Genomic DNA, 288,358 nt, shown 5'->3' on the forward strand with positions numbered 1-288,358 from the left:
TCCTCTCCTGTGAAAGGAAGGGGGGGGTGGGCAGGAGCCTAGCTGTGATTGGGCAGGGCTCCACATATTCAAGATGGCCGGAGCTCGGGTTCGTGCTTCACCTCTCCCACCTGAGGGAGAGGTGGGAAGGGGGGGGGGGGGGTTGGCACAGGCTGGCACACCCCCCTTCCTGACGTAGGGTTTCCCGCCGGAGTACAGCAAGTGGCCTGGAGAAGCTCACAAATGGTGGCAGGCCTTTGAAGCTTCCCCCTGCCCAATCCCGGGGAGAGTAGACCTAGCACCTCACAGAGGATGTGAATTTTTGCAGGCACTGGAGAGCGGGGCTCTCCACCCAGGAGTCCAGCAGCATATCTGCTGTGTGGCAGACTAAACAGCAGACCAGTGCGGTCGTTTAGCAGAGGGCCGCCTGTGAAGGTCAGGAGGGTCACAAGTGGCCCCTGGGTGGTACTTTAGGTAAGACAGATTTCTGCTGTTTCCTAGCACAGGCCAATTGACTCCTGGAATATTCTCCGGACAGAAGGAGCCCCTTTCCGCCTGGGTGATTCAATGCTGTCGGACAAAGGCGGTGAGGGGGCTGAGATGAACAGTGTAGAAATAAGGGTCACGAAGAACCATGTTCTACATAGTACCAAGCCAGTGTGTTCATGCTGTACATTACTTCAATGCACTTTAAACAGCAACCAAAAAGTCCCAAATTACAGATTCAGAAATAACAGTAGAAGGGTACATTTTACACTGGTTGTTCGATTTGCCGCACAAGTCAGCCGCCTAAAGCATTATGGCTCGAGTGTTAAATTGACCATGATTGGCAGCTGAAAGAACACGCTATACATGAAGGATCCTCTTTATTGATGTCATAACGACACCTTTTTCTCAAATTTGCTTGAAAATGCAGCATTTGCCCTCTATTTTTATAAATGTCTTGGGAGAAGAACCCCCCCCTCCCCCCCCCCCCCCAATCCCCCTACCCCACTGATGCCGATCTGACTAATTTGTTACGCTCGTTCGCCAGTGGGCACTTATCCAGAACTTTCACACATGACCACTTTCAAATGTCACCAGCCACAGCTTCTGAACATTGCTCTCAGGGCCTGTAGCTACCTACAAGCTGATCATTTTGACACTATAAACAATGCTCAGTGCTTTCTACCTAGAAATTAGTCGGAAATCATTGAGAGATTGTGTCCTTCTCAGCTGATCAGGGAAATGACTTTACTCTTTCCCTCCCATTTTCCCTGCTTCATTTGTCTCTTCTGAAGTTCACCTCTAATCTGTCATTGTTGCCCCGTTTGGTCTTGCCAAATATGATTAGCAGTGTCTTCCATTGGCATTGAATTTTCTTCTGTTTATCCTGGTCCTTTGCTGGTTTAGCTAGATTGTCTCGCTAAATTTGAGTCTGGTTCCTGAACATTTGTGTTCGTCAGAAGAAAACCTAGCTCATGTGTATGGCTAGAAAGAACACAGTGCAAAAGCTGGGATTTTTTTATTGGGACTTGCCCAGGAATTTGAATCCACTCGAGGCTGCTTTGGTTGGTGTTTTACTATTCATATACATTTTAGCCTCTACCAGGATCAGAATAGATGGCTATTTCAGCATGCTTGGAAAACAAGGTGTCTTTTTATGATCCTTGAAACAGTCCGTAAGTGGATATTGTCCTGTATTATCGCTACTTTTCAAAATCTTTTCACTGTAGACCCAAGGCAAATGACACTGCAGGCAAAGCTGTCTGCTGCCTGTTTGAGAAATGTTGCAATATTTGGGATTTGCAGAGAGAACACCTGGAGATCGGTCCACAACCCTACCTTTGTTTTGATCCTGTCCCCACAGCACAATGAAGAATAAAACAGACTTTTAAGTGAAATGTATTTTCTAGTCTTTGATTTTAATTCCAATTGGCTTCATTCAAAACAGTTCAGATGTTGCATCCTGCTTGCATGTTTACTTTGTGATTTCTGTTTACTGCAGTGTGTTCCAGGGCCCTGCTCAAGGGCAAATAGCTCGAATGTGTATAAATTAAAATGTTCATGGCCAATATCTAAGATTAGAAGTATCCTTTTCTCACTTATTTTTGTGTTTATCAGAAGCATTTGTACAATGAGTATATATTGAAATATAGAAGTGTTTGATATAGGTGGTCACTGGGGACTGATATCTAAGCTGAAGTAATATGTTGTTGGCAGATGTAAGAATGTAAAACACTAACCACTGGCATCCTCCAATTTACCTTTCAGTCCATCTGGTCCAGCTCCATGATGCACCCTGGCCCTTCGGCTCTGGAGCAGCTACTAATGCAGCAAAAGGAGAAACAACAGCGAGGGCATGGTGCCCTGAACCCACCACATTGAAAGACCCGCCCGAGGTTGCAACCCTCGCTGACGAAGGCTCCATATACCATGGCATGCTGGGTTTGCAGGACTAGCTCAAGCAGTCCTCATTCTCCGGGGTGGCAGCCCTCAGTTCTCTCTCCGTTTCGCACAGAGGGCACAAGCGCTCCACCGACCTGCCGGGCGCACGAAAACAAAATCCATCTCCGCAGTGCGGCGGTGAACGATGGCAACGGCAAAGAAACCGAACGGACATAGGGACTCTCCCGACACCCTTCCTTAACCTCAAATGCCCATCCGGGCCCATTCAGAGGGAGAGAAAAACTGGTGTACGCATCACTCAGTTATCCCATCCGCCACCTCCTCTCAAATCTGCTGTGCATGCCTACTACCCCTAACCACATGGAAAAACCAAGATGGAAAGGGCAGATAGAAGCAACGGTTGGGAACTCAGTCCATGAGGCTAAGGAGAACAGTAGGGAAGCGGGTGGGGTAATTCATGAAAGCTTTGCTGATTGAAAAATGTCTTCAACATCTTTATTACCTGCTGGGGTCAGTAGTGTCCCCTTCAGCATAAAGATTGCCTCATCATCCTGCGTTTGCAGACTTACCTGTAGCCCTAATAATTCCATCCCTGCTAGAAGTCTGAACACAAGGCGCAGTTCTCCTCTGACATGGCATAGAGAAGACCAGAAGAGGAATGCCAGGCACAGAGCACACCTGCCTGCATGTCCTTAGTAATAAACTTTCCTAGGAGAACCACAGGACGTGGACTTCCTATACATGGGGGGCAGCATTTAAGCTGAGTCAATGGCTCTGTATAAGCCAGTGTCTCCTGCAGGGAACTACAAAGGGGAAGGAGGCTTGGGGTGGGTTTTAAACTCATGTACATTTTACTGTAGTGTAGGAAGCAACCTAGTCGTCAACTCACTGGGTCACTGGCTGGTTTTAATAGGTAGATTGCAGCTCAGAATTTGTGGGGAGGGTATTGGGAAGGGTTTTTTTTACACCCCCTCCTTAATTCAAGACCCTTGTGGTGTTACCCATATTTCTCCAAGGGTGGTAAGTGGTTATGCTGTCAGACAATGTAGAAAGTGCTTTTCCCTTAAGTGAAATTGTAGGGTTGATGGGGAATGTTGGCACTCAGTAGGGTAAAGAGGAGGGGGGTACTAGAGGTGGCATGGAGCAGTATGGCTCAGTATGGCAACATCCCTTAAACACACCCCTCCTAAAAGTTGGTTTTCTAGTCGGTAGGCCAACTTTGATATTCCTTGCTACAATGCTGTTTAGCCCAGTGGGTTCTTGTTCGCACTGTGTGTATGTGTGAGATACAGCCCATCCAGCCTCAATTGAAGGTGTAGCACTATGCTTCCACAATCTGAGTTTAAAAAGGGAGGCAATGAAGAAGGGAGAACTGTTTTAAGGGTTTATTTGCTCTTACAGTGAGAATGATCACCGTGGGATAAAATGAAAAACATCCGTCGCTGATTATTAAAAAAAAAGGAGAGATACATATTTAAATGTCTGACTGATAGTGATGTGAAGAGCGAAGTTGACTTTAATTTGGGGGGCTGGGGATTATTAAAGACTGTCGCCATGAAAATGGTTGAAGAAAAGTGAGACTGAAATACATCTCAAGATGAACACCTGTATAAGCTATCAAAGTGGCCATAATGTAACTGCTTTCTTTGGATATTCACATCCAATACTGCCATTAATTGTATGTCAGCAGACATTACAGAATAGCAGAGTAACTAAGTAATATTCTTGAAGGAATGAAAGCAGTTAGCCTTACAGTGGTAAGACCTTCTGCTGTAAGAATTTCTACAGGTGATAAAATCTTCTAATCGCCACAATTTTCAGGTAATTCCAGTCTGTTGTCAAGTAGCTCTTTGCCTACACAAGCAGTCAACTAATCCACAGAGAACCACTCTGCGCCTTCCTGAACCCCGAATGTGTGAGTATGGGCATGCAGACCTCTACAGGTCTCATTTGCATGCCTCTTGCCTGTGCTGACTGTTACAGCTCCTCCTGGCACTCCAGAGGTCTGTTTCTTTTTACATATCTGAAGTGTGGTGCTCCTTTGTTGCCTCTCTTGAACACACGTGTAGCGGTGGGGTTTGAAATTGAACAATCTTTTTGTGCTACCAAGGCAGGAGGGATTGAAAGCTGCTCTAAACATCCATTGCAGCAGCACCAGTAAAACATTCCTTCGTTCTTGTATTGTAATTGTCCACCAGGCCCAAAGTCACTAGCTCAGCAGGGCAGAGAACCCACCTGCACCAAACTTTCCACCAAACGACTGCTGCATAAGGGTCTTTAGTGGGCAATGGGGCCCCTCCATCCTATCCACTAGTGCTCAAGTGTTGGACAGGGGGCAGAGGTCGAACCTCAGCTGTAACTGGTTTGTGTTGTAAGCTTATTTGTGTTTGTCTGTGCAAAGACCTGCAGCTGCTGAAACCAGCTTTGCCTTTAATTAAACCGTGTTCTCTCCAACTTCACGTGTTATTTTCTGATTGGGTTGGAGGGTGGGGAAGAAAATTTGAGAAATGCTTATGAAGTGTGATGACCAAGAACATGAGCGTTAACTTACAGGTTGGGGGTAACATGGTGGTTCTCTTGTCAGTAGTCTTAAATAGAAGCCTACTTTGTGTTTTTGTGTAAGAAAAACAGTAACATTTGTAAAGTTGTTTCTTCAGTGAATCAGTTAATTTGGAACTCTTTTACTGTCAATGAATTATTAAGTTGCCCAGTTCCTAGTCTAAATTGCCTGAAATCTATAGAGGAACATTATTGTTCTGAAGGTTACAGAAATTATCACTCTCATAATATTTCTAAACATTCCAAGCTAGGTCCATTCTTTCTTTGAATTAGTTTTGCATGCAAATATTGAAAAAAAGCAACTGACTAGAATCCAGTATGATACGTGAACTCTGATCTGTCACCCCAAATAGGTGCTTCAATATTTTCTATCATAGCAATACAGGCTCCAAAATAGCTTCCCCATGCTTTATGATTGGGAAGAAGAACTCTTATTCCCTGTTCCTGGATTGTGGTGGTCTCCCATTCTCCCCCTTTTTTTTAGAAGCTCTACATAGTGGCTAGGACAAGAAACTACTAGTTGTAGCTAGGAAAGAAGTGAGTGGTCTCAGTGTACACAGATATTTGCATATGGGACGTGTGTGGTCCCAAGTGCACACAGGTGTGCGCACTAGGCACCTTTCCTTTGCTTGTATATGCACTCCCATCAATTTGATACTATTTTTGTTAGAATTCTAACCGCAGATTTCTCACCTTGTAAATTTTCCCAGGTGTCAGACTGGATCTAGAGAACTGTTCCTTCATGCATCGATAGGTGACATTTTGCTGGCTCTGCATCGGATCCATTCTGCCTAGGATGGATGTCTGGGCCCCTCTACCTACACCACCACTGCAGTCTGATGGTAGATGTGCCTTCCGACGAGGATCTGGCACTCCATCCAATCCTGTCAGGTTGAAAGGTTTTTCTTTTTCCATCAAAAAAAATTCCAGTGTGGAAAAGATATGTCAATTTAAAATTACACAGTAAGCCTTGCAAAGGCTGAAACTGACAAATGTCAGTGCCAGACACCCACAGGCATGACTTGGAGAAATGTGATTAATGCACAAAGATGAACAAGAAGGCGGTCTGCAACTGTGAAGCCAAACTTGGCGTCGCAGAACTTCAGAGGAAGTTGAAAGCTGTTCTCGTTAACGTTTTGTCTCTAAAGTCAAGGGGGTTCAGGTAAGTTGACGAAATAAAAGAAGCATAATCAGTAGAAGCACAGGTCTCTTTTGTCCTACCACTCCCAGCATAGAGAGTCACACAACGTCCAGAGTACCTCTAGGTCATGGAGTACCCCACCACCCCCAACCTGCAGTCGCAGACCATCCCCCTTCGATAGCTAGGATATTTAATATCGTCACAAATTTCGGTAAATACTCCGGCTATTAAATAAATTCGTCTAAGTCTACATGGGTGGGGGAATCATATCGCCCGATGCCCGAAACATGTGGATTTTTATGATGGCCAAGAAGATTTAATATCTATTTTGTCAGACGGACAAGTAGACATTAAATCACTAAAAATATACAAGCTGCGTGCACTCTCTGGTGATTAGACATGCTGACGGAAATCCTAAGAACTTTGGAGGCTTCTGATTAGATAAAAGCCCATGACTGGGCTCTAGCCAGTGATTGGCTGGGAGTCTTTATCCCAGCAAAACATCAGTGTCATTAGTGGGAAAAGCGTGGGTTAAACACTGGTGTAGCCCACCCACTCTCCTAATTAAGCTGCCGAACATGCAAAAAGTGGGGCGAGGCAGGAAATGCTTTCTCTGCTGCCCGGTCCAAGCGCTGTGGGACGGGGCATCCGTGTGGTCTCTCTGCCGTCGGTTGAAGAGTGTCTCGATTTCCCCCGTCCTGCAGTGTCCGTTTCGGCCTCACGCAGGCAGTTTTTCTGGAATTGTGAGTGGCAGGCGTCTCAGACAGGTGAGTCGGACCGCTGAATAAACCCATTAATAATCTGCAGAAAACCGCACCATTTACTAAGAAATGTACGTAAACTGTGATGCTGCATGCTACGGGCTGGGATTAATGACAATAGGGGCGGGGTCAAAAGTATGGCATATTAAGGTAATTTACAGCAAGGGCATGAAATTATCACGCATAACCACATCTGAAAGAGACACGTTAGTGATAGATTCCTTACCTTAGAATATCCCCAGGCGTCAGACTGGATTCGGAAATTTTTGCGTAGCAATACCCCTGTGCGTCGGTAGGCGTCGTCTGCGGCTTGGCGTCCGTCGGCGTCGTTAGCGCCGGAATGACGTCGTCGGAGTACTTCGACGCCGCCCATGCGCGCTGACGTCAGTTCTTCTTCTTTTTTCCACGCCAGCTAGCGCTGATCCGGAGAAGCTCTACCCCTAGTCATTTTTTGACTAAACTTTTGATCTTATTGATCATTCTTTTTCTTCGAGTCTTCGACTCTATCGGTGCCGGTAGTGATGCCCGGGTTCAAGCCCTGCTCGAAGTGCGACCGACTGATGTCGGTGACGGACCCCCATCACCGGTGCCTGAAGTGCTTAGGCCTCGATCACGACGACCGCACCTGCTCCGACTGCCGGGCCCTGACGTGGAAGGCTAGGCGGGAGCGGTCCCGCAAGCGGCTCGAGCTCCGGCAGTCGGCGCCGCGCTGCTCCAAGTCCCGTCCCCGTCCCACGGGAGGTCGAGGGACAGGTCGCGGGGGCGAAGTCATCGCAGCTCTGGGAGTGGACACCAGTCGTCAGGATCCAAGTCCTCATGTAAGAGGCATGAGAGGTCGGAGAGACGTCATCGTTCCTCTGACCCACCCCGACACTCGCACGATGCGGCCAGGGGCTCGGGTGACACCGCCCACGCGGCTCCGCGGCCTGCCCCACACCTTCGGGTCCCTGGGCACGGCACGACTCCGGAGGAGATCGAGCGGAACCTCATGGCCATGAGGTCCCTCCCTCCTCAGTCTGGTTCCGTGGCGCCTCTGGGCCCAACGGTCCCGACTGGAGGTCCTAGCGGGTCGGGTGCTGCGGCCTCGGCGCCGCAGGACCTCACTGAATCCGGTTCCGGATCCGGGTCGTCGCTGGTCGATCTTACGACCTCACGGGCGCCGGCCCCACGGGTGTCGCCCCCGGCACCCACTGTGGACGCCGTCCCCAATGTTTCCTGCGGTCCGACTCTGGTGCCGAAACGGCGCAGCTGGGCGCCGATTCAGTCGGCCTTTGGGGATTTTTATCTCCATGAGGAGGCCCTGTCTACTAATCCTGTTTTACAGGTGACGAGGAAGATTGGGAGGGGTCCGAGGACCCTCTGACACGGGAATGCCAGTCTCAACAGGACTGGGCATACGAGCTTGGGGAGGCCAGTGGTATTGACACATTGCCAGACACTGGATTTGTCTCCCCTCCGACTGTGGCTTAGGAAGAGGGGTCTAGATATAGCCTAGTGTTGACGAAGGCAGCCAAGGCCTTCAACCTTGAGCTCCCCGTCGCGGCCGTGAGGACTAACCTCCTGACCGAGGTCCTCAAACTGCAGTCAAGCTCCAGCGAGCCTCTGCTGCCGTTCAATTAGGCCTTGTGTGACGTTTTTGTGGGCACTTGGTCCAAGCCCGCCACAGGTCCGCCTGTGGATAGGGACGTGGCCAGACGCTACTGCCCGGCCCCGGGCGACCCATGCTTTTTGTCCACCCACTCCACCCCAGAGAGCCTGGTCATCCAGGCCTCAAATTCCCAGACTGCATTCCTGTCTGCCCCGCCCGACAGGGAATCCAAGAGATACGAACAGTTCGGGAAGAAGGTGTTCTCGTCTGTGAGCTTAGGGCTGCGGTCTGTTAATACCGCCTGTCTCTTGGGCCGCTACACCCACACTCTGTGGGACGCGGTTGGGTACGTGCTGCCACAATGTCCGGAGGAGGTCCGGGTTAAACTCGCCCAAACCCTTGCGGAGGGGCGAGATGCAGCGCGTTATTCCATCCGGTGTGGGCTGGATACAACGGACTCACTGGGGAGGGCGATGGCAACGACGGTGGCGGTTCGCCGTCACGCCTGGTTGAGGTCCGCCAACTTCTCGGCCAATGTCCAGGCCACACTCCTGGACATGCCGTTCGATGGCCGTCGCCTCTTTGGTGACAAGGCAGACCATGAGCTGGAACGTTTTAAGGACCAGGGCTACGGCCAAGTCCTTGGGCCTCTCGGCCCCACACCAGCAATCGGGTGCCTTTTGCTCCTTTCGTGGCCACGGAAGGGGCGCCCCCACACGTGCTGCCAGCCACGCGCCGCAGAGTGTTCAAAGGCGCGGTGGCGACCGTGGAAACCGCCGTGGCGGCGGTCGGGGACAACGGCGAGGCCAGTCACACACCTCCCTCCACAGCACCTGCCTCAAAACCTTCCTAGTCCGAGTTTTCAGGCCCATGTGACGCCTGTGGGAGGCAGGGTTCGTCATCCCCTCTCCCACTGGCGCACTATCACATCGAACAGGTGGGTGCTGCAGATCGTCTGAAGGGGCTACTCCCTCCCCTTCGAGGCGACCCCTCCATCCATGCCACCGCAAGGCCACCGCGTGTCGGGGGATCACTTGCAACTTCTGCATGAGGAAGTCACAGCCCTCTTGGCCAAGGGGGACATCGAGCGCGTTCCTGGGCCAGAAGTAGGGTGTGGATGTTACTCCCACTACTTTCTGGTACCCAAGAAGGGCAAAGGGGGCCTACGCCCTATCTTGGAGCTGCGGAACGTCAACGCTTCCTCCGGACGGAGAAGTTCAAGTTGCTGACTTTGGCTCAGGTCCTAGCTACCCTGGACCCAGAAGACTGGCTGGTAGCGTTGGACTTGCAGGACACTTATTTCCACATCCCCGTCCTGCCGGCCCACCGGCGTTACCTGCGGTTCATGGGTGGCCAGGAGCACTTTCTGTCTACCGTGCTCCCCTTCAGCCTTACCAGCGCCCCACGGGTGTTCATGAAGGTGATGGCGGTGGTCGCACCTCATCTGTGCAGGTTAGGGGTATCAGTCTTCCCCTACCTAGACGACTGGTTGTTGAAGGCAGGCTCGCCCCAGACAGTCGTCAGCCACCTTCAGACTACGGCCGACCTCCTGCATTTGCTGGGGTTCTCCATCAATGTGCCGAAGTCACACCTGTGTCCCTCTCAGAAGCTCCTCTTCATCGAAGCGGTTCTCGACTCGGTGCAGTTTAGGGTTTACCCACCCGAACAGCGGGTTCGGGATATACAGGCTCTGATTTCCAGCTTTCAGCCTTTATCCCGAGTCTCGGTCAGGTTGACGCTGCGGCTTCGGGGGCTGATGGCCTCCTGCATCCTTCTGGTGCATCACGCCCGGTGGCGGATGCGGGCTCTGCAGTGGGACCTGAAGTTTCAGTGGGCCCAGCATCAGGTCAACCTGTCCGACCATGTCTTGATCTCTGAGGGCACTGCGAGACAACTACAGTGGTGGCTCACGGACCGCGATTGGGTCAATGGCAGATCCCTCTCCCTACCCCACCCGGAGCACGTGGTTGTGACTGACGTGTCCCTCCAGGGCTGGGGAGGCCACATGGGAGAGGCGGAGATCAGAGGCCTCTGGTCTCCGGCAGAGTCCCGGCTCCACATCAACCTTTTGGAGCTGCAGGCGATTCGTCTAGCACTGAAGGCATTCCCCCCCTCTGTCCGGGGGAGTGTAGTCCAGGTGTTCACAGACAACACCACCGCCATGTGGTACTGCAACAAACAGGCAGGGTTGGGTCGTGGACCCTTTGCTAGGAGGCTCTGCGCCTCCGGCAGTGGCTGGAACATCAGGGCGTGACCCTGGTGGTTCAACACCTGGGAGGCTCTCTGAATGCTAGGGCGGACGAACTCTGCCGTCGGTGCATGATGGATCACGAAATGCGTCTGAACTCGGACGTGGCGCAAGGCCTCTTTCAGCAATGTTGAGAGCCTTGGTTAGATCTATTCGCCACAGAAGAGAACGCGCAATGTCATCTGTTCTGCGCGTTGGAATTTCCAAGGCGGCACTCGCTTGGAGACGCTTTTCGTCGCGAGTGGAGTTGCAGTCTATTGTACGCTTTTCCGCCTATACCACTTCTGCCCAGAGTGCTGAAGAATATCAGGCGCGAGCGGTCCCAGGTTATCCTTGTGGCTCCGGACTGGGCACGAAGATACTGGTATCCCGAGCTACTCAGCATGTCAGTCGATCCCCCGATTCGTCTGCCTCTTCGGGAGGACCTTCTGTCGCAGCAGCAGAGGACGGTCCTGCACCCGAACCTGTCCAGTCTCTACCTACAAGCTTGGAGATTGAGCGGCGGCAGTTGAGGCCATTTGACTTGCCTCCCGAAGTCTGTGATATCACTCCACAAAGTCGGTATACGCCTGCAGGTGGAACAGATTTGTGGCATGGTGCACAGCAAAGGCTGTGGACCCTCTCTGCAGCCCTTTCTGAAGTTCTACTCTTCCTTCTTTACCTTGCCCAGCAGGGCTCTGCTCTGGGCACTCTTAAAGGGTACCTTTCTGCTCTTTCCGCCTTCTTATGGCTTCCTGATCAGACTTCCTTATTCAAGATCCCCCTTTGTAAATAGATTTCCGAAGGGCATCACACACATGTTCCCTCCTGTTCCCTTCGTGATGCCCCAGTGGGACTTGAATCTTGTACTCCCTTATCTAATGTGTGCTCCCTTTGAGCCGCTCCATAACTGTCCTCTCCATCTTCTCACCATGAAGACTGCTTTCCTGGTTGCCATCACCTCTGCCAGGAGAGTGAGTGAGCTCCAGGCTCTTTCTTCTACTCCACCTTTCCTCTCTGTTCATCCGGCAAGGTGGTGTTGCGTACACGACCTTCCTTTCTGCCCAAGGTGGTCACGGCCTTCCACATCGGGCAGTCCATTACTTTGCCCACCTTTCCGCCTCCGCATCCCTCGAAAGAGGAAGAGAGGCTCCACCGTCTGGACCCAAAACGTGCGCTCTCTTATTTCCTAGATCGCACACGCCAGTTCCGGGTGGATGACCAACTCTTTGTTGGTTACGTGGGCGTGAAGAAGGGAAAGGCAGTACACAAGAGGACCATTTCTCGGTGGATCATCTTGTGTATTCAGGCTTGTTACTCCATGGCCAAAAAGGAGCCCCCTGCTGGATTACGGGCTCATTCCACTCGAGCCACGGCAACAACAACTGCCTTGGGCCGAGGAGTCCCCTTACAGGACATTTGCCAGGTAGCTACGTGGGCCTGGCTGCACACGTTCATATGACATTTCTGCCTGGACAGTCAAGTCCGGAGGGATGGCTTCTTTGACCGTTCCGTCCTCCAGGACTTTCCGGTGTGATATTGGTTCGCAGACCCACCACCGGGGTTGGTATTGCTGGGGTATCTAATCTAAGGTAAGGAATCTTTCACTAATGTGTCTCTTTCAGATGCACAAGTTACTACTTTTGTAACGCTATATCTGTAAGAGACATTAGTTAGTGATAGATTCCTTACCGACCCACCCATCCTCCCCGTTCTGCGAACCGATATCTAGGGTTAAGGTCATCCCCTTTCAGGGCACCAGTGTTGGTTCTACCATGGCTCTGCGTATCTGGCGCGGAAAACTGTGTTTCAGAACTGACGTCAGCGCGCATGGGCGGCGTCTAAGTACTCCGACGTCATTCCGGCGCTAACAACGCTGACGACGGCCGCGGAGCCGCAGACGACGCCTACTGACGCGCAGGGGTATTGCTACGCAAAAATTTCCGGATCCAGTCTGACGCCTGGGGATTTTCTAAGGTAAGGAATCTATCACTAACTAATGTCTCTTACAGATATATCGTTACACAAGTAGTAACTTGTGCGTTATGTTAAGTTAGTGCTGGGCAGCTATTTTCCCTTTGCTGAAAGGCCGCATTCCAGTGACGGTGATCAATCGATTCTATAGTCACGGGAGCCCATCAGAGTAGAGATTTGGTGTGTTTACCTTGCAGCTGGAGCGCTCTAGACTGGGTCATATTTAGTCCAACTGTGGCCTCACATCTTCCATGTTGACTACACCCATGTGTCTCATACAGAGACTGTTTGACACAGAAACCTTGTATTCTGTTTACTATGGCTGTGGTTATGTCACGCGGAAATGGCGACTTTACACATGCTCCTATATGGGCAATACAAGAGTGGGCTAAAGAACGGTGATGGATTAAACCCAGTTCTTTTGACTGGGTGTGAGTGTTTGATTGATTCAGATGCTCCGTCCATCACCACCCCCTTTTGTACCCCTATATGGGCAAGGCACTCTTCCATGTAAATTGAAACTATTTATGCAGCTCACCTCTTGATACCTAATCATAATATATTGGACACTACAATATTTGAAGAACACTGCCCCCTGTCATTTCCAAGGATTCATTAGTGACAGTATTTGAGTCTTTTACTGTAAACACAGGGTATTCTAATCCCTGCAGGAATTATACCTATACCTATGCCCAGCATTGACAGTAGTGCAAGTCATTGTGTTTAGGTTTATTAAGGAAAACATTAATAAAAAGACGGGAGTAAAAAAAAAAAAATAGGTTTATGCCTTAGCTGTTAAAAGTGTGCTAACACTATTATACATCTTCAGCATCTCAATCACTTCAAGTTCACATTTGTCAAAGACAGATTCTCGCACGTAAAACAAACTTGGACATAGTATCACCTCTTCACCAATCGGCCACAGGTGCATGAACCAGCGCTATCAAATGAAGTGAGAAACACAATGGGGACTATGGCCTCGACCCACTGCTAGGGTAAACAAAGTGACTAAGGCATGTTTAACTCAATGTGAACTCAATGCCACAACTTTCTACATCTGGGGTTTCCTTACAGGGAGATGGCCACCATCGCTTTGGGTAAGTCACACCTACTTTATGCCAAGAGTTTATATACCGGTGCCCAATACTATTTATCCTCCCCAACCTTGAGCTAATTACGAGTACAGGCATAATTCAATGTCAACACCTATGTATGCATAATCCTATCACTCACATTCTTCAAGAATGACACTGGCTGCAAGAAACAGCTCATTCATGGATCTCTGCATCGCACATAAGACCATCCATTACACAGGACCGATCTTCCTTCAACTCACACGTCACACCTACTGCTAAAGAATGTGTCTCTGGTACAGACTGGCCCTGCGAGTCATGCTCTGGAAAATCCCCCTGTCAAGAATACAGATACTTAAAAAACACACAGAATTTTTAGACCGCAGTAAAGAATTGGCACCTCCCAAACACAATATCCTTTTCCAGCAAAGGTCCAACAAAAGAATTGAAAAACATTACTTACCTGTAACTTAGTTTGAAACTTATAAATGATACAAATTACCATGCTGTTCATTTCGTGTTGAGCTTAGACCACTGCAAGGTGTCCTTCGTTGTTGTGAAAATTTTGGTTTCAAGCTTGTGACACGACTTATGATCAGCATGAGCAAATACCCTGCAACCAAAAATGCACCATTCTGTATCACGTCATGCCTACATACAACTGCAAGCTGGCTACAACAAAACTGGAGCACTTTCAAAACACCCTTGCAACATTCAAAACAGATATTTTAAACTCACTGTCTACAAAATTCATGCTTTAAAGGACATGTTGGCGTGCTATAAATCAACTAAATAAATCTACCAGTCATGCAAAACTAACGAGCTGGTAACTTTTCAGAAAATCCAGAATCCCCTTCAGGCCCTTGAAAGGAGCACACTGTGCTGTAGAAATGCAACAACATGTAAAACAAAATAGAAATATAGTGAATGTTCTTTGTCCGCTCTTATAATTGTCGGGAGTCGGTGGGACAAGTGGATTTTTCAGGACATGTAGATTTTAGTAGCATTTTGTCCCTAGGCCAAGTAGATTATTTTAAAAAATTTCACAACCCTGGTCCACAATCTTTATATCAAATGGTCTGCCTCCAGTTTTGCTGGTGGAATGTGATGCTGCAGTGGTGACCGAGAGTTTCCGATACCTCGGGATATTAATCACGGCAGACCCAGGCCTGTTTTACGTACGTAATCTGCAGGCCCCTCTGACACTCCTTTGCAGCGATGTCCGTCACTACCACTGTCCCTACTAGGACGCCAGAACTTTTCAAAATGATCGCACTTCCCAGTTTCCTCTACGCTCTGCAAAACACACAATATGCGATCCGGCATTCCTGCTTCCAGGCTGATTCCTAGGTGTGTACTATGTTCTGGGATGGGAAACCCCCACAAATAGCAATGCAGAAGTTAGTGATGCGGTACGATGGGGGAATTGCATTGCTGAACAGTCAGACATACATACTACTGGGCAGTCAAATGGTAGTTAATAATCAGTGTGTGCACGGGGCACAGGATGAGCCAGCCTATAGAATGGATAGACTCCTCCTGGGCACAGGGGGCCATGCTAAATGTTAAATGTCGTATACTTGTAAAGCGCACAGCTGCCCCAGCAAAGGGGCGTCCCGGTGCTGTATACCGCTGGGGAAACCGTCCGGGCTTTCCCTGTGGGATGGTCCCTACTGGGAATCCCCTAGGTGGAGCCAGGCATCCCCAGCGTTAATGGGGCCGTTGTGTAGATTAGGCAAGCTAATGCCCAGAGTTGCCGAGTGGGGCCCCGGGTTCGAGTAGGCACCGAGTCGAGAATTGTCGAGTCCGCTGACCCTGGTCCACGACCCTGCCGCATCGGGAATTGAACCCTGGTCCCGGGCCGACTTCTTCTCCCGGGTCTGCCGCCTCTAACCAGTGAGCCAAACCACTCCAGTATAGGCATTATACGCATACATCAGAAGCAATAAGCTCACAGGTCCCACAGCACAAACGATCAGACTCTGGAATCTAGCACACAAAAGGCTGGGATGGTATAATAAATTAGCACAAGCCACATCACTCTCGGGAACTTGAGAGATTGGGCCAGTTATCTAAGTGCCCAGGATTTGGTGAGTGGGACCTCCATAGTAATATAAAAACTGAGAGATCTATGGACTGGGGTGGGGGGGGGGTTATGGGTTTCATCCCATTTGCGGACATGCAACAGGAATATAATTTCACCACACCCAAAACTTTGATATCTACAGGTTAGGCATGCCTTAACGGCAGTCTCACCACATGCCCTCCCTAAAGAGACACCGCTGGAGGACAGACTCCTTACGGTTTTCATGAATCTCCGGGCGATCTCCCTGACATATAAACAAATAGTGCATAACTCTTCGGATCCCCTCCGACGGCTCCATGAGCACTGGCAAAGGGATTTGAGTGAGCTGGAGGATGAGGACTGACAGGAACTCTACACAGAGGATCACAAGTCACACCAACCCTTGGGGAATGGACTAGAGCTATGGACTGGTCTATGATAGCCGAGAGGGGTGTATATAAAAGCAGGGGTTGCCCGAGGAAATGGGAATGGGTCTGTGGCAAGTGGAATGCCTACAGGGGTGTGATCTGCTCTGACCCCTCTGTGTACCCTAGCGGAGCAGTCACAGGGAGGACTCTTACGGAAAACATTGATAATGTGACACTGGAGACAACTTAAGTGTAATGTTGAACAAAGCAAATTATACGGTCTCTGGATTGGTGGGAATGGGTAGTGGTTATGCGATAATGACTGCAACCAACATGTTTGTTTACTTACTAACCTATATAGAATTATTTTTAAAAAGACTGCACCCAAGTCATCCTAGTGGCCCTGGACTGGGTGAGGAGAGTGTGGTACCTAGATATCCTAGACCAAGAGCATTTGTCTTCTGCTCGGGATTCCCCTTCAGGAGAATCTCCTATCTCAGCAGCAGTGTCTGGTCTGCTACAGGCTATCCAAAAAACAGCCCCAAAAGGCTTGCATGCTCATTCTACCGGAGTGAAGGCTTCTAACACTGCGCTGATGCACAGTGTGCCAGTCTTGGACATCTGCAAGGCTGCTACATGGGTATTCCTTGGGCATTCCTTCACATGTTAAAGCACTATTGCCTGAACACTTTGCCTGATCTGTCCTTCAGGATTTCCTTGCCAGAGTGATTCCACAGACCCAATACTGGGTGAGGTACTGCTTTGCTATCTCTCCACAAGGAGAGCAAGTTACTTACATTTGGCTCCACTTTTAAGTGCAAATTCCTCACAGACCCGTCCTCATTCTCGACTAAATAAACAAGCATTTACAATGCAACTGTTTCGCCTTTGCAAAAGTTAGAGCTATTGGCATTGTAAATGACAAACTTTTTATTTATGTGTTGGTTTTGAAAACAGATAAATAAATGGCATTGTCATTTACAGGCGAGCTATCTGCAAATCAGAATGAAAAATACACCTACTCATTCAGAGGGGAGGATCTGCACATGGGCTGCAGACCCAGACAACACTATGCACTATTAGATGTAGCTGAACCGAGACTCTAACAGGCACCTCTACTATTCCGACCAGTAGGAGTCATGTTCTAGAGCTCACCCCAACTCATTCAAATACACACCATGATGTTTCGGCTTTGCGTTTGGAACTATGTTCTCCACTTTCCTAGGGCCCCAGACTCAGACCATAAATGCAGAATGAAAATTACTACTCATTCATTCATTTACCAGTTATGAGACAATCGCTGATGCCTCTTGTCTGGGATCTTTGTACAACCATGTCCTATAGTGGTTGTCTCTATCTATAGGCTAGAGCCATACCCGAGGAGCAAAATGTTAATTAGTGAGCGCATGCAGACCATAGGAAATTGATTTTGGTGACCCATGGATATCAAGTGCATGCACAAAGAGAGTGGCAGCTGACCTATTAATGGGGAGCCAACCTACTCCTGACTGTACCCTATTATCCGGTACCTGGAATCTGGGCCTTTCCCTGTGGGGTGACATTGGCAAAGAACTACAAAGGCCAAGCTGCTGACGGGACTGGCTCTTTGGGCGTGGGAGCCCCTACCTCATCTTGGGACACTAGAGAATTTGACGGGACTTGGTGAGACATGCCACCCCCTAAAACTTCTCACCTCCCACAGCCTACGTACCTCAATATTTGGTGATCCTTTCGGAACAAGCCTGCTGTAAACATGTGCTTTCAAGCAGCAGAAGTTTATAGAGATCTTGACGGGATGGGCTGCTCATGCTGTGCTGCTAGCAAACTCATTGGAACGCAATGTGGCGGCAAGGAGGCCTAATCCTGTAATTTTGATTACCTGAGTCTGCGTTTGAGCATTCCCTTTCGGACTCATTTGGCCTCTTCAGCATCACCTTTAAGAGATACTGTTGACTTTCCCGCTCTCTGGAGTACAGAGCTCACTCGCGTTGCACTGAGTTCTATCTGCACATCCTTTCTGCCACCCTTTTCTGCCTGCTCAAGCAGTGTCTTGCAGCGAGCAGGCCTACCCCTTGTGGGCCATCCTCGCCCCTAATTAGGTGATACTGTCAAACACGGCCGGTCACCACCTTCCGACCCACAATCACCCGTGAGATGACCCGCACGAAATTAGCCAAAGCTGACACTTCCTCTCCGCGATCGCAGGAGGACACAGTGCTGCCCAGTACTCCCACGTCGGAAACAGATAAACTGAGCTCTATCCTAAAGGCAACTGTCTCATTGCATACCTCTTTGGAAGCGAAGGTGGATGCTGTTGCCATTGACGTAAACTTGGTATAGGAGGGTAATAAAAGGTTAGCACAACAACTCACAAACTTTGAGAAGCTGATGGCTCACCTACAACCTCAGTTAATGGACCTCCAACTGCAAAAATGCAGTTTGAAAGGATCGGCTTTCTTGAGGGCAGAGTGGATGGTCTCTCTCACCACAGCAACATCCGCATTGTGGACCTGCCAGAGGTCTCTGAGGGAAGCAACATGGGGATTAATTTGAGACTTGGCTGAAGGAACTGTTGCTTACTCACAGCCTTACACCTTACTTTCCAATCGAGAGGGCCCACAGAGTGCTAGCATGCCGCACTCCTGATGGGTCTCCATATCCAATATAGCTTGGACTTTGTTCTGCTGCATTTGGGACTAAAAGCTAGAATTGCAGTGGGTTGTGATATGCCAAATGCTGGGTACAGCAAAAAGGTTAATTGCTAGATTTTGGAAATAGAAAGACCCGTGATTGATATGCGGAATACTAGGATTATGGAAAAGCAGTTGCATGATCTGCAGCAACCCAAAAAATTATCTTGGAGACTGGTTATCCAGCATTTCCCATCCCTGCTTTTGACTGCAAGACTTTCCACCCAAAGTAGGAGCCATGAGACTGACTGAATTCTGAACTTTGAGCTTAAAGCAGAAGTTTTGCATAATCACAATTAATGTAGGAACACCTGCAGGGGTGGATAAAGAATGGGGTTATTGACTTTCCTGGGGGAGAGAGTGGGCGGAAGGAGTAAATGGGGAGGGATGGTAGAAATACAAATGAAAGCCCTCAAAATTCAACTGTATATTACCCAGAGAGGTAACTAATCATAGCAATGAGGAGGACACTCACTGGCAATGTAACATTATCTTTGGAACTATTGTGATGTTTGTTTCCCTTGCTCTTTTAAAAACTCAAAAAAACGCTATTGAAACAAAAAAAAAAGGGCATGGTGTGCAAGGAAAAAAGTCCAGTTCAAAAGGTGAGTGTGAAATAGAGAAAGGTGGAAATGGAAAAATTACAGGACAGCCCTAACAAGAAGTGACTGATGTATGGAAGGAAGAAAGTGAGCTGGAGAAAGCAACGAATGAAGAAAGATTAAAAGTACAAGACTAAAGGAGGTCACAGGATTGAAGATAGGCATTGAAAATAATAGGCTGGAAGAAGATAAGTATGAAAGGAGACACTGAAGAAGAAATGAAACAGGAAAGCATTTTCATCTGCTTAAAGCTAACTCAATTCACTAGCCTCTGCAGGGACAGCAATGTCCCAGGGATGAGCTAAGATTGGAGGGCCCGGCAGACTCACCAGGCTCAATGCAATAGAGATGCAAATGGGCCTGCTCTACTTCCACAGAATCCAGAGGACCTCTCTGCCTCTCCCTCCTGCGCCATGTCAAGAGCTATTCTCTTCAAGCATTGTCAGTCATGAAAGGGGGGGGGGGTGGGGGGGTCCTGTGCCCGAGTTCAGAGGTGAACCCGCAACAACAGACGCGTTTAATGAGAGCACCAGTGTAACGCTCCCTATCACTCCAGCTCCTCGGCCACAGACGACTCTTGTATCATAAACCCGTGCCCCCTCCGCTTGGTGACCCCCGACACGTTAAATTTACCCCAATTTGCTCCAACACTAACACCATTGTGTTTGGAAGAAAATAAAGCAAGTGTTATGCTTGAAAGCTTCACTTGCTGCCGTTGGGGGTAATGTGGGGACAGGGAGAGACTGCAGACCGGCAGTCAGGCTGATGTTTTCTTTTACTGGCTGCCCCTGTGTTCCCTGCTTCTCAGAACATTCAACAGTGCAATTTGTTTCAGGAGAGGCAAATCACGTACAGAGAAGGTGAGAGCACTGCACTTTTTGAGAATGAGAGATGTTAGTCGATGCACTTGTCAGAGTTATGTGGTAAGGTGAAAGTCGTTAACTCGTGGCAAGAATGTACCTGCCTGGTGTTGCGCCATCCGGGTTAGGGCAGAGTCCGAGCTGCTGCTTGGCTGTTTCCTGGGCATCGAAAAACCTCAGGGGCTCTAGTGTTAGAGAGCATAGTATGTATTCAATTAAGGGACAAATAAAAGCCCTGAATTAGATCATTAAATGCCAATGCCATCGACGGAGCAGAGAAAACACAACTTAGCCATCTTGCTGGCTTGCAAATCACACATGCCAAGCAATATTTTATTTAAAAATAACAATAATAATCACCGTTCCCCTGTGTCAGGGACTACTTGCCACTCACAGTTCGCTCTCCCTCCGCTTTGAAGTACCTTTCAAGCTTTCACAACTTGCATATTAGTAAAGGGAGTCCGGTTCGACCCAAGTCGCAAACATCAAGCGTTGTAAGGAAAACAATTTTCAACCTCGAAAATGTAAGGCGTAAAAACCGTCCATATAAAATTCTCCGGCAGGTAAAATGGCACCACACACACGCATGCATTGATCTCTTACAGATGTAATCATTACTGAAATTAAAGACGTTTCTTTCCCAGAGACTGATATTTAAAGAGAGTCTCATGAGTGCAGCACAGGAAAACCAGCTGTAAAAAGGCAAGCGGGTAGGGCACTGGTTCTACAACTCAAAAGAGGAAAATGTCAGGAAAGCGATGTCACACTTCGGCATTATAAATAATTAGCGAATCAAAAGGAGAAGGCGACTTCCTGTGCAACGCCGCCAATGTCAACATATGCACGAGCAGCTGACATTCACAGGCAACCCCCACTGGATTCAAAAGTGCAACCAACTTCACACTTTTAGGTAGCGGTTCAATAGTCGCTGATTAGCATCAGATGAGGCGCTCCCAAACAGAAGACCTCGAAGAAGGATAGCGTACCGCACTGAAGTCCAGCAGGTCACTCAACTCCTTGTCCGTCCCGATGGCGGCCATCCGCTGCTGCTGGGAGTTCATGTCAGCCACTCCGCGAGGACCCTGCACACAGCAAGCGAGAGGGGGACACTTAGGGAGCTCGCGGGCACCGCCTGCGCACTGTAGCTCAACACAGACTGAGGCACCGGCGACACACCCCCATCCGGCCCCAGCGGGCTCTGCACGCGGCGGCTCAGAGGGGCACTCATCCGCGCTGCCATCCTGCGCCTCTCGTTCCTTCCGCCTATGCCCGCACAGCCACTTTAATGCATCCGCCACCCCATTCCATTCCCCAGCTGCAACCAGGCGCACGGGGAGGGGGGCACAACGCACCTCATAGCTTCCACTCACGACACAGCCATAGGGGGCGGCTGATCATTCATCCTCTTACCGGCTTCTCTCTTCTCAGGCTGGCGGCGGGGACGGAGGCTGCGACGGCGGTCTTCTTCTGGAGCCTCCAAGGCTCCCTCGCACTCCGGTCCCGAGGACCCGCCTTCAACCAGGCGAGCCGCGGGCACTTCCGGGTCGCGCTGCTGAGGGCAGCCAGTAGCAGCGCGGCCCTGAGGACGGAGAGGCGGCACTCCGGGTCGCACTAGGCAGCTGCCCGGCAACGAATTCAATGCCCCTGGGCTGCTGCGGTGATTTTCGAGGGGCAATGCCGGGTGGGCACCGGCTGATTTAAAATCACAATAAATCGAGGTGGGCACTCGATATTAGGGCGGCAATGTCCCCTGCAGGGTGGGCACCTGCTAGGGGACTTTCAGATCGGCACAAATGGGTCCAAGGGGGGCGGGGAGGCACACGGAGGGGGACGGGAATGGACAGTACATCTGAAATCACTTTCAGTGAAAGGGGAGGGAACGGGAAAAAACGAAACTCCGCCCATGGAAAAAATCTCGGGAACGCCCCCGAATCTGGTCCGGCCTTGACGGACAGATCTCTGTTCCAATGGCTAGCCTCCATTTATGGAGCTAGCCAATGGAACAGAGGGGCGTATTCAAGTCCCCCTAACTGAAAACTCGAGATTTCTCTGGGGGCGGAGCTTACGCTCCGTGCCCCAGGCGAAACCTAAAAAGGACAGGTACACAAACACCCCGATATGCCCTTTCCAAACAGGAGGCAAAAAGAGATTCTAAATCATCCATTTCTACTATGAAGCAGAGATATCACCAATAGCAGCCCTTTCTTGACATCCAGGGACCCAAGTCCTTCATCAGAGGTGGCTACAGTACCATTGGCATAGGTTAGGGCAGAAGTGGCGCCAACAAGGGTGCATCTTGGAGAGGGTGTGGCCTAACGGCTAGAGTGGTAGACTTCAACGCTGGGGAAACTGGTTTGAGTCTCTGCAGGGACGCTCAACATCCCTTGATTCTGGGTTAATCGCTTAATCTCCCTGTGCCTAACAAAATGAATGTGTCGGTCTATAACTCACCTGGTGCTCATTTACAGCACTCTGATACCTTCTGGCCAAGTTTGCGCTATATAGAACTCTTGGGGGTGGGGGAGTATGAACTCCAAGCAGTGGCTTGCATGTCATTGATCCCCTTGCTCACACATCACCTGTGGGGCAAGATTGAGGTCACTCCTAGCGGGAGGAAATACCCTCCCAACAAATGTGTGCTTTTTGTGATACTGTGGGACACTACCTGGAGTTCCACACCATGCCACCAAACATTCCACTTCGTGCCATTTACCAAGTCAAGACAATCTACAAGTGTTAAAGGAAAAAGTACAGGCACTCCTTGACAAAGGTGCCATTGAATTGATGCCCTTTCACCAGCGGGCCATGGAAAGTACTCCCTGTACTTCCAAGAAATATAGAACTCTGCGACATACTGTAGATCTCAATCAATCAATCATTTGTTAATCGCACTACATACCCACGAGGGTCTCAAGGCTTTGGGGGGGTGCTAATGATCGAACAGCATCTCAACTGCTTCCACATCGCAATAGATTGAGCAAATCACGGCTCCCTGTGTTTTCTGGTAAGTGGCCAAAAAGACCAATTCAAAGTTCTACACTTTGGGATTAAAAAAAGACCAAAGAGTGTTTACCAGTACTCTATGTAGCCCTTTGAAAGGGTTTCTGATGCGATCATTTTGGGTAGGTACTGCTTTGCAGTCTATGCAAAGCATGTGTATATACAACACATCCTACAAAGGGAAAATGATACTTACCTTCTAGCCATCTGTTGGTAGCTTGTACTGATGTTGGTTCATGTGTGCCCTGCCCCCTACCAAGCAGCGAATGATCCAATTTGTTTTCAATTTTGCCTTTTGGCATTGCACAGCACATATATTCTGTCTTATCCACTCAACTGACAGATCCCACCTGCTGGGGGAAAACAATCTGCGATGGATTCTTTTTTTATGGTGCACTGTGGGCTTGAGGAGGTGCCATGCGGGGTCATACCGGCTCATCTGTGCACAAGTGACTTAAATTTCTTTCAATTCCTTTACTAACGTAAACAACTGGAAGAAAGCGAGTAGGAGCAGGGATCGCGGCCTAAAGCACACATAGGCATCCTTGTCACTGCTACCTAGGTTGGTTTCACTGTTAATGGTAAAAATTAGCATCTTGAGCTTCGACAAATCCAGCCCCTTTATTTGGTGTTTGCTAACAGCAGTCATGAGGAAACCCAAACAAAAATAGAGAGATGGAATGGAATTCCAAAGGCTTGCCTGTTTTTTCAGACACCATGTTAGACTTGGCATCTTTTGGCATGTTTCCCCCGAGTTTTTCCTTTCTGCCCTCCCGGTTTTGACTCTGTTTTTGCTGGTATAACGTTTCTGCGTGCTTTTCGCACTGCTGATCTGTGGTAAAGCGCTGGTGCTCCTGTGGTAAATTGTGTTATGATTGGCTGCGCGACTCACTTGTCAGGCCCCAGTAACGGGCACTGCGAGTCCACCACTGCTCCTGGGCCTGCAGCACTGATTGTGCCACCCACGTACGTAGCTCGAAAAAGGTATAAGTGAATGAAGTTTGGTATGCCTGAACTCAGCGTCTAAAGACGCAGCCTTTAGCAAGGGGGGCCTTTTCATTCTGAGTTCATAAAGGCCACTGTTAGAAAGTGGGTGTTTTGCTTGGTCATCCCGTGTGCCTGTTGGAATGTGGATTGCCTGTCTGGTTTTTGGGAGGACAGATGGCTGGGGAGCGGGGTGGCTCCTGATAGTCTAGGTAGGTCAGGAAAGGGCTCAACAGACCTGGATGCGATGGAAGAAGAGGGAGGGAATCTCCTTGCACCTTAAAGGGCCTGGTCTGCCTCTGACAAAGCAGTCTCCACCTCCAGCCAGGAATTCATGCCAGAGACGGTCCAACTAGTTCTGGCTGGACACAGACACCCTCTGCCTGAAAGATCAAACAATTTTTGGATACAAATGCTGGGTCCCAGACCCCTGAATGTTAGAACTCATTTGGATCAAGATGACTGCCAAGGAGAAGCTGTGAAAGGAACGACTGCCTTGCTGGGTGCTTTGCTGGATTGACCTACAGTGGCTGCTTCTGTCTTGGGCAGTGAACGGCCTGGACTGGACTTTCTGCAACCGAAGTGGTGAGACTCTCCAAGGGCTTGAATTAGAGCTTGCCCCCTGTTCACAAAGTCTCAGGAACAACAAAGAATTCAGGTTCTATGACCTGTAGCACAGGGGACGGTGTGTTTTGTGCTGCACCCCGAAGAACGCCCATAGGCGACGTCTACGACTACTCTGCCGAACCCGTGTCCTGAAGGCACTGCAGAGGGCACAACCGTACCACGACCCTGGTCTCACCGACTATGCCTGTTGACACCATCACCGAGCCGCTGCTTGCACCAGGACCTGTGTGCACCGCACTCCGCACTGCTTTGCTTCACGACGAAGCTTTGGCACTGCAGAGAGCACCACCGCAACGCGACCCTGATCTCACCGACAACGCCTGTTGACGCCGCGGCTCTCACCACGACCTGTGGGCACCGCACTCTGCATCGCCACGCTACACGACGACGCAGTGGCTGTCCTGATGCCGCCACTTACTGCCGAAATAGACGCTGCTGGCTGCCCCGTGGTTCGGGGCACCGCTTGTGAGTTAACACGATGCACCGCCCTCATCCCACACCATAGCTTTGGCCTGCTGGTGCCATCGACTCCCGCTCGTCAGCTGACGACAGCGCTTCAGCAACGACTACGCCGCTGTCTGCACCGTGACCTGCTAGCACTGTGACGAGCACCGCCTCCATCTCGCACCGCGACCCAGGTCTCACCGACGACGCCATCTGACGCCGCCAATACGCCGCTGCTCGCACCGCAACCTGGGGACTCCGCCCACCGCACCGTAGCGCTTCACACCGCAGCCCCCGACGCCTGTCAGCGCCAGCGCTCCGAATCCCATCAGAAAGGAGCTCGACCGGCAACGCGAGTGACTTCAAGGGCCCCATCACCCTGCATCTCTGAAAGGTACTGTTTGCGGGTCTGTCCGACACTGTAGTTGGCCTGCGACCCGGCGGCCAGCCAGAACTGTTTTATGATTTGTTGTTTACATCGCCACGATAGCCCCGGACAGAGTTAACGACCTTAAGGAACTATTTTTGAAAAGCATATTTTGATAAGTGAAGATTTTGAAGTATAGTATTGTGGATTCTTTTATCGTATTCTGTCTGGTTTTAAATATATAAAAATTTGATATTTTTCTTAACTGGTGTGGTGTCAGTTTGAAGTGGGTACACTGTATTACAGTTGGTTATATGCAAATGCTTTACACACTGCCTCTAAGATAAGCCTGACTGCTTGTGCCAGGCTACCAAGGGGGTGAGCAGGGGTTATTTTAAAAGTGTAACTCCCTTATCCTGACTAGAGTGGTGGTTTCTGCCTCGCTTTGGTGCACGTCTCAGCTAGCCGGAAATCCCATTTCTAACACACCACGTCCACATATGGTAAGGATGATAATGAAACTGTTGGGTTGATTGCTTCATGAGCTGCAATGGTACCTCACGCAAGACTACATATGCGCCTGTGAGGAAATGAGGTGTATTATACAGTGTAGTTGCACAACCTCACTGTGTAATGCACTTACCAACCACTTTAGGGCACATGGGTCTGTTAAATCCTCAACTCAATCCTGAATTGCTCTGGCACTGAGCAATAAGGCTTACACAGAGGAACAAGTGTAAAGCATTTAAACAGCACCAAAACTATTAAAGGAATCGAAGCAACACTCAAGAAATCCCAAACCAATTTATAAAAATAGACTGCACTTATATAAGAATTTAGACACTAGAATGAAAAAGATTCACAGAGGATTCCAGAGATATTGATGATTTTACCAGCATTAAGAAGGCAATTTCACTCAACTGCGATCAAGCCTCGTCAAAGACAACAAATTTCACATTTTGAAACTTTTTCAAGGAAAACTAGGGTAAGTGTCATTGCGGTTGGTTAGAATTTCGGGGGCGACCCTCTCCAGCAGGTAGCTAGTCGAGGGGATCAGCAAGGTCTTCAAGTATGGCTCCCTCTACAGAAGCAGTCCTGCAGCATTTACAGGCATTTTATCCATGTTGCAATGGATTCCTGTGGAGTAGTCCTGATGCAAGGGATGAATGATGTAGAAGCTGCTTTAACGATGCTGTGGATGAGACTTCAACAGGGGTCTTCCTGTAGGAATTCCTTGGTCCACGAAGATGGTAAGGGGGTTCTCGTTGCAGGGTCCACTTCTCTCGAAGTAATCTCCCGTCTGGCCGATGCCCAGTCGCCCTTTGTCGCGGTCACAGGTCAATCCTTCCAGAGTCTGTAACTCACCTAATGTGTGTCCCAGCAACTCTGACGGCACTCCCAGGCTCGGCAAACTCTGGTGCAACTCTGTGCATGGGGTCTTGGTCCTCCGTGCTGCATGGCGGCGGTGGAAGCGGCTTGATGACTTTGGGCTACCAACTGGCCCCAGCAGGATTCCTCAGCCGTTGTATCTGTGCTGTAAACAGTAGGTCAGTCAGTTGGCCCTTGCTGTACACTTAGCTTGACTTGGCTCTAAGATGGTGCTTAATTTGTAAAAACAATTTAAAAAAAATAAGTACCAGAGCCCTTCTTAAGTGGCCACTGCAGTCTGCACCACCCACCTCCACTGCTTGCGCTGCAGTGACAGTACCATCAAATTACTACTCGTTGCACTGCTACAATTGTGATCATTCAGTCAATTACAGGCCACCCGAAGCTATAAAAATGGCATGGAATAGTCTGATTTATTTTTTTTATGTATATTGAATTATTAAACACGTGTGCTAATCTCAAAATTAGACAGAGCCACCATTTTGTGGGCTGTCATTAGGGCCGGTGCCGAGCACTAGAAGCCACTGGCTCAAATTAAGCTCTGCTCTGGAGACAGATTTCCATGAGCAGTACACAGCAGACAATGTCTCTTCCTTTGCTAGCCACCCGGTGCAGCCTCTCGCTGGTCCCTTGGTGCAGCAGGGCAGTCCTTTGGTCCGTCTTCCAAGTTCCAAGCTAGGACTGGCCAAGTTGCTCATCTCTTCTGAGCGGTCAGTCTCACTTTTTCTGTTGTGAGTGTGAGAGGGCGCCTTTAAACTAGTTTATGTGCTCCTGCTAGGTGAGCGGAATTTCAATGTCCTCATATGGACAGAATTTGTCTGGTGTTTCATCTTCAATATAAGAATGAAATGTATTTGAGCATCTGCTTGTGGGAATTTAACCCATGAATAGAAAACCTCTGTTCTGTATGATTTTGTGTGCCTCAATCATGAATGTTACTGTCCCACCCCTAGCTCTGACTCCATAGTCTGCTAGTTTTAAAGTAAGGGCAGTTCTGACATTTTCTGAAATGTTAATTTCATCTTGTTCTTCCTCCCTTGCTGCAGCTGCACGATGTGCTGATGCATCAGCGTCTTAGTCAGCCATTATTTTGAAGAAGGAAAAAGTTTCAAACTGTGAAGGTTTTATGCACAATAGGAACTGATTGTCCTTCAAGCTTGATAAACCTTCAGCCAATACATTGGATATGCCTACTCAGCGGTGGCGGATAGTTTCCTTTCCACTCAAGAAGTTTCTGGCTAAAGTGTGAGTAGGGGTCTCTGAGACTAGCACGACTGACCTGCACAGATTTGACCGTTAAATAAGTACCAAACCAACTTTGGTGGCGCCACGTCGTGTAGTTCCTATAAACCTATATAAGATCAGCGTGTTTAGACAACATAGACTAGGATTCGTGTCCAGACTGATTCCAGACAACCCCACTAGGTATATTTGCCTGCATACCAGCTAGCTCACAGTGCCACTAGAAACCCCTCTTACCAAGGAGAGTATAGTTCATGGCAACTATCGAACATTACAACTCTGTTTCATCAGGGATCGGTGAAACAGTGCGATACGTTTCGCTCAGTCACTCGTGCTCACTTTTTCTCGGAGAGATGAGCAGAATAAACTGCGATGTTTTCAATAAGCGTTTATTGAACCAGCATCATTGTAGTGTAAAATAGGTGTGCTAAAACAACCATAAGGCAGAAACAGATATAAATGATTAGAAGCACCAACAGAGTAAAAGGATGGTAGATTTATGCCGTAGTGCTAAAACAATGACTACAGGCAGGTATAAAAATACATGACGGTAATAATGCGTACTCCTACGATGCAACCCTAAAGAGATGTCCCTAAGTGGACCTAGCATATATGTAGGTGTAGAGCCAAGAATCTCTAGGATGAAGTCAACCGCCTTACCTGAAGTGAGAGACTGGGACCCCGTCTTGGTCTCGAGATAGACACCCTTCGAGGGATGTCAGACCACTGCAAGCAGGAGCGTCTGCATGCAGAAACCTCAGCCCTTTTTTTCCTCTCCCTGCCTCAGCAAAGATATGGTGTTTATATACCGAAAAGTGCTACCCTCAGGGGATCTACTGTGCTGTGTAATGTCAGACTTAGGATGATGGAAGTATACATAGTTATTATGCAGGAGATGGTAGTCCTGCTTAGTTTCCAAGAATCCTCATGCATAATGGATGAGGCTAGTTTTCAGGGAAAACCCCATGTTTTTTTTAGCAGTACCGTAACTAGGTAAAAGGTCAGTCCCAAGAACCGTTATGTAGTGTACTGGCAGGGGGAATACAGGTGAGAGGTTAGGTTGCTACCTGAACCTATATTAGGGTACCTATATGAAACATAACGCCCTAGATGAATCGGAGAACAAATAGGAGGAACTGGTGGAATCCATGGTTGGGACACCTCCATGGACACTGGCTTGGGCTCTCCTCCAACCTTGACTAAGAAGGAAGGATTCTCCTTCAGTACCCTCCGTGTCAGTCAAGACGAATGTCTTCGTAGAAGTGCTTCAGCCCACCAAAACTCTACTCCCATTCAATAAAGCAGTTACGGATGTCTTACTCTGGGTCCAGTCAAAACCTTAAACAGGGGCTCCTGTGCATAGGACAATTTCCTGCCCCCTTAGCCCCACTCATGGAGACCAGTTTCCTCACCCAGCACGCGCTTCGGAGAGCTTGGTGGTTCAAACCTCTACATCCTCAATCAACCAGGGTGCGTTCCCCACCAGTCCACCGGATAGGGGATCCAAAAGGTTGGACACCTCTAGGAAGAGGATGTTTGTTTTCTTCTACCAGCCTAGCACTGCAGTCATAAGCACTGCATGCCTTTGGACAGATGCACCCACACTTGGTGGGATTCTGTGGCACAAGTGCTGCCCAAGGTCTCTAAGGCGACCTGATCCATACCCTCCCAAGCTATTGCTGATGGTAGAGACGCAGCAAACATCACCATAAGATGTGGGCTGAACATGACTGACTCACTGGGGACAGCGATTGCGTAGTCAGTAGCACTCATATGTCATGCATGGTTGGGAACCACTGGCTTCTCAGGGGTTGCCTAATCTTCCCTCATGGACTTGGCCTTTGAGGGCTTTTGCCTTTTTGGTGGTAAGGCAGACTCTGTGCTGGAGAACTTTAAAGAAATCAAGGCTATGGCCAGATCTATGGGCCTGTCCATGGCTCCATGCCAACTCCGGTCTGCCTTTTACCTCAGTCTTCCTTTTACCCCTTCCATGGCTATGGTAGGGGCTACCAATCATGTATTTCCCCACTGAGCCACCACAGCCATCAGTGTTACCAGTCTTTATGTGCCTGCAGTTCCTGCAAACATGGACCACAAGCCAGAAGGGTCACCTAGTCCACCGTCCTCCCAGAATCTGCCATCCCGAAGCCTCTTTGGTTTGCCCGCTTACCAGTAAGGCTACATGGTGATGGTGGTAGTAGTGGTGGTGGCGGCGGTGGTGGTGTTTTGCTAAACTGTTGTGGTGTCCATTTTTAGTGTTTTCATTGTATTACTGTATGTGTACACAAATGCTTTACAGACTGCCTCTGAGATAAGCCTGTCTGCTCGTGGCAAGTTACCAAGGGGGTGAGCAGGGATTATTTTTGAACTGTATCCCCCTTACCCTGACTAGGAAGAAGCGTCTCTTATTGGACAAAGGTGCAAGCAATTGCCAACTAGTGACCTTCATTTCTAACAATGAGCATGATGATGATGAGGGAATTTCTACGAATGCTTCCAGATCCAGTCTGTTGCCTGGGGAAATTCAGGAGGTGAGGCATCTGCAAGTGGTTACCGAAGTAACTTTTAACGAAACCAGAAACCATGCAAAGACCTTGTTGACTTCATATAGTCACAGGTTTCATCTGTTTGTCACAGGCGCTAAGCCCAGCAACAATTCTGGTTTTATCTATAGAGGTTTGGTAACAGTGAGTGTAGGAGAGTAGGGTCTGCAATCCTATGATCACCCAGATTTTTTGCTTTTGTTTCACTGGTTTACGACTTTCTCTGGCTGTGGGCCTGCCAATCAGACCCACAGCCTAGCTGTTCTCTCACTAAATTGACATGTGTACCTTAGGTGCATTCTCCAATTGGTACTGGGCCACCTTATCAGACCCTGTAACTCAGGGCATAGGTGTACCCAGGGCCTACCAGGGGCTGAAGCATGTATTATGCCACCCCTGGATGGCCATCTAAATCTGACACAACTGGCTGCACAACAGCTGGGGCAAGGTGGTGTACTCACTCTTTGCTTTAGATATAGTATACCTATATCTAACCCTAAAAATGGACACACAGATTCCTATCAGTCACTCCTATGGCAGGCCTTGACAATCCTGAAGGCAGAGTGCTTGGAATCGTGTGAAATGGTGCTCTGGCATGAGCTGAGCCCGTTTGCAGCTTGCGGAACCAAGTCCTAATAGCTGTTCCATGATAACGCATACCATATACTCTTAAGTGTATTATAATCCTCGCGGTTAAATGCTATCTTTGGTATTGCTTTATCAAAACATGTCGAGTAAGGTGTCATACGAATTGGAATACTAACCCCTCGCCAATTCTGGCGACGGGGTTAGCATTCCACCCTTTTAGAGGGACACGACATGTATGTAACTGTGAACCCCGGTTAAAGTTAACTGAAGCCTCAGCTCCACAAAATGGATGCTGCCACCACAGACACGAGTCTGACCTCCTGCTGCTGGGAGTCCTTCCAGCGAGGAGAGCTTGGACAAAGGGTTTCCTGTCGGGGGCGGTGCTAGCACCATCCCAGACAGGGTTTTGTGTATCCTGGGTAGGCAGGGCTTTACAGGAAGGTGACTGCAGAGTGGCACCCCGGTGCTCACTACGCATCTGCCGGCTAGAACCAGTTCCATGGGCACACCAGCCCCTGGCCTGGAGAAAGTCCGGCATGGGAGAGGGGTGTAACCACCCCCCTTCCTGGTCCCACCCCTAGGGCAGGACCTAGTCGCGTACCCACCCCTTTCTTTAGGATAAAGGCAGGAGCGGGGACCCTTCCAAATTAGATCATCTTTGAATCCTGAAACTACTTTCTACGAAAGGAACTCTCGACTTCTTCTCAAGATTTCTCCCTTGTGACTAAGGAGTAGTCACCCTGCATCCGCAGGCACCATCTAAGAACTCTGCGGTTTGCTGCACGTCCTTCCTCAGGAATCCGACCGACCAGCACGACGAGACCCGGCTTCCCTGGCACCTCTGACCTCTACCTACCTCTACAGCTAAGCTGAGAACCGTAGGTGCGACAAGACCTCGAGGGACCGGCCATCATCAGAACTGCATGACTTCTATCCAGCACGACCGCCGAGAGATCCTCTGGTGAGTGCTTTGGGGTCCGAGAAGCCCCGACCCTGAGCAGCTCCAGCACCGAAGTCCAGCCTCCCAGCATCTCCACGATCTGCGTGGGGCCCTTCTGCTTTTTGCTGCTCACCGTGTTGTTTGGCTACTAGCCCGCTGGCTTGTGGCCTTCCTAACGACGCCCGACGACATCACTGCTGCTGGTCTGGTTGCTCCAGACTTGCCCTTGCTCCCTTCCAAAAGAGGAGCACCCCGGACCCTCCTGGTCCACTCCAGACGCCATTTTGAGTCCACCGCGTGGGCTTGAATTTGCCAAGACTTGTTGCCCCAATCCTGGGTCCAGCGACGTCGACAGCATCATCCATCGTGGGACAGCTCGCACCTCCATCCTGGTCGCCGACAACGCCTCCTGGTCTGTGAGACTGCAGAGCCCAGCGTCGCCCACTCACCTAGTCGAGGTGACTACCATCCGGTGCCCTCCTGGTGCCACCTGACTACTGGCTAGTAGTCACAAACTTGGTCCCCTCTGCTTTCAGGTGTCATCCATCTTCGATCCAGGCTTGGATCACTCAAACAATCTTCACTGGTCGCCTGCCAGCAACTTCTTTCTTCAGGCTCCTGGTTCGTCTACGAGGATTCCCGACGTCTTTTGAGACATATGCAGCTGCAGCCCCTGGGCTAGGTAACTTCGGCATTTCGGTGCCCCAGCATAGCCTCACTATCCAAGGGTCAGGATCCACTGTCGTTTTCGATCTACCTTATCGGGTTCGCCCGAGAACACTAACTTTGTCTTTACTAGCTCCCATAGACTTTGTCCCGCATCCCGTGTGAGAGTGCACACTCTGCACCCGAGTCCCCTAGGCCTCCTACTAGTAATCTGAAGGTTCAGTAACGTAGTCCTAGCGATTCCAAAGCCTATTAGTCCAGTACTTACCTGCTAGTAATTTCGCATTCCACTTCCATAGTATATGGTTTTTCGTGCCCCTCGGGCATTTGTGTAAATTGTGCAACTTGAAGTATTTTTATAAGAGTTTTGTTGTGTGCTTAGTACCCTGTCCTCATAAAGAGTACAGGGCTGTTGTGATCTAAATAAATACACTGTTTATTTTCATAACACTTGTGTGGTGTCCTTTCACTTGGTGTTCAAGGGGTATATGTGATGGTATAACAGCTGGCTTAACACGCCCTCTAGAGTTTAGACCGAAGACTGCTCGTATCCACGCTACTAGGATAGCTGGTCTATAAGGTTGACTTACAACCAATCACCATAAGGGTTGTTTGGACTGATACAAAGTGCTCACTAGAATAGTGAACATTATATATCAGGCCAACTTCTCACATTGGTGAGCAGCGGTTGGGATTTGAGCTTGCTGTTGTTTTACCACACGTATCCTAAGAATATCTTGTGAAAGATCACATAAGTACTCCAGGTACATATAACTTAGCTTAGAATACTCTGAGTTCTACTGAACCAGCTGTTGTAGCTCCTCAAGGCTTAGCACACCTTGGCTACAACTCTTAGCAAGGGATCAGTAGGCAAACAAATAGTGTAGGTAGGTGCATCACTTACACCACACTAGAATCAGCATGTCAGACAAAGGAGGAAACTGAGTGTCCCCTTGTGTCAGTGGACCTTCCACAGGTCACTTCCAGATATGCTGCTCTTAGCTTCCAGGAGATGAGACAAGTGTGTACCTCCAGGAAGCTAAAACAGGGTTCTAACCCTACAATTCCTTTTCTGATTGGTCTCTTAGAGACTTATGATACTAGGAGGGCTGGTAACACAGAACCTTCTCATCCAGATGGGAACATGCCTCCCCTAGAGGGAACCACAGGTGACCCTGACCTTATCCATCTCTCTGCAGAAGGTGAAGAGGAGGATGAGGATCTAGAGCCATCTGAGGATGAGGCAGACAAAGGTCCAGAAGTAGTTAGCCAGCTAACTAGGGACAACTTAAGCAGGCATGAGAATGGTACTAGGAGATCCCTGGGGCCCCTCTCATGCCAGCTTAACATTGGGAATGGACGAGTTAGGTCTCTATCCAGAGGCTCTAACCGATCCATTCAAACCAATGGCTCTCAGGCCTCTTCTCAAAGAGGGATGACATCCCCTCAGAGGAGAGTGTATGAAGCCAAAGTGAGGGAAGTCAATCTGAGGATTGAAAGGGAAGAACTTGCCCTGGCCAAAGAGAGACTTGCCTTTGCTAGAGAGCAAAAGTTAAGTGGGTTAGATCTCACTGGTGGCAGCATTCCCCCAAGGGAAAACAGGAGTTTAGACACTAGACACCTGAGTAAGATAGTGCGCCCCTTTAAGCAAGGGATGATATCCACAAATGGATAACTGCTTTGGAGAGGGCTTGCACTGTACAGTGTGTCCCCCAGAGTCAGTGGGCAGCTATCTTGTGGCTCTCCTTTGAAGGTAAAGGTAGAGATAAGCTCCTCACTGCTAGAGCTGAGGATGCTAACAATTACCAAGTCCTGAAGAATACACTGATTGATGGGTTTGGCCTAACCACTGAGCAGTACAGGTTGCTGTTCAGGGATACCCAGAAAACTCAGTCTCAGGATTGGTCTGATTTTGTAGATTGTGCCACTAAGGCTTTGGAGGGCTGGTTGCTGGGCAGTAAGGTTACTGATTATACAGGATTGTACAATCTGATCATGAGGGAACAGATTTTAAACAATTGTCAGATCCAGTTGTTGCATCAGCATCTTGTTGACTCAGATCTGACCTCTCCCCAAGAATTGGAAAAGAAGGCAGACAGATGGGTCAGAACAAGAGTTAAGCAAAACCAGGGCCAGAACCAGGGTGGTCAGAAGAAAGCAGACCAGAAGGGTAAAGATTCTAAAGGTGAACAAAATGACCAGAAGTCTTCGACAGGTCCCCAACAACCCAAAGAGGGTGGGGGTCAGGCTTCCCAGAAAAAGAAGAATCAAGAAGGCCAGTCAAAAAGGTGGTGCCAATACTGCAAAAGTAAAACTCACTGGTTTAGTGAGTGCACCAAGAAAGGAGGGCAGACTCCTGCTACTGCAGCCCCTAAGGCACCTGTGCCCCCTAGTACAGCCAGCAGTAGTAGTGCACCTCCCAAGGGATTAGTTGGGTGAACCTTGGGTTCTGAGGGGTATGACAACTTAGTTGGCACACTCACTCAGGCTGTCCTTGTCTGTACAGGGGATGTGGATATATCCCCTGATGTCAGTCCCAATACTTTGGGCAAATACAGACAGACACCTTTTATCAATGGAAAAATGGCTCAGGCCTATAGGGACACTTGTGCAGGGTCACAATGGTGACACCTAACTTTGTAGACCCTGGACAGATCATGCCAGGTACAGATTTCCTGGTGACCAATGCAAGCAATGTCACTACCAGTCATAGTATGGCAATTGTTGCTTTCTCCTGGGGAGGGGTAATTGGCCAAAAGAAGGTTGTAGTTAGTTCAGACCTCCCAGTGGATTGTTTGTTGGGCAATGATTTGGAGTCATCACAATGGTCAGAAGTGGAGCATAGGACTCACATGGAGATGTTAGGCTTGCCAGTACATGTGCTTGCTGTGACTAGGTCACAGGCCAGAAGATGCCCCACTGAACAGGTGCTGGATCCTGGAACAATGGACCAGGCACCTTCCAAGAAGAAGAGCAGTAGGGTTAAGGCATTGCCTTCCCCCTTCCCCCTTGCCCCAGGTTGAGGATCAAGTCTCAGAGGAGGCTGACCTACAGGAATTGAGGGAAACTGAGCCTAAAGAATTTGAACTTGATCAAGTTGAATTTCTGGGCTCAGGGGGACCCTCAAGAGAAGACCTGGGGAAGGAACAATTAGACTGCCCTTCTCTTGAACCCCTCAGACAGCAGGCTGCTGCTGAGGCTGCTGGGAACGCCACAGGTACCCACAAGGTATACTGGGAGGATGGACTCCTGTACACTGAGGCAAGAGACCCCAAGCCTGGCATGACCAGGAGGCTAGTTATCCCCTTGTCTCAGAGAGGTTTCCTTCTTACCTTGGCCCATGAGATTCCCTTAGCAGGACACTTAGGCCAGACAAAGACTTGGGACAGACTTGTCTCACACTTTCACTGGCCTCACATGAATGAGGATACCAAGGAGTTTTGTCGCTCCTGTGTCACTTGCCAAGCCAGTGTTAAGTCAGGTAGCACAACAAAGGCCCCCCTTATACCAATGCCTGTGGTGGGGGTGCCCTTTGAAAGAGTGGGGATTGACATTGTTGGTCCAATGGAACCCCAGACAGCATCAGGGCACAAGTTTATACTGGTGGTAGTGGATCATGCCACCAGGTATCCTGAAGCTATTCCACTTAGGACCACTACAGCACCTGTAGTGGCAAGAGCCCTAGTTGGAGTGTTCTCCAGAGTGGGCTTCCCTAAGGAGGTTGTCTCTGACAGAGGTGCAAACTTCATGTCAAGCTACTTAACTGCTATGTGGAAGGAATGTCAAGTCAAGTCAAGTCATAAAATTTGTATAGCGCACTACATACCCAGAGGGTTTCAAGGCGCTTAGGAAGGGGAGGAGGATTATTTGTCAAATATCCACGTTTTAAGCTGCTTTCTGAACGCTAGGTGATTCTGGGTGAGGCGAAGGTAAGCGGGGAGTGAGTTCCATGTTTTGGCAGCCAGGTATGAAAAGGATCTGCCTCCCATGGTGGTCTTGTTGATGCGAGGTACAGTGGCGAAGGCTTGGCTGGAAGAGCGAAGTTGGCGGGAGGGGGTGTAGAAGGACAGTCGAGAGTTGAGGCAATCTGGTCCGATGTCGTAGAGTGATTTGTGTGCGTGGGTAAGCAGTCGGAAAGTGATCCTCTTATTGACGGGTAGCCAGTGGAGGTCTTTAAGGTGACCAGAGATGTGTTCGTTGCGTGGGATGTCTAATATGAGCCTGGCTGAGGCGTTTTGGATTTGTTGTAGTTTCTTCTGGAGTTTAGCGGTGGTACCTGCGTAGAGGGTGTTTCCGTAGTCCAGTCGGCTCGTGACTAGAGCGTGGGTGACTGTTTTCCTTGTTTCGGAGGGGATCCAGCGAAATGTTTTTCTGAGCATGCGAAGAATGTTAAAGCAGGAAGAGGATACGGCGTTGACTTGTCTGTTCATGGAGAGTGAAGAATCCAGGATGACGCCAAGGTTCCGTGCGTGGTCTGTCGGGATGGGTGCTTTTCCGAGGGCTTCCGGCCACCAGGAGTCGTCCCATGCAGAGGGGGATGTACCTAAGATGAGGACTTCTGTTTTGTCTGAATTCAGTTTCAGACGGCTTTGTTTCATCCATTCGGCGACTTCTTTCATTCCTTCGTGTAGGTTAGTTTTGGCGGTGCTGGGGTCCTTGGTGAGAGAAAGGATCAGTTGAGTGTCGTCCGCGTAATAGATGATGTTGAGGTTGTGTTGGCGGGCGATGGCCGCGAGGGGGCTCATGTATACGTTGAAGAGGGTGGGACTGAGTGAGGATCCTTGAGGTACGCCGCAGATGATTTCAGAGGCCTCGGACTTGAATGGTGGGAGGCGGACTCTCTGGGTTCTTCCGGTGAGGAACGAGGTGATCCATTCCAGTGCTTTTCCTTGGATTCCGATGTTTCTGAGGCGTTGTAAAAGGGTGCTGTGGCAGACTGTGTCGAAGGCTGCAGAGAGGTCGAGGAGGATGAGGGCGACTGTGTCTCCATTGTCCAGTAGAGTTCGAATGTCGTCTGTTGCTGCGATGAGGGCGGTCTCAGTGCTGTGTTTGGCTCGGAAGCCAGATTGTGAGGGGTCGAGTGATTTGTTGGCTTCGAGGAAGGCGGCGAGCTGGTTGTTGACGGCTTTCTCGATGACTTTGGCCGGGAATGGAAGAAGCGAGATGGGGCGGTAGTTTTTGAGTTCGGTGGGGTCTGCTGTTGGTTTTTTCAGAAGGGCGGTGAGTTCAGCGTGTTTCCAGTCTTCTGGGAAGGTAGCGGAGTTGAAGGAGCAGTTGATGACGTCTCGGAGGTGCGGAGCTATGACGGAGTCTGCTTTGTTGAAGATGTGGTGAGGGCATGGGTCTGTGGGGGATCCAGAGTGGATGGAATTCATCAGGCGGATGGTGTCCTCAGTGGAGATTGGGTTCCAGGCGTTAAGGGTGTTTACGGGGGGAAGATGGTCAGCAGATGGTAGGGTGGGTTGGCTTCCGGGTTGGTTGTCAAAGCTGTTGTGGATGTCAGCAATCTTGTTGTGGAAAAAAGAGGCTAGGGAGTCGCAGAGGGTTTGAGAGGGGGTGATGTCGTTGGAGTTGGCCGAGGGGTTGGAAAATTCCTTGACGATGTTGAAAAGTTCCTTGCTGTTGTGGGCGTTGTTGTCAAGTCGATCCTTGAATGCTGTTTTCTTGGCTTTTCGGATCAGTTGGTGGTGAGTACGGGTGGCGCTTTTGAAGGCGTCCTTGTTGCTGGTGGATGGGTCTTTTTTCCAGGCCTTTTCAAGGGAGCGGCACAGTTTCTTGGACTTCTTGAGATCATCGTTGAACCATGAGGCCTTCTTGTTGCCAAGTTTGTGTTGACGTTTTTTCAGTGGTGCTAAGGTGTCGGCGGTGTTGGATAACCAAAGGGTGAGGTTGGAGGCGGCTTCGTTGGCGTTAGAAGAGAGGGCTGGGGAGGTTCGAAGGAGCGATGTGGAGATCTGATCCGTGGTGATTTTGTTCCAGTTTCTTTGTAGAGTTGGTTGGAGGTGGATGATGGGTTTCGGCTTGTTGTAGGTGAAGTGAACGCAGCTGTGGTCAGTCCAGATGAGATCCGTAGTGTGGCTGAAGGAGACATGGTTGCTGGAGGTGAAGATGGGGTCGAGTGTGTGACCTGCGATGTGGGTGGGGGAAGTGACCAGTTGTTTAAGTCCGAGGTTGGCGAGGTTGTCTAAGAGGGTGGCGGTGTTGCGGTCGTTGATCTTTTCAAGGTGGAAGTTGAGGTCTCCCAGAAGGGTGTAGTCTTTGGAGGGGAGCGCGTGTGGGGTGATTAAGTCCGTGATGTCTTCACTGAATTTAGCGCGGGGTCCTGGTGGTCTGTAGAGGAGGGTGCCTCTGAGAGTTGTCTTGGGGTCGATGTGGATCTGGAAGTGAAGGTGTTCGGAGTTAGCGAGGTTGGCGTCGGAGCTGGTAGAGATGCGGATGGATTTCTTATGGACGATAGCGATTCCTCCTCCTGTATGGTCGGTGCGGTCCTTGCGTGTGATCTTATAGTCATCAGGGATAGCGATGGCGATGTCGGGGGCGGAGGAAGCGTTCATCCATGTTTCCGTTAGGAAGGCGACGTCAGGAGAGATGGTGTCTAGGAGGTTCCAAAGGTCAATGGCGTGCCTGTGGACCGAGCGGGTGTTGAGAAGGATGCATTGTAGGTGGTTGGGGTCGGGAATCTGTGGTGTGGTCGTAGCGGAGATGTTGTCGGTGCCGCTAAATTTGCAGGAGAAGCAGGAGAACGGTCCATGGGTGCGTCCAGGAGCGGCTTGGACGCAGTTGGGGGCGCGACCGGGGTTAAGGGCTAGGAGGGTGTCGGCATCGTAGGTAGTGCGGGGGGGCTGGGCAGCGCGAGGGGCAGGGGGTCTGGCGCTGGGCGCGGTCCAGGCGCGGACGGGCGTAGACGGGCTTACCTTTGGCGCACCTTCGGCGCGGGTTGGGCGTGGTCGCTGCGCGTGAACGCTGCGCGCAAAAGCTTCTGTCATAAGAGGATATTGGGAGGGGAGGGGCGAGGCAGGCTCAGCTGGGAGGCGGGAGCGTGATTGGAGGGCCGGGCTTGGACGTCACAGCCAGCAAATGGCTGCAACAATAACAACAACTGTAAGCAGGGAGAGGTTCGGGCGAGCACTGGAGCGCTATTACAGAAATAATTAATCTACAAATGAAATGGCTGAGTGGTGGACGCTGTGAGGGGTCACAGAGCAGCGCAATGAACACAGCACTTGAGAGTACAAGTCGGCGCTATGAAATTAAGCACAGTGCAATCAGTAAACAAAGCAGCAAAGCAGCGCTAATGTCAGAGCCAGGATAAGAGACAATGCGGCGCAGAGATGAAATATTAGGAACAAAGCACAGAGCACAGGCAGCTTAGGAGTAGCGCTACGATACCCAGGAGGACAGAGGGGAGCAACCGGATCTGCACGAGTCAGGACGGTCACAGCTCTCGGAGGGGGATGGGTCGGCCTAAACTATCAGTGGGAGGCAGGCTCAGCTGGGAGGCGGGAGCGTGATTGGAGGGCCGGGCTTGGACGTCACAGCCAGCAAATGGCTGCAACAATAACAACAACTGTAAGCAGGGAGAGGTTGGGGCGAGCACTGGAGCGCTATTACAGAAATAATTAATCTACAAATGAAATGGCTGAGTGGTGGACGCTGTGAGGGGTCACAGAGCAGCGCAATGAACACAGCACTTGAGAGTACAAGTCGGCGCTATGAAATTAAGCACAGTGCAATCAGTAAACAAAGCACAATGCAATGGCCTTGTTGAAAGGTTCAACAGGACCCTAAAAGGGATGATTCATGGACTACCTGAAAAGCTCAGGCGTAGATGGGATGTCCTGATTCCCTGCCTTTTGTTTGCTTACAGAGAGGTCCCACAGAAAGGGGTTGGCTTCAGCCCTTTTGAACTTCTCTATGGGCATCCTGTGAGAGGACCCCTGTGTTTGGTTAAGGAAGGATGGGAGAGACCTCTCAAAAAGCCTGCAACCAGCATAGTGGACTATGTACTTTGTCTCCGCTCCAGGATGGCTGAGTATATGGAAAAGGCATCTGAAAACCTTAAGGCCAGCCAAGAACTCCAAAAAGCTTGGCATGACCAAAAGGCTGTCCTGACTGTGTATCAGCCTGGACAGAAGGTGTGGGTGTTGGAGCCAGTGGCACCAGCAGCACTCAAAGACAAATGGGCTGGGCCCCACACAATTCTTGAGCAAAAGGGAGAGGTCACCTACCTGGTGGACCTTGGAACTCCCAGGAGCCCCCACAGGGTGCTCCATGTTAACAGGCTCAAAGCATACGTCGACAGGAAGGACATGAGCTTGCTCATGGCCATAGATGAGGGACAGGAGGAAGAGAGTGACCCTCTCCCAGACCTGCTCACTCACAATCCTGATGATGGATCAGTGGATGGTGTTGTCTTTTGTGGCAGCCTCTCTGAACATCAACAGAAGGATTGCAAACAAGTTCTTCAATCCTTCAGGCATATGTTCTCTCTAACACCCAGTCAAACCAATTGGTGTACCCATGAGGTTGACACTGGTGACAGCTTGCCAGTCAAGAGTAAAATCTACAGGCAGCCTGATCATGTTAGAGACTGCATCAAAACAGAAGTGCAGAAAATGTTGGAGTTGGGAGTCATTGAACCCTCAGATAGCCCTTGGGCTAGTCCAGTAGTTCTAGTGCCAAAGCCTCACACCCAGGGTGGTAAGAGAGAGATGAGGTTTTGCGTAGACTACACGGGTCTCAATGCAGTCACTAAGACTGATGCCCACCCAATACCAAGGGCAGATGAACTTATAGATAGATTGGCTTCTGCCAACTACTTAAGTACATTTGACCTGACAGCTGGGTATTGGCAAATCAGGTTAGCCGAGGATGCCAAGCCCAAGACAGCATTTTCTACCCCTGGTGGGCATTATCAATTTGTGGTAATGCCCTTTGGTTTGAAAAATGCACCTGCCACCTTCCAAAGGTTGGTGAATCATGTTCTCACTGGGCTGGATGACTTCTGTGCAGCATATCTTGATGATATAGCTGTCTTTAGCTCCACCTGGGAGGATCACCTGGTCCACCTGAGGAAAGTGTTAGAGGCACTGCAAGCAGCAGGTCTCACTATCAAGGCCACCAAGTGCCAGATAGGGCAGACACAGGTTGTATACTTGGGCCACCTTGTAGGTGGAGGCCGAGTTCAGCCACTGGAGAGCAAAATACAGTCAATCAGGGACTGGGCTCCTCCAACCACCCAGACTCAGGTTCGAGCTTTCTTGGGCCTGACTGGTTACTACAGAAAGTTTGTCAGGAATTATGGATCAATTGTGACTCCACTTAATGAACTGACAAGTAAGAAAATGCCAAAAAAGTTCAGTGGACAGCAGGCTGTCAAAAAGCATTCGATGACCTAAAGCAGACCATGTGCACAGCACCTATCCTCAAGAGTCCAGACTACTCCAAACCATTCATTGTCCAAACAGATGCTTCTGAGTTGGGTGTGGGAGCTGTTCTATCTCAACTGAATTTTGATGGTCAAGACCAGCCCATTGCTTTTGTAAGCAGAAGGCTGACCCCCAGAGAGAAAAATTGGTCAGCTATTGAGAGGGAGGCCTTTGCTGTGGTTTGGGCCCTGAAGAAATTGAGGCCATACTTGTTTGGCACTCATTTCAAGATTCAGACCGACCATAAGCCCCTCTTATGGCTAAATCAGATGAAGGGTGAAAACCCCAAACTGCTTAGGTGGTCCATTTCCCTACAGGGGATGGATTTTACAGTGGAGCATAGACCTGGCACTGATCATGCCAATGCAGATGGGCTCTCCAGGTATTTCCACTTAGAGCAAGAAGACTCACCTGGTCAAGGTTAGTTTATTGTCCCAAAGTTGGAGGGGGGGGGGGGTCATGTAGGAGAGTAGGGTCTGCAATCCTATGATCACCCAGATTTTTTGCTTTTGTTTCACTGGTTTACGACTTTCTCTGGCTGTGGGCCTGCCAATCAGACCCACAGCCTAGCTGTTCTCTCACTAAATTGACATGTGTACCTTAGGTGCATTCTCCAATTGGTACTGGGCCACCTTATCAGACCCTGTAACTCAGGGCATAGGTGTACCCAGGGCCTACCAGGGGCTGAAGCATGTATTATGCCGCCCCTAGATGGCCATCTAAATCTGACACAACTGGCTGCACGACAGCTGGGGCAAGGTGGTGTACTCACCCTTTGCTTTAGATATAGTATACCTATATCTAACCCTAAAAATGGACACACAGATTCCTATCAGTCACTCCTATGGCAGGACTTGACAATCCTGAAGGCAGAGTGCTTGGAATCGTGTGAAATGGTGCTCTGGCATGAGCTGAGCCCGTTTGCAGCTTGCGAAACCAAGTCCTAATAGCTGTTCCATGATAACGCATACCATATACTCTTAAGTGCATTATAATCCTCGCGATTAAATGCTAGCTTTGGTATTGCTTTATCAAAACATGTCGAGTAAGGTGTCATACGAATTGGAATACTAACCCCTCGCCAATTCTGGCGACGGGGTTAGCATTCCACCCTTCTAGAGGGACACGACATGTATGTAACTGTGAACCCCGGTTAAAGTTAAACGAAGCCTCAGCTCCACAAAATGGATGCTGCCACCACAGACACGAGTCTGACCTCCTGCTGCTGGGAGTCCTTCCAGCGAGGAGAGCTTGGACAAAGGGTTTCCTGTCAGGGGCGGTGCTAGCACCATCCCAGACAGGGTTTTGTGTATCCTGGGTAGGCAGGGCTTTACAGGAAGGTGACTGCAGAGTGGCACCCCGGTGCTCACTACGCATCTGCCGGCTAGAACCAGTTCCAGGGGCACACCAGCCCCTGGCCTGGGAAAGTCCGGCATGGGAGAGGGGTGTAACCACCCCCCTTCCTGGTCCCACCCCTAGGGCAGGACCTAGTCGCGTACCCACCCCTTTCTTTAGGATAAAGGCAGGAGCGGGGACCCTTCCAAATTAGATCATCTTTGAATCCTGAAACTACTTTCTACAAAAGGAACTCTCGACTTCTTCTCAAGATTTCTCCCTTGTGACTAAGGAGTAGTCACCCTGCATCCGCAGGCATCATCTAAGAACTCTGCGGTTTGCTGCACGTCCTTCCTCAGGAATCCGACCGACCAGCACGACTAGACCCGGCTTCCCTGGTACCTCTGACCTCTACCTACCCCTACAACTAAGCTGAGAACCGTAGGTGCGACGAGACCTCGAGGGACCGGCCATCATCAGAACTGCACGACTTCTATCCAGCACGACCGCCGAGGGATCCTCTGGTGAGTGCTTTGGGGTTCGAGAAGCCCCGACCCTGAGCAGCTCCAGCACCGAAGTCCAGCCTCCCAGCATCTCCACGATCTGCGTGGGGCCCTTCTGCTTTTTGCTGCTCACCGCGTTTTTTGGCTACTAGCCCGCTGGCTTGTGGCCTTCCTAACGACGCCCGACGACATCACTGCTGCTGGCCTGGTTGCTCCAGACTGGCCCTTGCTCCCTTCCAAAAGAGGAGCACCCCGGACCCTCCTGGTCCACTCCAGATGCCATTTTGAGTCCACCGCGTGGGCTTCAATTTGCCAAGACTTGTTGCCCCAATCCTGGGTCCAGCGACGTCGACAGCATCATCCATCGTGGGACAGCTCGCACCTCCATCCTGGTCGCCGACAACGCCTCCTGGTCCGTGAGACTGCAGAGCCCAGCGTCACCCACTCACCTAGTCGAGGTGACTACCATCCGGTGCCCTCCTGGTGCCACCTGACTACTGGCTAGTAGTCACGAACTTGGTCCCCTCTGCTTTCAGGTGTCATCCATCTTCGATCCAGGCTTGGATCACTCGAACAATCTTCACTGGTCGCCTGCCAGCAACTTCTTTCTTCAGGCTCCTGTTTCGTCTACGAGGATTCCCGACGTCTTTTGAGACATATGCAGCTGCAGCCCCTGGGCTAGGTAACTTCGGCATTTCGGTGCCCCAGCATAGCCTCACTATCCAAGGGTCAGGATCCACTGTCGTTTTCGATCTACCTTATCGGGTTCGCCCGAGAACACTAACTTTGTCTTTACTAGCTCCCATAGACTTTGTCCCGCATCCCGCGTGAGAGTGCACACTCTGCACCCGAGTCCCCTAGGCCTCCTACTAGTAATCTGAAGGTTCAGTAACATAGTCCTAGCGATTCCAAAGCCTATTAGTCCAGTACTTACCTGCTAGTAATTTCGCATTCCACTTCCATAGTATATGGTTTTTCGTGCCCCTCGGGCATTTGTGTAAATTGTGCAACTTGAAGTATTTTTATAAGAGTTTTGTTGTGTGCTTAGTACCCTGCCCTCATAAAGAGTACAGGGCTGTTGTGATCTAAATAAATACACTGTTTATTTTCATAACACTTGTGTGGTGTCCTTTCACTTGGTGTTCAAGGGGTATATGTGATGGTATAACAGCTGGCTTAACACGCCCTCTAGAGTTTAGCCCGAAGACTGCTCGTATCCACGCTACTAGGATAGCTGGTCTATAAGGGTGACTTACAACCAATCACCATAAGGGTTGTTTGGACTGATACAAAGTGCTCACTAGAATAGTGAACATTATATATCAGGCCAACTTCTCACAGTGAGCAGTAGGAATTTTGTGGATCCTTACAGATTCCAGCACTTCTTTTCATAAAAAGTGAGGAAAATATGTGATTTTAGCCAAGGCTTGAGGCTCGCAGGGCATTCTCGGTAAGAAAACATAGTAAGATCCATGCAAGCCACACCATCCTGGATTTGCCTAGGTCTCTAGGTTTCAGTAATGCCCAGGGTTCATGTGGTACCCTGGTAAGCTGATCCAGTGCCTGAATAGTGCAGCTATTCACCATGACAAGTGAGAGGGAATCTGGGTTGCCTCCCTCTCTGCCAGCCCAAATGTCAAAACCTTACCCAAAAGAATCCCAATTTCCTTCTGCTTGCCATAGGTATAGAAATGGGACAAAAGACTATAGGCCTTTTGGGTGGGAGTGCAGCCTGATGTTAGGACAAGCCTGCCTCGGCCTTGTTATTGTTTTTAACAAAACTATTTGTGGCATCCTTGGGGTAAGTTCCCCAAACTGCGCACCGGGCAAAGCAGAAAAACTTGCACCCGTTCATAGTTGGGGGAATAATCCAAATGCAGCAACCCTCCCCCCCCCCCCTCCTTTTTTTAGGTCTCGCCTGGCGTTAGCGCACATGCGTTGCTTTCGCCTTGCGAGGGCTTCTTGGGATCAATACGGATTACGAAGCTTTTAGAGGCGGACTATAAGCCCTGCCCATCTTTTTCATTCACTGGTGTCATCCTCCATGTTAAACGATGGCTCACGATTGGAAAGGAGGCTTATTAGTCCCCCCTTGTTACTGCTCTGGCCACTTTTGGCCCCGCCCACCGGGACTGGATCGTGTACCTGCGAAGTTACACGATCTCCTTTAAAAGGCTGGAAGCACTCTTTCATTGTCATTTTGAGCGCAGGCCGCCTTTTTAATGTGCCTTGTTTTTCGAGTGCTTGTTCAAGGTGAATGCAAAAGAAAGAAGAGCCATTGCAGAGCTGCGCTCACCGGCAGCTAAGGAAGCCATCGCTAAAAAGATCTGTCACAGCAGATGCAGCGCTCAATGCAAAAAGCGCTGTTGTAAGCTCGAACTAGGCTTCACAAAAGGGGTGCCGAAAACACACATTACCGTGCTGCGTGCCAACCACTAGCCCACCGGTCGCTTCTCACCATCACCGACCAGCCATTGTGAAGGATCCTCTGGCAGGCGGAGGGGAAAGGCGTGTCAGCCAGGCAGGGCTGCAGCCCCTACTGCAACAGCAAGAAAGCTTCAAAATAGCAGTCCCAGTGCGAGCGGGGATGAAAAAAGCTCCGGCTCAAGCCAGCCGCCGGGTGCAGCAGCCCTCAACGCCGCCTGTGACCTGAACTTTCTGTTTGGGTGCCTTCTCCCCGGCTCACCTGCCATCACAGGGCTGGCCGCGCGCTCACACAGGGACGTTTAAAGCCATTAACAAAACACAGGCATGTGCACGCTAATCACTGTGCGCCTGTCCCCCACTGACATTCACATGCAATTAAAGTCACGTGACCAGATGCATTATTGGTTTTGTGAGGGGTTTTCTTTCTTAATTATGCAGACAATATTTATAGGTGGCGGAGCCAGAGCTGTAAACGGCCCCCTCGACTGGCCGGAGCCCAGCACTGGCCTTTAAACTGCTGTAAACAAACCCCGTCAAAGGTGACTCTGAATGCTCCTCTGTGCAGGACAAACCAGCGAGTGCAGCTTTTGACACACACAGCTCTGGACCAGCAATTGCACACAGCCGCAATAACTCTTTTGTACGGGATGCACAACAGCGGTTTTATCTCATGTCCTAGAAATAAACTGAACTATGGGGGTGCCCAGATTCTAAACACAACTGTCCAGGAATACGCTGTATCCGTTCTTAAGAGTATAAGTAACTCTTGTCTTGTTTCACTATGTTGTGCTATTAATGGCACACTTGCTAGGTAAAAGAATGTACGGTATCTTCAGTCAGTGCAGGCATCATAAATTCATAACCAACAGCGTTCTTCTTGCTGGTACCTGCAGACCCATACTGAAAATGACACAAGTCCCAGTATGCAAAGTGCATCTGGGTGAAATCAAACAGAAGAGTCGACAGTTTAATGATGCATGACATGGACCTACTTCACAATTAACACAATGTGAAATAAACTACTCTCCTCAAATTGTATATTGTATTAATGAAGTTTGACTTCCAGTGGTACATGGTTAGGAACGTGAGCAGGTGACTACAACAGCACAATAATGCAGCAAACCCTACACACCACAAATGCCTCTAAAAGTAAAGCACAAATCAGAGTTGTATGTCAGTAAACACTATTGGTCCTTTGAACCTATTTTTGTAAAACAAAACCTGATTATACTCCTATTATGGTCGGTAAGGGAATAGATTTCTGCCTGCAGTAGCTGTTCATTAAACAAGGTAGAATTCTAACAATTTTGGGGACCCTTGTGTTCTCTTCTTTTTGAATTAGTTGTTGAATGCGAATGCCCCCATCAATGTGTTTGACAAAATGTGCAGAGCTATTGGCGAAGCAGCCAATTGGCCCCGTGGGCGGCCCCTCCAGCCACTCTCATCCTGGTTAAATTAGGAGCAGCACCATAGCATCCTATGTCCTTGCGTGCCCAGAGACAATGGCAAAGAAATCAAGTGTCAAAGTCCCACATGACTTGAGGCCACTGAAATAACTGGTAAGAGTTAAACTTCCTACCCCCTTTTTTGTGTGACTCTTTATTAATTTTTCAATGAAATAAACATGCATCATTGTATGGATACCAATCATCACTTACAAGATACGAGCTCATTTTTGCAGTCTGAGTACAGTAGCGGCTGCAAGAATTGCGAACCTCCTCTCCTCCCCTTTATTAAGTCTCAGCAATGCATAGGCTGCGCTTGCGCAGTCTCGCTGGCGAGATTTTATGTTTTCCAGAGTGGGGGCTTGAACCCCACCCTCTTCTCCATTGGCTGGCTTCCTAAACGGAGGCCAGCCATTGGAGAAGAGGGGCGTCTGTCCATTTAAGCCCCGTCTTTTTCGGATTGAGAGGCATGTTTTTTCATGTTCTTTCTCTCCTCTTCCCATTGGCCGGAATTTTACATTCCAGCCAATGGGAAGAGGAGAGAAAGAAAAACACGCCCCCCCCCAGTCGGAAAATGACGGGGCGTTTCTCCTGGATCTCAGAGAAACTTGGGGGTGTGGAGCACTCCTCTCTGGTTTTCTCTTCTTCTTCCCTCTTCTACTTTCTCCCTTTCCTTTCCAGCACCTCCTTTCCCTGTCCTTCTCACCCCTTCCTTTTCCTTTCCTGGCCGCTCACTTTTCCTTACTCTTACCCTCCTTCTGCCCGCCTTTACTCCCCCCCCCCCCCTTCCGCCGCCTGGTTCCCGTCTTCTTGCTCTACTTTTCCTTTCATGCATCTCCCTTCTCTTCACTTAATTTCCTCCCTCGCCTCGCCTCCTCTTCCTCTCTGAGCACCCCCTCCCTCGCCCCCTCTATGCCCTCCCCGCCTCCTCCTTGGTGTGGTGCTGTACTTTTCAGGGTGGGGTCAACTCGCGCGGCTGTGAGTCAGGCGGGTGGGGCTGGGCTAACTTCCCTCGCACACCTCACTTCCCTCTCTCCTCCCCCCCTGCTCTCGGCCATCCCTCCCTGCCTCTCTCGGGCTCTCCCTCCGGTCGGTGCCTCCTGCCTCCACACGCTGCTCCCCGGGACCCTCAGGTGAGCCTTGCCTCCGACCCCCTGCCAGCATCCCCCTGGGGGGGAGGGGGGCTTCACTTCCGGCCACCGTGGGAGAATGCCTGGGTGGGATTGGAACTCTGGCTGGGTGTGTTGTGGGGGCCGCAGGCCTCCGTCACTGCTCTTCCGTGTCTGGTGATTTTGAGGTGGCGGTAGTGATGGGTGGGGGAGTGGTCGTTTGTTGTAGTATCTGAAAGAAACAGGTTAGTATTAGATTCCTTACCTTAGAATATCTCCAGGCGTCAGACTGGATCCGGAAACTTTTGCGTAGCAGTACCCTTGCGCGTCGGTATGTCGTCTGGGGCTCCGCGTCCGTCGCCGGAGTACTTAGACGCTGCTTTCACGCGCTGACGTCAGTTCTTCTTTTTTCCGTGCCAGCAAGCGCCGATCCGGAAAAAGTTGTACCCTAGTCAATTTTTGACTAACTTTTTCGATTCTTTTTGATAGACTTTCGAAGTCTCTCCGACGGTGCCAGTAGGGATGCCCGGGTTCAAACCCTGCGCCGAATGATGTCGGTAACCGACCCCCATCGCCGGTGCCTTCGCTGTCTGGGCCCCGACCAATACGACAAGTCCTGCTCCGACTGTCTGGCTCTGACGGCCAAAGCTAGACGGGAGCGGTCCCGCAAGCGACACGAGCTCCGGCAGTTCCGGGATTAGTCATCAGTCTTCGGGCTTGAAGTCCTCCGGTATGAGGCACAAGAAGTCAAAGAGGCGACATCCCTCTTCTCACTCCCCCCGACGATCACGCGACGCAGCCAGGGGTGCGGTTGACACAGCCCCCGCGGCAATGTCCATACCCGTCGGTCCCTGGGCAGAACGCGACGCTGGAGGAGATCGAGGCCTTCCTCATGGCCATGAGGTCGCTCACTCCTCCGTCGAGTTCCGCCGCGCCTTCGGGTCAAGCGGCCCCGACTGGGTCCCCAAGCGGGATGGGTGCTTCGGCCCCGGCACCGTCGGCGACTTCGGCCCCAGCGCCGCCGGCGACTTCGGCCCCAACGCCGCATGGCCCCTCCGGATCCGGGCCGTCGACCTCACGACCTCGCCGGCACCGGCCCCCAGGGTTTCGCCCCCGGCGACGTCCCAGGACAACGCCGTCCCCCGTCCTACCCTCGATTCCGGTCCGGCGTGGAAGCGGCGCCGCTCGGTGCCGTATTCGACGCCGCTTGGAGATTTCTACTTCTATGACCCGGCCCCATCCTTTGAATCTGAGTACCAGGTGATGGGTGGGGAGGAGGATTGGGAGGTCCCCCAACTTTTCAGCTGATGTCCAAAACACCCTTATGGACATGCCATTGGATGGCCGTCGCCACTTTGGCGACAAGGCAGACCATGCGCTTGATCGCTTTAAGGACTCCAGGGCTACGACGACGTCCTTGGATCTCTCGGCCCCGCGCCAGCAAACAGCTGCCTTTCGCTCCTTTTGTGGCCAAGGAAGGGGTGCCCCCACACGTCCTGCCAGCCACGGGCCGCAGACTACCATCCAGCGCGGTGGCGGACGTGGAAACCGCCGTGGCGGCGGTCGGGGACAACGGCGAGGCCAGTACACACCTACCCCTGCAGCATCTGCCTCAAAACCCTCCTAGTCCGAGCGTTCAGGCCCATGTGGTGCCAGTGGAGGGCAGGGTTCGCCATCACCACCTCCACTGGCGCATTGTCACATCGGACAGGTGGGTGCTGCAAATCGTCTGAAGGGGCTACTCCCTCTCCTTCGGGGCGACCCCTCCAGCCATGCCGCCGCAGTACCACTGCGTGTCGGGGGATCACTTGAAACTTCTACAAGAGGAAGTTACGGCCCTCTTGGCCAAGGGGGCCATCGAGAGCGTTCCTGGGCCAGAAGTAGAGTGTGATTGTTACTCCCACTACTTTCTGGTACCCAAGAAGGGCAAAGGGGGCATATGCCCTATCTTGGACCTGATGAACGTCAACGGCTTCCTCCGGAAGGAGAAGTTCAAGATGCTGACACTGGCTCAGGTCTTAGCTGCCCTGAACCCGGGAGACTGGATGGTAGCGTTGGACTTGCAGGACGCTTATTTTCATATCCCCGGCCCACCGGCGTTACCTGCGGTTCACGGTAGGCCACGAGCACTTTCAGTTTACGGTGCTCCCCTTCGACCTTACCAGCGCCCCCATGGGTGTTCACGAAAGTGATGGCGGTGGTCGCAGCTCATCTGCGCAGGTTAGGGGTTTGTCTTCCCCTACCTCGACGACTGGTTGTTGAAGGTGGGCTCGCCCCAGACAGTCGTCAGCCACCTCCAGACTACGGCCAACCTCCTGCACCTGCTTGGGTTCTCCATCAATGTGCCGAAGTCACACCTGTGTCCCTCTCAGAAGCTCCTCTTCATCGGAGCGTTTCTAGACTCTGCGCAGTTTCGGGTTTATCCTCCCGAACAGCGGGTTTGGGATATTCAGGTTCTGATTTCGATCTTTCAGCCGTTATCCAGAGTCTCGGTCAGGTTGACGCTGCGGCTTCTGGGGCTGATGGCCTCCTGCATCCTTCTGGTACATCACGCCAGGTGGCGGATGTGGGCTCTGCAGTGGGACCTGAAGTTTCAGTGGGCCCAGCATAAGGGCAACTTGTCCTACCATGTCTTGATCTCTAAGGGCACTGCAAGACAGTTGCAGTGGTGGCTCACGGACCGTGATTGGGTCAGCGGCAGATCCCTCTCCCTACCCCAACCGAAGCACGTAGTTGTGACGGACGCGTCCCTCCAGGGTTGGGGGGGCCACATGGGAGAGGCAGAGATCAGAGGCCTCTGGTCTCCGGCAGAGTCCCGGCTCCACATCAACCTTCTGGAGCTACGGGCGATCTGGCTTGCACTGAAGGCATTCCTCCCCTCTGTCCAGGGGAGTGTAGTGCAGGTGTTAACAGACAACACCACCGCCATGTGGTACTGTAACAAACAGGGCGGGGTGGGGTTGAGGACCCTATGCCAGGAGGCTCTGCGCCTCTGGCAGTGGCTGGAACATCAGGCCGTGACCCTGGTGGTTCAACACCTGGCAGGTTCCCTGAACGCCAGTGTGGACAAATTTAGCCGTCGGTGCATGATGGATCACGAATGGCGTCTGAACTCGGACGTGGCACAAGGCCTCTTTCAGCAGTGGGGAGAGCCTTGGTTAGATCTTTTCGCCACAGAAGAGAACGGGCAATGTCATCAGTTCTGCACTTTGGAATTTCCAAGGCGGCACTCGCTCGGAGACGCTTTTCGTCGCGAGTGGAGCTGCGGTCTGTTGTACGCCTTTCCGCCTATACCACTTCTGTGCTGAATAAGATCAGACGCGATCAGACGCGACCGGGCCCAAGTTATCCTTGTGGCTCCGGACTGGGTGCGAAGATATTGGTATCCTGAGCTACTCGGCATGTCTGTCGATCCCCCGATTCATCTGCCTCTTCAGGAGGACCTTCTGTCGCAGCAGCAGGGGACGGTCCTCCACCCGAACCTGTCCAGTCTCCACCTCCATGCTTGGAGATTGAGCGGCGACAGTTGAGACCATTTGACTTGCCTCCTGAAGTTTGTAATTTGATTCTTGCAGCCAGGAGTCCCTCCACAAAGTTGGTAAACGCCTGCAGGTGGAACAGAGTTGTTGCATGGTGCACAGCAAAAGCTGTGGATCCACTCTCTGCCCCCCTTTCTGAGGTTCTCCTCTTCCTTCTTTCTCTTGCCCAGCAGGGCTCTGCTCTGGGTACTATCAAAGGCTACCTTTCTGCCCTTTCCGCCTTCTTAAGGCTACTTGATCAGTTTTCTTTGTTTAAGTACCCGATTGTTAATAGGTTCTTGAAGGGCATCACTCATATGTTCCCCCCCTGTTCCTTTCGTGATGCCCCAGTGGGACTTGAACCTGGTTCTGACTTACCTGATGTGCACTCCTTTTGAGCCGCTTCATAACTGTCCTCTCCGTCTTTTTACACTTAAGACTGCTTGCCTGGTTGCCATCACCTCTGCCAGGAGAGTGAGTGAGCTCCAGGCTCTTTCCTCCAAGCCTCCTTTCCTTTTTGTCCATCCGGAAAAGGTTGTGTTGCGGACAAGACCTACTTTCCTGCCCAAGGTAGTCACAGCCTTCCACATCGGGCAGTCCATCACCATGCCCACCTTCTTTCCGCCTCCGCATCCCTCTAAAGAGGAAGAGCGGCTCCACCATCTGGACCCAAAACGTGCACTCTCATACTATCTGGATCGCACACGCCAGTTCCGGGTGGATGACCAACTCTTTGTTGATTACGTATGCGCTAAGAAGGGACGGGCAGTGCACAAACGGGCCATCTCTCGGTGGGTCGTGTTGTGCATCAAGGCATGCTACTCTTTGGCTAAGAAGGAGCCTCCTGTTGGGCTGAGGGCCCATGCCACTCGGGCCACGGCGGCTACTACTGCCCTGGGCCGGGGAGTCCCCTTGCAGGACATCTGTCAGGCAGCTACGTGGGCCTTGCTGCACATGTTCGCAAGACACTACTGCCTGGACAGCCAAGTCCGGAGGGGTGGCTTCTTTGGCCATTCCGTCCTCCAGGACTTTCTGGTGTGATTATTGGTTCGCAGACCCACCACCGGGGTTGGTATTGCTGGGGTATCTATTCTAAGGTAAGGAATCTAATACTAACCTGTTTCTTTCAGATGCACAAGTTACTTACCTTCGGTAACGATATTTCTGTAGTAGGGGATCTCTGTGTATAGTCATAATCTAGTGAATAGTCCCGCCCATGTGCGTGGACCCCAGCAATCAAAAATAATCTCTTAAGTTGTCAAATCATGCAGAAACTGCAAAGACACTTAAGAGAGAATTTAAAGATAAATAATGCAGCCTATATCCACAGGCTACACTGTCCAGTACTTCAACTAGAAATTCCACCAAACAACACTACACACAACACAGTCTAGGCCCTTTCCAGAACTTTCTCCCAGTATCCCTGAATGCATAGCAGGTCCCTCTTACTTTCAGTTCTTTTTCCGGCTCCTGCTAACAGGACCCTGGCATTGAGCTCTCCCTTGTTTCAAGGGTTTATTGGATTTTTGTCACTTTTTTGGATAAAAGTGTTTGAGTATATATTTCTTGGTATTTCTCTTCTCTCCTGTGTGTTGGTTCAGGCTTTTTAGGGCTCTAAAAGGCCTGGTCTTTTCGACAAATGCCCAGCATGTGGAAGGAAGAAGGCCAAGAGTGATCCACACGACGTCTGCATCGTCTGTCTCCCTGACACACATGTCCCTGAAGACTGTGACATCTGCCAGCAACTTTCAGCAAAGACCCTGAGGGACAGGCTGAAGATTAGGCTTCAAGGCCTTGAAGAGAGACGACTGCAGGCTGCAGGTGGGTCTGGGCTGACTGGGAAGGTTCCCTCTGCCTCTGCTGAGGCCTCTGGGGGGGCTCCCCAGAGGCAGGAAGGCCAGCAAACTGTCCCGGTCTCCGTCGGCATCGATTGCATCGACGACGACGTCGAGAGGGATAACGACGGTGTGTTCCCCATCTCCCCGGGGCTCCAGGTCGAGACGGCGTGAAGATTTGACGTCGAAGGGCCTGGATAGGCCGCCGTCGAAACCACCGTCGACTGCATCTTCATCGTCCTCGTCGACGTCGACCTATCGTCGTCGAAGACGGAGTGATCGGCGCTCGCCGTCGAGGCAACACCGCCGGTCGCCGTTGAGACGACGGTCGGCGTCGAGGGGCTCCTCGACGTCGAGGGCCTCGAGAAGGATGAATCGACGCTCGTCGTCGAGAATGGAACGGTCGACTTCGCGGAGGCGGCGTTCAGAGTCGAGAAAGAAGAGGTCTACGTCGCGGAGGCGGCGTTCGACGTCGAGGAAGAAGAGGTCGAGGTCGCGGAGGCGGCGTTAGACGCTAGAGTCGCAGAGGCGACGTTCGACGCCGGAAAAGCGACGCTCAGCGTCGAGAAGAGATTGGCGTCTAGGAGTCGCTCCAACTCTCCTAAACGGCGCAAGAGGAGTTCTGGTGTCAGAGGTCAGGCTGGATCTAGTGGAGGACGCAAGAGAAAGCGTTCGCCTGCTGAAGGGCCTGGGTCGCAGTCCCCTTCGCCGAAGGAGTCACCGGGCTCGGTGTACTCTGTGGTGTATACACCAACTCGGCCTAGGTCGCCCCCTCCTCCTGTACCTAAGGAGGACCCTCCCACCAACCCTCCACTTCCGCCAGGACGACCACTGCCACCGCTTCCACCGCATGGGCCTGCCCCTCGGTCGGTGATACCCCCGGTCCCTCCACCGAGGTCAACGTCCTTGCCTCCTCTGCCGACACCTCCTAAGGGGACCCCTAGACCTAGACCCCAGGAGGAACCGAGGAAGACGCCCCCACGGAAACCTGTGGAGCGTCCACGGGCCAGGAGATCACGTTCTCGCTCTAGGAGGAAGGAACAATCGCGCCAAAGGTCGTCCACGCGGTCGAGACACCGCCATAGGAGGCACAGATCTCGCTCTCGCTCGAGGTCCTCAGGGACCACGGACTACTCTCCGACCTTGTCGGGATCACCAGACACGAGGGTGTCTCCGATTGATTACCTGGTGGCGTTCCATGATGTTCTTTTGAGAGGCGCTGCCAAATTGGGCATATCTTTGACTGTGCCCACGCCTAAGACATCAGTCATTTTTGAGACACTGCACCAGAAACACCTGTCTCGTCCACTGCTGCCTCTAGTGCCGGGCCTGGAGGAACCGTCCATGGACCTTTTCCTCACCCCTGCGGTGACTAAGGCGGCCCCATCGAGATTGCTGAAAAAATACCGGGCTCCCGATTCGGACCCGGCCTTTCTAAGGGCGGAACCTCCTCCGGATTCTGTGATTGTGACAGCGGCCCGCAAACAAAATGCCACCACCCCGTCATCCACGGTTCCCCCGGATAAAGAGTCTAGATGGATGGATTCAGCTGGAAGGAAAGTATGTGGAACATCGGCGACCTCTATGAAGGCTGCGAGTGCCACGGCTTTGTTGGGACTCTACGACCGCGCCCTCTGGGACTCCCTCCAGCAGTTTGCGGAACACTTGCCTCGCGAGAAGCGGGAAGACTTCCAGGAAGTGCTGAACAAAGGGATGCTGGCAGCGAATCAGATTATCAGTGCTGCAGCAGACTCATCCCTATTAGCGGCACATGGTTTTTGCCATGGGGTTAACCAGCGACGTCACGCCTGGCTCCGCCTTACGTCACTAAAACCGGACGCACAGCAAAGGGTAGCCAACCTTCCATTCTCTGGCGAGACCCTTTTTGGGAAACATGCGGATGACGAAATGGCCCGCATGAAGGCGGAGACCGAAACGCTCACGCTGTGGGCCCGGAGAAGCCCAAAGAAGCGAAGAAATCGTACCGCCCATTCCAACGGCGGTTCGGTGGGCAGGGCAGAGGACGTGGCCAACCTTCGGGACAGTCGCAGCAACATCAACAGTTCCGTAAGCTGTTCCAGAAACGCCAGAAGGGCAGAGGAGGCACACAATCGGCTCCAGCGACCAAAGGCCCGGCCGGGTCTAGGCCCTGAGCACTTACTTCCCCCCGATCTGTTACCCACTCCGGTAGGGGGAAGCATTCAATTTTTTCTGGCAGAGTGGAGAAAAATTACTCCGGACAAGTGGGTGCTGAATATTGTTTGCAATGGATACAGTCTTCAGTTCACCAGCCCGCCTCCAGCAATTCCACCGGTCAGCTCGCAGTTTCAGCTGCGCGAGCTTCAGGCGGAGGCAGATATCCTGTTAGGCAAAAGGGCGATAGAAGACGTACTTCTGTCTCAGAGAGGAAGAGGTCTGTACTCCCGGTTCTTCCTGGTTCGCAAGAAGGACAAGAACAAGTTCAGGCAAGTTTTGCATGCTGTCGTTACATCAGATTTATCCTCAGTTGCAACAGGGAGACTGGCTATGTGCTATAGACCTACAGGATGCGTACTTCCATGTGCCCATTGCACACAAACACAGGAAGTTCCTGCGGTTCCAAGTCGGCGCCAATCATTATCAATACACAGTACTCCCATTCGGACTAAAGTCTGCGCCGAGAAAATTCTCGAAGTGCATGGCGGTGGTAGCAGCACACCTACGGAAGAACAAGGTGTTTGTCTGCCCGTACCTGGGCGATTGATTGATCAAGGCATCCTCCTTCTCGGAAGCGCGAGCACACTTCCAGAAGACGTGTGTTCTCTTGAACAAGCTGGGGTTGCACATCAACATGTCCAAGTCTGTCCCGACTCCAGTCCAATGCATACAGTACTTGGGAGCCTCCATCAATACGCTGTCAGCAAGCGTGTCTCCTTCGGAAGAGCAACGATTATCACTCCTTCGGAAGGCTCAGGCTCTTATGACCACTCCATCTACAACAGTGAGGACGGTGTCTTCTCTACTGGGATCGATGGCCTCTTGTATCTTCCTGACGCCACACGCACGGCTGCACATGAGACCGCTGCAGGAGTGCTTGGAAGACCAGTGGGATCAGAGGAAAGGATCTTGGGACAACAAGATACGGCTGTCTCTGTATGCTCTTCAGTCTCTGAAGTGGTGGTGTTCAGCGGAGAATCTTCTCAGAGGGGTTCCCTTCCCCAAGGACATACCCACGCAGACTGTCGTGACGGATGCTTCTCTCCAGGGGTGAGGAGCGCACTCCGGAAACCTACAGATTCAAGGAACGTGGTCCCCGATGGAGGCCACGTATCACATCAATTTCCTGGAACTCAGAGCTGTTCACTTGGCACTGAAGGCCTTTCTTCCGTCCTTTCAGACCAACTCTCTGCTTGTACAGACGGACAATACCACCACGATGTATTACCTCATCAAACAGGGGGGCTCGAGATCACGCACTCTGTCGCAGGAGGCGCAGACGATCTGGCACTGGCTTCTGGCCAGAGGACTGACGATAACGGCTACCCATCTGCCTGGTGTGCAGAATGTTCAGGCGGACGCACTGAGCAGACTGGTTCAGGAAAACCACGAATGGGTCATAAACGACTAAGTACTAGGAGAGGTCTTCGCAAGGTGGGGAACTCCAGACATAGATCTGTTCGCCACCGCCGAAAACAGCAAATGCCAAGACTTCGCCTCCAGGTACTACCAGCAGGGGACGCTGAGGAATGCGTTATGGATCAACTGGTCGAACAGCTTTCTGTACGCTTTTCCACCCATTCCCCTGATTCCGGCGGTGCTCATCAAGCTGGCCCAGTCCAGGGCTCGGATGATACTCATTGCCCCGGAATGGCCCAGACAGTGGTGGTTCACGGACCTGCTTCACCGGTCTCTCCTTCCTCACATTCGGCTGCCGTGCAGGCCGGACATTCTCACGAAGTTCGGGGGACAGATGTTACACCCCAACCTCTCGTCTTTGAGTTTGGCGGCATGGCTCCTGAGATAGTGCAATATGGCCATCTGAATCTGCCCGATGATTGCATGGACATACTGAAGGAGTCTGAGACCTTCCACTCGGACTTCCTATGCTTACAAGTGGAAGAGGTTCTGTATCTAGTCCCAGTCTAAGAACCATGACCCGACGACGTGCAAGGAAGATGTCATCCTTCCTTACCTTCTCCATTTGGCTCAGTCTGGCCTTAATGTTCATTCCATTAAGGTTCCTCTCGCTGCATTGACTGCCTACAGGAAATGCCCTTCACAGACTTCCTTCTTCCAGATCCCTGTGATCAAAGATTTTCTGGAAGGCTTGAAGAAAGTATTCCCTCCTGTCAGGCTTCCTTCGCCTTCATGGGAACTGAATGTGGTGCTGTCCAGGTTGATGAAGGAGCCTTTTAAACCTATTCATAAGGCTTCGTTGCAGCACCTTTCCTGGAAGGTGGCGTTCCTCGTGGCCATTACCACGGCCAGCAGGGTGAGTGGAATTCAGGCGTTGTGTTGCCAAGAACCTTTCATGCTGCTAAGGTTGTTATGCGTACTCACCCTAAATTTCTTCCCAAGGTTATTTCTGATTTTCATGTCAACCAGACCATAACTTTACCTAAGTTTTTTCAGAATCCTTAGTCTCCAGCGGAAAGGTCTCTCCATTCCCTGGATGTTAGGAGGGTGTTGAAATTTTATCTGGATAAAACCAAAGATATTCGTAGGTCTGACCAGTTGTTTATCAATTATGGATCAGTAAGGACGGGTCTTGCTACCTCTAAGCAGTCTATTTCTAGGTGGATTGTGTCCTGCATACAATTGTGTTACCAAAAAGCTAATAAGACCTTAGGAGGTAAGCCTAAGGCTCATTCCACCAGGGGCAAAGCTGCCACGACAGCCTTGCTCCGTGACGTGCCAATTGCTGAAATCTGCAAAGCAGCCACTTGGAAGTCGGTTCATACCTTTGCTAAGCATTACTGTCTGGACACTGATGCCAGGGCAGATGCTCAGGTTGGACAGGCTTCGCTGCGGAATTTGTTCGCACAATACTGGTGTTAATTTCTTTCTCCACCGCCGCTTTGGTGTGGGGATGGGCTTGCCATTCTATTCACTAGATTATGACTATACACAGAGATCCCCTACTACAGAAGGAGTAGTTTCTGTCCTGTAACTCCAGTTCTGTAGTAGGGGTATGTCTGTTATAGTCATAAGCGCCCACCCTCCTCCCCGGTGGAGACAATTCTTCATGTAAGGAATGCTACAGGTCTGGCGTGCTACGCCTTCAAAAAGAACTGAAAGTAAGAGGGACCTGCTATGCATTCTGGGATACTGGGAGAAAGTTCTGGAAAGTTCTCTTAAAGGCACAGTATCCTATTTAAGCCACATAATATCAGCCTATGGGGCTTGTCTGTCCATGCCTTCCTCTCTATCATTCCAGAGTCTTTTACTGGTGGAGGCAAGTTTCTCTATGGTAGAAACTGGGCAGGCTGTGTTGTGTGTGGTGTTGTTTGGTGGAATTTCTAGTTGAAGTACTGGACAGTGTAGCCTGTGGATATAGGCTGCATTATTTGCCTTTAAATTCTCTCTTAAGTGTCTTTGCAGTTTCTGCATGATTTGATAACTTAAGAGATTATTTTTGATTGCTGTGGTCCACGCACATGGGCGGGACTATTAACTAGATTATGACTATAACAGAGATACCCCTACTACAGAACTGGAGTTACAGGACAGAAACGACTCCATCTGTAAGAAACAGTAGTTAGTATTAGATTCCTTACCGCCACACCCATTCTCCCCGTTCTGCGAACCAATATCTAGGGTTAAGGTCATCCCCTTTCAGGGCCCTAGTTTCATGGCACCAGTGTTGGTTTTTATCATGGCTCTGCATTTCTGGTGCGGAAAAGCTGTGTATAAGAATTGACGTTAGCGTGCGAAGGCGGCGTCGAAGTACTCCGGCGACATCACGGCGCCGACGACGGATGCGGAGCCGCAGACGACGCCTACCGACGTGCAAGGGTACTGCTACGCTAAAGTTTCCGGATCCAGTCTGACGCCTGGGGATATTCTAAGGTAAGGAATCCAATACTAACTACTGTTTCTTACAGATATATCATTACCGAAGGTTAGTAACTTGTGCGTCCGTTCTTTTCCCAGTGGGATTGGAGTGCGTGAAGTTGCCATTTTTGATTGCCGTTCCCCGACGTGTGTGTGTGTGTGTAACTCTACAGGCCCGGGTGGAAACTCTTGCGGGGTCTGTGCAGTTGCAAATATGTCTTTTGGGCGTGTTTGTGCAGCGAGCGTTGCCAGGGTGTCCTTTCCCAGCGTGTGATTACTTGTGTACACAAGTCAGGGATGTTTCACGAGTTAAAAGAGTTGTGTACAGTATCTGTGGCTTGTTGCTCTTCAGCAGTGGGGAGTGTGTGGCCGGGTTGTGTTTGCAGGGTACTGTGTCCGTGTGGTTGTAATGTTTATAGGCTGTGGTGTGTGCGTGTGGCTGTAATGCTTGGAGGCTGTGGTGTGTGCGTGTGGATGCTTGGAGGCTGTGGTGTGTGTGTGTGGCTGTAATGCTTAGAGGATGTGGTGTGTGCGTGTGCTGTAATGCTTGGAGGCCATGGTGTGTGCGTGTAGCTGTAATGCTTGGAGGCTGTGGTGTGTGTGTGTGTGTGTGGCTGTACTGCATGGATTGAGTATAAGGGCTGAGTTGCAGCCATCATCATTCATAGGTTTTTTGTATGCTCACTATAAGGGACATCCATATTGCATTAAACTTTTTGTCCTGATGATGGTCTTTGGATACTACCAGTGAGACCGAAACGTCGACACACCTATCCAAGTCTTCACTCTACTTCTTGACTTTCTATTTTATTTTAAAAGAAGTCAAATTTATATATATTTGTTTAAAGACTGGATTGTTTCTTATGTACAAATGGATTGTTTTGTTGTTTCCACGTACCTAAGATTTATATGCAATCATTTTTGATTCTTGATTATGTACCCTTACATCTGAACACAAAATATAAATAATAATTTTTCCATGAAAAATATCTGTTCGTGTTGCTTTCCATTGTTTTTCCCTGATTCATTTGGTGAACAATACTATATTAATCAACTTAACTGTCAAATCTCTATGGGGCTAGTGTGGTAGCTTTCATGGAGTGTTGACATAGTGAATAATTCAAGAAGAGCAGTATCTGATTCAATCGATCCTCAAGTCTCAATAGTAAAGGCTGTGTCTTACTGCAGTAAATTTGTACTTCTAAACAAATCCCTTGTAGGCATCTTCCCTGTAACTGTACTGCATGGAGGCTGTGGTGTGTGCATGTGACTGTAATGCTTGGAGGCTGTGGTGTGTGGTTGTAATGCTTGGAGGCTGTGGTGTGCGTGTGTGGTTGTAATGCTTGGAGGCTGTGGTGTGTGCGTGTGGCTGTAATGCTTGGAGGCTGTGGTGTGTGCGTATGGCTGTAATGCTTGCACAAAGTAATGGTGTTTGCACAATTGAGCGTGTTCGTGCTCCTCCATCGGCACCGAGTGAAACACGCCTCTAGCTTGTGTTAGGTGTGATTGTTAAAGTGTATGTTCCGGAGAGGACGCGGCCCCTGGTGCCGGCTGACGGGTGTTGAGACGTGTGCGTGTGGGTGGGCCTCGGCTGTCCTAGTTTGCCCCTCAGTCTGAGGTGTTTGCTTAGAAGTGTTTGCATGAGAGCAGGACGTTGTGTCCCCAGCCTAGTGCGAGTCACGGGGCGTTGCATATCACACACTTTTTACGTGTAAAGACATCATGGTGTTCACTGTTCGTGGGGAGACGTGCGTGTGTGCAGTCTGCTGGTGTCTCGTGCGCGTGTGGTGATTGATTATGGTTTGCACACCAGGCCTTGTTCTGTGCCGTGTGCTGGCCGGGGCACTATACAACATTTCAATATCTGTGTAAAGCGTGCCCCTTTTGCGGAAAAGCATGCAGCATGTTGTCTTTCCCGAGCCCCCAGGATTCGGAACACCTCATGCCCCCCAGGGGAGAGTGCTGAGGAGGCGGAGTCACAGCCTGTGATGAAGACCGCTCGGCCCGGGGGTCAATGGGGTGCTCTGTCCCGCGCCGGCTGCCCAACGCCAGCACCAACGTGGCGCACAGCGGGCCAAGGCACCAGCAGAGGAGGAGCAGCAGCAGCGGGAAGCCGGCTGGTATTTTTCGCTTTTCTTGCCTCTGTTCCCTGTTTGTGCATGATTTTCTTGCCTCCTGTTCCCTGCTTGTGATCGTTTTTTCTTGCCTCTGTTCCCTGGGGCATTACTGGGAAGAGATGGGCGTGTGGCTGACCTAGACTGAGGGAAGCAACTGGTGAGCTCTGGGAGTTGGTGGGGGCCTCGAATAACCCATTTGTAAATAACAAGACTCATCGGGGTGAGGGTGTGGCTCGGTGGGTGTGGCTCGGTGTGTGTGGCCCTGTGTGTGTGGCCCTGTGTGTGTGTGGCTGAGTGTGTGTGTGTGGCTGAGTGTGTGTGTGTGGCTGAGTGTGTGTGTGTGGCTGAGTGTGTGTGTGTGGCTGAGTGTGTGTGGCTGAGTGTGTGTGGCTGAGTGTGTGTGTGTGGCTGAGTGTGTGTGTGTGTGGCTGAGTGTGTGTGTGTGGCTGAGTGTGTGTGTGTGGCTGAGTGTGTGTGTGTGGCTGAGTGTGTGAGTGTGTGTGGCTGAGTGTGTGTGTGTGTGGCTGAGTGTGTGTGTGTGGCTGAGTGTATGTGTGGCTGAGTGTGAGTGTGTGTGTGTGGCTGAGTGTGTGTGGCTGTGTGTGTGTGTGTGTGTGTGGCTGAGTGTGTGTGTGTGTGTGTGGCTGAGTGTGTGTGTGTGGCTGAGTGTGTGTGTGTGTGTGGCTGTGTGTGTGTGTGTGTGTGGGTGAGTGTGTGTGTGTGTGTGTGTGTGTGTGTGTGTGGCTGAGTATGTGCGTGTGGCTGAGTGTGTGTGTGTGGGGCTCTGTGGGGCTGTGTGTGTGTGTGGGGGGGGGCTCTGTGTGTGTGTGTGTGGCTGAGTATGTGCGTGTGGCTGAGTGTGTGTGTGTGGGGCTCTGTGGGGCTGTGTGTGTGTGTGGGGGGGGGGCTCTGTGTGTGTGTGGGGCTCTGTGTGTGTGTGTGGGGCTCTGTGTGTGTGTGTGGGGCTCTGTGTGTGTGTGTGGGGCTGTGTGTGTGTGTGTGGGGGGGGAGAGCTCTGTGTGTGTCTGTGTGTGTGTTGGACTTGGCCCTTCTTGCAGGTTCACCCCTAAACTTTTTGCTTTGTGAATGTGAATTGGTGGTAGTGATTTTTGGTTTCTGCACACTTTCACTGTGTCCCAGTGGAAAGTGCGTGCGCACTCTGAGTGCGTGGAGTAAGGTTGGCCTGCCCTCCCATAGGAATGCATGGGGAATGTCTGTGTCCCTGGTAGTTCCTGATGCGTGAAGTGTGCATGCTGGAGTTTGGTATGTGCGAACTCGTGTGATTGAATGCTTCGCAATGATGTATGTGGCATGATTGTGTCTTGTGCGGAAGTGCCACTTCTCGGAGTTGGCATATTAGTGTAAAATGTGTCTGGCGTGTGATTGGCTGGAGCTGGCTGGGATGCCAGGCTCCATGAGTCATGATGGGTCTGCCCGGTGATGAGTGTGAGATTAGCATGCTGATGGCTGGGGAGGGCTGCACCTGGTTCCTGAATGGGGCTGGGCTTTCCCCACACAATGCTGGCTCTGCCCCCTGTGGTGCGACTGATGACCCTAGCCCTGCTAGTGAATAGAGTGAGGGGCTGAGCACATCAAGGGTGCTCAAAAATCAGCTGTGACTGGTTTCTCCCCTCACCCTGTGACCAAAACAAAGGAATGTTGTGTATAAAAATGGGTCTGTGTCCCCTTACATGGGGTTCTGTTCTGTTCCAGGATCCTGAGGGGGCTGCTGCTGTAGTTGGGGCCAGGAGGACCGCCACTTGGAGTGTCTCCCTGCCTGGAGACCCAGTGAGCTGGCTCTGGGCCCAGCCTTGCCTCCAGACCTGGCTGGAGCTTTGCCCTTGCCCCCACCTTCCTGAAGGATTTGGTTGCTGACTTTTTGGGGCCTGAACTGTCCCCTGGCGCTGGGGAGCGCTTTGCCCTTGCTGGGAACCCTCTAAGCGCTTAGTAGCGCTTTATTTGTCCTTTAGCGCTTGGGAGCGCTGTAATTGTTCTTGGCGCTTGAGAGCGCCTTGCTGGTGCTTCAGCCGGTGCCCACCCGGCGTTTGACCCGATCCGCGATTGCCGTTTGCCAAGCGGCTGCCCACACAGCATATTTGCCTCGAGTATTTTAATTTATGAGGGAGCCTACCCCTCGGATATTGATACGCTGCCTGCCTGCCTGCCTAAAACAGGCCGCCGCGCTGCCCGCATCGACCCGGAAGTGTTGGGGCCGGCCGGCCAATCGCAGCGCGGCCCCGAGACCAACGAACCGGAAGTCCCGCCCTGCAGCCACAGAGCAAGAGAGAGCCGGCGCCTGGTCTTTCCCCCCTGGGGCTCCCAAGAGCGAGGGAGAGCCCCGGAGAGAGAGGGAGAAGTGTGGAAAGGGAGCCCCCGAAGAGCGGGAGCTCCCGTGAAGAGCCGATGAGGAGTCCTGCCCGCAGCACCAGAGCCACCGCCGCGTATGAGAGCCGGTGAGTGCAGGAGGGCGGGGGACCTCCGGATTCAGAGCAGAGCGGCCCCGGTTGACAGCGGGCCGCTCCACCGACCGGAGCAGTGTCCTGGCGAGCCCGAGAGGCTCCGGTGTCCTACCTTTGTATCCGAGCCCCCGAGCGGGGCTCCTACGTTGCTGCAGGCATTTGTTCTTCAAGCCCTGAGAGGCTTCACGCCCGCAGTTGATTCACGAGCCCGGAGAGGCTCACGGTGCCAGTTTCTGTTCTAGAGCCCTGAAAGAGGCTCAGAGTGCCATTTTGTTTATTTAAAGCCCTGTGAGGCTCTTGAGGGACACAGTTAGGTGGTCAGAGCCCCGAGGCTCCCACGCTGTTTCTCCCCACCATTGTTCGTGAGCCCACAAGGCTCCAACGTTGGCTCATCAGTATATACAGCTGCCCAGCACTTTGTGGGCAGTTGCCACGTTTAGGTTTTGGCGCAGTGGCGCAACCTGGACCCTGGACTTTTGATGTAAGTTCTGTGCTAATGTGATTTCTGCAAAGTGTTCTTTGCTACACCTCTGAATGTGTGTTTATGCATCATGTGTTGTGTGCTTAAACCCCTCCAGGTATTGTGATACTTAGGTGGTTGTTCTTGCTAGTACAGGTGGTGCTAGTGAGGTCCCGGTTCCCTGCGTGACCTGTTCCTAAGGTGGTTAGGATTGCGTAGGTGGTACTTACCTGTTACCAGTGGTTACTGGTTGTGTGCTTTATGTTCTATTTTATGCTGCAGTGATGTATATTCTATGTGGTAAGTGCTAATTCTACCTAGTGCTAAGTTCTAAAATTGCTGATTCCTGACAGTGGTCCATGTGGCCCTGTCTGGTACATATCCCCTGTAAATTCTGCCCGTGCCTGTTGGCACATTGTAAAGTGTGTGTTTTATCTAATGTGTTTTGGTATAATACAAAGGCTATTTTTATATATAACCTTGTGTGGAGTTTCCTTTGTGGTGGGCCGTGGGTGTTGTTGCTGGGGTGCGTGCGTAAATACTTAACTCACATAGCCTCCAAGTTTAGCCTTGCTGCTAGCGCCACGTTACCTAGAGGGTGAGCAGGGGTTGTCTTGGCGTGTAACTCCCTTGCCCTGACTTAGGAGTGGTTGTCTCTGACTGACATTGGCGCAAGCCCTGGCCAGCCACGGATCCCATTTCTAACAGTGGCGCTGTGTGTGTGTGTGGGGCTGTGTGTGTGTGTGGCAGTGTGTGTGTGTGGGGCTGTGTGTGTGTGGCAGTGTGTGTGTGTGGGGCTGTGTGTGTGTGGGGCTGTGTGTGTGTGGGGCTGTGTGTGTGTGGGGCTGTGTGTGTGTGTGGGGCTCTGTGTGTGGCTGTGTGTGTGTGTGGGGCTGAGTGTGTGTGGGGCTGTGTGTGTGTGGGGCTCTGGGTGTGGCTGTGTGTGGGGCTGTGTGTGTGGGGCTGTGTGTGTGGGGCTGTGTGTGTGGGGCTCTGTGTGTGGGGCTGTGTGTGTGGGGCTCTGTGTGTGGGGCTCTGTGTGTGGGGCTCTGTGTGTGGGGCTCTGTGTGTGGGGCTCTGTGTGTGGGGCTCTGTGTGTGGGGCTCTGTGTGTGTGGGGGGCTCTGTGTGTGTGTGGGGCTCTGTGTGTGTGTGGGGCTCTGTGTGTGTGTGGGGCTCTGTGTGTGTGTGGGGCTCTGTGTGTGTGTGGGGCTCTGTGTGTGTGTGTGGGGGGCTCTGTGTGTGTGTGTGGGGCTCTGTGTGTGTGGGGCTCTGTGTGTGTGGGGCTCTGTGTGTGTGTGTGTGTGGCTGTGTGTGTGTGTGTGTGTGGCTCTCTGTGTGTGTGTGTGTGTGTGTGGCTCTCTGTGTGTGTGTGTGTGTGTGTGTGGCTGTGTGTGTGTGTGGCTCTGTGTGTGTGGCTCTGTGTGTGTGGCTCTGTGTGTGTGTGTGTGTGTGGCTCTGTGTGTGTGTGTGTGTGTGGCTCTCTGTGTGTGTGGCTCTGTGTGTGTGTGTGGCTCTTTGTGTGTGTGGGTGTGGCTCTGTGTGTGTGGGTGCAAATGCAATAGGTCTCGCATTTGCGAGAGATTAAGCTATTGGCATTGTAAATGACAATGCCATTTATTTATGTTTTAAAAACAAAAATGTTATGAGCAATGCCAATAGCTCTAACTTTAACAAAGACGAGACCATTGCGTTGTAAATGCTTGTTGGTAATGAGTCCAGTATCCCTTAATGAGAAGATGATTCTCCCCCATTATTGTGCGCAGATGCGTCAAATACTGATCTGTGTATGCCAGCTAGCACGCTGTTACCTAGTTCCAGTGTTATACGGGTTTGTTAGTCTTCGGTGTTTTGGTGCGCAGTTTACGCGTTCTGTTATCCGACTTGACTTGTAAAGCTAGCAGGAGTGTGTTCCATCCTGTAATTAGTGTGCCTTCTCTCTCTCCCTTTATATACTTTAAGGCCCCCTACATCACTCTCTGTCGGTCGCACCAGTCTTCAGATTTTTTAACATGTCCCCCCACACTTTCCTCCTTGCATGCAAACTCCCTACCACCCCCTTCCGCATTGCCCTTTCTTGCTCCCCCTCCAATCTCTTGTTTTTCTTCTCCCACCTGCGTTGGCCACCTCATAGCGTTATTACTTTCTTTACGTTCAGCTTTGTTGCACAGCAGCCCGCACTACTGTGCAAACTGTCTAAAACAGGCATTGAAAGTGCAATAGGTCTCTGTTAGAAGGGGCGATCCCAGGGGGGCACAGTATGTGCTCCTGACCACCCCGAGACCCACCTCTCCTAAGAACACTGCCGAGCACTGGCGAGACCCTTCAGCGGAAGAGTCTCGTCTCTAGGATTGCACGCGCTGAGCTCGCACCACTCGACAAAGGGACACCACACAGTAGGTTCTGAGGAACGGGTCTTTTATTGATCAGAATATCTGGATCTTTATGATCCTCAGGTCACGTATATACAAGCAGAACAAGGGTTCATAGAGTATCTGTAAGGATAGGAGTAGCGGGACAGTCTCAATTGTTCAGGGTCAAAGATAACGGCATATCCGGCGCACAGCTCTCAATCCTCGAGCCAGGGGATACGGTAACATCTTGGGTCCAGCCGGACCAGAGTAGTCTCCGAGCCGCGACCAAGTCAGCAGGGCTCGAGCAGGAATGAATAGGAGGTCTTACGATCTTCGGGGAGCCGCGATCCAATTAGCAGTGTTCCGGTGTTCTCAGAGTTCAAGGGAGCCGCGACCACGTCAGCAGGACTCAGATGATTCAGGCAGAAGTCTGTCTGCCAAGTTTGAGCCGCGACGATGTCAGCAGGGCTCGCCAAGATTCAGGAGTTCAGGTAGCGTTTCTTCTTCGATGTTCCGTAGAGCCGCGACCACGTCAGCAGGGCTCTCTTCGTCCAGGATTCAACTGCCTGATGGTTCCAGAGCACCCCTTGTTATAGGTCTGTTCTCCTTTGAAGTCCGGAGTCCTCGCAGGCAGGGGTCTTAGCCACCCGGCCCATTGATCCTTTGAAGGTGGGTCTAGGGGATCCCAGACACCCAGCATGCGTGGAGCCAACCCCCAGAGAGGCCGGAGGGGCGATCCAAACCCATCTCCCGAGAGGAGGTCAGAGGTGTGAGCGAAACTGCTCCTCCCTATCTTGCTCACGGGAAACTTTCTACCACCCAGCCGGGCATGGCGTGTCTAGGGCCTAGGCCTCGCTGGGGCCGGGGTCGGCCATTTTATATACAGGGGCATGGTTACCAGAGGCCTACGGGTGTGATGGGGGTGTGGGGGCGTCCGGTACCGGGAGGATAGAGGGTGGTGACGGGGAAGTCTTGTCCTATCTGCGGGGTCATGGAGGGAGTGGGTCGGTTAGTCCATGATAATCAGGGGTCTGGTGTGGTGCACGGGTCAGGGTTGGGACGCTACGGGTCAGGGAGGCCCACGCCGCGAGGCCGGGTCCAACGCGCGTCCCCCCCCCAGCTGAAAGTCAGGGAGAACTACCCATCCCCTTGGGGGTTCTCTTCGCTGAGGCGGAAGAATCTGGAGAGGCCGTCAGCGTTGGCGTGGTCAGTACCAGGGCGATGTTCTAGAGTGAAGTCCATCCCCTGGAGGGAGATTGGCCATCGTAACAGTTTGGGGTTCTCTCCTCTCATTTGCATGAGCCACCGTGAGGGTCGATGATCTGTTTGGACTCGGAAGTGGGTTCCGAATAAGTAGGGCCGTAGCTTCTTTAGAGCCCAGATTACGGCGAATGCCTCTCGTTCAATGGTGCTCCACCGTTGTTCTCGGGGCAGTAACCTCCAGTTAATGAAGGCTACGGGCTGATCTAGGCCCTTCTCATTGAGCTGGGATAGGACGGCTCCAATGCCATGCTCGGAAGCATCAGTTTGTATTACAAACTCCTTTAATTAGTCGGGGGCTTGGAGCACGGGGCGGTGCACATGGTGGTCTTTAGGGCGTCAAACGCCTCTTGGCAGGAGGGGGCCCACTGTACTCATTTCGGCTGTTTCTTAGAAGTGAGTTCTGTGAGGGGACCTACTAGGCTGCCATAACTCTTTATGAACCTTCGGTAGTAACCAGTGAGCCCCAAGAAGGCTCTGACTTCTGTTTGGGTCGTGGAGGGTTCCCAGGCCAAGATGGCGTCGATCTTCGGTTGGAGGGGGCCGACCTGCCCGCTTCCGACCTGGTGCCCCAGGTAAACCACCGAGCCTTGCCCGATTTGGCATTTGCTGGCTTTGACTGTCAGGCCGGCCTTGCGCAGGGCCATCAAAACCCTCCGGAAGTGCTGGAGGTGTTCGGTCCACTAGGAGCTGAACAATATCGTCCAGGTACGCGGCGCTTAACTCTTCCAGGCTAAGACCCGGTTGACCAGTCTCTGGAAGGTGGCCGGGGCATTTTTCATTCCAAAGGGCATCACTCTGAAGCGATAGTGCCCATCCGGGGTGGAGAAAGCGGACCGCTCCTTGGCTCCCTCTGTGAGCGCAATTTGCCAGTAACCGCAGGTCAAATCGAAGGTGCTGAGGTAGTGAGCAGACCCGAGGCGGTCAATGAGTCATCTGCGCGGGGGATAGGGTGAGCATCAGCTTGGGTAACCGCATTGAGCCCCCCGTAGTCCACACAGAACCTCAGTTCGGGGGCGACACCAGGGGCCGCTGCTTTTGGGACCAGTACCACCGGGCTGGCCCAAGGACTGTCAGAGGGCTCTACCACCCCCAGGGTTAGCATTTTAGAGACCTCGGCCTGGATGCAGGACCGGACTCTGTCAGGGACGCGGAAGGCTCTGTGCCGCACCGGCGGGCTGTCCCACGCGTCCACGTCGTGGACGCACCAGTCGGTGACCTTGTGGACGAGGGAGAAGAGGTCTGCAAACTGCCCCAGCAGTTGGCGGCAGTCTTTGGGTTGCTGTGGAGTGAGGGAGGAGGAGAGGCGGACTCCCTCTACGGAGCCATCTTTTTCTTTAGCACACAGGAGGTTCAGGAGAGGCTCTGCTTCCTCTTCCGCCCCGTCGTCTGTGGCTAGGAGCAAAATCAACTCCGTCCGCATGAAGTGAGGTTTGAGGCGGTTCACATGGAGGACCCGGAGGGGTTTCCGAGGGGACTGGACGTCCACTAAGTACGTGACTTGACTCTACCGCTCCACTACTTTGAAGGGCCCGGTCCATTTATCTTGGAGGGCGCAAGGTTTCACCGGGGCCATCACCCAGACCTGCTGGCCCGGTTGGAACACGACCAGAGTGGCATTCTGGTCATACCAGCGTTTCATTTCCTCCTGGCTCGCCTCGAGGTTTGCCTCTGCAAGCTCCCGGAACTTCCGAGTCTGGTTTCGGAGGGCCAAAATGTATCGAAACACCTCTTGAGGCGGTTCTCGGGGCGCCGTCTCCCAACCCTCCTTGACCAGGCTAAGGGGTCCCCGGACGGGTGTCTGTAGAGCAATTCGAACGGGCTGAACCCCAAGGATTTTTGGGGGACTTCCCGGTAGGCGAAGAGGAGGCAGGGGAGGAGGACGTCCCACTTGCACCTGAGGGGCTCTTCTAGACCCATGATCATCCACTTTAGAGTCCGGTTAAACCGCTTTACTAGGCCATTTCCTTGAGGGTGGTACGGGGTGGTGAATTTGTACGACACTCCGCATTGCTGCCACAAGGACATCATGTACTTCGAGATGAAGTTCGTGCCGCGGTCGCTCACGACCTCTCGGGGAAAACCTACGCGGGAAAATATCCCCATCAAGGCCCGGCCCACCACGGGGGCCGTTTCTGTCTGGAGGGGAATGGCCTCGGGGTACCTGGTGGCATGGTCCACCAGGACTAGGATGAATCAGTGATCCTGAGAGGTCCTGGGATCCAGAGGTCCCACGATGTCGATCCCCACTCGCTCAAAGGGGGTACTGACGACGGGAAAGGGCTGGAGTGGGGCCTTGCGCTTACCTCCACCCTTCCCGCTAGCCTGGCACGTTGGGCAAGACTTGCATGGGCCTCTACATTGGCTCGCATCTTCGGCCAATAGAAATGGGTGACCAAGCGGTGATAGGTTTTATCTTGGGCCAAGTGTCCCGCCAGGGGTACGTCATGGGCCGGGCTGAGGAGGAAGTCTCGGAATCGTAGGGGTACCACCAGCACCCGGGCTGACCCTAGTTCGGCAGACTTCTGCTCACTCTGCAAGAGGTCGTTCTCCCAGTAAACCAAATGAGTTCCAGACTGGTTGCGGGCAGCTTGGGCGTTGGCCTGTTGCCGAGGTCCAACTAGGGAAGGGCAGGTAGCTTGTTGTCGGCAGAACTCCTCCCGGGAGGGGCCCTCCTCGTGGCGCCATTGTGCCAACTCGGGCAGGTCATCTAACTCGGTGATCTGTGCGAGGTCCGGACATAAGGGCCCGTTGTCTGGGACGGGTTCTCCTCCCGTGGGGAGATCGCTGGGCTCGGGCAGCCCGTCCCTGTCCTCGTCGACCGGGGTTTTGGCTTGGGGCTCGACTTCCCCAAGGGGAGGCCATCGGGCGGACATAGATCGCGTGATCGCGTGGTGGCGCACACCCATTCGGGTAGGCCCATCATTCCGAGGTGGGCCTTTCACTCTACTTGTCCCCACAGGGAGCTTTCTAAATCGTTGCCCAGTAGACAGTCCACAGGTTGGGAGGTTCGAATGGCCAATCGTAACTTGCCGGTCACATGGGACACTGGGGGTCACTGGCGTAATGACCTGACTGGTGACATTGGAAGCAGGTGATATTGACTCGGGCCCCTGCCTATCTGGTGGCCCTGGGCTGGCAGGAGGAGGGACTGGAAAGTTCGGGGGTTGGTTTCTTGGGGGGCTACGCTGGGGACCTGACTGGAATTCCCTCTGTCTTCCTTGGTTTCCCCCCTCTCTGGCGGGGAGGTCCCTGACTGTGTTGGGCGTAGTCTCCCACGGGGCCCCGGGGGACCCGGGTGTTCACCCGCGATCAGCTTCAACGGCCAGCTTCCTTGGGTCTGTGAGTTTGCTGTCGAGGAGATGCTAGCGTAGTTCCACAAAACAATTTGAGGACAGGTGCTCCCAAGCGATCAGGTCGAATAGTTCCTCGAAGGTGGTGACCTTGCTGCCCTTGATCCACCCTTCCAAGGCCCTGCTATAAAAGTTCACCTACTTCACCCACGTGGTGCCAGGAATCTTCTTGCAGTCTCGGAATCGCTGTCGATACATTTCGGGGGTGAGCCCATATCTGGCAAATAGGGCCTCTTTCATGTGGCTGTAGGAGTTAAGTACTGTAGATGGCAGGTCCAGCAGGGTATCTCTCCCCTCGCTTAGGTACCGACCCCACAACCCAGCCCCCCAATCCTTCTGTGGGACTCGGTGAGAGGTCATAGCTACCTCATAGGCCTTGAACCATTGCTGGATGTCGTCGTTTTTATAATACTCCTTCACCACATCCTTGGAGATGTGAACTTTTGATTCCACCGGGCAAGAGGTCTCTCGGTTCCCCGGGGGCCTGGTTTCCTCACTCCTCGCCTTGAGCTCGATCTCTTTTAGGCTGCGCTCGTGCTCTAGTTGCAGTTTCTTTCCCTTGTGTTCTCGTTGGAGTTTCTTTTCTTCCAACTCCCCTTGCACGCGTAACTGTTCTACAGCTAACTATTTCTCTGCCAATTTCAATTCTCCTTCTACCTTCAGTTTGGCCAGTTCTAGTTCGTGACTGCGGCTTCTCTCTGTCTGCTAGTTCTTCCGGGGATAGGCCCCCATCTGGTGCGTTGCTTCATACCTGGGTGCCGCTGCTTCCCCCTTGGGAGATTCTGGGTGCATTCGGCTGCTCCACCTCTCCTTCTGGTTGGGGAAGGGTGGCTCCGGACTCCACTCAGGCCTTCAGGGCTTTCTGGAAATCTTCTTTGGTGCTTAACCCAGTGGTAGCGATTTTAAAGTCTTTACAAAACTGCTTTAATTCTTTGTGCGTATATTCTTCCAATTGGTCCTCTCGGAACGTAGGACTCGCGACGGTTCCAGAGGGACTCATGGTGGTTTCTTCTTCCGTCTTTGTTCGGTAGTGCGTCAGCCGCTTACTGTACGCTCCCTAGATGTGGGCTCGGATCCAGTCGCTTGCCACCAATGTTAGAAGGGGCAATCCCAGGGGGGCACAGTATATGCTCCTGACCACCCCGAGACCCACCTCTCCCAAGAACAGTGCCGAGCACTGGCGGGAGACCTTTCAGGGGAAGAGTCTTGTCTCTAGGATCGCACGCGCTGAGCTCGCACCACTCGACAAAGGGACACCACACAGTTTGTTCTGAGGAACGGGTCTTTTATCGATCAGAATATCTGGATCTTTATGATCCTCAGGTCATGTATATACAAGCAGAACAAGGGTTCATAGAGTCTCGGTAAGGATAGGGGTAGCGGGACAGTCTCAATTGTTCAGGGTCAAAGACAACAGCGTATCCGGCGCACAGCTCTCAATCCTCGAGCCAGGGGATACGGTAACATCTTGGGTCCAGCCGGACCAGAGTAGTCTCTGAGCCGCGACTAAGTCAGCAGGGCTCGAGCAGGAATGAATAGGAGGTCTTACGATCTTCGGGGAGCCGCGATCCAATTAGCAGGGTTCCGGTGTTCTCAGAGTTCAAGGGAGCCGCGACCACATCAGCACGACTCCGATGGTTCAGGCAGAAGTCCGTCTCTGCCAAGTTTGAGCCGCGACGATGTCAGCAAGGTTCGCCAAATCCAAGAGTTCAGGTAGCGTTTCTTCTTCGATGTTCCGTAGAGCCGCGACCACGTCAGCAGGGCTCTCTTCTTCCAGGATTCAACTGCCTGATTGTTCCAGAACACCCCTTGTTATAGGTCTGTTCTCCTTTGAAGTCCGGAGTCCTCGCAGGCAGGGGTCTTAGCGCCTGGGGGCCACTTGTCGGGGTTTCCTGCCACCCGGCCCTTTGATCCTTTGAAGTTGGGTCTGGAGGGATCCCAGACACCCAGCATGTGTGGAGCCAACCCCCAGGGAGGCTGGAGGGGCGATCGAAACCCATCTCCCGAGAGGTCAGAGGTGTGAGCGAAACTGCTCCTCCCTATCTTGCTCACGGGAAAGTTTCTACCCCCCCAGCCGGGCATGGCGCGCCTAGGGCCTAGGCCTCGCTGGGGCCGGGGTCGGCCATTTTAGGTACAGGGGCATGGTTACCGGAGGCCTACGGGTGTGATGGGGGTGTGGGGGCGTCCGGTACCGGGAGGATAGAGGGTGGTGACGGGGAAGTCTTGTCCTATCTGCGGGTTCATGGAGGAAGTGGGTCGGTTAGTCCATGATAATCAGGGGTCAGGGGTCTGATGTGGTGCACGGGTCAGGGTTGGGACGCTACAGGAAGAATGAAGGACGTCGCGGAATTGATGAAGCTCAGTCGGCTGAAACTGAACTCAGACAAAACTGAGGTCCTCATCCTCGGACAATCCCCATCCGCCTGGGACGACTCCTGGTGGCCCACAGCGCTGGGCACCGCACCGTCACCCACCGACCATGCACGCAACCTGGGATTCATCCTGGACTCCTCCCTCACGATGACAAAACAAATCAACGCCATCTCATCCTCATGCTTCAACACCCTACGCATGCTCCGAAAGATCTTCCGGTAGATCCCCACAGAAACTAGAAAAGCGGTCACCCAGGCCCTCGTCACCAGCCGACTGGACTACGGGAACGCCCTTTACGCAGGAACCACAGCTAAACTTCAGAAACGACTTCAGCACATACAGAACGCCTCCGCATGACTTGTACTTGACATCCCTCGCCACAGCCACATATCTTCCATTCCTGAGAAACCTGCACTGGCTCCCGGTCAGCAAGAGGATCACGTTCAGGCTCCTCACCCACACACACAAAGCACTCCACGGCATGGGCCCCGAATACCTCAACAATCTCCTCTCGTTCTACACACCTACCCGCCAGCTCCGCTCCACCAGCCTCACCCTCGCAACAGTCCCACGGATCCGCAGAGCCACCACCGGAGGAAGATCATTCTCCTACCTGGCCACCAAGACATGGAACTCCTTCCCGGCACACCTACGACTGACCCAGGACCATCTCACCTTCAGGAAACACCTCAAGACCTGGCTATTCGAGCAAAAGCAGCGCCTCCCCCTCTCCCTCCAGCGCCTTGAGACCCTCGCGGGTGAGTAGCACGCTCTATAAATGTACTGATTGATTGATTGTAGCCATTTCCCTTTTCGCCCTAAGTTGGCAGGGTATGCCCAGACGTGGGTCCCTTGCTCACTGTGCCACTGGATTCCAGCTAGCCTGGCTGAAGAAGGGTGACAGACCCTGAAACCGGTCCCAGGATGCTTGTTTCCTGTCCAGGGAGGACCTGGCCTGGCAGTTCGGTTTGGACTGTTTCCATGGGGCACAGGGTCAAACCTGATTTGCATATGGCTGGGTCCAAACTGGGTTGGAGTAGTGGGCAAAAGAACGATGGATTTAACCCAGTTCTTTTGACTGAGGGAGAATGTTTGCATTGTCAGCATTCCGTCTACATTTGTTTGCTGTAACCCCATTTCACTTCTATCCTGGGTCATCCGCAGCTTGTTCGACATCCAAAGAAGCTCTTCTTCTGTGCCATGATATGCCATGATATGTTCGAAATCCTGCTTGAAAAATCAATCAGTGTATTATTGTCCTTAATAAATTGTGAGATCTGGTTGTTGACAATCTACTCTGCCACTTTGGACGTGAATGGTAAAGACATTTTCTGAAAATGATTGAGGATTAAAGGACCAACTCCCAGTGGTGTAACACAGGTCCCCCAGTTTCTTTACTGCACAGATGACTAGATGGTACATTTTTGCAGAGCCAGGATCAGGGCAAGATCCTGATGTTCATCTTTAAGGGCAATGTTGCTTACTTCTGTCACTGACAGAGTAAGTGGATCAACACTGGTATCCTCAGAGCTAACTGAATTGGGTTTCCAGTCAGCAGAAATCTCAACCGGTGATGACTAAAAGTACTACAAATCGTTTTTATTTTGTTGACTAAATACATCGCCAGGGATTCCCAGAGTTCAAGAGTAGGAGTCCAAGGGGTAACACTACAATTGGGAGTAGACAAACTCCTCTTCACACCCCCACCCCAACTGTGTGTAATAGTGCCACCATTTTCAGTGTTTTCACCTGCACTTGTTGCTACTATACAAAGCTGACACAAAGTGCAGAAAAAAAGTGATGGATGGAATGCTTGAATTAATCTCAGCCACTGGTAACTATTAAGGGCCGCTTTACAGTCAATCAATCAATCAATAATCCTTTATTCGGTATTTAAAAAACACCATAAAAGAACATATTTATACTTTTAAAAACAATTAAAATACAATTCGTAAACATCACCTGCCAGTCAATTGCTATTTTGCAAATGAGACCAGCTCGTTTTGGGCCCAGCTGTGCGCAATCAGTTTTGACCCTGCCCCAGGGGGAACAGTTCAGTCTGAAGGGCCAGGTCAGGTCCTGCTTGAGCACAAGCAACCCTAGAATGGTTTCGCCCTGATTGGGGGTCAACTGTAGGGTGCAGCTTGGTTCCAATGACATACGAAAAACGGGATCCCGCATCTGGGCATGCCCGTAGCACTGAAGTATACAAAAAAGTGGTGGATGGAATGCTTGAATGAATCTTGGGCACAGATCATTACCCGGGCCTCTCCCCAGTCTATCATTCCTGTTGGAGTAGGACCAAGACTGTGGGGAGGGGGAAAGGATGGATAGGGTGGCGGCCATTTTAATTACCAGGGGCTGTAATGAACTCATTCTACCTATCATTTTTTTGTATACATCAGTGCTACATTAAGCTGCGCCTTCTGTACCACCTCCAGCAGTCAATCAATCATGGAAGATAAAGCACAGCTACTCACCCGTGAGGGTTTCAAGACGCAGGAGGGGGGGGGGGGGGGGCGGGGGCGGCTCCTTGAGTGCTGGGTTCCTTAGAAACAGCAGTGTGTTATTCAGTTGGTTAGTGTAGGAAAGGACGGGTGAATTACTTTTAACAATTGCCAGCTAGAACCAAAAGGGAATAGATCCTTTTGCAGCTGTTTTTATATTATTAGCAAGGCATTGGAAAAACATTTTAGGTGGAAAACACAACATCCCTTATAAAATTCTTAATCTAGTATTATGAAATGTAACTCTATATCTTCCTAAGCTCCCATCTTTCTTTCTGATCCTTTTCAGAAATTAAACTTTATACCTTCAAAATATGAAAAATTGTCCAGCTGGGTCCAGAAGCTACAACATACTTTTGGAAATAGATATTTAAAAAAAAAAATTTAACACATCACTTTTTTTAGGCTTCTCAAAAAAGTCCAAAGTCAGAAACGTGATTCCGTTGTAACAATTGCATGAACACATTTTATGCCACAAATTGTTTAATGAAAAAAAACAGTTTGCATGATGCGATCACAGAAAGCATTACAAGACCTTCACTTTTATTTCCATAGTTCCGGAGAATCCTTGTGTGGAGTGAGAAAATAGACAAAATAATAGGACTGGTGATAACATTTAGTTGAAATAAGATAAATATTTTTATATGGACAAAGAAGCTGTCCCAGATGGGTAAATCTTGACCTCAAAACAGGGAAGCATTAAGTACCTGTGATCCTAATAGCTGGATGTGAGAAGAATTGTGTCACTGAATAAACGCCTGCTATTTGAGTATCATTAAACTGGATACTGGTATCGCCAGTTTTATTAAAGTGCCGAGAGATTGCAAACCTCTGGTAAAAAGAGCTATATTTGAATATATACAGATTATTCAAAATTGCAACCTTAATGCAGCACACTAGACCAATGGGGCAAATCTGCGGTAATTTGATGCTTCATGTAGTCATAACCTGAAATTGCGCCTGGTGCTCAAATGAAAGGGCCTCCACGTAGGTGAACTTCTAGGTGGGGAATCCCCCAAACATAATCCTGCTCCTATTCGTTCCATAAATTGTGTAACACGAAAATAAATTCTTTCTGCCTGGAGTGTAGTCTTTCTCAGAGCATGATCTTCTGTAGTAGAACAGCCGTCTGTGTTTGAGGACTGCGCAGGGTCTCAGAGTCCAGGCTCACGGGTGACGTGTTCTTCCACGAATGATGATGGGAAGATTCCCACCTTTCCTTGACATTCTCCTTCCCACCATTCCTCGTTCACTGTAAAGTAACAGATGTAAATTACTTTTTTTACCCTCTTGTTTTGTTTATTGTACATGTGTATTGCGAGTGAAGGATCCAACTGACTTTTAGGTAATTATACATAAATTACATGTTTGGGCCGTAATGTCGGGGGATAAATCCGGGACAGCAAAAATACTGGAAACCGAAACTTTGAAACTAAATATTAGTGTCCGTTTTAGGGTGTGAATTAGTGCTAGGTATAGCTTGATTAAAGAACAAGGGGAGGATTTAGGGCTGGCGTTAATAGAGGGCTAGACTTGGTTATATGGAGGAGAACAGATTTAGATTTGTGTAAGGTTTTGGGTTTGAGTAATGGTAAGGGTGGGGGTCAGTGTAGTAATAGGGTAGTTTTAATAAGAAGGATATGGTTTAAAACCTTGTTTGGTACTTTGGCTAAGGCATAGAGTATGGATTACAGGGTTTAAATAAGGAAAAAGGACGAAATACAGGATTTTATCTTCGCTATCAAAAAATTATCCGAGACAACTGTAAGAAAATGCGTATTAGGCACATTTCCCCGAAAATTAATTAGATCGAAATTAATCGGGTGAAATTATTCCCTAGTGGATTGACAGACCGGGAAACTCACCTTCAAGTTTACTGTGTGAATTATGGAATTGAGATTTAGGTATCAATGAATTGGCTTGAGCCAAAGTATTATTTAGCACAATTCCCAAGTAGGCCTGGGTTCAGGAGATACTGCATTTTATAGAAGGTGCCTGGAGGTCGAGGAGTTAGGTCTGCCTTCCTCTTCTCACTGTCTCCTTTTGTGAACACGGGGAGAAAATGCTCAGACTTGCAAGGTGATTAGGAAATTCACGTTTTCTGTCACGCACTAAGTTGACCCAAACCCAGAAAAAACCTTTAATCCAGGCCTGGGCTTTTCGTGATCTGTAACAAGCGATCTTTCTGCTTCCTCTTAGAGAATGTAATATAAATTCATATTTCCTGCGATGAATCTGGAAAATTTTCTTGGTGTGGGTAAATTTTGGGACCTAGGGTACTGTGAGTTGGAGGTATTCAACTTTGAAGTAATCAGGGCACTGAAGGATGCTCCTTGCTTATAGTGATCAGGCATTGAAGGGGGCCCCTTGCTTGTAGTGATCAGGGCATTGAAGGGTGCCCCTTGTGTAGGAAGCTGGAATCGGACTATATGGTTACCCAAAACTTTTTTCCTGGTGTTTTGCTGGTTTTCGACTTAGTCTGGGGCCCTGAATAGCAGGGTCCCAGGCCAACTATCTGATTTCTCTATAAAATGGACTCCATGTACTTTAGGTACATACCAGATTGGGTATTGGGTCACCTTTGTGAGCCCCTGTATAGTGTACCATAGGTACCCAGGGCATAGGTGCATCCAAGGCCTACCGGGGGCTGCAGCATGTAGTATGCCACCCCTGGCCGGCCCTCCAAACTGATACCACAGGTCTGTTCACACAGCCTGGGTAAGGTGGTGTAATCACCCCTTACTTAGATATAGTATACCCATATCTACCTTTACATTTAGACACATATACCCCTATAAGCCACTCCTATGGTAGGCCTGGAGGCAGAGTGCTTGGTTTTATGGGAGAGGGTGCCCTAGCATGAGCTGAGCCCCTCCGCAGATTTCGTAACCATCTCTTTATAGCTGTTCAAAGATATAGCCATACCATATACTCTTAAGTGCATTATAATCCTCGCGGTTAATGCTAACTTTGGTTTGGCTTTATCAAAACATGTTGTGTAAGGTGTCAAACACTTTGGAATACTACCCCCCCCCCCCAATTCTGGCGGCGGGGGTAGCATTCCAACCTTCTAGAGTGGAAAAGACATGTATGTTACTGCTTTACCCGGTTAAAGTTAAACAGAGCCTCAGCATCACAAAATGGATGCTGCTGCCACAGACACGAGTCTGACCTCCTGTTACCGGGGGTGTTTTCTGGGTGTATAGGCTTTGGGAAAGGAAAGGAAAGGAAAGGAAAGGAAAGGATCAGGAGGGTTTGGGTTGATGCGCAACTTGGGGAAAGAGTTGATAAAATACGTTCGTACACGACATACACATTGCGACAGGACAAGGTATGGGATGAGGATTTTGTGACTGGATCTTGTGGAAAGTGAGTCTGAACCCTGCAGTTGTTTCTTTGAGGGATGTGCACTAGGAGAGGTGGGCATGTGTTTGTGGGGTGTTGGCTAGATTATTTTGCAGCACAAGGAGAATAAGTGAGTATAAGTGGGGATCTTATCCTGGACATGGGAAGAGTGTGTGGGGGAGGGTTCAAGCATGGGAAGGTGGAACTGGTCAAGGGAGCAGCGTGCGAGAGACAAGGGCGTATTAGGAAGGGTGATATTAGAGGGACGAAGTGGAGAGATCCAGAATGAAAAGGTAATAGAGGGTCTAGGGAGCCAGTTAGTTATCTCACTGTGTTGGAGGTAACACATGAGGAGCAGAGAGGTTAGGAGATTCAATGAAGTATAGGAGTGATTGGAGTGGTTTTGATGCACTGAGCAGCAGCAAGGATTAAAGAATGAGGAGTGGTAAAAGTAGGAGTCTGATGCTGTTTTTAGGTTCCAGGAAGGTGGACAGTTCAAATGGGGATCGTGTGAAGCAATCCAAGGAAGAGGTGTTGTGAGGACATTTATGGTTCTATGAAAGGGTACGGCAAAGATCCACCAAGAGGGAAAAGTTTGATTTATGGCAGTGCAGTTGGTCAACAGAGGTGGTGGGTGTGCGTTTCAGACCCTGCTATAATTGTTTCAGAATTTCACGCTGTGATTTGTGTATTTCGTCTTCTTTCTCCACTGCGACAGTCATTAATTGACATGGTGATTCAGAGCATTGGCGAAAAAGATACACTACTGTAGTTGGTCTATAAGGCATAACATTAATTAGCAGGAGGTGACGATTACATAGAAGCAGTAGATACTACTACTATGGGTATGAAGAGAATATCCAGAAGTGGTGATGGTGCCCCCCAAGCAACCAAAATATATGTACCATAGTAATGGTTCTATTGATTATACCTAGAGGCGGCAATGGCACAACTCAAGAAAACAGATACCACAGTATTGAGTCTCAATAGGACAAAGTAAGAAAATAATAAATACAACAGTAGTGGGTCATGCCCAGAATCTGTGATATGTGGGTACCTTGGCATTTCAATGTTCCAGCAATGGAGCTATCATTCCTGGTGATCGATATGAAATTAGGGGTTGGGCTGTATCCCTTGCAAGATTTCACAGACCTAGTCCAGGTCTGTCAAATCTTGCAAGGGATTCAACCTAAACTCAAGTCAACTGCGGAATGATTAAAAAGGAGTAAATGTACTCACTGTTGTGAATATGGTACTTGTTAGACCTGGTATTATTGGCGTGAGTCTCCCTTCCATTTTTTACTGATTGCCTCCACTGTTTTGGATATATTTTGCTGGTTAGATGCTTTGGGCACTGTGCCACTGCTATTCAGTGCCGCAGTGGAAGTGCTCCCTATGTTAAATTGATGTATTGATTAGTGACTCCATGATTGGGTTATTTGATTTACTCGTCAGACCCTAGTACAGTGCACCAGGTGTGCCCAGTGCTTGTAGATCAAATGCTGCTGGTGGGCTTGCAGCACTGTTTGTGCCACCCACAGAAGCAGCTTGTAAAGTGTCTCAGACCTGCCATTGCAGAGCCTGTGTGCAGTCTAGTACTGCCATGTCGACTTGGTGAGTGCACCCACTTGCCAGTCCCTAAACCTTCCCTTTTGTTCATATCAGACGCACCTAAGGTAGGCCCAAGGGTAAGGTGCATTGTAAGTGTGAGGTAGGACATGCCCTTGTGTGTGTGGCATGTCCTAATAGTGAATTACAGCCACTTTCCTTTTATTACAAGGCTACCTGTTCCCCCCCAGGCCAGAATGGGCAGTTTGATTACAACATCTTATAATCCTAACTGACTCTGGGAACTAGGTAGAAATTCGAGTTTAGTATGCCTGAACTCAGAACGATAAAATACATCATTTAGTTAAGTTGGTTTTAACATTCTGTGTTTGAAAATACCACTTTTAGAAAGTAGGTATTTTCTTGCCCAACTATCCAAGCCTGCCTCTGCTAAGTTGTGTATTCCTTGTCTGGCGTTTGAGGGACAGGGGCTGGGGGATTCCAGGAGAACGGGTGAGTCAGCACAGGGCTGAATAGAGACATCTGCATGTAGATGGGTAGGAGGAGTTGCACCTGGTACCTGAATGGGGTTGTGCCTTCCCTCCACAATGCCGGCTCCACCTCCTGTGGTGTGTCTAATGTCCCTGGCCTACACTGTGAAAGGAAAGGAGTCTGGTCAACAAAGTGCTCCAGGGCTGACTAGAACTGGTTTGGACTAGGCAAAGGCCTCTCTGCCTTCAGAGAACAAAGAGAAAATGAGTATAAATATGGGGACTCAGACCCCAAGACTTTAGATCACTTCTGGGAACAAGACAAACCTTTTTCCAAGGAGAAGAACCAAAGAAGCTGCAGGAGTTTGGACTGCCCCCCAGCCAGTGTGCTGTGTTGCTGGGTTGGCCTGCAGTGGTTTCTTTATTGCCAAGGAAAGGAGAAGGAACTTTCATTGTCTTGCAGAATATTACTCCAAGGGCTTGAACTTGTGCTTGCCTCCGGATGAAATCTGAGGGACAAAAGACTTCACCACCAGCTCCCCTCTGAATTTCCTTGCTGAGAATTCTGACTGCAGAAGCCTGCATGTCACTGGGAGCTGGAAGCGTGCGCATCGAGAAGAAGCGTGTCGCAGTCACAGCTGTTGCCGTCGCATTACCAGAGAAGCGTGTTGCCGCCGCATCACCAGAGAAGCGTGCCTTCATAAAAGCTGTTACCCGTCGCATCACTGGAGAAACGTGTCGGCGCCACAAGGTTGCTGTCGCATCACTGGAGAAGCATGTCGCAGGACCTGTCGCGGCTCCAAAGCTAGAGAGTTCGCCGCACGGCTGCCGGGCGTGCACACATAGTCTTCACGTCGTCGCATAAAGGGCACCATCTTATTGCAACGCACCGAATCGTCACATCGCATAGAGGCGCCATCTTGTTGAATCGCAACCAGAACGCATCACTAGAATCTACGCCTCACCTCCTCTCCGGTAAGAACCGAGACGCATCCCCTACTCTGCGCAAGCATTGGGGCTCCCCCGAAGCAAAGAACCGACGCATCTCCCTTCCTGCAAACCTTTTGTTTGTTTTGCATTACGCATCCAGGTACTTTGGTGGGAACATTGTCGCATCTATCATCAACTTGAATTAAGTAACTTCTACCATCTTTAAGCCTATTTTAAGTACAGTACTGGGATTTTTGTCGTTTGTGGTCTTGTGTTAAGCCTATTTAAAGAATACTTATTTTTATAAAACATGTCTGGTGTCCATCTGAAGTGTTTTCACTGTATTACTGTGTGTTCACAAATGCTTAACACACTGCATCTGAGATAAGCCTGTCTGCTCGTGCCAAGCTACCAAGGGGGTGAGCAGGGGTTCAGGGGTCATCCAGTAGTGTAATCCCCTTTCCCTGACTTAGAAGCAAGGGTCCCTATTTGGTCAAAGGTGTATACCATTGCCAACTAGAGACCCCCAGTTCTAACAGTACTCATAGCTTTTCAGTTTGAGCAGTCCTAGGCACAGAAAGCCCATTATAAAAGCTCAGTATCGTTTACTGGTACTGAAGTAGGTGCACATTAGGAATAAAAGCCCTGAGCATGGGGAAGTGGAAGCCTCCCCGCCTCTGTCACATTGGTTCCATTTGTTTGTTTACAGAGAATGTCAACCTAACTAAGCGATGCAGAAAATGGTGTATGGAATAGCAGTGATGTAGTAAGTACAGTGAGTAATTTGTGCCCCCTCATATTTCCCAGCCCTTCCAGTCTTAATATGAGGAGAGAGGCAGGTTTTAAGTCCAGCCCTGGTGTAGCATAAGATGGTTTTCAGCTTGACCTGAAAGAACTGGGCATCATCCCTGCAGGGGACTTCCAGTGTATAGTGTTTCATTCAGTGTGATATGTAGTTAGCAGGGGTGTGGACATTTTTCAAAAATCTACTTGGCCAAGGGACAAAATGTCACAGAAATCTACTTGTCCTGGGAAGATATTTGCTTGCCCTACCTACTCCATAACTCACTAATGTAGGTTTGCATGGAGAGGACCTACACTGAAATCAGTGCAACATACTGTCCAATATATATTTCCAATGCAAGTCCAATTATGCAGTGCACAGTCATGCACCCTTAAATGCAACTGTTGTACGGGATGGTTGTATGGCATGCATGTAGATGCATCATTGTGCACTGCACCCAATTATCATACTGGCATGTGTCAGATTTTTAAATGTAGCCAAATAGTACCTAAAGGCAGAGTGCCGACTGGTACTTGACTACATTTCTTGATGAGTCTTTGGCACAGACTGTGTGTGTTAAAATATGAAGCTGTAGGACAGAAGGGTATTCTCCATACTAGTGCCAACTCTTAGATTTCTAGTTTAAAAAATACTCACATGTGGTGCTCTGATCAACGTGTGGATGGAAAGAACTGCGCTTCTTGGCAGAGCATATGAACTGTTCATGGAGCAAACATAGCAGAGGTGCTGTGATTCACTGAGGCAGGATCCACAACTAAACAATACATAAGAGGAAATAATGGGCAATTAACTCAATCTCTCCTTTTACACTGCTGGGCGGGTGTGGTGCAATTATATTATTGTGCATTCACTGCTAGATCTTCACATCCTTCTCTCACACAAGAAGTATGTGCAGCACTGGCAGTAACAGTACAGGGTTCTCTTGTGCAAATTACTGGTATAGTAATGGCACCAGCAGAGTACGCTTCCCTAACAGAGGTGCTGCTCAGCAATAGATGTGCAAGTTTCTCTCCCTGATATTTACAAAGTAGTCACTCTTTTCTTTAAAATCAGAGTCCTCTGCCACTTGTCGCTCTCCTTCCAATGTCCCCAGCTCCCCACTGTCCACCCAGGTGTGTCTGTTATCTTCAAGAAAATCGTGCAATTCAGTTGCTGGATGTTGACATGAAAGTTGTAGGAAGCCGTGTGAAATATACAGTTTTAACGTTGCAACAACTTGTTCAATCAGTTTACTTCTTTCAGAAGGTGAGCATTCCAATGGTCACTAAGGGGTGATGCTTAGATATTTAAAAATGGGAACATGCATAAAGAAGGCTCAAAGACGGGCACACAGGAAACACATCCAGTGGCAAATTATGTAGAGATAGAAAAACAAACCGTTATTTCGACTTAAGACAAAAATTCACACAGGTGGAAGAGTCACTTTTCCATGGATCTGGTATGGACTTGTTTTTGCCACATAATTAGACCTTTCGTGTCGCTTTATTACAGTGGCTCTGATTACTTAGCACAAACCACCAGAGCACTGTGCACGGTGGGGGCTGTTTAGAATAGGTATAGGAGACTAAAAATGCAACCAAATAAAAAAGGTACACGATAACAGTAACGAGCCCAAAACGTGGACAATAACCCGTTTCTGACATGATTAAATCCTTTAAAATTGACACGGACATTAGGCAAGATTGGGAAGTAAAGTGTGGGCACTGATGAAGTGAGAAGACGTGGAGCGAAGAGGTGGGGGGATTGGAATAAGGAATAAGGAAAAGGCAAGACTGTGGGGGAGGGTATTGGTAAAGGAGGCCTCGTTTGGGTTGCGACGTTTCAATGCCAAGAGTGAACAGTGTGCAATATGCTGCACACACAGCATTGCCTGGATCACAAAGATACTTTCTGTCTGCTGCATTATGTGACCGTTCTTTTATTCAAACGTAACGTTATTAGTAGAACTCCAGGAAAAAAGATGCAATTAGAAAAGAAATCTATTTACAGCGCACGCATATTCTTGCAAGGTGGAATTTTCTGAAATCCTGCCAGGTGTTTAAAGTATGATCGTTTTCTCCTTGGCCCGAATGCGACCTCGTCCATAAAAGCAGAGACACAGTTAAGGTCAATATCTCTCTATGACGAACTTCCTTTCACCGTGTTTCACTCATGATCAACGCTGCACTGATTCCATTGTTACACTGCAACAGGCGCCTCATTGATCAGCCGGCATCATTGGAGAGGCTCCTTCCGACTGTATTGTAAATTATGTTACAATGCCATTCATTTCACCCTGCCCCTCGCTCCCCGAACCCAGCCCATAACATGCAGCATCACAGTTCACACCATGTTCTTAAGGCTGTGACCGCTGCTTAAACCAACTGACTCACCTGCCGAGGGATCCGGTGGCAGCGTGAAAAGTAATTAAAAGACATACTGCCCGTGCACAATTGCCAGAGACACTCCCCCGCACCGTGGGGGCCAATCTTACACCAGTGTGGGGGAGGGGGGGGATAGGGGGGGGGGGGGGAGGGGCAAACAGTGTGTCTGAGACAGCAACCTGCCGCTCCCGATTCCAGGAAGTGCACCACAGTGCACCAAAGACGAGTAGAGTGGCCTGCCTTGGACGGATAGCACTGAACAGGGGATCAGGTTACTCGGCGGCAGAGAGGCACCGGAAAAAACGTTTCGTACCTCTTGGCCCACCCTTGGATTTTCAGCAGCTGTGTTAAGCATGTGGGCAGCACCAGTATGGAACCCACACTTTTCACGCAGAACACTGACTTTTGGCTCAAGACTCCCCCAGCCATTCACTGGCTAGAGCCCAGTCACGGGTTTACAGCCTCTCAAAGCCTTTGAACTCCAGAGTGTCTCATCTCGTATTTTTATAGTTATTTAATGTCTACTTGCCCAACGGACTAATTAGACCATAAATCTTCTTGCCCATTATAACAATCTACTTGGTTCGGGCGTCGGGCGATATGATTCCCTCACCCCTGTAGTTAGGGGTATCTTTGCAGATGTGCCATCAATGATACGTCTCTAAAATGCCACAAACAAGGGCTTGGCCCGAACAGAGTAGAATGGTTCAGGGTGACAGATGAAACTCCTGGATTGAATAGATCTCAGATATTCACAATTGAATCCAGCAAGGTGCAGAGGACTTGGTTTGTTATGGCCAGCAAAGGAAACAAGCAATGACTTTACATGGCCCAAATAATATGAGGGCCCTCTTAACACTTAAATTGTGGATGGTCTGTTCAGCATTTCAGAAATAATGTTGAGAAGCAAGTTCCCAACTTACTATAAAAATCTTGTGTTTTCTGGTCTGTGTCCTTAATGAAGATTGCATAAGGTCTTCATCTGTCAGATTTTGGAAGTCATTGATCCAAATGATGAGCAAACTGGCACCAGGAAGACAAACATCCACACAAAAATGGGATGATCCATGGAAACTGCGAAACTGCCCTGGTTAAAAAAAGATGAAGATTTCTAAATCATAAATATTTAGAATATTCCAATGATCTGACCTAACACAACTATTGTGCCTGGGGTACAGGTATTTTCCCCCATCCACCTGCTTCTCACAGGCCACAGTGTGGTTGACACATGGATGTTCTGGATATGTTTCCAAAAGGCCCTTGTAACTTAATCATGGGTTGCTGCAGCTCCTAGTGTCATCAAGGACATTTCATTAGGAAAAAATCAGTGGAGCCAAAGTGAACAATTCTCAATTGCTCTGTTACTGCCCCCATCTTTCTTTCTGATCATATATCGTTGGCAAAGCACTGAAGTGCAGCCTTTCGATGGCCCCAGCTACAGATTCCCCAATTAATCCTGATGCACTCATAGTTTCATGGGCCAACGATGCCACAGCAGATCAAGGCCTTGAAAGATGCCTTACAGCAGATGTTTGCCACACTTCCAGCTCCCCATGGCATAAATGTCTTCGGGTCGCAAGGAACCCCAAGGGTCTCCAGTCAGGTTCCTGCCAGCGGGTTCTTCCATGGCACCATCTGACCCCTAAGGATTTATTCAACCTGTACAGACTCTAACATACATCTACTCCAGCTCCAGGACCTGAGTCGGGCTGTTCTTCCTCAATGCTTGGCCTGGTGTCAGAAGAGGAACCGGAGCGGATTCCAATGTCTGAACCCCAAACTAACTTTAGCCTGATTTTGACCAATGTCACACTATAAAGTTACTAAAGGACAACCAGTTGTCATACCACCTGAGTCGCAATTCAGTTTTTCCTCTCAAGGTGATGATCCATCCCACGCGACGAATGGGTCGTCCAACTTGTGAATGGCTGTGCCCAACACTCTCTTTTCAATCTCCCAAATGTAACCCCCCTCCCCCCCCCATCTGAAAGGCATTCAGAGGAGGACCACTCCATTCTGTTACTGGAGGGTACGAGTGTTGATTTTCAAAGGTGCTATTAAGAGGGTTCCATACTCTGAAAGAGGAGAGGGTTGTTACACTCACAATTTTATTGTGCCAAAAAAATACAGCGGCCTTTGGCCTGTGCTGGTCCTGTGAACTATAAATGCCTTCTTGTGGAAGGACAAATTCAAAATGATCACACTACATTCTCCTAGATCTTAGTTGCTCTTGGAGGACTGGATGATGTATTTGCATTTGTAAGATGTGTATTTTCAAATATAACTGAACTGCAGACACATAGTTACGTATGGTTCATGATCGTCCAGTGGCATTTCCAGTTTGCAGTGCTCCCCTCTGGCCTTCCCACATGCTTTGGGGCTCATGAACATAATGGTAGTGGTCAAAGCACACCTTTAGAGATTGAGGATACCAGTTTTGACCTGCCTTGATGCCTGGCAGTTGAAGACCGCCTCCAGATGATGGCAAACATCTTGACATCATTGGGGTTCACAATCAACAAGCTGAAGCAATACCTGACTCCTTAACAGAGGTTGCCATCCATTGGAGCTAGGCTGGATACAGTGCAGTTCAAGGCCTTCTCTCTGCTGCAACGAGCCAGGACATTCAGACTATGAGCCCAATGTTTCAGCCTCAGTCCAGGATCTCAGTGAGAGCAGCTCTGAGGCTTCTTGGATTCTTAGCCTCCTGCACCTTTCTGGTCCACTACAACAGTTAGCACATGCAGGCCATGCAAAATAATCTGAAGTTCCAGTGGACTTCGCACCGAGGAAATCCATGGGACGGCATCAGAAATCCAGCAGAGGTGGCTCAAGATCTGCAGTTGTAGCAGTTCAAATGCATTTGGTTCAGCAGCAGACCCCTATGCCCTCTTCACCCCCCCCCCACTCTCCCCCAGAGCTGATGGCAGTGACAGGCGTCTCACTACTTGGTTGGGGATGTCATTTGAGGGAGGTGGAGATCAGTTGCGGCTGGTACGGTACGGGGTTGGCGGGACAGGGGAGAGGTGTGGGGGCACGGGGAGGGAAAAAATTAACTTACCTGATCATCTCATCTTTCCTCCGTCTCTCCCACGTCCTGTGTCCCCCAAGCCCTGTGCCCCCCAAGCGTCTCCCAGGAAGCACCCAGGCTCTCCTGGGCCAATCATAATGCTGCAATGCAGCGTTGTGATTGGTCTGAGCGCCATGGTTTAGCGCTAAGAGGGGGATAGGGAGCCTGGGCACGTATCCTACCCAGGCTGTAATGCAGCCTGGTTGGAGAACATGCAAAGTGTGCATGGCAGTTTGGCCAGGCCAAGACTGCTGGCCAAAGCGTGATGCACACTTTAGAGTGCAGCAACCACTCCTCCTCCCCAACGTCAGGGGAGGCAACCCCTGCCCCACTCTAACCTGACAATACTTAAAATAAAATGATAACTCCAGGAATTATCCTTTTCTTTTTTATTTTACACTGCTCCGTGAGCATTGGGGGGGACGCTCCTCTGCCTTAGTGGAAGAGCCGCAACTGGTGGAGATCAGAGGACTCTGGTCTACAACAGAGTCCTGGCTCCATATCAGTCTGTAGGGGTTGCAGCCCATTCATTTGGTTCTGAAGGCCTTCCTGCCATCCATCAAAGTGAGGTTTGTGCAGGTTCTCATGAACAACACCACTTGCATGTGGTATTGCAACAAGCATGGAGGAATGGGATCCTCTACGAGGAGGTCCTGCATCTTTGGATTTGGTTAATGTGTCGGGGCATTTCCCTAATTGTGAACTATGAAGCCAGATCCTTGAATACCCGAGCAGACAAGCAGGTGGCATCTGGCACATCATGAATAGCATCTACATCCTGAAGTGGTACAGGGCATCTTATAACAGTGGGGTGAATACTGGCTAGACCTTTTCGCCACGGTCAAGAGTGAACAGTATCAAAGGTTTTGTGCGGGGGAGTTTCCGCAAGAACGCTCACTAGGAGATGCAGTCCAGCTGGAATGGAACATGGACTTCCTGAATGTCTTCCAACCACAGCCTCCCCTTCCTGAGTTAGGAAAAAGATCAGACATGATCAGGTTCAAGTCATCCTAGTCTCTCTAGATTGGGTCAAGCAGGTGTGGTACCCGGAATCTATGGACATGAATATTTGTCCTCTGATCAGGCTTTCAGTTTGAAAGGGTCTTCCATTGCAGCAGCAGGATAGGGTCTTATGTTTGAACAGCCATCTGAAGTGATGGATGTCATCCTCTCAGCCGGGTGCTCTTTGGGTGCTTTGACAGATTTGTAGCCTGCCATGATAGCCGCAATATTTAACCCTTACAAGCCAAGCTGTCAGATGTTCTTTTTGTATTTGGCTCACCAAGACCTTGCAGTAGGCAATTTTAAAGGTTATTTGTCTCCCCTTTCAGCCTTTTTCCATTTGCTGGATCACTTTTTCTAGTTCAAATCACCTTTTTTTATGAGGTTTATACACGTTTCCTACCAACCCTTTTGTGATGCCAAAGTTGGACCTTAATTTGGTCTTAACATTTCTTATCTGCACACGTTTCGAGCTCATGCATGGCATTTCATTGCATCTCTTGACTTTAAAGACTATTTTTCTTATTTCTATTCCTCCAGCTCATTGCATGAGTAAGCTTCAGGCAATGTTGGTATAACTGCCCTACACCACCCTTTTCCCAGAAAACGTTGCGACTCCTTTCCACACTGGGCAGTTTATCATGCTGCCACATCTCACCCTTTGAAAGAGGAGACGAATCATCATTAGACCTCAAAAAGCGTTAAGCTTTGATATTTATCACATCAAAGAACTTATTGTGAATGATCAGCTTTTTGAGCAGTTCTCTGGGGCAAAGTAAAGGAAGGAAGGCTGTGCTGAAAAGAAATCTCTTGAGATGCAAAATCCTCCAATATCTGCAATGCACTGGAGGAGAAGCAGCCACTGGAAGGTCCGAGAGCCCATTGCACCAGGGATAAGATTGCTATCAATGTGTTACACATGGAGTGCCTGTCCTTCACGTCTGTCAGGGTGCAACGTGCAGTAGCATTGCTGCAAAAACGTTTCTGCATCCACTCTGGCTCCTGGGTCAAAGTTGAGTAGCTTATTCTTCAGGGCTTCGCAAATACCTACTCTGTATGAGACATGGAGGTCTAACATGCCCACTTATGGGCTAAGTGGGTTTTTAAAGTGCTGATCTATCTTTTGCTTTAATGTGTTACTCTCTTGCATTCTAATCAACTGTAATCTAGAGATTATTTGTTTACGAGAAGCAGGACCTGACTCAAACATATTTAAAAAGTCAGTTCAAGTGCAGCAAAAAAGCATCTCTAGGCTCTGAGGCAGACTTGTAATGGGGTGGGGGAGAGAAATGTGGAAGAGAAGAAAGGCCACTGTCATCTTTACTCTTTGACTCGGATTCACTGTAATGGTTTGGTTTTTGCCCGCTCTCTATTTACTTCTTTTCTCTTGTTGTTGTCTTAACTTCTCAATGAGGAGATGACTGCACGAACTAGCAAACTTTTATTGAAACTCTTTTTCTTGGTACTTATATGATGATGAAATAAACATGGAGAAAGCATACCTTGCAACATTTCGTTTTACAATTCTACAATCTATTCACTTTACATAAAATTTTACTGATCAAAGATAAAATATCTTATTTCACAGTTTACAAACTAACAAACTTAACCATGGCATTCATTTGAAAACTGATATTAACTCATTTCTTCTCTACAACAGGTATGGCCAATAGCTACACTATCTCTCTCGTCTCCCACCTCATTTTTGTGTCTCGCCTGCGACATCGCATGCAATGTGTGCGATCTCGCTGGTGAAAGATATTGTGTGCAACACAGGACTTGCAGCCTGCCCATTGCTTAACATTTGTTAGCTTTGTTGTCTCTTCTTTGATGTCTTCTAATTTGCCATTGTGTGTTGGCTTCACTTCCTCTATGTTCGACTGGAGCAAGTACTGATTGCTTCAGCTTGATTGGTGTGTTTCCACTGATGGCGCTGTGATTACAGTAGTAATCTTATTTTTTCCTTGTTGTCCTTGTTGAACCTCTTGCCATTTGTAAGTGTTTTACTGTGCAATGCACACTTCAAAAAAGCCTTATTCTCCTTTGAAAAAGATGTTTATTGTGACAGCAGATGTTATCTGCTGTTATTTTGGCAAAAGATGTTATCTGTTTCCAAATGTATTTTCACTAAGTGTGTAGTTGCCTTCATTATGTGATGGGATTTTTTGCCAAATATCATATTTCTTTTTCATGCATGGGGAGATTGACTGATGTGCTCAAAATACCAGGGATGTTGTACTGAGACCTAGCAAGCATAGGCAAAGCTTATAGGTCTGGCTTTGAGACATTTACTCTGCCATTGCCTTTTCTTTTATGCTGCACAGCATGGACATTGCCGACTTTGTCAAATTCTTGCAGGCATGCTGTATAGCAGCATGACTGCTGTGCAGCACAACTAAAAAAATAAAGAATATGATGCATCCAGTGCTAATTCACTTTTATAAAAAGGGCTTTGCCAATGCTTATTTACTTTCCTTTACACCTTTATGCACATAGTTCTCAGTGCTTTATCTCCTTCTCTTGATCCACCCAGTCTTGTATGGTTGCCTTTCTGAATCTGTACTACAACTATAATGGAGTAGACTTTAAATACTCGTTTCTTGCTACTGTTCCAGATCGCACTATCATGTATTTTGATTTAATTCAACTCTTTCCTTAACTTTTCTACACACCATGCTTTACCACTCATGCCACTTCTAACTCTTCCTAAGATCTGCCTTCGCAGTCACTAAACTTTTGAGACCCGTACCATCTCTTGCCTCTGTTTTCTCTCACTTACAATATTTTCCAAAATGCTGAGGTCCGGTAGACCATATGCAAACCAAATTTGGTTTAGGATCGTAAGAAGCCACGAAAACCTACAATTCCGTAAGAAACCACAATGAAGCACGAGTACAGTTTAGTCCACCTGGGGAAGACGGTTCTTAGGTTTGTTTGTATTTATACAATAAATAAATAAAAATAAATATGTTGCTTTGAGTAGCTCTTTATTTTAGGGGACAATGTATTGAAACATTGGCTCATGTGCTGCAGTAGTGTGGCTCACTGGTTAGAGGCGGCAGACCCGAGAGCAGAGGACGGCCCGGGACCAGGGTTCGATTCCCGGCGCGGCAGGTTTCTGGACCAGGGTCAGCGGACTCGATAATTCTCTTGCCTCGGTGCCCACTCTGATCAGCGATCACACTCGGCAACTCTGGGCATTAGCTTGCCTCATCTTCACTAACGGCCCCACCAGACCGCCGGGGATGCCTGGTCTCACCCTGGAGATACCCATTAAGGGACCATCTCTCAGGGAAGCCAGGAAGGGTTTCGCAGCGGTCGAAGCGCCTTGGGACCCTACGGGTAAGTAGTGCGCTATATAAATGCCAATACATTTACATTTACATTTACATTCCCATTCTTAGAAGCAGTGCTTTAAATGGGCACGTACTGTCTGGTACTGAGTACCGGCACTTTTTTATTTTGAGAGGGAGAGTACCGCTACTTCTCGAGAGAAATGTAATACGTTTAATTGGAGAGTACCAGCACTTCTCAGAAGCAAGGTGGTACTCTGTTACAGAGTACCTGCACTTCTATTTTTCTATTTAAAGCACTGCTTAGAAGGTGTGAATATGTTCCCAACTGATCCCATTGGTCCTCCCGAGTAGTGCACAAGATTGTAGAACGCGGAAGAGGCAGCTTTAGCGGTTTTCCAGACATTTCCACACACTTCTGGACGGGATTGTCTACATTGGTGCATGTGTATTTCTGCCTTGATAGATGGATGGGACACTAGGTTTCTGGTGTGTTTCTAAGAACATGGAATTCCTTGATGTGATCTGACCAGAGGACTAATCCCAACATCATTACAAATCCAGTGTAAATGTGTAAATGCGTTTCATCTTATGCCTTTGGTTGCTGACCCGACCATCAAAGATCTCATCCTAAGTGCAATCTATTTAAGCAGCGCGCTTTTGAAGGAATGCCAATTAACTCCTACATGTCTTAATTTCCTCTGCCCTATATGATAAAGTGCATATACTACCAGGATTTGCATGATTGGGCTCATCATTTTTGTGAAATATATCATCTTAACATCCTACCCTATAGAAGGGATTCTACCTGGAGCTGTGGGAGATCCGTGTTTAGCTCTCAAAAGACACCTCCGGTGGCTTTGCCTTATCACAGGGTATAATTTTTCACTAACAGTCTCTCCTCTGCATTCCTGGAGAATCACAGCATCTCTCTCAGATAACAAATAATTCGACTTCACAGTGATCTGCATTTTACTTTGTAAAGGAGCGTACTTGGCTTCAGAAGGCCACTACAATGTCAGTAAGCAATGGGATTCAGGTTGACTGAAATGAAAGTAGAGACAGACAGACACACACTCACTCACTCTCAGAGAAAGTACTCCATTTCCAATTCACTCTCTCCGATCATTTATTGTGTCCAAGTTCAGCTCTTACCTTTGGTCAATACATGTACGACATCCCCCTCTTGAAGCTCCAGATCCTCCGGCTCCGTTGCTTCGTATCTGAACAGGGCCACCACCTCATCTGAATGCTTTTCGTCTGGGGTGCTTTGTGACACCATAGCGACCTTCTGTTTACCCAGACCTCTGGGCGCAGGGCTTGGGACCTACCACAGACAACATACTTTTGAAGAGGCAGATTTGCAGTGTGATTGGGGACAACTGGTCACAAAACAAAAGATACATCTGCCACATTAGTTGTATCACATAAACTATTACTGGTAGCACTATTCAACCTCTTATTGGTAATACTCATACCACTAGTAAAGGGTGTCTCTAAACAGCACAGAACAAATCTAGAAAGCAGCTGTTTATTTAAGGTTTTACCGTAACACTTAGATCATTGTTTTCAGTTACGTCAAAATACATCTGTTTCGATCAAGTCAAACAGGTGCCACGGAGGTTCATCAATGAACTAACATTATGGTCCACCCTCTAAACTCTGTTAAGAATGCTCCAGTTTGAATTCATCGTTCTTTGTTTGGGTGGATGAAGTATGTTCATCCTGTTCATGGTACAACTGGCCATATAGCCTGTCGACAAGAAGTGACCCTAGTCTTTGATGACACCATCAATGGTGTTGTTAAAGACCGTGACTGAGGTTCCAATACTTTCTCACTGATTTATTCACCATCATTAAAGATATCCATCCAACACCCAGAGCATATTCTGGATTTCGAACTAGAAGTGGACATTAGTGACCAGTGGTACCTAAATGCAGCCTACAGTTCAACTCAAATGAATGTGCAATGGATTTCAGACTTTAAAAGTACTGTGGATGATTAGGGACAATTCCCCTGTGAAGGAGACTTAAAGGAACTTTTGAGGGGCAGCAGGAGCATGACAACTTTCATTGAGGTTATGAGTGGCCCTATGATCGCAGACAGAAACGTTGGAATTCCAATATTATACAGGTGCTTGTAAGCTTCCTTAATGCCTTACATCACATAATGGAGAATCCAGTGGCATGCCAAGCACAGGACCCACGTCTGGGCATTCCCGTCCTACTTGGGGGTAACAAATGCAAAAAGAACAATTAATGGATGGAATGCTGAACAGTGTCAAACTCTCATCCCCAGTAGGGAGCAGGGCCATGACTGATTTGCATATGGCAGAGTCCAAACTGGAAAGACGTGGAGAGCAAAGAAATGAGGAATTTAGTCCCAGATCTGTGTACTGGGGCTGAATGTTTGACATTGTTCAGCGTTCCGTCCATCTATTGTTCTCTTTGCATTTTTCGCCCTAAGTGGGAAGGGTATGACCAGACGTGGGTCCAATGCTCACCATGCAACTGGACTATCCTGGCTGATGAGGGGTGAAACACCTAAACCGGGCCTAGGATGCTTCTTTCCTGTCCCTGGAGGGCCTGGCATGGCAATTTGGGTTGGACTGTTCACATGGGGAGCAGGATCAAGACTGATTTGTATACTGCGGAGTCTGAACTGGAATGGCATGGTCAGCACAAAACAATGGATATGGACCCCCGGATCTCTGTACTGGGGGTGAATGTTTCACATTGTTCAGCATTCCGTCCATCAAATGTTCTTTTTAACATTTAACGACCTAAGTGGGAAGGGTATTCCCAGACTTGGGTCCCAGGCTCACCAGACCCCTAGATTCAGGGTATTCTGACTGATGAGGGGTTATACCTGGAAACTGGTCCGAGGAATGCTTGTTTCCAGTCCAGGGAGGACCTCGCCTGGCTGTTCGGGCTGGACTGTTTCCATGGAAAGCAGGGTCAAGACTTATTTGCATACAGCTGGGTCCAAACTGGAATGGCGTGGTGAGAAAAAAACGATTACTATAGGTCCAGATCTTTGTATTGGGGATGATTGTTTGACATTGTTCAGCGTTCCCTCCATCAGTTGTTCTTTTTTGCATTTGTTGCACTAAGTGGAAAGGGTATGCCCAGACTTGAGTCCTGTGTTCACCAGCCCACTGGATTTAGGATTCCCTGACTGATGAGGGGTGATACCCAGAAACTGGTCCCAGGATGCTTGTTTCTAGTCCAGGTAGGACCTAGTCTGTCAGTTTGAGCTGAACTGTTCCCATGGGGCACAGGGTCAAGACTGATTTCCATATGGCTGGGTCCAAACTGGAATGGCGTGTTGAGCAAAAATACTATGGATTTCGGCCCAGATCTCTGTACTGGGGGTGAATGTTTGACATTGTTCAGCATTCTGTCCATCAATTGCTTTTTTCTCATATATAAAACCCAAGCTGACCTGTCAAGCGGTTCTTGACAGTCCAGCAGGATAGGACACTCAGAAGTCAACAAAAGGCTGACTGTGATGGGTCTAGTCAGGCTGATGGGATAAAATAAGGGTGCGGGTCTGGTTGGTAGCTAACATTTGCCTGTGACAGGAGAGGCCTCTTTGAAGTGCACCAATGGGCTGGGGACAGTCCACAGGCCATCATGAGGACAATATCTTCGCACACCCAAGGCCTATATTCTGGGAGAATTTCACATCTCCCAGTTGGGAAGCCATCCTTAGCCAGTTAACAGTCAGAAGTCACAGAAAGGGCTTAGAGACTTTAGGCAGAGAACATGTAACATTTCTATTGCACCTTTTCTTTAATAGTTAGACAACATTCAACTTCACCATTACATTGTATTTCTTTCACTATTAAAAAGAGTCCTTGAATTCTTTTTCTAGATGTTACCTAAACTGAAATTATCATTAAATTAAAAGGTGTAATAATGTTATCCAGTGTGCTTTCCTATGGAAGGAGCTAGTCTTGCCACAGTGAAAATAGCTTTAAGGTACTTTCACGGTAGGGACATGTGAAATGTACTGAAATACGTTGTTTTGTATGATCACTCTCAAATGTTTTGGGCTGATGCCTTTGACTGTGAAAGTTCAGTGAGGCCTGCTAACCAGATCTCGGTGGCAATGCTCTCACCCATAAAGTGTATATTTGATTGGCTCATACACAATAGGCATAAGTTAACTTACAAATAAGTTGCCAGTATATGGTACCAGGGGTACACAGGGCCTGGAAGTTAAATTGTCCCTCATGGCTGCGGCCCTTATCATGCCACTGTGGGAGGGACAAAGTAAAGCATGTCTCCTAGCCCACCACTGCAGACTGGTAGAGCAAACTAAAACTGCTAAATCAACTTTGCCATTTCAACTAATTACCAGGTCCAGACAACCCTTTTTGACATATATAAGTTACCCCTAAGGCAAACCTGTCAAGCCCTACAGGCAGGGTGCTTGATATTAAAAAGTAGGGCATGTAATTTTATCTGTCTTTACAGTAAAGACCCCAAATTGTCATTTTTACTGTGGAATCACTAGGACCTCCATTGCAAGTACACGTTACATGCTGACAACTCCTAAATGGGACTACCAAACTTGGTACGTCAAGATATCAAAAGCATCATTACATTAAACCCAACTTCATGCCTTAGTCAAATTTAATGAATTTTTTTTAGTAAAAGGCAACGTTCAAAAGTTGCCACTCTGTTGCCCAAGTTTTTCAGTGGCCATTCTCAGATGCTGGCCACCAGAGGCGCAACTAGAGCTGAATTTCGGGGGGGGGGTTAAGAAAAAATTTCGGGGGGGGCTGAACCTTCAATCAGTAAGAAGAGTGGAGCTGCAGGGGCTCTCAGAAGGGGGTGAAACAAATGCAAGGCCTAATTAACATTCAAATGGTCTTCTAAAGACCTGTGAAACGTTCGGGAGCGGCTCTGTGTGTGCCCGGGATCTGTCTCATCCCGGGCTGCCACACACGACGGGGGGGGGGGGGGGCCGAAGGCTGAAGCCCGGTGAGTCCAATGAGTGTTGCGCGCCTGCTGGCCACAAGACAGCCTTCTGCCCTCCTGGGACCGACTCCCAGGAAAGGAAACAATAGAGGCCTGCTGTTGGAAAAGGTGTCTCTCCCTGGCTTGAAGCCACTCAAGGTGTGAGCCCAAAAGGCAAACTACAAAGGGGAAGCTCCCTTTGAAGGCCAAATGGTAGACACACATGAGATTTGCTGCTGTTTTGTTGTGGTAGACTGCTTGGCATCGGGGACAGAGGGATAAAAACAGTTGGCAAACTGTTTTTCCTGCTGTTCTATAGCCCCCCCAGGTAGCCACACCTCTAGAGTTGGCTACCAAGCTATCTGTCTATCTATCTATCTATCTATCTATCTATCCATCCAAGGACAAGCTGTGAGCACTAAAGTGGTACCCAGACCTCCGATCATGTCTGCACTGGAGAGAGGACTGAAGAAGGGCTACATCAAAAACTGGACTGCACCTGCTGCTTCTGGGCTAGCAAACAAAGGACTGTACCTCTCAATTCCTGGCTCAAGGAATAGTCACCCCAAGCCCCAGACAGAAGAGTTGAACTATGAGAGTCAGTTGGCTAACTTCCTGGTCCAGCACCAGAGCCACAAAGCTGAAGAAGCCTCCTTAGCAAAAATAGTAGCCACAACTGGTTGTTCGCTATTCGCCAAAGCGCAGCTCGGGAGACCAAACCTTGATGCTCAAAAGTTGCATCCAAGTCTGCTAGACCTGGGAGAGTCATCGAAGTGCAGTTTGGTCCCCCGAGACTGACTCTAACTACAGTTAAAGTGAACCACTAGTTTCGCTGCAACTGGAAATCAGTAGGCCAATGAGAACTGTTTTTTGACTGTACTTTGAGGGACATTGTCCTCTGTGGCCAAAGTTGCCCCAACATGTTTTTGAACCAGGGGTGACACCAGGACAACCCCCCGTCGACTGGATCAGCATCCTGTATCCCTTGAATCAGGACCACTCCATTGAAGTCTTTTAGAGCTGGCCCATACAGCCTGGAACTGAACTGGAGACTGCTTTGGCTGCAATGTAACTGTCCTGTTAAACCTTACTAGCCCACGTGACTTGCTGCCTGTTAGTTAGTCACTCAATGTGGGTAGGAGCCCCTGAACGCAACTCTTTTGAAAGTTTTCAACATTTTCCAAAGTAGCACTAATGGTGGTAGTTGCCAATGCTTGTTTACAATTTGAGTGAAAAGCAGTGATTTACAATTTGTTTAAACATCTATATCTCCAGAACACTAGGGTAGATGTTGGTTATTTTGGTGTGTAAAACTTTGTAAAATTAAGATATTTTTTATAAATTGGTTTCAGATTTCTTTTGTGTATCTTTTCTTTCTTATTCAATTGTGTTGGTACTTCTAAATGCTTTGCACTTGTTCCTTTAATAAATCCTAGGCTAGCGAGCAAAAATAGAGTTCCACAAAAAAGGCAAATAAATCTGGGGTGACACCCCAGAAAGGGCAAATGTCCAACATTCACAAAACTCTGACAAGCACTATAAACTTCAGCAATACACAAGCTCACTTACATTACAAAATTCACTGCTAGGCCTCATGTCATCCTGTATACGAATCATTCCATTGTGCGGTCTATGAATGAGGCAGATCCAAAAGGAACTGGCACTGTTATGCTCTGCTGTTGGAGCCGCATGGCAGACAGGAACTACTGAGCCTCAACTATGGGACACGAGGTTGTTTGCCCTGGAGTCCACCCTCCTGTTTCTCTGGAAACTGGGCCAAGGTCAACCCTTCCCATACCTAACACTCCGCACACTGTGGGCAAGCAGTCCAAAACTACTTACGGACATAGTATGGGGGTGGGGGGAACACAATAATGTGATATTTAGCCCAGTGTTTATCATCTATGTAAAAAGAAAGGGCTTTTAATCTCACTGCAGAACTCGATTCTACATATTTTCATAAGAACATAATACAGGGTTGAATGTAAGTTGAATTTAACACTGCACCTCACCACTGCCTAAGTCCACTATAGATTATAGCTTAGGCATCGATCAGGCAGAGCTTCAGATAGTGTCAAATTCTTTCACAGGTCAAATGCAACTAGTTCGATGTCTTTTACTCCTCTTGGAAAGGCAGGCTCGTCTGTGCTTGATACTTTCCTATACCAGGTGCAGGCTAAGCCCTTCTTTAAATTACTGGTATCGATGTGGCTGTAACCGTGCAGCAGAAATGCTTTGTGCTCCATCCTTCACAATTATGACTCTTAAGGGTGTGCAATTCCACCACAGCCCCTGGACAGTATTCTCAGGATGCAGTGTTTAATTTGTAAAAAAAATATATATGCCAGGGTTTTCGTCAGGAGGCCACTTCCACTTGAACCATACATTGCCCCTGCTATGTTGCCAATGAAAGTAACAACACAAATACTAACCATCAAACTCCTACAAGTGGATCAGTTCGGACTATTTCAAGCCCCCAAAGCTATAAGAATGGCTTGGGTGGCAGGTAATAGTAGTTTTTAATGTATATTGAATTAATAATGAAATGTTGTTGTGGTCATCTCTAAATTGGCCAGACAACCCCACATTGTGGTAGACTGTCACTGTGTTGACAATTACATGCTGGTGCCTGTTGTGGTCCTCTCTAAATTTTCCAGACAGCCCCATCTTGTGGCAGACTGTCACTGTGTTGAAAATGACATGCTGGTGCCAAGCACCAGAATCCACCGGCTTAAATTAAGCACTGGCAGGATGAGAATCTGGATGCAGTTTCACCCTGCAACCCCTGCCTTTGTTGTCTTTCCAGGTCGTTGGCAGACAGGGGTTCAGATTCAGCAGTTACGGCTTCCAGCCTGACCCATCTGTGATGACCGAGGCTTCCAACTTTGGTGGTAATGCAGCTTCACTCTCTCACACTAGCAGCTGTAGCACCAGTCTTGACAGCCCTCTGCAGACTCCCAGGCATCACAGTGGTACTTGCTCTGTAACAATCTTAGTGTAGCTCACAAAGTAAACAGAGGGACCACTTCATGGCATGGGTCACTCTAGGCTTCGCTCTTTTGAATGGTGTGCTTTCTCTGGGGTCTACAAATCTTAAACATGCTGGTCTCCTCCTCCCAGACAGCATTTTTTTGCAGGGCCAGGCATGCTCCTTTCCGTTCTCAGCAGGCAAGCAGGCTTCCAGGCACTTCAGGCAAACCCTCCGCTCCTCCAGCAGAAATGCAGTCTTCAGGCAATGTCCCCATACCTCGGGGATACTGGCAGTCGCCAGCCTGGGCCCCACACCAGTCTCTTTCTTTGTCAAGTACCTGGGACTCCTACTAAGCGGGGTGGTTTGGATCCCACTTTTATGCATATTTTCCAGAGTAAAATGTGGCTCCACTGTCTAAGGCACCAGAACCGATTTGGGTCTTCTCTTTCAAATATCGTTTTCATGCTGCTCCTCAGGCATAGGCTTTGTGGAAATGGATGTTTCTCAGTGCAGCTAGTAATGGGGCTGCTTCAAACAAAGGGTATCTAAATCATGGACACAATGCAGTGTGAGATCTATGGAACTGGCTGTGACCTCACTTCCTAAACAAACTATCAGAGACAGCAAGAGGGCAGGCATTGCCTAGAACAGTCCTCACTCAGAACACCAGAAACTGCAAACTACCAAATGGCAGTGCTCAGGAAGAACTCAGCAGCCCTTTGCTAACGTTTCTAATTGAATTTCTAAAGGTTGTAGCCCTTTCTATATGCTCCTTCACTTCAGTGTACGAACCACAGCCATTGCTGAGTCATGGGCTCGCTTGGATCACAAGTTTGACCTGTTGTATGCGAAGCGTGCCTTTGTCCACTGGTATGTGGGTGAGGGGATGGAGGAAGGCGAGTTCTCGGAGGCCCGGGAGGGCATGGCTGCCCTGGAGAAGGATTAGGAAGAGGTGGGATTAGACTCTTATGAGGGCGAAGAAGATGAAGGTGAAGAGTATTAAGCGAAAGTGATTTTATTGTGTGGTAGATGGACAATTTTCTTTGCAGTCCTTTCATCATGAAATTAAAGTCTTTTTTTCCAATGTAAAAAAAAAAAAGAAACTTCACCGACAACTGCAGTCCGCACACTACACGTTCTGAGGAGGCGATCCTCATCCTCGCTCTTGTGTCATGCGTGCATCCACCATGGATCCCACTACTACACACACTGCACATACTCACGCTCGACATGCATGTGGGATTTCCGCGCAGTGGTCTGGGTCTCTTACAACAGCAGAACTTTACACGAAAGGAGACAGTAGGCTTGTCTCTCCCTGACACAGAGAAATACATCTGGTCACACTATTGATCCACAAACACGGTATGTTGTGACTGATGCTTTATCTGAGACTCACAGAGAGAAGGCAGTAGTCCAATACCTACATCCTTCCTACATACAAGTATTAGTACCATTGTGTTGGGCAATAACGCCTGTTCCAGAGAAAAAAGTTTTTGCTATTGCTGAAACGTGATCCTTTAATAGTTTTACTAAATTGATACGTCTCCCCTGGCTCATTACTGTGGAAAGTGCTGTGAACATGGCTTCTTATGTGACGCCTTGTGTAGAGACCTTCATGTACCCTGCAGATCAGGGGCTTTAATTCCGATATTGAAAAAGTGAACAATCAAAATTGTACCACTGGTGTTTGGTAGAACATCTAAATTTAAGGACAAATAGCCAATTTAGTTCGGCAAGTTCAATGTGGTAATGGTCTATATTACTGTCAATGAATTGTGAATTAAGTATGCACATACGAAAAAATCCTGTTAACGTTAAAGTTAGAATGTTGCTATAAAAAAAGATTGTTGTCCTACCTCTTTAAGGTCACACCATAGTCTCAGGCAGCGGTTCGAAGCCTGACCCCAAGCACTCTGCACATTCTCCTTGCTGAGCGGCACGCGTTCCTCTGTTTCCATAGACTTGTAACTACAGTGAGAAGTAAAATACAGTCAAGGCCTGTTACCACACAACTGTACCGCCTAATAATAAGTCAGCGGGATGGAGGAAGGTGAGAATAACGGCATTGGACAAGCTGTCCCTATGGGGCATGTTAAAAACATGTTTGGGCCAGATCTGGTAGAACTATTTCTAAATTACATACCATTCAATCCTTGGTAACTATTTTTCATAAAATTGTTTTGTATATACATAAATAATTAAACCGTAACATTATTTTTTTGGCAGCTGGTACCAAACATACTAGATTTAACTGATCATAACCGTTTGATCAAAGTTATACCTAGAATTTGCAGTTTGCTTTCAAAGCATTACATCTTTAAAGTCAAGTTCTTGAAATAATTCGTTTTCCCCCAGTACAAAACTGTACGATTTTCTTTAATCAGAGGTGACCTGATATAAATGTTACATTTGCATAATTGGTATATTTTGAGCTCTCCAAAACAGGCAGACACTTTTGTAACAGGTGGCCTTTCTCCCATTTTTTGGCACTTGTTGAGTAAAGAAGTATGGGACTGAGAGACCGATACTTCATTAAAAACCAGACAGAATTCTGAATTCAGGAAAAGTATCACATCAATTTTCCCCACTATACCATTTATTAAACATAAATAAATTCAAAACTGACTTTCGAGAGAACGGGGACACCTGCTGAGGCTGGATTATAGACGTGCCCTGGGTGTAAAAATGCCCGCTTTGCGCGCCCCCCGGGCTTTTTGGAAATACTTCTGGAATACTGAAAGCGTTGGCGCACATGCAGGGCCAGCGCTTCCTCAAGAGGGCGCCGCATACATAATACGGCCCCTGATCTACACATTTGTTTGTGGTACATGCAATGCCTCTAAGTCTGTGCGCGTGAAACGTTTTCGCTATAGGAACATTATCCTTTTTATGGCGTGGGAGAATCCAAAATATTTTTTAATACTAATGATCTCAATATTAAGCACATCTGAGCTTCATAGATTGGTCACGTGCCCATTTCAAAAGTTGGAGGTTCCCATGCATAGGGCCGTTTTGCGAAAAATAGATGTTACTCCATATTTGCATATGAAAATATCAATACTTTATTATCAAGTAACATGTCAGCAAGGAATGATTAGGCATTCTATATCCCCACATTCCTCCATAGATGACCAGAGTGTGTCAGAACAAGGTGGATGAAAGGCTATATTCATTGATTCATTATTTGTACAGAGCGGTGTGCACCATATAGGGCAATTTGGTGCGAGACAGAACAAGGGAGGTGCTTGATGAAGAGAGAGCTAAATATCCAAAGTAGTTGAGACTGACCGGGTCCATTGGACGTTCTGAGTATAGTCATAGCAAGGATTATTTGCACGGTGACTTTTATTTGTTTAACTGTTTTTGTAAATTTAATGAACTTTTTTTTGTTTTTTTGTTATGGGGATCTACCCATAAATGTGCAGACTTGCAGACCCAAATTTGGAACTGTGAATTTTATGAGAAAAATATGGGCATTTACTTTACTTTTGTGGACAGTATCTCACACTCTCGGATCTTCTCCTGCTCCGCAGGTCTTCCCTGGGGCGAGGAGATGCTCCCCTAATCTTCTTATGCCTGCCATCCTGTAATGGACCCTGCAATAAAAAGTTCAGCTGCTACCAGCCTATCATATTGCTCAGATCCTCAAATCCTCTGAGAATTTACAAATCCAGCACTGAACAGAGGAAAAGAAAAATACCTCTTCCAGCAGGATTTTTTTATTTTTCAAATATATTATCTTCAAGGGATTTGTAGAGCCAAAGCCTGAGTGATCTGTGAACTAATGGTCCAAACAGCTCTAATATTCACAGTTCAAAATCCACTCATTGCTTTTTTGTAACTTGGATATCTCAAATGTTACTCAACTGACTTGCACCATACCACACAAGAGCACACATTTGAGTAAAGTTCAAGTTCTGGCCCAAATTGAGTGTAATTCTGTTAATTGTTTTTTGCTGTGGAAGTGAGCACGTTTTCTTAGGGGAGTTAAATAGCATTAAAAAAAGCTCATTAAAAGACACGCCCTCTTTTTCTTTTGTCCATAGGCACAGGCCTCTCAAAAGTCTCACCCCATTAACAGATGCTCTACATGCAGCAACCAACTTCCTACCTAACAAAAACCAAGCATATAATCACTCCTGTCTTCCCAAGCCATAACTGGATGCCTTTAGATGTCAGATGTTTATGTAAATTAGCTAGCCTGACTACAAAGAGGTCCACCTCCACATCCCACATTTTTTAAACAACAAACTTGGTCTCAGGAGGAGACAGGTTGCTTAGAAGCAGAAAGAAACTGTTAACCAACAATCCATGCGTCAGAAAATCAATTACACTTTCGAGATTTTTCTCAGGACATGCCCTCAGAATTTGAAATGCCATCTCAACTCGCATCAGGAATGGAACCTTCTTCATCTCCAAGAAAGCTACTGAGATACTTAATTAAACTCAAGTTTTGGAAACCCCCTGATACAGGTAAGATCCCTTTTTTTGTTGCAAAGTTTATGAATGTATTGAAATTCAATACAAAGAAGGTATGACCGTAACACAAGGCGAAAACTACTCTAAACATCGCATAAAGGCTTCAAAAATAGTGTCTACATTGGAAAGATGTACAGGTTATACACACTTCTGAAGAATATAAAAAACCTTTCAAAAGCTCCAGGGGTGGTGAAGAGGGGTAGGGGACAGTAGGGCCTAGAGGGATACGGAAGGGCGATGTACTCATTGTTGGATCAGTGTCAAAGTATATGTGCAGGACCATGAAGAAGAGATTGAACTCTCTCTGCGGGCCCACAAGTTAGCCCATCGTGTGGATAGTTTAGCCATGAAGCATTTCTAAGTACCCATTAAGAAAAAAATGAACAAGAATAGGCGTTTTCATGGGAGGGGTGGTATTGGCTCCCATACTGCATCAAATACATGCAATTTATCGTTACCTATGTAGGTAGTTTGCTCATGATGACAAGATACTCTGAGGTTCAATAAGCCACTCTTCATGTAGGAGTGGTGGGTCGTCACCAGTGCTGGAGTAAGCACAGCTTGGACACTGGGAGTGAGTTTGCCATCAAGTGATGTACAGGTGCCATCAGGCCATGGAGAGTGGCTAGATGGGGAGAGGTGGATATTGAGAAGGAGCTATGCCAATAGAGAAGTATTCAAATGTTCACTCACTATCTGGTTCCTGGGTAAGATCTTTTATGCAAGACGAGGACCTCCTCCTATCTATCAAGACATTAATGCCGCAGTCCTTGTTGTTCATGCTACTGCACTTGAAATACAATTTAGAGGTATTTGTATGAATGCCCCTTGAGTGGAATTACCTCCTAGATGCCAGAATAGTTGTAATGTAAATTGCCCATAAACTGTAACCTGAGGTGTATGAAAGGTGTTTTAAAATGTACAAAATTGCAATCTGAAATTGTAAATTACATGCTTTATAAGGATTCTTTCCTTATGTACTTATTGTAAGCATGACTATGAAGAGTTCACACTATATAAAACCACAAACAATAAATCCGCGATGCTGACTTTTGATACTAGAGTTGTTAAAAGATTAAATAAATTGGCTGCCTCAAGTAGTAGTAGTAGAAGTAGTAATATCTCTATTCGGTTCTTAAAGTAAAACGATAAAAGAACACAACAACCATGGATAAAATACACAATCTGAGCAACATCCTAACAGACATACAAGAACAGTAACGTTAAATGAAAGGCTTTATCAAATGTAGGAACGACATCTTGGAGCGAGTGCGTCAAGGGAATAAAGTACATAACAAAGACGAAGCGATATCCAGAATGTGAAAATGTTCTCTTTACAAATTCATTGAAAAGTGAGGTTAAAGTTCTAAAATATTAATAATAAGACCTGTGAGGCACAAAGTCAATTTCTACACTTGTCATATTGGGCTGAGACAATAAGATGAGGTGTGGGAGAGATTGAGGGCTACGTAGTTCAAATAAACAGGAAACGAGGATACAAAACAAACGTGATTACCTCTGAGTTCCAAACAACAAAACCATATCTAGAGTCCTCTAAGTTATTTTAGAAAAAAGCGATAATACAAAAATGTGTAAATATACCAACGAATAATCTCTTTTGATGCAAACAGTTAAAAATCATCTATTAACTGCCCCTCTAGGATGTTAGTAATTTTTCCATCAACATATTTTTTTTTGGTCAGTCAACGAGGAGCAAGTTATGAAAGTGAACACTAAGATGAAGCAACTCAAACCCAGTGGAAACCAAGGGTTTGTTGTTTCTATGTGGCTCGTGCAATGATGGGCAATTTGAAGTTATTTTGTGCGGAAAGGAAACTTTTTGAAGAGGAGAGTGTAAGAAGTTAGGGGCAGATTTATGAGGCCCTTGCGCCTCTTTGCGCCACAAATGCGTCACTTTGTTTGACGCAACGGCGGCGCAAACAATGCGCCCTATTTACAACGTGACGCATCTAGGAGATGCGTCACGTTGTAAAGCCCTGCGCCATAAGGAGGCGTTCCGGCGCAGGGGAGGGCGTGCCTGCGCAGGAACGCCTCCTAAAAGTGGCTGAGTGAAATCTATAAGATTTCACTCAGTCACTTTCAGCCCAATGCTGCGTCAAAATCCTGAGCCTGCTTGAAGCAGGCGTAGGTCTTGACGCAGCATTGTGAAGATGGGGCACCACCGAGCCTTGCTGGAGCTGCGTCACGCTTGCGCGCAACTCCAGCAATGCGCCACCTTTACGGCACATATGTGTCCCGCATCTGTGCCATTTTTGCCCCATGGTGCGCCGCATTGTAAATGCGGCGCACCATGGGTGGCGGAGCTGTGGCGCACTGTGGTGCACATTAACTGGCGCATCCCTGGGGATGCACCAGTTAACATAAATCTGCCCCATAGTCTTCAGATTTGAAGTCTCACATCCCAAAAAAATGGTGATCCGCCTAAATCACCTAATAGGGTTTGATTCTTAAAATTGGTTGCTCACTGGAGGATTTTTTTTTTTTTTTTTTTTTTTTAAATTATATTTTTATTGCAGAGTTATAAACCACAGGATAAAATTAAACAGCCAGTACACTTGTGGGCTCCCCCCGTCCAATGACAGTTCACAGTTGTACACAGCCATTCAGCCCGCATCCCGGAGGCCGGGCGGCATATCACATCGCTCGAAAGGAACACAGCACAGTGTACGTCCCATTGGGACCCTGGCGGAAGGTCGTTTTGCGTATCTGCTTTTACCCCCCCACCCACAACAACAGTCCCGTCAGCCATCTCCGTGGGAATCAATGTAATCGCCCCTGCCGGGGCCTGCTCTAGGCTATACGGGCCTTCGTACCAGGCCGTTCCACCCAATCAGTCTATCCACCACTCGATACCCCCTGTCCCAGTAGTTCCAGGGTCTCAACCCGCAACCCTCCAATGGCTTCCGGCCCTCCCCAAACCCCCCTACAACTAACCCCCCCAAAGCCCCCCCCCGGCAACTGCTAAGGTGTGCGCTTCGCTCTAATGAACTGGATGGGTCCACTACAGTGCGTAGTTCCATACTCCTGTGTCCGCCCCGCGGTGTCCAGCGGCTTAGTTCTCGCCGTCTTCATCCTCAACCAAAGCATCACGCAAAGCCTGTACCACTAACTCCCATGCACGCGCCGCATCCAGTACCTTCTCATTCCCCAACTTTACTGCTTGCTTCATCCGGAGCACGCTCTCGCAGTCAGACCACCGCAGCAACTCACTCTTCCATCTACGCAGTGAGGGACCTCCCCTGGACTTCCAGTGCCACGATATTTCCCTTTGTGCCAATATCAGGCCCAGATCTATGAATTTACTTGTCACCTTGGTGCGCTTAGTATGCGGGAACCAGAGCAATAGGCACGCCGCCATGTCGAAGTCTACCTCCCTGTCAGTCAGTTCATTCAGGAGTTCCCCTACCCCCGCCCAATAGGTTCCCAGTTGTGGACACCCCCAAAACAAGTGGTCCATGTCCGCCCCTAGGGACGAACACCGGGGGCAACAGGCATCCGGCACCCGAAAGTACCGCTGTAGTTTCTCTGGAGTTAAGTAGGCCCTATGGAGCACATAGAAATGGACCTGCTGAAAGCGCGCGTTCCTGGTGCCTTTCCACGTGCGTCGCAGGATATGGTCCCATGCCGTATCCGGTATGGGCTGACCAACGCTCACCTCCCATTTAGCTTTGAGCCCATGGAGTGGTTCCAGCCCTTCGGTCAGCATCCTATTATGGAGGCACGTCACAGCTTTGAATGTACCGGCCGCCATCACCACATACTGGCACGCCATAGTCGTCGTGGGTTCCAGGAGCCCCTCTTTCCAGTGCTTTTGTATGGCAGCCACTACTGCCGCGTGTAGGAGGAAGCCCCCCTCAGGCAGTCCGAACTGGTCCCGGAGCACGTCGAACGGCGCCAACGCCCCATCTATGTACAAGTCACCCACCACTTGCAACCCCGCCTCCTCCCAATCCAACAACGGGGACCAATCTCCTCCGTGCGGCAAAGCCGTCAACATCCCAATCGGAATCTCCGGGGCATAAGGCCGCGATGCCCTCGCTCTCCGAAGGCTCCTTTGCCAGCACAGCCGGAGCGTCCGCTCCTCCATGGTGAGGGCCCGTAACTCGAGCCGTTGCTGCATGATGATGTATGACAGCACGTGGCGCTGTATCCCCCGATCCCGGTCTTCCTCCGGCCCCCGGAACACCCTGGCTACGTTCTGCGTAAGGACCTGCAACTGCGCCGCTAGATAGTACAGCTCAAGGTCGGGCACGGCCATGCCCCCTTCCAGCTTGGGGCGAAGTAGCGTGCTCAAGGCTATCCTGCGACGGCCATGCCCCCATAGAAAGCCAGTAATCATTGACCGCAGTTCCCTAAACACCCCCTGGGGAATCCAGACAGGTAGCGTTCGGAAATAATAGAGGAAGCGGGGGAGCGCCACCATTTTCAACAGTGCTATCCTGCCCAGGACTGTCAGCGGGAGGGTCGACCAGAAAGACAAGCTACCCCGCAGTGACCGGACACAACGGCCTAGGTTACCCTCCAAAAGGTCAGCAGCCGAGTGGTAAATGCGGACACCCAAGTAGGTGATGCAAGAGGGTTCCCATGCCACACCCAAGTCGCTGCTAGGGGCTGGCGATCCCGCTCTCAGCGGAAACACGCAGGTCTTCGCCCAATTGACCTTAAGGCCCGACAGCCGGCCAAACTCGGACAACAGATCCATCGCTCCAGCCAGTGCCCCCGAGGTGTCAGCTAGGTACAGGAGCAGGTCATCCGCATAGAGCGATATATGATGCCATTGCCCCCCACTCACTATTCCCGCGTATCGGTCGCCTGACCTCGCATGGACCGCCAAGGGTTCCATCGCCAGGGCAAACAACAGAGGGGAGAGAGAGCATCCCTGTCGTGTTCCCCTGCCCACCGGATACGCTGCAGAGACCAGGCCGCCCAATCGAACTCTCGCCGTCGCCGAGTTATATAAGACCCTCGTCCACCTTCGAAACCCGTCGCCCATGCCAAACCTCTCCAGCACTCCATCCAAGAAAGGCCATTCCAAGCTATCGAAGGCCTTCTCGATATCCACGGACAGAACCGCCGGCGCTCCCTCCCCATCCAAGATGGCGTCCATTATTCCCACCAGGCGGCGGATATTCATCGCCGTGCTCCTCGTGGGTATAAACCCGGCCTGATCCCTGTGCACCAGGCCCGTCATGTGCGGGGCCAGTCTAGTGGCCAGGATGCGACTCAGGATCTTATAGTCCACCGTCAGCATGGACAGCGGGCGATAAGACCTCACGTCCGCGGCATCCCGGCCAGGCTTGAGGAGCGGTACTATCAAGGCCTCCCGCATGGAGCCAGGCAAGGCCCCCTTCTCGAAGGCTTCCGTATACACCACCAGCAGCCTGGGCGCCAGAGCGTCCACATAGTGCTGATAGAACTCGATTGGCAATCCGTCCACCCCGGGCGTCTTGTTACGGGCCATATGTTTGATAGCCACTCAAATTTCCGTAAGCGTGATTGGGCTACCCAGGTCCTTCGCGTCTTCCTCGTCCAGGACCGGAAGCGGCCTCTCCCCCAGGTACTCCATGATGTCCTGAACCCCCACTCCCAACTGACTCCGGTACAAGTCCTCATAATAACCCCTGAAGCGGTCCAATACAGCTGCCTGGGAGTACACCATCTCTCCCTGCGCATTAGTAATGCTGAGGATCGGGCAGCCCCTAAGTTCCGGGTTAGCTAGTCTGGCCAAGAGGGTACCCACCTTGTCCCTTTCTGCGTGTGCCCTGATAATGTACTGCCTATAGTCATAACATCTCAAACGTTCCGTCTCCGCGGCTACCACTTCCTTCGCCTCCAATAACTGGGCCTGTAAACCTGGCCTGGTCGGCCTGCGGCGCTCCAAGTCCCTCAAAGTTTCCTCCGCTTTCATTAGATCATTCAGCACAGTCGTTCGAGCATTCGAGAACCTGCCCAAGCACACCCCTCTCACCACCACTTTCATTGCATCCCATTCAGTAGACCTACTCGTCGCCGTTCCTTCATTCACACCGAAATAACTATCAATGCCTTGCCGGACCGCATCGTCGAACACAGAATCCTCTAGCGTCTCCGGCCGAAGCCGCCATGTTGGTATTACTGAGCGCTCCCTCTGCCACTGAATATGCACCAATAGGGGGTTATGATCGGATATAGTCCTAGCAAGGTACTCCGCATGGGTAATCAATGGGGCTAGGGAGCTCCCGCAAAGCACCGAATCGATCCTGACATGTAGATCATGGAGAGCGGAATAAAAGGAGTAATCCCTGGTTCCCCTGTGCCTCTCCCTCCAGACATCCAGCAACCCCCACCGTTCTTGCCAGTCCTTCCAGTGCGCGGCCAGCCTGCGCACAGGAGAGTCTACTAGAGGGGATGGGACCTATCCAGAGCCACATCCGTAATCGAGTTGAAGTCCCCCCAGCACTATCGGACCCGCCAGGAAAGAGGCCAAGGACCCCGAAAGGCCATCAAAGTATCGGCCTTGGTCAGTGTTCGGTGCATAAACACAACAGAAAACCACATCCCGTCCATATAATCTCCCCTCCACCGCTACAAACCTGCCATCCGGATCCACTACCTGATTCAGCACTTGAAAGGGTATCCCCGCCCTCACCCAGATCAAGACCCCCCTGGCGTACGCTGAGTAAGTGGTGCCAAAAACCTGGCCCCGCCATCTCTTCTGCAAGGCAGCGCACTCTTTTTTGGTGAGATGAGTCTCCTGGAGCATAGCTATCTGAACCCCCCTGCGTACCAGGTATGCATGTACTTTGTGACGTTTCACCATAGTCCGCAGCCCCCGGACATTCCACGTTAGGCATTTCAAATTAGGTAATGTCCCCATTCCAGTCCCGTACAGTCCGAATCAAGGAACAACGGTCCATGACCCCCCCAATGCAGTTGCCCCCCCCCAAACAGCCCCAAAACTGAAACATTCCCCAAACCCCACACTCCAGGACAGAGCACACGAACCCAATGGTCGCCCCCATCCAAACCTTGATCCAACTTCTCGCACACTTACCCTGTGGTCTCCACCACAGTCGGCCTTAAGGGCCTAGGGGGGGTGAGTCGCCGCCGACCCCAGCTAGCGGAGCCCGCGTCCCGCCCTTCATCCCCTCCGAGACACACAGCTCCCCCACCCGGCAACCCGCCCCCCAGCAACAGGATATCACCCTACCATGAAGTCCCGATCTAGTCCCAAGTCTATCTCAGCCGCAGAAAATATCATCCGAAGTCTGTGGGGTCACTTTCGGCCCCTTCTGGCTCTCCGCCTCCGAAAGTTCCTCTCCTGTTCTGCTGCCTTCCCCTCCCGAGTCCGTTTCGGCCCGTTCACTGTTCTGTTGCGACCCTGTAATGGCCGCCGTCGCTGCGAGTGCATCCCTCTTCTCCGCCGCCATTTGAGCCTCCCGTTTCTCCCGCTGGCGCCTGTTGCGGGACCTGATGCGTTGTGATTGCCGCACCCGGGGCTGCTTGGGCTGGTCTCGCCGACTTTGGTGCGTCCTGTCCGTCCCCGCTCTGTACAACTCAAGCCATTGCCAGACGTCGTCCGGAGTCTGGAAAAAGTGTGTGGTGCCATCCATGATAATCCGCAGCTTGGCCGGGTAGAGCAAGGAGTACTGGATGCCTTCCTCCCTGAGCTCCTTCTTCACAGCAAGGAACGATGCCCTGTCCTTCTGGACCGCCTGCGTATAATCCGGAAAGATCGTTACCTTGCTGTTTTCCACCTCATAAGGGCCCGACATCCTGGCCCGCTGGATGAGGAGATCTCGGTCCTTGTAGTGGAGGAGCCGCACCACCATCGGTCGGGGGGGGGCGGCCAAGCCCCGGCGGGCGAGCGGGCACCCGGTGGGCTCGCTCCAGAGTGAAAAATGGAGTAAGCCCCTCCGGCGCCACCACAGTGCGGAACCAGTTCTCCATGTAGGCCACCGCATCTTCCCCCTCAATCCGTTCCGGCAGGCCTACGACCCGCACGTTGTTCCGCCTATTGCGGCCTTCGGCATCCTCCGCCCTCCGCTCTAGAGTGTCCAGTCGGGCCAAGATGTCCGTGATCCTGTGCTCCGCGGTCACCACCGACGGCTTTAGGTCCAGCAACAGTTGGTCATGATCCTTGACCCGATCCGCCAGCTTCGCGTGATCCGCGCGTAGCAGCCCCAGGCCCGTGGCCACTTGGGCAATGTCATTATGCAACGCCTCCTTAGTGGAGGTGATCGCCTCAAGGATGGCATCCAAGCGCCGGTTCAGCCGCTGTTCCTGGTCAAGCTCCGGGGAGGGACTCTCACTCAGCTGGGTCGATGTCGCCGAGTCCCCCTCGCGGCTCCCGGGCATCGGCCCTCCGATCGCCGCCATGTTAGGGCACTGCGTCACAAGTCCGGTCACCCGTCCTGCTGGCACGCCCGTGGGTCCGTACCGGCCTCCAGGCACCGGGCAGTGCTATGTCCCCGCCGACGGTCTCAGGAGCAATGGCCAGGCAGACGAGCTCCGTCCCGTCACCCCCCTTGGGCCTGTATGGGGGAGGATGAGTCTTAGGGCGGTGGCCGACGAGAGCCCCTGATCTTCTGGGTGAATCGGGCAGCGCCCCCCGGTCTCAGGGCGTCGCGCCGCCAATCCTAGTGCGTCGGGCAGCCGGGTGCAGGGTCCCTCGCTACTTGGCGACAGCCGGACTCAGGGCTGAGGTTCGGAACCGTCCGACCTCCTCGCCGCCATTTTCTTCACACCCCGGACTACACCTCGGCCGCCTCTTTCCTCGATCTCCTCGGGGCCAGCAGTCCCCCAGCGACTCTCCGATTACGTCCAGCTGTCCCCTTACACTTCAGAGGGCAGGAACGTCGTCTCCGGGTCGCCTAGGGTCCCGAAAAACAGGAGAATTAGCGGGATTCCGCGCGGAGCTGCGAGCTCACGCCGCCATCCCGATCGGCGTCCAAGCCACGCCCCATTGCTCACTGGAGGATGACCCAGTTCTGACCATTTGTTGTTGAAAATGCAAAGATGACCATTGGCTCAACAAGAAATTTTGTTCCTGCAAGCTTGTTTGATTTAAATATTATTTACTTTTGTTTACTTGACTTTTCCCAACAATATTGAAAGGCATACATTAAAGTGATGAAATCGGTGTTCTTTTTCATAATGAAAAATAAGTTTCTTTGTAATGGTACGGTTTCTTTGCATAGTATGGTTATCTGGAATACCATAGCACTGGGATTCTAGCTGTCTTCACCAGATGTAATTAAGAGAGAAGAGGGGAGGGAGAAGAAGGAAGTGAAAAGTGCAGGGGCATATTGTCAGGAGAGAAAGGTGCAGAAGGGTAGGCCTAGGGCAGTGGAGAGGAGATGGCAAGATACAAGAGGAAAGGATGGAGGAGAGTACAAGAGGAAGAAGAGGACAGAATGGCCTGGAGAGGGCTAGACATTGAAGATACTAGGAAAAACAAAAGGCAAAACAGAGGCTAGAGCATGAAAAGAGTTGGGTGGAAGAGAGGGCAAAATGGAGCAGAGCGCAAGCAGAACCATCTTAATGAAATTCTGTAGCTATGACATGGATATTATTTTGGCCACTCATTAGGAACATGTAATTACTACATTCAGAAAAACAAAGGGTATGTTGGGGGCACTCGTTTATGGGATTTTGGGATGCAGCGCTTTCAACATTATTTGGATTTGCCACACTTGTCGCTTCTCTCAGCACCTGTTCCATAAATTGCAGACTTCAATAGTTTGAAGCCGAAAAAGACCAAACACTACTACATGAACATATGAACATGATCATGCAGGGTACCTCAGCTCCTGACACTTTGCAAAAGATAGCAAGCTATAGTTTACCAAATTATTGATGTATGCAGGGGTTTAAATGATAAGAACTGTGTCCAGATGGTCACGCTATGCCCAAATGAAGTACTGGAAAAGGTTTTTATGTCTGCAGCAGAAATTTTAAAAAAACACACATAGTTAATTCTAACTTGAACAAGGCGGAATCCATTTATTTTTTTATCAATGATGTACCATGATAGAATAGAAATCAATCAATCCGGGAATAATAAAGTACGCTACTAATCCGTGCCGGTCTCAAGGTGCTGGAAGGACGGGTGCAGCTCACTTAGCTGAAAAGCCAGGGCTTGAGGCTCTTCCTGAAGGTGTGCAACGTGGGGGAGTGTCTGATGTTGAGCGGGAGCTCACTCCAGGCCTTTGCTGCAATGTAGGAGAAGGCTCTTCCACCTGTTCTGGTTCTGCGGATGTTGGGGGGTTTCTGCTAAGGCGGGGTCGGCGGAGTGGAGGTTTCTCTAGGGTACATGGAAGGAGACTCTTTCGTTGAGGTATTTGGGTCTGGTGTTGTGGAGGGATTTGTAGGCGTGGGTGAGTAGCTTGGAGGTTACTCTCTTCTCGACGGGGAGCCAGTGGAGGTCTCACAGATATTGGGTGATGTAGTCATGTTGTGGGAAGCCAAGGACGAGTCTGGCTGCGGTGTTCTGAATGGTGTGGAGTTTGCCCAGCAGAATTTTGTTGATTCCAGCGTAGAGGGCGTTTCCATAGTCCAGACTGCTTGTTATGGGTGCGTGGGTCTTTCTGGATTCGGGGGGGGGGGGTCCATTTAAAGGTCTTCCGAAGGATGCAGAGGGTGTTGAAGCAGGTGGAGATGACCGCGTTGATCTGGTGCGTCATGGTGAGTGAGGAGTCAAGTATGATGCCGAGGTTCCGGGTATGGTCTGTTGGGGTGTCCGAGGGCCACCAGACATCACTTGGAATGGCTCTGGAATGCCTCTCCTAAATACACTGACCCCTCCAGCACTATTCTCAACTATGTTACGTCTGCGGCAAGTGTTTTGGTGGGTCTGCTGCCCCTGAAGCTGTGTTTGCCTTCTTTCTAATTGAATTTAAGCAAGCCTGGCTGATAAAGGATGATAACCCGAACCAGTCCCAGGATGCTAGTTTCCGGTCCAGGGAGGACCCGGCTTGGCAGTTTCGCCTGGAGTGTTCCCACGAGGAGCAGGGTCAACACTGATTTGCATATGGCTGGGTCCAAACTGGGGTGGCATAGTGGGCAAAACAACGATGATGTTTCCTAGATCTCTTGACAGGGGGTGAATGTTTGATGTATTCAGCATTTCGTCCATCATTTGTTGCCGCACACTTTCCTTCTAATTGATGCAAAGGAACCAAAAGGAGAGAAGGTGGAGCTTTTGCCAAAAGCTGGAGGATGACACATTATCACCCTTCTCAAAACCAGGCCCTTTACGTGTTAGCTAGAAGAGCATACTCCCAGGTTACAAAGATCAAAATAAAGGAACAGGCTAGTTTTCCCACTGATGGTACATTCTTTAACTGGCTCAAAGCATGCTTGGTCCTTTTCTAGGCACATATTTAGCCGCCACTGGAGCAATATCTATGTTCCTTGACATGGAATTGGTTTAGATGATATAAGTAAACATTTGTGCTACTGAAAAAAGATTTTATGGGTGGATTTGCGTGTTTCTTGCTGGAAACACTTTTTATTGATAAATGGTCTGGATTTTTATTGGGCGACACATCTTCATTTCTGGGATAGTGATGGTCTGGGTTGTGTGGTCATGTCTTTTTCAACTTACCGAAGCCTGGTACGATCTCTTGGGATTTCCAGCTTCTTACACACCGCTTCGAGGATCTCATCATATGAGAGCTCCGTCTGCACCTGCAGGTTCACAGTGAATTTGTAGTGCACTTTGATAATGTAGTTCTCTGGAACCTCTCGGTTCTTCCCCTAAAGTGGATGGAAAAAGTGTTAACATTGTTAACATTTTGTAAAACATTCTGACACAAATTGGGTCTTGTTCATGGTAATGAACTAATAAATAAATTCAGCAGTCCAAGATATGTGAAGAATTTAAATGGTCAGATATTAGAATTGATAGACAGATGGAATACATAGCTCTAGAGCTGGCCCCCCTGAAGGGAGGCCAAAATGTTCAGGGTCATGGACACTGAACCAGCATTTCGCACTCAATAGCATCCCTCAAAAGAAAGGCCATGAAGTGAATGAGCAGGAACATGCATGCATTCCTTAACCAAATATGCATGTTACAATGCTAAGTCCACCTGACTCAGCCATTTATCCATTACAGGAGGATAACATGAATACAATGCTGCTGATTTACAATATCCCCTATTGTTGTAGGGACAAGAGAAGGTTTATGGCCCATATAATCAGTCAATACTATTATTATAGATGTAGTCCCCTTGGAGGGAGAACATCAGTAGCTGAAGCTAAGAAATGTCACTCTCTCCCATTCCTACACTAGACCAAAACATAGGCCAAGAGAAATGCCTTAGCGCCATAGCTTATATCTGTATGAGTTGTATGCATCACCTCATAGTCTATTCTTGGGGACTATTAAAAGCAAGGCTTTACCTCCATCATGCCTTCTTTCTGGTTTTCCGATGACAGGGAACTTTTATCTGCAAAAGAAGCAACAGCATATCATTGTTCGTGAGAAGTTCAACATTTACTGCACATACGACAAATAGGAGTAATTCTAGGTGCTTTTGTGTCAGTCTTTAAATGCACTTCTTGCAAAAAGTGAGACATTCCTACAGAAGGTCCCACAGAAGATTTACCATACTGCCTGCAATTGTGCAGTGATCTTGATCGAGTTGCGTAGAGGCTAGGTCAAAGTTCAATGGATGTGTAGTCAGACAGATGGTGGAAGTAAATTTGCACTCAGCTGGAAAGCTCAACAGAATTCAGACTTAGAATAAAGACATGAAGATAGTTCAAGCTTGGACGGAAGACGTAAGGATAGGTCAGAAAGCATCAAAAATATGAATGTGGTTTAGACTTGGAAGGAGAGTGAATGTTGAATTCAGATGTGGTGATGATAGTCCAACTTGGTTAGGGGATATGAGGATTGTTCAGACTTGGGTAGAGGACATAAAAGTAGTCCGGACTTACACAGAGGAGATGAAGATAATTTAGACATGGTTGGAGGGCATTAGTATAGTTCAGGCTTACATAAACCATATGACAATAGGTTTGACTTGGTTGGATGACACAAGGTTATTCCAGACTTGGTAAGAGGACATGACGATAGTTTAGAAGGGGGTGTATGAAATGAGGTTAGTTCAGATTAAGGAAATATTGATAGTTCAGGCAAACATACAGCACATTCCAATAGTTCATACTTGGCTGAAAGACATGAGGATAGTTCAGAATAGATTGGACAACATGTGAATGATGTGTTCAGAGGATATTGGAATAGTTCAGACTTGGTTGGAGGACATGAGGATAGTTCAGGCTTAGAAGGAGGATATAAGGATATTTCAGACTTGATTAGACAATATAATAGTCTAGACTTAGTCGATGAATGCACAGATAATGTAAAGGATATAAAGATAGTTCAAACCTGGTCGGAACAGTTGATATTTAAGAAGTGGTCAGAGGATATGAGGATAAGTCAAAATTCAAAATGAGAGGAAGGGTTGAGGCAAACAAAAATCCATGGGATGGTGTCCAGGCTTGGTAGCTATTCAGCATTATGCTACTTTGGAATATTTTCCCATTCATCAGTCAAATGTTGTCTTTTTTTGTAGCTGCACACTGTTCATGTCTGCAACTTGTCTTCTGACTTCAGTGTTTCTCTGAAGTTTAAGATCATCATAGGACAATCTTCCTACCTTGTTTACACTGTAACCCACAACCCTGAAAATGCTCTGCACTTCTCATCGTTTTCAAGTGTTAGATTTAAAGGTTGCCTGAACCTCCTGCTGGTTTCATGTGCTCGAAAGGGTGCTATACCAAGGAACTGAGTGGAATGAGAGGTGTATTCAACACATTAAATTTGACTCTGCTGCTCTGAAGTCAAGTTGAAAAACTGGTGTCAGATATCATCTTGTTGCAATCACCACGTTACTGCACTGTGTTTGACATGAGATGTTGAAAGACCCAAAGTGTCATAATGATGGGTGAGTATAAGGCTTGAAAGTAATGAAGCTATCATGTGCAATTGCTCTGCACCACCGCTATATTCAAGTAGCTCAAACTTGGTCCGAGGGCATGAGGATACTCCAGACTTGGTTGGAGTCCATCAGAGTAGTATAGCCTTATTTAGAGATCATAAGGATACTTCACAGTTTGTTTGGGGAACATGATTATGGATAACACTTGGTATAGGGAGAAAGCATTGTTACAGGTTGTATGCATGAGGATGGTCCCTGCTTGTTCTGAGGACTCAAAATGTGTTGGCAGCTGAAAGAATACCTTGAAACCAAGGGGTGGGGCTCTAGAACCCAAAGGGATGGAGCTCCCAGTGACTTAAAGGTTAGAAATATGTGTTCCCTTTGGTAAGAAACACCAGAGATGAATTAAACTAGTTTTATGACCACATTCATACTAGACCAACTCTGCTTTCCACTCAGGGTGTTTAAGGCACTTATATTGACACAAGTAGATATGTATATAAAAAATCCTTTAATCATTGCAAAAAGAATACAAGTGTTATATTTCCATGGATAATTTCATAAAAACTTTAAAACACGTTAAATCCTAGATAAAAAAAATCCTTATGACTCAGAAAGAGAATTCATTTAGACAATTAAATTTGTCTTATACATGTTAATTTGGACACATTATAGACAGCACGGAGCATAGGTGTACATTCCCTGTCTCAGGTTAGTTGCTGACTTTGCCAAATTTAACACCAAGAAACACTGGGCGTTAGGAAATTATCCATGGAAATATACAATTTTTATACTTTTTTTATTGATTAAAAGGATTTTTTATATACATATCTACTTGTGTGAATATACGTGCCTTAAACACCCTGAGTGGAAAGCAGAGTGCGTCATGAATGAATGTGGTCATAAATCTAGTTTAATTCATCTCTGGTAGTTCTTACCAAAGGGAACACTTGTTTTTAACTTTTAAGCTGAAAGAATAGTCCAAGACAAGAGGACAGGTTGGACGTGGTGAGATGCACAAAATGGAAACAACTTTTACCACTGCAGCTATGTCCTGTGGCCACTGTGCAAAGGGCCATCTCTGATACAAACCATGAAAGTTAAGTCTTTCAGTGTATTGTTGGATCACAAGTGGTATTTGAAGGCCTGTTTCAACACTGACAAGTCCTCCTCCTACTTCTAATGCATCATTATTCCACCGTAGACGATTTCTGCATTCTCTCCAGACTTAATTATGTCAATATCCTGTAAAGTTATCAGCCCATGCATCTTTTCGCTGTCTCACAGCAAATACATATTAGAACCCCTGCAAATGTGTTCATTTATTTGCAGCACACAGTTGCCACTGGACATAAAGGGTTGTGCTAGGTAGAGATTCTATGACAGAGAGCTCGGTGATCTTGCTAATCACCTACTCCACTATACTCACACCAACTTCTTGAGCACTGAAAATTCAATTTTGCGCTTCGCCCCGGATATCAAGAGGAACAGTTTGTGTAGGAGTTCTTGAGGTGCTTAGCCAACGGCTCAGTTGTCATTGGGATTTTGGAAAATTAAGAATCACCTTGTATTTAGATAAAGTACTAACATGTTTTTTTCTGGTTATGCTGAATTTGTCAACCTTTGCCTTCACCTGCCCACTTTGATGCTTCTCATTCAGTTTTGAGCCTTTACCATCATAAAGCCTTTTTTGTGTCCATATGTTTTACAAGTAATAAAATCCATGGTAATTCAATCTTGAGTAGATGTAGAAGGTATACCATAAAAGTGTTAGTATCAGCTGCTTACCAGGGTTTAGAATAGCAGGACTGAAAGGAGGGCAGACCAAGAAAGAAGGCAGAAAGGAGAGGATGGAAGAATTGGACAGGAGGAAGAAAGGGCAGACTATGTAAGATCATTACTGATTGATATGGATAGAATGATGTTTTAGTCTTTGAGTGGGGTTGTAGTTCATCATAGCCTGATTAAACCGTTATAATTACTGTCTGCTATGTCTGTCTATGCCCATGGGTACCTGTACATGTACAGTGCTCCAACATAAGTTACTAATACATTTACAGTTTCTTTGTTTCTGCCCTGCTGCAGCACTGCCTTAGATCCAAAATAGACTTTTAAAGTTTTTTAGATAGCCTCACAAGCTATCTTTCTACACACTTCTTGGTTCCTTTCATGTTCACAATGATTTTCTACACCAAGTGAACAGTTGTGGATCGTCACTTACCAATGACAATACTTGGCGGTGCTGAACTTGGAGCTGCTGGAATTGGAGTCTCTGGAGATTTCCTGTCCTGAAATAAAGCAGGTATGTCTTTTATGATGAAAAGCCGGGTAAGTGGGAAATCTCTCCCTGCATCAGCTGGGTATCTAATTGTGTTCTATTTTATACAAGACAAATAACATTAAGTTGCATGGTTTTACTTTTCTGTATAGGGCATACTCTAACCTGGAGGAGATCAGAGGGCTTCATAACTAATGGGTTCCATGAAAATGTAGATGTGGCCATCGAACATATAATGCTATTTAAGACCTAGTGAAAATACCAATATATACATCAGTTTCTCTGGCACAGTATATACAGATTGGTTAAGTCGTCCTGCATCCAGAATAAGTAAGGTCATATTACTTAGGTGAGTGGGGGAGAGAAATAAAAGTGGTTTCCTCAGATATCTTATATACAGGCAGATTAGGTCATAAAGGTTTCCAAAACAAAAAGTCTGCAGCTGGATACATCACGAACACACTCTGGTTATATTTGCTGGAGCACTACACTTTGTGAATGAAAATTGGGAAGGACTGAACTGGACTGATTACTATCAGTATGTCGTCCAAATCAAGTGACACGGACAGAGAATATACAATAAAATGTGTAAATTTCACTGAAACGTGGTGTTTCTAGTCAAAGTGCAGATTTGTTACATATATTTTGGTAGCCTCCTGATACATTTAATGTGTTTATGATAGCTTGTGTGCTTAATTTTAGAGACTTGAAGGCGATGGAGGAAGTTTTGTAATTTCATCTGGCCACTAGAGGCAGCCATGGTTGCAATTTTAATACTGTTGTTTTTTTATTCTTTCTTCACCCAAATTTGAGATCAATCGGAAGGCTGTTGGAAATACTGCAAGTAGTCAGTACCCATAGTCAAGACACAGTATGGCCAGTGCTTGCACAGCTTGTTTGAAATCATCCTTTGGAATGAAGGGTTTGGCAAATCTGAGTAAATAAAGCTGACAGACAGCAACATTTGTTGACCTCTGTATGATCGAGACTTTGGGCCAGATTATATATGCGGTGCATTATCCATCATGGCGCTGGCCCCACCTTTAAAAAGGTGCACCCAGCACCATGAAGGAAAATGTGCCGTATTATGATAAATGCACTGCCCTCCGGGCAGCCGGGAACCCCCACTGCCCTGGGGGCAGTGCATTCACGTGAAAAACAGAGAGGCTGCTTTAAAACCGCTCTGTGTTTTCACAGTGCAGGCGGCAACCCGCCTGCACTTTGAAGGGAGATTGGAGATCACATTGCAAACAGATGCAGTCAGTGACTGTACCTACCTGCTTGGGAATGTCTGGGGAGTCCATAGGATCCTGTTTCCCTCCTTCAGAGGGCTGCTGTCAGTGGGCACAATGACAGTGCGACACCTTTTAGTTCAGTGCGCCTCCTGAGAGGTTCTTTGCCTCTGCGCCCACGTCTTTAATACGGCAAGGTTGCAGAGGCAAAGGGATTCCCTCATTTGCATGGGGCATGCCCCCATGAAAATGAGGGAACGCCCCCTGAAGCTAGCGCTGGTGCTTCATGTGTGCCAGCTCTATCGGTATTACAGAAGGGGCCGCACAAGCATCTGCTACTCCTTCTGTAATACCAGAGTATCCCGGGGGCATGCAAAGCGGTCACAAATGCCCATTGCACCCCGCGGCACTTTGTGTAATACGGCCCTTGGTTTCTCATTGGAGAAACCACATAAAGACTTATGTGTTTACAGAGAGTGACAGCAGCCTGGCGTGATAAGGTACTTTGGCATGCAGCCGCAGAGGAATAACCTGGTTTAGCAGATTGGCACAAAGATTGTAATTAGGAAGGATATTCGGAAGGATGTTTGGAGTGTTATCTGTGGCATGCAGGATGTAGGTTTCCAGCTTCCCCAATCTGTCTTGCACCGCCTCAATAAATTCCCTTTCCTCCTGCCGGTTGGCTACCGGTGGCACATTACCTGTGACTCTGTTGTCTGCAACTGAGGCTGAAACTGGAGTTCCAAGGGCTCTAGGTAGTTACATGGCACAATCCCTCTCTGAGGAAAAAGAGACAAGATAATTAAGATACAATTCTTAAAATATTTATGATCGCAACTGTATCTCCTCCTCTTCACTTGATACTCAATGGATCTAACCGTTCATCATGGTAAACTCGGACTCACCCTAGAGTGCCTTCGCATGGCCTGCCTCCCTTGCTCAGGATGGGCTTGAATCTCCTCGCTCTTCATCCCTTACGTCTTTGCTTCCCCCCCACTCTGCATTCCTTAGACCTAACCCTGCTTCACTCGAGACATGTTTCATCAGCCCTCAAGCTCAGCTCTTCGACTGATCCGGATCTGCTCCCCCCCCTCTCCCCCAGCGCCTTGAGACCCTCACGGGTGAGTAGCGCGCTCTACAAAACCCTGATTGATTGATTGATTGATTTCAATCTGCCCACCTTCAGCTTGACTCCTGCATCACTCTTTCTCTCTCTGGAATAAATAGAATAATGGAATAATAAACCTTCAGACTAAACCCCTTAGTTCTGACGTTCCATCACTCTGCAAGGCTTGTGCTGACTCCCTTATGTTCTGCATAGTTTGTGTCCTACTCTCGTGCTTTGTAGGGGGGAGTCCAAGAGGATAGAACAAAAAGTCTTCATTGGGAAGAGTCATCAGATTCAAGAGTGATTGGAGAATAGAAATTCCCTGGGAGGAATTGTCCCAAAATGTTTGACAAAATATTAGATCCTGCATAGAATATCACAACTACAGATAAATTGATAGAGTGAAAGATATAACCCCCCCCCCCCACCTCGAATAACAAGCAGAGAGCATTTCCACACAACTGTTTTTAATGATAATGTCTTTATAAAATCCTATGATGAATCTATGAACTATAGTTTCCTGTCTATGATTAATCCATCCACCAAGATTGTATGACACGACCACTTGGAATATTAGTCTGTAACTGTTCTCTGGGCTTTTGAGAACACCCTTGTATTTGATTTTGACAACAAATTAGAAAGCCATTAAAATAAAGTTTAAAAAGATGTGCATAGCGAGAGGCTTGGGAGCAAGGGATATAAAGAGAGGGGAAGTTCAGCCCATACAATTGGAACATCTCCTCACTTTATAACCCTTATGGCAGTCTCCTTCAGTCAGCATCTCTTGTGTCTGATGACATTTCTTCGCTTTTAATGGATTCTCCCTTATTCTGTACCTCTTGAGATTGACTGTCAGTCACAGTGCAATCCCCTGGTATGTCACTCTTGAAACCAGGAGTCAGACTCTGACATTCTTTGTGCTTGACCCTCACTCACTCTGCCTCCCTGGGGTCAACCTTCCATCCATATCATGCAAGTCTGGAGTTTCATTCACACTTGCACCGTGCTTGTAGGGTTTGATACCACCTTACCGATTACTCCATTGGGTCTAAATCTTCTTTGCACACCCTGTTAGCCCCCTCACTCTACACACGTTGGTTTTTGCACCTCACTTTCTAAACATGTATTTGAATTTTCCTGCTCTTCTTAAATCTCTCTGCTCACCTTGGGTCTGGCAATCATCTCCCACTACAATACAAATTTGGTCTGTTTCCCTCATGTTCTTTATTCCTTGAAACAGACTTTCTCTTCCTACCCCTTAGGTCAAACTACTTTTTGTTCTGAAGAATTTAGAGATGGCCCTTCCCAATCATTCCACTCCTAAAGCCTATCTCAATAATCTGCTGGGTCAATTCTCTCTAACAGTGTACCCTACATGTCTGCCCTCTGCTCATTCTGTACCTTAAGGTTTTACACCACCTCGTTCTTAAGTATCGCAGACCAGGCTGCTTCACAGAGTTGACACTGTTGCTGTTATCATAGTTCAACCCTCTAGGTACACCATCACCTTCCACTTGTACATCTCATTTTGGGTCGGTGTCCCTGTCTGACTACCTCTCCCTGGCCTGTTTCTACTTTTGTAAGTCTTCACATTGACTATGCCTGCGCCACACACACCTACCAGGAGTAACTCTATTATATATATATTCCACATTTGTAAAGCGCACAATCACCCGTAAGGGTCTCTAGGCGCTGGGGGCCGTCGGGAAGATTAAGCAAGCTATTGCCCAGAGTCACATGGTGCTGGGCTAACCTGCCGCCGGTGCCAGGGATCGAACTGTGATCCCCAGATTCCGGAGTCAGTCGCCCTATCCGCGGCGCCACACCTCTTCCTATGTACTTTATCATTTCTGTCTGTTGTCCCCAGCAAAGCACACAGTGGAATCAATCATTCACTTTCTCTTTAAAACAAATTCCAGGTCTCTGGTTGGGGTTTTATTTAATTGAGGAAGGTCTGGGTTAAAAAAGAACGTTTTTTTTGTTACCTTCCCGTTGAACATGATGGTGGCCCAGTTATCATCACATTCCTTGAGCAAGAAAACAATATTCCCTGGGACGACCTGGAGCTCCTCTGGCGTCGCCGGGGTAAAGTCATAGAGAACCCGATGAGGCCTCCCTTCAAAGGCCCTAGACACGAGAGAAGAACGTTATGATGGGAGGAGTGCAGAGCATTGGCACAGTTAAGACAGGTTTAGCCTAGAATCATCAGTAGAAGGTGGAAATGTAAGGGTAGCAGCAGTGACAGTCAGCAATAGAAGAGGAGAAAGATTCAGTTTGCCTCCTATAGTCATCAGCAACAGGGATGGTAAGCACATGTTGTTGGTCATAATGAGTACTGAGTGGGAGTCCACCAAACTGCAGGTTATGGCCTGGAGTATGCAGTGAGATGGGAGGAAGATTTAGAATGTTGCCTTTAAGTAGCATCGAGAGGAACTGGTTGTAGTCAAGGATGCAAACACCTGGAGATGATAGGCAGAGCGCTGAAACTTTTCAGACACTGGCCCCCAGTCACAGATCTGGGTTGAATCCATCATCGTTCTTTAGCTCACTTCGCCACCCCAGTTCAAACACAGGTATATGCAAATCTGTCTTGACCCTGTGCCTCATGAGAACAGTCCAGCCCGAACTGCCAATCCATGTCTTTACTGTACCGGAAACAAGCATCCTGGGACCGGTTAGGCTAACAGCCCTCATCAACAAGGCTAGCTTGAATCCAGTGGTAAATTGAGCAAGGCACCCACATCTAGGCATACCCTGCTAACTTTGGGCCACCAAAGCCAACACAAGGAGATGATGGACGGAGCACTGAAACCTTTGAAACACTCACTCCCAGTCACAGATCTGGGTTGAATCCATCATTGTTCTTTAGCACTGGATTCAGGCTAGCCTAGTAGGGGTTGTCGAGAAATGCTTTTGGTGGGGTTCCAATTGCTCCAGGTAAAATCGGCTTCTGTCACTAATGGCTAGGGATGTCTACTGTGCCTGAGATATTTTTGAAGAAATCGATCCATGGGAAGGGATGGTTTTGGGCCTAGTTTTTAAATAGGAAATTGCCTTCTTTGGGGCCTAAGGAAAAGAAGGGTTTTGCATGTTTTCAGGGTACGATTAGAGGGTGTTGCAGGTGGTTCCGAGCAGATCTTCTCAAATGGCCTTGTAGCTGGGAACCTCTAGTTTTCATTTTACCACACATATTCCTTTAGAAAGCAAGCCTTTACAATGAATATCATTGTAAAGCCATGCGTGGAAAAGGCATGTGTGGTAAACGAATGTGTGATTAAGACGCATTTGTGGTTGGGACCGTGTTGTAGAGGCACACGTTGTTCAGCCACTTGTGCCTCTGTCATACAACCCTTTTCTTTGTCTCACTGTGTGGCAGCAATACACAAGGACAAACTGCCAGCTACACCTAGGCATGTAACCCAGAGACTGGTTGCAGGCACCAAATGGTTAGGACATGAAAATGGCAAATTTCTAAAAGTGGCATTTTCAGAACTGTGACTTAAAATCATGTCTTTACGATTAAAAGGGCTTTAATTTACAATTCTTTAGAAACCAATATTGACCCATCCATCTGATCCCAACTGAAAATGATCACTTATTAAATTTAATATGTAAACTCAGTGTTATTTAATGAAAAAGGAAGGCCTGACAGTAGTGAAAAACGACTTTGAGTTTTTCACTACCAGGACAGTAAAACTTAAATGCACACGTCTAACTTTTTAAATACACTGCACCCTGCTCTCTGGGCTGTTAAAGGCCTACTTTTGGGGTGACTCATATTTATTAAAATGGACTGTTTGGGCCTGGCGAAAGGTGTATTTTGTATATCACAATGAGCCGCTCCCAGTCTTTTGTATTTCTAGTGTGTTTTTTTTTCAGGCAATAAAGATATATCCAACCTAGAGTGGAGTGTGATCATTTTCGCCCCACTGAAATGGAACCCTCTGGCCATATTTTGGTAAGAGCGTAGCCCGTTATCACATGGTCTTGAAGAATGCCGCGGACCCACATGGGCCTAAAGGCAGAAACATGTTGACCTATCTCACATCGGTGGGGGGACACTGATTTCCCCATGACACCGAACACTTTCTTTTAACTACCATATGAATGTCGGCACTATTAAATTTAATCTGACACCAATAATGGCCTTTTAACTCACTTTTTATTCTTCTTTGGGCCCCCACTTAATTTAGAAGTGCATCGCTGTCGTCAGGTGTATGCCGGCCCTCTATCAAACCAAGTTTTTAGAGGGTGAGGACTGGTCAATGATGAAGCATGACACCTGGTTGTGTGTGAGACCAGTCCTTCACTTTTTGTGAGATGCCAGCACTCACAATTTAAACACTGCACTCACACTAGGAACACAAAAGACTGGGAGCGGCTCATTGTGATATACAGTCTATGTTGGAGGCTGCCGTCTACCAGTACCCCATGTCTCAGGTTCCTTCAAATCCAGTTTTATCTGGCTCTTGTGGTTTCAAAAGGTTTATTTTGCCCGGTTGAAATGGCAGTTTAAAAATGCACACATCGACTGCAATGGCAGGCCTGAGACCTCTTTTACAAGGCTATTTAAGTAGGTGGCTCAATCAGTGCTGTAGATCCTCTAGTAGCTTTTAATTTATTTATAGGCCCTGGCTATATGGGGTACCACTTTACTAGGGACTTACAAATTAAATATGCCAGTCAAGTGTAAGTCTACTTCACCATGTTTGAGTTAATGAGCAGAAGCACTTTAGCACTGGTTTGCAGATATAAAGTGCACAGAGACTTAAGGTCAACTAAAACATATTCAGCAAAAACCAGAGGGATGAAGGTAATATTTTGGGGGTGACCCTGCAGAGAGGTCCAGGTCCAACACTTATGCTAATCAGCAATGATAACGAAAAGGGGTTCCAGCGGTTGCCTAGATTCAGCAAGAGTGGCCAATGATTTCTCAAGAAAACACAGAAATAGCATTGGAAGGGGTGAAGATGTGAATAACGATAATTCACAATTGCAAAGAAGAAGAGGAGGATGTAGCCCAAAATGAAATTGCAGAGAAGATCAAGTGGTGCGGACGATCAAGCTTTGGAATAAATCCTGTGTTGGAATTAGACTTAGAATTAGCATGTGGGAGGGAATGATGACTTCTAGACTGGGAATACATAGGGTTAGACTCTCAATCTTTTAAAGTTATGACTACTAGGTCCTTCTGACATTAAACTAACAAAATTATGTCATTCACTTCAAATAAGGGTTAGTTGGGAGTTATATTGTTCGTCATAGCACCTAACATCAGTCAAAGGCCTCACATCATGTAGTCAGAATGAAGGACTCCAGCTTGGTATCATGAGTAGGTGGACAGAATCTCTTATCTTTCCTGTCTGCGCAGTCTTAGAATTAAGATGGCATTTAACTCAAACTACCACAGTCAAAACAATGAAGAGACATACACAGAGCAGGAAAGACTGATATTCACCTAAGGATTTCAGGGGTCTTTGGCCTGGGGGGTGGTTTAAAAGCCTGCAAAATAGAGAACAGAAAAATGGGCCATGAATACTGATTTTTGCATAATGAGGAGCAACAGAAAACACAAAGTAAAAACACATTACTCCTGTTCCATTTGCTTAATATAGCATGTACCCATTGTTGTATGCATTTGTCACTATTTTATATCATCTTAAATCGGTTATGCTGATAATCCAAATGTTAGTTTTTTTTTTTTAAATGGGCAAAACTCATGCTTTGTTGGCTATAATAAATCAACGAAAAACATTTTAACATGTAAAAAAAACAGGCAACACAGACACTAAAGACCATTAAATGAATGCATTTGATTGTATTCTAGCCATAATGGAGCGCTTCCTCAAGCGGCTCGATGTGCAATGCTGCAACTATTGAGATCCCAGTTGAGAGAAGGTCCTCAGAGCGATCATGGAGTCTGAGGTCATCATCGCACTCCAAGTCATCGAGTCACTCGGGTAAGTCCCAATCAAACAAAAATAAAAAGTTGATTAGGCATGTTTCGACTTCACCTCGTCCGCCGGCCGATGAGAGGTGGGAGCCTCGCCTCTTGAGGTCCAGCTCCACACCTCCCCGATTTTCCAGGAGCTGGAGTGACCCCCGCCAAAAGAATTTTATGAGGCCATGCACCTCATATTTGGGTGGCTCGTTCATTCTGGTGTGCCTTTGGGCACTGTGGGTTCAGGAGAGGACCCTACTGGGCCTACACCAGTGGCTCTGGTGCCAGTCGAGCCCCAGGGATCTGGATCTGCACCTGACATGCAACCTTGTCATTCCGTTGTGCCTATCTTGAGACAGATGCTCCCAGCGCAGCTGGAGCCCTCCAACAGCATCATCCCCATGGTCATCCCGACTCCAACACGGAGCGGTAAGTGCGTTGTCTGGAGCGATGCCATGCAGGCCAGAACCTGAGCCCTATTCTTATGGGCTAGATCTCGGGAGATAGGGGAGGGGTTGCTGGACCCTGAAGAATATCAGCCTTATGAATAACAAATGGACCGGTGTGAGGATCTGGGTAAAGCCAGTGGACTGGGCCCTTCTCCAGATACTGGCATGCTTTTTCCCCCTACCATGGCTACAGACGTAGCAGGGTCATTTGCAATGGTACGGCAGAGGGCAGCTGAGATCCTGGACCTTAGTTGGCCCTTAGTGGCAGCCAAGACTAATGCCTTGACAGAAATGCTTCCGTCAGCAGTTTCTACAAACAGAACCAATTCTTTGTTTCAATGAGACACTTACTGACGTCCTGCTTGGGACTTGGTCCAAGCCCAACACAGCGGCTCCTGTGAATAGGACAATTGCCTACTGTAACAACCCAGCTCCAGGGGATGCAAATTTCTCACCCAACACCCACACCAGAGAGCTTGGTGGTTCAGGCCTCCATATCACACATAAATCTGGCACATTCCAACCACACCACCAGATCAGAAATCCAAGAGGCAGGAAATTTTAGGACAAGACAATGTTTCTTCCACCAGCCTGGTATCACGGTCAATGAACACCACATGTCTTTTGGGCCACTAGTCTCATGCTCTGTGGAATATGGTTTTGAAGGTGCTGCCAATGGTCCTTGAAGAGGCCCGGGCTGCGATCTCCCAGGCTGTTGCAGATGGGAGGCATGCAGCTGAGTTTACCATTCAATGTGGACTAGACACCACCAACTCACTAGCCAGAGCGGTTTCATTCACGGTAGCCCTGCGACACCACACCTGGTTGAGGACTACTGGCTTTTCTGGGGTTGTCCAGACATCACCCATGGACATGCCCTTTGATGGCTCCCGTCTCTCCAGAGACCAGGCGGATTCAGCGCTGGAGCACTTTAAGGATAGCAGGGCTACGGCCAGGTCCTTGGACCTTTCTATGGCCCCTCGTCACCCTCAAGCCTAGTTTCATGGCTTAGGAAAAGGCGTACAGCCACTTCCTTACCCAGCCAGCCACTGCAGTGCTCAATCTTACTAGCCTCTGTGTGTCCATGGATGCGGCTCCTACCTGCCCCATGGGTCGGGTGGCCAGCAGTCTGGTCAGTCCACCACTCTCCCAGCAACTGCATCCTCCACACCTTCCTAGTCTGCCCATTTACCATCATGGGCGCCCAGTGGGTGGCAGGATTTCCCATCACATGCTTCGCAGGAAGTTTAGAACATCAGACAGGTGGGTTTTCAGATTGTCTGAAGAGGCTACTCCCTCCACATCGAGGCTACCCCTTCCTCCATACCACCTATATACGACAGGCTGACTGAGGACAACCTATCTCTTTTACGACAAGAAGTGGCCATAGAGAGAGTACTGATGCCAAAAGTGGGTTGTGGCTGTTAGTCCCTCCATTTTTTTTGTGCCCAAGATGGACGGAGGCCATTGTCCTATTTTAGACCTGCAGTCCCTCAACTTCTCCTCAAGAAGGAGAAGTTGAAAATGCTCACTCTAGCTCAGGTCCTATTTGTCCTGGACCCAGAAGACCGCATGGTATCATTCGGCTTGCAGGACGCATATTTCAATATACCCGTCCTGCCTGCCAAAGTCATTACCTGTAATACCTGCAGTTCACTGTGGGCCATGAGCACTTTCAGTTTGCTGTGCTCCCCATTGGCCTCACCAGCGGCCCTCAGGTGTTCACCATGTTGATGGTGGTGGTGGCACCTTATCTGCAGAGATCAGGGGTGCCAGTCTTCCCCCTATATCAACGGCTGACTGTTGAAGGCAGGTACGCCACAGGCTGTCATGTCCCACCTTCAGACTACGGCAGATCTTACACTCACTGGGGTTCACTGTCAACGTGCAGAAGTCACACCTGACTTCATCTCAGACTTCCTCTTTCATCAGAGCTGTTCTGGATATGATGCAGTTTTGGCCCTATCCTCCAGAACTGTGAGCCCAGGACATTCGGGCTATGATGCCAATGTTTCAGCCTCTATCCTGGATTTCAGTGAGAGTGACTGTGAGGCTGCTGGGACTCATGGCCTCCTGCTGGTGACACATGCCCACTGGCATATCCAGACCCTACAGTGGGACCTGCAGTTTCAGTGGATGCAGCTTCATGGAAATCTCTCTGACATGATCCAGATCTTGGAGGGAACTGCAAAAGATCTGCAATGGTGGTTAAGGAATTGGACTGGGTCAGCGGCAGACCCTTCTCACTTCCCCAACTAGATCTGACAGTAGTGACAGGAGCATCACTCCTGGGATTGGGCGGCCATCTGCGATAGGTGGAGATCAGAGGACTCTAGTCCATGGCTGATCCAGACTCCACATCAACATGTTGGAGCGCCAAGAAATCTTATTGCATTAAAAGCCTTTCTACACTCCATCCAGGGAAGGCTGGTGCAGGTGTGCACGACAACACCATCAGGTGAAACTGCAACTAACAGGTTGGTGTGGGGTTGTGGACCCATTTCCTAGAAGCCCTGTGTCTCTGGACATGGCAGGAACTACAAGGTCTATCCCTGGTGGTTCAGCAACTGGCAGGTTCTCTGAACGCCAAAATGAACAAACTCAGCTGAAGATGCCTACCAGATCACCAATGGTGTCTCCATCCGAATATGGTGCAAGGTCTCTTTCAGCAGTGGGGAGAGCATTGGTTAGATCTAATCATCACCAAAGAGAATGTGCAATGTCAGCAGTTTTGCATGCCCTGGAGTTTCCAAGGCAGTTCTTGCTCTGAGACACTTTTTATCTCGAGTGGAGCTCAGGCCTCCTGTATGCCGTTCTGTCCATACCACTTCTGCCTTGAGTTCTCAAGAAGATCAGGAACAGCCGGGCCCAAGTCATTCTTGTGGCTCTGGACTGGGCATGGAGAGTTTGGTATTCCAAGCTGTTGAGCAAGGCCAATAGTCCTCTGATGAGACTGCCCCTTCTGGTAGATCTCCTGGTGCAGCAGCAGGGGATGGTTTTCCACCCACACCTGTCAACGCTCTGCTTTCTTGCGAGTAAATTGAGTGACAACATTTGACAGTTTTCAACCTTCCACCTGAAGTCTGTAACATTATCTTAACAACCAGGAGGCCCTCTATTAAGACGGTTTATGCCTGCCACTGGGCAAAATTTGTGGCATGGTGCACAGAAAGACAAGTTGATCTTCTTTCTGCCCCACTGTCTCAGGTTCTCCTATTCATTCTTTCCCTTGCCCTACTGGGTTCTGCTCGGGGTACTCTGAAGTGCTATCTCTCTGCCTTTTCCGCTTTTCTGTGGCTGCCTGATGAGCCATCAATCTTCAAATCCCATAGGTTTTTGAATGGCGTATAACATTTGTTTCCACCTTCTCCAATTTTTATGCCTCAGTGGGACCTCAATCACGTTCTCATTTTCCTTATGTGCGCTCCCTTTGTACCTCTGCCCAATTGTCCTCTTCGGCTCCTTACCATTAAAACAGCCTTCCTGATTGCAATAAAATCTACCAGGGGGCCAGTGAGCTTCTGGCCTTGTCATCCAAGTCTTCTTACCTGCCCATTTATCATACAAACTGGTACTTTGCACAAGAGCCTCCTTTCTTACAAAAGTGGTCCCTCCATTTTATGTAGGCCAATCCATCACCTTGCCTACTTTTTATTCTCCTCCACATCCTTCCAAAGAAGAGAAGCATGCGAGAGTTCCAGCTAGATGACAAACTCTTCATAGGATATGTCGGAGCAAAGAAGGGACAGGAAGTACAGCAAAGAACCATCTCACGATATATCATACTCTGTATGAAAATTTGCTACGCATTTGCTGAAAAGCAACCCCCTGGGGGCTTGCATGCTCATTCCATCAGAGCTAAAGCTGGAACAACTGCGTAAGCTTGAAGAGTTCCAGTCCTGGACACCTGCAAGGCAGTAACATGGGAATTTTTGTACACGTTTACCAAATATTACTGTCTGGACATGGACATTCAGGTTCATAGGGATGGGCACTTTGCCTGTTCGTTCCTGTAGGACTTCCTTGTGTGAAATTGATCTGCAGACCCACCTCCAGAGAGGTATTGTTTGGGTATATATTTAACGGTAATGAATATGCGGCTTGAAGTCTCTATCAGATGAACAAGTTACTTACCTTGGGTAACGCCTTATCCCGTAGAGACTATCCAGCTGCACATTCCTTACTGACCCATCCATCCTCCCAGCTCTGTGAATGGATTTCTGGTGACACAGTTTTTCCCCTTTCAGGGCAATAGGTTTCTACACCAGTGATCAGTGTACTCTGGGGCTCCGCACTTCTGGCGTGGAGTTCACGAAAAGTAACCGACATCAGCGTGCCTGTGTGGCACCTATATAGGCACTGCAAACTTCACTTCCATTTTGGACGATGCCAATAATGCCACATGGAACCGAACAACCCCACCTACTGGTGTGCAGGGGTAATGCTAACAAAACAATTTCCGGATCCAGTCTGATGCCTGGGGGTAATTCCGGATCCAGTCTGACGCTTGAGGGTAGGTACGGATTCTGCTGCTAAATAGAGTCGCTACTAGATAAGGCCTTTACAAAGGTAAGTCACTTTTCCATTAACTTGAAGTAATAAAATATACAGTGGCAAATAATGCTTTGTGGGTTGAGTGTAAAAAATGAAGAGAAAGATTTTGAGAGGGAAAAAATAAATCTAAATAGTATCAGTTAGTAGCAAAAAATGAACAGCAGCAAAATTCAACAGTGTTGCGATTCTATTTCTTTCTGCTTGGGAAAACAGTGTGAGTTTCCCCAAGGTCCAACTGTTTCTCCTTCCATAGCATTGCATGCATTTGTTGGACATGCAATAGCATGGCTTAAGGGCGCCTCCTCCAAAACAAAGAACCCTGTGGGCCCACCTGCCTCCTTTACACCCGATTTGGCACAGTAAATACATAGTGAGTCATTTTCTGGTCCCAGTATCTCTCAGAGGGATGCTTTGGATGTATTAATTGGCAAAACAGCCAGAGGGATCGTTTGGAAGTCCGTCATCATACTGTTTATCTGATCACTATCCAGCCATGTTCAGGGTGGTTTCTCTGCCCAACTTTTCTGTGGTGTCTCTGAATATGGGGTGCTGTATGACACTTGATTGTGAGGGTCTAACAGTGGGATGCTCTCATCTGCCTACATAATGTGACTTATCAGTGCCACCAAGACACTTTACCACATCTAAAAGTTTCATTGGGCAACAAATTCATTCATGTGAAAAGCTGCCTTGTTAAGATCCACGACTATTTTTCCAAGGCCTACCTCTAACTGCAATCCACCAAGACAAACGTTGTAATCATTGCTGGGTGAAGTCAGATAACAACTGGTACAAAAATGTTTCTATTAGATGAATATTGATACGATGCTTCTCAGTACAACAACTTTGTCAAGTCAATGGGATGCAACATTGCCACCAACATCATCTTCATTGCTGATTACATGTACAAGAAGAAAAGAAAAGATCCTACATCAATTGGTATTATTAGGCAGAGTGCAGAAACAGGTTTCAGATCTTCCAGCAAGGCTCTTGTCATATCCCATCTTAATTAGAACCAAGGGCCTCCTCTGAAGAGTGCGAAAGAGGCATGTAAGGGGATGCAATTAAAGCCTTCCTTCTGTCATGGGTGGTCTAGAGGTCTGGATTCTTAGGGGCCTGAGTTGCTAAACGTTGTTTTAGATCCACCAGATAGGGCACACATGCCTTCCTAAGATTTGCATCTTGTTTTACGAACTTCATAAGGTGCTCCATTTAAGCAACTGGGCAAGAGTTCTCGGAATCTACTTTCACACAAAGTTACTTTCACACCACTGTCGCGTTTTGATGGGATTTAGAATGTCTGGTATTCGGGACACTATCCTGATATATTTTGTCCAAAGTCATTTCATTGTTTTACTTGGAATGGCACTTGTGCAGGGGTATTTTTGGAAGAGAGACACGGGATTTGATGTGAAATCTACTGCATTGACTTATTTGGCGTATGCTGCTGGGTGTCATGCCTCTATAGCCCTGTATTTGAATTTGCATGTAAATATTAATTTGCCCCGCTTATGGGTTGACTGTTGCCCTTTCCTATTGGTGTAGGGACTGGTCACTAAGCTAGAGCAGTCTCTTTCCTGGGCTTCTGCTCCAACCATCCACTATTGCATGTGTGCAGACCCCGACAACTGTTGATCTCTTTCGTTTCCAGGTTGCTCATGGCTCTACTGTGGGGGTGGGATAGGCTGTATTGCCTACTTCTGGTGTTCAAACTTCATGATGCTGTGTTCTGTATAATGCATTTCAGGGATGTTTCATCTGATTTGGTGTTTGGGTTGTGAACATTTGGCTAATACTTTCACCTGGCTCTGGTCTTTTCTTTGGTCTATGCTCAACTCTCAGAGAGAGAACGAGCAGGATGGAAACCGAGGTTAATGTATGGAGTCATTGGGGTAATAGGTCCCACCCCTAATCCCCTCGTCCTGTTGCTTTTTTCACGGCCCTCTCACCTGCCCCATGCACTTAAGGCTTGCTCTTGTCAAGCGATAACAAGAAGTGACGTTGCTGGACCCGGATGCTATGGGACAGCAGAAGGGTGGAGCTTTGGAAAGAGACGGACATTTTATGTAATACTTCAGGGGCTTCAGTCTGTTGGGACGGTGTGAATTGTGATGCCTCAGTTTGTCAGGAAGAGGACAATGGGAATAGTCTGTTAATCTCTTCTGGATTGCCCAACTAATAACTCTTTCCATTCTTCGAATTTGGTAATTTTGTGTTACTATAGATTGCCCTGCATGGGCGAACTGCTTTCGAAATCTGAAACAAAAGGCGATATCAGACAACAAGTAGTGCTGTTTGTGATCCATTTAAATACCTATATCTGTCTTAAGTATACCACTTATTTCGTGTCATCTTGTCGTTGTTATTTAAGGGCCATCTGGTGTTTTTGTGTTTCCATTTTGCAGTGTATATTTTATGTTATATGGTTACAACTATTTTTAGTGACGAGTACCCTACCGTCGGTTTAAATGTCAGTAAATACGGCACCCATGATATGATGGTCTTTCCAAGGCAGCCATATAATCTGTACACACATTTAAATGAACGAAAAGGGTGCCCGTACTCCAGGCTTTCCTTTTTAAGTCGTTTCCCTTTTACTACAAGTTCCACGTTGGTGTATATTAAGATATTTGCTGAACACAAGCTTTTTTACTTCGCAGGTTGTTGAAGTTAGCATTTCTCCCGATTTAAGTGTAAACACCATGTGCGCCCTCAAAAGTGCTGTTGATTCTGAGTCTTTATGGGGTGGGGACATGCAAGTCTACACCTTTGAACAACTTTACGACTTTTGTCTATTCACAATTTAGGCTTGTAAAGTTCCTCAAGAATATAAGAGTAAACTTACATGTGTAGATTTTTTTCAAAATGTAGGGTCCCTTGGTGTTGAAAAACAGAAAGAATAAAAAAACTTTGTCCGAAGAACTGCTTTAGCAAGAGACGGGGCTATTAGATGGCCTCAAAAGAATCTCATTTAGAAATACAGTAAGTTTCTTTCTTGATGACTTTTGGGGAACACTTGTGTGATTTTATGAGGCTGAATAAATGTGATTACTGGTGTGTCAATAAGCATGTGCTGTAAAGATGCCCAGTAATACATGTTATAGTTTCTATAGATGTCTTCATGACAGATGTATTCAAACCCTACATTTTTATGAACATTTCTGAAATTACAGTTTTGAGCTCAATTGTGTTATTGGTTGTGTTTGTAAATGTATCTAGGAACTAATAAACGATCAGAATGAAAAGAACTGAATACATTAAAATGTGAGCTGTAGTACACTACTCGATATATAAGTCATCATGTGTGCTATAATTCTGGTTTCTAAATCTAACAATTGAGAATTCAAAATATGTACCCATCTTGCCTGTAGACCAGTTAACAACCTGTGTCAAAGGAAACTAAAGATTTCACCTGAGGCTGAAGAGGAGCGAATCCAGAATAGGTGTCCTTGTCAACAACAGACGCCACGACAACCACCTAAAAAAAGAAAACCTGGTTTAGTATTGTTTGTATTTTCTCACAATTTTCCACTCTCACAATACTGCCCTTAGCTTCAGACTGCAGAATGTCCACTCTGTTGGATTATACTTATATGTAACTTACTGTAGTGCAACTTACACACAAACCTCAGTTGGCCACTTCGAATCTGTAGTGCTTTAAAATGACTCTTCTCAAAACAGCCCAAACTCAAAACAACCCATTTTAGTGCTTCAAAAGTACTTAAGTGAGATGAACTTTAATTTAGTCGTACTCAAAATTCATCATCTAGTAACTGAGATATGCAGCAGAGAAAGAAAGAAGGGGAAATGCATACAAACGGGAATGGTGTCTATGTGTGTTGCACATTCATTGCTTACTTTTAAAGTGACTGATTTAATAACTTCTGGGCTGTGGTAGTGGAGAATGGAAGGAGGAATTGTGGAAGGAAACACCAGTGTATAACTAGAAAACTTTCATCCTTTATTCTTGAGTCTATATAAAAACACATTGTTGTTCAATTGTCAATAATTTAGCAAAAATATCCTTTCACTGAAAAGTGGTTCCTTCTCCTCCAAATATGCTACTGTGATGTGTGTTCTATGCATTTTGTAATAATAATTATGTAATTGAGTAATAACAAATGACAAAAAGCTAAATTTCTATAGGATATGTGTGGCAAGAGACCTTTTGCAATAAGCTATTCTGATGTGTGTCATTTTAAGTTGAGCTGGTTCTTTTCTCCTGTTCTCTTGCAAATTTTAATTCAGAAGTAATTTTAAAATTCTCCAAGTACCAGTGTGCAGTAGAAAGTAAAACATATTGGACCTCTTTTTTTCCTGACCACTACGAGAAGAACATTGCATGGACTATGAAAAAAGTAGGTAAAGTAAGACGTATGGGCCTGATTTACGGGGAGGCTGTAATGGGAATTCAAATGGAAATCATCAAAATTCCATTGCCAGTGTCCTGCTGCACCACTACTGCAGCTAAAGGATGGCAGGGAAAGGATGCCTCTGCCGTCTCAGCCATTGAAGCTAAACAAGACATTCTAAATGCATTTAGAAATGGTGACAGCAGCCCAGCCAATGTTGACCTGTCTGTCACCAGGTTTGGAGTTATTTACTCCATGAAACACCACAAGAGTACCTTTCATCAAGAAGTATGTCCTGTCTCATACCACACTAGAAAACAACACCAAGTGTGTTGAAGGCATGACCTGCGGGTTATGACTATATGTCCAACGTTGTGGGTATATTCCATAACAATTTATGCTATGAGGAATACCACCCCCTACCAAAGGCATGCTGAAATGTTCACCCTGGATTGCTCCCACGTAGTGTATAGTCACTGTAGGAGAGATATGGTGGGAAATTGAAAAGTGGTGTTTTTTACTCTGCCGCAGTCAGCTTGTTCCCTCAAAACCTCTTTACACAATACAATTCTCAAACTGCTCCTTGGCATGTGAGCAGTGGAAGTGAGAACCGTACTAACGAAAGTAAAATAAATTGATACACCTAAATGGTGTGATCACTGCCCATATTTAAGGAGTAGGTGCGGTCTACCTGCTGGAGCTGACCCTTCTGGCGGCTAAGTGTAAGAATACGAGATAACTCAAGATAAAGAGGTACCACATTGCAGTGAGTCATTGCCAAAGATCCATGACTAGGCCTTCACTGAGCTATCACAGGACTCATAAGTTACAGCAGTAGTTCACTCCACATGGCCGGTCTGTCAATGTACAACAAAATACTCTACCCCGAAACACTGACTTATAGCACAGCAATCAGGGGTATTTTTCCAAAATGATGCATATGCCTTCTCTAAGTTTTCCTGGCCGGTGTCGACTGATCCATGGAGGGGATTAAGCAGGAAACTAATATTATGACTATGTTGATTGAGGGTAGTAAAACTGTTGGGTTGCATGTTTTTTGTGGACGCAAGATTGAAATTGTGAGTGGAAGTGTTCTGGAATGATGGTTCAAGGACAAGGTGAGTTGGTGCCTATAACAGAAGTAATAATTGGATTGGGTTTTGTGTGGTATGTGTCATTGTGACTAAACAAAGTCAGTCACCAATGCACATACAACTATTCAGTACAATGATAATGAAGATGAACTAATAATATTAATCTTGTCCTCATTGCCACTGTTACAACAGACAGGCTGTCCACAAGCTAACCGCACCACAAAGTGGTAGAGTTTACTGAAATCAAGCACAGGTAAGCTAGCATGTGTTTCTTGTACATATTTGACTCTCTTGCACTCCATATGATCAAGCTTCGAAGGACACATCTTTCCATAGCCTCAGAGCCTGGAACCTCATCTCTAAGCCCTAACCTTACCCCAAAACCATTTCCATAACCCTCATAGTAAACCTTAACTCTAATTCTTACCCCTTGGCCTTCCCTTTCCCTTAACCAGACCTCACAGTGCTTACAAAAATATTTTGACTTGATTTTTTTTTTTTTTTTTTTTTTTTAAAACCTTTATTGTGCATTTATAAAAGTACATATACGGGCCTACAACCCTCAGGCCGGCCACGAAAAACTGATAAAGCACTGCAGCAGGCAATACGATGACATGGTAACACAGAAGGAGCATATGCAAACATTAAAGAGGTACACGATTGGTGTATGTGACACCGCGTCACAGGAGCCATTAGGTTAAATTTTAAAGGTTTTGTTTTGCAACAATTAAAGTCCAACAGTACTGTCTTAACATAATTCAAGGTAAGGTTAAAGAAATAAAGAAGCAGGGCCCGTGTAGGTGTAAACGTACCGGTGGCGGTATTTCCACCATACAGATAACAGAGCAAAAGTCAAAGTCCCGCAGGCGGCATAGGGCCAAATATGACCGGCAGGGGTATCAGGATTAAAGTATCTGGAGTGCATCTCCATCACAGGCCCAAGACAGGAAAAAAGAGAAAATCATAAAGAGGAAAAAACAAGGCACCATAGAAACCGAAAATAAGAAAACCCAACCCCCAGCCCACCACCCTACACGCATGCGGAGGCTACGGCCTACCCCCCCCCCCAGCAGTGTGTCTGTCGCCCAGTAAACCCGAAATTTAGCGCAAGAAAGAAATGAGGAAAGAAAAAGGAAACACGATAGTGACTGAAACATGAGAGCAAGAGAAGAAATTCTAATCCCACTCGCATAGAACAGAAGCCCGGGGGAGGGCCAGAATCACTGTAACCCGGGCTCCCAGCCCACACCCTACCCCCAACCCAAACACCACAACCCACAAGAGATCAGACCAGCTGTAGCCCGAGGCAAGCAATTATAACATGCGTGCAGCCACCCAGTACATTGAGAACAATACAGTCCAGAGCGCAGCCAGCCAAGTAAGAAAGCATATTAGGGACCCCCCCTTCTCCACGTGCCCCAGGACCGCCCGCACACCAAACCCCCCATCTCCGAAACAGGAATCAGCAGCTGTGCCCACCAGTCACAGCCCTATGTAGGGCAAAACAAAAAAAGCAATCAAAAGTTCCAAAGTAGTTTGAGAGTCCCGATATCCGTCAGCCACGTAAGCAAAACCAGAGCAAGGATCCATCACCCCTGGCCCGAGCGTTGCAAGCCTCCCAAAAATGGTGACTGCAGGAAACAGTCCGATGGCAGAACAAAGGGACAAGATGGCCGTCCCCAACAAAGAGAAAGTATGGAAGGAAGAGACGAGTGTCCCCAGTCCACAAGGAGTCGATTGGCAAAAAAGGCTGGCTTCCCAGCCCTAACAGGAGAAAGTACCACCGACTGGGGAAAGGAGGAGGCTTCAGAGGCAAGAACTGTAAAGAAGCCGGGCAGCCGGGGAGTCAGCGATCCATGCAGGGGCAATGATGGTGGAGGCTGAGCCTCGGAGTGCGGAGTGGAGAGAGACATTGTAGCAACATCCATGTCGATGGGCAAGCCAACAGCACTGTTGCCAGAAATCGCCCGCGGCAAAGCGGGTGCCTGCTGCAACATAGTATCCGGGCCAAAGACAATTGTAGGCAGCAAAGAACCAGAGCGCCACCGGTGTCCCGGCGCTAGAATCGCCTCGTCCATTTTGCGGCACAAGTCCTTAGTAATTTGCCGACACGTAGATCTGAGATCCGTGATAGCTGCCAGGATATCCATACAGTTGGGGGCCCGCTGTAATCCCACACAAGACGGCTGTTGGGTCCGTATCCCCGGTTCACAGGAGTGAGTTAGAGCAGGCGAGACAGTATGTCCAGGGGACAGAGAAGCAGCCCTCTCTCCTTCCTCAGTGACCGCCATCTTTACTTCGGCAATCCGGTGACAAGGGGAGAGAGGGGCGATCAGAAATCGGGACTCATCAGGCAGGGGCGCCGGCAGGGGAGCGGCTCGCAGGGCAAAAAAACAATCTGTGAACGACCCCTCGCCGCTGGTCCAGAGGCAGCTCCCGACGCAGGCGGTCCCGGTCGCCTGAGCCGAGTCAGCCCTCCAGTGCACCGCAATACAGTACGAGGGGGGGTTGGGGGTCCCGTCCCGCCAGTGCCCACCGCATCCAGGTCCGGGGAGCCAAGGGTTCAGAAAATGACCTCTCCGTCTCTCCCCGCCGGCGGTAGCCCTGCTGCAAGCAGCGGCGCTTCCAGTAGTCGTCTACCCGGTTCAGCGGCATCCCTCGGCGGCCATCAGAGCTGGGTCCTGGGGGTGCACTGGCAAATGGCTCACACGGCCGTATCTCCGTCCACACGGCTGATAGAAGCCTCGGAGGAACGCGGTTGTGACCAGCGCGTGCATGCGGTCGTGGCGCCGCATCAATAACTCAGGATCAGTGGCAGGATATCGGTGCGGGAGTAGGAGGCTCGCGGAGCTGGAAGCCTACACGTCCGTCCTGTCGGCCATCTTGGCTCCTCCCCCCTTGACTTGATTTTAATGGTAATAAAATATTTGCCGTACTGGCTTTCTTTGTGTTATCCATTCATATTTGGAGATTCTTTGTTAAGGCTTTTTGTCCTGGTTTATTGTTCCTTGCTATGACATCAACTAGAACTATTTTCTGCGGTGTTCAATGACAATGTTGGGTGCTTGAGAAGTTTTGTTCACAAGGTTAAGTTGGATATGGAAGCCATAATGGGGGTACATAACGTTTTATATATGAAAGTAAAGTCTGAGTGAGATGTCCTCAGGAACTAAGATGTCTGTGAAGTGCAATAAAAGATGTGGTTGTTGATCGATACGTGCTTCAAAACCGTGGCAAGATGCTGATCGTACTGGATGTGTGTTCACCATAGTTCACTGTTATCCACATACCACTGGGGAAGGCAGCATCTAGCACTGATAGGGTTTCATAACATCAGGGAAGATGCTTGACCTGATTTCAGCATCAGTGGTTTGCAAATATATTTGCTAAACCCTAGGGTGTAAGGATTTTCAAGGTGACCTACTAGTTTATGGAATGCAGCAGAGAGGACTTGCCCTTAGATTATAAATTGTAGAAATTGTACTAAAAATTTGAATTGAATATTCCTAGACATTAAATAAAAGAGAATTGTGAATATGACATTCATTAATAGGTACGGCTTTGAAAGAAGTGTATTGTTTCCAAATCTACGATTTGAAAATGTTTAAAAATCGCTGCTGAGGTACAGCTGTTTAACTATGCACATACTTTTTATAACGTCCATTTAATAGGTTCAGCAAATCCCTATCCTTTCAAAGCTTATCATCTAAACATTTCAGTGTGAAGGTGTCTCTCTGAAAGATATGATCCAGCAACCATGGAATCCACTCCGGTATGGAAGGTGTAGAGGTATCGGGTGGAGAGGGAGCTCGAGGAGGAAGTATGGCAGAGGTATCACTAGCCTGAAATAAGCACTCCTGGTTCCCTCAATTCTCACCATTCACTCAACTTCTTGCTTACTGCGTTGTTTTTTTTAGCGCATGTAGTTCTTGCTATTCTGGGTTGGAATGGGCAGGTATTTCCAACACCCAGAAAATACCTATACCTCTGGATGCAGTATTTATAGGGTAAGATAAATGCCTCATATTTCGAGTTGAGACTCGGAAAAGGAAGATTTATCTGTGAAAAGAGGCCCTTGCTGTACTTATGTCTGCATGTATTGGAGTTATTCTCTATGCTACCCCAGGTAAATTTCACCAGCCTACACATGCTGAAATTTACCAGAGGAAAATGACGAGGGATGTGGCAATCACTCATAATTCTGATCCCAACAACAACTCATGTTTGTGCAGGGATCTGGATTTAGACCTGAGCTCCTAATGAGATATCGTACATCATGCTGTCGAATCTGATTGCCCAGAACTTTTACCTTTGTGGCTGGGTTTCCCTGCTAAGGTTCCTAGTAAGCACCTTTTACCCCCAGCAAACGGCCACCCTCTTCCTGGCGGCAGCCCTTAATATAATTTCACAATATTTTCGGTTGTTTATCCCAGCAGTCATGATACACTCCATCAGGCCCCTATTGAAGGAAGTGAAAATTGCATAATCACTTCTGTTCTAGGTGATGAAACTGGCAGAACTTCTTTGTGTTGAAACTGCTTGACTGAGTCTGTTAAATGTTTTTTGATCTACCTTTGTCCAAATGTTGTATGTATCCTTTGGATTTTTTATGGTGCCCATTAATTTGGAGTCTCAGTTGAACAGTTCAACACTTTGTGATAGGTTCACCCTTATCCTTTCATCATTTGTATCCCTTAGTCTGCGGGTTGGGTAGTCCTCCCTCCTACAGGAAGAGATTGCTTTGCTGCATCAATCAGACAGAACCAGTAAATAATGCTGCAGTAGTTTTTTCATTACCTAAAAAATCCACACACTTTTGCTTGAGGTTTTTTATTTGCAAAGTATAGTCACACTAAAAGCGCCTGCCAGCTGACCGATGCAAAGTGACATAGTCCTCTACTCGGACAGCTCTGACATTTTCTTACAATCACAAATCCAACATACTGACTACATTATTGCTAGTATCAGGTATCGGTCTGCTGCGGTTCTCTGATTGTGACCTCTCCATACCACTGCTCGCTCTACTTGTAACACCACCAATGCCATTGACAATCACGTGTAGCAAGCTCCACCATGGCACTCCAGCACAATTGCAGGGTAGATCTATGCTGACATGGGGTGACTGGCTAACCACCATTATAAACTCAATATCTACAGGAGTGATGCAAGTTCCTCTATACAAGCCCTGCTGGACACCAGAACTATCATGAGTAGCTTGAACCTACCCGAAAAGGAGGCATTGTCCTGACCCTGAAGCAGACATGTCCACCTCTGGAATGACTGGCTCCTTCCCCTCCCTCCTTCCTCTTCAAGAGACAACTTTTATTTTTCACAGATGGATGGAACTCCATTCAAAATTCATTAAGATTTAACAAACTGTACTGTAAGGACGAGGTGCTTAATGACAAAAGAATACAGTGTGTTGTTCAAGGAGTGTGATTTCAAACATAAAGAGCAAAATGCTAACTGATTCCAGTATTAATGGTTATAACGCTATTCTCAACAAACTATCCACGTGATAAACGTGGTTATAGCACCCTGGGCTCATGAAGTGGAGCGTGAATGATAATAAGAAACTGAGTTGGATAAAGAGAGAGAACTGGGTATGGAAGAGCAACGTTTGTGAACCTTCGCATGGTGTAGGTGTTTGATGGTTCTAATACCAAAATGTATTTTAGGGTAGACCAACCAAAATGTGTAAGATTGTAAAGACTACAATAGTTTCCACAGTTGTGTGTGGATTTCCTTCATTGCGAAAGATTAGGAATGGAAGTAATGGATCCATTTAATGTTTTAAATTTAAATATCCATATGCGGGGGTTTTGATAGACTGTTATTCTAAACAACTGTCAACTGTTATGCTTATTTTGATCCTTAAGGGAGGGTTTCCAAGTATTATATTCACTAAGTTGTTCAGTTGACAATTTAGGAATTTAAGTGTTTTCCCAGAGAAACAGTTTTTAACACAAACGTTCAGGGGCGTGGCCAAGATGGCGGTGAGTGCCGATGCGCCGCCTATCCGCGGTCTAACGTGCAGCAAAAGTCCTCTGGATGTTTGGTGACCTCCGATTGCAAAGCAGAAAAGACGAAACTTTATGACACACGAACGGCGCTGAGTTCGCTTGCGACAGATGACCCCGCCGGAGGCTGTGCCGCCCGGCGCCATGAGAAAGAAGGGGAGGTAAGTAGAAGCATCGTTGGAGACAGTTTGGGAGGTGATGCCCCCCCTCCACGGAGATCAGTATTCCTGTTGGGGCGTACGTCGTGGGAATTAAAACCCTCCCGATGCTGTATACCTGCTACAGTGGTCAGCGTCCGGCCCGAGCATACCTCAATTGGACTTGGGCCCGCATGATTTACTGTCCTTCCCATGCCACGTCATTGCACCGAACAGCTGGCGGCCTAGGGAGTGCCGAATACACGCTGAGACTATTCCTCCTCTCTGTGATAGGATCTGGGGCCGGACCACCCTTTAGGGACTAGGTGGTGAACATCATTCAAATTACTGCGACACCAAGTAGGAGGAGAATTGTTGGAGAACCTGCTCGCTCTTGCTCTGAGGCCTTGCTGGCAGTGTAGCTGTGTATTTCTCTACCCCACACGCTTGAATCACTACCGGCACCGGGGACATGGCGGCTTAGACTGTGCCCTAGGGACCACATGAGAGAGGATCATGCTGCTCGGGAAGAGACTTGCACTGCGTAGAGCGTTGTCATGAGGCTCCTGGAGTGGTCGCTAGCCCCACAGAGGACGTTGAGACTATTGATGGGTCGCTCGAAGGTAGTGGGAATTACTCCATCTTGAAGGTGGTAGGAACCCGTATTCTGAGCCACCCGGAGCACTACTATGCTATATATCTACCGCAGACACACCCTAGGCGATTCACCATATAGAGCGGTCCGCTTGGCACGGCTGGAGCCTCAGTTACCTCTTATGCATCTTGAGCAGTCACACAGGGTTTCTCCCTCCACCCTCCGGAGTCACTGGATTGTAGTGATGTTGTTGCGTGGCACCTTGTGTCCAACGGTGTGAGGGTGAAACTGGTCGTCGCCCCACAAGATAGGAGAGGTAGACCACTAGACGGCCCATCCAGGCCCTCCACATCGAGGCCGCAACCTGTGACTTCATCGTTATAGGGCCCAGCCAGTACCAACATATACAGTGGAAAAGCCATATTCGGACAAAACGCATTCCCCACAAGCTAAAACAATGCCGTCTGCAGCAGATGGTGGAAGCACACTGCAAAAGGGTGCACCCACTGACAATTCTCCACCAGATCACTCACATTAGTTCGATGAGCTGATGGGTGCAATATTGGACATCAAGACCACGTTGGGGCCCAAAATAGACACGTTACGCGTCGATATGGGCTTTCTAAGGGACAATCACAAAAAACTCAAGGCCAGAGTGGAGGAGCCGGAACTGGCGCAAGCGGCCTTGCGCCCTACAGTGTCCACTGCCACAGACCAACTTAAAACCCTACAGCAGGAGGTGGAATACTTAGCGAGCAGGGTGGAGGACTAGGAAGGTCTCCGATGAAATCCTACAAGGCAAGGTCTCATTTTTTTTCCATAGAAAGGGCACATAGGGTTCCGAGTGGCCCTCCACGCCCAGGGAATCTGTCACGACCAGTGGTGGCAAGATTGTTTAACTACAGTAAAAGAGACCACATCCTCCAAGTAACTAGATCTAGGGGACCCCGGCAGGTGGAAAACGCAACTTTGCATATCTACCCCGACTTCACCCTGGCTGATCAACATCGCAGGTCCTCTTATACAGAGGTTAAGCAATGCCTGAGAAAGCACCAGATACATTATGCACTGCAATACCCAGCCAAGCTGCCTATACACCACAAATATTCCAACATATATTGCTCTACTCCGGAGGAAGCCTGGTCTTGGTTAGACCAAAATGGACTTGCACACCCTCCGCCCACTGTCAAGGGGGACCCACGACCAGCCTGGAACTTGTAGGCACAAGTAGAAGGCGAGGGAGGAACAGGATACAATGGCCTACGAAGAGGCAGGTGGCAGCTGAGTGGGCGCAGGCCATAAAGACAGCGGAACATATCAACAACCCCACAGCGTCAACTAGACCGGACTCGGAAGATGGACAGGAACGCCTGGTATCTATAACAGATTCACAGGGTGCAGAGCCGCAAGGAGAAGGCCCAGAGGTGACCTCACAGACTACGAACGAACTTGGGTCATGCCCTGAAGTATGCAGACACTTGGAGACGAGATTTCATATCTACCCAGCGGATGGCGAAAGGACTGGGAGGACGCCCTGCATATCCGTTTTGCTAAGTATTAATAGCACATGGTAAACTGAACAGATGTCAATCTGGGGGGTTGCCTTAATTAGTTCTATATTGTTTTCTTTTCCAAACATGGGGGACTGAGCTATGTGATATCCTAGTGTTGGTTGATTAATATATGGCAGCCAAGGTCAGGCTAGAACAGAATTTAGCTGTGCCCCTACAGAACGTTTGGTAGCTGAGATAGCAATTGTTCTACAAGTTTGGTGGCATTTCAGTGCATTTGGCCAATTGCCCATTGGCAAACCGTCCTTTGGTGGGGAGGTCAGGGAATGTTATTTTTGTTTAATGCGATTTCTACTTGTTACTATGCAATGCATGTGATGCAGTTAAGCAAAATAATATACAGCAGGATGGTTGAGGGGCAATAGAGCGGGCAAATAGGCCGGATGGCTAGGCGGGGGGACTGCATGTGTGGGGTTCTTTCTACTCTCCCCACAATAGGCACTGAATGACTAATAATGATTACACACTCGTAACCTGGAATGTGCGTGGGTTGGCAGGATGCGTCAACACATATAATATACCAATACTTGCGATCCCATAAGATCGCAATTGCATTACTACAGGACATGCATCTCACTGTGAGAACACTGTCTTCACTGCGCAAGCGCTGGAGGGGCACAGTCATTGGCACCTCATACTTTGAATACGCCAGAGGCGCCCTTATATGGGTGGCACCAGGCACACCACTGAAACTGGAACACACCTGCATCGTCCCTCAGGGCTGTTACGTGATATTAGAGAGCCTGCTGGAAGGGTCCCCATTGGCACTGGTCTCTCTGTATGCCCGAACACTGGACAGGGACAGTTCCTACAGACACTTACGCCACCCCTGCTGTTTGACCCTACAGCGCCAACGCTATGGGTAGGAGGCTATAACTGTACGTATGATCTCGATCTGGACCGCTCACGCCCGCCGCTCATGGAAGCACAATCCATTCCACTGTCAAGACACCTGAGGTACTGGGTAGACCACATGCAACTAAAAGACGTGTGGCACAGTCAGCACCCTGAAACGCACGTCTACTCCCATTACTCCACGTTGCATGATCTCCCCACGCGGATCGATGCAGTATATTGCTCCATGGAAGCCTTAGTTAGGGTAACACATACAGAATATCTAGCATGAGCGTTATCTGTTCATGTGCCACTGCAGCTACACCTCTCATGGGGCGCTCAGAGGGATAGTCTCCTGACAAGGCGTCTCTCAGCAGCTGCGTGTAGGGACACGCACTTTTGCTCTGCCATTTTACAGAGGATTACCACATATTTCCAGGAGAATAGAGGCACCACTTCTAATAAAGGCATAGAATGGAAAGCGTTTAAAACAGTCGCCCAAGGACAGGCCATCAAGATGACATATGGCTCACGCATGGCGCTATTGGCAGATTCGCAAAGGCACAAGGTGGATATTCAAAGACGTCCCAGGTGATTCCTCTGCTGGGCAAGGCATGCCTAGCATACAGAGAGACCTCGGATAGCCTAAATGCACTAGACTATGAGCACTATTTCGACCGGCAACACGCAGAGGGTGATAATGCGGGCAAAATGTCAGCTTTGCTCTTAAAAACTGACGCTTCTCAAGCCCCCATCACCGCGATATACAACAACGAAGGGGTACTAGTAAACACACAAGCGGCAGTAAACTACGCCATTTACAAATATTATACAGCTCTACATAGGGCGCCTGTCATTGATAATCTCCCTCACATCCATAGCTTTTTAACAACAGTGCAGCTCCCGCAGGCGACAAAATCTCAGCAGAGGAACCTATTACAGCGGACAAAATACTGGACATTATTAAACAGCTAGCGGCGGGTAAATCCCCAGGCACCAACGGCTGGCCCTCCGAGTTGTACTCTGCCTATTCTGAACAACTAGTGCCCCAATTGGAGAACGTATATGAGGATGCGTATGAAAAGGGAGAACTCCCAGCATCCTTATGAGAGGCACTGTGGGTGGTACTACCTAAACCCGGAAGGGATCATCTGGAAATGTCATCATATCGACCTTTGTCTTTATTAAATGGCACTTATAAAATACTGGAAAAAGTACTGGCCAATAGACTAATGGAAACGGAATCCCTCCTGATATATGAGCATCAAAATGGCTTTATCCCGGCAAGAAGTACTGGATTGAATCTGCGCCCCTTGTTCAGGTTGCTGGACTAGGCCCATGCGGAAATCAATATCCCTTGGCTAGGCAAATTCGGCATAGGTCCTAAATATTTACGCTGGGTACGTATATTATATACAAACCTGGAGGCACGAGTCAGGACAGGGCGTGACATCTCTCCACAATTTATCATTGAGCGAGGCACCAGACAGGATTGCCCTCTATCGCCTAGCCTATCCTATTTGCATTCGCCATGGAGCCATTAGCATGCAAACTGCGCCAGAGAGTGCTGGACTGGGGTTTCCATACAGATAGACAATGGCATATGATTTCAATATATGCAGACAATGTGCTGGTGTACCTTCGAGGAGATAGCGCTGAAGGACCTGATTGTGCTCCTAGATGCCTACGCGCAGGGCTCAGGCCTTCGGTTTAACTGGCCTAAGTCCGTAGTCTTTCCCATGAAAGTGGTCCCACTGGATCAAAGACAGGGTATTCCCCGAACTGCGCTGGAGTGGGCATTTGACACATTTAAGTACATGGGGTGCAGGTTTATCATTCCAGTGTACACATCGTAGAAGGGAACTTGGGTAAGGCAGTGTCTAGAGCAAGCGTAGCACTACCATTCTGGTGCAGCCTCCCGTTGTCCCCCATGGGAAGAGTGGCTATAGCGAAAATACTCCTCTACTCTTTTTGATAGATTGCCGAAGTCCTTATTTAAGGACCTGGAGTTGCTCTTAGTTACAATGATATGGGGAGGGTCAAGGTCAAAAGTGGCACTCCATAAACAGATGGGGGAATGGGGACTCCAAATTACGAGCATTACTGTGCTACTGCACAACTTCAATGGCCAATGAGATGGCTAGCGAGTGCCCATGTGGCAGAAATGTCCTGTTGGGTAATGCCATTACAAAGCAGAGTCCTTATAGAAAGGCTGTAGGGTTCCACTACACCGTCACAGAGGAAATAAAGCAACCTAATGATGGCAGCCAGACGCATCTGGCTGCGCTGTGTGACACCTAAGAGCCTAACAATGACTTATGCACCTATGCTACCACTTGAGATTTTACCGGGCTCATTCACCTGTCATGACCGACCAGAGCTGGAATCCTGGCCAGCGGTGGAATTGGATATACAAACACAAATAAAACGAGGTATGAGGCAATGGTGACTATACCTATCATCCAGTGGGGTTATAGGCAGTCCTATTCTTAGGGTGCTAGGGATCTGAGTCTCAATACCCCTAAGCCTCCTAGGATATGACATCCTAAAAACTTTAAGCAAAACAATATGATCCAGCACTCCAAACAATGTCCAACAAATGTAATATTAAGTGAAAAGAAGTATCAAGTCCATTTTGTCTTGTTTCAGTTTTCTTTATTTAATTTCTTCTTAAAACGACAGTAGCCAACGTGTTTCTTCCCTAAGGACTTCTTCAGGACAAATGTAATATAGAGAACCTTTCTTTATATTCATCAGAATTAGTGCATGAAGGTAGTCGCTCCCTCTCAGAACAACCTCCTTTATGATCTTGTATGCTTTTGTGGATTTAAAGTAATGAACGTGCTCCCTATAAGTTTGGGATCAAACCTATATTGTCTATCCCTGTAAGGCTCTTAGTGTTGGCCTATTGCAATTTGTGTATAGCATGAAAGTCCTCCCATTGTGCGGTCCATTCGATTAGATGGTAGAATTGGATACCTGGGACGATCTATTAATAAACGCACAGTTGCACAGCCTTGAAGGACTGATAGAGAACTTTGGTATCCCGCAGGGTACTTTCGTGCACTATGCGCTACTGACACGGCAATTCCTCCAAACTTAGGAGAACGCGGAGAAAGAGCCAGACACATCGTAGCTGCTGCAGACTTTGCTCATGCATGGGACAGTAAGACATGTGGTGATGGCACTATACAGGTCTACGTCCTACTGGCACCACTTCGGGCATATTGGGACTCTGAGCTGGCAGCCATCATAACTGATAAACAGTAGATGTAGTGCATAGGGTACCCCTAAACAATATCAACGAATGCTAGACTCAACTATACACAGTTTAATTACTTACATCATACACATCTAACACCACACAGACTAGCCCATATTTACCCCCACGTTGGTCAACATATGCACTCGCTGTTTAGAGACGGATGCAACATTTCTCCACATGGTCTGGGCAGGCCCTTGTTTGGGCACAAATTGGAAGGAGATCGCAGTAATACTAGGGGGAGCAACTGACACACTAATCCCTGTGCAAGGCCTGCACTTCCTACTTGGCCTCATCAAGCGCAATGCAAAGCGGAAAAATCTTAACACCATGCGCGCTAGCGGAATTCCGCTCGCACGCTGGGTTTTGCGGAAACGCACTTTGCGTGACGAGCTGGGCTCGTCATCAGCGTGCGAGGAGGCTACGCCATGACGAGCCCAGCTCGTCATCAGCGTCGAAGGGGTTAATAAGGTTTTAGACCTGGCACTTGCACTAGCGAAGCAGAGAATAGCTGTCTTTGAAATCGAGCACAGCACCTGATATGTGTATTTGGATGCTGGATCTCCGCAAGGCAATGGTGGTGGAACATACAACACAAGCCCTGATGACACCCCGTAACACCCCTCAGGCTAACCCTATGCAATGGCAACAATACTTGTCCTTCGTGGAAGGCAGACTGAATACATCTAGTTAATCACAGGGCTGAGATGGTCTCTCATCCCTGGATTCCATAACAACACAATACCATGCAGATACGAGCAACCTGGACGCCTCCTCATGGCGGTCCAGCTTATCCCCATCCACCCTGCTGCTCCCGCTGACTTTAAAAAGCATTACACATAAGCAAATACCCTAGCTTATGCACGACTAGCATCACAACGCACATGTGGGTTATTAGAGATCGTATAGTTTTTCTTTTTTTGTGTTTATAGCATCTGTTGGTTTTTCACTGAGCATAAAGTGGATAACATACAAAGATATATACAAAAAGTTCATTTTCTCCTCCTGTCACCGGCATGCAATGTAGCCTGGTTCCCCCCCAAGTGTCATGTTGGTCAATGTCACTGTATGGTGCTTGTAGGAGAGTAGGGCCTGCTATCCTATGGTCACCCCAATTTTTGCTTTTTGCTTCACTGGTTTTCGACTTACTGAGGCTGTGGGCCTGCTAATCAGACCCCCAGCCTGCTGTTCTCTCTCTAAATTTATAATACATGTGCTATAGGTACATACCACAATTTGAAATGGACTCCTTGTCAGCCCCTGTACCATGCACTATAGGTGCTCAGGGCATAGGTGCCACCAAGGCCTACCAGGGGCTGAAGCATAGCTTTTGCCACCCCTGGCTGGTTCTTAAATTGACACAACTGGCTGATCACTCAGCTGGGGCAAGTGGGTGTAATCACCCTTTTCTTAGATATAGTATACCTATATCTAAACCTATATCTGGACACATATAAACCTGTGAGTCACTCCTATGGAATGCCTTATCAATCCTGGAAGCAGAGTGCGTGGTTTTATGTGAGATGGAGCTCTGGCATGAGCTGAGCCTGTCTGCAGCTGTCGGGAACAACTCCCTAAGCTGATCCGGGATAATGCCATACCATATACTCTTAAGTGCCTTATAATCCTCGCGGTTATATAGCAACTTTGGTTTGGCTTTATCAAAACATGTCGTGTAAGGTGTCATACAAATTGGAATACTACCCCCTCGCCAGTTCTGGCGACGGGGGTAGCATTCCACCCTTCTAGAGGGATAAGACATGTTACTTTACTGAAACACAGTTGATTTAAAATGAGCCTCAGATCCACAAAATGGATGCCTCTGCCACAGACACGGGTCTGGCCTCCTGCTGCTGACCGAAACTCAGCAAATGGTGGCCAGGACAAAGGGTTTCCTGTCGCAGGGCGGTGTCAAACCACCCCAGACAGGAGATAGTGGATTGTAGCAGGGAGGTTTCAAAGAAACCAGACACTGCCTGGGGAGCACAAGGCTGCCCCTTGCATAATCCGGCCAAACCGGTTCTGGGGCATCCCAGCCCCAGTCCCAGCGCGGCCAGGATCAAAGGAAAGGGGTGTATCCACCCCCTTCCTGGGTCCCACCCATAGGAGGGGACCTAGCAGGATGTCCAGCCCACCAGATTCGAATAAGAGTGGGAGCAGTGCCAATGCAACTCAGATCATCCCGAAGAAACATAAGAAACGAATTCTGGACCCTTCGACATCCTACTCAACATAGAAGACTGAAGAATCTCCCTTGTGGTCAAGGAGTGACCACCCTGTGCAAACAGGCACCATCCAGCCCTCGACCCTCGCTTTGTTGCAGTTCCCGCCGGAACTCGAGCGACAGAGATCGACCAGATCAAGCTTGCCTGCCTTCTCCCAGCCCGATCCACAGTCCCGGCAGAGCTGAGACCCGTGGAGGCGACCGGAAGCGTGGGGCACGCCATCTTGAAAAGGGCACGAGACGCTGACCGTGCAGCCCACGAGTGACCCTCGAAGCTGTACATCGGGGTTTGAGAAGCCCCAACCCTGAGCTACACTTGCACCAAAGCTACCCCCTCCACACTCGACGAGTGCTGCGTGGGGCCCTTCTGCTTGTGTTGGCTCGACGCGTTGGCCCGGTCACTTGCCAGCTGGCTTGTGGCCCTTGTGCCGACGAAAACTTGAAAACGACTTGCTTTCCTGGTTGCTCCAGGTCTGCACCAGCTCCTGTGAAAAGGAGCCCCTACTCTGACCCTCCTGGTCTGAGTGAGAAGCAATCTCCCGGTTCCGCATGGATTGCTTTTGCCAAGTGCTATTTGCTGCAATCTTGAAGTCGACGGTGCTGACGGCGAGAGCCTGCGTGGGACAGATCGTGACCTACTCCTGGACGTCGCAGATGCCCCAGAGCCCACGTGACAGCGGAGAGAAGCCTCTCGACAACCATCTGATTGCGCCCGACATTGCCTGGTTCCGTCCTGGTTCCACCCTGGTCACTGCTGAGTGACCCAGACTCTGTCCCCTCTGCTTTCAGATTCATCTCGACTTCGATCCACCCTTGGATCACACCGGACACTTCTGCTTCCCATCGCCTGCAGCTTCTCCAGCTTCAAGCACCAAGAACCTGCGTGTCAAAACCCGACGCCACTTCGACCCTGTGCACCCACTTCCTGTGGGTGAGGTAACATTGCAACGCCGGTGTGCCCATGCTGGTACACACCTCTAGGGTTTGTGTCTTAAGTTTTGTTCCTCTAGGTTCAGCGGAAGTATCTTTAAACTAACTTTGTGTAACTTTTACGCACCATTGACTTTGCATTGGTGCAAGCCGCACTTTACGTGCTGCACCTGAATCCCGCGGGCTACTCCCGACTTCAGCATTGCTAGTCCTGACTGCTCCCAGCGATTCTCTAGGCCCTAGGCCTAACCACTGTTCGATTGGTATCTCTTATACCACTTTTTTTAATATATGGTTTGAGTGGCCACCCGCCCTCATCCATTATTGTGCAACTTTGTATGTTATACTGTGCTTTTGATTTAACGCTTGTGCCCCTTTGCTCATGAAGAGTACTGGGGATTAATTTAGAAATAAACACATATATTTTTATAATATATACTTGTGTGGTGTCCTTTCATTTGGTATTACAGGATTGTATGTGGTAAAACAGCTCGCTTAACACGACCTCTTAAGTTAAGCCTTTAAGGCTGCTTAGTTCATGCTACCCCTAGGATAGCTTGTCTACAAGGTTGACTTAGAACCAGACACCATAAGGGATTCTTTGGACTGATACAAAGTGGTTCCAGAATTGGAAACACTACATATCAGGCCAACTTCTCACATTGGTGCGCAGCGGTGCGGATTTGAGCTTGCTGTTTGTTTTACCATTGCAATCTTTATATCAAATTGAAAGATCACATCAAGTACCTTAGGTACATATAAAATCAAAAGCTTAGCATATTAAGTTCTACTGAACTCAGTAGTTGTAGATTAAAGGGATTAGCACACCCTGACTACAACTCACTAGCAAGGTACAGTAGGAAAACACTTAGTGTAGGTAAGTGCACCACTTACACCTCACTAGCAGTCATGTCTGATACAGGAGGAGCCTCAGGCTCTGCTCCTGTAATAGTTGACCCTACCAAGGCAACTTCCAGATATGACAACCTTAGCCAAAAAGACTTGGGTGCCTTGTGCACAGCAAGGGGGCTAAAAAAGGGCAGAGGCCCTACCATTCCTTCCCTGATAGCTATCCTGGAAAAGGATGACTTAGATAAGGTGAGTCAGGCTCCCTTAGAGTCAGGAGAGGGACAGAATTCCCCTGAGAATGAGATTCTTCCAGAAGAAGAAGAGGAGGAGGAAGGGGAAGAGGAAGGCTCAGATGTAGAAGAGCCTGAAGATCAGGATCAGAGGGTGACCCAGGTACAGATTGGCAGGCTTAACCAGGCCAATCTAGACCTACATGGGGGTGGAGAGGGCCAGCACCTCCCCAGATCCCATAACCTAATTCTCCCAGGCAACAGGAGGGTGAGATCTCAATCAGGGGACTCTCATGTTTCTAGTGTCTCAAGAGAATCTCAAAGGGGAATGACTTCCCCCAGAGGAAAGAGCATAGGGCCAGGATGAGGGCTGTCCAACTCCAGATAGAGAGGGAAGAGATAGCCTTGGCTCAAGCTAAACTTGCTTTAGCAAGAGAAAGAAAATTGTGTGGCTTAGATGCCACTGGTGGCAGCAAAGTTCCTAAAGAGAAAGACAGGGCCTATGACAATAGAAACCTGACAAAAATTGTGCCCCCCTACAAGGAAGGGGATGACATCCACAAATGGATGACTGCTCTTGAGAGGGCCTGCATGGTACAGCAGGTCCCTGAGGATCAGTGGGCAGCAATTTTATGGTACTCCTTTTCTGAGAAAGGGAGGGATAGGCTCCTCACTGTTAGACCTGAGGATGCCAAAAACTACTCTGTCCTGAAGAGTGCTCTTATTGAAGGGTTTGGCCTAACCACTGAGCAATACAGGTTGTTGTTCAGAGACACCCAAAAAGCACAGACTCAGGACTGGACTGATTTTGTTGATTGTGCCACTAAGGCTCTGGAGGGTTGGCTGCAGGGAAGTAAAGTCTCAGACAATACAGGATTGTACAATCTTATAATGAGAGAGCAGATCCTTAATAACTGTCAGAACCAGCTGTTGCATCAATACCTTATTGACTCTGATTTGACCTCTCCCCAAGAATTGGGAAAGAAGGCAGACAAATGGGTCAGAACAAGGATTAAGCAGAAACCCCAGAACCATGGTGACTGAAGAAAACAGACCAGAAGGGTGGGAATCAGAAAGATAAAGAAAAGGACCAGAAGTCTTCAGGCCCCCAAACTAGTAATAAGGAGGGTGGTTCCCAAAATGACAAAAAGAAAAAGAAGAATGATGGCCCAAAGAAACCTTGGTGTAATACCTGCAAATCAGTTTCACACTGGGGCAGTGAATGCACTAAGAAAAATCCAGTTCCTACCACTGCAGCTCCTAAAGCACCTGCACCCCCTAGTACAGTCAGCAGTGGTAGTGCACAACCTAAGGGGTTAGTAGGGTTAACCTTGGGTACTGAGCTGGAATCTGGCCTAGTCAGAATCCCCACACAGGCAGTTCTCCTATATGATGTGGACTTATCTTTCACCACTGCAGTGAGCCCCAGTAACCTGGGCAAATATAGGCAGACTCCCTTAATCAATGAGAAACTGGCTCAGGCCTACAGGGACACTTGTGCCAGTGTCACTATGGTGACACCAGACTTTGTGGAACCTGGTCAGATTGTACTAGGTGAAAGTTACCTAGTGACCAATGCAAGCAACTCCACTACTTCACATAGTGTGGCTGTTGTGAACCTCTCCTGGGGAGGGGTAAATTGCCTAAAGAAAGTTGTTGTGAGTGCAGACCTCCCAGTAGACTGCCTGTTAGGCAATGATCTTGAAAGCTCAGTTTGGTCAGAAGTGGAGTACAGGACTCATGCAGAAATGCTAGGGATTTCAGCTCATGTCCTTGCAGTGACAAGGTCTCAGGCTAAGAAGTGCCTTCCTGAACCAGTGGTGGATCTTGAAACATTAGACCAACCACAACCCAAGAGAAGGAGCAAGAGGGTTAAGGCTGTGCCTTCCCACTTGCCCCAGGTTGAGGATCAGGTTTCACAGGAAACTGATTCTGCAGTCCAAGAGGAGACTGTCTCTGAGAAGCTTGAACCTGACCAGGTTGAGTTTCTGGGGACAGGGGGACCCTCAAGGGCAGACCTGGGGCAGGCCCAATTAGATTGCCCTTCACTTGAACCCCTCAGACAGCAAGCTGCTGCTGAGGCTGCAGGGAATGCTCAAGGTGCCCATAAAGTTTATTGGGATGAAGGAGTCCTTTATTCAGAGGCTAGAGACCCCAAGCCTGGCACAACCAGGAGGTTGGTTATACCTTTGAAGTTTAGGGGTTTCCTTCTCACCTTGGCCCATGATATTACCCTTGCAGGACACTTAGGCCAGAACAAGACTTGGGACAGGCTTGTTCCACACTTTCACTGGTCTCACATGTCAGCAAATGTCAAGGAGTTTTGTCGCTCCTGTGTCACTTGCCAAGCCAGTGGTAAGTCAGGTGGCACAACAAAGGCCCCCCTGATACCACTACCTGTGGTGGGGGTACCCTTTGAAAGAGTTGGAATAGATATTGTGGGTCCCATGGATCCTCAAACAGCATCTGGGCACAGATTTATACTGGTGGTAGTGGATCATGCGACCAGGTACCCAGAGGCAATTCCCCTGAGGACCACCACAGCACCTGTGGTGGCAAAAGCCCTCATTGCAGTTTTCTCAAGAGTGGGCTTTCCAAAGGAGGTTCTTTCAGACAGAGGTACCAACTTTATGTCTGGATACTTAAAAGCAATGTGGAAAGAGTGTGGAGTAAACTATAAGTTTACCACACCCTACCATCCACAGTGCAATGGGCTTGTTGAAAGGTTCAACAAGACCCTAAAGGGAATGATAAAAGGTTTACCAGAGAAGCTTAGGCGGAAATGGGACATCCTTTTACCCTGCTTGCTCTTTGCTTACAGAGAGGTCCCACAGAAGGGGGTTGGCTACAGCCCTTTTGAACTTTTGTTTGGCCACCCTGTGAGGGGTCCATTGTGTTTGGTGAAGGAAGGATGGGAGTTACCTCTCAAAAAGCCTAAGCTAGATATTGTGGACTATGTACTTGGTCTCCGCTCCAGGATGGCTGAATACATGGAGAGAGCATCTAAAAACCTTGAGGCCAGTCACGAATTACAGAAAGCTTGGCATGACCAAAAGGCTGTTCTGGTTGAGTTCCAGCCAGGGCAGAAGGTGTGGGTGTTGGACCCAGTGGGCCCGGCAGCACTCCAGGACAAATGGACTGGACCCTACCCTATCATTGAGAAAAAGGGAGAAGTCACCTATGTGGTTGACTTTGGCACCCCTAGGAGCCCCCACAGGGTGCTCCATGTAAACCGTTTGAAAGCATTTGTTGACAGGGAGGACATGAGTCTCCTCATGGCCACAGATGGGGATCAGGAGGAAGAGGGAGACCCTCTCCCAGACCTGCTTTCCCAGAACCCTGATGATGGTTCAGTTGATGGAGTAGCCTTGGCGGGCAGCCTCACTGAGCAGCAACAGGTGGACTGCAGACAGGTGTTGCAGGCCCACAGGCATATGTTTTCACTCACACCCAGCCAGACTAATTGGTGCACCCATGAGGTGGACACTGGTGACAGTCTGCCTGTGAAGAATAAGATCTACAGGCAACCTGACCATGTCAGGGATTGTATAAAGGCTGAGGTGCAAAAGATGTTGGAGCTTGGAGTGATTGAGCCATCAGAGAGCCCATGGGCTAGCCCAGTGGTCCTTGTGCCAAAACCTCATACCAAAGATGGAAAGAGAGAAATGAGGTTTTGTGTGGACTACAGAGGTCTCAATGCTGTCACTAGGACAGATGCACATCCCATTCCAAGAGCAGATGAGCTCATTGATAAATTGGCTTCTGCCAAGTTTCTGAGCACATTTGATTTGGCAGCTGGCTCCTGGCAGATCAGACTAGCTGAAGAGTCAAAAGCCAAAACAGCATTCTCTACCCCTAGTGGACATTATCAGTTTGTGGTAATGCCCTTTGGTTTGAAGAATGCACCTGCCACCTTCCAAAGGTTGGTGAATCAAGTCCTTGCTGGGTTGGATGACTTTTGCGCAGCATATCTAGATGATATTGCTGTCTTTAGCTCCACCTGGGAGGATCACCTGATCCACCTGAAGAAGGTTCTGGAGGCCCTGCAAAAGGCAGGCCTGACTATCAAGGCTACCAAGTGCCAGATAGGGCAGAGCAAGGTTGTGTACCTGGGCCACCTAGTAGGTGGGGGTCAGGTTCAACCATTGGAGAGCAAGATCCAGACCATACAGGACTGGGCTCCTCCAACTACCCAGACACAAGTCAGAGCCTTCTTGGGCCTGACTGGGTATTACAGAAAATGTGTAAAGAACTATGGGTCCATTGTGACACCATTGAATGACTTGACATCCAAGAAGATGCCTAAAAAGGTTCAGTGGACAGTTAGCTGTCAAAAGGCATTTGATGACCTGAAGAAGGCCATGTGCTCTGCACCTATCCTGAAGAGTCCTGACTACTCCAAACAGTTCATTGTACAGACAGATGCTTCTGAGTTGGGGGTGGGAGCTGTGCTTTCACAACTTAATCAAGATGGTCAAGACCAGCCCATTGCTTTTATTAGCAGAAGGTTGACCCCCAGGGAGAAACGTTGGTCAGCTATTGAGAGGGAGGCCTTTGCTGTGGATTGGGCCCTGAAGAAGTTGAGGCCATACTTGATTGGTACTCACTTCCTAATTCAGACAGACCATAAGCCCCTCTTGTGGCTAAATCAGATGAAGGGTGAAAATCCCAAACTGCTCAGGTGGTCCATTTCCCTACAGGGGATGGACTTTACAGTGGAGCACCGCCCAGGGACTGATCATGGTAATGCAGATGGTCTCTCCAGGTACTTCCACTTAGAACATGAAGACTTATCTGGTCAAGGTTAAGTTTAATGTCCCTGCGTTTGGAGAGGGGGGTTGTGTAGGTGAGTAGGGTCTGCTATCCTATGGTCACCCCAATTTTTGCTTTATGCTTCACTGGTTTTCGACTTACTGAGGCTGTGGGCCTGCTAATCAGATCCACAGCCTGCTGTTCTCTCTCTAAATTTGTAATACATGTGCTATAGGTACATACCACAATTGGAAATGGACTCCTTGTCAGCCCCTGTACCATGCACTATAGGTGCTCAGGGCATAGGTGCCACCAAGGCCTACCAGGGGCTGAAGCATAGCTTTTGCCACCCCTGGCTGGTTCTTAAATTGACACAACTGGCTGATCACTCAGCTGGGGCAAGTGGGTGTAATCACCCTTTGCTTAGATATAGTATACCTATATCTAAACATATATCTGGACACATATAAACCTGTGAGTCACTCCTATGGAAGGCCTTTTCAATCCTGGAGGCAGAGTGCGTGGTTTTATGTGAGATGGAGCTCTGGCATGAGCTGAGCCTGTCTGCAGCTGTCGGGAATAACTCCCTAAGCTGATCCGGGATAATGCCATACCATATACTCTTAAGTGCCTTATAATCCTCGCGGTTATATAGCAACTTTGGTTTGGCTTTATCAAAACATGTCGTGTAAGGTGTCATACGAATTGGAATACTACCCCCTCACCAGTTCTGGCGACGGGGGTAGCATTCCACCCATCTAGAGGGATAAGACATGTTACTTTACTGAAACGCGGTTGATTTAAAATGAGCCTCAGATCCACAAAATGGATGCCTCTGCCACAGACACGGGTCTGGCCTCCTGCTGCTGACCGAAACTCAGCAAATGGTGGCCTGGACAAAGGGTTTCCTGTCGCAGGGCGGTGTCAAACCACCCCAGACAGGAGATAGTGGATTGTAGCAGGGAGGTTTCAAAGAAACCAGACACTGCCTGGGGAGCACAAGGCTGCCCCTTGCATAATCCGGCCAAACCGGTACTGGGGCATCCCAGCCCCAGTCCCAGCGCGGCCAGGATCAAAGGAAAGGGGTGTATCCACCCCCTTCCTGGGTCCCACCCATAGGAGGGGACCTAGCAGGATGTCCAGCCCACCAGATTCGAATAAGAGTGGGAGCAGTGCCAATGCAACTCAGATCATCCTGAAGAAACATAAGAAACGAATTCTGGACCCTTCGACATCCTACTCAACGTAGAAGACTGAAGAATCTCCCTTATGGTCAAGGAGTGACCACCCTGTGCAAACAGGCACCATCCAGCCCTCGACCCTCGCTTTTTTGCAGTTCCCGCCGGAACTCGAGCGACAGAGATCGACGAGATCAAGCTTGCCTGCCTTCTCCCAGCCCCATCCACAGTCCCTGCAGAGCTGAGACCCGTGGAGAAGACCGGAAGCGTGGGGCACGCCATCTTGAAAAGGCCACGAGACGCTGACCGTGCAGCCCACGAGTGACCCTCGAAGCTGTACACCGGGGTTTGAGAAGCCCCAACCCTGAGCTACACTTGCACCAAAGCTACCCCCTCCACACTCGATGAGTGCTGCGTGGGGCTCTTCTGCTTGTGTTGGCTCGACGCGTTGGCCCGGTCACTTGCCAGCTGGCTTGCGGCCCCTGTGCCGACGAAAACTTGAAAACGACTTGCTTTCCTGGTTGCTCCAGGTCTGCACCAGCTCCTGTGAAAAGGAGCCCCCACTCTGACCCTCCTGGTCTGAGTGAGAAGCAATCTCCCGGTTCTGCGTGGATTGCTTTTGCCAAGTGCTGTTTGCTGCAATCTTGAAGTCGACGGTGCTGACGGCGAGAGCCTGCGTGGGACAGATCGTGACCTACTCCTGGACGTCGCAGATGCCCCAGAGCCCACATGACAGCGGAGAGAAGCCTCTCGACAACCATCTGATTGCGCCCGACATTGCCTGGTTCCGTCCTGGTTCCACCCTGGTCACTGCTGAGTGACCCAGACTCTGTCCCCTCTGCTTTCAGATTCATCTTGACTTGGATCCACCCTTGGATCACACCGGACACTTCTGCTTCCCATCGCCTGCAGCTTCTCCAGCTTCAAGCACCAAGAACCTGCGTGTCAAAACCCGACGCCACTTCGACCCTGTGGACCCACTTCCTGTGGGTGAGGTAACATTGCAACGCCGGTGTGCCCATGCTGGTACACACCTCTAGGGTCTGTGTCTTAAGTTTTGTTCCTCTAGGTTCAGCGGAAGTATCTTTAAACTAACTTTGTGTAACTTTTACAGACCATTGACTTTGCATTGGTGCAAGCCGCACTTTACGTGCTGCACCCGAATCCCGCGGGCTACTCCCGACTTCAGCATTGCTAGTCCTGACTGCTCCCAGCTATTCTCTAGGCCCTAGGCCTAACCACTGTTCAATTGGTATCTTTTATACCACTTTTTTTAATATATGGTTTGAGTGGCCACCCGCCCTCATCCATAATTGTGCAACTTTGTATGTTAAACTGTGCTTTTGATTTAACGCTTGTGCCCCTTTGCTCATAAAGAGTACTGGGGATTAATTTAGAAATAAACACATATATTTTTATAATATATACTTGTGTGGTGTCCTTTCATTTGGTATTACAGGATTGTATTTGGTAAAACAGCTCGCTTAACACGACCTCTTAAGTTAAGCCTTTAAGGCTGCTTAGTCCATGCTACCCCTAGGATAGCTTGTCTACAAGGTTGACTTGCAACCAGACACCATAAGGGATTGTTTGGACTGATACAAAGTGGTTCCAGAATTGGAAACACTACATATCAGGCCAACTTCTCACAGTGCTGTATAATAAAGATGGCAACTTGTACTATGCTTTGACTGTGAAAACCCAATAAAGACGATAAAAAAACAGACGTTCATCATGTTACCATCCTAATAGCAGTTGCCACTCCTAAAGATAAAAAAAATCCTGAAGAAATGCATGGAAATGGTGATGATGACTGGATCTGATAGGAAATTTTTTGTCAAGGAAAAAGTGATAGGATTTGGATGACACCAGCACTCCATTACATGATTTGCAGTATCTAACCTTAGCAGTACTCAAAGGAAAACAACATAACAATTGTGTGATCTGACTAGTTGGTGCAAACACAAGTAATGAGAATGGATAAGATCACTACTAAATGTGGTGGAGAAGGTTATGAAAAAATGTAAATGGCACGGTAATTTATGCATGTGTAGTCTGGGGAGGGCGTATTGTCTAGATCTGTGAAGTGTTTCTAATACTGAGCTATGTATGAAAACAAAAAAGTTACCAACTACAAACTGGTGAAAGAGTCAAAATGTGCATAAGCATAGGTCCCAATCTTCTCTGAAGATCAGATTCAATTGGAAAAATCATCAGTTTAACTACATCATAGAATTATAACTTCCATTCCAAAGTTGGGATTTCAATGATCAATGGAATATGCAACAAACCTTTCATTGACTCTTTTTGCCTTTTTGTATACATAAATGCAAGAGGCTGACTCATCAGTGGTGGTCATATTCAGTGCTTAGTATTTCAAGTTTTTTGCTTTTTGCAACCCTACAGAAAAAGGTTTCTAAAGCAATGAGCTTCAAGCTGTTTCAAAGTTACTAAACGGATTTCTGCTCAGACACACAGTCACACACACACTCTTTCTATCTCCTTTACCACTTGAATTGTGAATAATAAACAAAGATTTAAACAATACTGGACCTCTGATTTTCCCAGGTAATCCTTCTTTTGCAGTTGTGCCACCTGCTTCTCGTTAGGCCGAAAAAGCCTTGCCAATGGCATCTCCAGAAGTGTGTACACCTTCTGCTTCTGTAACAATGAAAAAAACCACAATTGTCACTCAGGGAAACGGATACTGAAATATTGGTATGAATCAGAGAGTTAAATGCAAGTCTTCACTTTGCCTTTCAAGGACATGACTCTTGAGAAGGGCAGTATGTCTCAGTTGATTCTGAGCTACGGAGGGCCATGCTTTCAACATTGTGGTGGATCAGGGTTCAGGACTATGACTGGTCCATAGATGCTCTAGTGGATGCTGCAAGGACTTCAACTGTCCTTGGATAGTTGGTCTACAGTACGATACATCCGTAACCTACAGGAACTTATTCACTGGGGCTGATGAACTTTAGAAAATTAATGTGTAATATAGAAATAATAAAGAAAGGTTATTCTAAAAAACGGCCTTATTGAATGGGTGGAGTAAAGGGGCAGAACTGATCCTCCACAAGACCTATTGTTATTTAATCAAACATGAATGTGATTCTGGACAGGGTGCTATTGCAGGGAAAAGGTAGCAAACCATGAACACAAAGGGACTTTCAAACTCTCAGAATGTGCATTCTGCTCAAACATCCCTTTGTGTATCTTTGTGTAACTCTCTTACTCACACACGGTTTCCTGGATGTTAGAGCGACATTGAAAATTCTACAGGAGGCCCAGCGGAGCTCATGCTGTCTCTTCTAAAAATTATTGAGTGTAAAGTGATATATTTAATAACTGACTGGAGAGAAATGTGAAAAGGAAAATTACTGATTTGCAGCGGCATTAAGTACATGTAATGTAAAATACAATTACATGGTAAGACTTCCATCACTCCAGAACAACAAGCTAAGCTCCCCCAACAATTTTGGCTTTTTAGGTAGTTGATTTAGGACAGATTATAACCCCGTGGGGTGCTCTACAGAAATGTGTTTGTGTAGTAGCAGGTGTATTTGAAACATGAGTTACTATGTTTAGACAGCATGGTATTATGGGATCCGATCGAGACCAAATAACTGTCACCAGGGTGCTGTCAGTTAGAACAGCGTTAGATTGTACACATATTTAAATTATACATATTTACAATTTAATGCACAAAGAGATGCATTGATCGGCACAAAATCACGATCGCTTTATTGACGAGTGTGGAAGCAGCTTCTCCTAAGTAGAAGGAGACATTTTCATTGTAGAAAAACATTAGGATAATGGAGGCTGCTGAAGGGGTAGGTGAATTAACTTAAATTACAACATTGAAATGTGGAGCACTCAGTTGAAAACCGTGGAATACTCCGGGCTTCTAATGGCCAGTAGAAGCCTGGAGCATCAACATTCAAATGTTTAACAAATGCCTTACGGATCCCTTCAGGATGTCAACCCCCTCAGGCTCCATGAGGCGTTTGTTTTACAAATTAGAACATTCTGCCGTCTTGGGGAGGAATGTTCTAATAGCCTTAGACTACTCCATAGCGGGCTTCATTGCCAATAAAGGCCCCCTCCCTTGTTAAAAGGCCTTTGCCGCTATACTAATATCTGGTGGCCTCTTTCTATAAAATTTAGACATCAACAATAAAAACAATTGTGAGCGGATAGGGCAGATTTCTCAAAGTATAAACTTGCAAAATTTACCAAAATTAGTTGACAATTTATATTTCTACCATGTGGAAATATGTCTTTCAGTAAAGAGATGAGTAATTGTAGATGCTCTTGAATGTCTGTTATTTATAGATCTGTATAATATTACTAAAATATGTGTGAAAATTGGAAACATTTTGACCAGTCTAAATTTCCGATCGGTTTCTCTAAAGAATACAATTTTACAGGATCCAAAATTGCATCAAAAATCTATGCACAATTATCATTGCTGTGGGCGGCTTTTGGTATTTTAAATGCGGCATCACATTGGCATCCTTTAAACTTCACAAAACATACAAATGTATCCTTGTTTTGTAAAACCAACAGCATCATTCTATCCCCATTTTTTTTAAATGTTACCCCAATAAACCATAATCCCCACCCATAGGGAGACGACCTTGGTCAAGAAAACACTCACCATTTCTATTGGAGAACAATATTGGTTTCACTTCCTAATAAAAAAAAAATTATTCCCCCAAATATTTTAAAAGCTCATTAAATCCGGAAATATTTAAATTCATTTGTGATATATTGTGAGTTGGACAGTGGATCCTAGAGGTGGAGATGCAGTTAAGCACATGACATACATCTTTACAGATCTCGTAGATGTGTACTGAAGTTTGAATGGGCAATCCTAGCACTACCTTTGTAATGCTTCTTTTTCAAATGGGTTGTATTGCTCAGGTCAGGTGACTCTTAACCTGAATTATCACTCGGTTCTGTATAAATTCAGGACCAAGATAACAGAAGTCATGGTTTACGTGGCTAACCATGGGTCCAAAATATGGACCTTCGAGAAAAAGGGACAAAACCACATTTATTCACATACAGCCCTGAAAACCCCAAGCCAATCAGTGCTAAGAGGCGAAACATATGTTGGCAAAATGTGCTATGAGAAAAGCTTTTATATAAGAATGAGCAAATTGTCTCACAAGCTACTACTACTAAAACTCTCAGGACAAGGCACAGCAGTCTAACCTTGCATTAGTACTGGGAACTTTGAGACGTTTCATAAGTATTGACTGCAATCCCCATGTTTTAAAGTAGTTGAACAAGTATATTGTTCCTTAATTCATTTATAAATATTTGCAGATCTGTCCTCTGGAACAAAGAAAGCTGAATGAGTGAGTGAGGACTTTTAAGCTAAAAAGGATCGAAGGTGCTCATGCTTCGGCCAGCAAAGTTCTGAGTTCTGCAGGAAGAAATGGAGTATTCATTATGAAAAACATGAACACATTGCGCTGGTCTTGTGTATAACCTGCTGCAGCCATGTTTTCTTGCTCATGCTAACTAAGCCTCGCGGATGTACTCGTCTGTGAGCCATAGGCTTGTTGCATCCGAGCACATGAGATGCAAAAAATTTGCTAACTAGCTTATTCAGCTAAAGCTATTTACATTTTGTTACTCCTAAAGCCATATACTCATTCTTAAGAGCTCAGTTAGGCGCCTGCTTGTCCTCTTGGTGTGAAATTTGTCATATGATCAATAGTAAAATTGTGCGCAGTAGGGTATATATTTGGCCGCTACTTTGTGTCAGGGTAATCTCCTTATCAGTAATCTCTGTGATTCACAGACTATTCATTTTTGCAATAAACAGTGTCTCCATCCTGGGACTTGGAGAGTGCATTGGCAACTTTCAACAAGGTATGCTCAAAGGACAATAGAAAATGACATAGAAAAATGATTTACCAATATAGATTCCAATGCCTTCTCGATTTTGCTGTGCTTTGGCTCAGTCTTCAAACTTGCGGCTAGGGTCAGGGTCTCCTCAGCTTTCCGCCAGTCCTGAAGCATGGCATGCACCAAGGCCAAGTTGTGAAGGACCTGGGGCCAAATGTAAAACAATGTAACAAGGGCGGGAGGTAAGGAGATAAAAACGCAAAATGAGGCAAAAAGGCATTGTAAATTATTACCAGAAACCAGATGTGATCAGTACTTAATTGGTAAAATACAAAATTAGTGTAGGGGCAGAAAGAATTCATAAGTTATGTTATACCAAGAATGCTTGGTCTTGTAAGCACCTCATGTCTCTTTCTTTTGCCACCATAGACTTTCTCTCTTTTTCACTCTTGCTATTTTTTTTTTTTTTACAACAAATTTTATTAAGTTTCCATGGCACGTGGTGGGCAGTGCCCAAAGCATACATTGTAGATAAAGTTTGATATAGAAAGTACCACAATTTTAAGAAATACATCATCAAACTAGCCTACAAAATAGCTGGCCCAACAACTGAATCGTAACACAGATTATCACGTAGTTCGCTTGAACACATTATGTCTAGATGTATATGTATTGATGACAGAGTTGCTCATCTTAGATATTTTAGCAAATGGATGGTCGGTTTGTGGCGGGGTGTAAATCTATGCCCCAATATGTCGCCCAACGGGGACTAAATCTTCCTGTGCTTCTGCAGGCAGCCCCGTGCCTGATAGACTGCGACCTCGACCCCCATGCATCTGTCCATGGCTGTCTTCTTCCCACCCACTGTTGGGGAGGATGCCTCCCACGCTTGGGAGATGTCCCGTTTGGCAAGTGTGAGGGCAAGAAACCGTAAGTGTTGTTTGTAGCGGTTCACACCAATCCCTTCTAGGTGCTATGAAGCAAGAACAGCCTAGGGTCGAACAGGAGGTTGCAGGACAAGACACGGCTCAGGCAGGAGGTTCACTGACAAAATATCGATGTCAAAAATATAGGTGTAAAAAATATAGATGAGAAAATATAGGATGCAAAAATATTGACTCCCTATACTTAAACAGGTAAGTACAAAAATATCTGGAAAAAATATCGATGTTAAAAATATAGTTGTACAAAATATAATTTTTATATATATATATATATATATATAAAATAATATATTAAATATTAAATAATAAAATGAATTAAAAAAATAAAGTAGATTTAATATACATTTTAACAAATATAACAAATAAACGTAATTTAAAAAGTTAAACAAATAATAATAAATATATATTTAAAACAATTAAGCTATTAATTTTAATTTATTTTATAATGTCAAAATTATATAAAAGTTTCCAAATATATATATATATATATATATATATATACACACACACACCCCAATCACATATATTCTATTAAAAAAACATTCTATTATCAATTAAAACATTAAACTATTTAAAAATCTTTAAACTTAAATTTACCACTAGTCTGTGCAACAGTAGGGAAAGTGTTGGATAGCGGAGGGGTAAAAATTACTATTCCCACTCCAGTGAGTGCAACATTAGGGAAAGTGTTAGATAGCAGACAGTTAAAATTACTATTCCCACTCTAGTGAGTGTAGCAGTAGGAAAAGCGTTGGATAGCGGATGGGTAAAAATGACTAATCCCATTACAATGAGTGCAACAGTAGGGAAATCGTTGGATAGCGGAGGGGTAAAACTTACTATTCCCACTCCAGTGAGTGCAACAGTAGGGAAAGCGTTGGATACCGGAGAGGTAAAACTTACTATTCCCACTCCAGTTAGTGCAACAGTAGGGAAAGTGTTAGATACCGGAGAGATAAAACTTACTATTCCCACTCCAGTTAGTGCAACAGTAGGGAAAGTGTTGGATAGCGGAGAGGTCAAAATAACTATTCCCACTCCAGTGAGTGCAACAGTTAGGAAAGTGTTAGATAGCGGAGGGGTAAAAGTTGCTATTCCCACTCCAATAAGTGTAACAGTAGAGAAAGTGTTGGATAGCGGAGGGGTAAACATTATTATTCCCACTCCAATGACTGCATCAGTAGGGAAAATGTTGGATAGTGGCAGGGTAAAATTTATTATTCCCACTTCAATCATCGCAACAGTTGGGAAAGTGTTGGGATGCAGAGGGGAAACAATTAATATTCTCACTCCAGTCAGTTCAAAATTAAAAACAAACAAAATATTAACAACAAAATTATTTAAGAAAACAAAATGATTTAAAAAAATATAAATATGTTAAAAATTAAAGTACAAATATATTTATTATTACACATTTCAAAAAACAATGTTCAATGCATGTGACACATACCTACAAATATTATATTAAATAAAATAATTAATTTTCAAACAAATAAATATATTTAATTAGAAATTATTTAGAAACAAAAACATTATATTTGACATAAATTGCCTTTTTTATTTCCTACCCTATAACACCACACAATTCACAACTCCCAAACATATACTTACATAATTAACATAATTAAGTACCAATTAAAGAAATATTAATTAAAACTCATACAAATTAATACATTTCCCATACTTTACCCCTATAAGCCCCCACAAACTACAGCTAAAATTAAACTGTAAAAAGATTAATTATACAATTAGAACTTATTTTCAATGAAAAGCCTAATAGTATTTAACAACTAATTATGAAGAAAGTAAAATTATTTTACTCCCTACCCTTTACCCCTATATAAGAAAAAAACCCACACAAAAAAATATAACAATTACCCTCATTAATTATCAATTAATTAATATTAATGATCAACTAATTAGTACTTAATTAAACATAAATTACTTCCCACCCTTTACCCTATAAACCCCACAATCCACACCTAAAATTAATGACACAATTTCCATATTTAATTTTCAATTAATTAATATTAAGAACTAATAATTAAACATATATTACTTCCCGCTCTTTACCCCTATAAACCCCACAACCATCACCTAAAGTTAATTACAAAATTCCCATAATTGATTTACAATTAATATTTACTAACTATTAATTAATTAAACATACATTTCTTCCCACCCTTTATCCCATAAACCCCACAACCCGCACCTAAAATTAATTACACTATTTCCATAATTAATGTTCAATAAATTAATATCAACTACAAACTAATTATGAATTAATCAAAAATAAATTGCTTCCCACCCTTTACCGCTATAAACCCCACAACCCGCACCCAAAAAAAAACACAATTACCATAATTAATTAGCAATTAATTCATATTAACAGCCAATTATTAATTAATGATACATTACTTCCCACATTTAGCACAATAAAATCTCAATTAAATCAATAGGAATCAATAAAAAATTATCATTAAGTGATTATAATGAAATTACTTCCCACCCTATTCCCCTATAAACCCACAACCCTCTCCGGAACTAAAAATTGCTAAATGTAATTAAAATAAAATTGATAACAAAAAAAAGAATTAACACATATATTAAAAAACATAAACAATTCTTATACAAGAAAATGCATCACATACATTTAAAATATATACTAAAATACATAACTTTAATTAAAAATCGATATTTTAAACAACTATATTTTTGCAAACAATATTAATGACTTCTATATTTAAAACAACGATATTTCTTACTTTAAAAACGATATTCTTGACCACAATATTCTTGCTGTCGATATTTCTGACTCACAATATTTAGGACTCAATATTTCTGTAGTTAGACATTTCCAACTCGATATTCTGTCTGTACACCCAGAGACATGTAGGGGACAGGATGGCACCCATCCTCCAAAGACAGGAATGAGTGAAGCATGCTTGGTGGAGATATTGAAATTGAATGGGACGGTATAGCGTCGAGACGGCACTGCCACGGGGACTGGCAAGGGCCTAGATCCAGTCATCATCCATCATGTCTGGCATGTCCGTCTCCCATGCCCCCCTGGTTTTATTTAGTGTGGTTCGAGTGTAGGTGGTCAAAGGCTGGTAAATTTGTCGTATCTTGTGTGCTCCCAGGTCACCCATCAATAGGCGGCCCTCCAAAGGATGAAATTCTGGTAGGTTTTCCAACGGACGGACCAGGGGGTGTCAGGGCGTGTCTCAGCTGCAAGTACTTATAGAACTGCCACTTATGCAGCTGCAATTCTTTTTGAAGTTGCTGAAGTGATTTGAGGGTGAGACCCTGCATAATATCCCCTAGGGTAGAAATTCCATGAAGGTCCCATTTATGAAAGCCAGACAGTTTGGTAACGGGTCGCAAATACTTGCCCTGCCACAGAGGGTTGTCTGTGTCAGGTGCCCTGACCAGTCCGTGTTTTTAACATTGTATCGCCAGAGTTGAACAACCGTTTTACCGGAGGGTGGAAGGAAGTCTAGGTTCATTTGGCTGTAGAGTCGTCTCTGGAGGGGAATTCCCTCCATCACCAGGCATTCTACCGCATAGGCCAGGTCTGTATGCAAACTATACCACCACTCATTAATGACTCAAAGATGAGAGTAATTAATGAGTATACATCAGCCGCTGCAATGTCCCCGCAGTATGTTGACTGGGTGCAGGTACGTAGCGCTACTCGATGGGCATCTCCCTGCCATAAGAACCTGTTCAGGATTCCAATGATTTGGGCGAACCCTGTGCGAGGTATATTATATGGAAAAGTTTGTAACCAATAAAGTATCCGAGGCAGGGAGACATCTTAAAAATTGCTGATCGTCCATACAGGGGCAGCTGAAGATGGCACCATATCGTGGTCTCCTAATGTATGGTTGAGAGTAGTGGAGTAATACTATGTGTCCACAATGTTGTGGGGGATGCTGAAATAAAAACTTCTAGCTATTTGTATCCTTCTATTGCATGGGACAACTGCGCAGCCCAGGTTCCACCTCCGTGGTCACTGCATACAGGAAAGAGCACCGATTTCGAAGGATTAGTTCCCAGGATGGAGGTCTCCACGAACACCCGGAGGATCTGAAGAAATCAAGGCCCAAAACACGAAGGATCAGTCCTATAAAAACAGCTCATCGTCTGCATGAAGTGCGATTCTGTCAGATAGTTCCCGCAACCGCTCAAGCCCCCAGATCAATCTGGTCTTGCCGCACCCAGGCGGCCATGGGCTCTATGGCCAAGGCAAATAACGGGGACAGGGGACAACCCTGCCTCGTGCCGCGGCATATAGGAAAGGATACTGACCTATGCCCAGCCACCCGCACCGAGGCTGAAAGGTCTGAATATACTAACTGGACATTGCCAGAAAACGCAGTCCTAAGTTGATGGATCAGACGAGTCGTAATAGATAGGTCCAGATTAAGGAGTCAAACACCTTAACTATGTCGGCCAGAAGAGTGGCTGCGTGACAGCCTAGCTCTTGGGCCTTCGCAAGGGCATTGTGGACCCGCCGGATGTTGTGCCGAGTGGACCTTTGTGGCATAAAGCCAGACTGGTCAGGGTGAATAAGGCCTTGGGTGCACGAGTGGAGGCAGTCTGCAAGAACTTTGCCCAGGAGTTTGGGTTCGAAATTAAGGAGGGAGATAGGGCGATACAAAGAGTGCAGCTCTGAGTTTGTCTACAGTTATTGGGGTGTCTAGTTGATCTCGTACCTGGTCTGGGAGCTTTTGGGGGTGTATCTGTTAGGAACTTCCCTATAAGGGCGCTCAATATGAGTTCTTTCCATTTATAGGGAAGCATAATAGGCTGCGAACACTTGGATCACCACTTCTGGTGCACAAAACTCGTCCCGAAGTGCCGGAATGGGAGTTGGGGACATCGCAGCCTGACACAACTGGTGAATATTTTACTAGATTTGTCATCCCATTGATAAATCCTGTGCTGTGTCGCTAACCAGATCTTGCGCGCCTGCGCCTCATTGATGAGATGTGGATGTATTTGTTGCTGTATTTGGGGGAGATTGCGCTGCAATGTTGGACTGGCACCAAATAGCACTTCAAGGGACCACTGGCGGTCTTCTAATTTCACAATTTGGGAAAGACATTTGTGTTTTTCACCTGCAAAGAAGCTAATATTGACACAACGAATTGTGGGTTTAAGAGCCTCCCACAGCATAACACTGGACGGGGCCGAGGCGGCATTATCCAAGAGATAGTCAGAAATGGCGTGACGAAGACCATCCTGGCATTTGGGGTATTGGAGGGGCCAGGGCGACATATGCAACTCAAAGGGAGGTTTCTGAGAACCTAAACGGAGCTGGAGTAAGACTGGAGAATGGTCTGATAATCCCGTGGGCAGGATAGAGATGTGGGACACCCTATGTATGTAATTGTAAGGCAGAAGGACATAATCTAGCTGCGATAGGGTGCCATGCACGGCAGATAGGAATGTAAAGCCCCCCTCAGAGGGGTGATAGGCTCGCCACGCATCCGACCACCCTAGTGTAGTAGTCAGGAGATAGAGTTTGTATCTACATGTCTGGGGCCCGAGCCGATGATCTAGGGGTGACATAACGTCATTCCAATCCCCACACAGCAGAGTCAGGCCCCCTGGGAGCTCAACCCACTCTTGTGAGATTCTATTGGTGAAGGTATGCCCCAGAGAAGGAGCGTAAACACTGCCTATGGTTACGCATTTGGCATGCAATGCACCTGACCCCCGGGATCTAGCCACAGTTTGGATAGGATGAATGGGACCCTGAGGTGCATCAGAATAGCTGTGCCCTGGGGGCCCCGTGTGAACCCTGAATGGTATATTGTGGTGTACCCGAATCTGGTGAGGCACAAGGTTTTATTGCCCAGTAGATGAGTCTCCTGTAGGAGAAGAATGTCGCCTCGCAACATTTGACCTGCCGGAGAGCGGTGCCCCTTTTAATTTTGTTCCGCAACCCTCTAACATTCCAGGAAGCTATGGTTAATTCCCCAAGCTGGGGAATATGTAAGTGTGAAGTAATCTGTTGTCTATGGGGATTGCTATCTCAATTGCGTTCCTGATGGTGCGATGCGGTCTCTGTGCGTGTGCGATAACTACAACAATATGAACTTGGTAGGACTGAACTTTCTCCTTCCTCAAAGCCCCACCCCAATACTTCAACCAACAAGGAGTATCTGTTGCGGTGGAGGGAAGCCTGGGGCCCCAGCAGAGGGTCCCAGTGGACCTCGACCAAGCCTACCCAAACTTCCCCAAAAAGTTAAACATAAAAGTTCAGGGGCGTAACAGTTCCTTGAATGGCCCCCAAGCCATATTGGTTCTCCCAGCGGTTCTGCATACATGAGGAGAGTACCGACATTGGACAAGGCCACAGGCCGGAGAGGTAAAGGCGGTCAGTATACATTGACACCTTGTCTTGGGTCGGGGAGCACCAGTTGGATCTGGACCTGTACCTCCTCTTGGAAATACCCCTCTTCTGCCCTTTTCTCTGCGATCCTTGTGAGGAGTCGGAACCCCGCGGTGGCAGGGTGTGGTTTTAGGTGCATTGCCTCATCTGCCGAGGCAAGGATTACTTTTGGAGTGTCAAAAAAATTTAATTTTGAGTTGTATGTGACACTCATTTGGGCAGGATATAGCAGCATATATTGCATGTTGAGTTCCCAGAGCCAACATTTTGCAGCTGTAAATGACTGGCACATTCGGTGCACCAGTCTAGTGTAGTCCGGGAAAATCATATAGGCTGTAATTCAAAAAGCAGCTGGTCCCTGTGAGTTCTTGCAAATTGTAGGATGGTAGGTATCCTGGTCTGTGTAGTTTAACAGCTTGGCGATCACAGGTCTTGAGCGCTCCCCTGGAGGGGGCTTCCTAGTCCTCTCAATTAGGAAACAGGGGGACAAAGAGTCTTCTGGCAGAAGGACCCTCAGCCATTGTGTAAGGAAACGGTCCATGAAGGGGCGCTCGCAAACCTACGGGAAGCCAATAAAGCGTAGATTGTTGCACCAAGATCAGCCCTCGGCATCTGCGACACGGTACGCCAACCCCTGTGCGGCAACCGTGAGCTTATTCACCTTCTTTTGCAGGAAGGCCACCGTATCTTCCACAGTGGAGACACGAGTCTCTGCCTCTGTGATACGGTCCACAGCCTTGCAGAGGTCTTGACGCAGGAACTAAACCTCGGACCCCGCAGCTCCGATCTTCGCATCAAGGGTATCTCTTGACTGGGTGATCGCGGCCAGTAATGCCGAGTTGTCGGGGACCGGACTGCCAGCATCGCCTCCCCCCGAGCCGCCTGGGGTGGTAGCAAACTGGTCCAGAGTACTTTGCTTGGGGCCAGGAGCCACCGGTTTATCTTTGCCCATACTGAATGAAAGAAAATGGAGGGGAAGGGGGAAAACTCCGCCGGAAGCCTACTCCCCCAGCAGCGGCAGCCTTGTGCCTATGTGGGTTTCTATGTTTGGTTGGTAAATCCAGTGACGCCAGCCGGGGATCTCCTCTGGGACACCAAGCTGGGGACCCCCGGGAACAGCGCCGCAGGCTGGGCCTCAGGGAATCCGACCTCCTCTGGCCACAAGCCACACCAAGCCTAGCTTGGACGCTTCTGCAGCCCTAGGTAGGATGCCAAGTAGACCCCTTAATGGAAACAGACTCGCTGGATCCCCAGCTCGCAAGCCGCCTCTGTTTGGCCTTTCCCTTAGGGTCTCGAGGCCTCCGCTGTTCCAGGATGTTGCCATGTGATGGGGTGCAGCTGCTGCCTCCAGGTAAGCATTGGGGCCCAAGTCACCCACTCGGCTGTCTTCAGTGGTACTCCCAAGCTCAAAGTATTCCTTGTGCGGTGGCGCGATCACAATCTGCCAGGAGCTAGGTGAGGAGGCCTGATGTTCTCTGTGGCCCCGTTAGCTGCCCCGGGCTCTTTTATTATGGGGACGTACACCGGCTGGGCCCCCTTTTCTTCGGGTCCAGCGTCAGCAGCTCTGGGCAGACTCTTCTTGGTCCCTGGGCCTTGTCTGCAACCTGATGAAGGTGCAGTGGGCGTGGGCAAGGCCCAGCCTGCCCTCAATCACAGGCCTAGGCCACAGCCGGGCCCTCCCCTCCCCACCCTGCCGCAAGACCTCTCTGCTGCGGTCGCCCACTGCTCCACCGCCTGGGTCCACCAAGGTGGGCGGAGAGCCCAGTGTAACGCCCCAGCATGGCCCTGTGCCCCCAGGTGCTGCTGCCCAATGTACCTGGCAGGTCCTGTGAAGCCCGCAGGTCCACAGACGGCCGCAGCGCAGCCAGGGCTGCTACCGCCTCAGCAATGGGCCACAATGGCGTCTCCTCACCTCGGGGCAGATCCCTGGGTCGGCTTCCGATCTCTTTCAACAGCTGTGTCCTTCTCTGGGCATCAGCCCCGTGGCGAAACAGTCTGGTGGCAGCGTGGCCTAGGCCACAACCACATGCCCGTCTCCCATAGTCCGATACCGCCTCCGGTCCGCCATCGCTTCCCAAACCAGAACTCTGCACGACCTTCGTGACCAGTGCTGCCGGTAGTGACCGCTGGAGACAGAATTTAGGAAGTATTCTGGCGGATTATAGGCTTGGGCGGCCGGAGCCTCGCTAGGCTGCGTCCGCCATGTTGGTCATCCAAACCACGCCCCTCCTTGCTACTTCTTTCTAACCCCCCCTTTCACAATTGGTGATTGTTTCCTATTTTCTCAAATAAATAATAATAAAGGAGCTTGTAGAGGGCATGGTAACGCCATCCCGGCGTGTCCCCGCGCTGTGGAGAAAAGCAGCACGATGAAGTAGAGAGTTACAGGGTAAATAGATGAGTTTTTAAAAGTTTCCTAAAAGCTGTTTCAGACTCCGCGAATCTAATATTCGTAGGGAGGGAGTTCCAGTGGTTGGCAGCCAGCACACGAAAGGAGCGGCCTCCCATTCTGGCCTTCTTTATACGAGGAACTTTAAGAAGACCCATGCCCGTAGAGCGAAGAGCTCTATTGGGCACATAAGGGATGGCCAGATCCTTCAGGTATTCAGGGGCTTTCAGCGAGGTTATCCTGTAGCAGATTAAAAGTGCTTTAAACAGGATCCTCTTTTTTATTGGGAGCCAATGAAGAGCATCCAGAGTAGGTTTAGATGCAGCTCTTTTGGGGAGTTTAAGTACCAGCCGTGCTGCCGTATTTTGAAGGACCTGCATTCTTCTAATGTTCTTTTCTGTTCTCCCCAATAACAGTACATTACCGTAGTCAATACGGGAGGTGACCAATGCTTGGGTCATGGTACGTCTGGCCTCAAGAGGAAGAAGGTCCAGAGTACGATTTAGGGTCTTCAGGACCCCAAAACATTTCCCTACTACTTTGTTTACGTGGCTCTCAAAAGAGAGTTTAGGATCAACCCAGACTCCCAGGTTCTTGGCTTCCTTGCAAGGGATAGGTAGAGGACCCAGACAAGGAGGCCACCATTCCTGAGTCCAGCTGGCATCATTTCCCCCTATCACTAGGACCTCAGTTTTTGAGCCATTGAGCTTCAAGCAGTGTTGGTTCATCCAACCTGCAAGCTCCTGCATGCAGGTTTTAAAATTGGCAGCTGCTAAGGTAGGTGACTGTGATAGGGAGATGAGCAATTGAGTATCGTCGGCATAAGATACCAATTTTATGCCGTACGATTGGACCACATCAGCTAGAGGGGCCATGTACAAGTTGAACAGGGTGGGGCTCAGGGCAGAGCCCTGAGGCACCCCCTGCTCTAAGGCTATGCTGTTTGAGAGAAACGTGCTTCTCTGAACCTGGAAACTGCGGTCAGTAAGAAAGGCTTTTATCCATGCCAATGCCTCCTTGGTGACCCCAGCTTTGCTCAGACACTGTAGCAAGGTGGAGTGTGCCACAGTGTCAAACGCAGCGCTGAGGTCCAACATAATGAGTGCCATTGTGTGACCTTCGTCAGCTCCAGCCCGCAGAGTTTCGGTTGCTCTCAGGAGGGCTGTCTCCGTAGAGTAGTTCTTCCGAAAGCCAGATTGGGAGCTGTGCAGGGATTTATTGGATTCTAAGTGATCCATAAGTTGGATGTTGGCCAATTTTTCAGTCACTTTCGCAAGGTAAGGTAAGAGAGAAATGGGTCATAAATTTTCCAGTATGTCCTGGCTAACATTGGGTTTCTTTTTTATTGGCAACACTATAGCTTTCTTCCAATCTCCCGGGAGGGAGGCTGAAGAGAAGGATAATTGAATTATGTGTCTAAAGAAGGGTTCCAGTACCTCTAAGCCAGCCATAAGTACTTTCGGGGGGCCGGGTCCCGAGGGGAGCCTGATTTGACACTTTTGCATACTTTTACCAGTGTTTCAGAGGGGGGAACCGAAAAGCAGTGTAAGCAGGGCTCTGTAAAATTAGTCTCAATGCTTTCCTTAAAATCATGGCTAGAGGTCAAATTAGCAGAGAAATTGGCATAAATGTCCGTAATTTTCCCAGCGAAGTATTTTGCAATTTTATTGCAAGTTTCCACAGAGTCGTTGCAGGAAGTATTGTCATTAGAGAGTACGGAGATCTCCTTAAAAATTTTAAAAAGCTCCCTAGGGGAGTTATCTGCATCATCAATGCGGGTTTTGTAGTGCCCAGCTTTGGAGGTGCGTATTTTTTTATAGTATTCCTTTTGCATTTTTTTATATTGTGTTTTAATAATAGGGCAGAAATTAGCACGCCATTCGCGCTCTAATTTTTTACAAGCAGATTTGATCGTCTGAAGTTCAGGCGTGTACCACTGGGCAGTTTTTCTTGCGTTTTTAGCATGTTTCCCACTCCGAGTAGGAGCGGTTTTGTCAAGGGCTCTTAGGATGCGGTTCTGCAGGTGATTGTAAGCTGTTTCACAGTCTGTGCCTCCTAGAGGGCCTTCTGACACCAGTAACTCATTAAAAGTTTCCTGAGAGAACAGTTTCCACCTCCTGCGCCGGTAGCGGTGCTCAGGATCCTTTTTTGTTTCAGTCTCAGGTAACTGAACGAAAAAAGGAATGATGGAATGATCGGACCAAGGGACTGGAATCGGAGAGGTAGAATGTACTCCAGAGTTATTACCAAAGATAGGGTCTAAGAGGTGGCCCAGTCTATGAGTGGAGCCTTGGTTAATAAGGTCGAGCTGTAGAGAATGGAGTTCCGACCTAAGGTCTTTTGCTTCCATATCAAGAGGGTCATCAAAGTGAACATTCATATCACCAAGTACCAAAAATCTACTTTTCCTAATCACTTGGTGTGCAGTGGCTTCTATCAGGCTAGTAGTAAAGTCATACATCCTGCCTGGGGGTTTATAAACGAGAATGCCAGAGAGAGAGGTTTGGGGTCCTGTAATGATGGTGAAAGAACCTGCTTCACAGTGATCAATAGTCAGGGCCGATAGGGAGCATTGTATAGGAGTCTTAGTAGCAATTGCAATACCTCCTCCCCTGCCTTTCTTCCTGTCTAGTCTAGAGAGGGAGTAGCCAGGAGGCATAGCCTCTATGACGTCAGGGTCGGAGTGTTCTCCTAGCCACGTCTCTGTGAAAAACATAACATCAAAGTCATCATCCTCCAGTAGGTGGTAGATGTGCATACTATGTTTGCTAAGAGAGCGGCAGTTTAACAATCCCGCCTTAATCTGTTTATCAGTGCGCACAGTATCCTGTAGACTTTCAGGCTTATAGGAGCACGGTGGGCAACCAAGCAATGAAAGCGCCTCCATAGAGTGTTTGCAAGGGAGGGAAACCTTGGGACCGAGATCTAGCAGCTCCTGTCTATCATACCGTAGTCTGGGGATAGATGCGAGACCAGAGTCCGTGGCCCCGCGCCCCGTCCTGTCGCGGACGGGCGCAGACGGGCTGGACTTCGGCTCGCTTCCGGCGCGCCCGCTGCACGCGTCCGCTGCGCGGACGCGGACCAACGCACATATTATAGGCGACTTAGGGGCGACTAGAGCGCTGAGCTAGCAGCCCTGCGGCCGGAAGTGCTGGGCTCCTCCTCCACCCTCCGCAACAAACGCCCAAGATGGACGCGGCGGACCGGGGCGGGAGTTTTAGGTTTAAAGCATTTTATTAAAACATAAAAAAACATGGGGAAGGGAAGTAGGAGGTCAAGTTTACATACAGTGCAAAAAGAGACATGTTGCAGCAATTCTGGTGGAAAGTGGGGAGGTCGGTAGTCCCGGAGGGGAAAAAAGGCATATGCTATAAGGCAATAAGGCAGTGCGAAAAACCCTCCAATAGTCCCCAACCTCCCAATCAAAGCTAAGCACGAGTAGCGTCCCGCAACACAGCGAAAACAACACAGTCCCTCTAAGCCCCCCGTCCCCAGAAAAGGAAAAAGAAGAAAACAATACCCCAACATCCCCGTCCAATAGCCCGTTGTAGAAACATTCACCCCAAGCCGCCTACCCCCAACCCCCAGTCCCCCTGATCCCATCCCTCTTAATCCGCTGGAGCCTCCGGCGGCGTCAGCCTAAGAAGGCGTAGGTACCTCGGACATGTGAGCTCGCGAAATTCCGTGGACAGCAGTGCCAAGAAAGGGTGCCAGAGCTCCTCGAACTGGTCTACATTTCCAGCCACAGTGAGCAACATCTTCTCCATACCCAGTACTTGCCAGAGTCTATGTAACCAGCCAGTGATAGAGGGGGCAGTGGGGGTGCGCCAGTGTACAAGGATATTTTGAACCGCTGAGCCTAGCGCAATAGCAATCTGCCTACCCCTGCGGGACTTCAGCGGGTACATCAAGTCGTTGGGAAGGCCTAGCAGGACGTATGCTGGGAAGCGCGGGAGTTCAACCTCAAAGTGCCTGTCCACCTCATCTAAGACCTCCTTCCAATAAGCAGACAGCACCGGGCACCCCCAGAGAATGTGCGATAGAGTACCCTCCTGTCCGCAGCCTCGCCAGCAACCCTTGTCGGTGAGTTTGTGCATCTCGTAGAGCCTCTCCGGGGTGTAATACCAGTAGGTGGACACCTTGGTAAAGGTCTCCGTCAGCCCAGTGTGATACGCAGAGTGCCTCGCCCGATATGCGATCTTGTCCCACTCCTTGTGGCTCAGGGTTCTGCCCAGCTCCCTGTGCCAGCGCTCTCTCCCCGGGTTGTGGTAATGAAACGGCGGGGGTTGGAGAAATTTATACAGATCGGTGATAAGCTTGGCATCCGAGGTCCGGGTCACCAGCCACCGCTCGTAAGGTGTGATTTGACGGGCTGCGACGTCGCGCACTTGGGGCTGGAGAGCCCAGTGACGGACCTGCATATAACGCAGTCTGTCCACCTCCGTCAGACCAAATTCCTGTCGGAGTTGTTGGAAAGGGAGCACGCCCTCTGGCCCGTAAATCTGAAAGAGCGCCCTGCAACCCGCACTCACCCAGTGAGAAAAAGCTCCCGGTTCTAGGCCCGGAGTAAAGTCTGGGTTACCAACTATGGGTGTAAACGGTGATGGGAAAGTAGTTAGCTCGCGGAGCTCACAAACCGCATCCCACACTCGCAGTGGAACCTGGGTGACAAAGGAGGCGTAGAGATTAGCCGGGCGATGTGCGCGCCGCAGGAATGGAACCTCTTGAAGGGTGCGACCTGCAACCGCCTGATATTGAAAGAGCCAGTGCTTGTCCGACTCCCACCTGCTCCATTCCACCAAATACCGGAGTTGCGCCGCTTGAAAATACTTCCGGAGGTCTGGAACACCGAGACCCCCCGCCTCCGGGGCAAGCGTGGAAAGAACCCGCTTCATCCGAGGCTTGCGGCCCTGCCACACGAAACGGGAGATGTCAGCCTGCGCTTGCTGTATCCAACCCACAGGGTGCTGGAGAGGTAGAGCACGAAAAAGATACAAGATCTGAGGCAGTACCGTCATCTTCACCGCTGCGATACGGCCCAGCCACGAGAGCAGGCCCTTGCCCCATCGGCCGAGTTCCTCCTTAATCTTCTTACTAAGGGAAGAATAGTTGGCTTTGACCATTTCGGGCAGCGAAGGTGCAAGCAGGATCCCCAGGTACGGCACCGTGGAAGAGGACCACTGCATAGGGAAAAGACGCTGGAGGTCTCGCCTGGTGTCCGCGGAGAGCGACACATCCAGGGCAGCCGATTTGGACATGTTCATTTTAAAGCCGGCCACGCGTGCAAAGGCGTTCAGTTCCTGGACACAAGCAGGGAGTGACCGCCTGGGGTCATCCAGGGTCAGCAGGACATCGTCCGCATATAGGCTAACAGTATGGGCATACTGACCCATCTTAACCCCAATAGCGTCCGGATTGTCGCGAATCCTCTGGGCGAACGGCTCCATATAGAGGGCGAACAAGAGCGGTGAGAGGGGGCAGCCCTGTCTCGTACCACGCTCAATGGCAAAACTACTAGAGCTGTGTCCGTTGACTCGCACCGATGCGGACGGTCTCTTATAACAATTGAAGACCATGGTGCGGAACTTCTCGCCGATCCCCAGTTTCCCGAGAACCAGCTCAAGGTACGGCCAATGAACCCTATCAAAGGCCTTCTCCGCATCGACCGACAGTAACATCCGTTCCCCCGGGACGCGTGAGGCCTTTTCTAACACGTGCGTCACCCTCTTGGTGTTGTCGACTGTCTGCCTACCGGGCACAAAACCAGCCTGGTCCGCCTCCACCAGGCCCGGTAGGTGCAGTCCAAGTCTGGCCGCCAGGATCCCCGTGTAGAGCTTAAGGTCCACATTCAGAAGCGAAATAGGCCGATATGAACCGCACAGGGTCCGATCCTTCCCGGGCTTCGGAATTACCGACACCGTCGCGGAAAGAAGGTCCGGCGGGATAGCCCCCGGCTCAGAGAAGGAGTTGAACAGGCGAGCCAGGATAGGCGCCACAGTGGAGCAGAAGGTCTTGTAGAACAAGGCCGTGTAGCCATCCGGGCCCGGGGCCTTACCGTGCTTCAATCGTGCGATAGCGGAGATGACTTCCTCCACATGGATGTCCCTCTCCAGGTGGTCCGCCTGGGCGGGCTCCAGAGCCGGGAGGGTCATAGACTCCAGATAGGCCTCAGCTTCTCCCGGTGGGGAGGGTTCCGCGGCGTATAGCGCCTCGTAAAAGCTACGGAAGGAATCCGCCTCATCCGCGTCACCGGAAACCGGAACCCCATCTGCACCCACTAGCTCCTTCACCACATTGCGTTGCTGCGCAGCCCTGAGCCGATGGGCCAGGAGCTTACCGCATCTGTCCCCGCCCGTATAAAAGGCATGCTTCAGACGCAACGCTGCGTATTCCGCCCGGTCTAGATCTAGCGCAGAGAGGAGTTTCCTCGCCGCTTTCAGCTGCCTCCAAACTCGAGGAGCCCCCGTTCGGCGGTGAACCTGCTCAAGTTCCCTGACTTGCGCCGTCAGTTCGTCCCTATTACATTGCCGCTCTCTATTCTCCGCCGAGGAAATGGAGATAAATTCCCCCCTGAGGACCGCTTTCAAGGCTGCCCACTGCGTCGCTAGAGACGTGTCGGAGTTGCTATTGTGGACCAGATACTCCTGAATGACCTCCCCCACTCGCTTCACCACCGACTTCTAGAAGAGTATCCCGAAGCCGCCACATCCCTCTAGAGGGGGGGCTGCCGGCCAAGCAAAGACTCCGGACACCGGTGCATGATCGGACAGGGACAAAACCCCGATGTCTGCTGCCGTGGCGGCCGAGCGAAGCGGTCCGCTCACCAAGAGGTAGTCCAACCGCGAATAAGTGCGGTGCGCGTGGGAGAAGTATGAATAGTCCCGATCGGTGGGGTGCATAGTGCGCCAGAGGTCATGCAGATCCATCTCTGCAATCCGGTCTTGCACCGCTCGGGAAAGCTCCCCCGTCTGCGGGAAGCGTTGGGCAGACCTATCCATAGCTGAGTCGAAAACCATATTTAGGTCTCCCCCCAAGACTACATGGCGATCGGGCGAGGCAGTGACGTCCACCAACACTGATTCCAGGAAACGATCCTGGTGGTCATTCGGGCTGTAAACGGAGCCAACCGTGAAGGCGATACCCCCAAGCCGCATGCGATACACTAGGAGCCTCCCCTTCTGCTCGGCATATTTGTACAATACCTCGCCCCTGAAGGAGCTGGCTAAAAGAATGGCTACACCCGCAGTCTTGGTCGCCGCCGAAGAGAAGAATTGGGTGGGGAACTTGGCGGAGCGCAGCCTGTGACAATCTTTGGAAAGTAAATGAGTTTCCTGCAAAAGGCAAATGTCCGCTTGCGTCCCCTCTAGCAGGGAAAGGATCACCCTATGCTTCACAGGGTTGTTCAGACCCTTAACATTAAGGGTCACCACCTTCAGGGACGGCATTGCTCCCAGGGGATCGAAGCGCTATGCAGCAAGCGAGGGATCAGTGGAGGGGGCGTGCGGGGCAGGAGCGCAGGGAAGGCCAGGACCGGCCTCACGTGTGCTTGGGCATTATCAGACGGGACCCCACCAACAACAAAACAACTCTTACGCCCTCCCAAAACCAACCCATGGCAACTAGCCAAAACCACAAACAAAGAAAAACACCCCATTGTCTCAGTCCCGCCCGGACGGGCAAGTCTGTAGAAAACAATCAAGTGGACGTTCAGCCACTCACCTCCAACCGTTCCCTCCCAACCCCCAGCCCCAACCCAGCATCGTAGAAGCTAAGCATCTCTCCCCCCGGAGTGAAATCAGGCCGTCAAGGCCACGCCGATGGTGTCAGGCAAGTTCCTGGCCGCCGTTCTCAGGGCTTCCTCCATATCTGCCCTGATGGTAGGGGAATCAGGGCGACTCACAGTCGCTGACGATCTTCTCCTCGTCGATCTCCTCCGATTCCGTCTCTCCGAGCGCCTCCACGTGGGCGTCGCTCCGTCTTCCTCCGTGGCCGTGAGTCCCAACACCCCACAGATGTCCTGGAGGGAGCGCAGCTGGTGTAGTACTCCGTTCCATCGAAAGATGAGGCGGAAGGGGTGACCCCAGGAGTAGGGCGTCTCGTGCTCCCGCAGAAAGTCTGTAGCAATCCGGAAGGACCTGCGCTTCTGCAGCGTGATGGCGGACAGGTCCTGATAGAGCGCCACAGGCCGCTCTCTGAAAGTGAAAGGCTGCTTCCTGCGGGCCTCCGCCATGATGCGCTCCTTCAAGGGGAAATCAGGCAGGAACGCCAGAATGTCCGGTGGGGGTGCTGAGGACTGGCGCTGTCGGCCCACTCTGTGCGCTCTGTCCATGCGGATCGGGAATTCAGCGTCCTCTCCCAGAATCTCCCGGAACAAGTCCTGTAGATAGGCCACCAGATCCGTCCCCTCGTCCGCTGATGGGACACCCCGCACCCGGATGTTGTTCCGTCTGGACCTGTTCTCGAGGTCCTCAGAGTGGGCCTGGAGCTCGACACACTGCTCTCGGAGACGGAGAACGTCCAGCTGGAGATGGACTATCTCCTCGTCACGGCACTGGGCCGCCATTTCCACCGTGTCAACACGCTCACCGAGGCCCTCCACCTCCTTGCGCACTTCTCGCACCTCGCTGGCCACCTCCTTCTTTAGCGTTTGGAAGTCGTCCTTGAGGGAGCTAAATAAGTCCTCCATAAAGGACCTCGTGACCGGTGGTTCGCCTCCAGTTGCGTCTCCCGAGGCCCGGGAGGACCCCCGGCGACGGCTGCGTCCTGTCCCTTAGCTGCTGGGCCCTGCTGAGCATGTCCGGCAGAGTGCGATCGCCCCTTCTCGAGCCTCCTCTCCCAGTCATCGTGGCCACTGCAATGGGCAAGGTTCAGGGCCGGCCGCTGTAGATGCGTTCAGTCGCCTGCGGGCACCAGATGTGAGACCCCGCCGAGGACAAGGGTGCTGCGTCACAAGCGACAAAATGGCGGCTCAGGCCGGGGCGAGACAATCGTTGTACCGACCAAGGTGGCAATCAGGGGGCCAAAGTCAGGGCCTTTCAGAAGCGCACCCCTTGGGCGATCGGGACATGAGCCAATGCGAAAGTGGGCACCTGCCCGCCAAAGGCACGGGTGGAGGTCGCCAGCTCCAGCTCCTCAGGGAGAAGATGGCGGCAGGGCGGGGCCCAATAGAGCGGCCTGTGCTGGCAAGACCGTCGGCGACCCCCGGGGCACAATAAGCAAGGAAAGTCCACAGCTAGTGTCTCACAGTTCCGCCAGTGGGTTTGCCCAGGTCGGCTGCCGTTTAGATGCCTCCGTCCCTCTCCGCCAGGTCCAGGGCCCACGCCGCGCCATGCACCGTTGTCGGTAGCGAGGGGCCAAAGTGCCAGCTAAGGTCCAGGGTCTGCTGCGCGTCGGTGGTACCGGTCACGTAGGCTTCGGCCGGGGAGTGCTGTTATTCTCCAGAGCACGTCGGGACCGAGCACTCGGGATCACCAGCTTTCAGCACCAGGCCCAGCCGAGGCGCCTGGACAGCACTGCAATACGCTCCGCCTCCCAGGCTCTCCTCCGTGCTCTGAACTTTAAGCAAACTTTCGGGGTACTTCCCCCGGGGCGATAGGAGTCAAAGTAGTATCAATAGGTGCACCAGGAACTCCGACACATTCCTCTCACCCGCAAAGCAGCCGCGGGGGGAGAGAAGCGCTGAAATCGGGGCTCGAGCTGAGCCGGGCCGGAGGAGCTACGGGAGGAAGCGTCCGCTCACCCCGCCATCTTGGCCACGCCCCGGGGCGGGAGTTTTAAAGATGAACAGAGAGATTTCAGCCTACAGGTGAGGCGCAATTTAAAAAGTTACACAGTTTTACACTGACATAAAAATTAGCAGCGTTAGCCACAGATTAAAAACGCTATTCCAAATCAGCGCTTGCAAAGAGGACAGGAGACACACAGCGGGAGCGGATAGAGTCAGCCACTGCCACCGGCTGGACTCTTCTCATCCTCCTCCTTTCTTTTTTGCTCTTGAACAAAGTCGACAATGCACAATAGAACCCTGTCCTCAAAAATAAGTGAGTTATTCCACCATCTGCAAACACTGGCCCAAGGTAAGCACTGGGTAATGACCTAATATAGTATCACATGTTCGCCTGCATTTGCATGCAGGTGTTTTTTGTTTTTTTCTATTTTTTAAAGCGGATTTCCAGTTAGATTGGTCGATCAGAAGCAATCTAACTTTCAAACAATGTATTACCTTGCTCCCTGAGCACATCTCATAAAATTGACGTTGAATCACCAAAGTTCCACACAGACTTGACCTTTAACCCGCCTTTAGCCCCTCAGCAGCCTTACATTTGCTGGTGAGAAGCTAATGAAAACGGTAGGAAGGCGAAAACACTGAAAGTAAACAGAGCCCGACAGCTTGCGTGCTTTGTGTTCCTCTGTTAATGACCCGAAGACTAGTTGTAGCAAGGATGGTGCCCAGTTTGCCAAAGGGAGGTCAGCGGTGGAAAACTGCTACCCTGGCTAGGCCCTATTGATATTCACTCTCGCAAACAGTACTGCCACATCTCACCAATAGCTGCATGGAGTAAACAATTCCTACAAAAAGTTTCACAAAATACAAGCTGTGATTCCACAGCCCGCTCCTTTTTACTGAGACCAAAGACACCCCTGACCTGGTATCTACAGTACTAACTCCGGGAATGTAAGATCCACTTGGAGCCTCTCAATGAGCAGAAAGGCGATTTCTGATCCACACAGAACACAATGAATTATTGTGATATATACAACCTATATGTTTAATTATTTAATGACCTTACTGCAACATACTCCCTCTTTGCAAATGATTCTCTCAAACCGACCTTTGATCAAGGATGCATGCGCTCCCATTTCATGCTGATCTGGAATACGGTTATCTCTACTCCTGAAAGCTCATGTGCAAATTTATAATAACGTCAAATTCTCTGTGTTTATCCAATAAAGGGTGCTGTCGCCTCAACTGAATCACTACGTGAAACAAAATTTAGTCATGATAACACAGATTGTTGACACCACAATGAAAACAATCTGTAATCATTATTACGGTTAAATGGTTTACACATGGCACAATGTATGTTGCTTCCCTACATGCTTTGCCCTAGTTGGTATCTCAGAGAGCCTGATGATTGGTTTTTCAACTGAAAAGTGCTCCTATTATCTCAACATGTGCCTGCGTGAAGATACCCTTCGTCTCAAATTGCTTTCATATCATGGGTTTGATTTATCCCTTTTAAACGTTTTTCTTGTTTCTCGGATCTGTGTCTTCTCGATGAAATACTTCCATATTTCCTCAGGGAGTCTGGTTTTGAGACTTTTCACCTTCTTCTGCAGCTATGAATACCCACGGGATGCTTGCACATGCAAATGGATCTGTGAGAGGGCTAGTGTGTGTGTTACCTGGTTACTTGATGGCACTGAGTACCCCAGTCGAGCTGATCAAGCAGTCAACAATATAGTCTTCATCCTGGTGTCCGCGGTGATGGAGGTCTGCAGTGCTCTCTTATTCCACAGTTCACAAATTGCTCCAAGCCACTGGTCATTAGTTTGTGTTTAGGACAGAAGAGGGGAAAGCAGTTCCATAGCACCATGGATAAAAGTCTTCTCTCTGATCTCAAATTGGCAGAGTAGTTGGCTGCTGGTCTTGGAGCATATGCTGATGAGCTCAGACTTGTTTTTCTTAATGTGACCCGTGCAGCACTAGAGGCTGCACACATCTGCGCCAAAATGTGGCTCACCGTCCAAGAAGGTGACTCCCTGATGATGTCATCCATCTATGTGTCCTTTATTGCCCAGTCAAAAGCTTCAAGCTACCTGTCCTCCTGCTGATGCAAAGAAAAACTAGGCCACTTGGCAAGGGAACATGGTCCACATATAAATGCAAATATTTCAAATGTACTCCTAGTGTACTTGGGAATTCCTACTCATCTAAATAACTCTCTAACAAATATATGCCGCAACTAATTTAACAAAGCCGTGCAGATAAAATAGAGCAGATACATCCATTCCACTAGTGTCACTGTCTGACATCAACTCAATCTGACATCAGAGATCTTCCTTTCAAGAGTTTGGACGTATGAAGAGAGCTTGTCTGGTGCTTGTCTATGTGTGATGACAACTGTATAGTTAGGGAAACTTGAACCTGAGACTGTCAGGAGCTCAGTCTTGAGTCTTGTTTGATGTCAAGTTGCCATAATGTCACAAGCCTGATTTCGAGACATACAAATCAAACTGTGTTAAGGTTCTGATTTGATGAACGGAAGCGTCACAAGCACCAAGGGATGAAGGCTCTGACCTCAGCCCTGATCACAACTACAATGACGGCATCAACGAGCATATCACTGGTCTTGTGTCGCTGCAGCGATGAGACTTTCACAGATAGTCCAGGAGCTCTTATTTGTCGCATTAAGCCAGAGTTCACAGGGCTATTGTCATGGAATCATTTAGATAAGCACTATACACTTGTCAAAGCATTGACATGGCTTCCACACGGACTAAAATCAATGGATTAATCAGGCTTACATATGACTACTGTCACTACTTGCATCTGACTTTCACAGGCTTCTGTGAATTAATTGTGTTCACATGACTCCTATTACTGCCCAGATCAGACTTTCAAACTGCACCTTCCACTGCATCCATAGGGCTCTCTTGGAGATATTGACTGCCGCCAGGCTCTTCAGAGCTGTCAATCTTTGCACAGGGTTGTCTATGATTGAGGGACTTATTTTATTACTTTTAACGTGCAATATATACCAAATGGTTTCCTGCTCTAGAGAACACATGACACAGCATGAGAGAAGTAGCCGAAGACTCAATTAGCAGAAAGAAAAGGTCTTAAGAGCGAGAGCCCTTCTGAAGATTGTGTACTGATTAGCCTGTTGTGGGTGTAGTAGTAGTACATGGTTTTAAGGTTTAGAACCAAGAAAGCTGAATGACTAACCGCCCACACACTAGCGTTACTGAGGGTACTTGTAGTAATAGCAAGGCTTCAGAGAGTAGAGATGTCAGGGGTATGAAGGATGCAACAGATGGATTAAACAAGACTCCTCTGGATGGTTAAGCTTTATGGATTAAACAAAGACAGTTACATTTAACTTTTTTTGTCCATTGTCAGCCAATGTACTTTCTGTAAGCCTTGATTGTATTTTTTGACATAAATTAAAAAAACCGAGTCATTATGTACCCTTTGAAGCTTTCACGTGGCAGAAGCTAGCAACCCCAAATATAAAATGTTAAAGTAATCAAATCTGGACATCATGCGTGAAGTAACAAGAGACAAGTGTAAAACTCCACGAAGAAAAAGGGAGACTATTTCAGCATAAGCAGTGTACAGAAACTCTGTGTTGCAAACCACGTATTTGAGAACGGATAGAAAGCGTGGGTCCAAAAAGATATCTAAATATTTTACATTAGGGTCTAAAGGAGGTAACTGTTCCCAGACTACCAATTCAAAATGACCAGTCCCTGCATTCTTTATTTCTGCTAATTATAAAGATTTCGTTTTTATTCGTGTTTAATTTGAGTAACATTAAAGGCCACCTTTGGCTGTACTACCTCCAGGCAGTTGAGAAATGTGACATAGATAGAGGGGGTCTCATGATCTAGGCATATAACGAACTATGTGTCATATTTATAAGAAATAGCAGCACAACCAAAAGATTGAATAAGGTAGGGTGGAGGGAAAGGATTCAGTTTGGAAAGCATAGGTGACAATGATGACCCCATGGAAATCCGGAAGAAGACTCCATATTAGCGGATATGAAATCAGCAAGTTTAACAATAGAGTATGGTGCATGCTATTCCTACCTCCTTCAAACAATTGGCTATTATGGTATGGTCAACCACAGCAAAGAGGTCCAGGACACCACTCCCTCTAAGTCACCCTCATCTTCAATGTGACAGATCCCTTCCATAGCAAACAATATGGCCCTCTCTAGGCTTTTTCCTGGATGAAAACCAAATTGACTCTCACTTTGAATATTGTGATCTTCTAGAAAAGCAAATAATTGCTCTACCACAACTGCCTCCAAAAGTTAATCACTGCACACAATCTATCACTGCACTGATCAGCTATCAGAAGGATGCCTATCACTGCATTGAATAGGCTTTCTCTTGGGTGACAAGGCTCTACCTACCCTTTCACAGGGAGCCTAGCATTCACTGATCAGGCAATCACAGAGACGGCTGTCACTGTACTGATCACGCTTTCTCTGGAGAGTCTGCTGTTGCACTGTCTAGGCATTCACAGGCGTGTCTGTGGATCAGCCAACAACACGGATGTTTATCACTGCATTGACCATGCTTCCATAGAAATGTCTATTACTGCACATGGATGTTCATCACTGCAATGATCGGGCTATCATGAGATATCTATCAATGCATGGATGATGCCATCAAAGATATCTATCACTGCAGAGTGTTGTCTATGCACTCATTGGGTTATCACAGAATGCCCACCACTGCATTGATCAGGCTACCACAGGAATGTTTGTTGCAGTGTTGATCAAGATATCACTGATTGAGATAAAGGGCAAAGAATAGTTCTGACACTCGGAAGTAGGAACAACCCCAATCGGCCTCAAACACAAGTGTCTCGTTATTTGGAGATCTCTGTGCAAAGCCGAAATTGCCCAGCGATCGTTATTACAAGTAATCAGTGCCCCCGGAATTTTCTCCCATACAATTGGGCAGGTAAATCTGAGAAATTTAACAAGTGAAAAAGGTCTGGCAAACATAGGAGTATGTGGATTTTGATGCAGAAAACACCAACATCCACATGTTATTCCCCACTGTTAAAAGACATCTTGCAATAGGTGATAGAGTATAGGGTTTTATATGGAGCAATAAGTAGAACGCCACTATCTGGGACACTGGTAATGGGTGCCAAACAGTAGGGTGAACCAAATGTTGATTTTCTGAAATACACTATATACCATAAACCACCACTGGAGAAACTTGAAATTAGAGAACTTGTGGATGAGAAACAAAGATGTTCCAACTCCTGTCAGAAATATTGGATATAAAAGATGTTAGAGAGGTACAAGGAAGAAAAATACAAGAAAGGTTCAAAATCTAATTCTCAAATGTCTAAAATCTGTAAGACTTATTGTTAATCTCTTTACAGAGAAACATGAAGAAAATGCTTCTAAAAGTTCTATTTTTTTCATTTGAAGAAATCATCAGGCAGCGTAAATGGCTGCATGTATACATGAACAAGCTCTTTACCTCACACCCATATAGTTTGTACGGCAATCCCAGGATTTTGTAGTCGATGAGCAGGTTTCCCCTCAGCTGCGTGAATGCTACTGTGAAATCTTGCATGGCCTGCTCATAGCTGCAGAGAGAAAGTGGGGAGAGAGATACTTTATGCTGTAACAATTAAGTAGTATCACATTAATTATGAAATTAGGGAATTCTGAGAATGCAGAAAAATCCACATATTTACATTCTTGATGGAGTTACCACATAGTTGATCATTTTCAGCATAGCTAGTGCATTTATTAACAAATGGACACTTTTTTGAGCCTCTTTTAAAATCTCCGCTCCTCACCTAACCCAAAGGTGTAAGTCTGGTATATCTCGGAAGGAATATCGAGTGGTCACAATATGGTACCCAGAACATCAAAGACAAAGAGAGAGAGACACAGACAGACTTAACAGACAAATAGATAGATAGATAGATAGATAGATAGATAGATAGATAGATAGATAGATAGATAGATAGATAGATAGATAGGTCGATCCAATCAATTCCAGTAAAATCATTGCATGTTTTGGTGTCCTGGTACTTTTAAAAAAGGCCCCTGATGAGGGGTGTTACCCCAAAACGGGTCCCAGGATGCTTGTTTCCTTGTGTTTGCTTTGTTCGCCGTATGTTGGCAGGGTTTGGCCAGACGTGGGGCCCTTGCTCACTTTGCCACTGGATTCAATTTAGCCTGGCTGATGAGTGTTGTTACCCCGAAACCGGTCCAAAGATGCTTGTTTCCAGTTCAGGGAAGACCAGGTTTGGCAATTAGGGCTGGACTGTTCCCATGAGGCACAGGGTCTAGACTGATTTGCATATAGATGGGTCTGAACTGAGGTGGTGAAGAGAGCTAAAGTACGATGATGGCTTCAACCCAGATCTGTGACTGGGGTTGAGTGTCTGAAAAGTTTCAGCACTCTCTCCATCATCTCCTTGTGTTTGCTAGGTATAGCACTGTGCCACTGTTGAAAGTACCTTCTTTTGATTTGAGCTGACCTGTAGTCGGAATAAGCTATTGGGCCTCACTTCTGCTAGTTTAATTATATAATCAAACAAGTCCACCTTCATGCGTCAATATAACACATTCTCAGTATTGAAAGTCTAAACCACAAGTCGTACCAAAATTCATTTTTGTGCATTAAATACACGCCAAACCCGCTTATTTTTGAAAATACATTTTGGAACAGGGATTGAAAAACAATTAGGTTGCTCTCCTGATGTCATCAGTGGGACACAACACCTTATTGCACCATCCTCTGACAATTTCATGCTTTGACAAGGTATATTTCCCCTTCTTGAGATAGTCTTGCTCAATACTTTAATGGGAAGAACATGAAAAGGAGGAGGAGACCAGCAACTGAAGTTGTGAAGAAAGAGCTAATTCCATGGGTTATAACAAGTCAGGAACTTCAGTATTACACCAGAGAGACCTAAAACGTGCAATCTTTGCTTTCAACAGGAAGAATATTTCTATTTGTGAGTCAAGGAATATGTAATATGAGCCGTGGGAGTCCAGAAAATTGGGCATAATGAAAAATAATATAAAGAGGTATGGGAGAGCTGGAAACGCAATGCAGTGATAGTCACAAACACCGCAATTACATTTCTCTGAGCTAAACACGTTACATACGTACCTCAAGTGTGTGCATATGTTGATCTGTTGAAGCTCAAGGGGAACAGGTACCTGTAGTGTGCCATGTAGCACCTATCATACATGTGATCATGCATTCGTACTTCCTGGTGCCGGGATGGTTCACTAGGAGCCAGCTCTGAATTTGCTAAATGCATAAGAATAGCATTCAAAGCTGGCCTCGGTGCATGAATACACCTGCAGTAGAGGCAATCTTAGAATGGGTGAAACAAACATTTTAAGATTGATGCGTGCCAATACAGCAGAGGGCAGTGCTCAAAGCACGGGGTGGCTCAAAGGAGTGGGTATGGTTTCAGGTCGCAGCCTACCAGAGAGCACAACTGTCTGGTTTGCTAAAGACATCTTGGGGACATTCAGAAAGCTGACCTAGGAATACATTCTGCCTGTTGCTTGCCATTGGCTTTGTAACTCACATGTTATTGCTTTCTATTTGCTGGCTTTATTTGTTTTTAGGCTGCCCAGCTAGAGTTTGTGCCTTCCCTTGCCCAAACCGTATTTACAGTATCCTTCCAAACGCTCCCATTCTGTTCTAATCTCGTCACATTTGCTTTGCGTTCAAAGACTGAAGTCAAATGTCAGGCACTGACTTCTGAGGGCGTTTGTTTACTTTTCTTTCTCTAACTACAAAGTGAGAGGATTTATGTGACAATCTTGCTGGATACTGGGGGTAGAAAATAGTTTTTTCTACCACACGACAACATTTAAATGAACAGTGCAAGTATTTTAGAATATATCAGAAATAGGAACACTAATTAAAGCACATTTTTTGGTATTTCCGAAGTGTGTTGGAAACAAATACTTTAATATGATCAAAACAAATCATTACATTAGGTAATGCAATTTCCACACATTTTTGTCTGTGCACTGTATAGTTGTATTGGTAAAACTGTGTGTTTGTGCAAATGTAATGGTCATGTCAATTGAAAATGTGTTGTCTGTAATGGTAGTGTGCTATCACACCATGAATACTCCACTCTATGTGTCTCCACTCCATTCTGCACCACTTCACACCACTGCACTCTACTCTGCACCACTCTACTTTACACCATTCCATGCCACTGCACTATGCACCACTCCACTCTACACCACTGCAGTCTATGCCAGTTTACGCTATGCCTCTCTACCCTGTACCAACCTGCTCTATGACAGTGCACTCTTTGCCACTCTACTCTAAACCATTGCACTCTTTGCCATTGCACTATACACGACTCCACTCTACGCCACTGTACTCTACACCACTCTATGCCACTGAACTCTATGCCACAGCACCCTCTGCCACTGCACTCTATGCCAATACACTCTATGCCAATGCACATTACACTGTAATACTCAATTCTATGCCCCTGCATTCTATGCCAATATAGTGCACGCTACTCCTAATCTACTGCCACTGCAAAGGCACCTACCACTGCACTCTACACCACTTTACTCTATGCCATTTAGACTCTATCCCACTCTAAGCAACAGCACTCTATCCTGAACCACTCCACTCTGCGCAACTTCACTCTACTCTGAAACAATCTACTCTGTGCTACTGCACTCTGCATCACTGCACTCTGCGCCACTCCACGCCACTCCACTTTATGCCACTTTGTGCCACTCCACTCTATGCCACTGCACTCTATACCATTCTACTCTTAAAAACTGCTCTCTGCGCCGATGCACACTACATGAGTTCACTCTGTCACTGCACTCTACTCTGCATCACTATACTCTATGCCATTCTACACTACTACACTCTGGCACTCTACTCTGCAACACTGCACTCTCTGCCACTGAACTCTATGCCACTCTACTCTGCACTACTCCACTCTACCCTATGCAACTGCACTCTATGACACTATACTCTACTCTGCACCCCTCTATGCTATTCTACTCTGCAACAGTCTATGCCACTGCACTCTATGCTACTTGACACTACTCTGCGCCACTGCCCTCTGCATCACTCACCTCTATGCTACTCTGCGCCAGCCCAGTTTACCATGCACCACTTTAATCTACTATGCACCACTCTAATCTACAGCATTGCATTCTACGTTACTACATTGTACTCCACTGAATTCAATGCTACTGTACTCAATGTCACTGCACTCTAAACGACTATAGGGGGTCCATTAGGATGGCGGACGGATTGCCACCGCCATGCAGGCGGTGGCAATGCGTCCGCCATCCTTGCCCGTCCCCTACCTTTCTTCCCCCCGCCATATTACAATGGGGGGGGACCGTGGCGGAGGGGAAGACCGTCCGCCGCTTTCCCATGGCGGAAAAGGCCTGATATGGTGGCGGTGTCTATCAGACACCGCCAGCCGTATTAGGATGGACTGGGAGGAATGCCTTTCTGTGGCGGCAATGCCGCCAAAAAAAGGCATACGGTTCCTGCTTTGGGGGCCCGTTGCGGGCCCCCAGGGTGAAGGGGGGCGTGAAGGGTGCACATGGGGGGTACCTATGGTATCCCCCTGCGTTTCACAGCACAACATGGCAGGCACCCCGCGGTGCCTGTCATGTTGTGCTGTGAAACGCACAACAAGCATTTTTCACATTGCGGCGGCCGGTGCTTTAAGCACCGTCCGCCGCAATGTTAAAAATGCAGGCTGCACCTGCCACTGTGGCGGGTGCATCCTAATTGGGGACACGGTTCCTCCGCCCTTGTGGCGGACGGTACCGGCTCCCGACAGGATGGCGGACGGACTTTGTCCGTCCGCCATCCTAATGGACCCCTAGATTCTGCAACACTCTTCGCCAATGCACTATACACCAGTCCACTCTACTCTATGCCATTTGATGCGACACAATACTATGCCACTCCAATAGACGCCACTCTCTGCCCCTCCACTCTACAACACTCTAATCCCCTCTTCGCCATTCCACTCTACGACACTCCACGCCACTCTCCTCTAAGCCACTAACTTTCAGCCGTGTTGAGCAGCAGCCACGCTGGTGTACAACATGGCTAAAATACATTGGCAAAGCGGATAGCTCTTGCATAGGCGAGACCTATTGGGTTTGCCAATATTTGCCAATAATGGGTTGTATGATGGAACAACGCAGGGAAATACTTTGCATTTCTTTACAACGTATTTTTTACCTCGCACTTTTTTAGAACACATGCTTTTACAACGCATGCCATTACCATGCAATGTGTATATATATATATATATTTATATATATTTTTTTGTCCACCAATTTACTCCCGTTACAGAAGGCACAGCTTCTCACAGCTGGTGCGAGTTGCAGGGGCGGGCTTTCCCTGTAAACAAACGATCACCAACGCAAATAGACTCGCACTCCACCAGGATTGTATATATAGCAGGTTTATTTCAACAGCATGTCATTACAACATGCTGTCTCTAACCAACGCGTTTCAATCTTTCGATCTTGATCACGGTTACAAACATTTGTCCCTCCTCAGTTTCATCATTATATACCAGGAAGTCATAATCACATTATCATGATGCATTATGGTACTGGTAGTTACTTGGACATTTATATCGTCTTTACTTTTTTATCAATTCATTTTCACAGTGTTGAAAAATTGCATTCATTTACTGATGAAACTGAGGAGGGACAAATGTTTGTAACCGTGATCAAGATCGAAAGATTGAAACGCGTTGGTTAGGGACAGCATGTTGTAATGACATGCTGTTGAAATAAACCTGCTATATATACAATCCTGGTGGAGTGCGAGCCTATTTGCGTTTGTGATATATTTATATATATATATATATATATATAACATTGTATTTGTAGGGGAGACTCACCAACTTATCTTAAATGCATGGTAAAGGCATGCGTTGGAAAGGCATGTATGTGGTAAAAACATGTGCGGTAACAAATGCGTTGTAAAGGCACAATGTGGTATAAACGTCCTTATAAAGGCTGTTTCACCAAATAATGAGAGGGGAATGAGGAAGAGGAGGAAGTAGCAAAGGGAGAGAGTAAAGTGGACACTCTGTTATTATGTTATTGTATAAGGCACCAAAAGAACTCGATTAACAAAATGAGCGGATATTCTGAACACAGTTTAGCTGCTTTGACAGTACAAAAATAATTTGCATACAAATATAGTAAAAGACAAGGTTTGTGAAAGAAAAAGCCAGGAGGAAATGTATTCCATGAAGCGGGAACTGAGAAATAAAAGATTCTCTATGCATCTCAGGTCTGGAGAAAGTGTGGTGCACACCTGTAGGCTTGCTCTCCACAAAGCCTGACTTTTTAGAGTCCTGGGTCATAGCCTCGTTCTGGTCACATGCCCAACCTCTGAAGATGCAGGGTGATGACTATTGGGACTGAAGTGTGCCAATGGAACCCTCGAAGACTGAGGCCATATATTATAAGGACTTTAGTAAAGCTATCACGGCTAGCTTGAATGTGTCATGAAAGAAAACGGATTAAGTTTGTACGTACTCTCCCAGTTTGAAGAACACTGTTCCCCTCGTGAAATATGCCACGGCCAAGTGTTTGTCCCGTGCAATGCTCCTGGAGTAGGCCTGTGGGAGACACAAAGGCACATGTTACTGACAGGCAATCTTTTAGCATCAGACAACTCACTTCATAAACACTGGAATTAAATGTCCAGCATGACATAGAGCTTCAAGTCACTCGCTCCAGATTGTCCACATACATTCCTCAGAAAGCTAGATTTCTAGGGACAGACTTCCTGGTCCCAAGTACCACAGATCTCCAGCTCACTAGGATCAGGCTTGTCCAGACCCAGGGGCCACAGAGCACCAGACACTCCCTGTCCTTTGTCACAGTGCTCCAGGTCACTGGGGTAGACTCTTCTGCTCGTGTGTGTCTCAGACCTCAGTGTAAACAGTGACAGATTGTTCCAATCTAGTGCACCCCAAAACCCCATGATAGACTGGCCTAAGCCCGGGTGGCAGTGCCCTCGGAGATGTTTTAAGGCATGGGCACAGTGGGCTCTGTCCGGGCCCCAGCCTATCAGGGGGCCCCCTGGTAGAGCCAGCTCAGTTCTGCACATAATCTTGCCCTGATGGCCTTGAATAATTCTTAAAGAGAAATGTTTTAAGTACAGTTTTCCTTTAATTTATTTTTAATGTAGGTGATGTGTGAGTCTACTACAGATAGTTTGCAGAGAAATGTGTGAATGTTTTATGCAACATCCATAACAAAGCTTCTTTTAGTCATAAAATTACCTCGCATATGAGAAATGGGAGGGCATGACCGAGATTATTCACAGTAATATTAGTGAGATACAGCTGTGTTACAATATTAAAAACCACACATACCTATCCCTGAATATTAGATGTAAACACATTTCGAATTTAAACCAGTGTGCTTATGCACTATCAGTGGCCTGGCCAAAGACGGTATGAAAGAGCTGAAACTGGATTATAAATTCAAAACTGTTCTGAACAGTGACCCCCTAATACATTTGGCCCAGGGCCCCCAAAATCCTTAAGATGTCCCTGAGTGACCTACCTAGGTCATTAGGTAGAGGTTGGTACAGTCCTGAGCCGACAGTGTAGGAGGTCAAAAGTACATACAACACACTGCTTTGTCTGCAGACCTCTGCCCAGTGGTCTTGTCCACCAGCAGGTGACACCCATTAGGGCACTGGATTCAATATGTCTGAGCAGCATGACTGTTAGACTGCAGGCACCATTCAATTGAGAGGTACTGGATGGAGTCATATGCCAAACTTCATATATCATATATCAAAATATTATATTTAGATACCACCATAAATGAGGGAAGGTTTGCTCTAACGTTCCTGCAGTTATACGCACACATTTGAGGTACGTATGTAATGTGTCTGGCTTGGAGACACCTCTTTGTGGTATCCCTAACTATGTTGATCTGTCAAAGGGGCCACTAGGCCCTTACTACACACGCTGTCACACATACAAATATCCTGAAGCCAGCATGCATCTGCAGCAGCCATCTTTGAGAAAATGCTATTAAAACATAAGAAATTGCATTTTTGCATGCGGGTCCATGCACTTACATGAGAGGTCATCTTGGAATGGTTAAAAAAATGTAAGATTGGTTCCTGCCTATAAAGTGGCAGGCAGCACTAAGAGGATTATGATTCTTGGATAAGTGGGTGCAGGGGGTGATTGTTAATAAAAAAAGATGGGAGTGGGGAATGGGGGGCAGCAGGGAGAGGTAGAGAGGGGGAGAAAATAGTTATTTATATGTACTGCATTGAAAGGTCTAATGTCTGCAATGGAAGGATACATTTCAATACAAAGAAAACACGTTGCACCAAAATGCTCCTTATGCGGGACAAACACAAGAATAGGGAGGAAAACCATTAAATCAGGAGCATAGAAGTGAGATAGACAATAAATTATGAACTGGCTCACCTACGTATTGTTTTTTCCCCCAAAACATCTTCGAAACAGACTGCTAGAGCTGTCTGTAGGTTAGACCTGAAAAGGCAAGCCTCCAGTCGTAACTGGCTGGGTGGAAATGTTGTAGAAGGTTCTAGTTTCTCTCTCTTCCACTTCTGTCCTGCAAGGGCCTTCCTCGCTATTATTTTAAGGATTCTCATGCTTTATCCAAGGTATGCAAGAGTCAGAAAGAAATATATACAAACTGAACAGAGCTAGTTTGCTTCTCCACGGTGTCTGATGACAGGAAGCCCCTTAGACTTCTTCAACCCTTAGCATGGAGACACTCCTGTCACTGGTATATGGCCTCGATATAAGACACACTCTGGGTACCCACTACAATAGCAGCGCACCAGTCTGCTCTTCCTCCATTACCACTCGACCACTGACGGTCCAGCCTTTCGCAGGGGTCTAACAACCCTCTCGAGCTCTCTCCTCTGCCTGCTGCTGGTAGCACTGAAAGCCAGTCTGCAAATGAGCAACATGGCAAATACAAACTGTATTACTGTAGGGAGTATGTGTTGCTTGCAGCATTCTAGCTCTTGTTCTCATTTACTCTCACTGTCTGTCTTACTTTGTTTCTCTTCTTGCGCCTTCTGACACTTTCTCTCTCAATATATGTATATTTATCTTGCAAACTCTGCCTTTCACTTGCCCTCTACTTTCTCATCTGCCCGCTTTTGTTTTTCTCTAGCTCTCTCTCGCCTGTTCTTTTTCGCTGTCTCTTTCGCTTGCCCTCTCTGGCTATGTTTCTTTTTCTCTGCTTTGTCTATCCCATTCCCTTGCCCTCTCCTGCTTTTTCCCCTTCTCGCTCTCTTTTTCTGTCTCTCAAATCTACTTTTTGTCTTTTGCTTTCCCCATGTCCCTCTCTCTTTTGCACTCTCTAACCCCTTCGCCTCCCTCTCTCTGTTGCCCGTCTCTCATCCTGGGACCTCCCTGCAGAGTGCGATGGGACAGCAGCCAGAGGCGGCACTCACTCACCTCTTCAGCCAAGTTAAGGTCCTCGAGGATCAGGTGGATGCATCCAATATTGAAGCATATTTTCGAGTGAGGGTCCTGCACAGATTCAAAGGCCTCCAGCGCCTTAGCCCAGTCCTTCCTGTCTGCGGCAGACACCCCCTCGGCCCAGAGCCGAATGGTCTCAGCCAACGACATGGTTAACCGAAGGCCTGGGTGGCTCCTGTGTGTCTCGCCCTCGGAGAATGGTCCACGGGCGTCCAAAGGTCTCCCTTTCGGAAGTTGGTGACCGTGGATACTGTGGCTCTGGGTCACTTATGATCTCCTTCTCAGAAGTCTGTGAGACGGGATACTCTGGGTCTCCCTCTTGAAGGCAGCTCTTGGTTGATGCTGTGGACCCCCTCCCTGACGCAGGCGTTAATGAATAGTCAGCGTCTCCCTCCCGGAGACAGGCCGTGTCGAACGTTCAGGGTCTCCCTCTGAGGCAGGTCTTGGTGAACATTCAGGGTCTCGCTCTGAGGTGCAGGGTTTGGTCCCGGTGTGCTCTCGGGTCTCCCTCTCCTCAGCAGGCGGTGGCGGGTGTCAGTGTCTCCCACTCTCCCCTCAGAGGCGGTTCTCGCGGGTTGCTCGGGTCTCCCTATCCGAGGCGGGCCTTGGTCGGTGCTCCAGTGGGTCCGTCGAGGACGGGTCTTGTTGGGGTCTCCGGTGTCGCGTGGGAGACACCTCTTGGTTGCTGTGGTCTCCGGCCGTGACAGACACTCTGCTCCCGAGCTCACCGCGAGGTGTGAGTCTTAGGGAGGTGGCGACACACAGCCCTCAGAAGCGCAGGGGCTGGCTCTCTCCCCTCTCAGCAGAGGGGGTTTTAAGAATCACTGCCTCGGCCGTGCCTGACTGAGCCAGCCTGCAGCGGAAGTGAAGCTGAAGCAGCCGACTGAGACACTTCCCCAAACCGCCGCACTTGTGTAATTCTCTCGCCCTCGCTGGTTTACCCGCCGTCCTTCTGCTTCCTCTTGACTCCGCATTTTACCCAAACCCAGAGGTCAGTCACGACCTCGCGCTTGTCCCCGGAGCTCGTTCGAGCGCGTGAGTCGTGACTGAGTGACTTGGACCAAGGCGCACCGGACCTCAGGCCTCCAGCGCGCTCTCCAATGACGCCAACCAATTAAAGGGTAGGGTAGTCAGTGATAGAAGACACTACCCTTGCTTGCCCTTTCTAGGGTTGCCACCTGGCTAGTGGTTGTTGCCGATATGACCAGTATTTTAATGTCCTAGTGGGTACAAATATTAGGAAAATCGACTAAACCTGGTATTCTCCCCCTTACTTACACAGTAATTGAGTAAGAAGAAAACACTTTAAAATGTGTTTTAGTACTGCCTAATGTCCCCTAACTGATAAAGTAAACAAAGATAGAAAGGCCATGTTAAACATGTAAACAGAATATTTTACTTACAGTTCTTTTCAAGTACAATGGCTGGATCTATGCAGAAACTTGAAACGCGAACCAATAACTGTTCTTTTTCTTTGGGAAAGGTGACAACCCTACTTAGTACCCATGCATTGGTCTTGTTACCCTTGGTCTGAAGTTCATGAGGGCAGCCCCTTTTTAGAAAGCAATCAGGGCCAGTGGCATAATGAAACTTGAGGAGTCCCCCCTCAAAGTACATGTAGTGCCCCGGCCCACCACATACCACTTTGGTCCCCACTGCCGGACGGAGAACGCAAACCGGAGGAGGCATTTGAGTCGGGACAGCCCCAGGAGCATGGGGATGTGCTTATGGGAAACACTGCAGCTGCTTTTGTAACAGGGGATCAATATTGCAGCCCTTCTGCAAAACTGGCCTTCAGTAGCAAAAATGTCCCACACCGCTCCAAAATGCGGCCCTCACCCTTCCGGCCCACCGGAAAAATGCCAAGTACCTGATACGGCCAGACCGGCCCTCTTCGTTCCAGGCCCAGTCAGTGTACTGTGCTGGTGGGGCCTTCTGTGGTTTGTGCCCCCTCCCTCACCGCGGGGGCTGTGCTGGTTAATGTTACGCCACTGACCAGGGCTCTGAATGCTATGTTCATTTTAACAACATCTCACCAGTGAGTACAAGCCTGTTGGGATGGGCAAAGGAGACAACTATGTGATGTCTTGAGAGGTCAAAGGGTTTGTCAATCAATCAGGGATTTATAGAGCGCAGCAAATCATCCGTTAGTGTCTCAAGGCGCTGAAGTAGCTGACTAATACTAGGTGGTTATTCATTCGAACAGCCAGGACTTGAGTCCCTTTCTGAATTCCCAGAGCGAAGAAGCGGTCCTGAGGTGCAGGGGAAGGTCGTTCCAAGCTATGGCTGCCAGGTGAGAGAATGAACTTCCTCCCCTGTAGCTCTGGCAGATCAGGGGCATGTCTGCGAAGAAGAGGAAAGCAGATCTTAGGTGTCTGGTCGGATGGTGGAAGGTCGTGAGATTGTTGATGAATGGTGGTCCTTCCTTGTGCTGGGCTTTGTATTCATGGGTCAACATCTTGAACTGGCATTTCTTCTAGATCGGGAGCCAGTTGAGCTTCTTGAGGTGCCGTGTGATGCGGGTCTCTCTGGAGGGGTTGAGGATGAGTCTTGCCGCTGAGTTTTGTATTGTCTGTAGTCTCTTCAGGAGGTGTGCGTTGATTCCTTCGTAGAGTGTGTTCCTGTAGTCCAGCCTGCTGGTGACAAGAGCCTGCGTGACAGTCCTTCGGGTGTTGACTGGGAGCCACCTGAAGATCTTGAGTCGCATGCATAGGGTGTAAAAGCAAGCGGATGAGACAGTGTTTACCTGTTTTATTCATAGCTAGGGTGCTGTCCAGGAAGAAGCCTAGGGTTGTGGAAGTGGTCCGTGGGCCACCATTCGTTTTTAGGTTTCGGCTACCGTCCCACTGCATAAGCAGTGGGTAGGCGGAGCCGAAATCTTTTGTTAGTAGTACGGAGCCTGAACACGCCCCTCTTCTCCATTGGCTGGCCTCGTAAATGCTGGCCAGCCATTGGAGGAGAGGAGCGTCACTGAGTTCAGGGCCCGCCTTGACGCGATTCGGGGGCGTTTCCGTGTCTTTTTTTAAGTCACGCCCTCTACTCTTCCCATTGGCTGGAATTTTACCTTCCAGCCAATGGGAAGGGGAGAGCACGCCCCCGAATCACTACAGGACGCTGTGCTTTCTGAGCAACGTCTACCCGAGGCCATGCCATGAGGTAAGCCTCTGCCCCCCTGTTTGTGCCTTTCTTTCTTGTTTTTTACTTTTTTATCCCGTTGTGGCTTTGTTCAACATTTAACATCATTACCTCTTAGCACCACGTTAAGATGGCGCCCTAGAAACATATTATTTAGCCAGTGTCACCGTAACAATGTTACGTGGTTTTGAATCAGCGCTGAATTTCCGCGATTTAAACCTACACGGTTGTTTGCTGTGTCGATACATTTCTCCAAACCCGGTTGAGCAGACACGTTGTTCCTTCATCTGTTTCCTGGTGAGTGTTTAGAGTTCCCCCGCTGCCCTTTTGCTTTGAGAATACCTGTATTTTAGCAGTAGCGGCATTTCGCTTATTAATTGCGTGTTTCTTTGCCTACTCAGTACTTTCACTTTTGCCCGTCCCCCGTCTGGTATTTCACTTCAATTCTGCCTAACAGGACACCAGTTCTTTCGTGCTGCTGGTGAGTGACTACTCCAGAGCTTTCCAAACTCTATGTCGCGACACGTTACTGTGTCGGCTGCCATGTGTGGGTGTGTCGCGCAATGAGGACGAGATGCGGCCTAATTATCATGCCATTCTTCAGCTGACTCATTGCAGCAGCGGTGAATATTATACTGCGGCGTCAACCCAATACTAATTCGCTTCTGAAATCACCTGCCATTGATGTCTACACACATTGTTATTGAAACGGGGCGCAGAGGGGAGAGAGAGAGGCAGGACCCGCGGTGGACTACAGGGGCGCATTCAAACCTACAATCACCACTCCCGGTGGCTTTTATCCTAATCCAAACTCACGGACAGCAATTCTTCAAGGTTAATGTATGCAGCCATTTCATAGAAGGAAAAAAAGATAAAACGCATCTACTTATGACATGTCTTGAGAGCAGTAGGACAGACTTTTCACTTCAGCAGCAACATTCTGTACAAAACAAAATAACATAAGACACATTTCAAGACCAGATGTACGGCATCAAATGGTGTCACCGAACAATTAATGCTCTGTTACGGTGAGAGCCGCTCTGTTAGCCGTTTGTCTACAACCAGAGTCCAGTGCCCGTCAGGTCTGGAGTTTCGAGGTTTTAACCTGCAAAATGTGGCAACACGGTTCAAAAGGGCTGTCTGCTTTCGCTATGTGACTAGTCGTGTAAATGGAATAAGAATGGAGTTATGTGGTTGGATTTGCATATTTATCTCCTGATTGCTGCATCCTGATCTCGCCTCGAGGCAGTGGCGTAGCTGTCGGAGGTGCAGCCGGTGCAGTTGCACCGTGGCCCAGGGGTTTGAAGGGACTCAGTCCTGCCCTGTTTGCAGTGACTTAGGAGACCGCTCGCACACGTGTTTTTAAACACAAAGCCTGCCTTGAGCCTGGCTCTGTGTTTAGTTTTTGTGGAGTTTGGGTGGAGCACGGGGGGGAAGGTTTTAGGGAGAAAAGGGATGAAATGAGAGGGTGAAAGATAGAATGGGGAGGTTGGAGAAAGAGGTTAGAATGAGAGAAGTGAATTATGATGGCAGAGAAACGATGATAAGGACGAGCAAAGAGGCAATGAAAGGGACCAGAAAAAGGATGTGAGGGAGAAAGGAGACATAGATCAGTGAGAAAGCAGCAAGCGAGGAAGGCAATGGGGAGGACGGAGGAGGGAGTAAAAGATTGGAAGGAGATGAGTGGAGAGAGGGAGAAGAGAAGACAGACATGCTGATTAAAGAACTTTGAGACGTTAGCAGGGTCGGAGCTATCATTAGTGCAGCAGGTGCAGTGCCTCTGGAGTCAATGGATGTAGGAACCCACTGCACCCCGTATAGCGCTGTCTTTTGTATTACCGATTCAGCAGGGGTGGGGTGCCAGGGGAAATTTTTCTTGCTTCCCTTGGGGCCCATAGCATCCAAGCTACGCCACTGCCTTGAGAAGTACATGAAACCCAACAGGTTATCAAAATGCACCAATAAACAACAAGCACTGGCTAAGCCACTATGTGTCTCATTAGACCTAGTGCTTTAAATGGTCCGGTACTGTCCGGTACAGAGTACCAGCACTTTTTTATTTTGGAAGGGAGAGTACCGGCACTTTTCAAGAGAAAAAGAGAAATGCTATACTATTAATTGGAGAGCACTGGCACTTCTCAGAAACAAGCAGGTACTCTGCTACAGAGCACCTGCACTTCGATTTTTCCATTTCAAGCACTGATTAGACCTATTGACTTTGCCAATCTTTTTTAGCCATGCTGTGAAGCATCTCGGCTGCACGCAGTGTGGCTGTTATTAACATTTTTTTAAAAAAAGGTAATGACATGACTGCTGCATAATTTTATAGGTCTGCACATGCGTTCAAACGTACGCATTTGCTTCTAACATGACTTCGGCGTGTTTTTTTTCTTGGAGGGAGTTCCCTGTATCCCACATGATCATTCCAGCCCGGACAACACCTGACTTACAGCAAGATATTTGCTGAGTATTCAATCCATGAACCACGTATACTTGGAAGTAATCCACATTCAGCCCTGGGCATCACAACTAGAGATGATGTTAACATAACGTCCCACAAGCAGCTCCAACAAATATCTGGACTTCCAACTGTTCCAGCCTCATCAATCCAGAAATGGCAACTCACGATCCTTGTATCGTCGCTTACCTCACTAATTAATTGACAGCATGCTTTTGCTCCACTGCTAGGTTTCTGCTACATAAATACAAATACCGATATATGCATTAACAAATACTGAAAGACAACAAAATGAAATGGCTATCACTAGGAAGTGCTCTGTCCTTGTCCTTGACACTCCCCTGACCCTGATGATGTCGAAATCATGGATGGCACTGCAGGCATGCTTGATGAATCCGACCACCAAAGTACTGGTGAAAAACAAACCCACCTACAAATCCCGACTTCAAAGTATTCTCCTCTTTCACCATAAACAGCTCTCATGCAAATCCAAGTGGTGCTGCTAAGCTGCCTCTGCCTACTCGCTGCCCACTACTTGTTGTCAATACTCAGTAAGTCTGTATGTATGTACAGTGTGAAAAATGATGCATGTCTAAAAATGCTGCTAATTTAAATTCCGGTGTGCTAGTAAAACTGAACTACCGCGTCGCGAAATTATTAATGCCTATACAGTGTGTCACCAAGATGAAAAGTTTGGAAAGCACTGGACTACTCTGTACGCTTTCTGTGTACAGCTTCAAAACGCATGCATAGTGAAGTGTTTATTTAAGTGTGTGCTTTTATTTGTGCACTGACATGGTGTCTTTTTTTGTTTTATGCAGTTTCAGATTCCCCTTATCCATTGAGGTATTTCCGACACTTAGGGTATATTTTCTTGCGTTTCTCAGCACATTTTGGTTGCTTGTGCTTGTTTCAATTTCCAACTAATGCAGCTCCTCCTAATGACGAATGTCCGTTCGAAGCACTTGCGGATAGTTTCCCGCACTAGTTTCTAGTGTCACTGGCAGAGCCTATTAATGGTAGCGTAACGGCTAGAGCGGACGACTGTGAAGCTAAGGAACCGGTTCCGGTCTCGGCGGGAGGCTCAACATCCTGTAAATTTGGACAAATCTCTCCGTGCCTAAAATGAATGTGTCTGTCTGCAACGCAACTGGTGATCGCATAGAGCGCATCGATATCTTCAGGTCGAGTTCGCGCTACATAAAAAAACTGCAAAAAAAAGTATTGTATTTATCGACCAGTATTGCAAATAAAATTTGAGAGTTCTAAGGAGAAAGGACTTTTCATGGTTGCAGAGTATTTTCATGTTTTTTAAACTGTGGTGTTTTGTAAGTTTCCCAGAAGGGTTCGAATTCCGGAAGGTTGGTGCAGCTATGCCAGGCTGTAAGTCACTGCACACACTGGGTGCCCTGATAGCGCATACTGCCCACAGCACTGTCCATTTTCTCTTTGAATTCATCAAAAAGCTCAAATGTTCTCCAAGTGCACTATCGCCCTATAAACCCCCCCTCTCCCTAGCGCTCAACGAGGCATCTGCCCGTTTTGTTAATTTATTGAATGCAGTTTTATATAGCGCAAACTTTACCCAAAGGTGTCGGAGCATTTTTACAGTAGAACCAAGTAAGTTACAAAAGGTACACATGATATAATTTTCATCCAGTAAAGGGTTCTGACGCGTTGCAGAGCCCTTCACAGACAACATTTACTGTAGCGGGTGCTTCTAAAAGAAGAGGCTGTATAAATGGAGTAGTACATAGTATGCAGGTCAGTCCTTGTTTTTATAATCACGGCATGCTTTATATCACCTTTGCGCTGTTGTTTATCCTTGTATCTGGATGATATTGTCCCAACAGGTAAATAGGGAATTCGGTGGTTGGGTTATATTTGCGCTGGGTAACAGTGATAATAGTCAGGATAAGAAAATATATGAAAGCTCCAAGGACAAAGTTTAGACCACCAATCTAAACACAACAGGCATGAACCAGTCAATGCCCTGATACACAACAAAACAGTAGTCCTGAGCTAATATGGAAATTCACTTTTCAGCCAATAGACAAATCACAAATCACTGTTTGTTTTCTTCTCTTCTTTCTTTTATTTCATTCGTTGATCGTTCATAAAACCTCCTAGCCGACACGTGTTTCGTCTGATATGGCGTTAATCCACAGACTTCTTCAAGGCTTAAATGAGTAAATTCGGCCTCTAATCTCCTGTTTAGCACCCCTGCCACACCGTCAATGGGGTTTAGTTGTCCTCTTAATCTATTTTCGGTAGTATTGGCCCGTAGGTAATAGGTAAAATCAGTCTCTCTCCAAACAGTATTAGTCGGGTATTTTCCTCCTGTGACGATATCTCGTCTTCTTCAGAGTCGGGTTCCTGGCTGTTTGGAGAGAGACTGATTTTACCTATTACCTACGGGCCAATACTACCGAAAATAGATTAAGAGGACAACTAAACCCCATTGACAGTGTGGCAGGGGTGCTAAACAGGAGATTAGAGGCCGAATTTACTCATTTAAGCCTTGAAGAAGTCTGTGGATTAACGCCATATCAGACGAAACACGTGTCGGCTAGGAGGTTTTATGAACGATCAACGAATGAAATAAAAGAAAGAAGAGAAGAAAACAAACAGTGATTTGTGATTTGTCTATTGGCTGAAAAGTGAATTTCCATATTGGCTCAGGACTACTGTTTTGTTGTCCCAACAGGTGTTAGGGACTCTGTGCACGTCACGCTACCTGGCTAGCTGTGAACCCCTGAGTGAATTATAAGTGTTGCCGTGAATTGTTTGCACAGTAAAGGGGCAGTGCCCCTAAGGATGGGGCCGGAGGGGCTGGCACATCTGTGCCAAGTTCAGCCAGAAAGTTTTCCAAAGGAGGCATGAAAGTCAGAAGGGGGGGGCTGGGGTGGTGGGGGGAACAGTGACCTATTATCATCTGCTTTATACTCTGCCTGTGCCTCGGAGGTCTGCCCCTCCGCCTGACGCTCCCCTGTCCCCATAAACTAGATTTCAAACTCACTGTTTGTCCCCAAAACGCACTCTCTCTCTCATGCGTATTCCTTTTAAACCCAGCGTCCGTCCGACCTCCCCAAAACTCTGCCCGACTCTCTCTTCTAAAGTTTCTATTCTTTCTCAAGCCCAAAAATCTGCCTCTGCTCGACAAACTCTATTCCTCAAATGCACGCTCCCAACACCTATCCCCCATACAAAACTCTCTCCGTCTTTCTTCTAGTTTCTCCTCTCCCTCACTACAAACTCTCTATGTTGGTCTGTATCTATGCTATCCTACTGCCCCACACTTTGTCCCTTCGCAGAACTCTCACCTATCACTCCGTCACGCTGTCCCAAACACTGTCCTTAAAGTCTGCCCAAACTGTATTGGCTTTTTATTCACCGCAGCTGGTCACCCCATTTCAGGTCCCCACCCTTCCGACCCCCTAGTTTTACATGCCCCCCAGCAGCTCACCCCCCCAAACTCATTCCCCGTGGGTGTGTGTTCAAAGCCAAGCTCTTCAGAGCGAAGTCAAATTTTATTTTAAGCACCGTTTGCAAGTAACATTGGTCTCAGCATCACCAGACCCAACCTTTACAATAGGTTTGGGGTTCTCCCTGAAGGATTTTTATCAGCCAAACAACACGCTTTGTTGTCTGGCTTGCAGGCATTAGACCTGTTGGCGGTGGCATTTCTGATTCTGGCTTCTTGAACTAACAGTGGCTGATGGTGCACTCTATGGCACACTCTTCCTATTTCCATTAGGGCCCACCTACGTGTGTGTGCAGACGAGCAATGCCTGGGGTGCCTCCACCCTTCAAAGCAGGGTCTCCTCCCCCCTCACGCAGCTCTGTGCAAAGCAGCAGCCATGGTAAGGAGTCGTAAACACACTTGAAGCTGCAGAAACGTTCATCTTACCAGACTGTATGTTTTCAGTCTTAAATCAGCCAGCGATTTTTCTTTAGGGTGAACAAGCTCTAGAACAACAGTTTATGAGGCCAGTGAATAGATCTGACTGTCTATAAATGAGTTACATATCCCTTTTATGGAAAGCCTTGTTTAATGTTCCTTTGGGTAATGTCCGCGCTATATAAAAATGCCCTAAATAAAAATAAATAAATACTGCTGTGCTGGTCCTTTCGGATCTCCGACCCTGCTGCCCCTCCTCTAGTACCTGCGGAAGTCGTTCCTGTCCTTTGCAAAGCCATAAGCTGTCTTTGAGCTGGAAGGGCGCAGTGTGCTCTGGGCCAGTGGTTTTGTGTTACCTGTTTTCGTTACTTTTGGTAGATATGTGTGTGTATTTAGTTTGTATTTGGTGTTTTGCCATACGTGTCTTGTATGCTAAACTGCATTGGTGCGCCTTTGAAAGTTTATAATTGTGTTCAATGTATGTTTTGGGTATGTGCACATGTCGTTTTTATATGTACATGTCTATGTGACATAAGAGTGTTCCGTGTGTGTCGAATGTATGCATTATGTATGAGTGATTGGTTGTGCTTCTATCGCTGTGATTTGTGTTACATATGTTTGTAAGTTTTTGTTTGTGTTTTGTGGTTGTGTGCCTACCCCGAATGCACAGGAGTTTGTATTGTTATAGGCGTGCATGGTTTGATTGCTGTATGTGTGTGCTTCGGTGAAGTATTCCTGTAATTGTGTTTTGGGCTCACACGTCCTTTTGAGTGTGTGTACTTTGAGTGTGCGTGTTTGCGTGAATGTTGGGTGTTCATGCCGGTGTTGTGCTGTTTGAGCGCCTTGCTTCTGTGGCCCTGTTTGTGTGTGCGTGTGTGTGTATGTGGCAGAGAAAGTGCTCTAACTTTTACAAAGGCGAAACCGTTGCATTGTAAATGCTTGTTTCCATAGCGAGGTGTTGTTCCCAAAGAATAATACTTCAGTCTTGTACATGTTGAGTTAGGGACAGTAACTTGTATTTGCATTATATGTGGCTCTGGGGCACACTTCCAGCTGGTTCATGTACTCACTCATCGCTCCTGTGCTCACATACAGCATGTGCCTATTGCTAGCTGATGTACTCACTCCTGTGTTACCTACTGCAGTTTTGCTCATCCCTAACTCATTTAATCTTTGTCCCTTCATTCATCGCTCGTATGCTCATTTTTAGGTCGAGCCTTGTCGGCACGCATTGCGATGTCTGAAAGACCTTCTGTAATCAATAAAAGTACTCTATTTCTGCCTCCTGCTTACGATTGGTTCACTCCAGCGTTGCTCTTCTTTTCTGCCTCCTGTCTCATTCCCGAGCCAATAGGAAACCTCAGTAAACTTCAGACCCATCTCCCTATTGCCCTATCTGGTTAAAATCCTGGAGAATATTGTCAGCAAAAGGTTGTCAAGTCATCTCGAGGACAACCTCTTGCTGGATGGGGATCAATTTGGCTTTCGCCCGGGACATGGGACAGAGATCGCATTGGTCACGACAACGGATAACCTGCGAATGCGGGCTGACCATGGTAACTCCTCGGTCCTTGTATTACTGGACATGTCAGCCGCATTTGATACGTTGAGCCGGGCCATGCTGGTTGAGAGACTGGAAAGCGTGGGGATCAAAGGTCGAGCCTTGCAATGGTTACGATCATACTTGTCAGGAAGACAACAAGCTGTATCTTTAACACCGTTTATCTCTGACATGTCCCCAGTACACCACGGGGTGCCACAGGGCTCGGCAATAAGCCCAATTTTGTTCAACATCTATTTACGCCCTCTCTTTCCCCTTATTAAGTCCTTTGGGGTAGACCTGGTCAACTATGCAGACAACACTCAACTGATATTCTCCATGGAGGGGAAGCAAGCGGTGTCCATGGACACCTTTCAGGACTGTATGTCTCAAACTGCAAGTTGGCTCAGGAGAAACTCCCTACAGCTGAATGGAGGAAAGACTGAGGTGGTGTACTGTCCAGCTATCAGAGTGTCCCGACCTCTGCCAATAGATTTTAAACTCACTACAGAAAATGAAACTCTGGTTCCGGTTAAAGTAGTACGCAATCCGGGAGTTATGGTTGATGAAAACCTCCAGATGGACATAAAAGCCGACAAAACTGCCAGTGTGTGCCTTTCTCTGCTACGTGTACTGCGCAAAATCCTCCCCCTACTCCCTAAAGATTCTCAACCGCTCGTAGTGAGAAGTGTAATACTGAGCTGGTTAGATTATTGTAACTTAAACACAAAAATCGTGGGGTAGTTTTTTACCCCACTGCAGCGGCGACAGCCTCATTTTTAAGATTGCAAATGCTACCATTGTTTCATATTCAACTTTTTTTCTTCATGTCTTAATCCTTATGTTCTGCACTGCGCCTTCATTTAGCTATTAGTCATCTTTCTTAAACTCTTCCTCATGCAAGGCAAATGAAGATTTCCCAAGTTTCTCATGTCCTGGCGGGCCATCCGAACCTCTCAACCAAAAAACACGACTAATGCATGGTTCCATCCAAGCAGTATTGTTTATTCATCCAATGCATTTCGGACCCTGTTTGGGTCCTTCGTCAGGGAACATACTGTAAATAACGATAAAATATGTATCAGCAAACCACTTTATAAACCATGGACTCCAATTCTTTTAAAACACTTTCATATTATACTGTGTATTAACTATAAGTATCATTTAGATATATCCTTTGCACAGCGTTTTTTTCATACCCTCTTTCTGTCTAATTATTCTACCTGACATAACTCCCTTCGAGTGCGTTATAAATGAATAATGAGCTTCTTCTCTCTCCCTGCGGGTCTGCACGGTTTCCTCTCTACTCGTTTTCCGTCCTTGCTCTCCAACACCCTCTTCCTCCCACGGCTTTTCTTACACCTGTTTACAAAGCCTTCCATTACCCCCCATCTACTGTGTCGTCTCTAATACACTACTTTTCTTTAACCACCCTCAACCCGATCTCTCCCCTCTTAACAAGCATACCTGCTTGACTGACGACATCTTCCTCTCCTCTGTAAAAATAAAAGCCCTCCTTGTTACGTTACTCTCCGTCGATTTAAACTTGAAGCTCCCGCCTTCATGACTGAGACCCGCCCCTTGCCTTAAGCCCACATTATACACCTGCGTAGACAGACCTTCTCAGGAGCAACTACATCTCCCATACTCCCCTATGGTGACATAATATAACATCGGTATTAAAATCTTACTGTAGTAACATAACCACGCCTCTACGGCTCAAAGTTGTCTCATTTAAACAGTAAAAGGTAAACTTTCCACAATTAATTGGTCAAATGTCCATGGTTAAATGTTTGTTATAGCTTCAACTGACTCGTATTCAAAACAAACTTGCTGGGTGTAGATTATTGTAACTCCCTATATTTGGGAGCACCAGTATACATTGTGCAGATGTTACAGAGAGTGCAGGCAGTGGCAGGAAAATTGACGCTAAACAGACAACGTGGGTCATCCACGGCATTAGCGTTAAAAGATCTCCACTGGCTACCCATCAGGGAGAGAATTCATTTTAAATCTCTCTGTATCGTGTATAGGGCAACACATGGGTAGGGTCCTATCCCTGTGCAAAAAATGTTCACCTGGTATAATCCAAGTAGGTAGCTCAGATCGTCTAATACCAGTCTGGTCACAACTACCAGATTTAAAAAGTCCCGGAAGGGGGTAGAGCTTTCGGAATATTGGCCTCACATCTATGGAATGGGCTGCCCCTGCACCTTAGACAAGAACATTCATTGACAGGGTTCAGGAAGAACCTTAAAACCCGGCTCTTTCCTAGGAACACCTATTAGCGCTACAGATATTGACACTTGAGTCTGCTGTCTTTGATGTTATTTCAATCAAGCGCCAGGATACCCGTGGGGTGGCAGTTTTGCGCTATATAAGTTATTTTCCATTCCAATACCTCACTTCCTTTCAAGGCTGAGGAGCACTGGCTCAGTGTACTTACATTTGCCTTCTTTATCTCTTGCTTGGGAGAACTTTTTTTTCCTTTATTGATGCATTTGGCCCATCGCTGCTTGTTTTAAATGTTGCTTTCTGCCCGTTTTGCTTCCCCTTCTGTTTTGCGTTATGAGCCCTCCACCCACCATCCGAGCACAATGGAAGGCCACCTCCATCTGCAACTATGGTATGTGAAACACCGCATGGCTCGGTAACCATTGCACTAATTTCTATCTGAAACTGTAGGGAGTATGTGTTGCTTGCAGCTCTTTCCCGCTTGTGTCCAAAACCAAAGAGACGTCCACGCGCCTCTGACACTTCTTGTTTGCTTTTGTCAGGTGTCGTTCTGCCAAGAAGGATAAATTGCCTTTGAGGGGGGACAGCATTAGCTAGGTCAGCATGACTCCTGACCGGCTTCCTGGTCACAAGGGAGCCCCTCTTTCCCCATAAATTAAAGCTGACTCAGGCAATTAGCCTCTGCTTGGTACACACAAGATCTAACATGGTTAACCTATGTGATTGTTCTGAACTCCTGACTCCTGGTTTTCACGCTGAACGCATCCACGCTCCGCAGCTGACGGCAGGGAAAGATGCCGGGAAAGGCTGAAGTGTCGAACTGCTCTACCACCGGCTGAAAATGCAGAACGTGGAAACGCTGGCCCCCGGTAGCTGCCACCTCTAGCTCATACACTGCCTTGGCTGTGACACACGGCAGGAGAACCCCGCACAACAGCGTGCTTGGTTTTGTTTCTCTCCCGATGAACACACTAACGGCAACGTCTTCTGGGTCTGACCCTGGTGGCTGAGAAGAGCGTTCTCTGTCACATCACAGTGCTTCATCTCTTGTTTTGCCCCGCTGTCAAGCTGAGCAGCCGGACAAGGTAACTGAAATCGAATGAGTGCACTTTTTCAAGCAGCAAGCAAGGTCTTGCTCTGGTTTTACTGGCGAAACACCAGCACGCCACGCTAGCGCCGAGAAGAGGAGAGGTTGCTGCAGCCGCAGGCCTCCGAGGCCACCTGAGGCCGGCAATCAGCAAACCGCGATCATGAAGGAGAAGGCAGCGGGAGTGATACGGCCAGAGAAAAGCGGTGAGAAAAGCGTCAAAGCCGTTAGCAGCAGGCTTGGTGTCTGGACTGGGGTCTTGGGCCTGGCGCCACAGGAGTAGCAGTTCACCTCCCCCGCTCTAGCCTCCCTTCCCCCGCTCCTCCGCTGCCCGGCACTGTTTGGCTTCTCCGAAGTGGATAACCATTTAGCGGGCTAGAGGATACGGTCTGCAGCGTTGGTGTCAACGCAGCAGACCGCTCGAAAAAGGGCTGAAGGGCAAGCGCGCCTGCCCTTTAGCCGGCGGCCGCAGGGCTTTAAATGGGCCGGGTCTCAAGGGGTCTGAGCACCAGCAGTTTTTAAAAGGGGCCTCGAAACGGGTCTCTATCGGGCTCTGTTTTGTGCCCTGGCACAGGCGGTCTGTTGTTTTTCAGACTTCAGTGACAGCAGGCACGATGTGCGCTGCTCACACTGCTCACTTCTCACTAGTGGAGAAGTTACGGCACGACCTAAAGGGAAGGGAAATCCTTTTTTAGGTTTTGACTGGCCATGCGCTTTGCGCATGTGCCAAAAAACCTCTTGAGTTGTGTGTGTGGGTTTGGGTCGGCCCTCGTCGTTCATTGGCTGGCTTCATAAATGGAGCCTAGCCATTGGACGAGGGGCCTGTCCGTCAATGCCGGACCAGACACGGGGGCGTTACCGACATTCTTTGGCTTTTGCCGACGTCACGCGACGCCGGGAACGCCCCCGATTCTGGTCCGGCATTGCCGGCACCTCCCTTGCTCCCCCTCCCGCTTGTTTTGGTGCCCGTCTTCTGCTCCGGCCGGCCGTCGTCAGCTCTCTCCTCCCCCTTTCCCGCCCCCTCCCGCTTCTCTCTAATGCCCGCCTTCCTGCTCCGGCCTCTCCTTTCCCGCCCCCTCCCGCTTGTTTTGGTGCCCGTCTTCTGCTTATCTGACATTCCTCGGAGTCCGACGCGGGCACCTCACTCTGATTCTGTGAAGAGGAGCGGTCTCTGCGGAGTGCCACCTCTAAGTATGGGCATGTCGAGGCCCCCCACCGCAGATCTCTCCCAGAGGTGCCTCCCCGAGAGCAGCGCCCCTGACTTGCCCCTTCACGGTCTCTCGGCCAGGCTCGCCGCGTCTCCTGTTCCCTGCGCATCTTTCTGCCTCCATCTCTCGTTGTTTTTTCCTCTGCACACCTCTGTTGACACTTCCCCGTTCGCCCGTCCCTCGTGGCCCGGCTTTCCTAAACTTGTTCCCCTCCTCTCTTCCCCTGCCTTCCTGCCCCAACCTCTCTCCCCCTGTCTCCTACCTTCACTCGTCGCTCGTCATGTCCTCCCGCAGCTCCTCGTCCACCTACCGCTCCTCGCAGCGCTACAGCGCTTTCGGTTCCAACTCCTCGGGTGAGCCCAGCTGCTTCGAGCCGCTGATGGAGAGCACGCGGGCCCTGGACCACGGCGGCCTGCGCCGGAGCTCCTTCGGCATCCCGCCCCGGGAGCCCTTCAGGTACTCAGGTGGGTAAAATCAGAGGAAGTTGTGTGTTTTTAGGTCTGGCTGCTTGACAGGCACAGCTGTCAGACCTACAGTTCTTTAAAATATACAGAGAGTGAAGTTTGGGGTTTCTCGGCGGAATAGTAGTTCTTCCCTCATGATGGAGCTGTTTAATGTATCATTCCGCCTCCAAAAGAGTGCTTACAGTGTCATGCATTGGAGAGCTACGTCATCTTAAAATACAATGAATCATTGCATGCACTCTCCGGGTGCGCAGCCTTGCATTACTTCCTGGTGGCGCCTCTCCAGTGCCGGGCATGTAGTTCAAGGAGAGCAGCGCCAAGAATCTGCGGCACCTGGACTTCCTGGCACCCAGGGCGGCCCTTGACAAGCTCTACCAGCGTGGGGAGGTACGGGGCGTTTATTTATCTATTCGTTCGCACACACAGGTTACCTTCTCATTAACATGACCTGCGACTCCTTGCACAGCTTGTTCTTTTGTTTATCCACGACTCTACCATACATTCACCTCATGTGTTCGTCTGGTCCCCTGTCAGTTCACTCACTGAACCAGTGAATCACCTGTGACCTTAGTAATATAGCCGTCCACTTGTTAATTACGCTGTGTCTTGTCGCATTAAGCCATCAAGTTCACTTATTCGTTCTTTTGAATAGTGATTAATTCACCCAGTTGTTCGTATCTGCTTTTGTGTACATGTGTCCTTATTGATATCTCCCCTTCGACCCACCTGTTCCTTCTCCTGCACCCCCCGTTTATCTGTACATCTCTTACATTCCCCCTATAAATTGTCATCCTGCTTCAAGCGTGTGTTCATCGATTCCCTCAATTATCCGTCTATGTACTTCGCCAAGCACTTTTTCCTATATTTGTCTGCCACTTCAGGGTCAGCTATTCGCTCATACCCTCAGCAGCAATATTAGCCATTCGTCAATGGCACGTTTTCAAGGGCTTTCCTCACTAGTTAAGTGTTACTGGGAGGGTAAATCACCACACGAATATTACAAACTAGGCTGCTCGCATTTCCTGGAGCCACGGGGCCCTGCAAAAAAGAATAGTGTTTTTGAGTCATTCGGGTTCACACCTTTTGTGAATTCGACCCTGATTATCTAAACCACGGTCACTGCATAAACGTAACCCTCCCGTTGGTTTCGAAAAGATGCTTAGCATGTTCGCTGCGCGCACGGTCATTGGCACTGGTTGCATGAATGACTTCGGAAAGCGGTCCCTGTAAGCTTCAGCACTTCAATAAACAGCTGGCCCCTGTTTCATTTGTGTCAGGAGGCCTTTCCTTAGACTCAGGTGTGTTTAGAGACTCGAACAATACATACTCAGGGGCAAGGACATTAGATTTGTCACTGAAATAATGCAGGCGGCGTCTAGTGAGCGATTATGTGAAGGGTCTGTTCAGGTCGTTTCATGAATGATAGTCCAAAGTTGGGAGAGCCACTTCTGTCTAAAGTTATGTAAAGGGTTGTAAACTAAATTCTAAAACTGCATACATTTTGCTGTGGGTGGTCTTCATCCATAATTCGTAGCTTTATAGGGATTCTGAGTTTTAGTTTGGGACCCTAATTGACAGTGGGCATGGAAGGGGGAGAGTTGGCCACCTCAACATATATATATAGGTGACAGAAACGCACATATTGCCTTGAAGGCTCTGACCCTCTTGAATGTTCTCTCTGGGCTCAGAAGCAGTGTCCTGTGCACTTCAGGCAGTTCTTCAGTAGGCGTACCACTGATCTGTCTCTGGAACATCTGACCTGACTCCGGAACCACTGATCTGTTTCTGGAGCCCGTAATCTGCACGATGCAGAGTACTCACAGGAGAAGGTACCTTACAGACTGAAGAAATTCTCATTTTATCCTAAAATAGGAAGACCCTGTCAGTTATTTAGAGTGCTTAGAAATCAATGCACGGAAGCATTAAGTGCTGTTTAAAAATATTATTTGTGAGACAAAGATGTCAGCCCTTCTGATGGATTGCTCTTAGAACCCAGACTCGTGGCGCTAGTCTGTAAAACAGTAGAGCACATGACCTAGGCTGCAGATTCAGAGTGGAGCTTCAGAGTGGAGCTTCAGAGTGCAGATTCAGAGTGCAGATTCAGAGTGGAGCTTCAGAGTGCAGAGTGGAGCTTCAGAGTGCAGATTCAGAGTGGAGCTTCAGAGTGGAGCTGCAGAGTGGAGCTTCAGAGTGCAGAGTGGAGCTTCAGAGTGCAGAGTGGAGCTTCAGAGTGCAGATTGGAGCTTCAGAGTGGAGCTTCAGAGTGGAGCTTCAGAGTGGAGCTTCAGAGTGCAGAGTGGAGCTTCAGAGTGGAGCTTCAGAGTGGAGCTTCAGAGTGGAGCTTCAGAGTGGAGCTTCAGAGTGGAGCTTCAGAGTGGAGCTTCAGAGTGGAGCTTCAGAGTGGAGCTTCAGAGTGGAGCTTCAGAGTGCAGAGTGGAGCTTCAGAGTGCAGAGTGGAGCTTCAGAGTGCAGAGTGGAGCTTCAGAGTGCAGATTGGAGCTTCAGAGTGGAGCTTCAGAGTGGAGCTTCAGAGTGGAGCTTCAGAGTGGAGCTTCAGAGTGCAGAGTGGAGCTTCAGAGTGGAGCTTCAGAGTGGAGCTTCAGAGTGGAGCTTCAGAGTGCAGAGTGGAGCTTCAGAGTGGAGCTTCAGAGTGGAGCTTCAGAGTGCAGAGTGGAGCTTCAGAGTGGAGCTTCAGAGTGCAGAGTGGAGCTTCAGAGTGGAGCTTCAGAGTGGAGCTTCAGAGTGGAGCTTCAGAGTGGAGCTTCAGAGTGCAGAGTGGAGCTTCAGAGTGGAGCTTCAGAGTGCAGAGTGGAGCTTCAGAGTGGAGCTTCAGAGTGCAGAGTGGAGCTTCAGAGTGGAGCTTCAGAGTGCAGAGTGGAGCTTCAGAGTGCAGATTCAGAGTGCAGAGTGGAGCTTCAGAGTGCAGATTCAGAGTGGAGCTTCAGAGTGCAGATTCAGAGTGGAGCTTCAGAGTGGAGCTTCAGAGTGGAGCTTCAGAGTGCAGCTTCAGAGTGCAGCTTCAGAGTGGAGCTTCAGAGTGCAGAGTGGAGCTTCAGAGTGCAGATTCAGAGTGGAGCTTCAGAGTGCAGAGTGGAGCTTCAGAGTGCAGAGTGGAGCTTCAGAGTGCAGCTTCAGAGTGGAGCTTCAGAGTGGAGCTTCAGAGTGGAGCTTCAGAGTGGAGCTTCAGAGTGGAGCTTCAGAGTGCAGCTTCAGAGTGGAGCTTCAGAGTGCAGCTTCAGAGTGCAGCTTCAGAGTGGAGCTTCAGAGTGCAGAGTGGAGCTTCAGAGTGCAGAGTGGAGCTTCAGAGTGCAGAGTGGAGCTTCAGAGTGCAGAGTGGAGCTTCAGAGTGCAGAGTGGAGCTTCAGAGTGCAGAGTGGAGCTTCAGAGTGGAGCTTCAGAGTGGAGCTTCAGAGTGGAGCTTCAGAGTGCAGAGTGGAGCTTCAGAGTGGAGCTTCAGAGTGCAGAGTGGAGCTTCAGAGTGCAGATTCAGAGTGGAGCTTCAGAGTGCAGATTCAGAGTGGAGCTTCAGAGTGCAGATTCAGAGTGGAGCTTCAGAGTGCAGATTCAGAGTGTAGCTTCAGAGTGCAGATTGGAGCTTCAGAGTGGAGCTTCAGAGTGCAGATTGGAGCTTCAGAGTGGCGCTTCAGAGTGGAGCTTCAGAGTGGAGCTTCAGAGTGCAGCTTCAGAGTGCAGCTTCAGAGTGCAGCTTCAGAGTGCACAGTGGAGCTTCAGAGTGCAGATTCAGAGTGCAGAGTGGAGCTTCAGAGTGCAGATTCAGAGTGCAGAGTGGAGCTTCAGAGTGCAGATGCAGAGTGGAGCTTCAGAGTGCAGATTCAGAGTGGAGCTTCAGAGTGCAGAGTGGAGCTTCAGAGTGCAGATTCAGAGTGGAGCTTCAGAGTGCAGATTCAGAGTGGAGCTTCAGAGTGCAGATTCAGAGTGGAGCTTCAGAGTGCAGAGTGGAGCTTCAGAGTGGAGCTTCAGAGTGCAGAGTGGAGCTTCAGAGTGGAGCTTCAGAGTGGAGCTTCAGAGTGGAGCTTCAGAGTGCAGAGTGGAGCTTCAGAGTGCAGAGTGGAGCTTCAGAGTGGAGCTTCAGAGTGCAGAGTGGAGCTTCAGAGTGGAGCTTCAGAGTGGAGCTTCAGAGTGCAGAGTGGAGCTTCAGAGTGCAGAGTGGAGCTTCAGAGTGTCAAGAGCAATGCCAATAGCTCTAACTTTAACAAAGGCAAAACCATTGCATTGTAAATGCTTGTTTTTACATCTCTCGTGTCTGCTTTTTTAAACACACGACTCCGAGCGCTGGTACGAGTGAGGGAGCCCTATTGAACAGCGAATATTGCCACTTATCTTTTTGAAGGTCAGGAATAGCAACATTGTTGTGGTGTCACCAGGGCTCTAAGTGGAAGCTTTTTCACTTTCTATGCAAGCCTAGTTGCTTCTATTTGTCTTATGCAACTAACAACCATTGACAAAGACGATAGTCCTGACTTGTAGGTATTTTGTTATGTGTATCTTATATCTAGATGTAATGGCAGAAACAGCAAAATACAAGTCGGGTGGTACACTATGCTAACCACAGACTTTTAAGCTTATGTGTTAAGCCACGCCCCTAATTACATTGGCCACGCCACTTTGAGAGACCCCCCAGTTTTTTCATCCCACTTAAAACCCTGGGCGGCCGCATTAAGTGAGAGCCCCTGGCAACCTGCACTAGTGGCCTGTTAGATCAGGTGCAGCCTGAAGCCTGCAATTGCCTTGTGAGCCCCGTTTGCCACACCTTGAATCTGCCTCACACGCTTCAGCCACCCACAGTTGCCAACCAGCCTACAGCCACACAGCCCACCCAGCCTACGGCCACACAGACTACACAGCCAACAGTCCAGCGACAACCACCGGAGCTATACTTTTGTCTGCAAATTGAATTAAACAGCCCTTAATCATCTCAGCTCCTCCTTTTTGCTGCATCAACCGTTTTTACAGTTGAACTCTCAGGAACCCGGCTGTACTCCCCTCTGGCTATACCCACCTTAAGCATGAGATCGGGGCGGGTGAGAAAAGCACCAACAAAGCACGTAAATAAAAAAAACGCAAATGTGAAGGGCTCCTCCAACTGCCCGGAAGCATTGGCCGAATCCCTCGAGCAATTACAACCACATCCACAACCTTTCGTGAATTCACATACAGGTTTTGACCCCGATTTAGGACACGACCTCAAACCCTGGTAGGGATGTGATGTATGTTGTTACCACGCATACTTTTACCACGCATACCATTAGCACACATTTTTTACAACGCAGGATACCTTACAATGCATACCTTTACAACGCATTACACTACAACGCAGCTACTATTACAACGCATACCATTACAACGTAAGTATAGGTAAGTATATACTTTTTTAAAATAATGTAATTAATAATTTTTTAATTAATTTAATTTAAATTAAATTTTATTAAAGAATTTGTTAATATATATCTAAAAAATACCCCTGTGAAGGACTGGGTTATTTAGAACCCAGCGGTGCCAGGGCACAACACCTGAAACCTTCGTGGGTAACCTGCTCCGTCGTACGAGTGACAGAGACACGGGACACTTCCTTCGGCGTCAAAGATTCAAGGTTTATTTACTGCAGGTGAGGTTCCGTGACAATTGTAAGTGATGTTTTTGACTCGCACGAATATGGTCGAGTCTGGTATCTATGAACCGCAAATGACGAGTTTAGTAAGTGTGCGCAGTTTCGCTGTGCTAACTTAAGCCGTTCGTTTGTTATGTGGGTTTTTCATCTGTACCCACGGGTTCCATCTTAGATACGGCATCCATTTTGTCTCTTGCCCTCAAGTAGCCAGCGAACGGACGCTGTCCGCTTCGCGACCCTGGGACTCCCAAGATATTTGTGGAAGACACATGTCCTTTGTAAATGTCTTTATGATGAGGGGGATGATACTGTAAGGCAGATGGCTCCGCTCGAGGCTCATCTCGCCGTGCCGGTTTATTGTCTCAGCCGTGCATCTCATTAGGCACGTCCTTTTGATGCCTGTATCTCGTGTTTCCCGATACCTCCCCTTTTACACCCTTTCCGATCTCCCCACTGTCTCCATCTTCCTCTGCACCTGTCTTTGTTCCTATTTCGATCTGTTTTACTGCCGATTGGAATGCACTAATGTTGGGAAGATGGGTTTTTACAGTTGGGAACCGCCAAATGTTTCCGCACTTATGTTCCGGACCTTATGTGTATCAAAGTGACCAAAGCGACCCCTCTGGGGGATAATCATGGGAACCGGGTTGTAAACTTTTGTGTACCATGTTGTCCTATGGGTAAATTCTGTATAAAAGGAGCGATCCACAGAACCAATTTGAAGCAGTCTCCCCAAGTTGCACGTGTTGTACTTGTCGTGACTTCTGTGTTCCCTGCAGTAAATAAACCTTGAATCTTTGACGCCGAAGGAAGTGTCCCGTGTCTCTGTCACTCGTACGCCGGAGCAGGTTACCCACGAAGGTTTCAGGTGTTGTGCCCTGGCACCGCTGGGTCTTAAAGAACCCAGTCCTTCAGTTGGCGCCCAACGTGGGGCTGCATCAGTGGTACCGGTCCAAGCCCGACGATCGTGAGGAACTTCGTGTGAAATCTCCGAGGGAAGGTGCACTCCGCTTCATCGATCCTGTTGTCGAAATAAGTGGCCCGAAGACTTTTCCCGCGAAGATTCCCGCCTCCTGACGGCTGCGACGGACTGCTGCCCTGACTGTAGACCTGTTTTGGCGCCTGGCGTAGACCTTGGTATAGCGAGACGATTGACGGGCCTTCCTGGTGACGCCATCGATCTTTGAGTTAAGTATTTGTGGGTCGCTCCCAGAGTTCTTGGTTGTTGACACTTTAGCGAGTGTTTTTGTTGTTGACGCTGTGTGAGTGTTTTTGTCGGTGACACTTTACCAGCGTACTTTGTTGTGTTATTTGACGCCTGCAGACGCCAAAAACCGAGGGTATTAGCTCTTTGCTGGGACTTGGTAAATCCCGTAACCCTTGAAGTTTGTGAAACTCGGCTAGTGTGCAAGATGCCTGGTCGTAGTACTTTGTTTAGTTGTTTCAGACCTTGTGGTGCGGATTCCCGATTGGAGGACTCGTGTCCGATACCTCCGGTTGGAACTCCGACTTATGAACTGTACAGTAAACATGGGCTAGGCCCGATTACCTTTAATGATTATTGGATTCGTTATACAAAGAAGGACGGTGTCCTTAGTTGGCCACCTCATGGTAGCTTTGAGACCCCGATTTTAGATAACCTAGAGGCTAAATTGTTCAAGAAAAAGTCAAGGCCGGCCATGTTTGATGCCTTTCGGTTGTGGCGTAAAGAAGCCCGACAGAAAGAAATCAGACAGACTAAACGAAATCAGAGGGATAATGTTGCTACTATTGTAAAGAAAGCAGAGCAGTTTCAGCATGATAAGGAGGTTAAGGAAAAGGAAGTGTTTGATAGATTACAGCGTATGACTATTGATAAATGCTATCCTACTTTGCCTACGGAGTCGGAAAAGAAGGATGAGTCAGTTGAGGATCCTTTAATGTCCTATCTTATGAAATCGCCACCTCCGTATGTACAGGGTACCACAGCTCCTGTGATTCCCCCTGTACCTGTTCCTGCACATATTCTTCCTTTGCCCGTTCCTCAACCTGCACCTGTTCTTCCGACTGTTCCTGCTCCTTTGGTTGTTGCTATTCCTACTGCTCCTCCGCTTCCACATACTCCTGCTCACGCTACTGCTCCTGCTCTGTTAACCCCTGCTGTTGTTTCTGTCTCTACTCCTTCACTTGTTAGCCCTGTGTCCTATACTTCTCCCTCTACTCGTAGTCGTAATTCTCCTCTTACGGCTAGTTTCTTTCATTCGCTCGGACCTGTTCTTGGGTCCGCTGGTTCAGATGGTCCTCAGAGACGTAGTCAGCTTCCTGGTAATAGAGAACGTGCTTCGCTATATAATATGGCGATGGGTTGGATGACGCATCCTCTTAGAAATCCACCACGTGTCGTACTCGATACGTTTTGTCAATTCAATATACCAACCCAAAGATTCGTGTTCGAGGAAATGTGTAAGGTCCTTCGTGATCAGATATCGGCCGACGCACCTGACGAGGTGCTGACCGCTTTGTCTGAACTACAGCTTCAGTTTTCGGCTGGACTGATAGTGGATGCCAATGTTCGACGCGCTGTTGAACGGTTGCTATCTTTTCGTCCCACTCCTATACCTCAAGCCTTGTTTGTTGAGGATATTGAAAGACAGTCAGATGAGTCTGGACAATTTCCTATGCGCGAAGTTCCACCGGTGTGGATGCCAGGTAATCCCGCAGCTGCTCCTCCGATCTTGCCGTTCTTCCAGAGAGTATGGATACATCTCCCATGGAAAAGATCAGAAGTGTTGCAGGTGAAACAATCTTTGCCTGACCCTCGCAAAAATCCTGCAGGGTACTATAAGGAATTATCGCAGCTCGTAGACGCTACAATAATAAATCTAGCCGATATCGACATGCTGTTTGGTAATGTTGTACCGCAACCGGTATGGGCTAAGATTCGTCAGGAAAACCATCCGAATGAATTAGGTGGTGCTTGGGCTGCCATAGTAGCGGCGGATGCCCGACAGACTGGTGGTGCTAAACCCGACCAGGTGGTCGCTGATCTTCCTCAAAGAATAATAACGTTAATGAAAACTCTTATGCCAGCTATGAGGGTGAATTGGGACAAATTGTCAGCTTGTAAACAGAAGAAGGACGAGAGTGTCTCCGACTTCTTTACGAGGTTCGAGGAGGCATTCATTGATCATAGTGGTCAGGATATGAGCACTGAGGGTGGTCAGAGGTTGTTCGTGGATAAATTTGTTTCGAACTTATTGCCCGATTTGAGCAATAAATTAAAGAATTCGGAAAGTGCATGGGCCGTTTCTACTTCAGCTCAGATATTGGCCACGGCACAATATTATGAGAATAGAGAGAAAGAAGAGAACGATCGTGCTGATAAAAAGACGAAAGAGCTTAAAACTAAAGTATTGCTTCAGCAAGCGTATCCTCCACGTTCGAATCAGAACGCTTCGCAACAAAATAGATCGCAGCCGCAATCGAACAGATCACAATCTCGTAATGACTCCTCTTCCCAAAGATCCTCATTAGGGTACAATCAATGTGCTTATTGTAGACAAGAGGGTCACATTAAATTCAATTGTCCTGTTCTTAACGAGCGTAATAGTGGTAACTCATCTAGAGGAGGTCGTGGTGGTTCACAGCAGGCACCACGTGGTAGAGGTCGTGGAGCTCAGAATGATCGATCAGATAATTCATCAAATTCCGATAATTGTTTTGATCAGCGTGGATCATCGCAAGGACGATCTGCGCAGTACAATGTAGACGATTATTACGTCGATCAGGGAACTGACGACAGTAATTACTAGGACAGCCATAGACAAGGAGAGGGAGTGGTATCAGTTCCGGTTGATCAGAGAGGGCCTTACGTCGCAGTTGCTACATCGGGCGTCGTTGAGCCTTTTCTGTTGGACACTGGTGCAGCGAAAAGTTCCATTAAGCATTCGAAACTCCCTGGCGTACCTTTGTCTGGCTTAACAAATGTTTCCGTTGGGTTTTCTGGCGCCCCCGTTAGCAATCCAGTTTCGTGCCCTTTGCCCCTTACAATTGGGCCTCGTGAGCTAGAAGCTCCGTTGATTTTAACTACGGGTTGTGGTGAAAATCTTTTGGGCCTGGATTTGCTTAAACGTTTGTATGCGACTTTGTATTGTTCCCCTGCGGGTTTAAAGCTTACGTTGGGAGAGAGGGTTGTCTCTCCCATGTACTTGTCTCTCAATAAGCTTCCGCCGGAATTGAGTTCTCTTCCTGCGTCTTTGTGGGCTACAGGTCCCAATGATGTGGGCCTACTTGATATCTCCCCTTATGTTGTTCAGTTGAAATCGAATGTGCGATTGCCACGTATTCCCCAGTATCGTATCTCCCTTGATGGTGAACGAGCGTTGTTAGCGATCATCTATGATTTGATCGAGAAAGATGTTATTGAGGAAACACGGGGAAACGTGTGCAATAGCCCTGTACTGCCCATTCTAAAACGTACTGATCCTTCGAAACCACCTGTTTATCGTTTTGTTATCGATTTACGGGAGGTGAATAAAATTGTGATTCCTCAGTTCCCCGTTGTGCCTGACATCACGGCGCTACTGACTCTGATTCCAGCCTCTGCATCTTGGTTTTCGGTGATTGATTTGAAGAATGCGTTCTTCAGCATCCCGATTGCAGAGGAGAGCAGAGACCTTTTCGGTTTCTCTCTTGGTGGACGCAGCTTCCGGTTCAAACGCGCTCCTCAGGGCTACTGTGAAAGTCCATCGATTTACAGTCAAGCCTTGAAGGGTCAACTGGATGTGTTTAGGTTGCCGGCTGGTGCGGCCTTAATCCAATACGTCGATGACCTATTGGTAGCTGCAGATACTCAGGACCTTTGCAAAATTGCTACGGTGTCGTTGCTGCAACATCTCTGTGAGTTAAATCACAAGGTGTCACCTTCTAAGCTCCAATATTGTTGTCAAGAAGTAACCTATCTAGGTCACTTATTGTCAAAGGAGGGAAGGCGGTTGACCCCAGAGAGAATTGCAGCAATTGCGCGAATGGCTGTGCCAACAACCCAAAGAGATGTGCGTGCCTTTTTAGGTATCACGTCGTACTGCAGGCAATGGATTCCAAATTTTTCATTGCTAGCGAAACCATTGGTGGCTCTTACGTGCAAGGATGTTTCGACTCCTTTACCATGGACGGAAGAATGTCAGAAAAGTTTTTCTGAACTGCGTGATTCATTGTGTTCGGCTCCTGTGTTAGGTACTCCTGACTATAGCAAGCCGTTTACATTATATGTTCACGAGAGAGAAGGTTGTGCGTTGAGTGTCTTAACGCAACCTTTTGGTGGTAAGCAACGTCCATGTGCATATTTTTCCTCGACCTTGGACCCAGTAGCTAGAGCATTGCCGAGTTGCTTGAGAGCAACAGCGGCAGCTGCGGTCTCTATCCGGCAATCAGCAGGATTGGTCATGGATAATATGCTTACGGTGATGGTTCCGCATGCAGTCGACACTCTCTTGAATCGTACGAAAACTCAGCACTTGACGAGTGCGAGGTTGTCTGGGTACGAGTTGACGCTGTTGGCAAGCCACATTCAAATAAAACGTTGTAATGTTCTGAACCCGGCAACTTTGTTACCAATTAGCTCAGAGTCAGATGAAATAACAGAACATGATTGTTATTTGAGGACAGAGGAGGAAACGAAAGGTCGAGTGGACCTTAAAAACACCCCATTGGAAGACCCAGATGGTACACTGTATGTGGATGGTTCATGTTTCAAGTTGCCGAATGGTGATGTGACTACTGCTTATGCTGTTGTAACGTTGAATACTGTTGTTGAGACTGCACGACTAAATCAGAATTCTGCCCAAGCTGCAGAGCTGATCGCTCTCACTAGAGCGTGTGTGTTAGCGAAAGGGAAACGTGTGAATGTGTTTACCGACAGCCAATATGCATTTGGTGTCGCACATAGTTTTGGACGGTTGTGGAGAGAGAGAGGTTTTTTAACATCGCATGGTACGAAGATTCAGCATGGTCAGCTTGTGAATGATCTTTTGGATGCACTTACGTTGCCTAAGCAAGTGGCGATTGTCAAATGTAGTGCGCATCGTAAGGTGACGGATGATGTTGGTCGAGGTAATGCGTTTGCGGATGAGACTGCTAAGGAGACTGCTCGGAACCTTAGCACTCGAATGTATGTGACGAGTTCGGTTAGGTGGCCTACAGAATCGAGTATGTGTGAGGACACTATCGAGAGTGTGAGAGCAATTCAGAATGAGGCCACCGAGACTGAAAAGACGAAGTGGAAAGAAAGTACGGGAAAGTTGGATGCGAATGGTTGTTGGATTGATTTGTCGGAACAGAAAAGATGGATGTTACCGGATGCGTATGTGCTGGCCGTTGTGACAATGGCGCATGGGTTAGCACATATTAGCGCGAAAGGTATTTGCAAGTTGCTGTCCCCTGTGTGGAAGAATGATGGTATTACGAAATGTGCTGAACGCTTGGTTAAGAATTGTATGGTGTGTATGATGTACAATCCTGGCAAGGGAACCCCAACTCCTCCTGGCAGTTTTGCTCCCCCTTCATGTCCCTTTGAGGTGATTCAATTGGACTTCATCCATATGGAGCGATGCAATAACCTGAAATACGTTTTAGTTGTGGTTTGCGCATTCTCCCGATGGATTGAGGCCTATCCTCTCAAAGACAATACTGCTTTGTCTACTGCGAAAATCCTACTGAAGGAATACTTTCCTCGGTACGGAATGCCTAGAATCGTGTGGTCAGATAACGGAAGTGAGTTTGTGGGGAGTGTGATGAAGAGTGTATGCAAGGGCCTTGGAATTAATCAGAAATTCCATAGCGCCAACCATCCCCAGTCAGCTGGTTTGGTTGAGGGGTATAACGGCACCCTTAAACTAAAGCTAGCAAAGATTCAGGCTACGACTGGTCTTTCGTGGCCTGACGCCTTACCCTTAGCATTACTGTCAACTAGGGCGACTGTACACTCCCGAGTAGGGCTCAGTCCCTATGAAATAGTGTTCGGTCGTCCTGCCAATGTTTGGGGGGTCCCTAGACCGGGTATTTTCTGTGATCTTGAGTATCCAATGTTGATCGATTATCTTCATGACTTGACTGCTAAACTGAGGTTAATTCACCAACAGGTTCACGAAGCATTGCCGACGCAGACGGAGGGTCCAGGCCACCAACTCCAGCCCGGAGATTGGGTGGTGACGCGCAACTTCTCGCGCAAGAACAATTTGGATCCCAGGTTCACTGGACCCTACCAGGTCCTCCTTGCCACGAGAACTGCAGTTCGTCTTGAGGGGCGGAAGAATTGGGTGCACGCCACCCATACCAAGAAAGTCCCTATCCCGTTGCCAGCAGACTCGTGGGTGAGGAAAGGCATTGCATCAACTGAAACCGAAGGATTGCCGGCGTTTGTGCCTTTCAGCGACGCACAACCTGTCGGAGAATCCTCAGTGCAGCAGAAAGACATTGTTGAACATTTGTCAGCAAAAGACTCAAGACCAGAACATTCAGCTGATCAACAGGACGTTGTCCCTTCAACGGATCCTTTGTTTGACGAACAGACACGTCCTGGGAAAACCCGATACTTTTTGCGATCCAGCACTAAAGACTAATAAAAGATCCTGTTCTGTCCCTTGATAATTGCATTATCCCGTTTTCCACGTTCAGTTTGAACATTCGTACCATTGTAATTATTTTGTACATATTCATTGAGCTTCGTTCCTTACACTTTTTGCTTCCACAGCTGAGAGACATTGTTTTTGCATATACACTTGTGAAATAAAGGCCGTAGGGCCGCGCGCGTACTTCCTTCTGGTTAGTAGGTCTTGACGCTAGGTTAAAGACCGTCGGTTCCTGGGAACTCCTAGGGATTGACTGCTGCTACACAGAACGAAGTGCGTCAAGAAAAGTTGCGGACGGTCATAGGGAATGGCATTCTCGAAGCTGATGAACTTGGAAGAAGCTCAGGCTCATAGATTCAAGCTGCAGCAACTTAGTCGTACCAAATGTTTTTTGTTCCAAATATTCGTGTTGTTTTTGACTGTTTCTGCATTATTGGCGGGTGGGGTGTATTACACGATGTCTTACTTCTTACCACCTGCTACACCTACTCCTACCCCTGACCCTAAACTTACCTCCACTGCTTCTCCTCATTCTTTTCATATCTTACCTGAACACGAGCAGGCTAGACGTGCAGAATTCCGCAACAATTCCTTTATTCAGCTCCTCCATCAGCATCAGTTAGTGGTCAACACTACTAATTGTTGGGTGTGTGGGTTGATGCCGCATACTACAGATAAGGGAATTCCATATCTGGTGTTACCGTATAGTTCCCAAGGGTCTGCTCGAGCATTTCAAACAATGTTTCGAAGCGCACTGGGTTTCCACCCCATTCGAGAACCACGTTCCCCCTACTCTGGTCCTACCTCGTACCAAAAACCTTTGTCTATTGCAATAGAGGATTTAGATAGCGATATCTATGATCCCTCGCTTATTCCTGAAGAAGAGGTACAAGCCTATAGGGTCCTAAGTAGAGGCGAATATAGTGTGTTCACTAGTGAAAAACAGCTTAAAAGCTCACCTCCGATATGGGTCGTACCCCACATTGGTAATTTTTGTCTTATAGGTCGTGGCCGAAGATCGAAAGCCCGACTTGTAGAGAGTGCTTGCACTGAAAATTACATTCTGCCGATGGTCTCGTCCCCTGTGTTCCTGGCTGCCAAGGGTACATACTTTATCTGTCATGATCATGCATATGCATGGTTGCCCTCTGACTTCATGGGCTCATGCTTCATCGCAAACTTGTTGCCTCCGACGTTCACTGTAGATGCAGATTATCACAAGACTAGAGTTGTGAGAGGCGTAATTAGCGAAGAGGATACTGCCGGTCAAGAGGCAGGAGACTTTTTCAAGGGTTTCCTCCCGTTTTGGGGACCTATGGTTAATAGTAGGAACCTGAGACAGTTGACTCGAGTGGTAGAATCGACAGCTAATATTACTGCCAGTGCCCTTGGTAATATCACCACTGAACTTCAGGCGGATAGACTTATGACGTTACAAAACCGTATGGTTTTAGACGTGATCTTAGCAGATCGAGGTGGGGTATGTAAGGTGATCCATTCGAGCTGCTGTATTTTCATTCCTGATAACGCTCCGACTGTCTATCAAGCCATTTCGAAGTTGCATAAGATCTCCGAATCCATACACGTGGATGTAGGGGATTGGACGCTACTTGGGTGGTTTTGGGGCCTAATGTCGACTTGGGGTTGGAAGATTCTGATGATCATCGGAGTCGTTGTGGTGTTCCTGTTCACGTGTTGCCTTTGCGTGCAGTGCGGTCCTGCCTTATGTGGCCTCTGTGCTACAACGTGTATGAGACAGCCACCTGTTACCAAGGGGACTCGGTTGGACAAAGCTATGCTACAGCAACATCTCGATGGTCTGATGAATATCGAATATGATTCCGACTAGTGCTTGCCTACATGAGGGCAAAAGGAGCGTCTGAGGTTCCGTGACAATTGTAAGTGATGTTTTCGACTCGCACGAATATGGTCGAGTCTGGTATCTATGAACCGCAAATGACGAGTTTAGTAAGTGTGCGCAGTTTCGCTGTGCTAACTTAAGCCGTTCGTTTGTTATGTAGGTTTTTCATCTGTACCCACGGGTTCCATCTTAGATACGGCATCCATTTTGTCTCTTGCCCTCAAGTAGCCAGCGAACGGACGCTGTCTGCTTCGCGACCCTGGGACTCCCAAGATATTTGTGGAAGACACATGTCCTTTGTAAATGTCTTTATGATGAGGGGGATGATACTGTAAGGCAGATGGCTCCGCTCGAGGCTCATCTCGCCGTGCCGGTTTATTGTCTCAGCCGTGCATCTCATTAGGCACGTCCCTTTGATGCCTGTATCTCGTGTTTCCCGATACCTCCCCTTTTACACCCTTTCCGATCTCCCCACTGTCTCCATCTTCCTCTGCACCTGTCTTTGTTCCTATTTCGATCTGTTTTACTGCAGATTGGAATGCACTAATGTTGGGAAGATGGGTTTTTACAGTTGGGAACCGCCAAATGTTTCCGCACTTATGTTCCGGACCTTATGTGTATCAAAGTGACCAAAGCGACCCCTCTGGGGGATAATCATGGGAACCGGGTTGTAAACTTTTGTGTACCATGTTGTCCTATGGGTAAATTCTGTATAAAAGGAGCGATCCACAGAACCAATTTGAAGCAGTCTCCCCAAGTTGCACGTGTTGTACTTGTCGTGACTTCTGTGTTCCCTGCAGTAAATAAACCTTGAATCTTTGACGCCGAAGGAAGTGTCCCGTGTCTCTGTCACTCGTACGCCGGAGCAGGTTACCCACGAAGGTTTCAGGTGTTGTGCCCTGGCACCGCTGGGTCTTAAAGAACCCAGTCCTTCACAGGGAACACAGAAGTCACGACAAGTACAACACGTGCAACTTGGGGAAACTGCTTCGAATTGGTTCTGTGGATCGCTCCTTTTATACACGATTTACCCATAGGACAACATGGTACACAAAGGTTTACAACCCGGTTCCCACAATTATCCCCCAGAGGGGTCGCTTTGGTCACTTTGATACACACAAGGTCCGGAACATAAGTGCGGAAACATTTGGCGGTTCCCAACTGTAAAAACCCATCTTCCCAACATTAGTGCATTCCAATCGGCAGTAAAACAGATCGAAATAGGAACAAAGACAGGTGCATAGGAAGACGGAGACAGTGGGGAGATCGGAAAGGGTGTAAAAGGGGAGGTATTGGGAAACACGAGCTACAGGCATCAAAGGGACGTGCCTAATGAGATGCACGACTGAGACAATAAACCGGCACGGCAAGATGAGCCTCGAGCGGGGCCATCTGCCTTACAGTATCATCCCCCTCATCATAAAGACACTTACAAAGAACATGTGTCTTCCGCAAATATCTTGGGAGTCCCAGGGTCGCGAAGCGGACAGCGTCCGTTCGTTGGCTACTTGAGGGCAAGAGACAAAATGGATGCCGTATCTAAGATGGAACCCGTGGGTACAGATGAAAAACCCACATAACAAACGAACGGTTTAAGTTAGCACAGCGAAACTGCGCACACTTACTAAACTCGTCATTTGCGGTTCATAGATACCAGACTCGACCATATTCGTGCGAGTCGAAAACACCACTTACAATTGTCACAGAACCTCACCTGTACCCCAAAACCCTAACCTAGCCCTGAACCCTAAAAATACCCCTGTACCCCAAAACCCAAACCTGAAACCTAAAAATACCCCTATACCCCAAAACCCAAACCCAACCCTGAAACCTAAAAATACCCCTGTACCCCAAAACCCAGCCCGAACCCTAAAAATACCCCTGTACCCCAAAACCCAAACCTAGCCCTGAACCCTAAAAATACCCCTGTACCCCAAAACTCAAACCCAGCCCTGAACCCTAAAAATACCCCTGTACCCCAAAACCCAAACCCAGCCCTGAAACCTAAAAATACCCCTGTACCCCAAAACCCAAACCCAGCCCTGAACCCTAAAAATACCCCTGTACCCCAAAACCCAAACCCAACCCTGAAACCTAAAAATACCCCTGTACCCCAAAACCCAAACCCAACCCTGAAACCTAAAAATACCCCTGTACCCCAAAACCCAAACCCAACCCTGAAACCTAAAAATACCCCTGTACCCCAAAACCCAAACCCAACCCTGAAACCTAAAAATACCCCTGTACTCCAAAACCCAAACCCAACCCTGAAACCTAAAAATACCCCTGTACCCCAAAACCAGCCCTGAAACCTAAAAATACCCCTGTACCCCAAAACCCAAACCCAACCCTGAAACCTAAAAATACCCCTGTACCCCAAAACCCAAACCCAACCCTGAAACCTAAAAATACCCCTGTACCCCACAACCCAAACCCAACCCTGAAACCTAAAAATACCCCTGTACCCCAAAACCCAAACCTAACCCTGAAACCTAAAAATACCCCTGTACCCCAAAACCCAAACCGAACCCTGAAACCTAAAAATACCCCTGTACCCCAAAACCCAAACCTAACCCTGAAACCTAAAAATACCCCTGTGCCCCAAAACCCAAACCCAACCCTGAAACCTAAAAATACCCCTGTACCCCAAAACCCAAACCCAGCCCTGAAACCTAAAAATACCCCTGTGCCCCCAAACCCAATACCCCTCATAAATGTTTTTAAAAAAAGATAAACTTACCTATACTTACGTTGTAATGGTATGCGTTGTAATAGTATCTGCGTTGTAGTGTAATGCGTTGTAAAGGTATTCGTTGTAAAAGGTCCTGCGTTGTAATAGTTTAGTTGTAACAGTATTTCGTGCTAAAAGTTGCGTGGTAGCAGTTACATACCCCTGGTAGCCTTCAGCACAAGAGCAATTAGCTAATACCCACTTGCCACACCCCGCTGAAGGGGGATGGCTACAGCGGAGGAGCACTGGAGAAATAAGGCACCAAAACTGGGCATAATAGCCCCTTCTAACCCATCGACTAAACAACTTTCATTAAGGGACTATTTTAGGAGCCTAGCCCCACTGCAGTCTTCGAAGAAAAATCTCAGTCCAGCAGAACTGTCCCAGGTTCCCCTCCCTACGAAAACAGTTACCACCTTGAATCAAATGCTGATCCAGCCCATGATTCACATGGCTGCCAATGAAGGCGAAAGTTCTTAACTATTATGTTTGCCATCATGCTCTTCAGCGACAACGGACTCTCGCCCCTGAAGATAGTCGACTGCCTTCAACATCAGGACAGCCCTTCTTGGACCATCAGTCAGATGAGATTGAACAGGTCCTTTCCCAAACCCCCGTTTTCAAAGAAGCCAGTTCGCCAACTGCTCAGTCCGCTCAGAACTCAAGTCAGTTTTCTCCATCAACATCAAAATTCCCAACTGTAACTTTACTTGACAGCCAAAATAAGAGTGCAAGTATCCTGATCCCTGAAGTTGTATTTCATCTCTGTCCAATAACCTCAACCCCAAAATTCTATTAGAAAAGGCCGACCAAACAGGTAACAGACAGGTTGGGAGAGAATGTTATTCTCTCCCCCCTAGATCTATCATTTTTTCCAAACGAACCTCAAAAACCCGCTGCCCAGGCAACCTCATCCTCAATTGACCTCACTGAACTTTGGTCCCAGTTACGGCAAACTCTCCAAACCTCGGCAGCTGCCCTAGATTATCACTCAGACAAGATGGACCTGCAGGTGCACCTTCTGAACACGTTAGCGTTGTACACTGCAGGAATAGACCAAAAACTCGAGGCACTCAATTTGCTCATTACCAAAGCTCAATCTCAAGCCCAATTGGTCCAATTGGTATATGCTGCTGTTCCCCTATTATTGATTCTTTATCATCCCTACCACAATTTCTTTCTTCAATGCTAACCGAAATTGAGAAGCTACCGTCGACAGGGCCATTAAATAACCTGCCCCCAGCTCTCAACCCAGTTGATGGTCCCTCTGTCATGAAAGTCCAATCTCCACCTATTTCCCCACATTATATGGAGTTTGAAATAGTAAAGTAACCCCCACAAAACCAGCTCAACAACACAATACACACAAGTTGTCAAAACGGGAAAGAAAAAGACTACAGAGAGCTGGAACAAACACTCAACCAAAACCTCAAATGCTAGCAGCCTTGTTACCATTAAGGCTATCTTGAATTTGTGTCTTTTGCAGCAAGACAGTACAAGTTTGGCAGGCCAAATGGTGGACTGGCGATCTATGTGTCAACCGAATTATCCCAGACCACTAAGCAGCTAACATTTGAGGAATATTGGCTCTCTGGAATCCTTCTGGGTAGTCAACAGTCCGATATCCAGTTGCTTCTCTTGAATGTTTACATATCCCCATGCACCACTGAGAAAAAAATCTAAATTGGATTGTTTGGCTATCACCGCTAGCAACCTGCTCAGTGAGCATGGTAGTATACCATGCATAATTACAGGAGATTTCAATACCAACCTTCACTGTGACACCTTTAAGGAACCAGAGATTGCCCCCTCAATGGTTCCATCACACCTTGCACAGTGGAGTAGGCACGGCGCACAGCGGTTTGATTGAGCAATAGTTAAGTGCAGTTTAGTACGATTTAGGTAGGTTAAAGGTGCTCCTGCAGGTGACGCAACTGTCCTAATCCGTCCAAATGGCTGAAGGGTTGAGTGCTCTACTGAGGCGTAGGCGCATCCCTGCGAACGGGCACACTTAAATGGTTCTTTGTGCGAGAAGCACAGTTGATTCCACAAAAGTTCAATAAAGAATTTCAAATTGTCATGTTGTTGTATTTATTTTGAAGTTTTATACTTATTTCATGTGAATCATCGATCAATGGATATAGTCGACATGATTACAAAGAATTGGAAGTGCTCCAATGCATTTCGGACTCGAAGAGTCCGCTGTGCTGAAGGTTCTAATGAGCCTATTGGCTCATGCCGGAACGGTTCCGTCATGAGCACAGCTCAACCGACGCTCATGATGGAACCGTTCCGTCATGAGCATGGAAGGGGTTAAGAGCATCATCAACAAAGTCGCCAGTCCCGAATTACCTAGCACAGCCAACGAAAAGGTACCCTCTACAGAGGCTACGAAGCCAACATGGTCGGGCCCTAGCCTCTTATTCATTAGTCCTCCTGAAGAACCAGTAAGTGTGACTAGTGGGGTCATTACCGATTCACCCTTTGAGTCAACAGCGGCACCGGAAGAACTAAACCATAAGATTCTACGTTTAATAAAGAAAGCTAGAGCCGATGTTGCACCTGGGCCAAACGGTCTACCCCAGGCCTTATTTAAATTGGAAGCTGAATTCTGGACAGTCCATCTGACCCCCTTGTTTTCTTATTGCAGGCTAAACAACACCCTTCCTGAGTCCTGGATAGGTGCTATCATTCATCCCATATACAAGAGTGGGAAGAGAAACAACCCCAGTAACTATCGAATGATAGCTCTCTTAGATGTCGAGGCGAAATACTATGCCAGCATCTTGTTAGGAGAGCTTCTGGCTTGGGCCAACGAAACAAAGCGACTCCCCTTCAATCAGACGGGCTTCGTGGCCAACTCTGGCTCTAAAACCAACCCTGTCTGTTTTGATAGAGAAAGCGTTTGTCCAACAAACCCAACTGCACTGCTGTTTTGTAGATTTTAAAGCAGCTTTCGACCGAGTACCCCGGGGCTTCCAGTGGCAAAAATGAAAGTCCCGGGGTGTACTCCGGCCTCTGCTACTCGCAATAGTTCAACTCCATCCTGATACATGGATTAGAATCAAGCTGGGTGAAGGCTCCCGTGTCTCTAGGAAGATCGAGATGAGTAGTGGAGTGAAACTAGGCTGCGTGCTGGCTCCACTGCTTTTTAAGCTGTTTATATCGGATCTTTAGCAAATTCTTGACAGTGTTAACTGCCATCCACCCCAATTAGACACAGTACGAATAAGCAACCTCCTATACGCTAACGATCTGGTGCTGCTTAGCCATACGAAAGGGAGACTACAGAGGCTACTTGATAAACTGCTCCCCTATACTACAAGCAATTTCTTAGAGTTGAACATATAAAAAAAAAACAATTTCATTTGGTAAGCTAAAGAAGACACGTGGAGGGTGGCGCTTTTACCAAAGTAAAAATGTATTCAACACCACACTACAAATACCTGGGAATATTTCTTGACACCAGATGCTCATTTGTCAAACAGAAAGAAGCACTGAGGACTAAAGCCTTGGCCCTAGAGGTCGCCGCCACGAAGTTGTCCAAAAAAACTGCTTGGTCCCAGTTTAATTTCAATGTTGAAAGTGATGAAGGCGAAGATAACTAACACATTGACATATGGCCATGAGATCACGAAAAGTACCACAAATACTCTTTTAAATAAACTAATATTCAACATTTTTAAACGTGCATTTCATCTGCCAAAGACAGCATCACCAGCACAAATTCGCCTCGAACTAGGGCTATTCGACCATCACGGCGTAGAGGCCGGCGCATTTATAAAGTTTTGCAACAGATTGCACAATGCCCGGGAGAGTTCCTTGGAGGTTAGACTCTGGCAAGAAATCAAGAAAAGTCACGGCAGTCACAAATATTGGCTTCACCTGAATTATAGTTTACAACTACTTGGTGTCAAGGAGTTTTGGTGAACAAATCCCTCCCAGTCGGCATTGAAAGCAATTATTAGAAGAGCGTCAGGTTGTGGTCCTTTCATTCGGATAGGGCAATATTATCAAAAAGGAAACACGCCTGGGCAGTGGTTGCAAATTTTAAACGAGGAGTTGTACCCTTTTATTCATCTAGCATGTTCGCATTTCATTGGAAAATAAAATCCTGGTTCTAAGGATGGGTGAATGGCCTTTTTTAAAGAACATCCAAGAATGGCGCCGACCAGATCATCACACTCCATGAAGGCTGTGCATCTACCATACTGAAGGAATGGAACACATAGTTTGCCTATGTCCTGCAACGCTTACTGTCAGATGACTTCTACTGCGAGATGAATGGATTAGGCTTGGAATCCAATCATGCCCCTAAACCGTATTTTCAGCCTTAAACCCGGACAATACGAAATTGAACATTGGGTTAACAAAACTTGTCACCAAGGCACAAAAACTGCTGGAAGTCATTGACGCTCCCAACCACTCCTTATCATGGGCGACCCAGGGATGCGCGGCACTCCATCCCTGGGTCAAGTAATTACTCTCCAACCATTATCAATCTGCTGACCCCAACCTGGTATACTAGTCGATCACTAACTGCCAAGAAGCTCTGCAGACTTTTAAGTAAAACGTTAAATTAGTATCTTTTTACAGTTTTATACAGTGTTTTTTTTTGTATTAAGAATATGCTGTAAGTGTTTTTATATTGTACTGTTTTTAATTAACCAACAATAAAGTTCTTATATACATGGCGCTCTCTAGCTCTAGTCCAATATCGTCACCACTCCATGTCTCTCACAAACAGTGAAATCCGATCCCTCGCTTCTGCTATTAAAGAGAATGTCTTTTTTGTATACTGCTGCCTAGCTCAGGTTTTACGGTTTGATACAGCTGCATGATAAACGTTGCTACCACCACCATACTGGATACCATTTTTCTCCGTCTTGCATGGATAAAAGGCTGAGCTGCCCATGACCAATATTTTAACAGTGTTATTTTTCAGGTGCATAATATCTACTGAAAGTGCATAAAGCTTGCTGAACTCCCTTACCTGCATAAAACCTTCTTGGAGGAAAATCACGCATTCGTTCTGTTGTTCAAAGACACAGGGCCTCATTTATGAGAAATGACGCATCGCTGCGTGAAAGCAGCGATGCGTCACTTCTCAGTGCGCACTCCTTGCGACATTCCTGATGCGTCATATTTAATGTATGACGCATCATGTCGCAAGGAGTTACAGATACGTCAGTATTTCTGACGTATCTGTAAGAACAAAAGTGACGCATTGCTGGAGTGTGTCACAAAAGTGACGCAACTCCAGCAATTCGTCCTTTCACATGGGGCAAGCCCCATGTGAAAGGGCCTGCGTCAGTCTTACGCCTGCTGTGAGGCAGGCGCAGGATTTTGACGCAACGGTGTCCTAAAAGTGACGCAGTGAATTCTACGACACTTCCTTGCGTCAATACGCCCCCCTTGCATACATTATACCTGGCGCAGGTATAATGTGGCGCAGGGGTTCACAAAGTGACGCATCTACCTAGATGCGTCACTTTGTAAATATGACGCAACAAGGTGTATTTTTTACGCCACTGGTGCGTCACAAAAAGTGACGCACCGGCGGCGTAAAAGTGACGCAAGGGCTCATAAATGAGGCCCACAATGTTTTAAATTGTCCCTTCCACAATCATCGTGTGGGTGTTTCAAGTGCAGTTATTTGCGAAGGTGAATGAATGGGATGAGATTTACATAAAGGAAGAAAGCCAGCAGCATAATGTAAATACTAGGAGCAGCACTCTCTAGATTTGGTAAAGGGCTGTTTCGAGTTGCAACAGAAATCAAAGTTAATGATTCAGTCCCTATGCCGCATCTCCCGACATTAACATCTCTCAGCAAGCTGACTGCCATTTTTAATGTTTCTCACCCAAGCATGAATGCATATGCATGGGGCCTAAAAGACCACATGCACTTCAGGAACTGCAAGAAATTTTGCTCCCGTGCTCACCTCTAGCCTCCCCAGTATGCAGTCTGCAAATACTTGCTCTCTTCTCTGCATCCAACTGTGTGTTATATAAGTGCAAATAAATCATGTAGCTTCCAGACATCAGGAACTGCTCATCAACCAGCTGGATGGTGCAAGGACGTCAGTCGCCCGAGACCAGGCATACATACAAACTGGTTTATAGCGCTACAGTGAGGGTGCATTATAGATGGGCAAGGCAACAAACTAACACAGAACCGAGCCAAGTGCATGGCTTGGCTCGTAGAGCCCGTGTACAGCTGAGCCCTAAACATGTTGGCTGTGTAAATCATATAACAAACCACATAAAATATTATAGTCTTTTCAAAATTAAAAAATATGGTATTTCTTTAACATGAGGAAGCTTTGACATTATCACGTTACAATATAGCTCTGCACCGAGAAGTGCTCATTTACAAGTGACGGTTTTTAGACATGATCTCAACTCCTTCGGCGTTTATGACGAGCACAGCTCGTCATGAGGCACAGTGGAGCTGTGCTCATGACGAGCTGAGCTCGTCATAACTGCCGCGGATAACCCACACAGGAATAATTCGCCTCCTGTGCGGGGCGTTCCATTGAGTGGGCGAAGGCACAGCTCCACTGTACCTCATGACGAACTGATCTCGTCATGAGTACCGTGGCGCCACGCGCGGCCCCTCCCCCCGGTGCCGCGGGGGAATTAGCCCTGCGACGAAGGGGTTAAAACCATTCCTGACCCCATACCCACAGTGGAGACAGTGCCATTAGGAACCAACATAGCTAGGTAAAGGGCCAGCTGCATCAAAGGGTTTTGCCCATTTTGTGTCTATGGGAAAATGTGATGATGCATATGGCCCATTGGCATTTATAATACCAATAACTCCAACAAATTCCAGACCTATTGCATTTTCAATGCGTATTGCCCTACTTCTCATTCCTAGCCATTCTGCTCATCATTTCCTTGAATTGATCCAGTGCTCACTGTATGTTGCTTTCTTGCTCACAGCCCCTGTGCTCGCTCTTCGCTCATGCACGGCCTCACAGTTCCTGTTTTCTCACATAGCATGTGCTCACTCCTAAAGGAAGAACTCAATCTTATGATCCCTCGGAGCTCCTGTGCTCACTTACAGCCATGGCGTTAAGTGCAATGAATAAACTGGGGGGGTCTATCAAAGGGGCGTGGCCAATGTAATTAAGGGCGTGGCTTAAAAACATGTAAGCTAAAAATCTGTGCCTAGCATAGTGTGCCGCCCGACTTGTATTTTGCTGTTTCTGTCAGTGCATCCAGATATATGATACAACCATCAATCAATCAATCCTTTGTAAAGCGCACTACATACCGGTGAGGGTCTCAAGGCGCTGGGGGGGTGGGGTGGGGGGGTACTACTGATCAAACAGCCAGGTCTTGAGTATCCTTCTGAAGTTCAGCAGGTCTTGGGTCTGTCATAGGCTCAGTGGGAGGGTGTTTCATGTCTTGGCGGCGAGGTGGGAGAAGGATCTCCCACTGGTGTTTTTCTTCGAATGAGCGGGACAGTGGCGATTGAGAGGTCGGTGGAGCATAGCTGGCGGTTGGGGATGTAGAAGGAGAGCTGTCTGTTGGGTAGGCTGGGCCGGTCTTGTGGAGTGCCTTGTGTGCATGGATGAGGAGCTTGAAGGATATCCTCTTGTTGACGGTTTTCTCGATGACCTTGGCCGGGAAGGGGAGCAGAGAGATGGGCCGGAAGTTCTTGAGGTCTCTAGGGTCTGTCTTAGGTTTTTTGAGTAGGGCGTTGATCTCAGCGCGTTCCCAGATCTCTGGGAAGGTCGTGGTGTCAAGGGAGAGATTGATGACGTTGCGCAGGTGGGGTGCAATGGAGCTGCTTGCTCTGTTGAAGACGTGGTGCGGGAATGAGTCTGACGGAGAGCCGGAGTGGATTGTGCGCATGGTCTTGATGGTGTCATCGATGCTCACACTGGCCCAGGCTAGCAGGGGGTCATGGTCGATGGTGTGCCGAGGGTATGTTGTGCTGCTGTCTGTTGGGGATGTCTGGGTGTTGAAGCTGTCGTGGATGTCTGCTATCTTGCAGTGGAAGAAGGTGGCGAGGGAGTCGCACAGGGCTTGTGATGGTGGGATGTCGTTGGTGTTGGAGCTGGGGTTGGAGAGTTCCTTCACGATGTTGAAGAGCTCCTTGCTATTGTGTGCGTTGTTGTCGAGGTGGTCTTTGAAGGAGGTCCTCTTGACCGCCCGGATGAGGTGGTGGTGGTTACGGATGGCGTCCTTGTGTGCTGCGTGGCTGTCCGGAGTTTGCTCACTGTGCCATTTCTTCTCTAGTTTCCGGCAGGCTTGCTTGGAGGCTAGGAGTTCTGGGGTAAACCAGCTGGCCCTCTTGCTGGTGTCTCTGTGGGGGGGTTTCTTCAGCAGGGCGAGGGTGTTGGCGCAGTCCTCGATCCAGCGTCTGAGGCTGTGGGCAGCGTCGTCAGTGTTGGAGAGTTCGGTGGGTGGGCTGAGAGCAAGGTTTGCGTGTAGTTGGTCTTCAGTGATTTTGCTCCAGCAGCGGCGGGGGATCTGTTGGGTGCGGTGGTGTGTGGTGGGTTTCTGGAAGGTGAAGTGGATGCAGCGGTGGTCGGTCCAGAGGAGTTCGGTGGTGTGGCTGACGGAGACGGGCATGCTTGATGAGAAGACGGGGTCGAGTGTGTGGCCGGCAGAGTGGGTGGGCGTTATGACGAGTTGCTTCAGTCCGAGGTTGTCGATCAGGGTTGAGGAGTAGTTGTTGTTGTTGTTCTCAAGGTGAAAGTTCAGGTCTCCGAGGAGGATGTAGTCGGTGAAGGTCAGGGCATGCGTGCTGATCAACAAGTAACATCATACCTTCAACAAGTCAGGACTATTGGCTTTGTCAATGATTGTTAGTTCATAAGATAAATAAGTAGCAACTATGGCTTGTTATATATATTATTAAAAAAACATCCACTTAAAACCCTGGTGACACCAAAACAAGGTTGCTGCTCCTGAGTTTCAAAAAGAGAAGAGAAATCCAAAGAGAAAATTACTCTCTTTTAAGGATTCCCCTTTCCCTTTCCCTACAACGCTCACCTGGCATGGCATCATGCCGTAACTTCTCCACTAGTGAGAGGTGAGCAGTGTGAGCATGTGCACATCGGTGTGCCTGGTGTCTCTGCAGACCGGAAAAAAATGGACCGCCTGTGCCAGGGCACAAAACAGAGCCTGATAGAGACCCGTTTAGAGGCCCCCTTTAAAAACCAGCCGGTGCTCAGCACCGATTAGACCCGGCCCACTTAAAACCCTGCTTACAGCCTCAGCTTACGTCTGTCTTAAGTATTCATGTCTAATGTTCAAAGACAGGACTGTGCACAAGCACTGCACATGCTCACTCTTAGCTCATTTGCTCACAGCAGCGGGGCTAGCTCTTAGTTCTTGTACTCACTTAAACCTCATCATTCTAGGGCTCACTCATAGATTCTGTCCTCACTCTCAACCTCCTATCTCCTGTAGTCACCCACAGCATCTGTGCTTACAGTCTGTATTTATTCCTAGCTCACGTATGTGTGGGCCAAGGTTAGAGTGTAACAAAAAATTAGTGGGTGTGACTGGCAGAATGGGAATATGATAGGGCAGGATTCGGAGAGGGTGAGAGTGTTGGCCAAAACGGCTGTTCTTAAACATTTGACTTCTGTGGACCTCCTCTGAATTATTGTTGGAAGCTGGGGACCTGGCAATTTCTCCAATATGTACCCTAAAACAATACATAAAATACATAAATAAGGAGAAATCAAACAAATACACAAATTATGAACTATTCCACTTAATTCACAAGCAAATTTTAATTTCAATTTGAAGGTTGAAGTTTTCCAAAATGTAGCATTATTTATAAAAGATATAGCAATATGCTAGACTCTATGAGATCACTTAGGCTTTTTGGCCATACTGCATGCTTTTTTGTCAGCACATAGAGTACTTCAATTGAGGCCATCAAACGCCTATACTTGATTCCATATGCTGTACCTGTGCTGCTCCCGCGCATCATGGTAGGAATACCTGCTTAAAACCTGATTTTGACTTTGGCAGGTGGTCCGCCATCCATCAGGGTGATGGAGGACATTACTTCCGCCACCCTACTGTCCCTAGATTTAGAGACCATAGCCGGCCCATTGGTGATCTTAGTGTCTTCAGAAAAGTCACCATCATAGGAGTTCCTTTGGTTCCTTGGAAGGCACTGCAAGTTTGGTTTGCTGCTACAGTCTTTCCCAAAGCAAGAGTTTGTTACTGAAAGAACAAAAATGAATGACTCACAGACCCTGGAGATTTTCTCCCAGGATTTAGGGGTCATTATTTTTGTTTGTCTGGCTGGTACCACCAGGTTTTTCCTGGCATATAGAAAAAAACACATCAGACGTCTGCTTTAAATAGGGCAGGTTGTCTTAAGTCCTTACTCCTATGGCACCTACTCCGTCGGACCATCAGAGTAAGCTTTGCGATGGCGGATCCAAGAAAAGCATCACCATCAGAAAGATGACAGTCCTCCTAATTCTAAATAGGGTGGGCAGACCATTGGTTTGGGGGACAGGGTACTCCACCACGTTTGTGACTGAATACCCTGTCCTCGACTCAAATCGCGCCCTTAATTATTATCCTCCAATTTAAATTTTTTACACATGTACAGAGAGTTTTTTAATGTTTAATTTTACATTTTGCTTTTTCATGTATATGTTACACAGAGGTGGTCACCATTCGGTAGTTATAGTTAGATCATAGTTTCCCATGGAAGAGTCTTTTTTGTTTTGGTAATAACTTTAGTGCCGTTTGACAAATCCCCACAAAACACTCCAAAAAAAAGTTCATTCACCTTAGTTCCTTCATGGAAAATTTTGCATAGATATGTGTTGTATTTAATGAATCTGTGTTGTATTCGATGATCCTTTTCTCTATAGCTGTCATTGAGGTTGTGATGTCATAACATCCTGTGACACTTGGAATGTGATGATTTAATTATGAGGCTCTAACTGACTGGGGCTGGCTTGGATGTACCTGGCAGATGATGAGCTGCGTAGTTTTCTGATGAATAAACCACTCTTTTACTTGGCTGCTGTTGAGTGGCTCACTACAGGTTTTTGGTGACGATTTGACTACACAGCAGAATCCACAGTTCAACCTTTTCAATTTTTAATTATCATCTATTTTCAAAACTGTAGGATGTGTCATGGAATCTGACGATGATTCAGAACCTGAAATTGTTTCAGATGTTCTTGATGACACTTTTTCCAATAATTCCTGTTCGATACCTCTTACTAGTGATCCCTCATTATCTGTTGACCCCCTTGTTGGGATTCTTGTTGGAGATAAGAAACTTCAATTACTGGTAAATTCTGGTGCCAGGTTTACCATGATAACCCCCAAAAAAATTCTGAAACTTGGGGTGAGAGAGAGTTGTTTCCTCCCAATCGCTCACCTGTCTCGTACGAGGGACGTAAAATTGAACTGTTGGGTTTCATTGAAAATGTACTTATGTTCAAAGGGAGAATAATCAGGGGTAAAATCTATGTAGCTGTCAATGGCCTCAACATCCTTGGGTGGTTTCGTCAGGGCCTTTTTGGCATGATATTAAAACCAGGCATGAAGGAGCAAGTCATGCTGGTTACATGTGAAGATGAGTTTTCTAAATGGAAAGCAGAGTTTCCTTCTGTTTTTGGTGATGGTCTTGGAAAGATGACAGGATTTAGGCACAAAATTATTGTAAGGGATGGTGCTACCCCTGTTAAGCACAAACCCAGAGGGGTCCCATTCAGCATTAGAGACGATCTCAATAAGAAGCTCAGAAGCTTATGTGACAAAGGTATCATCGAACCAACAGAATCATCTCTATGGTTGTCACCTCTTGTCGTCGTTCGCAAGCGTAATGGGCAATTGCGCGTGTGTGTGTGGCTCTCAGGTCTCTTAACAAAGAGATCTCTGGTAGATTCTCACCCTTTTCCTAGAATCACCGATCTGTTCACCAGAATAAAGGGTGCACATGTGTTTTCCAAGCTAGACATGGCTAGCGCATATCATCAGGTGGAATTGCATCTTGACTCTCGCTCTCTAACAGCGTTTGTGTCCCCTCTTGGAACATTTAGTTATCGGAGGATGCCTTATGGATTAGCCTCCGCTGCGTCGATGTTCCAGAGGTTTATGCAGAACATGTTGAGAGGTGTAGAAGGTGTTCTTGTCTTTCAGGATGATGTTCTTATGTATGCCTAAGACAATGATTTGCATGATGTTATTATTAGAAATGTACTCGAAATTGTCAAGAAAAATGGTGTAGTACTCAAAACTGAGAGGTGTAAGTTTTTGTGTAAAGAAATTGAGTACCTTGGTCATTTACTATCACGTGAGGGAGTCAAGCCTAGACAAAGTCTTGTTGATGCCATTTTAAATGCTCCTGTGCCCAAGGACAAGACTGGTGTTAAATCTCTATTAGGTCTATTGGAATATTATTTGAGATTTATTCCCAATTACGTCTCAATGGTCCGGCCTATTAGTAATTTATTCAAGGGAGATTCCAAATTTGTTTGGTCTGTAGAGTGTGATCGTGCCTTTAATGAAGTTAAGAGTTCCTTAAAAGAAAGTGATGCTCTTACTCCTTTTGACCCTGATTTACCCTGCTGTATAGCTGTAGATGCGACTCAGGTTGGCCCAGGAGCCATTCTCACACAACAGAGTGGGAGTCGGGAGAACACGGTTGCCTTTGCCTTCAGAGTACTGAGGAGTGCAGAAGTCCAATATGCAGTGATTGAAAAGGAATTACTTTCTTGTTTATCAGCTATTGAAAAATATCATCCTTATGTACGGGGAAGACGTTTCAATTTGATCACTGACCATAAGCCACTTGTTTCCATATTAACTTCCGATCCCAGTAAGTGCTGCACCTCAAGAGTACCAGGATGGTTAGCAAACTGCTTCAATTTCAGTTTGATGTATCACACATTGCAGGGGGGGAAAAACACTAGAGCATATTTAATTTCACGTTTACCTCAGAGCAGTGGGTTTAGCAAGGGCACCAGTTTCCAAGATTTAAATGAAGACGATGCTGATGACTGTTTTGTTGCTGCTTTAGATATTTCCGTTCTTGCGGTTGGGACTGAAGGAGATTGGAGGGCAGCACTTTTAGACAACAGTCTTATTCAACAAGTGTGTGTGTTAGTCAGGGATGGATGGCCAAGAGAAAAAATGTTGTTGACCATGTTACAGCCATATTGGAAAGTTGAATCGTAAATATCATTAGAAGATGGTTCACTTATGAGATGTGATAAACTCATTCCACCTCACTCCCTTGGACCTTCTATTATCAAAGAAGCTCATGAGGGACATTTGGGCATCATTCTCACCAAACGGCATGTCCGTCAAGATTTCTGATGGCCCAGTATGGATGACGAGATTAGCACGTTAGTCAAAAATTGTCCTGTGTGCAGCTCATCGTTGAAAACATTCAAGGGTGCTACTCTTCCTCTATCACCCATAGAGTGTCCACCCAGGTCATGGGTCAAGGTAGGAATTGACATTATGGGGCCATATGAAGTTTTACCTTTGAGAATGAAATACATTTTCCTTTTGATGGATTGTACATCAAAATGGCCGGACATTAAAGTTGTCAAGGATGCCAGTTCTTCTAGTGTTGTCAGGTTTCTTAAAGATGTGTTTTTGTGGGAAAGGTTTCCACAGTTTCTAGTTTCAGACAATGGAACTCAAGTTATAAGCGAAGAATTTGAGTCTTTTCTGATCTCCAGTGGAGTCAAACATCTTAAGAGCTCTTTATATCATCGACAGACCAATGGTCTTGTGGAGAGAATGAAGAGTGTCGTGGGGGAGTGTGTTAAGTGGGCTATGAATGGTAAGCATGATGTTTTTAATTCACTTGAAAGTATGCTTTGGTTTTATAGGACCACACCTTATTCGTCCACTAAGGTTCCTCCTTTTGAACTTTTATGGGGAAGGAAGGCTAATACGTGCTTTAGACCAGGATGGATGGGGAAATGGATACATTCTGTGACCAATGTTGAATCTCTTATGGAAAAGGTTAACGTTTATTTTATTTATTTTTATTCATTTTAGAGGTTTTATATAGTGCTGGCTAGACCCGGAGGTATCAGAGCGCTTTACATGAGCATCAGATCATAGGTACAGGTTACATCGTTACAAAGGTTACACAGTTATTAAAGCATGGCAACATAGTTACTTGTAAGGTCAAGATAAACAATATGCACGAATACGAAAGGGGAAAAGCAAGCAAGGGGAAAGATTCAGTGGAGGGGGGAAGGAGCTGGGGAAGTAGACAGGTAATGAAGGTGGGAAAGAGGAGGGGAGGATAAAGGACATCGTATGGAAAGAGGGGGGGAAGGGCGACGGGGACACAGACCGGTACACGAGTCAAAGCAACAGCCAAAGTCCAGTAAGCTGTGATCCCTGGGGAAGGGGTATCACTTCCCTATCTCTGTTGCGCGAGGCTCCCTTTACGCAGTGGACTCTCAGAGGAGTCTCTGAGACTCCAAGGCCTACAAATTGGATCCTTTCCCAAAAAAGGGGAGAGGGATTACTTTGGCAAGGGGTGCCATACCAAACCTCAGCTGTGAGGGGCTCCCTTGGTGCAGTGGACTCTCTCAGCGGGTGCGCTGAGACTTCAGAGTATAAATATTGGATCTTTCCCCAAAAGGGGAGAAGGAGTGCTTAATCAAAGGGCACAAAGGACAGGGGGCTAGGCAGACTAGCAGGCAAGGTGAGAGATTAAGGGGAGAGTGAATAGGAGCTAGGGAGGTAGACAAAGGGAGGAAGAGTACTAAATGGGAACAAATTTTAATCTAATGAGTTATTATATAGCGCTGGCTAGACCCAATGGAATCAGAGTGCTTTACATGAGGGACAATAATGTAGCAAATTACATTAGTTAAGTTAAAAGTTACATAAGTATCAAGAAAAGCACTTAAAGAACATTGGGGTCAAGGTGAATGGAGCGGTAAGGGGATTGGGTAAATGGGTAGGAGGAAGACAGGACGTAGAGACGAGGGGAAAATAGTTACAAGAGATACCAGAAAAAACTTTTTAGGAGCATAGAGGAAAGGGAAAATGGGGTGAGGAATGGAAAGGGGGGTGAGGGCAAAAGGGGTAGTGTATAGGTATAGACGAAGGGAAAGTTTATCCAAGGTCCGGCTGGGTAGGTGATGGCCGAGAGGGAATTTTAAGCCCATCTCCTCTTCAGCTATCAGGTAGCTCCATCGGGCATCGGTCAAATGGCTTGGTCTCAACAGAAAAACATTAAAGGGGAAGAGGGCGAGAAGAAGAGAGCGTAGAGGGAGAAGGGGGTGGGGTGAACGGGTAGGAGGGGGAAACGACAAAGAGACGAAGGAAAGTCTACCCAAAATCCAGCTGGGTAGGTGACGACGAGGGGGAATCTCCTCTTCAGCTAACCGGTAGCTACACCGGACATTGGTCAAATAGAAGGTTCTCTACGATCGAGGGAAGGTTCAGAGTACATGTCCAGGAGGGAGAGCAGGATCAAGGTCAGGTGAGGGATGTGGTTAAGGTCAAGATGCTGACCAGTTCTATTCTCCGGGAGCATTAGAGCATTGTGGAGAGACCAAGTGAGGCTGCCAACTTGAGGTCAGGCAGGGGGGTTGAGACCTTGGTGTTAAGTTCAGTCGGTCCTCAAAATTCACAAAGCTAGGGGGTGTAATCTATGCCGTGAAGCGGCAGGAGGACAGGGCCAGTGTCCGCATGTCTTCAGAGGGGGTGAGTGGCAAGTCTGACGTGGCGTCTCCAGAGCCATTCTGCATACCAGCTCCTCTTGTACATAATTACATCAAAGAACAGGCACAGCAGCACATAAGGCGAGAACTCTATTCTGTGCCAACCTCATAAGCCTAACTCCAGTAGACCACAACTCCTAAACATAACTTGCATTAGGAAATGAACTTAGTAACATAACCTGCAGTAGGGAATAAATGAAACCTAGACCACAGTAGAAAACATAAGACAGTAGGTAAAACCTAGTAAGCATAAAAGCACATTTATAAGCATAAATCAAGGTGCATAAATCACACTACAAACATTACATTTCCTAGCACCTATAAAAAGTACACAAAGCGAATAATCCCCTGGGCCAACTGGCCATCTATAAGGGGCTCAAATGCCCTCTGTCCAAAAAGCCAGGGCGCGCTGTCAATGCAGCGACGGTCACGGGGGCGCACTTGGCGCAAACCTAAACATGGCAGCTGCCTACTACTTGCTGGGCAGCTGGGAATCTTCAATGAAGGGCCTTAAACGTTGTAGCTGGCACTAAGTGCTGCACAGCTGTGTGCAGGCCTAGGTAGGGATGGGGCAAAGGAGTGCGTCTCACTCCTGGAGTAAAAAGACATGTCCTCTGAAATAAAGAAGAACCTAAACGGTGCAGCTGCCCCCTACTTGCTGGGCAGCTGTTAAAGCGAAATTTGAATACTGTAATGGTCTTTTTGCCAAACTTCAAAAACAACATATGAAGAAACTTCAGAGTGTGTAGAACGCAGCAGCTAGGCTTGTCTTCAACCTGCCCAAATTCCACTCAGTTTCATCGGCCACCAAGGAACTGCATTGGCTGACGGTACCTAACCTTAATAAATTTAAGGCATTATGCCTTATTTTCAAAGCCTTGCATGATGTAGGTCCCTGTTATTTAAAAAAATCTCTCTCATTGTATGTTCCAAATAGAGAACTTCCATCCTAAAATAACTTGACAGTGCCCTGTTCCAGGTTTAAGAGAATAAAATGGGGAAGCAGTTGTTTTACCACCGAAGCCCCTGTCCTGTGGAACAATTTACTGATAAACATCAAGGCAGCTCCAACATTGCTGGGTTTCAGGAAGCTAATAAAAACCTGGCTTTTCAATTTTTAGGTGCCTAGTTATTTCTAAGCACCTAATACCTTTACCTGACTGCCATTCAAATAGCGCCAAGACACCCATGGGTATTCGAGCGCTTTAGAAAACTTTTTAACATAACATAAAAAAGATAAGAACATGCAGTAGCCGATACCCAAATACCTTATAAAATCAAATTGTCACTCATACAATATCAGCCACTCACATATTACACAAAGGAGAAAAATACAAGTCCCCCAATCTAACCTACTGGTGGGGAAGCGACACATTTCAGTCTATGCCTCCACATGTATAGTAAAAACTTGGAGACAGCAAAGACTATTGAGTGGGCTGTATTCGATCTTAATATGCTTAATGTGGATCTAGGGCCCCTAACCCCCATGTTACGACATAACAGCAAAATCCAAGCCCACCTGTGTGCATGATACTGAGGGAAGGAGAACAATATATGCGCTAAGGTTTCCCTAGTCCCAGAGCAAAATGTGCAGCTCAACTCCAACTTAGTAAGGGAATTCTGCCATTTTACCATAAATGGCCGAAGTGGTAGAGTCCACAATCGAAATTCTATATACAAAATTCTAGCAGCGGGGGCTCGATAACACCTATGTACTCTTCCAGTGAGTGAGCATCCTTCAACTCTAAAAAACCTGAGATCAAGGAGCCCACACTCCTAAGACTATGAAGCCCTTCGTCTAGGTGTCTCCAATACATCCCTTGTAGAATGGGCTTAGATGCCATACAAGCAGATTCTGGATGTACCAAAAGGTTCTCACATCCGATCTTAATTAAGCTGTGTTTGATGTGCTCCAATCGAGGAATCTTATTTATTCATTGCCGCTTGAAAATGTCATCTAGGCCCATCCTTAAGGGCGCCAGCTCGGAGGAGAACCAAATCCCCCTCCAATACATCAGAGGTCTAAGACTTACCCTATGGGCAAGAGATCTGGTATCCAGGTCTAGCCCCAGAGGAACAAGCGGATGTTAACTGGCAAATTGGTGAGAAGTCGTAAAAAACGATTCTCCGCCTTTTCTATGTCTTTTACATTATCATGCCCCCAGAGTTCTCCACAGCATAAACCCCCAGTGCCTGCACGTTGTTGATTTGTAATGCTGGTGTTGCTGGGTTAAAGCTAGAGCCCTTACCAGCCCTCAGAATGCCACTCGTATAATGCTCCAGTCTAAGTTGGCACTTTTGGACATGGGAAGACCAGGCAAATGACTCACTAAGGGCAATTAACTTTACTGTTACAAAGGACCTTGACAATACCCTTAATTTAGCTCCTGGACACTTTGCTGTCTTTATCTCAACATACCATTCTCTAATAAGTTTCCTAGTTCTTCCCAAGTCTGATCTTTTTGGAAGAAGACCATGCGCATAATGAAGGACACATTTTAAAAGGGTGCCAAATGCCCTGCCTCTGCGTTTTGTTCAACTTACTTTACTGCATGGGGGCACTTCTCAGATAACATAAAGTGACTGCCCAAATATAGCATTCTTTGAGTAAATACATAAGAGGATAATTGGACGGCTAAGGATTATCACAATCCAGCTTCTAACTAGCATAAAATCGGTCTGACTGACAGCCAAGTATGAGCATCCTGCTAATTTGGGTACAGGTACAAGAAATGTTGCTTGTCCTGTTTGTCCTTCAGTGAGGATGAGAGACTTAAAGCACGAATTTTGGTGATCTGTCAGCAAGACTTGACACTGGTTTCTAAGAAGTCTTACTAGAGAATACCAGGACACACATTAAAAAGTTTGGGGAGAAATAAAGAGCTGAACTCAGTCACACGTGACCAATGGGGAACTACAAATTATGTTATGTTGAGTTGTGAGAGCACTGATCACCATGAGGGTATCAAGGTGGTGGGTCAGGTGTGTAGGCGTGTAGTCCCCATGAACTAATTCGAGGAGCCAGGTTTTCAGATTAAATTAAGGAGTGCTATCCCAGTGTACCACAGGACACAGCTCTTTTGCAATGTGCAACAACCGAAGAACATGGCACAAGGCCCCTCTTCTTCAAACAGCCTATTAGTGTTTACAATGGCTGACTCCATCAGTAATTGCAAGGACTGCTTCAAAAGCTTCTCCAAAGCCTTCCTCCATCAGCATTTCCCATGCCTTCCTACACCAACGGTTGCCATTATTGACCCACCAGAGTTTGCTATTTTTGCCTCTACAAGCATTTAACTTGACTGCATTCAATGGCATTCTCATGATGGTCTCAAACTGTTGTTGCGAAGGCGACTCATCCAGCTGCCCATGCGAGATCGGAGGCGTTCCTTAGAAAGCAATTGCGAATTAGTGACCCTTGGCCCCCAGGGAGGAACGGAGAGGCGCAGGGCAAAGAAGTGGCCGAGGTGACTCTAATGGCGAGGCTGCTGGCAGGATTGGGCCGTGGGTTGAGGCGAATGGCGTGACAACGGGGCAGCCGCATGCAGCGTTTTACACTCGTCGTGAGGGAACAGCACCACTGAGTGATACTGCCAGTAAAGCAGGGTGGTTGAGAGATACTGGGCCAATTGAGACATTGGTTGGCCAGAAAAGAAGAAAAAGTACCACAGACCACACAGGGTCTGGGAAACACTGGGAAAGGAAGCAAAAGACATGGTATGACAAAAAGAAAGGTGCCAAGATTGTTCCTCTAAATGTGGGGGACCATGTTCGTACACACCACGAAAGGTAAATGTAAATTTAGTGAACCTTTCAAGGTTATCTAAATTGGTAATAATGCAGTTCAGATGGAAGGAGGTCATTGGTGGAACCTTTCCGAGTTGTTCAAGACAAGATCTTGTCCACTGTTGAATGGACAGGAGGTTTCTATGTTCTCTCCTCCTCTTGAACGTAGAATGAGCTCTAGAGTCTCTAGTACTCCTCGTAGGTTTCGTGAATAGTTCATGTATTGTTGTAGTTACCTTTTAAGCTGTTGTTTTATATTATCCTTGTTTTGCTTTTTGTTTTTGTTCTTGTTTTTGGTAGGAGAAGGGGAGGTATGTTGCATTTAATGAATCTATGTTGTATTCAATGATCCTTTTCTCTATAGCTGTCATTGAGGTTGTGATGTCATAACATCCAGTAACACTTGGAATGTGATGATTTAATTCTGAGGCTCTAACTGACTGGGGCTGGCTTGGATGTACCTGTCAGATGATGAACTGTGTAGTTTTCTGATAAATAAACCACTCTTTTATTTGACTGCTGTTGAGTGGCTTACTACAATATGTCAACCAGGGGCCAAGAAAAGCGGGTCACAAAAGAGTGATTTCCCATGTTAGTTTCCATGGACAACTTTGCTCTCTGATACAGAAAAAATGGCTGAGTGGAATTACTCTAAATTCGTCAAAAGTTAGAACTGTACTCAGAAGTTGTGCTTTTATTGATTTGGAGTAAATCCGTTCAGCCTTTTTCAAAAAGTTAGTGTTTTAAGAGGTGCTCAAATGGGACATGAAGGGGTTAAAAAGTTAGGCATATATGGGTGTTGATGTTCATTTGTGCTCTGATCGGTCAATTTAAAGAAGACTAGTGAATCCTGATTTACTAGCCACAACATGAATAATATGTTATGGGAGCCATTACAGGGCTTATGATCATGGACGGTGCATCCTGAAAATTAATTCAAAAATTAGGGGCAGGGTGAGCGCCCTCCTTGATTGGCTGGCCATAATATCAACAATATGTTGTCGAAGTCGTTCCAGGACTCAGGGCCATTGTTCCTATTGAAATGCATTGTAGTGAATGTCAGGTTCTGAGGATCACAGAAAGGAGCATATATAAAGGTTTAACAGGTTTAGAATTGATTTTAGTCACAATATAAATCAAATGGTGGTATTATATTCATTTTAAGAATTCTGTTGAGTTCTCAGGTTATTTTTCCTTGTGGAAAATGCTGACCCCCTGCTGGAATTTAATGATCCATTTTTGAGAGAAAGCTGTTTTTTCTCGTAGAGGTTACGGAAGGTCCTCCAGATGCTAAGATGAGAGGACATTTTCCATAAGTTCAGACTTTTTTCCTCAGCCAAGTAAAAAACAAATCTGATATTCTGAATAAAATATGTACTTCTGATAGTATCAGTACTATGTCAGTTGATTCCTCAGTGTTGTTCTGCAGCTTCACCACAGAGTTTTAATGAACAGCCAGAGAGCTAAAGTTCTGAATTTATGACAAAAGTGTGGCACACATGAATGGCATTTTGATGGAATCACAGGTGCAATATGTAAAGCATTTTCTAGAGAAGTGAATTAGGTGACAGGGTTCATTTTGTAATACAATTTGTGGTTAGTGCTTTAGAAAGTTAAATGACAACACATTGTCAATGCTTTCTTAAATATCTATTTCATCCATATCAGAGAAACATTCTTGCATGCAGACTGAAATTTATTTTCAAAACCAGCAGCAGCCTGTCGGTTAACTCCCAGTGATCAACTTTAGCTTTACCACAATTTTCCAATGAGCAACTAGAGAGCTAACATTCTGTATTTAGGACAAACAGCTGGGAAGTGTGAACCCCATCTTGATCGAATCAAAGCTGTAAAACTGTATGCAATACCCACAGAGGAGACTGTAATGATGGAATAAAATTAGAGCTTTTTTTGTCCTAGAACTTACAGTTGGTGCTCTAGAAATATCAAATGAGGCTACATTTTCTATGAGTTTTCAAATATCTCCCTCATCCAGTTCAGTAAAACATTCTGACCTGCAGAGTGAAAAGTACCTCCAACACCAGCAGCAGTCTTTCAGTTAACTCCCGTGTAATGAACCACAGTGCAGCATCACCACAGAGTCCCTATTATAACTAGGTCACTAACATTTTGTATTCAAGACAATAGCGAGTCACTCCTGAACACAATTTTGTTGTGTTAGAAGCTGTTGTATTTAACATTTTTCCTGAGGAGCAGACTGAATTAAATGAGCATTGAGAAGTTAATGGCGACATGAAACAAACTGGTTACAACTGTGAGGGCAGATGTGGGTATTTAGTAACATGAGGTGTAGTGTATTTTTAAAGAGGGGGGTAAAATAGTTAAAAAGAGAGCTGTCTGCATAAGTATAGCGTACCTTTTACACATTTGTTTACTCAGCCTACTCAGCAGTCGCCACTGGGTAGTGATAGGTAGCTCCACATTTCCATAAGCCAATGGATTTTTAGGTTTACTAATAACTTTGGCAATGCTTGATGAATCATCATATCATCATGAAACGTAAAAAAAAGTCTCATCCACCTGAGCTCCTTACTGGAAGGCTTTGGGGTGATTCCCTAAGCAGGGGTCAAGAAAAAGGGGAGGTGGGTCCTAAAACAGGCTTTCCCCATGCATTTAACAACAATACAGTAACAAGCATTTGCAATGCAATAGGTTCCGCATTATTAAAGTTTAAGCGATTGGCATTGCTAATAATAATGCAGCACCAATAGCTCAAACTTTAATAATGCGAGACCTATTGCATTGCAAATGCTTGTTTAAAAAGAGCGATGTAATTTAAGTATGAAGTTTCTAAATTGATACAACAATGTAACCGCCGATTGTCTGAATTGCTGAGTTATAATTTGCATTTGTTATGGTGCATAAAAAAGGAAAGCATTTCCCTTACAAGAGAACTGCGGCGTATAATCACTTTCCTACAGAACCTCATTATAAAGTAACTATCTCTTGCGAGCACGGTCAGTGTGACCCATGACTTTAAATTGGTGGGGTGGGACGTTGACGTAGTGCATTTTGTGTGCGTTTCTTACGGTCAAAACAGGACTTTAATGCAAGGAATTTCCTTTTGACAACATGTTGACTCTAGACCCAGGAATTGTTGTTAATGTATGGGTAGCCCACGGGTATTCATAGTATGGCCCACGGGCCTCCAGCGGCCTGGCAAGGCTGCCGTGGCGGCCCGCGCCCCCCGAGACATCGTACCTGTGTTTTAAATTTTTTAGGTTTCGCCTAGCGAAGGCTGCGCTTGCGCAGTCTCGCTGGGGAGAACTGATGATTTCCAGAGTGGGGCTTAACCCGCCCCTCTTCTCCATTGGATGTCCTCCTAAACGGAGGCCAGCCATTGGAGGAGAGGAGCGTCACTCCGTTCAAGCCCCGTCTTTTTGGGATTCAGGGGTGTGTTTTTTAAGGTTCTTTCTCTTTTCTTCCCATTGGCTGGAATTTTACCTTCCAGCCAGTGGGAAGAGGAGAGAACGAAAAACACGCCCCCGAATCCCAAAATGACCGTGAGTTTCTCCAAGGCATTCCTGCTGTTCCTCGGAGAAACGTGGTGGTGTTTCCGGAGCTGTTACATGAGGTAAAAGTGACAATTGTGAGCAAACAATACATGAGTGCATTACAGGATGAAAGAGTGACAAGTGTGCAGGCTCTCCTCCGTCCCGCTCTCGACTCGCCTCCCCCCCTTCCCTCTGCCGCCATCCGGGCCCAACCCCTCCCTCCCTCTCCAGCGGCCATGCTGCCTCGGCTTGGGCATTTCTGAGAGGAGTGCACTCACAAGACCCATGCTACTCTCACCTGTGACACAAATGCTGAAATGGCTTCCATTTGTATTTTAATCAAAATCTCCGTCAATCATAAAATTGGGACAAACAATACAGAAAACTCCACGGCCATCAGACGTGCTTGCACCGCCACAATAAAGTGCGAAGTTGGGCAGGAATCCAAGCCTATGTAATTATTGTTATTAGCAGGCCCAGCGTAGCCAAATAAATGTCACGCGCAGCTACGCACAGACTGAGTAAGCTCACAGCATTTGAAAGCTTGAATTGGTTCATAAGCAGGGCACCCAATTATTGCAAAAGAGCAGTTGCTCTCAATTGTTGACACCACACGCATTAAGTAAAAGCATTTATTCAGCCATATGTTTCAAAAACGTGACCAAATCCTACCGGGTGAGGCAAATTCGGCTCTCGTTGCTAAATACAAGTGTCCAAAGACGACACCGGAAATTGGTCTGCCTGGGTGAAGGGCACCCTTTCACAGGGCACCACACCATGCTTTTCTGCCCCCCCAACCCCCTGATCCTCGTTGTGCTCGCTTTTCTGCCCCTCACCCCCTGTTCCTCGTTGTGCTCGCTTTTCTGGCCCCCACCCCCCTGTTCCTCGTTGTGCTCACTTTTCTGTCCCCCACCCCCTGTTCCTCGTTGTGCTCGCTTTTCTGCCCCCCACCCCCCTGTTCCTCGTTGTGCCCACTTTTCTGCCCCCCCACCCCCGCTTTACTGCCCCCCCTATCTCCGCTTTTCTGCCCCCCCAACCCCCGCTTTGGGGGTGTAGGGACTGTATTCGTATAAACTAATAATTTTTTGCGGAAACTGCACGTATGATGCTCGAGTCTCGCACTTTGAATGAAGCTTGTCATAGAACAGTCTTCAGCTCTGCCAGTTTCAGTGGGGAACCATTATAACGCTAATTTTGATCGCGCATATCTGTGAGTCTTCGTTTTTCGCTTTAATCTTACATTTTGATTTCGCATCCTTAGTCATAGTCACTTGTTTAGAGCAATGGATCCTGAAATCCAAAGGTATTTGTAAAAAAAAAACTCAGGCTCTTGATAAATGATAGAAGTATGTCTCCGCATGCGATCCCTCGTATGAAGTCTCTGTTTTGTGTGTGAGCCCCCCACCTCCCTGTTGCCTCGTTGAGCTCGCTTTACTGCCCCCCCATCCCCCTGTTGCCTCGTTGTGCTTGCTTTTCTGCCCCCCCACCCAACTGTTGCTTCATTGAGCTCGCTTTTCTGCCCCCGTTCCCTCGTTGTGCTCGCTTTTCTGCCCCCCCTGTTCCTCGTTGTGTGTGTGGCTCTGTGTGTGTGTGGGGGCGTTGTGTGTGTGTGGGGGGGTTGTTGTGTGTGTGGGGGGGCTCTGTGTGTGTGTGTGGGGCTCTGTGTGTGTGTGGGGCTCTGTGTGTGGGGCTCTGAGTGTGTGTGTGGGGCGGGCTCTGTGTTTGAGTGGGGCTCTGTGTGTGTGTGGCTCTGTGTGTGTGTGGGGGGGGCTCTCTGTCTGTGTGTGTGTGGGGCTCTGTGTGTGTGTGTGGGGGGGCTCTCTGTGTGTGTGTGTGGCTCTGTGTGTGTGTGTGTGGCTGTGTGTGTGGGGGGGGCTCTCTGTGTGTGTGTGTGTGTGTGGGGGGCTCTGTGTGTGTGGGGGGGCTCTGTGTGTTTGTGTGTGAGGCTCTTTGTGTGTGTGTGTGGGGCTCTTTGTGTGTGTGTGTGTGTGGGGCTCTGTGTGTGTGTGCGTCGCTCTGTGGGTGCAAATGTAATAGGTCTCGCGTTTGCGAGAGATTAAGCTATTGACATTGTAAATGACAATGCCATTTATTTATCAGTTTTCAAAACCAACACATTAATAAAAATGTTGTCATTTACAATGCCAATAGCTCTAACTTTGGCAAAGGCGAGACCGTTGCATTGTAAATGCTTGTTTTAAGAGTGTCTGCAGCAGCGCGAGAGACTCTGCTGCTCTGTGGGGGCTGGGCGATCCTGCAAATGGCCAGAGTAAAGCTGCAGGGGCCTAAGAAGAGGTGAAATACATCAGAGCCTCATTAACATGCAAATGGTCTTTTAAAGACCTGTGAAGTGCTCGGTGCAGCTGTGAGTGTGTGTGCCCAGGCTGGCACACAGGCTGGGTGACAGAGGGAGTGGGAGGGAAAGGGACGAGGACGGGGACGGAGAGGGAGTGAGAGGGAGGGAAATGGAGGGGGACGGAGAGGGATTGAGAGGGAGGGAAAGGGAGGAAGACGGAGAGGGAGTGAGAGGGAGGGAAAGGGAGGGAGACAGAGAGGGAGTGAGAGGGGGGAAAGGGATTGAGAGGGAGTGAGAGGAGGGAAAGGGAGTGAGAGGGAGGGAAAGGGATTGGTGGAAGTGAGAGGGAGGGAAAGGGAGTGAGAGGGAGGGAAATGGATTGAGAGGGAGGGAAAGAGAGTGAGAGGGAGGGAAAGGGAGGGAGTGTGGCTGTGTGTGTGGGGGGGGCTCTCTGTGTGTGTGTGTGGGGGGGCTCTGTGTGTGTGTGGGGGGGCTCTGTGTGTGTGTGGGGGGGGCTCTGTGTGTTTGTGTGTGAGGCTCTTTGTGTGTGTGTGTGGGGCTCTTTGTGTGTGTGTGTGTGTGGGGCTCTGTGTGTGTGTGCGTCTCTCTGTGGGTGCAAATGTAATAGGTCTCGCGTTTGCGAGAGATTAAGCTATTGACATTGTAAATGACAATGCCATTTATTTATCAGTTTTCAAAACCAACACATTAATAAAAATGTTGTCATTTACAATGCCAATAGCTCTAACTTTGGCAAAGGCGAGACCGTTGCATTGTAAATGCTTGTTTTAAGAGTGTCTGCAGCAGCGCGAGAGACTCTGCTGCTCTGTGGGGGCTGGGCGATCCTAGCGATGGCCAGAGTAAAGCTGCAGGGGCCTAAGAAGAGGTGAAATACATCAGAGCCTCATTAACATGCAAGTGGTCTTTTAAAGACCTGTGAAGTGCTCGGTGCAGCTGTGAGTGTGTGTGTGCCCAGGCTGGCACACAGGCTGGGTGACAGAGGGAGTGGGAGGGAAAGGGACGAGGACGGGGACGGAGAGGGAGTGAGAGGGAGGGAAATGGAGGGGGACGGAGAGGGATTGAGAGGGAGGGAAAGGGAGGAAGACGGAGAGGGAGTGAGAGGGAGGGAAAGGGAGGGAGACAGAGAGGGAGTGAGAGGGGGGAAAGGGATTGAGAGGGAGTGAGAGGAGGGAAAGGGAGTGAGAGGGAGGGAAAGGGATTGGTGGAAGTGAGAGGGAGGGAAAGGGAGTGAGAGGGAGGGAAATGGATTGAGAGGGAGGGAAAGAGAGTGAGAGGGAGGGAAAGGGAGTGAGAGGGAGACGGAGAGGGAGAGAGAGGGCGATGGAGCATGAGTGAAAGGGAGGGAAAGGAAGGGAGACGGAGAGGGAGTGAGAGGGAGGGAACTAGAGTGGGAGATAGTGAGAGGGAGGGAAAGGGAGGGAGACAGAGAGGGAGAGAGAGGAAGGGAAAGGGAGTGAGAGAGAGGGAAAGGGAGTGAGACAGAGAGGGAGGGATAGTGAGGGAGACCGAGAGGGAGGGAAAGGAAGGGAGATGGAGAGGGATTGAGAGGGAGGGAAATAGAGTGAGAGGGAGTGAGAGGGAGGTAAACGGAGGGAGATGGAGAGGGAGTGAGAGGGAGGGAGACGGAGGGAGATGGAGAGGGAGTGCGAGGGAGGGAAAGGGAGGGAGGGAGACAGATTGAGAGGGAGAGAAAGGGAGTGAGAGGGAGGGAAAGGGAGGGAGACTGATAGGGAGTGAGAGGGAGGGAAAGGGAAGGAGACGGAGAGGGAGTGAAAAGAAGGGAGACAAAGTGGGAGTGAGGGAGTGAAAGGGAGGGAAATGGAGGGAGAAGGAGTGAAAGGGAGGGAGACGGAGAGGGAGTGAGAGGGAGGGAAAGGGAGGGAGACGGAGTGAGAGGGAGAGAAAGGGAGGGAAAGGGAGTGACCGGGAGTGAGAAGGAGGGAAAGGGAGTGAGATGGAGATGGAGTGAGAGGGAGGGAAAGGGAGTGAGACGAAGAGGGAGGGAAAGTTAGGGAGACGGAGAGGGAGTGAGAGGGAGGGAAAGGGAGTGAGAGGGAGGGAGAGGGAGGGAAAGGGAGGGAGCTGGAGAGGGAGTGAGAGGAAGGGAGACAAAGTGGGAGTGAGGGAGTGAAAGGGAGGGAAATGGAGGGAGAGGGAGTGAAAGGGAGGGAAATGGAGGGAGAGGGAGTGAAAGGGAGGGAGACTGATAGGGAGTGAGAGGGAGGGAAAGGGAAGGAGACGGAGAGGGAGTGAAAAGAAGGGAGACAAAGTGGGAGTGAGGGAGTGAAAGGGAGGGAAATGGAGGGAGAAGGAGTGAAAGGGAGGGAGACGGAGAGGGAGTGAGAGGGAGGGAAAGGGAGGGAGACGGAGTGAGAGGGAGAGAAAGGGAGGGAAAGGGAGTGACCGGGAGTGAGAAGGAGGGAAAGGGAGTGAGATGGAGATGGAGTGAGAGGGAGGGAAAGGGAGTGAGACGAAGAGGGAGGGAAAGTTAGGGAGACGGAGAGGGAGTGAGAGGTAGGGAAAGGGAGTGAGAGGGAGGGAGAGGGAGGGAAAGGGAGGGAGCTGGAGAGGGAGTGAGAGGGAGGGAGACGGAGGGAGATGGAGAGGGAGGGAGAGGGAGGGAAAGGGAGGGAGCTGGAGAGGGAGTGAGAGGAAGGGAGACAAAGTGGGAGTGAGGGAGTGAAAGGGAGGGAAATGGAGGGAGAGGGAGTGAAAGGGAGGGAAATGGAGGGAAATGGAGGGAGAGGGAGTGAAAGGGAGGGAGACGGAGAGGGAGTGAGAGGGAGGGAAAGGGAGGGAGACGGAGTGAGAGGGAGAGAAAGGGAGGGAAATATAGTGACAGGGAGTGAGAAGGAGGGAAAGGGAGTGAGATGGAGAGGGAGTGAGAGGGAGGGAAAGGGAGTGAGACGGAGAGGGAGGGAAAGTTAGGGAGACGGAGAGGGAGTGAGAGGGAGGGAAAGGGAGTGAGACGGAGAAGGAGGGAAAGGGAGGGAGCTGGAGAGGGAGTGAGAGGAAGGGAGATAGAGAGGGAGTGAGAGGGAGGGAAAGGGAGGGAGACGGATTGAGAGGGAGAGAAAGGGGGTGACAGGGAGTGGGAGGGAAAGGGAGTGAGATGGAGAGGGAGGGAAAGGGAGGGAGATGGAGAGGGAGGGAGACGGAGAGAGAGTGAGAGGGAGTGAAAGGGAGGGAGACGGAGTGGGAGTGAGAGGGAGGGAAAGTGTGTAAATGTGTAAATGTATGAAACTTATATAGCGCAGGACTTACCCTGGGGCATCTCCGCGCTTGCTTAGGGAACCCGTCCTGGTATTCCCCTGTGAGATAGCCCTGGAAGGGTATCCACAAGGTGAAAGCCAGGCATCCCGCCGCGAAGGGCCAATGTGGAGATTAAGCAAGCTATTGCCCAGAGTCGCAGAGTGTGAACCCGTGAGTCGAGAAGGCACCGGAGCGAGAATTATCGAGTCCGTGGGATTATTGAGCCCAAGACCCGCCGAGGCGGGGAATTGAACCCTGGTCCAGGGCCGAAACTCAAGCTCCAGGTCTGCCGCCTCTAACCCCTGAGCCACACTTCTCCACAAAGTGGGAGAGGGAGAGTGAGAGAGAGAGAGGGAGAGAGAGAGAGAGAGGGAGTGAGACAGTCAGAGTGAGTGAGACGGAGGTAGAGAGAGGGAGTGAGAGAGAGGGAGACGGTTAGAGTGAGTGAGACAGAGGGAGACAGGAGAGAGGGAGAGAGAGCTAGAGAGAGGGAGGGAGACAGAGAGAGAAAGAGAGAGAGAGATGTGTGTATGCCAGGTCTGGTGGCTCAGTGGACGAAGGCGTCTGCTGCAGGGACCGGTGATCAACCTCATGGTCAGTTTTCTTTTGTTTCTCTAGCCACACCCCCTCCCCTTCTGACCCCGCCCCCACCGGTGCGGCCCTTGGACACAAACCAAACTGTAAATTTGGCCCCCTCGAGAGAAAGTTTGTGAGTACCCATGGGGTAGCCTTTACAGACGCATGAATAACCTTCGGAAGGTTTCCCATCCCCTCACTCCTATCCTCTCATGCAAACCCTACCCTCATGGCACCCAACGCATAAAACGTTTGCATAGAGAAGATTCACAAGGCGCGCTGCTTTTCCTAGAGCAGCCGAGCTGCCGTGTGCCTCACCGCCGCCATAGCTGCAAGACAACTCAGACAGGACCCTCGGAGAGGAGGCCCTGAAAGGCACTGTGCCAAATCCCAGCTCTGCCCCAGACTCCCGTAGGAGGACGACAGCTCCTGAAGGCTAGTTCGTACATTGAAACACCTAGTTTACTGGCCCAACTTAATTTTAACATTATCTCACTTAATAACTGTTAACATTTTAGTATATTTTCTGACTTGGTTGACCGTTCTCTTTACTTGTGCTGAAGCTTTCGTAATAGATCATCAGTATTTGTGTTCCAGTGTTTACGTCCTTGTGCATGCACTGCAAACGCAGGTGTTTCACAGTTTGACAGTGCCCAAGTGTTGTTTGTAGGGGTTGAATTAAAGTTTTATTATAAAACATGGATGCTTGCAATCCCTGTATAAAAGCTAGTTACAAACTTTCCTATTACAGAGGAGTTGGTAGGACTCTAGTCACCTGTAATTAAGGCATGATCATGTAGCTGATCACTTGTGCTATATTGGATAAATAACTCCTTTTCACACATTATAAGGATATTGCAAGTCACCAAGGAGCTTCTTGCCCTTCTAAAAAAAGTCTGCCTTCTGCCATGCATCCAATTTCGAACTGCTTTTTGATATGTTTAATTTTGCACCAATTTTACTTTTATTTTTCATGTCTGCAAACACCCTGTCTATTTCATATGAAAAAAGAAGGCACAACATATTTAAGCAGTTTGTTGGAAGGGGGAATATGTGACCATGTATTATAAGGAATAAAGTACTCCTTGACATGACTTATAAGCATAATGAAAGTCACCTTGGAGTTCCATGACCTTTTAAAGGAATTCAGCCTTCTACCTTCTACCTTTATGTGGTCATGGAACTCCTCAATGGCCCGCAATATCCTAATACATGGGATTCTGAATGTATAAAACTGCATTTCAAATGTGTTTACATTTAGTGACTTGTGACCCACCAAGTCACCGATTACACAGAAATGACATCAGAACTCATCTGTAATAACTTATTACAGTTGAGTACTGACGTCACAACACCTACTGCCATAGCCACCAGCTAAAGGGTAAGACAAGTCTGACAAGGTCCGATCATGGAGCATAATTAAAGCAGTTGTTTAAAGAACAAAAAATGTAAACCTTACTTTTCTTTATTCTGCTCTGCTTTTGAATCTAAATGTGGTCCAACCTGGTTTTTAGTGACTTTGTTATTTAAACACTTTATATAGGAGTGTTAGCCATTTCTGCCTGTATAAAGGTGTAGGAATTATATAGCTCTTAAATCTCTGGCGGCACAACACTCAGGATAATATGCTGCATGGCTACACACTTAGAAGGTCCAAAAGGTGAGACCTATTGGCTATGCCAATGATTGTCCATGCCAATGTTTGTCCTTTCTTGCAGCTGCTTCGATCTTTGTTATTGGGCACCCACTTAACTCCTGCGGCAGGCACACCAGAGTGCCTTGGTAGGGGTGCGAATTTCGAGTGCGGCAGCCATCGGATAACTGCCTGCCTCACATGCCAATGGGTAGAGGAAGTGACACAGGGTCCCTAGTCTTGGTGTTCTGATTCCCACTCTCGTGCTATGTTAATAATGTGTTTTATTAAGTATTTGCTACCATATTTGTTTTTTTACAGTTTTGTGCTACGGTGCATATTATTTCATTTATTTATACCCAACTGTTTAGACTTTAGCTCAAAAACTTCTATCACATTTTATCCATGAAAATATTGAATTTATGTATTTATGGAATGCTTTCCATCAGAAAGGCCGTACATAGTGAAGCTAAACTTACGTCATCTACTTCACTAGTTTAAACATTGTGTTCTAATTGTCTCTTTTAAAAAATCCTTTATTTGAGTCATACGTCAATTATGTCAAGTAGTCGTTTCCTATGTATAATCTATTTTTTATGTAGCAGTTTCCCGAATGCGCTTTACATATAACACTTATATATATATAATTATTAACCGGCCTAAAAATGTGCCTGCTTTTGAGCGAACTTGGAAAATTAAAAGTTTTTGCAGACATCCAACAAAAGAAAGGAGTGGACTACAAATAGGAGGACACCAAAATACATTTATGGGCCTTGTTACAAGTGGCCCTTGTCAATGTGATAATGAATGCACCTGAAAATATGTGACACCAAGGTGTTTGGTATTTATCACATGCAATAGCTATCGCATATTCTAACTATTTGGGCAATAACCTGTGGATTTTGGTACTTAAAACCCCCCCAGTCTGAATGTCCCGGTAAGTACTGAACCTTTTCCCTTTATAAATTCCGGAAATTTGACTTGCCAAAATTTGATTGAGAGTGCCAACTTTATTGCACCTGGAAATTACCAAGTGTGATAAACATTGCACCAAATAATTGTACTGCCTTCTTTTATCGTTAAGTCATTATAAAGACTTGCCTTAGAGGGTTGCTGGACTTTGGAATGGGATCATTTACTGTTCTAACTCCAGTCTGTACAACAGTATGGAAGGTGTTGGACTTTAAATCCAACACCATTCCACCAATGAGCCTCCTCTAAAGCAAGTTGTTATAACGACTTGTGTGCTGAACGAATGCGTGCTAACGGCGGTTTCTATAGATGATGTTGTGAAAGCACAACGTGATTCCTCTTCGTTCTAAAGGACGTTTCCCATTATAATTACAATCCATGGGCAAATAAGTACGTGTACCGGGATTGCAATATAATCCTACTAATCTGGCCCAGTTACTGCTTTTTATTGTTTTTCGTTGCTAATATATATGAAGAGTCTGTAGAAAGTTCTCTTTGTTAAACCCAATTGTAATTGCAAGTATTCCTCAGGATTAGACTGCGATGCAACATTCTGGGTCCAGGGTTTCTTCCTTTAGCATCTTGGGGAGAGCTGCCTCTTCAACCTTTGATGTGTCTGTCCTCCCACAAGCTCCAGAGGTCAAATGATATGAAGAATGGATATCTGTAGTGTGCCCCTGTGCTTTCCTTACCGCACCCCTTCATACCTGCTCTTAGATATGCAGGAAGTTTAACAAAGGGGTGAAGGGAGTTCTGGGAAGGCCATAGCAGTAGGCACTGTATAGAGAGAGGAGTTGGAGACAGCTGCTTTCCTGGGATCTCGGTGTCGACCTGGTACCTCTCACAGTCCTGCCTGATTTCTAATTTGCGTAGTTATCATAATCCCTCTTAATGTCATCCTTTAATTTCTCTGCCAAGCTCACCACCTTTTCTCAGCCATATCATCTTAACAGTTATTCATTTCTAAAGTTGAGTGGGTTAATAGTTTGTGCTTTGAGCGAGGCTGTCTCTGATTACCCAACCACTGCCCGCCACAATGGGTGATACCTTGTATATGCCATTAAGCACTGTCCCAATGAAATACCAACAGTTCCGATACCAGGCTTGCAATCGCTAGAGCAAAGAGCTTTCGCCCTGGAAAAGCTTATCACCACGTGTTTGCCTTTCCTTTTGTAACCTGTTTTTCAGCGAATGAAAGTAAGAAATTGGTAGATTTGCTTTGCGTAGTTATTTGTTAATTTTATTTTATTTTGAAAATCATTGTTGGACAGAGGCCGCAGGCTAGGTTTGTCGTTTTGTATCAGGTCCATCAGAAAGAAAATTACAACCACTCCTTCAGCCGCTTAACAAGTTTAAAAGAATGTCAAAGAACGGCTCTTAAAAAGGCATTTCACTGTTTAGCGATTAGCGTGCCTCCAGCCGGCCATGTTTAGGCTGCCCCAGCACGCTGATAGCAGGTGTTTGAAGCCGCGAGTGAGTCAAACGGCAGCAATAAGCACGAAAACACGCATCTCATAATGAATCCATTTTTGTTGTCACTCTTTGGTATTTCTGTAGATATCTTGCATTCAAATATCTTTGTTTTCCACAATATGAAAACAGAGTGGAACGTTACCTTTATTTGTTACATTTTTATTGACGCTTGACAAATATTACCAGTCAGCTTCAGCGCTGCCCTCACTAAAATGGAAGATCTTCACTTAGTGTGATTCCAGTGGTTACAGCGGTATTCATTTACTATTCATTTACTATTAAAATATAGTATTTATTTAGTATGCATGAAGACTATGTAGTATGCCCACAAGCCGAAATATGCAAATGAGGGAATACTAGTTCTACTCTGCTACCCTTCAAATACTTAATGAACACTTCAATTGATTTCTAAAAGAAGACTAGTAGTATTCTAGAAGAATAGTATTTGAAGCTTAGTAGTATTCTGTTAGGGTTTATTTGCAGCTCTTGTGCTATTTGAAGAGCAAAATGAAGGCTAGTCTCATTGATTGTGACCACTGTTTGAAGACCAGTGGTATTTTTTGTGAGCAATATCGGCATACTAATGTCAATGATTGTGAAGACTCAAGTAAGACTAGCAGAATTTAAAGTGAATGTTAATTAAACACTAATGTGCTATTTCAAGAGCAAAATGAAGGCTAGTCTCATTTATTGTGACCGCTAATTGAAGATTAGTGGTATCTTTGTGAGCAATATCTGAAGACTAATGGCAATGACTGTCAAGAGTTAAGTAAGACTAGCAGAATTCAAATTGAATGTTAAATGAATACTAGTTGCGTTAATTCTGATCAATTTATAGCAATTGTATTCATTTGGTTGCTTGCACAAGGCTTCTTTTAATGATTTCTTTTGGACAAAATTTTATGTGTTACATATCTTGGGAGTCAATGATTCTAATACGCCTGTAACAAACTCATTAGTTATGCATTTAGTAAGCATTTTATAATTGTGGTACGTGAGAAGACCGGAGCAAGAGATCATAGGAGAAGCACAAAGCAAAGGAGCCGAACCAGACATACACAAGATTGTACCAGGGGACCCCTCCTACTGCAAGTAGAGAACCAGTTGAATTGTCGAGAACCTAACTGAATTCCCACTTGGTCCATGATGAGACAGGATCACCACCGTTTCAGGTTACCAAAAATGAGCAATTGTGCAAAATTCAATTAGTTGTCAGGTAAAAAAAAATTGTTCTAATTCCTCCTGTATTGATTGTCCACCAGACTCCATTAATGTTAGAACTTATAAAAATAATTCACTAAACACGTTTGTTCTAGGCGTTTATGGCATCGACTAGTACATTTTTTTTAAAGGAAATGCAGTTGGACACAAAAGTGTGAGATATGACATTTCAATGATATTTGCCTATGGAAGAGCTAATGGGTTTGCCAATGTGTAGAAACAATTTGTTCAGCACCCTTTTTTCAAAGGTCAAACAATTAACAGATTCACAGTACAGTTGTCGCACAAAGACGAGTCGATGTTATGTTTTTCTTATTGAACTTCATCCTTTATTTTCCTTTTTAATAAAACGTTTTGCAACCACCAACGCGTTTCATCCACGCACGGACTTCTTCAGGGCTCACAATGTTTTTTATATGATGCTTTTTCACATGACCAATTTTGACCGTATTTGTAACGAGTCAATTTGAGGATAAATCTGTGGCCCGTGTATCAGGTGTTTTTTCGTTTTTCTCTGTATGTATACCTCTTTCGCGCCAAGTAATTTACAGTGTTGCATTTTATAGCAATGACAGCGAGCAGATCTAACCGCACGATCGTCCACAGCAGAAGTAGCACTTTGCCAATGTGTTTTAACCATGCTGTGCACTAGCTAGTGGTGTGGAGTGTTGCAGTGTAGAATTGCGAAGAGTGAAATAGAGTGTTGTAGAATGGAGTGGCAGATAGTGTCCTGTATTGGAGTGACAGAGTAGAGTCGCGTAGAGTGGCGTACAGTGGAGTGGCATAGAGCAGAGTTACTAATCTGTTGCTGCATAGGGGAAGTCCTTTTGTGAAGGTAGATGGGTCACCTTTCTGTAACCTATTGCTGTATTTGAGTTTTAAAGTAGTACTAATGGAGTAAAACCTTCGCTAAGCCAGTGTCAACAACGATAAAAATGGCTAAACAATAAATGCAAAAATATGTCACAAAATGTGCTGCATTAGTCTACAAAATTTGCCTTTTCTTACCACATAATTTAGTCAACTATGCCCCATGATTTGGTCCTCTACAGCTAGATAATTCCAGTGGCCCCTACATAGATTGACAATTTCTTTAGATAAATAAAATACAGTTGCCTGTTGATTCTCAAATATTTACCAGCAGCAGCGAATAAGAGGAAAAACGTTTAGTGGTGAGTAGTGTTACTAAGATGTGTTGCGAGTGGGTGATGGTATAGTGAGCAAGAAGCACAGTGGCTTTAAGTAGGGTCTGGCAAAACAGAGGGATATTGAGTGGTTTTGTTAATGACTGCAGATTAGTGTAAATGTTAGTGAAACATGTAATATATGCAAAGGAGCTAGTTTTCTGTGCGGGGATGATTAACAAGGTATAGTGATTGAGAGGCTTGTGATGCTGGAGGAATGAGTGTCATGCAGGTTGCATCAGGTTTATGAGATGAAACCATATTACAGGAACATCTCATGTGGAGTCCTAGGCTTCATTTAACACATCAAAGTATTTTCAGAGTTACAGTCTTGGATTCATTTTAGCGAACAAACTGTACTAACAAAGTGCACAATTTGTAAAAGCAAAGCATAGAAACAAATGTGTCTCAAGGTGATATGATGTTTTATAATGACCTTGCGCAAGTGCTTGGGCCGAGTATGGTTGGAGTATTGGTGCGGCCACAAACTAGTTGGGTTTTCTAGATGAGGAATACAGTATATCTGGGCATGCTTGGTGTAAGGTTGCTGGGTTGGCGTTGGATGATATGCTTCTAGTACTACGGATGAGTATTACTGTAGGGCTATAGTGTACTCGAGCCAGAGGTTAAACAGTGCAGGTGCAATGGTTTTGTAGGTGATAGTGATAAAGCTGGATGTGAATAAAGGGTACAGTGACCGCGAGATGAAAGGTATCCGGGGGTGGGTATTGGCATGGCTGGTACAATGATCTGGCTGAGTGACATGGATTATGAGTGATGAGGAGACAGAACTGGACAGGCTGAGGTTGGGGTGTCACCACTGAATCTCCTGGTGGCATGCATACGGTATAGGAAGAGTCTAGGTATAACAGGTTTTTAAATGATATGGACCCTTGAGCTGTGCAGGGTGCTGGGGGTAAAAGTGCAATTGTTGAGGCTTGGAGCAACTGATAGGTTGCTCCAAGCAAACTCCTAAAACTGGATGACAAGAAACCACCTCAAACTCAATTCGCTCAAAACGGAATTGCTCTTAATCACCCCAACAAAGGGACTCCTCAACATCAAAGATTGGATTAAACTTATAACTGCCTTCAATTGCCATCCACAGGTTATAAATAGAACAAGATCACTGGGAATTGCACTCAACAAGAATCTCAACATGCAAGAGCACATCAGCACAGCCATTAAAGGAGCCAACCTTCAAATTAGCATTCTAAGAAGAATAAAACCCTTCCACCTTTTCTACCTCAAAACAGCTGTGCAAGCTCTAGTAATCCCCAGGTTAGAATATGGAAGTACTACCTTATTTGGTCTGCCTAGATCCAAACTGGCTTCACTAAATGCGACCCTTAATTCTGCTGCAAAACTCATCACTGGATCCCAAACAAATAACCACATCACTCTTGATCTGAAGACACTAAACTGGCTTGCTTATTATGCAAGGATACAGCTGAATTCATCAATCACCTCATTCGAAAAAAGAAGTGAAACTGTTTCTGATGAACAAATATCTACACTACGCCCTGACTCAGCATATAAAATTTAACTGACAATGTCCCAACCTGGACTCGCACCTGCCTTTCGTCGGCTGGGTGAATAACTCATGGAACTCCTCCCGATTTGCAACGGCTATTGACAGCATTTGGTGCTTGGTTGTCATATTTTCGTCTTGCCTAACCAATTGTAAAGCGCTCCAATACCCTATTAGGGTCAAGTCTGCACAATATAAAACTTTATAAATATATAAATTAATACAAAAATTGGTGCTGGACTGATATTAGGGATGCTGAAGATTTCTGGGTTTTGCAATGCTTGGACAGTCTGTGGCTGCGGATGCAGACCTCTGGCAACAAAAAGCTGTGGGCAGTGTGATGAAGGCTGTGCAAGGCCTAACTTTAATGGGTAACTCAAAAGGAACAGAGTAGTTCGCATTCCACTTCTTTAGTATATGGTTTATTCTTCCCTTGGAGACCACTGTGTATTTGTGCTTACTCACCTATTCTTCATTTGAAATATTGTGTGTATTGTGTTGCTATCTCTGGGTAAGAGATATACCAATGTGTTAGTGAGTGTGTAATAAATATAACTATCTTCATACCTACACTGTGTTGTTCTTTTTTGTTTAACCTACACTATGTGATTAGTTCTGTTAAAACAAGCTGCTTAACACTCCTTCTGGATTGCTCTCCACAGCTACCACTTAGAGAGCTTTCTATGGTTGTCTAAGACAACTAAAATCACCATAAGGGTTGTGTGGATTAGTGCAAGGTGCTATTTGTAATGCCAGCGCAAGAGAAAACACAGGGGTGCTCTGTGTTCTTGAAGCCATGGACTGGAACTGGCTTCCTGTCCCGTAAAGTGCATATGTGGCCCTCTACCCTGAAGTGCTCGGAGGTGCTGTGCTATGAAATGTCAATGAGGCACTTCTATGATGTACCCTTTAAGTCCTTCCTATTGCACACATATGATGTTATGTGCTTGTAAATACATAGGGCCGTGTTACATGAATTGCACATGGGCAGTGTCACAAAATGCCCTCAAATTCTTTGTTATGAAATACCCATGATGTTCAATGCCATACACTGCCCTCAAGTTCTTTGTAATTAAATACTCATTGCCACAAAAGGGCCTAGTAGGTTTTGGGCCTTTAAATACTCACGAGGGCATGTGCTGTGAAATGCACATGAGGTCAAGTGCAGTAAAATACCCACAAAGCCCCACAATGCCTGTGATATCGGTGCCATCATGCTGATAGAGCGCGCAGGCCACCCGACTATAAATTTACCATACTCACCTGGGCCCATAATTCAATTACACATTTACTTAATCAGGTAACCTTCGCTCTACTATCAGTCTATTTTTTCCTACTAGGTCCTATACCATTGACTTACTAATCCTTGTCACTGGTACCTATAACCTATTGAATCAGGGAGTTAGTTTTAAAGGCAGTTCAATAACCAAGCACCATTTGCACTCACATAATAACCACAGACTCTGGAAGGTTTAAAACTCTTTATCTAATCATCATCAAAGGTCATAATCCAAAGATTGAAAGCAATAAGACTATCAATAACCAAAATCAGAAATAGTGTATAACTATGCAAAAGATATATTATGCCAATCAGTTAATCAAAAAGATAAGGGGAAGGTAAGAATATGGAACATGCTATTTAATTAAAAACAGATTTTGCACGATTTCTTAAGGATAGGGAAAAGAAGGAACATACTAAATAGCACAGTTTTTACGCACTTATCAAGGAGTGGGTGAAGAAAGGGAACGTAATATGCAATGACGAAACCAAATTGACCATATAGCTATAGGCAAGGTAAAAAGTGGAACACGCTATTAAGTCAGATAACCAAGCTTAACTACTTTGTGGGAGGGTGAAGAAAAGGAACATTTATGCAATCATGAAAAACGTTTTAGCATTCAACTAAAAGGTGGGTAAGAAAGTGGAACACGCTAATAAACAGCAAAAACATGAATTTATCATTTATCTAAGGGAGGGCAAGAAAAGGAACATATTCAAATAAAGCTTTAGCAATTTTAGGGAGGGTAGAGAAAAGGATGCAAATTATACTGACAATTACCCACACAGACTTATATTTACCTAGAATGGTGTGAAGACCAACCCTGGCCACGGGTCAGTTGAAAGGACAGAAGAACCCCAAAGTTGCAGTGCCAGTAGGCCAGCAGGTGCAGATCAGAATCAAGACAGGAAAACCCAGATTTGGATCAGGACTGGACCACCAAAGGTAAGACCAACACCCGCAGTTCAGTTGCAACGCCTGCGCTACTCCCTCTCTGCAGCTAACAGTCAGAACCCTGATTGGGTTACAGCATTCACCGACAAAGTGCTTCGCCAGCACTTCAGCTTCCCAGAACCCCGATTGGGTCCGCGAACCTCCCGACAGAGTGCTCCGCAGCCCTCTGCTCTTAGTCACCTATTGAGTGCGTTGGGTCAGTGACAGGTCAGCTATTCGGACAAATTACCTAGCTAAGCCTACCCTAGTTATATTGTTTTTCAGGTCAGTGTACCACCCCCCAATGTTGCAAGTGTAAGTATCCCCAATTTCGATTGGACAGAAAAGGAGGACAGGTCATCACACCACCAAAATTCTTAGACTTCAGTGTTGAATATTACTTTTTTCGTTCCCGCCCCATCAATTTATTTTCACATGACAACTGCATTTTCCCATGACAATGGTTGTTCTATTGACAAATACATTGTATGCAATTTTGCTTCTTCTAGTGGGGTCAGATGTGAACTTCCCAGGCACATCTTGGCTGTTACTGACTTCTGGTTCGGGTTCAATGCCAAAGAGTTCATCTTCTCGCTGCAGTCTGTCATGCACGGAAGGTCTTCCAAAATGGAGTAAATAGCACCTCCCAGGCCCAAAGATTACGATACATGAAAAGTAAAAGGAAACAGTTTTAGAACACAGAATAAAATGAATACACTGTATACCATGATTTTCTACACTATACCCATTACTTTACAATAAACTATAGCATTAGGATTAAGCAGAACGAACGGCTTAGCAAAAGCGGCAGTGCAAGCCTTTCGCATGTGAGAACACAGAGCAGCCATATTAGCTCTAATGCGCAGAAGCGACAGTTTCCCTCCAAATCTGCGAGTACGTCATATCACGTGAGTATGACAGACGCATGCGCAGTAGAAAATCCCGCGTAGCAGCAGCCATTTTATATGCAAGTGTATTTAGGTTTAGTAAACACATACGCAAGCTTCACTCGGACACCCCATGTCAATATAAAAGGGGCAAAATTAGTAAGACAAACATGTTGATTACACGTTTAACGTTATTCGAGGTTCATGAATTCGAGCAAGTCGCTTCTCGTGCAAATCCTTGCTCCATCAATGCTATGGGACAAGACAAGTGTGAGTGCCTCTGCCATGCAAAGCATGCGTTGTCCCATAGCATGAAGTGCCCACAAGGTCACGTGACCTTGAATGGACCTGAAGTTGCATTTTGTGATTTGACCACGAGGTGTCATTAAGTGAGTTTCAAACATTGTACCTCGAAATGTCAGCAAGTGACTGTCAAAAAGAAGCCCACAAGATCCTTCAGGAGCCCAGGCAGTGTTTAAGTAGGTAAAATACCCAGCAAACTCTGTGGTATGCAAAACCCAATGTTCCATGTCAAGAAATGCCCACTAGGGGCCAGATGTAGGTAATTCATATTTACCGACTCTTAAATACCGAATTTTACCGATTCGGTATTTAAGAGTCGGTAAATATGAAGGGGGGAGATGTAGGTAATTCGAAATTAAGAATTACCGAATCGGTAGTGTGAGAAGTTGGCCTGGTATATGATGCTCACTAGTTCTAGTGATCACCTTGTACCATGCCAAGCAACCCTTATGATGATTGGTTGTAAGTCAACCTTATAGGCCAGCTATCCTAGAGGTAGCGTGGACAAAGCAGTCTTAGGCTAAACTCAGTAAGGCATGTGAAGCAAGCTGTTTTACCATACACAATCCCCTTGAATACCAAATGAAAGGACACCACACAGATATATATTGAAAATATATATATATATATATATATTTATTTACTACAAATATCCCCTATACTCTTTATGAGCACAGAAGCATAAGCGTTAAAACAAAACACAGTTTAAATATACAAAGGTTGCACAATATGGATGAGCCCTAGGGGCCACCTAAACCATATACTAAAATAGTGGTATAAGAACCACCATTCTGAAAGGAAGTAGGCCTAGGGCCTTGGGAATCACTGGAGCTGATCGGGACTAGCAGTGACTAAGTTGGGAAAGGCCCGTGGGACTCGGGTGCAGCGCTTAAAGTGCACGCATACACCAATGCAATGTCAATGGTGCGTAAAAGTTACAAAGTTAGTGTTTAAGGAACCTTCCGAGTGACCTAGAAGGATGAAACTTTAGACACATATACTAGAGGTATGTACCAGTGTGGGAACATCGGCGTTGCTAAGTTACCTCACCCACAGGAAGCGGGTGCACAGGTGCGAAGTAGTGTCGGGTTTCGTCACGCAGGTCGAGGGTGCCTGAAGATGAAGATGCTGCAGGCAGGTCGACGAGGAGAGTTCCGGTGGATCCAAGGGTGGATCTGAAGTGGTGAAGACCTGAAAGCAGAGGGGACAATGTTCAAAGTCACTAGCCAGTGCCTACTGTGGAACCAGGATGGAACCCGGCGATGTCGGGTGCAAACAGGCGATGAGGTGCAGCTTGTCTCCTCAGCCACATGGACACCAAGAGGTCGAGGACATCCAGAAGTCGATCACAAGCTGTCCTACAAAGGCTCTAGCTGATAGCAGTGTCGGCAACTTGATTGGAGCAAACAGGCTTAGGCTAATGCAAGTCACGCAGGAAGTGAAGAAAGCTTATCACTCTGACCAGCAAGGTCAGAGCGGGTGCTCCTATTTACAGGAGCGAGGGCAAGTCTGGAGCAACCAGACCCGCAATGTAAATTGTAGGTTTCGTTGCCAAGATGGCCGCTGACCACGTGGCAAGTGGCCGGGATGGCGCGTCGAGTGGCAAAGTGCAAAAGGGCCCCACGCAGATCATGGAAATGCTGAGGGGTTGATCTTCGGTGAAAATGCTGCTCGGTGGTGGGGCTTCTCAAACCCCAAAGCACAGAGTCAAAGGTGCCTTGGGTGCTGCGCAGTCAGCTTCTCGGGGGTCTTTTGAGATGTCCGGTCCCGCGTCTCTCGGTGCCTCCACGGGTCCCTTCTTTGCAGGGACTGTGGATCGGGCTGTGAGATGTCTGGGAGTCTGGGTCTCGTTGGGCTCTGGGCTCGGGCTCTGGCAGGAGGCGGCGGCAAAGCAGACATCGAGTTGCTGGATGGTGCCTGTATTCACAGGGTGGTCACTCCTTGGCCACAAGGGAGATGCTCTTCAGTCGTCTGTGCAGCAGAATGTCGAAGTCTAGGCGTCTTCTTAGTTTCAAGTTGATTTCAGGTTTATCTGAGGTGCTATGGCACTGCTCCCACTCTTATTCCCAATCTGAGGGGTCGATCACCTGCTAGGTCCCTCCTCTGGGTGGGACCAGGAAGGTGGGCGGTTACACCCCCTTTCCTTTGTCCAGCTCCGCGCCAGGACTGGAGCTGGAAAGCCCCAGCACCGGTTTGGACTGGCTTATGCACAGGGACACCTTGTGTGCCCCAGGCATGTCTCAATCTATTCAGCCCTGTCCTACCCAATACACAAAATCCTGTCTGGGGTGGTGCTCACACCTCCCAAGGCAGGAAACCCTTTGTCCAAGCCTCCCTCGCTGGAAGGACTCCCAGCAGCAGGAGGTCAGACTTGTGTCTGTGGTGGCAGCATCCATTTTGTGATGCTGAGGCTCGAGTTTAACTTTAACCGGGGTTCGGGTTATGTACATGTCGTGTCCCTCTAGAAGGGTGGAATGCTATCCCCGTCGACAGGACTGTGGAGGGGATAGTATTCCAAATCGTATGACACCTTACTCGACATGTTTTGATAAAGCCAAACCAAAGTTAGCATATAACCGCAAGGATTACAATGCACTTAAGAGTATATGGTATGGCAATATCCCGGAACAGCTAAGGGAGTTGTTCCCGACAGCTGCAGACCGGCTCAGCTCGTGGCAGAGCACCATCTCACATGAAACCAAGCACTCTGCCTCCAGGATTGCTGAGGCCTTCCATAGGAGTGGCTTATAGGTTAACATGTGTCCAGTTAGGGTTAGATATAGGGATACTATATCTAAGTAAGAGGTGATTACACCAATTTACCCCCAGCTGAGTGATCAGCCAGTTGTGTCAAAAATGGAGGCCAGGCCAGGGGTGGCACAATACATGCTGCAGCCCCTGGTAGGCCTTGGCTACACCTATGCCCTGGGTACCTATGGTACACTGTTACAGGGGCCTATAAGGTGAACTAGATCCAATTGTGTCTGCACCTAAGGTACATGGAGTCCATTTTAAGGAGAGAGCAATTAGCCTGGGGCCCTGAATAGCAGGATCCCAGGCCAACTAAGTCAAAAACTAAGCATGGGCGGAAAATCCGTTACGCTCGCGGATTTTGCGGATTTTTGGGAAATTCGCAATCCGCGAGATTTGCGAATTTCCCGCAAAATCCGCAAATTCGCACGCAGCGGATTTTTTTTGCGGCTCGCGTCGTTGGTGATACAATTTTTGCGGCGCGCGGCGTTTATCATCGTTTGCCGAGTTGTTTTTCTCGATATTTTGCGAGTGCTGCGCCATTTTGGATCTTGCTGTGTGATCCCGCGGGAATTTGGCGAGCGCGATTACGTCATCGCGGCTTGCCAACTTGCACAGCAAGAGTTTGTCAACGCGAGTACGGCGAGATCACGTCTCGCGGTACTTCGCAATTGCGAGATTTGAGATGCGGCGAGCAGCAACAATCTCGCACAAGCGAAAATATAAAATTTGCAATTCTGCACAAGAAATCCACCAGCAAGCAGCATAAACCTTCTTGAAATGATGATTTTTATCTGAATAACTCCTTAGGTTGACATTTGCCTGCACTTTTTTAGCGAGGAGTCCATTTTGGGGAGGGGGGCAGGGGGGTGGGAGGAAGGAAGTGCCCCACAGTCTTCAACTTCCTGTTCCTGTCCAGCAGGCTCCTCCCAGTGCTTTGTCCATCTCCTGGTCACTTTTCATTTGGATCTGGAGCTGGAAGGATTACTTTTTGTGGATGCTGCTGGATATTTGGATTTGAGGCCTTTTTGACTTTCTTTGGATCACTGTTGGATTAGAAATTTTACAAGTAAGTTTGTTTGGGGCATTACAGTTGCTGCAACTAAACTTTTGGAATTTTCGATTTTTGGGCTGTTTTGGGGCCTTTTGCCCAGGGGTACTCAGTGGTGGGTGGACTGAGTCTTTCTGTGGGTTGTCTTGAACTTAAACATCATGGAGGGCATGGATGGATTGGGATTGTGCTGATTTTTCAGTGATTTTCGTTTTTTGGGGCTGTACTTGTGGCCTTTTCACCAGGGGTATTTGAGTCTAGCATGGGCCTAGTCTTTCTGTGGGCTGTCTTGAACTTAAACATCATGGAGGCCATGGATGGAATGGGATTGTGCTGATTTTTCAGTGATTTTCGTTTTTTGGGGCTGTACTTGTGGCCTTTTCACCAGGGGTATTTGAGTCTAGCATGGGCCTAGTCTTTCTGTGGGCTGTCTTGAACTTAAACATCATGGAGGGCATGGAGGGAATGGGATTGTGCTGATTTTGCAGTGTTTTTCGATTTTTGGGGGTGTTCATGGGGAGGGACAGGCCATGTGGCTGGTGGCCATTTTGAGTGCTGCTACAGGCACTGGCCATGTGCTGGGAGGCAAGTGGCCATTTTGAATGCAGGCTTTGTTGTTAGGCCTGCAACCATTTTGCCTACTTTTCAACCTTCATGCCCAGGGGTAGTGAGTCTTGCATGGGCCTAGTCTTTCTGTGGGTTGTCTTGAATTTAAACATCATGGAGGGCATGGATGGATTGGGATTGTGCTGATTTTTCAGTGATTTTCGTTTTTTGGGGCTGTACTTGTGGCCTTTTCACCAGGGGTATTGGAGTCTAGCATGGGCCTAGTCTTTCTGTGGGCTGTCTTGAACTTAAACATCATGGAGGGCATGGATGGATTGGGATTGTGCTGATTTTTCAGGGATTTTCGTTTTTTGGGGCTGTACTTGTGGCCTTTTCACCAGGGGTATTTGAGTCTAGCATGGGCCTAGTCTTTCTGTAGGTTGTCTTGAATTTAAACATCATGGAGGGCATGGATGGATTGGGATTGTGTTGATTTTTCAGTGATTTTCATTTTTTGGGGCTGTACTTGTGGCCTTTTCACCAGGGGTATTTGAGTCTAGCATGGGCCTAGTCTTTCTGTGGGCTGTCTTGAACTTAAACATCATGGAGGGCATGGATGGAATGGGATTGTTCTGATTTTGCAGTGTTTTTCGATTTTTGGGGGTGTTCATGGGGAGGGACAGGCCATGTGGCTGGTGGCCATTTTGAGTGCTGCTACAGGCACTGGCCATGTGCTGGGAGGCAAGTGGCCATTTTGAATGCAGGCTTTGTTGTTAGGCCTGCAACCATTTTGCCTACTTTTCAACCTTTATGCCCAGGGGTAGTGAGTCTTGCATGGGCCTAGTCTTTCTGTGGGTTGTCTTGAATTTAAACATCATGGAGGGCATGGAGCACTGCTGGGACACTCTAATCTTGATTGCATTTGCTTTTCAGGAAATCCGTGGTGGCAACACCGACTTATGGCCTAGCTACGCAGCGCGTTTGGACCGAAGGCCGAGAAATATTGCAAGTATGAGATTTTGCTTTTGGCCTGTTTGGGGGTGTTATGCTTCTTGGCGGGTGGGTTGGCGGGTCTTGGGGCATTCCTGGGAAGGTCTAATACCGGGTAGAAGTGGTTGGGACAAAATCCAGGCCGATTTTTTTGGGGCTATTTCTGACATTTTGCTCAATGTAGCGTTTTCGGGGGCCTGTTTGGGGGGCTTCCTGGTGTTTGTGGGTGGGTTTCGGGGTCTGGGAGCACTGCTGGGACACTCTAATCTTGATTGCATTTGCTTTTCAGGAAATCCGTGGTGGCAACCCCGACTTATGGCCTAGCTACGCAGCGCGTTTGGACCAAAGGCCGAGAAATATTGCAAGTATGAGATTTTGCTTTTGGCCTGTTTGGGGGTGTTATGCTTCTTGGCGGGTGGGTTGGCGGGTCTTAGGGCATTCCTGGGAAGGTCTAATACCGGGTAGAAGTGGTTGGGACAAAATCCAGGCCGATTTTTTTTGGGCTATTTCTGACATTTTGCTCAATGTAGCGTTTTCGGGGGCCTGTTTGGGGGGCTTCCTGGTGTTTGTGGGTGGGTTTTGGGGTCTGGGAGCACTGCTGGGACACTCTAATCTTGATTGCATTTGCTTTTCAGGAAATCCGTGGTGGCAACCCCGACTTATGGCCTAGCTACGCAGCGCGTTTGGACCGAAGGCCGAGAAATATTGCAAGTATGAGATTTTGCTTTTGGCCTGTTTGGGGGTGTTATGCTTCTTGGCGGGTGGGTTGGCGGGTCTTGGGGCATTCCTGGGAAGGTCTAATACCGGGTAGAAGTGGTTGGGACAAAATCCTCGCGGAAAAGCCTTTTGGCACTTTTTGTAACTTAGGGTTCATTAGGGTTAGCCCTAGCAGCAGGATTGCATGTGTTTCGGGGTGTTCTAGATTTTTGCAACTGAGTTCTGGGGTCTTAGAGCACTCGTGAGAATGTGTAATTTTGGTTGCAAGTCATTTGAAGAAAATCCATGGTGGGAAAGGGGGGATTTGGCATAGTTAAAGAAAGCCTTTGCCACTATTCTTAACTTAGGGTTCGTTAGGGTTAGCAGTATTTCTATTGCATGTGTTTGGGTGGGGGGGTTTTCGAGTCTTGGAGCGATGCTGGCTATGGATACTTTTGCTTGGTTGCTTGCAAGTGGTTGGAATGCAATCCACGGTGGGTAAGGGGGTACTTGGGCCTACTTTTACTTTCAAAGTACGTTTTGTCACCAGTTTTCTACTAGGCCTCGTTTTTTGAGATTTGATTGGGGGTCTTCTACATTTTTGCGACTGGCTTTAGTAAGGGTCTGGGACCGTGGGAGCACTGCTGGGAAGATCTAATTTTGTTCTAAAACACAGTTTACAGTACACCTAGCTTGAGGGGAAAGATCCGCTACATTAATTTGCCCCTACTTATTTATCCTTCAAAAGGTGACTCAGACAGAGTACGCATTTTCAAAACTATTGTACTGTCTACTAGGAAAATCAAAGCGTGACTTTTTGCACTCCACAGCCTACATACCTTATATTTATTTATCAGTGGTGTTGTAATATTATATCACTTCCTGTTTTTCGTTGAATAATTACAGGCCGGGTTTCAGTCTCTGCAATGGGGAAAAAAGGATGGAGTCAGGCTTCACATTAGCGACCCACAATTCAGCATCAGGCAGGCAGTGGACAGGGTGTCTTCTGGTCACCAACATTGATGGACGAAGCGTCAGCTGCAATGGAGGAGTGCCGCTAATGAGAGGAATTTTTTTCTGAATGCAACTTACTTACCAAATTCAACAGGACAACTACAACAACATACAGATACAGTATCCTTAGTGTTTTTCTCTGACTGTGACTGCATTTCTTGGATCTCTCTCTGCTTCTAAATTGATCCCTTAACACATCACTTAGTCCACTCCACTATCACATCTGCACCACACATAGTCATTTGTAAGTGCTCCTACGTAATTCGCAAGTCGCAGCACGCCCCAGCCCGTAGAGGACTGGGATGGCCCCAATGATGAAGCATGTCACCAAGGGGCAACCCTGGTGAGTGAGGGGACACCTAAAAAAAAGCAATTTCTCCTTTTCTATCTACTATACCTTCCAGACCAACCCCATTGAGTGTTGTGAATGGATTTATAGTGACCAGCAAGGCTCTCAGGTATCTGGCTACAGAGACCTTATGTTGAATATAGTTATCAATATTTCCACACACGCCCTGTACTGTCGCATTCTTTCTTCCACAGTTGTCGAAAGTACTACTTAATTTTCACTGACATGCATGCAGTAGTGCATGCACTTTCAAAGATTGATGGATAGGTTTGTACCCAAAGATTTGTTTATGTTCAATTGTTTGTCCATGCTGTGCTTTTTTTACAGGGTGTCTTCTGGTGACCAACATCGATGGACGAAGCGTCGGCTGCAATGGAGGAGTGCCGCTAATAAGAGGATTTTTTTTCTGCAGGCAGCTTACTTACCACTTTCAACAGGACAACTACAACAACATACAGATACAGTATCCCTTGCCTTTTTCTCTGACTGTGACTGCATTTCTTGGATCTCTCTCTGCTTCTAAATTGATCCCTTAACACATCACTTAGTCCACTCCACTATCACATCTGCACCACACATAGTCATTTGTAAGTGCTCCTACGTAATTCGCAAGTCGCAGCACGCCCCAGCCCGTAGAGGACTGGGATGGCCCCAATGATGAAGCATGTCACCAAGGGGCAACCCTGGTGAGTGAGGGGACACCTAGAAAAAGAGCAATTTCTCCCTTTCTATCTACTATACCTTCCAGACCAACCCCATTGAGTGTTGTGAATGGATTTATAGTGACCAGCAAGGCTCTCAGGTATCTGGCAACAAAGACCTTATGTTGAATATAGTTATCAATAATTCCACACACGCCCTGTACTGTCGCATTCTTTCTTCCACAGTTGTCGAAAGTACTACTTACTTTTCACTGACATGCATGCAGTAGTGCATGCACTTTCAAAGATTGATGGATAGGTTTGTACCCAAAGATTTGTTTATGTTCACAATTGTTTGTCCATGCTGTGCTATTTTTTCTTGTCTCCCAAAACCTTTCCCAAAAACCCCCGTACCCATCCATTTTTCAAACCCTAACCCTCTTCCCCCGGGCTGTGTGGTTTTGATTGATGTGTGACTAAATTACAGCAATAAATCCACACACTTGCTGGGGAGGATAAGGTGATAGCAACAGGCTGGTGAAGAAATCCGAGGATATATTCTTACTCTGCTTGACAAAGACCCATGGCTAATGTCAAAGAACTTCAACCGAATTAGTTATACTTTAACATTTGTTAGGCTACAATGTGGCACTGTTCTAGTGTACTTCTGTCACCTGCTATATTCTCTATTGTACCGTTGTATTGCTCAGGAGGACAAACCAGATTTCATTTTCTTTTTTTTCATAGGCATGCAACTGCCACTGTGTCACACCACTAGTACCACCGCTATGAGGAAATTTTATCCGCCCAGGATTGCCAATGCCAACCTTATTTGCTGTTTCCCGTGGAGCCAGCCCTGGGCCTAGCCCTACTTGCAAACAGAAATTACAGGTAAGATAGGCGTTTGGTTGGAGGTAGTATAATGGAGTATTAGGAGAGATGAGAGATTGGATTGACGGTAGTACTACTAAAGTCCTAGGACTATTCAGGAAAACAAACTTACTGTTAAACCCCCACCCACCAGACTCAAAAGCAGTAAAAAACAGGTATGGTCAGATAAAGTTTCAAAAAGTATATTTTTATAGCCCTAACAAAAGAATCTCCCGCAAGACCCTCCCTAACCCCAACGATTGTCCTTCAAAAGTCCCCAAAAATCCCAACTCCCAATTCCCACCCCCCAAAAGTCTCTAAAAAAGGGGCAAGGGACACTATGGCAGGGTGCTGTTGGAATTAGCAGCCAGGGCATCATGCTCCTTGCGGAGGGTGGCAAGTTCGAAGCGGAGGCCCTCCACCACGTTCTTATAGTTATGGACCTCCTGCTCCATGTAGGACAGTCTGAGGGATAAGCGGCGCCGGTGTGCCTTGCAAATCCTGTGAGGGGCAGCTGCTTTCTTTGCTGCTGGGCGGTGGCGTTTGGCTTTGGTAGCCCGGCTCCGTACCGCTGGAGCACTGCGCTGGCTGGCAGCCCGCACGGAGGAGGATGCAGCTGTCCCAGTGGACGTTGTTGTTGTACCAGACTGCGTCTCCTCCTCCTCCAGGGCCACCAGCCGCCGATATTCAGCGACAGTGGCATCCAGCCTCCGTTGCCGGGCCATTCGAGCCAGCTCCTTCCTCCTTGATGGTGTCTTGGATTTGG

The 288,358-nt window shown here is 47.7% G+C and overlaps 2 protein-coding genes across 5 annotated transcripts in view; one reads left to right on the forward strand and one right to left on the reverse strand.

The window, feature by feature from the left end:
* SMG7 (SMG7 nonsense mediated mRNA decay factor) overlaps positions 1-4,821 on the forward strand; it is a 582,851-nt gene extending 578,030 nt beyond the window's left edge. For all 4 annotated transcript variants that reach the window (XM_086955704.1, XM_086955713.1, XM_086955721.1 and 1 more), the window contains one exon: positions 2,233-4,821. In XM_086955704.1, coding sequence (XP_086811830.1) covers positions 2,233-2,346 — 114 coding nt within the window. In that variant the 3' untranslated portion in view covers positions 2,347-4,821. The remainder of the gene's footprint in view (positions 1-2,232) is intronic.
* A 73,224-nt stretch (positions 4,822-78,045) lies between these two features.
* NCF2 (neutrophil cytosolic factor 2) lies at positions 78,046-205,138 on the reverse strand. The gene is made up of 15 exons (XM_086955744.1): positions 204,230-205,138; positions 201,297-201,379; positions 195,223-195,331; positions 170,319-170,453; positions 166,941-167,048; positions 139,772-139,837; positions 130,874-130,917; positions 127,401-127,542; positions 125,009-125,086; positions 123,019-123,085; positions 119,254-119,300; positions 118,454-118,605; positions 104,223-104,334; positions 95,583-95,754; positions 78,046-78,832 (listed from the first exon to the last, which is right to left on the reverse strand). Exons 1-15 carry the CDS (start codon positions 204,401-204,403, stop codon positions 78,735-78,737), a joined length of 1,587 nt encoding a protein of 528 aa, XP_086811870.1. The 5' UTR covers positions 204,404-205,138; the 3' UTR covers positions 78,046-78,734.
* Between the last annotated feature and the right edge of the window lie 83,220 nt (positions 205,139-288,358).

Source organism: Lissotriton vulgaris, chromosome 1_1 (genome assembly GCF_964263255.1).
Source record: "Lissotriton vulgaris chromosome 1_1, aLisVul1.2, whole genome shotgun sequence".
NCBI classification, from domain to species: domain Eukaryota; kingdom Metazoa; phylum Chordata; class Amphibia; order Caudata; family Salamandridae; genus Lissotriton; species Lissotriton vulgaris.

What these genes read in the sequence shown, in the direction of transcription:
- NCF2 (XM_086955744.1), bottom strand. Translation starts at nt 204,403, where the DNA reads ATGTCGTTGGCTGAGACCATTCGGCTCTGGGCCGAGGGGGTGTCTGCC. An exon ending in ACAAACTATATGGGTGTGAG is followed by an intron (nt 170,454 to 195,222) that starts GTAAAGAGCTTG and finishes ATTTGGCCCCAG; the next exon opens with GTCCTTCACAACTTGGCCTT. An exon ending in TGCAGACAACAGAGTCACAG is followed by an intron (nt 123,086 to 125,008) that starts GTAATGTGCCAC and finishes GCTTTATTTCAG; the next exon opens with GACAGGAAATCTCCAGAGAC.